This window comes from Dama dama, chromosome 21, assembly GCF_033118175.1.
Source record: "Dama dama isolate Ldn47 chromosome 21, ASM3311817v1, whole genome shotgun sequence".
Taxonomy (NCBI): domain Eukaryota; kingdom Metazoa; phylum Chordata; class Mammalia; order Artiodactyla; family Cervidae; genus Dama; species Dama dama.
The window spans coordinates 16,393,103-16,672,987 of NC_083701.1; the positions used below are offsets into that span (position 1 = coordinate 16,393,103).

Genomic DNA, 279,885 nt, shown 5'->3' on the forward strand with positions numbered 1-279,885 from the left:
GTTTCTTATAGCACCATCTGATCTAAAAGTGTTTCAAATACTTTTGCTTTTCAGCATTCAATATAACATCAAAGAAAATTTGAGCTGTATTTAACTTAGAAGAATTTCCCATTTTTATTGTTTTTATTGTGGATTGAACAATGTGTATTGTTTCGTCAAGTGCTGACTTTGCATTTCACTGTCCAGAATCCAGCAGGAAGCATGATACTTTCCTCCCAAATCTGTCCTAAAAATAAAGTTGTTCTTTTGCTTTTCAACATCGCCGCAAACGTGTGTTGTGCTTTTCCCTAAACTTCATCCATGAAAAACACATTCCTTACTTAGTGTTCTTCTTAGACAAACCATAATCTGGAGATAAACAATATCTTGAAGAGGTTCTGGATACAAAATCCATGGCAACAAGAGGCTGCGTTTATCTTACCTCTGGTGTATCCCACTGCTATGCACACAAGGGACGCTCAATAAATAGTTTTAAATGAACATCTTTAAATTTATAATTGTTTATTAAACATTTGATGTTAAAAACAAAGCATATTTATTTTAGAAGTCTTAGGAAAAATAGAGAAACAAGAAGGGAAAGAAAAGATACTGCTACTTAAAGTGAAAGTGAAGTCGTTCAGTCGTGTCTGACTCTTTGTGACCCCATGGACTATAGCCTACTAGGCTCCTCTGTCCATGGGATTTTCCAGGCAAGAGTAGTGGAGTGGGTTGCCATTTCCTTCTCCAACTGCTATTTAAAGATGACCACTATTAACACTTTGGCATATTCCTCCAGACATTTAATGTATGCATATGTACATATTTTTCTTTTTAAATCATGCTATACATAGTTTTTTTTTTTAATTTACAATGTACTCAATGTATATATTCCATGCCATCAAGTAATTTGAGCTATGTCATTCTTGATGTCTGTTATTTCATAGTAAGAATGATCCATAGTTTATGTAACTAATCACACTAGGAAACATCCTCATGCTATAAATGCTCTAGTTTTTAGCACTTTAAGAAAATAGGACATATGTTTACTAAGGAGTGAGTGTTTAGAATTTAGGGAACAACACTAATACTTCAATCTTTTATGAATCAGGAACATTCTAAATGACTTCTCATGTGGAAGTAACATGCGTCATTTTACAGAAATAACACATGTGTGAAGTGAACTGAAAGTCGTTCAGTCGTGTCCAGCTCTTTGCGACCCCGTGGACTATGGAGTCCATGGAATTCTCCAGGCCAGAATACTGGAGTGGGTAGCCTTTCCCTTCTCCAGGGGATCTTCCCAACCCAGGAATCAAAGCCAGGTCTCCCTCATCGCAGGCAGATTCTTTAGCAGCTGAGCTATGTGTAAGACTATCTAAAGAAAACAGTAGCCCCAGTGCTTCTGGTGTCGAGAGGGGAACCCCAATCCAGCTTCCTCCATACCACCAAATGGCCCCTCAAGAAAGAAAGAAAGAAACGGTTGCCATACTTATTCGTGTTTGAGGCCAAACATTCCCATTCTTTTGTTTCCTATTTCACCTGAGAACGCTAGTCCCTCACTTCCGCTCCCTGCTTTAGATGGGATGGCAGATCTAGACTGTGTTACTTTGAAGATCAAAGATTTAATTTAAGAAAAACTGACCCCATCTGACAAGTGTATTGGGTGTTGTTTCTAATACTGCTTTTGAAATTAATCTGTGCTTAAGAGTCATGACAGAACCCACCATATATGGTGGTAAGACTGAATAATGCAAAGGATGGTTATTCACATCACGGTGTAGGGCTAGGGGAACACCATATTTGGTGGGGATTATATATCTGACTAAAGAGAATTCCTACTGGTCTCATGGAGCTCCCATCCTATTCACACATACCTAGAATCATATTTTAATTCCCACTTGGAAATTGCCATATGCTAAATCCATTTAGCATAAACACAAATGGACTTCTCCAGAACTCACTACTACTACTGAGCATGTTCTACAAGCATTTAATGGAGAACCAGCAACATCTCCTTTTTAGATGGGACTTTCAATGATAAAGTATTTTAAGTGGTATATATAAAGTTTATTCCTAGACAGCTTCTCAGCCTGAATAACTGAATGTGTCCTATAAACTGTAAGGATTAAAACAAGGTTAAGATATATGGGTCAGGTGGTCTGGTATTCCCATCTGTTTCAGAATTTTCCACAGTTTATTGTGATCCACACAGTCAAAGGCTTTGGCATAGTCAATAAAGCAGAAATAGATGTTTTTCTGGAACTCTCTTACTTTTTCAATGATCCAGCGGATGTTGGCAGTTTGATCTCTGGTTCCTCTGCCTTTTCTAAAAGCAGCTTGAACATCTGGAAGTTCACGGTTCACATATTGCTGAAGCCTGGCTTGGAGAATTTTGAGCATTGCTTTACTAGTGTGTGAGATGAGTGCAATTGTGCGGTAGTTTGAGCCTTTCTTTGGGATTGGAATGAAAACTGACCTTTTCCAGTCCTGTGGACACGACTGAGCGACTGAACTGAACTGAACTGAAGATATATGGGACAGGTTAAACATCTAGTAATTTGCTAAAATGCTTTTAGTTTAATTTGCAGTAAAAAAATTTACTTAATACTTAAAAAGAAGTGTTTCCAATAATATCTGAGACCTAGAATTAAACTCAGAATAAAACCAAATATGGAAAGAAAATATTCACCTAAGTCAATTTGAGGTCACCAGTGATTACTATAGGGTAAAGGAACCATTATTTCATGCTGCCCATGGGCAAAACCATGACTTAAGTCTTTTCAGTTGGAAAAGGGGGTAGCAGGGGTTGAAGTAGGGAGGGACTGTTCCTCTCCAATTTCCTCCAAGAAGAGCTGATGTGTCTTTAGTTATAGGGAGTGACTCTTAGGTCTTTGGGTTTACCCCCTTAGCACCCAGTATGGTGCTTGCACAGAGCACACATTCCTATCTATCTATTTACAGATGAGAAAGAAGAGGGGATCAGCAGAAAGGGAAGGTCTGGATTCCCCATGACTCTCTACGAGCCCCCAACAATTCTTTGGCTGATGGCTCCCGGCAAGGTATAGATGAAGAGGACCAGGAAGATGATGAGGATGATCAGAATGAAACCGATGATGATGTACTTCTTGTAATTCCTCCAGATGAGGTGGTACAGGCACTTGAAGGGGCTCACGAACCAAGAGAAGGAGGTGTTCGGGCGGCTGAGAAGGAAGCAAGAGAAGATCAGGGGAGGTGCCAGGTTGTTAACACATAGGAATCTCAAGATCTCAGGAAGGATTTCTGACTCTCAGTTTTGCGAGGACCCACAACGAGAGGCCTGAAAATGGGAGAAGACCATGTTGTCTTCAAGCAGGAGCAAGCTAACTTTTTATGTGATAATGATTCCTCAACATTCTAAAGAGTGGTCCTGAGGAGGGCAAGAGCCTAGTTAGAACCTAGCCAGAGAACTGAAAGCCCTCTGTCTGCCCTACCCTGACCAGTTCAAGCCTCACCTCTTCCATGAAGCCCTCCCTGACTACCCCAGTCCACAATAATTCCTCTTGTTCTGAATTCCTACCTCACTCATTGCTTGACCTACCCTCTTTTTGAACCTAATATGTGTTTTCCACACTCTGATAACTATTTTATGAATCTGTGTGCCCTCCCTAAATAGACTGAAAGCTTCTGGAAGGCAGAGTTTATATATTATATTTCTCTGGTGTTCTTCAAAGTGGTTTTTTTTTTAAGTAGGTACAGTAGCTTAATAAATAATTTTGAATTAATGAAGCAACCGTTATGTTCCCAACACTATGATAGATTAAATACAGGTGCAAAGAAGGGAATACCTACTCATCAGGAGACACTTGGGGTCCAGGGAGGAATAAGATAGCTGTAATTTGAGAGGGTATTTTGTGTACATATTTCATATCTATCAATATATATATGTTTACTTTTTTAACTTTTTTTTTTTTTTTTAGTTTTTCTGATTTGGACCATTTTTAAAATCTTTATTGAATTTGTTTCAATATTGCTTCTGTCTTATGTTCTGATTTTTTTACCACAAGCCATGTGGGGTCTTAGCTCCCAACCAGGGATCAAACTCACACCTTCAACACTGGAAGGTGAAGTCTTAACCACTGGACCACCAGGGAAGCCCCGTGTGTTTACTTTTTAATTGATATATAACCATGGTTTAAACTGAATATGGTAATCCTTGCTGCTAGTAATTCTACTTCTGGAAATTTATTTTAAGTGATAATTTATAAAGGGGAAACATTTTTATCATATTATAATAATGGAAAAAAGTGGAAGTAAAATAAACATCCAACTATGGGATGGCAACCAACTTAAATATGGGTATCGAGTCTCTGAACATTTCCACAACCATTAAAAAAAATCCTCTGACAATCATGGCAACAAGATAAAATTTTTCAGCCAAGGATAAGTGAAATATAAAAATAATTTTGCAAAAAAAATAATTTTGCATGCATGATTAGAGAAAGACTAGGAAAAAAATTCATGTGAAACTCACATTTGCATACAAAATTAGTTGAAAAAATATATGAAATTATTCTGGAATTGCTTATTTGGTAGTATTATGAAAAAGTATCCTTTCCATTTGCCAGATACTAAGATTTTTGGAATATTTTTCAATTATAGAACCATGCCAATAAAGAATCAGCCTGCAATGCAGGAGACACGGGAGACCTGGGTTTGATCCCTGGGTTGGGAAGATCTCCTGGAACAGGAAAATGGTAACCCACTCTAGTATTCTTGCCTGGAGAATCCCACGGACAGAGGAGCCTGGTGGGCTATAGTCCATGGGGTTGCAAAGAGTTGGATACGACTGACTGACTAAGCACAAACAAAACAAAAAGAACCAAAAACTACATGAATCGGACCTATTGACTCCTCCCCACTTCTTGCTTCTCCTCGAGGGATGTTTTGGAGAAATGCTTGCATCCACTGATACGGGGACCACAGAGGGCCTTTCCCGTGTCTGATCCCCTCGCCCCCATGACTTCACTCACTTGGGCTTGTCCAGGGGCTCTGGCTCTTTTCGGGCTTTTCCAACAGGATTTTTCTCAGCTTCCTCTGCCGTCACGAGGTGGAACTCGGCTTCAACCTTGCCCTGCACAGACAAAACTCTCAGTTTCTAGTCACAAAGCGCTGCGGGGTGGGGGCTGGGGGGGAGGGCAAGGCCAACTTTCTAGAAGAACTGTTATCATGTGGGAGAACGCCAGGAAGGATTTTGACTACCCAGCTGCTTTATTTCGAGGAAATATTATCTTTTTGGTCCTGGGAGAAGCCATTTTTACGATGGACAATAAAAGTCCTGAAATAATGTTACTCGACTTTTGTGAGGTCCCATGTGTACACATAGACACACAGATTTCACTTGTAATCATTTAATATCTGTAGAAGCAATATGAATTATAGAAAATAGAAAAGGGGATTAATTACTTGAGTAGTAAACCCTTTTGAATCTGCTACCATCTTTCTTGTCTGTCAATGACTCTCAAGCGGAGCTGGGTATGTATGGACCTACATTTGCCAAATGGCTTTTCTGTCATCCTTGTTTTTGTTGTGCCCTCTAAGTGTTTTAGAATTATCCTTTTATTCTAGCACTCTCTTCCCTTCTCTTCCCTCAGGGAGAAACAGTCTCTTTGGTTTGAAAATTGTGAATCATAAGCCTCTTCAGAGCACCGTACCAAGGTTATTGACAGGGATGTAAGTCTTGGGTTATCAAAGGATGAGACAGGACTTCTGTAAAAGGTGAGAGTCATTCTTTCTTGCTCATTCACTACTTTTGGAGGCTCCCTGTATACCAGGCACTGTTCTCGGCCCTGGGGACTTAATGATTAAGAAAAATAGGATCCTTGATCTACTAGAGCTCCTGTTCTTGGTGGAGGAGACACTCTCTCCTGCTCCTTTGGTTTTGTGGATCAAGATTCAAGGTGAGGGACTTCCCTTGTGGTCCAGTGGTTAAGACTCCATGCTTTCAATGCAGAGGACACAGGTTTAATCCCTGGCCAGAGAATTAAAGTCCCACATGCTGTGTGATGTGGCCAAAAAAAACAAAATTAGAGAAGATTCAAGATGATAGGAGGGACACAGAAGTGGCAGGAGACTGGAGCAACATCAAGGAATTTTAGCACCTATGTTTGCTGTCAAGTTTGCCTTTCTGAATCCCGTGTGGATGGGGCATTACCTGACTTTTGAGGTTGATTTCTTACCCAGTAAAAAGGTCTAAGGTTCTAATGAACCAATGATCTAGTGTTAACTTATTTATTCTTTCTGAAAAAGCCAGGGTTTCTTCATACATATATATATATATTTCATTCTTATTTATTTATTATTTTTTTGTGCTGGGTCTTCATTGCTGCATGGGCTTTTTCTCCAGGTGCAGTGAGTGGGGCTGCTCTCCAGCTGTGGTAGGCAGGGGTCTCACCGCGGTGGCTTCTCTTGTGGAGCACCGGCTCTAGCTCGCGCGGGCTTCGGCAGGTGTGGCACATGGGCTTAGAGTGCACCATGGGTTGTGATTCCCAGGCTCTAGAGCACAGGCTCGACAGCTGTGACCTGTGGGCTTAGATGCTCCGCGGCATGTGGGCTCTCCCCAGATCCGGGATCAAACCTGTGTCTCTTGCTTTGGCAAGTGGATTCCTTACCACTGAGCCACCAGGGAAACCCAAGCCAGGGCTTCTTAACAAACAGGTTTAGTTGCTGGCAGCCACAAAAATGTAATCATGGGAGAAATTAGAGAGAAATAGAGTATTTGGGGTGAGTGTGGGTCCCTTGGTTGGGAAGAGCCCCTGGAGAAGGGAAAGGCTCCCCACTCCAGGATTCTGGCCTGGAGAATTCCATGGACTGTATAGTCCATGGGGTCACAAAGAGTCAGACACAACTGAGTGACTTTCACTTTCACTTTTTTTTTCACTTTTTTGGAGCAGGCACAGAGAGATACTCTCATGGCTGTCTGAATTAGTAAAGAAGCACAGTGGGCTTTTATTACAAGTGAAGTCATGAGTTCAAATCTAGGTAGACTCATCCATTCTTTAGACTAGCACTGTGACCCAACTCAGAAGGGATTAAATTCATATGACCCAGAAATAGTCCTTAAAAATATGTGTATGTATACTCATTCCTATTGAGAAATTTTGGCTCCATCAGCAATGACTTGCACATAAAGGGACTAAGGAAATACTTGGAAAGAAAGAATATAAAGCTTTTATCCATTCTTGTCACTCCTCTATACATCTTTTAACAGCACAATAATAGCAATATAACTCTAACTGTAATTGCAATGCTTTATTGAATGCTTGTTTTGCCCCAGATTTGTTTTTTTGTCTATAATCTATCTATCATAGTGACTAGCAAAGTAGGTCTCCTTTATACAGATAGAGAAATAAAGCCATAAAAGTCAAATAACTTTCCCAAGGTCCCACAGGCAATTAGATAACCAACTGGAATTTGAACCAAACTCTGTATGATTCCAAAGTTCATGCTCTTTCCTTTATAGCAAGCTGCCTTCCAATTGCCAGATAATTGGACTAAAATTTTTATGAGACCCTTCCCAGCTCTAACATGAGATGATTCTATGATTGCCTTCATCATTGCCACCTAAAGGTGTTTGTCTTCTTGGGCCTTAGTCTCCTCAACTATCAAATGGCCAGAGCCTCTTTAAAGCAACTTGGCTCTAACTTTTAGGTTTCATGAGATGCAGAGTTAGAGCTTAGGATAACCGTGTAAGATTTCATGGCTGGAATAAACCCAAGAAGCCAGTTCCCAATGCCTGGCAGAGAGGGCTTCCAATCTGCAAGATAAGACCCTCTGGCTGGTCTCCAGAGGTTTTTCAGCAATGATCTGGGCTCCACTGTGCAACACTTTTATGTGCTAGGAGCCTCATTCAACTCCTCTATACTTAACAGAGCTTAAGAGTCACTAACCAACTGCTGGGCTCCAGAATGTTTGGAACAGAGGACAAAATCCAATGGAGAACAAGTGAGTATGACAGTGAAGGGATCACAGGTGCCTTTTTTTCTTCATTGATTAACAATAAGCTTAGCTAGAGTGTGTATAACTTGCATGGTGGTGTATTATTCCATTTAAACCACTTGACAGCTTGGCAAAATAGATGACATTTTTATTCTCAGTTTACAGCCCAGGAAACGAAGCCTTGATGATATTTGCTAACTTATGTCACAAAACTAGGATTTGTACACAGGTCCTCTGACACCAAATCTCATCCTCCACTATTTTGGAAGAAAAGCTATGACAAACCTAGTGTTTTAAAAAGCAGAGACATCACTTTGCTAACAAAAGTGCATATCGTCAGTGCTATGATTTTTTTTAGTAGTCATGTATGGATGTGAAAGTTGGGCCATAAAGAAGTCAGAGCACCAAAGAATTGATGCTTTCAAACTGTGGCACTGGAGAAGACTCTTGAGAGTACCCTGGATAGCAAGGAGCTCAAACCAGTCAATCCTAAAGGAAAGAAACCATGAATATTCATGGGAAGAACTGATGCTGAAGCTCCAATACTTTGGTCACCTGATGTGAAGAGCTGACTCATTGGAAAAGATACTGATGCTGGGAAAGACTGAAGGCAAAAGAAGGGGGCGACAGAGGATGAGATGGTCGGATGGCATCATTGACTCAATGGACATGAGTTTGAGCAAACTCAGGGAGACAGTGACAAATAGGTAAGCCTGGTGTGCTGCAGTCCATGGGGTTGCAAAGAATTGGACACGACTGAGTAGCTAAACAACAACATCTTCTGCTACTTTATGTGTCTAAGTGGTTTCATTCTGTGGAAGAAGTGAACCAGCCTATTCATTTAACAATCAATCAATATGTCTTTTCTGAAATGTTCAAGAAGAATCTCACAATCACTGCCATTCCCCAGCATTAGAATATATTTTTGATGTTAAATGTTGAAAAACACACACTTGCTAGAAAGAGGAAAAATGTTGCACAGATGAGGCCAGATACAAAATAATACACTATGCGTGATTTCATTTAGCTAAAGAAGGCAACGAATCAATTGATGAGGTTAGAGGTCAGGATAGTGGTCAGGACAGAGGCATGAGGGGTCTGGGTCACTGGAGAGCTTCTGCTTCTTTGTCTAGGTACTGATGGGAGTGTCCAGTGTGTAAAAATGCATGGTTGGTGCGTTTTTCTAGAATGTATATTACTCTTTTCTGTATGTAAACATATTATGTATTAATAAAATTGGCTTTAAAAAGAAAAGAAAAACATGTTTTTGACTTCCATCTAATGGCTGGCCTTCAGTAACAGGGGATAGTAGGGCAAGGCATAGCATAACACAGCACAGGAATTGAGTGAGTAGGATTTTGTGCAGACAAATTTATATCTGAAATCAGATTCTACCACTTACTAACTGTGTGACCTTGGGTGAGTTACCTGCCCGCTCTGAATCTTACTCATCTGGGGATGTTAATAGCATGTACCCCATAAAGTTGCTTTGAAAAATAAATAACACTTATACTGTGCTCACCCCAGTGCTTGGTGAATATTAAACTCTTAAAAAATCATAGTTCTTACCTTCAACACTACTTCATGGACAGAAATGCATAATTTAATGAGAAATATATTCTGCTTATTCAGAAAACTCTCAAAAAAATCCCAAGGACCCATATTCTCACAGAAAAATTTTAAAAGAAAAAAAAAAGGAGGCAGAGGATATGAAATGAATTCTGCCCAAGTCATAGGAGTCATCAGCTAATATTATGAAGAGCCTCGACCCCGCTTCACTGCCCTGCCTGAGTGGGCATGAAGGGTTTATCTGGCATCACAAAGGCAACAGGGGGAAGGTGTTTCCTGACACAGTCTGATAAATGCTGCTCCTCATTCCATATCTCTCCACACAGAGGCCATATCCTATTTCAATTATCAGTATTCAACCAAGCACCAAGGAGAAGCTTTAAGCTAATAATATCCTCCCAATGTAATTTTAAATCAGAGTTGGAAAGAGTGGACGCTTTGAGAGACTATCTGTTAACCTAATGACATCTATGGATGGAAGAAAATGATAAGGAAAGGTCCTGACAAGACTAGATTTGTGGTATCGCGGCCATTGCTTATGGGCTTCACACTTCACTGAGCCCCGAGGGTGGAAGCTGGGGGAGGCCAAGAAGTGATTCTGTTGAGGTTGGATATGCTGTCTTCAGCAATAATGATTGCTCTTTAAACACAACCTTCACTTGTATAAGATGAGGCATTCTCATACATTAATGGTGGGAATGTATGCTGGTTAAATCCTTTAGAAAGAGGAATACATATATACACAATACATACATATACACATGAAAGTGAAAGTTGCTCAGTCATGTCCAACTCCTTAGGACTCCATGGGCTATACAGTCCATGGGATTCTCCAGGCCAGAAAACTAAAGTGGGTAGCCTTTCCCTTCTCCCGGGGATCTTCCCAACCCAGGGATCGAACCCAGGTCTCCCACATTGCAGGCAGATTCTTTACCAGCTGAGCCACAAGCGAAGCCCACATACCCATATATATGTACATGCACATATGCATGTGTGTGTGGCTGTGTGCATTACAGTACATGATCATACTCTGGACCTAGGAACTCCATTTATCGATAGCTAATTTAAGGAAATAATTCAAAACTCAGTAAAAGCTTTAACACAAAACACATAATCATTATTCTTCTGGATATTCAAATTGTCCTATTTGTTATAATGAGATGTCTCAGGGTCACATTGCATTTATCTGCCCCTGACCTGGAGCCAGCCATTTCCCCAAAGATATATGGATTCTTTTAGTAGGAATTGGTATTTACAAACAAGTGTCAGGGTGCTAGGGATCTTGTTTGCTACTGGGTTAGAAAAAATAATTTTAAATTCATGAGTCAATGATGATACAAAAAAAATAAAGCAAGAGAAAAAAATCTCATTTACCACCACTAAGTATGAATCTTACACTAATTCTTGATTCAAAAACTTGGTAGTGAATGGAGAGAATTAAACATTTATCTGATTTTTTTTAGGGGATGTGGTGACTATAATATATATCCATTTGATGAGAAAAAGCTCTTCTTAACACATAAATGCCAACTAATAAATGAAAAACAATGATATAATTAGATAATATATAGATGGATGGATAGATAGATAGCCAGATAGATAGACAGATGATAGATAAAAATGGCTGGGGGCCTATTTGAAAATAAAATAGATCAAAAAGATAAGTAATAGCAACATATCAACTATGACTGAATCTCATTTAAAAAAAAACAGCTAGAAAATACATTTGAGGACAATAGGGTATCTTTTTATAGAAGGAGAAATGAATATGATATGGATATCAAGTTATATTAGACAATAGTATTAATTTATATGTGATGATGGCATTATAGTTATGTAAGAGGATTTCCATATTCTCAGGATATGTACATGGAAGTATTTAGGGGTTAAGTGTTAGAATGTCTACAACTTACTCCTAAATGGTTCAGCCAATGTATGTGTGTGTGTATCTATACCTATACGTATATATATATATATACACACACATATATATACTCACATATAGAGGTAAAATAAATATGGCAAAGTATCAACAAATGCTGATTCTAGATGGTGGGTATATGACTGACTGATCCTTGTCCTAGTCAACTTTTCTGCACACTTAAATTTCTTTAAGTGAACACATGTTGAGGAAAAACACATGATTTAACTGTGGCATTTCTATTTTGAGAATATAAAGAGTTAATCATATTCATAATACTATGTAGAGGAATGCTTATTATAACATTGAGTAAAACAAAACGAACAAGCCATTATTTTTAACACAGAGTGATCACGACTATATAAAATTAACCAAAATCTATATATATCGGGAATAACAATATGTATTAGCAATTGTTTTTTTGAGTAATGTGCATATGGGCACTATTTCTTCCTTTCTGCATTTTGGTGTCTTTTGAATTTTCTATAAATGCATATAGTATAGTTTGTCTTAAAAACAATGTTCAGGTGAAAAATATCTCCCCTCTCCTGTAGAATCTGAATTTGCCATGTACTCTTCAGATAGTTTGTCTGTCTACAGGTCTCCTCAGCTAAACTGAATTTCTGGATGGCAGGAATGTGTCTTATTGATTGCTGAGCCTTTAGTGCCTAGCTTATGAGTATGTAGCCGTAGTAAATGTTGACAACTGTTTTTTTTTGCACTAAACTGAAGGCAAAGAAACCTCTCTTTTAATTTTAGTTATTATGCTCTTGGGACTTACCTGGGCTACCTACCTGTAGACTCACAAGATTAACCTATAAAAGAAACTCATCTTCATCTCCTCAAAGAGTGATTTCTTTGAAGGTTGCTTTTAGCAGGATAATAAGATGCATGATGCAATGTGTTTAATGAAAAACGTGTTCTATACATATTCCCGTTCCTTCACCAAAGGATGCCCATGCTTTTGTAATTCCATTTGGAGCTGTTTTTCACTCATTATCCATATTCCACACTAGAAGCTGTGTGATCCAAGTCTCTCAATTACACCACTTGGGTGTACAGATAAGTGGCTTTAAAAATAAGCCTGGCAGGTGGCAGAGCCCATAAACAAACCCCTCCTGGCTGCTGGTAATTGGAATAAGAGGACAGTGATGTTCTGACTGCTGTCTTCAAGGCACAGGAGGGGAGTTTACGCAGAGTTGGAAATAGAGAATGTCTTTGCTAGAAACACATCTTGGAGGTACCCAGTCTAAGCTACTCATTTTACAGGCATGGAAACTGTAAAAATGAGTAGACAGAAATCTCAATTTAAATAGAGTGGAGAGATCAGAAAAGGGGCCTCTCATGTCCTATGCGGATAGCAGAACCTAACAGGAAGAAGAAAGACTTCCTCTTCTCGCCTGGTTTATCCAGGCGAGCTTATCCAATGAGAGACAGTCAGGACTCTGCCAATGAAAAGCCACAGATTCTTTGTTAACTATAGCACTCCCAGCTTCCTTTTTCCCTCCATAAAAGAGTTCTGTCCATTGTTTTGCTGGGGACTTGCACATGGCTAGCCATGGTTGTAGATCTTGAACTGCAGTTCTTTGTTAATCCCAAATAGCCTGTTTCTGCTGGAGAAATAGCTAGCAGTCTACTGTTGGAGCATGTATCAACACTTTATACCTTTTTGTGGTTAAATTTTATTCCACTGTATGGATATACCTGATGGTGACATATTTAAAGCCACTTAAAACTCAAAATGGAGTAACTATGGTTCAGGCATCCAAAATGGATGCCAGGTGGTTTTGTGGATGCAAGTTCCTAAATCATTGAGAACTTCAACCTTCTGAATTGTATCAAATTCTAAGACACCACTCAGTTCAGTTCAGTTCAGTCACTCAGTCACTCAGTCACTCAGTCACCCATCACCCATCAAGTTGGTGATGCCATCCAGCCATCTCATCCTCTGTCGTCCCCTTCTCCTCCTGCCCCCAATCCCTCCCAGCATCAGGGTCTTTTCCAATGAGTCAACTCTTCGCATGAGGTGGGCAAAGTACTAGAGTTTCAGCTTCAGCATCAGTCCTTCCAATGAACACCCGGGACTGATCTCCTTTAGGATGGACTGGACTAGCCATCTTCAAAACAGTATCTGCCACCATGCTGCTTCCTGCAACCTTGCAGTTTCAAAGTTCCCCCTCCTTTTGCAACAATATAATCATTTCAAACCCCAACCAATCCTTGCTTAAATAGCACCCTTCTAAAAAAAAAAAAAAAAAAAGCACCCTTCTTGCCAGCTGGGTTTCTGATTAGTAACCAAAAAAATATGCTTAACTTCGTGGTGTTTTACCTTTACCAGGCTCCCTCATATTGTAGTGGAACAGAACACAACTCAAGTGCTTCTTGAATCTGCCTCTCTCTGGCTCTAGTCCCAACAAATTTCAAATAAATGCGTCTTTACTTCAATCAGGTCTGTGTTTCTGAAATTTTTATTAACATATCAAATTTGTTTATCCATTCATCAGTTGATAGACATTTGGATGGCTCCAATTTGGGGTATTATGAATAACATTGCTATGATCCTTCATTTCTGAACTCACCCATTCATCGATTAGTTCATTAACTGAGCATCTATTATGTGCTAAGCCATGAAGCTTGGAATGGAGTGCAGAGACTGCCACATAGTAAAACCTCAGTGCATCCTTGAGGGGACAGGAAAGAAGGAGCCTGCTTGAATCCTCATTCTTCCGATCCCATCTCACAGAGGGGACTGAAGTGAGAATGGAGGGAAGAGAAAGCCTCCAAGAAAGCACACTAGAACTAGACCCCATGGAGTCAGGTCAGCAGCTGCCATTTACCCAGGTAGGCTCAAAGAAATCCTTGTCTTGCCCCCACTGAGCCTGTAAAACAGAGAGAGACTGAGAACTCAGTCTCTATCTAGACCTGCGACCTGAAAGGTCCTGACTTGGGTTTGCTTTGACCTCTGGGCACTAAGAGCAAAAGGGAGAACACGCTCACCCCAAGACAAGGACAGAAGCGAAAGGGGGCCATCCATGCGGTCCTGGCCCCTTTTCTCGACTTCACTGAGCACTGGAGTCCTCCATCCTCCCTTACGCAGGAATGATGGGGGGGCTCAAAGAAAGGGTAAGAGAAACTTTCTTCCCACTACTTGTGAAATGTCTGAACTCCTACAATATGTGCCACGCAGGATGGAGCAAGATGGCAAGTTGGGAAAGGGGTGAATGGCTCTCCTTTCTGCCAGCATCCTCTGGAGCAAGTTTTAAAAGGATGGATTACTTTTTAAATTGAGTTTTTCATTTGAAGGTGAAGGCATGAAGCATTTGCATTAAAATTGCACATTCGTCAGGAATGTATGCATAATTTCAAGAGATGTCGAAAAAAAATTAATGCCAGGGGCATATGTTCAAGCCAAGAGCATGGAAACCCACCCTGACATAGATTGCTATTAAATCTAGCATGCCGAAATACGGAGGGCTTAATGCATTTATAAATTTTTCAGAATTCTTCCTTCTCAGCAGAACCTTTGCCCTAAAGGGCTCTCTGTCATTTCAAGTCATTTTTCTTGAAGTTTACAAAATGACTCATTTAAAGAGCATGGGTCCTCTGCCTGCCCCACCCCCACGCCACCTTCACTTACTGTGAGTTCTTTGCTTTTAGCAAAAGGCCACCAGCCCCGCACACGCTTTTGCTGGAATATGGAAATCTTGTTCTCCTCACTTGCATTTTCAAATTTGGTGAGATCACAGGCTTTGGCAGACTTCGCTGCTCGGGGGAAACTATTGAGGTTCATCTCCAGGGAGCCTGTGAAGAGATGCCCTTAATGGGTTAGGGAAGGGCTTTAAAATCCATCATTATCCTCATTCACCCAAGCATTGATCTATCCTCTCACTGGTCATTCAATCAGAACCACAAGGGATCAATAGCTTGTGCTAGGTATCTGCGACACAAATATGACCAAGACATGGTTATTGCATTTAAAGCTTTAATAATGTGGCAGCACACCAGGACTTGCCTGGCAGTCCAGTGGCTGGGACTTTGTCTTCCAGTGCAGAAGGTGTGGGTTCGATCCCTGGTCAGTGAGCTAAGATCCCACATGCCTCGCGGCCCAAAAGCCAAAACATAAAACAGAAGCAATATCATGGCAAATTCTATAAGGACTTTAAAAAGTGGTCCACATTAAAAAAAAAAAAAGTATTAAATAAAAGAAAGTAACGTGGCAGCAAGTAGAAGACCAGGGCAGAGCTACCGTATGTAACTTTCAAGCCTCAGTTTCTGATGTCATCTGCTGGGCCTCTTCTCTGTTCCCCGAGTATGATCTAGATTCTGTGTCTACCCTCTGAGCTTTTCCCTGCCTTAGCACCGATCAGCCTGTAAGAACCTCCTCCCCCCATCACCCCTCCCTCTCTGGGTCCCCTGAACTCCTCCAGGCTGGGGACTAAGTCTTACTGTCCTGGTAACAACTCTTCCAGTACCTTCGTGGGTTCTCAACAGTGAATTTTCTCTTTTAAGAATATTTATATACAGTCTTTAGGGGGTTAGTTTCCACTCACAGTTGTTATAAAATATTCGCCGTATTTCCTTAGTTGTGTAATCCATCCCGGAGCCTATCTCACACTCAATGGTTTGTACCTCCCACACCCCCACCCCTGGGATGCCCCTCCTCCCTTCCCTCTCCCCACTGGTAACCCCAAGTTTATTCTCTGTATATGTGTGTCTGCTTCTATTTGGTTGCATTCACTAGTTTTCAACAATGTCTTTTCAACAAGTAAATAAGTCATAAGAGAATGCCATGAGATGATATTATATTTCTCTCTCTTTAATAACCTTTCCTATGGCAAAAGTAATATTTGTTAAATGTGGACACTTAGAATGTGTACATAAGCAAAAAAAAAAAAAAAAAAAATTATGTAATCCTACCTCCCAAAAGTTGACCACTGCCTTACTTATTAGTTCATATCCTCATGTCAGTCTTTCTGTCTCTTTGGCTGTCTCTGACTCTTTCTGCTATACAAATAAACACACTGTTTTTTTACCAAAAGGGGATTTTTTTTTTACATACTTCTTTCATTTAATGCACCTTGCCTAACTATCCAACTGATTAAATATTCTAATATTTTAATGGCTGCAGGGTTGTTACTTATTGAGCACTACTATGTATGAAACTCTGTACTTTGCTTTTAGATTATCAAATATATAGCTCCCAATACCCTCTGAAGTATATAATATTATTATTCCCATTTTACAACGGAGGAAAACTGAGGTACAGAGGAGACCAGTAATTAGCGCAAAATTTAATAGCTTCTTAGCACTGGAGCAAAGATCAATTTAAAGTTTCTTGAATATGTATCTTTTACCATAGGGATGTACCATAACTTACGGGGTCAATTACCTTATATGAAGGGACTATTTGGAATGTTCCAATATTTTGCTATCAAAATTATTAAACAGCATTGAAATGATTATTTGTGGAGCAAACTCAGACTAAGCTCTCCAGAAGTTGGGATAAAACCCTCAACATTAATATGACTTTGATGAAGTCTCTACCTTACCCAGAAAATCATCTGAAGACAGCCTTTCAAAATCCCAAACCTGGAGCACCAACACAGCTGGTGTCTTACACTCCATCTTCTCTAACGAAAATATATTCTCCCTCTTGGAAATGACCATTTGCTTCTCTGCTGGGAGATACTGAAACGGAAATAGAAAGCGCCAGTTGAAGTTCCCCTCTCCGGTCAGGGAGTTGTAATGCACGTCTGTCTCCTGCTTGTCATCTTCCAAACCCTTTAACCACCTGAATGAAGACAGAGAAATAATTAAACACTCTGAGCACATTATTCATGCATCAGCATCATCAAGAGCGATTGAAATGGTTTCATTGTGGTCATGGATCATAGCTTTAAAATTATGATATAGTTAGATTCAGATGGATATTTCCATTGACTCTGAAAGCGATAAATAGGGATCAAAGGGCCTGAAGCAGAAAGAAGACTCTCATTCTAAGTCAGTTTAGGGAATTGTCTTTAGTAGTTCTTGAGTAGCTCTGAAGCCTCATGCAATAAAGAGGGAAAACTCAGGAAATGTGAAATGAAAGTTTAATATGAGTTTCTTCTCACCCTGGGAGACTTCTTGATGGGGGAGGGGGCATTTCCACACCCACTATATTACATTGCTCTGTTACACAGATAAGTTGTCTAAACTCTCTGTGCCTGTGTTGCATCTGGAACATGGAAGCAAGCACAGAATCTAGTTCATGGTAATTCTGAGGAATTACATGAGATAATATATGTCCAGAGTTTTGTGTACTCCAAATGATCTATTATGTTATTTCCTCTTAGTATTATCTGGTCTTTCTCTTCCATGCTGAGTATAAAGTAAGCTATAATGAATACATTTTCCTCTAGTATTTTATCCATGGCTAACTAACTCTTGAGAAAATATGTACTTTAAGTTCAAACTGATTGATAATGCAATACCACTTACTTTCTGAAAGCAAATATCCCTTCCTCTACCCCAAACTACCCCAGAGCAGACAAAGATCCTTCTCTTCTGAGAAGAGTGGTACCACTCAAGGTAAAGGCACAATTATTTAGGTAGGGGTACCTTTGTTTAGCTAAAGATGGTGCTCGGCCAGTCAAGGTATGTGTGGTATCTGTTATGAGGCAAGGGCTGAGGCAGATGCTAGGGGGTGATGTGGAGCAAGCAGAGGTGATCCTTGCCTTTGTGGAGGCACCGTCATGGAGGGGAGAGGATGGAGGGATGTGGGTGGGGTGGAAGAAGTCACCAGTGAGGGATATGCAAAGGCCCTATGGAAGAAGAAGTTAGGACACATTCTAAGACAGGAGTGAAGCTCAGTGTGACTACAGAAGGCAAGGGGGAGAACTGATCCAGTGAGATGATAGGTAGCAGCTCATCATATGTGATATTTTAGGACTTATGAGAGATTTTAGATCCTTGTCCAGAGAAAACAGGATGTCGTTAAAGGGTTTTAAGTACAGGACTGATGTGATCAGATTGTGTTTTTAAAAGATAACTCATTTTTCAATGTGGAGAACCAATTATTGGAGGTAGGAATGAATATGCTACTGCTAAGTCACTTCAGTCGTGTCCGACTCTGTGCGACCTCATAGATGGCAGCCCACCAGGCTCCCCCATCCCTGGGATTCTCCAGGCAAGAACACTGGAGTGGGTTGCCATTTCCTTCTCCAATGCATGAAAGTGAAAAGTGAAAGTGAAGTCGCTCGGTCATGTCTAACTCTCAGCAACCCCCCAGGAGCCTACCAGGCTCCTCCATCCATGGGATTTTCCAGGCAAGAGTACTGGAGTGGGTTGCCATTGCCTTCTCCAAGAATGAATATAGACAGACCAATTCAAATAGTATTGACCCCAGCAAGAAATGATGGAGAAAAAGACAATGATGGTGGAGCTTTCCTGGTGGCTCAGTGGTAAAGAATCTGCCTGCCAAAGCAGGAGATGTGGGTTCGATCCCTGGTCCAGGAAGATCTCACATGCCTTTGAGCAGCTAAGCCTGTGCTCTAGCGCCCAGGAACCGCAGTTGCTGAAGGCCACATGTCCTAGAGCCTGTGCTCTACAACAAGAGAAGCCACAACAGTGAGAAGCCCATGCACTGCAATAAAGAGTAGCCCTGGCTTGCCGCAACTGGAGAAAAATCCACCCAGGAATGAAGACCCAGCACAGCCAAAAATAAATAAATATATAAGACTATTAAAAAAAAAAAAGATGATGATGATGATGTGGTGACAATGAAGAGAATGGATACTGCTGACAGCTATTTGGGACCTAAAATGAATGACTTAATGGCATACCAGAAATGAGAGTGTCAATGAGGAAGATGGTTTCTTGTTGGGGAAGACAAAGATAAAACTGAGAAGAATTTACTGTTTCTGAGATGAGTTTTATCTGAGGGCACATTTTATTGTTGTTGTTAAAAAATCTGTACACTTTATTACAATAATATTTATACTTTATTGTTTGCATTTGAGAGTATACTGAATATTTTGTTTGAAAACAAGTAGTTTATCGAGAAGATTTAGGAAGAGAAGCTCTCTATAGTTATTATTATAGATAACTTCTGTTATTATGATTATTATTCTATTTTTTTAAATCATAGAATGCCTTAGGTTATGCAATATTTATTTTGAAAACCTCTAAATAATTTCTTAACTTCCTCAGAGTTTGTGGAGAAAAAAATTATTTTTTGTTTCTTTGAAATTTTCCTGCTAAAAGAACCACATTCTTTTCTTATTTTTTAAATTGGAGTGTAATTGCTTTACAATGTTGTATAGTTTCTGCTGTGCAACAAACTGAATCAGTTGCCTGTATACATATAACCCCTCCCTCTTGATTAGGGTACATGTTTAAATCATATTGTTTCTGATTCTCTATCACCTCCTCGCCCTCCCTGACTAGGGGCTAAAGGAAACCTGCAAAGGCATTTGTGTCATAGCCAAGATGTAAGAGAGAGATACAAATTATTTCGTTTCCTAGGTCCTAGGTTGGTAAATTTTTTTTTTTATCAAACTAGCAAATGAAAAGGTATAAATTTCAACTTTTGTGTTAGGCTGTGGCTCAGCTGGTGAAGAATCCACCTGCAATGTGGGAGACCTGGATTTGATCTCTGGGTTGGGAAGATGCCCTGGAAAAGGAAACAGCTACCCACTCCAGTATTCTGGCCCGGAGAATTCCTTGGACTGTGTAGTCCATGGGGGTTGCAAAGAATCAGACACAACTGAGCGACCTTGGTTTCACTGTGGGCTTCCCAGGTGGTGCTAGTGGTAAAGAACCTGCCTGCTAATGCAGGAGACGTAAGAGACTCAGGTTCGATCTCTGAATTGGGAAGATCCCTGGAGGAGGGAATGGCAACCCATTCCAGTATTCTTGCCTAGAGAATCCCATGGAAAGAGGAGCCTGGTGGGCTACAGTCCATAGGGTCACAAAGAGTCAGACACACCTGATGCAATTTAGCATGCATGCATATAATCTTAACACTTAGTCTTTCATCAATAGCACTATAGTTCACTACTTCCTGCTGGTGTAAACGTATTTTGAACGTCATTCAAAAAGTTTAGGCAGTCAACATTTAACAGGAAGAGACATTCATATAAACAAATTTTCTCACAAAAATATTCCATGAGATAATCATTCTTAGTAAAATGACCAAATATTTGACAAAGTGACCTTTCTAACAAGGTGAGTAAGAAAGCCTCCTTTTGTGGGGTGTGGGTGGAGTGCCTTCCATGAGGCATAGTTTGGTTGGGGGTTAAAGGGTGAAAAGGAGAAGGAAAGGGTGGATGGAGTTTGCTGATGATCTTACCCTTTAACATAAATATCACTCGATTTTTGTCCTGTGAAAATATTCTCATCCTCCAAAATGACATCTTCTGTGTTCCAGATAGTTACTCTCAGTTCATACCTGGGGTAAGGGAAGGGAGACGTAGGTTGAAGACCCTGGAGGTTGAGTCGATTTGTGTCTATGTGATTCTGGTATTGCTTTGAGTCTATAAGCTTCCTCGACTTTACCAAGTTAAAAATATTAAGACAAGGTCTTCATTCCATCAAAACCAAGTGTTCCAGCTGGAATCATCAAGAATATGAATTTCTCTGAGCAGATCCTCCTTCCATTAACCAACATATTTCAGAATGTGGAAGAATGTTGACACTCAGGGCTCTTACCATAAAACAGGGGCCACTATTTCCATCCCCATTGCTATTATTACTACCACCACTCATCTCCTGATGTAACTGACCAGGTGGAAAGTCAGGCATGATTATCAGGTGTCAGCTGATTGATGTAATGTATCAGACACCAGGTCTTTTAGTCTGAGACCATGGTCTCTTTCCTTGAAGATGAAGTTGCAACTACTTACCCTTTGGGTTTCCTTGGCGAAATGTCAACAGGAGGTCCAGGCTGAGGCATATCTTCAGGAAACATATCCACCCACATCTGCAGACGGCCCTTGTTAAGAAAAGAAGACACTAGCTTTTTTGGGGAAAGTGTGGTTACCACGTGGACACTGACCATTCACAGTTTTAACAGATCCCTTTACGAGGGTTGAGTCTCTGGTGGCTCAGATGGTAAAGAATCCACCTGCAATGCAGGAAACGTAAGAGACTCAGGTTCAGTCCTGGGTCAGGAAGATCCCCTGGAGAAGGCAATGGAAACCCGCTCCAGTATCTGTGCCTGGAGAATTCCGTGAACAGAGGAGCTTGGTGTGCTACAGTCCATGGGGTCGCAAAGAGTCGGACATGACTGAGCAACTAACACTTTCACTTCACTAGGAATAGTTATGAGGTAAATATAATATAATATTATTATCCATACTGTTTTTAGAATATTTGTTGACAAAGACAGAACTTACATTTTTATTAAAAATTAGAGCATATATCTAAAGAAGGGCAAAACTTACTAAGCACCTACTATGTGGTAGATGCAGCCCTGTGCAATTGAAAGCATTATCTCATTAATTCCTCCAATATCTCCACTAGGTAGAAATTCCTACTTGGCAGATGAGAAATGTCTTGCACATATTTACACAGGCAATGCTGACTCTATAGAGACCTGGCTTTTCTTACCAACCCCTAAGGATTACAGAGATTCTACTGTCAGAAGTATCATGCTTCGTTGCCTCCAATGTACCTTAACATCCACTAGCTCCACCAGTGCTCACCCCTAGCCATGAGAAAGTAAGGTTCAGAGAAGTCAAAGAAATTATCAAAAGTCCTATGGCTAATTAGTGATAGAATAGGACCTTCCATCCATTGCTCTGGACTCCATACACCAAAATTTACCCTGTTTCAAGGGATTTGAAAGCCCAGATGGGAAGAAGGTCCAGTGGATTCTATGTTCAGCTCCGTTGTGTGTACGCTAAGTGCTCTGTCAGCTCAGGCGAGAAGGTGAGTGATCAGCAAAGGCTGGGATGGTCAGGGAAGATTTTATATGAAGTAAGTGGGGCTGTCAACAGAGTGGGGAGGAGTCGTAGGATTTGGGTGAAGGAGGAGCTTTGGCTAGGGGGACAAAAAGAGCATTTCCAGAGGAAGGGACAATGTAAGCAAAGAGCTAGCATTTGGGAAGTGATGAACCAATTCTGGGCTTCCCTGATAGCTCAGTTGGTAAAGGATCCACCTGCAATGCAGGAGACCCCAGTTTGATTCCTGAGTTGGGAAGATCCACTGGAGAAGGGATAGGCTACCCACTCCAATTCAATGAAGGATTATATTCCTAGGGTCTCTAAAGAGACATTATGTGCTCAGTGGCTCAGCTGTGTCTGAGTCTTCGCAACCCCTTGGACTGTAGCCCACCAGGCTCCTCTGTCCATGGACTTCTCCAGGCAACAGACATTAACATTCACCATTAACCAAGAAGCCACATGTGACAGGTAAAATGAGGGATACCAGTAACCAAAAGATTTCAAAGATCTGGGAGTAAATCTTAAGAAATAACCATAAGCTTCTACATTTGATAAAAGTGTATTCTTTTCAGACACCCACACACATCCTATCAGTAGCTTTATATTCCACCATGGCTGGGATAGCAGTGTGGGTCTTCTTGCCCCATTATAGTCAAGCTCACTTGCTTTGCCCAGACTACACAGTGAGTGAATTCAGAGCTGGGACAGAACCAGGGACTCAAGCTGTCTGGGTTAAATCCCAGCTCTCTGTTGTGCTGTTCTTAGTTGCTCAGCCATGACTGACTCTTTGTGACCCCATGGACTGTAGCCCACCAGGCTCCTCTGTCCATGGGGATTCTCCAGGCAAGAATACTGGAGTGGGTTGCCATGCCCTCCTTAAGGGGATCTTTCCAACCCAGGGATTGAACCCAGGTCTCCTGCACTGTAGGTGGATTCTTTACCATCTGATCCACCAGGGAACCCCAAGAACACTGGAGTGGGTAGCCTATCCCTTCTCCAGGGGATCTTTCCAACCCAGGAATTAAACAGGGGTCTCCTGCATTGCAGGCAGATTGTTTACCAGCTGAGTAACTTTGTGCAAGTTACTTAAACTCTCCTAACCTCAATTTCTTAAAAGTAAGGATCATAATAATTTCATCATGAGGCAATATTAAGAAATAAGGCTTAGGTGACCCCTATACCTCTGTTTGTCTAGGAAAACCCTGGCGTGGGCCCTTTGTAGCAGCTTAATTATTAATAATGCCCTCTTTTACTCTTAAAATGGCCATAATATGGATAAATATATCCTTGAGTGATATATCCTAATTGAGTGATATTATTTCCATAAGGAGTCTAGGACATTAAAAGTTTCTTAATAAAGTTATTTTCTTTTCCCTTCCAACTGATAACCCAGATCTCTAGTTATCTTCCACACAGCTTGTTTTTGCTAATTCTTCAAGATAAGCCTCCATCTATTGCCTCTCTGGGAAAACTAGCGGGCTGTGTGGTTACTAATAGATTTTGGACAAGTTCTTGGGTACATTAAATGGGTTTTGAACTTTCTTAAATGCCAATATTCTTCTGAAAGAATTTGATTACCCAAATCATAAAAAGGAAAGAGCAATAAATCCAACTCTGATTTTAGGGCAGGGTTTCTCAATCTTAACATTCACTTGGGGCTGAATAATCTTTGTTGTAGGGGGCTGCCCAGTACAAGATAGGATGTTTAGCAGCATCTCTGGCCTCTTCCCACTAGAAACCAGTAGCACCTTCACCCACCTGAGACAACCAAGAATACTGATATTTCAGACATTGCTAAATGTCCAGGCTAGGAGGGGGAAAATTGTCCCTGGTTGGGAACCATTACTATATGGCACAAAAGATTAACTTTTAGGGCAAAAGTCTCATTTGTTGGGGATGAACATTTCTTGGCCACTACCTGCTCCATTCCGGGCTTATCCCTGTGGTACAGTGGCCGTGTTTCTATGTGCTCAGGAACCAGCCTACACCCAACCTCGGGAATATCCTCCCAGGAGTGTAAAACCCTGAGGGCCAAGTGCTCATACGACTCCACCGTCTCATCTGCACGGAAGAGAGAAAAATAAAGAGACTTGTCAGATGCATGTTCCTGTACGGGGGCAGTGATGAACTGTCATGCATTCTCAAACACTTCCTTAAAGGTTTATTTAAATATACAAGTAGAGAGAAAATATACAGGTAGAGAGAAGAGATAGCAAAAAAGAAATAGGACAAATAACATGGAAAGAGGTGGGAGTAGAGTGGTAGGAGGGGGAAAGAGATTGAAAGTTAAGAGAGTGAATCTATCTATGAAATAGAAATAGACTCACAGACATAAAGATCAGACTTGTGGTTGCCAAGGGGGAGGGGGCTAAGGGGAGGGATGGACTGGGAGTTTGGGTTTGGTAGATGCAAACTTTTATGTTTAGAATAGGTCCTACTGTATAGCACAAGGGACTATAGTCAATCTTCTGGGATAAATTATGTTGAAAAAGAATATTTTTAAAATGTATATATGTGTATAACTGAGGAGAGACTTTGCTGTGTATCAGAGACTGGCACAATGCTGTAAATCAACTATACATCAATTTAAAAAATAAATTAATTAAGAAAAAATTTAAGAGATTGGGAAATGAGATGGGTTGACCAGAGGACTCAGAGCACAGTCAGGGTCTTGGAGTACAGGACTCCCTTCACCCCTTGAATCAGACTCCTTCAGTCTATGAATCACAAACTTGGCTTAAGGGGCAAGAGAGGGTACTTTTTCTGGAGACATAAAGCTATTTGCTAACACTATAGTGGGAGAGGGCCTGAGGGATCAGAGTGGCCCTAAACAAGGTGGTGAAATAGACATAATATGTGCTCATTGATGTCTTATGACTCTTATCATTATTGCTTGAGATCTCTCACTCCTACCAACACTTACTCAGGGAAAAGACTCTCTGCTCTATCATTTTATTTTTAAAAAAGGTAATTCATGATAAAAACTATTGGTAGAAAAAATACTTGCCAAATAAGACAAAAATTGTTGAAAGAATAAAATCTTCTTGACAAACTTTAGAATGGCCAAATTTGACATAGGAAAGTTGAACTTGGTTTAACCAAAGAAATAAAAGGCTACCAGGAGAATCTCCCAACAGCAATCATTATAGTCAGTAAAAGTCGATAGGGATGAACAAATAATCGATGAATTAAATCTTCCTCATAAAGTTTAATCAGTCAAAAACTGATCTTGATGAACATAATTTCAGGTTTTTGGTGGGCAAATAAATTGTTTAATCATGAAATGTAGAATAGTGACCAAGGGACTAAATTGGCTTAATAGAGTATGTTGTGAAAAAGTATTTTTCTCACGGAAATTCATCTATATTGTTAATACACTAAATGTCAATAACTCTGCATGAGAATAACCTCTTAGAATTTCTTGGGACCAAAATAACAAGGTAAAAGGAAATCTTGGCATTAAAGTGGTGGGATCAACAGAGTGTCAACACACCCTGTAGCATGTACATAATTTGTTTTTTTGCATCAGAAACACTGCACCATATATAGGTAATTTTTAAGCATCAAATGGATAGGTGTGATAGTACAGGAGTTGTTTTATATCCTTAAAAAGGATTTTTTTCCTCATCCTAAATTTATGAAAGACTTTCTGGGGTCCTCCTGGTATATTCTATGTTGCTCATATAGAAAAATCTATTTCTTGATGTTGGAATAGGAGAGTTGTTGGTGTAACACTTATGGGGGTAATTTGAGTTGTGTCCAAGTATTTATTTTATATAATATTCATTTTAAGGTATTGTCTATCTTCTGACACAACAATTCTGCTTCTATGATATATACTGTAGACTCACCAGAAATATGCAAAAATATGTGTAAGGAGGTTCATGGAAACATTAAGTGACACCATAAAAATGGACACAATGGAAATGTCACAGCCATAAAATAGAAAATTATCAAAGATCATTTCAAAGAACAAAGGAGAATTGTCATAATCTATTGGAAGTAGAAAAGGCAGAGTACAAAACTATATATATATATATGTGTGTGTGTGTGTGTGTGTGTATGGTACATTAATGTACCATATATATATATGGCATATTTAAAATTATGTAAAAATGTGGCATATTGCACACGCACACACACCCACACACCCACACACACTGTGAAGAAATATACCACCATGCACCATCATTATCTCTGAATTTGGGGATTACAAGTGATCTTCATCCTCCTCATTACTTTTCCATGCATTAACTTTACAGTAGATGACCACTGCCTTCAGTCATCAATACCACTGAAAGCAGGCTTTTCAAAACAAGAACCACTTCAGCAGGATACATTGTGGGGAGTTACCCGTGTCCTCCTCGGTAAAGGTTGTTTTTCCAGAAAAGACCTGGTTTCCTATCTGTATTTTCCCAGGGCGGAAGTAGGGGCCATCCAGCTTGCTGTCTTTGCAGAGCCTGGTGAGGATTTCGGTAGGTTTGGATGTGTCTCGCCAAGCATTGTATCCTTCTCTGAAAAGTGGACAAAGGACAGAGGGTGAGGTCCGGGCTTCCTCAGGAGCCGCTCCCTAAGATCTCTGTGAAAGGGCCACCTAAGGATGACCTGAGTGGTGTCCTTTAGCTTTAACTTGACATTCCACATGCTTGGGGCTAGTGTTTTTGTTTTTGTTGATTTTGCTTTCTCTCTTTTCTGGTCAATACCTCTGCATATGTGTGCTGGTATGAAAGGCAGAACTTCGGAGTAGCTTGACAGAACATTTCTTTTCAGGTAGTTTCATATATATATATATATATTTTTAAACAAATGCATCCTTTAAAAAACTGAAATGAAATTCACATAACAAAATTGGCTATTTTAAAGTTGACCAATTTGGTGGAAATTCGTATATTCATAATGTTGTGCAACCACTACCTCTATCATCTAGTGCCAAAAAAATTTTTTTATCACCACAAAAGAAAACTCGCTACCCCTTAAGCAGTCATTCCTCATTCCCCGTGCCCAAGCTAGCCTTTGGCAATCATCAATGTGCTCTCTGTCCTTACGGATTTCTTTGCAGGTAGTTTTGGTTTAGTTTGTCCTGTCACTAGCAGGATAGCTATTTGGCTGATACTTCTTCTAAGAAGAAAACCAAGCTCATTCTTCCAGTTCCTCTGCTTCTTTCCTCCCTTCTCCTCCTCTTCCAAAATCATATTGTAGACTCACATCCCGGGCAGGAAGTCTTGAGGTACCACTTCTCTAATCAGTCATTTCCTAGTGGTGAGTTTCCAGATCTTTCCAACCCCTTCTTTCCTTAAAAACAAGCTATTTGGTTAAAAAAAAAAAAAATCATTAACTTGCAATGAGATGTTCCCTAGGAACCATGACTGAGATAAGCTTGGATTTCTCTGCTTCCTGGGATGTGGGATTCATCAGAATTTAATCCACTTAAACATTGAAAAAAAAAAAAAAAACACCACAACTGGAAAACAGTTTTCCTACCTTGGTTCGGAAATATGAGGATCCTGAAAAAGATTCCAAGCCAGGCCCAGAACCATACATAGACCTTCCCAGAAAGAGGTGTTCTTGTCTATTTTTAAAACTTCAGTGAACAACTTACCTGACTAAACTATTCTGATACCTGGTAATTCCACTGTCAGGAAGTTCTACTGAACAGAAGACATACCACATTTGCTTGTGGTTTCCTTTACTGACTTCACAGTGCACACAGCTAATCATTCTCTGAATGGTACCCTCTCAGGTACTTGAGAATGATGTAAATACCCCAGAAGGCTTCTACATTCACTGAAGTCCCCAGACTGAGCTGGCATTCTCGGCTCAGATAACAGGCCAGCAGTAGAGACTTGTCTGAAAATCATGCCATGGAGGAAATAGATGCTTGGACTATGTTAATGAGAGTCTAAATTGGTCCACCCCTTCTGGAGAGACATCTGGACGTTATTATTAAAAGTCTTTAAAGTGTGCATTCCTTTCGATGGAAATAAATCCATGTCTATGGATGAACTCTGAATTAATTATCAGAAAGGTTTGCAATGGCTTTTGTATGGCAATGCTCACAGCAGCAATATTTCTAATAGAATAAAGAAGAAAAATGTAAATGCCCTGAAATTCAAGAAGGGAAATTGGTTATATAATTGTATAATAAATTCATATAAGGGAATACCACAGAGCTGTTAAAATAATGATTTTGAAGAATATTTAAAAACATCATAGAATGCTTATGATATAAGGTGTAAGTGCATCAAGAAGCTTAGGAAATTGCATGGATAGTATGAATCCAACTCTGGGGGGAAATAGCATAGAAAAAGGGCTTCCTCAGTGTCTCAATGGGTAAAGAATCTGCTTGCAAGGCAGGAGACAGGATATACAGTTTTGATCCCTGGGCTGGGAAGATCCCCTGAAGGAGGGCATGGCAACCCACTCCAGTATTCTTGCCTGGAGAACCCCATGGACTCAGGAGCCTGAAGGGCTATAGCTCAAAGGGTCACAAAGAATCAGACACAACTAAGCAACTATAAACGCATGCAGCATAGAAAAATTACTAAAAAGAAATACATACACACTCTTTAATGTAAGTTTTATCTATGAGTGAAATAATTTGAGTGTCATTTTGTACTTTCTGTATTTCCTAAATTTTCTACAAGGAATATATATTACTTTATATTCAAAAATATTTCTAAAATTACACCATGGAAGCCTAATGAATGTTTTTATATTTTCCTTTTTTGATATATTTTCCTAGCTGATATTTATAAGAATTTTCTCTTATGGCTTATCAAATAAGCCATACTTAAAAAAAGAAACCTAATATACAATCTAAAATTAAGCAGAACTCAAAAACCTTTTTAAAGAGAGAGACTTGGACCCACTTCTCCCTCATGCATAAGATGGGAATAACACCTCAATGGGTTTTGAGGAGAACTGAATTAAATATACCATGTGAAGTGTGTGGTATGTTTTAAGTACTTGTGAGTGTTGGTTGTAATTAACTAGGATATTGGCATTTGTGTTATGTTAATCATTCTTCTAGCATCATTCCCCACTGAGAACTCAGTCCACCAGGCCCAGCTAATCAACTGAACAAATGCAATTCAACTCTTGACTCTTGAAGAATTTGCCCTGGGTTCCAAATCAGCGTTGCCTCCCCAGCCCCAAATACCCTCATTTGCAGTGAGCGATTTCCAAGTCAGCAGTGAGCCCTGCTGACATGGAGCCCATCTGAGATATTAAGACTGAGTCCTAGCTGGTCTTCCCAGCACCCGGGCTGCAGCCTCAGGACACCAACAGTGACTCCACAGGAGGAAGAACTTACATCTCGTACTGACTCTGCAAGCCACAGATGGCTCGGTGTTTGCTGTAGAAGCGGTTCTCCAGGTCAATCCTGGTCTCACCAATGAGGTCGTCTGTCCCAATCAAGTCATGGTCGTAGATCAGCACGGAGAGCAAGGACTCCTTCGGGAACGTGGCCTGGATCTCAAATGACCTGCCATCCAAGTAGAGGCTTTAGGAATCAATAGCATTTGGCACTGCAGAGAACTTTTTCCTGTTTCACTTTTAGCTTGCCTACAGTCCATTGTTGTTGTTCACTCACTAAGTCATGTGCAACTCTTTGTGACTCCATGGACTACAGCCCACCAGGCTCCCCTGTCCCTCACTATCTCCTGGAGCCTGCTCAAACTCATATGCATTGAGTCAGTGATGCCATCCAACCATCTCATGCTCTGCTGCCCACTTCTCCTCCTGCCTTCAATCTTTCCCAGCATTAGGGTCTTTTCCAATGTGTTGGCTGTTAGCATCAAGTGGTTAAGTATTGGCCTACAGTCCATAGGAACTCACTATGAGCAATCCAATTACTACTTAATGGATATTTATGTAGTTTAATTTTTCATTGAGATGTAAACAATTTCCAACCCTTTTGTCGATTTCCAGTAGACAATCATCTACTCTCTCATGGGTCACATCTTATAGTCTCAACTAGGGTGACAGCAAGAGGAAGAGCAAAGTCCTTAGATTTTGGTCTCAAACAGGACTGATTTCTAATCTTGATTTTGAATCAGCCACTTCCTGGTTGTAAAACATTGGGAAAGTTATTTCAACTCTCTTGGCCTCTCTATATGTACATGAGGATAAATATGTCTTCTTTATAATATAGCATAGTGGTTAAATGGGATCTTGTTTATATAAAGCACAGATTTTACTTTCAGGCATTCAACTGGTGCCCAATAAATTGCCATTTCCTCTCCCCTCCATTGTCGATTCATCAGGGGATATCAGTTGGGTTTATTTGAAATGAAAATCCTATTGACAATGGAAAACCATGAAAACATAGATGTGCAGGACTGGGATGTGTCTCTACAAGATTCTGAGCCCCTTGAGAGCAGAGACCTGCCCCGCTCTTCTCTGCATTGTTGGAGCCTGTACTTCAGCTGCAGAAAGCAGACACAGTAAATGTTTAAATTGTGCAGGATCTCAGAAATCACCATATCCAATCACTTCCTTTTACAGCTAAGGAAACTGAAGTCCAGAGAACACAGGGTACTTGCCCAGATCAGGTCAAACTAAGATAAGTATCAGTTTCCTTCTCCTAATACCATGCTCCCTCCACAATCCCACGCCAATGCAGTGTTGAGAGGAATAGGCATGATATCAGATTTCCTGTAATGCGTTATCTGTTCTACTGAGCATTAGAGAAGGTAATTAAGAATTAAATTGGGAGTGTAGGCCTGCATCTTAGGCAAATGTGTTCTTAAAACACCAGTGTTTCTCCAGCTGTTCCTGACTCTGCTCTGGGACAACACAGGGAGGCCTGGTCTGGGAGCAAGGGACAGAGAGGAGGCAGGAGGAGAGGAGACTAGAGGGCCCATTATTTCCCCAGGTGTCCTCAGGCCTGCCTGGGCTGTGGCCTTCAAGGTCAGGCCCACTTAGCCCAACTCTCACTCTCCAGGGTGGTAGGGAGGGCAATCACAGCATAGCCCAGAGCCAATTAACCCTCCCCAGAGAGAAAATTTCGGAGATGCTGGACAGCTCCTTGCCTGTAACTGACTGAGGCAGCCCTAGCAGGCCAGGGCTACAGCTGTGCAGAAAATGATATCATTTCTTCCATCTGAAGACATAGTATTGCCTCCCTGGGTTTCCAAGATTTGGATTTGAAGCTGTAATGGATATTCTAGAGGCATCTCACCGGAAAGCCCCCAGCCACCTCTGAGCTTGGCCATCACCAAGCTGCTGCCACCACGGAAAGACTTATTAAGTGTTTAACTGCCCCTGGCAACCGTGACAGAGGGCAAATGTTCTGATCCATCTTTCAGAATGGTATGCTGTGCGCTCACTGGGTCACCCCTCCTGAATTTTCATTAGTGCTGTCCTTAGGAAAACTACCAAAAGCAGCTCGCTGTGACTGGATTTCCAGTCACTCGGGGGGAAAATTAGACTTAAATGAATGTGGGTGTCAATGTGATATGACCTCTAGATACAAAGTTGGTGTGAGAAAAGAGAATGCATCATGAAATGGGTAAAACCTGAGCCTTATAGAAACATTCAGTACTGTGAACCTTCAGAGAAAAGATGTCCCGTTGTTTCTTTGTCCAATTATTCCTTCTTTGTTGATTCATTTGTTCATCTGACATTTATGAGACATCATAATATGTGTCGTGTGTATCAGATGCTGTGATTATTAAGAAAATGAGGAACTTTCAACCCTTTAGACATGTACCCCCTCAGGATAATGGGGTCCCCTGAAATCCCACTGAAAAATGACTGAAGGATTGTTTGCCCATTGTTTATTCATCCGTTTATTCTATAATTCTACAGACACTCAAAGAGCATCTGCTCCGTGCCATGCTCTTTCCTAGGCACTACGGTTACAGCAAGGTAGAGGGTACAGGGTACTTGACCAAGTCCCCATTGGAATGGAGCGCCTATTCTAGTGGGGAGATAGGAAACAACCATAAACACATAATAAACACACCAATTCATGCTAGAGGTTATGGAGAAAACTAGGCAGCTCTGGGGCCAGGGCATAAGGGGAGGAACCTGTGACATCCTCTTATAAAGGTCTCAAAGAGGGGCTCCCCAGACCCCAGGCCAGGCACAAGATCCCTCCATGGTCCCTGCTGGAACTTTGCAAGACTGAGCCAGGAGTATCTTTCCCTGAGCAACAGCCAACAAAACATCCACACCTGGAGGGCTTCTGGAAGAGGCTCTGAAGTGCCAGAGGTAAGAAGGAATATCCCATCAGCCTCTCTTTTGTTTATCATGGTCATAAATGGAGGTTATAAAACCAGTCTAATTCATGGCACTGTGGTGAGAGCAGCTCATAAAAAGTGACTACAAAGCACTTGGCAAAATGAAGTGCTGGTTACATAAACGGCAGGTAATGATAAAGGTCATCTCCGGATCTGGGAAGCAAGGGTACGTTTCCCTAGCACATCATTTTAATCATTCTCTTTAATCTGAACAAGCAAGATCGCTTATTGTCTTATTTCCTGGGGAGCAATAACATGTAAGAGGCTGGTTCTGATCAAATGTCAGAAGTTCCAAAGCGACCACAATTGTGTAAATGAATTTAAATGAGATGGATAGAGATTTCATCCCATGGTCCTTGGGACACCGGGGAAAAAAGAAATTAGATACACCTGTGTACATTGCTAAACTGATTATCAAGGTGGAGAGGATGGAAGCTAATGCATTTTGAGTAGCTACTACGCAATGTCATAGACAATGCTGGATGTTTGTCATACTTAATCTTCTAAAGGCGTACGAGGGTCAAGTGTCACCGTTATTGCTCTACAGATCAGAGAGGTTAAGCCATCTGTATGATGTGGCAAAGAGAAACCCGGGTGTGCTTGACTCCAGAGCTAATGGCAGTCAGGTTCACAAACACAACGCTTTTAGAAGATAAGTGGGGTGATAGGGATGCTGAAGGGCTTCCCTGGTGGCTCAGCTGGTAAAGAATCCACCTGCAGTGTGGGAGACCTGGGTTTGATCCCTGGGTTGGGAAGATCCCCTGGAGAAAGGAAAGGCCTGGAGGAGGGTTGCTGAGAACTGGAGAATCCGTGGCTCACCTAAACATACACAAATGCAATGCCTTGTAAACACTTTGCAGGAAAACTGGGAGTGCAATTCAGTGTTTTGCCTGCAGTGTGCTGCATGCTACATCACTTCAGTCCTGTTTGGCTCTTTGCGACCCTATGGACCATAGCCCACCAGGCTCCTCTGTCCATGGGATTCTCCAGGCAAGAATACTGGAGTGGGTTGCTTTGCCCTCCTCCAGAGGATCTTCCCAACCTAGGGACTGAACCCACATCTCTTACGCCTATCTCATTTGCAGGCAGGTTCTTTACCACTAGTGCCACCTGGGAAGCCCTAATGAATTGCTAAATGATACGATGCAAAAATCCCTTTGGTAACAGACAAAGACTAAACATCTGGCCCCTTCTCTTCTACTTATGAGTAGTGTGAACTTAAACAAGTTTCTAAACCGCTCTGGGCCTCGATTATCTGGTCTGTAAAAAGGAACTCTCTCCAAGGCAGGAGGCTGAACCTGATGACTGTTCAAGGGGCCTCTTACATTTGAGATCTGGGAAAATCGTTATTGGAAAACCAGGGGCGTGAAGATTATGCACAACCAAACTGCTAGAGAGACCAGGGAAAGAATCCGGCCCTTCCCCATGAATATCGGCTTGATTGGCTGTTATCATGAGCAGCAGCCAGCATTTAATCTGCACTGTGTACTCAGACCCACACAGCTCTACACACCAACCCCACCCTCAAAGAAATACCACAGGAGTAAACGCAGAGAGGACAGTGCAATGAGACTCAGACGGCCACTGACCTTCCAAATACTGGGTTCAGTTGTTTAGGGATGTATTTGTCCCGGTCTTTGATTTCAGTTTTGCCAAGCTTGATCACAATGTAGGGATCTGATTTGCCATCTGGATCAGCTGGACTAAGATTAAATGCCTGGAGAAGAGGAAAAAAAATCCTTCAGTCCAGTGGTTCTCAACACTGTGCACAGGGGCCATCTGGGAATTTAAAAAAAAATACTGATGCCTGAGTTCTATCCTAAAGGATTGATGCTTTTGAACTGTGGTGTTGGAGAGGACTCTTGAGTGCCCCTTGGACTGCAAGGAGATCCAACCAGTCCATCGTAAAGGAGATCAGTCCTGAATATTCATTGGAAGGACTGATGCTGAAGCTGAAACTCCAATACTTTGGCCACCTGATGTGAAGAACTGACTCATCTGAAAAGACCCTGATGCTGGAAAAGATTGAGGGCAGGAGGAGAAGAGGATGACAGAGGACGAGATGGTTGGATGACATCACCGACTCAATGGACAGGAATTTGAGTAAACTCCAGGAGTTGGTGATGGACAGGGAGGCCAGGCGTGCTGCAGTCTATGGGGTCACAAAGAGTCAGACACGACTAAGTGACTGAACTGAACTGAACTGAATTCTATCCCCAGATATTTAATTGTTCCTGGACTTTGAGATTTTTTAGACATTTCCTAGATGATTCAGCCAAGTTTAAGAACCACTGTTTTAGCCTTTCCACTCGGTTGTTAAAAGTTACCAGCTTTGCTCAAGTCCTGCTTTCCCTGGAGTTGTCTCTCCAGTGGAAAGCACTGGTTGGCACAGGGTAAAGAGGAATCTGCTGGACGAGGAGGCAAAAGGCATGAACCTGAGTTCCAGGTCTAAGTAGTCATGTGATCTTGGACAAAACAAGTCATCTCTCTGAGATTCATCTGTAAAATTATGGGCTAGACATAAAAGCTTCTCCTAAAGCTAGTTGCCTTTGAAATGCATGAGCCTGTCAGTCTTGCATTGAGTGCTGGTCAGCTAAGTAACAATCCATTTCCATCAGGGAGGACCAGAGTAGGGAGATGGTGAGGAAGGATATGGAAAAGATGGTGAAACTTCAGAGTTGAGGGCTAGATAAGAAACAGTCTTATTTTTAGGACTCTATCCTACAGACAGAAAGGCATCAGCACACAAAGCTATATTTTCAAGGTTGTTCATTAGAATATTGTTTAATAACTAAAAATTGTGAACAACTTATATGTCAATTACTTAGGAAAAAATTCAAAATTGGCCCTTCCCCATTTACTCTCATCACATCGCCCAATTTATTTTTGTTGAAGTATAGTATCACATCACCAATTTAAATTCTTTATGTGGCAGTTATCTCTAACATTTATCTTGCTTATTTACCTGTCTGTGGTTATTTTTATACCCTCCTAATCCTCATATCATCTCCAACTAGTTATTATCTCCATGAGAGCAAGAGTACTATCTGTCTTGTGCATTACATTATCTCCAGGACTTAAGATAGGGTCTTCCCAATTTTGATGAGTGAATGAATGAATGGATATTATGTTAATTCAGTAAAACACTAGGTGGTTACTAAGAGGAATGAAAAAGACCTATATGAAGTCATCTAGAAAAATGTCCAAGGTACATTACTCACGAAAGAAAGAAATAGAAGATCAATATGTAATGCATGAAGTGGGACTCCATTAAATATATACCTGGATGTAGTTGTTCAGTTCAGTTCAGTTCAGTCGCTCAGTCGTGCCTGACTCTTTGTGACCCCAAGAATCGCAGCACGCCAGGCCTCCCTGTCCATCACCAACTCCCAGAGTTTACTCAAACTCATGCCCATCGAGTCGGTGATGCCATCCAGCCATCTCATCCTCTGCCATCCCCTTCTCCTCCTGCCCCCAATCCCTCCCAGCATCAGGGTCTTTTCCAATGAGTCAGCTCTTCACATGAGGTGGCCAAAGTGCTGGAGTCTCAGCTTCAGCATCAGTCCTTCCAATGAACACCCAGGACTGATCTGCTTTAGGATGGACTGGTTGGATCTCCTTGCAGTCCAAGGGACTCTCAAGAGTCTTCTCCAACACCATAGTTCAAAAGCATCAATTTTTCAGCGCTCAGCTTTCCTCACAGTCCAGCTCTCACATCCATACATGACCACTGGAAAAACCACAGCCTTGACCAGACGGACCTTTGTTGGCAAAGTAATGTCTCTGCTTTTTAATATGCTATCTAGGTTGGTCATAACTTTCCTTCCAAGGAGTAAGCGTCTTTTAATTTCATGGCTGCAATCACCATCTGCAGTGATTTTGGAGCCCAAAAATATAAAGTTTGACACTGTTTCCACTGTCTCCCCATCTATTTCCCATGAAGTGATGGGATGTAGTTGTAGACAAGTGTAAATAGATAGAGATGTGTTTGCATAAGAAGAGTATATATGCATAAGAAGGGTAAGCTATTTCTGGGGATGGAATTGCAGAATTGAGGGGATTTGATTTCTTTCTCTGTGCAACTTTTAAGTAGTATAATTTTTTACTTTTTTTGGTATTTTTATCAAATTAAGAGATTTCAAGATTTAAATTATTGAGTTAATTAAATCAGTGTGAGAAACACATAATCACTGTTATTAGAAATGTCAAGGAAAAACATTGGCTGCCCATAGTCTATCCTATACCCTAAAACTCAGGGCTGGCACTCTCTGACTCTTCATTTGTTCAAGACCTGCTTGTGCTCAACTTTCAGTCCCAGTCCTCCTTCCTCCATGCTGTTTCCTGAGCAGGAACCTGATCTGCATTCTAGAGGGTACCTGTATACAAATATAGATATATACATGCACATATACACATACGTATGTATACATATAAAATTGTGCTACAGGTATTTGCTAAATGAATACACAAATCATAGTCCTTCTCCAGTCTCTGTGGTCCAAGAGATTTCTCCCTCTCCTTCCTCCTATACAGATTCTATGTTCTATTTGATTCACAAGAAAGATGGCAGGGTTTTCTGTAGGGAGAAAAAATAGGTATGGGCAGTAAGTTTTGAAAATGCTGCTAAAGAATCAAGCTGTTAAATCAGTTTCTTTGCTTCTGGAATTCTCAGAGCATTCATCGTGTTAATGAGCTTTATGTATCTCAGGGGTTGGACAAGGGAAATGAATTATTATATGCACAATACTTCCTCAAATTTATTTGAAAGCATGGTCTATTTCCTGAGGAATGCACAATATCTCTCCCAAGACATGAGTGATCTCTTGAACAAAATTTTGAGATTTATCTAAATTCTCCTGTGGCTGAGTGTTTAATATAGACCACTGGCATGGCCAGTAACACTTTACAAGTACTTCTCATCTTTCCAATTAGATTGTGACTTCCTCAAAGGCAAGGACTGTTTTGGTTTTTTTTTCCCATCACAACATCCTTAGTGATTAGAACATGCCTCACACGTGGTGGTCATGGTGATGATGGCAGTGCTACTAATAATGAGGGAAACGTAAGAACTGCATGGTGGAAAGGGGACATTTCATTCTACCTTAGCATTAAAGACTCATTCATCTTTGTTTTATGTTTCATTTCAGTTTCTTAAAAATATTTTACGCAATGTAAACAAGAAAGTTAATATGCGATAAGATGGCTATAAATCAGCTCCAAGGTCAGGAGATCAATACAAATACATGAACCATGAAAGCTGAGCACAGGGTCACTTTGATCAAGCACCAAATTTGGCCCCAAGCTTCCTGGCAATCAGGCTAAGAGGTTTCACAACGAAGGATCAGTGCCCTCACTATGAGAAAGGAAGCCCAGGGCAGATAATAGTTTTCTTGGAAATACCCTGGAAATGAAATGTCTGACTGCAGCAGAGCAGAGGCATAGTTGGGTGGGAGTGGGAGGCTTGAGCAGCGGCGGCTGCCCTGTTCCGCCCCGGTCCTTTTCACTGGCTGACTTGCCTGGGAGCCTCCTGCTGCAGCGCTACTCGGTTCCCTGCTCAGCTAGCAGCCAACCACAGCGAGCAAACAAAGCCACACAGAGTGGTCCTGTCAGCTTGGGAATGTTCTCGCTGAGTGAAAAGCCAGCAAACGTCCATGTTACCAAGCAAACTCTATTGTTCTTTAGTTGCTAAGTCACATCCGACTCTTTGCAACCCCGTGGACTGCAGCCCACCAGGCTCCTCTGTCCTTGGGATTACCCAGGCAAGAACGCCAGAGTAGGTTGCCATTTCCTTCCCCAGGGGATTTTCCCAACCCAGGGATCGAACCCGCGTCATCTGCATTGCAGGTAGACTCTTTACCTGTTGAGCCATCAGGGAAGCCCAACCAAACTTCATACCCCTTATTACGGACCGTGTTGTGTTTTCTCAAAATCCCTTTGTCAAGCTGTAACCCCTGATGTGACTGTATTTGGAGACAGGGCTTTTTAGGGAAATAATTAAGGTTAAACGAGGTCCTAAGGGTGGTGCCAACAAAGGTCCATCTAGTCAAGGCTATGGTTTTCCCAGTGGTCATGTATGGATGTGAGAGCTGGACTGTGAAGAAAGCTGAACGCCGAAAAATTGATGCTTTTGAACTGTGGTGTTGGAGAAGACTTTTGAGAGTCCCTTGGACTGCAAGGAGATCCAACCAGTCCATCCTAAAGGAGATCAGTCCTGGGTGTTCATTGGAAGGACTGACGCTGAAGCTGAAACTCCAGTACTTTGGCCACCTCATGTGAAGAGCTGACTCATTGGAAAAGACCCTGATGCTGGGAGGGATTGGGGGCAGGAGGAGAAGGGGATGGCAGAGGATGAGATGGCTGGATGGCATCACCGATTCAATGGGCATGAGTTTGAGTAAACTCCGGGAGTTGGTGATGGACAGGGAGGCCTGGCGTGCTGCGATTCTTGGGGTCGCAAAGAGTCAGGCACGACTGAGCGACTGAACTGACTGACTGACTGAAGGATGGTGTCCTAAACTGATAGAACCAGTGAGCTTACAAGAACAAGAAAACAACATATCTCCTCTCCTCTCTTTGTCTCTCTCCTCTTTGTGTCTGGGTCTCTTTCACACTCACACACATACACACAGACACACACACACAAATGCACACACAAAGGAAAGGCTTGTGAGGACACAGCAAGAGGATGGCCATCTACAAGCCAGGAAGATACACCTCTCCAAAAACCAGCTCTGGTAGCACCTGAACATGGACCTCCAGCCTCCAGAACTGGAGAAAAGGAATACTGTTTATGTCACCCAGTCTATAATACTTTGTTGTGGCAGCTCTTGGAGATTCCAACAACCCCTCAGAGTAAACGAGGATGCCTCACCGCAACAATGTACACCCTGATCAGGACTTTGACGGGGTGGTTGGGGGGAATCCCTTGCTGGATTCTCAGCTGCCCGCTGTCCTCGAAACTGGAATCCTCCAGGCTTTTGTAGATGCAGAAAGAGCCCTGGAACCACAAAGCCGTTGAAACAACATGATGAATGCTCCACTGAAAACCATATAGGGCACAGCACTGGGAATGAACCACACTCTGGGACCCAATAGGACTTGGGGTAGCTCTACCCTTGCCCCTGGGTGTCCTTGGACAGTTCATAAAACCTGCCTGCATCTGCACTTCTTCACAGTACACCAGTGAATCGGTGTTGGTACAGCAACACCCTCCTCAGTGGGCTGTTACATGAGAAACAGGAATAGGAGCATCAGATGGGATCCTGAGTGCCTTTTACATGTGAGGTGCTGAGCTAGCATTTTCTCCCATCATCTCACTCCATTCCGACTGCAGTATTTCTATTTTTAGATGCTGCAATCGAGGCTCAGGGAGGTCAAGTACTGCTCAAGATCACGAAGCTAGTTGGTATCACAATGAGGATTTAAAATCCAGATTGGCAAGCTGCAATGCCCATGTGATTTCCAACACATCACTTTGATATAAAGGGCCCAGGCATGCAGTAGGTTCATAGCTAGTGTCACCTATTACTTTGTGAGGCTGACATCATAGGTCTGCCAGATGAAGGGCTTGAGTGGTTTGATCAGTTTAATCAATCAGCTGGTAAGTTTGTGTCAATCATATGTTTGGGAGGCCAGGGGTGGGGAAAGGAGAGTAAAACTCAGTGATCTTTTTAGGTAATGACTCTGGTTTCTCATGTTCCACAGACTGAGCTCCAGTCTACTTTACTGGCCACAAATAAAATACTTTAAAAGACTAGGGCTTGGTCTTGTGGAATTCTAGAAAGGGAGGGTCTTGCATAGAGATCAAGGATTTTCCTTACACACATTGCACACCACAGTCCCACAGAATTAAGCTGTATCTGATATTTATAGACAGGAGAGCCAAATAAAAGAGTTAACTTTGGAACCTGCCTTAAACTTTCCTATGACTCGGTCTCCATCGAGGCCTTGGTCATCTTCCATAGACTTGCCTCTGAGCAGATCAAAGGTTTTCACCCAGTCTTCAAAATTGTTGAATTCACTCTCGAGATCCCCATCATATATCTTTAGGAAGAAGGGAGGAGACAGTGCTTAGAGGAAGGAAAGCCCAGGATTGATTTAATGAAAAAATGCCAAGATTCTCCAAAACCAGTCTTCCTATACACCCCTTGGAAAAATCTAAGAGGAACTGTTAATTTATCTTTAGCAAAATAAGAAATATGATTGATTTGACATTCCTAGAACCAGCTACCACTCTGAAATGTATAAAACACTTCTGATAAACTTTCAAATACTAAGAAGTATAGCTAAACCAAAGTTTTTAAATGTAATTATATAAGTATAAATGTAATATATAAGTATATGTGGCAAAACTTTTTATAGCTAATTGATGTCACTGTCAGATACAGACTGCCATATTTTGAGGATATTCAAATTAAAAACTGTTCATTAAACATTTCATTCTTAATGCATATAAAGTGATGGAATATTTGCTTTTATTATAATGCATATAGCCGTGAATTTTCCAAGTAGAAAATCACATGTATATTTTAGAAATGGAAAACTGAATTGAGTTTTTGGTTTAGTAATATACTTAGATCACTTCTTCAAATTTCCCATCAAAATAACTTAGCTAAATTCAGTATCTAGGTACATAATTTTCATACTCCCAATTTTCATATCCGTCAATTTGCCTCTAGCTAACAACCTCTGGCTAATGTTAGGATTGGTCTGATGGAGCTGACTTTAGTAAGAGCTAAAACTCTTGCTATTTCGAGTCTGTGCACATCTGCATGATGATGTCAAGCCCCAAGAAGCGATCCCAGGGGAACTCACACACTGTAAATTACGTTGCTGGATCCAGGCTAGCCAATATAAATTATGCCCCTTCTCAATATGGGCATGCAGAAAACGGAAAAGAACAAGCTCTACTGTCTTGGCTTGCATGCTCGTCAGTTTGTTGTTTTGAATCAGTGATGATAACAAAGACAAAGCAAGTTAGTTCAGACAAAGGCATTCCGAAGTTGGCTGAAGGACTAAAAGAACCCCCCTTCTGAGTTTCCCGCCCTAACCATGGCCAAGAGGGCTGTGTCCACACACCTGCAAGACGGCCAGGTTGGGCATTTCATCTTCTTTGGGTTTTTTCTTGAGTATTTTGTCTTTCTTCTTCTTCGGGCTGTCTATATTTACCACTACCTCATCTGGTTTCGCCTCTGTGGATATTTAGCGGAAATGGTTAGGCTTCTTGTGACTGTTTAGATGAGAAGAGACAAGGTCAAGCTCCTCTTTTCCTTTGCTCTGGCATGTGTCATGACCCTTCTTTTAAAAAAGGAAGAGAGAGACTCCCCTGGTGGCCCAGTCGTTAAGCAGGGGGCACAGGTTCCATCCCTGATTGGGGAACTAAGATTTCCCCATGTTCTGTGGCACAGCAGAAAAAGAGAAGAAGAAGAAGAAGAAGAAATTGTAACATTTCGTTGCAGGATTTCTGCCCTGAGTCCTTCAAACCAGGCACTGTAGGAGCGGAGGAGATTGCACTCAAGTAGCAGGGCGATGTCAGCAGATGCCTGGGGCTAGCAATGTGCTGGCCTTCCTGCCACGTGCAAGAACTCATTACACTAGGCACAGAGAGGGTGAGTAATTTGCCCAGTCACCCAACTAGTAAAGAGCAGACCCAGGATAAAGTGACACCCAAGCTTGAGATACATTCCCCCTCAGATCTCTTTAGGACCTTGAGAATTGTCTAGTTCAACAACCTCAGTCTCAGGACTTCTCTGGGTGGTCCAGTGGCTAAGACTGCTCTCCAGCGCAGGAGGCCTGGGTTTGATCCCTGGCTGGGGAACTAGATCCCGTATACTACAACTTTAAAAAATAGCCCACATGCCACAACGAAGGCCAAAGATCCTGCATGCTGCAACTAAGACCTGGTGCAGCCTAATAAAATAAATAAAAATAATAACTATTTTAAAAAAATCTTCAAACTCAAATAGGTTAATAGTCTTACACAAAGTCACAACTGTACTTTGAGAGATTATTTGGTAATTTTTTAGGAGCAGGTTCTGGAGAAAAACCACCTGAGACAGACTTCCAGCTCTGATATTTTCTAGCCATATAAACTTCAGCAAGTGACTCAACCTCTTCGTACTTTCCGTTTTACTATCTATCTGCAAACCAAGATACTATTGCTTATGTCCTGGGGCTGGTCTTAGAATGAAATAGGCTAATAGGAGTGGCCTGAGGAACTGAAATTGACCCTGGTCTTCTTACTTTTGCGTTACCTGAAACAGCACTTGGTGTTCCTATTGTTTTAGGCCCAGACCTACTGTTGGCTTACATCAAGTTTGCAGTCATTTCAAATCCCAGGGCTCTTTCATTTGAGCTTCTGCCAAACCAGCTCTATCCAATCCTTGTCAACTGAGTTTTGGAACCTAAATCCAGGCCACCTCTATTAAAGTTTATCATGTTGGTTTTGGCCTGCCTTCCCAGTTTGTTCCTATTTTTACTCTGCTGTTTCTACATTAAGACTTTAGGGTAGAGATTTGAGCCAACGGGTCGACTTCAGCACTGAACTGAACTCAGGAGGCCTGGGCTCCTGGGATCTGGTTCCTGTCCAGCTCAAATCAGCTACACAACCTCTTTAAAGTGCTGTCATCTTCCTAGGATTATTTCCTCACTTGGGAAATGAGGGCGTTGGGCTCCAAGGTTGCTCTCATGGCTCCCGTTTTACCATTTTCTCACTCAAATGGCTTTGTGTTGTATTTACAAGTCCCCAGAACAGCCACTCACCTGTGTTGCTTTTTTGTTCCTTGGAATTGCTCTCCTTTTCCTTTGAGAAAAGAGGAAGACAAGATGATGACACTCTCACATCTCATTTATTAACCCGGACTGCTAACAGTTCTCATTGAATTATCTCAGCCCTCAGCATTTTAAAAGAATGTCAAATGGTCCTTAGTAGCCCCCAGAGGAAGCCTCACTGTAAAGGCCTAGGACTTAAGTGCAGGGAGATGCCCTGCCTTAGAGAAGAGATACCCACACATCCAGGACCAGGGCCACCAAGCTTGTTGACGTCCTTGTCCTCTAGATGCAATCTCCTCTCAGCCGCTGGAAAAGCAACCCCTCTCCCGGCTCTTCCTCCTCATCCCTGGAGCATCACCCCGACCCGCATCTGTGAGTTTCCCCGCTGACATTTTGGGTTGCTGGGTTTGTGCTGGGATTGCGGCGCTTAACAGAGAAAGAGGAAGGGAATGCACACTCACCCAAAGTGCTAGTGCCCACTCCAGCGAAAGGAGTGGGGTTAGAGGCAGGGACTAACATTTGGTTGTTTATTTATGTAACTGTATATCAATATTCATGGATAGTCCTAGATGAAGAAACATGGTCCATGTGTCTTTCTAAGTTGTTTTTCTTAGGGTATATGCCCCATGGTGGGACTTCTGGGTCATATGGTAGTTGTATGTTTAGTTTTTTAAAGGAACCTCCATACCACTGCAGCACTGTTTACAATAGCCAGGACATGGCTAACTGCCCATCGACTGAAGAATCAATAGAGAAGAAAATGGTACAGATATACAACGGGATATTACTCAGTCACAAAAAAGAATGAAATTGAGTCAGTTGAAGTGATGTGAATGAACCTAGAATCTGTCATACAGAGTGAAGTAAGTCAGAAAGAGAAAAACAATCATACATTAATGTATATATATATGGGCTTCCCTGGTGGCTCAGATGGTAAAGAAATCGCCTGCAGTGCAGGAGGCCTAGGTTTGATCTCTGGATTAGGAAGATGCCCTGGAGAAGGGAATGGCTACCCACTCCAGTATTCTGGCCTGGAGATTTCCATGGGCTGTATAGTCCATGGGGTTGCAAAGAGTTGGACACACCTATATATATAAGACTTCCCGGCAGGCTCAGTGGTAAAGAGCCCACCTGCAAACGCAGGAGATGCAGGTTTGGTCCCTGGGTTGGGAAGATCCCCTGAAGAAGGAAATGGCAACCCACTCCAGTATTCTTGCTTGGGAAAGCCCATGGACAGAGGAGTTTGGTGGGCTATAGTCCATAGGGTCGCAAGAGTTGGACAAGACTTAATGACAAAACAACATCAACCCATACAAATGGAATCTAGAAAAATGGTACTGATGAGCCTATTTGAAGGGCAGGAATACAGAAAATGGACTTGTAGACACGGTGCAGGAAGTTGGCGGGGGGCAGGGGGTACGATCTGAGAGAGTAGCATTAACACCTGTACACTACCACACGTAAAACAGAGCTAGCTAGCAGGAAGCCACTGAGCAACACAGGGAGCTCCGCTCGGTGCTTTGTGATGACCTACAGGGGTGGGATGGGGAGGGTGGGAGGAAGGTTCAAGAGGGCGGGAATGTGTGTATACATATAGCTGATTTAGCAAGTTTGAGCAAGCTCCAGGAGATGGTGAAGGACAGGGAAGCCTGGGGTGCTGCAGTCTGTGGGGTTGCAGAGTCGGATGTGACTGAGCGACTGAATGAGAACAACATAGCTGACTGACGCTGCTGCAGAGCAGAAACTAAAACTGTGCTGTAAAGCAATTATACTCTAAAAAAAAATGGGAAAAAAAGAAACACGGTCTTTCCAAATAAAGAATCAGAAGAGTTCCTATTCAATAGAATATGATGATAACATCAGAATAACTTTCTTTTCCATTTTTACTCAAGGATGAGAAGTCTTACCAAATTCAGCCACTTTTGCCTAAATCTCCAGACCCACTCTCTACTGGTTCTCTGACTTTATAACTCAATTCCTTTCTTATTCCAGGTGCATGAGGCTCTGCTGATTATTGCCATTTGCTAAGGTCAGGACCCCAGCCTTTACTTTGATAGTTTCCCCTATGAACTTAGACTCCAGCTGGAGAATGTTTTAACTCGGGTGTCTCCAGGTGAACCTGAAGCCCCTTCACTGATGCCCACCTGTCTAGAGACCCCATTTCTCCTGGCTGAACCTCCCTGAGGTGGGCAGATTCTCTGGATGCCAAGATAGACATCACATCCTACCAGCATTTACAGCAGAGCCTGTGTCCTAGGGCCAGCTCCAGCCAGACAGTAAGGAGTTTGCAGTTCTGGACCCTGGTCCTTCCAGGCTTGTACCCTTCAGCAGTTAACGGAACCAGACCCAAGTAGAGCTTACCTAGAGTGGAACTGAAAAGAGGGACTAATGCAGGATTTTAGAGGGGGGTGGCAAAGGGTGTTGTGTGTTTATCGAGGCACGTGACTCTCACAGCCAAGAAAGAACCCACCTTCTGTGCTTTCTTCAGGGAGGCATAGTATTTTGACCACCAGTCAATGACATTTTCAGCCGATTCATCAGCGATGGTCCTCTTTCTCCTTTTAGTAGACCTCCGGGAAGGTTTCCTGGGGTCCTGTCAAAGAATGAGGGATGGATTATTAGTTTGGTGGCAAGAATCTGCATGCTGGTGGCTGAGCAGTTTACTAAGGAAGAGGATGCATGGGTACCCTCAGGAGATGGATGGAGGTGTCAGCAGGTTTTATGATTACAGCTCCCGGTTCCCCCTTAATAAATAAAAGTTTAATAATCTGTCATCCATTCATTTGGCATTTATTGAGTAGTTATGAGATATATATCATGGTTGATATGGGAATCTAATGGTTAGACACAATCCCCACCTTTGAGAAGTTTTGACTTGAGTGGAAGAGACAAGCAAGCTACATGATACAACGTGGTATAGTAGTAAGTGAATGAACTTCTAAGCCAATATAAACAAAAATAGAAATTTTGTGATTCTTGGTTTCCTCAGCTAGGAACAATGATACCTGCTCACTTCACTGTCATGAGGATTAAGTGGCCTAATGTAGATAATCCCCCTTTAGCATCATATCTGATCGGAACTGGTGCAAATAAATGACACCGACAACACAAGTGACTGGGAGATGGAGAGGCAGTGTGATGTGTATACGGCAGGAAGTGGGCATTTAGGGAGAAGACCGCTAGTTGTGTCAATGCAGATTCATCATGACATTGTACACATCATTTGTTTGCTCTCATCTCCTGGCTACCTACGATGTGCCAGGCATCCTATCTGGTACAGGGGATCCAAAGATATATATATATATATTTTTTTTAACTTATTTATTTTTCATTGAAAGATAATTGCTTTAAAGAATTTTGTTGTTTTCTGTAAAACCTCAACATGATAGAGATGTTTTTTAAAATCATCTTCAAACTGGTGAAACCCAGTTTTATGGTGGTAAAAACACTTCAACTGAGATTTGTAACACCAAGCGGCAGGTACAGTGCTGGTGGGACAGAGAGAAACCTGTGGGTTGTCAGAGAGTCACATTGAGCCTGGATAAGATGGGAAGAGCCTGAGAAAATATCAATTCATCTATCTCACTCTGCCTCTTATTTCAGCTTTTACCATTTGCTGGGTAGGCCCTCTCTTAGGACTTTCTCAAAACTGCATTCTTCTTTGAGTCAATCGGTAGGTACACAAGGATTTTGCATTCAAAATTATGTCTTAAAATATTACTGCTGTCCCCGCTTTATGGTCTTGTATACTTATCCATCTCCCCTTACAGAATCTCAGCCAACTGAAATTAAGTCTCATTTCTATTTAGAACCCAGAAGACACATCTTTTTGGTCCCGTGAGATGTTATACAAAGTAGGTTGTAGGTTCAAAATATTTGTGGAATAAGCTTAGATAAGGAAATCATTTTCTTTCCAAGCCAATGAGTAGAGAAGTATTTCTGTTCAATTAAATACAATGTCACATTTGACTAACACTTTAATTCCATACACACTGACTTATCTGATTCTATGGCAATGCCATGAAGTGGGTATCAGTGTCTCCATTTTACAGATGAAGAAACTAATGCTCAGAAATGTGAAGTTGCTTGCTGTGGTCACATAACTAATAGATGGGAGGATTAGTATCTAGAACCTTGTCAGCAAACTCTAATGTGCCTTGTAAATATGAAGATGGATGACATTCTGACCTTAGCTTTTCCATCTTTTGGTGGCTCCTGGGATGCAGGTTTGTGTTCTGGCTCCAGCATAGGGGACGAGTCAGGGATGTCAATCAGGTTGGCTGCCTGACCCTGGGCTGAGTCAGGTACCACTGTGGGAGGCAGCTCAATATCCACAAAGACATGAGCTTTTGGTTGCTCCTGAGCAGAGCTGAGGGTCTCAGAAGGCTCAGTGGCAACTGATGAATCTGAAATATCTGAAGTGAAAGGACATTGGATCAGGCAACTGGGCTACAATTAATACAGGGTGATCATTTCAAGGATCCGGTACTGACAATCAGACAGTTCAGGATTCAAATATGACAAGTTCCTAACAACTCTGAGCCTCACTTTCCCATATTTATAAAAGGACTGTAAACATATTCATGTCTTTGGGCAATAAATGAGATCATGATGTAATGTGTCTGGGGCATAACTGGTCATCAACAAATGATTGTACTATTATTGATCCCTCAGAGTAATTTTAAATAACCGTGGTTGTAGGAGTCATGTTTATCAAGATTTAGTGGACAGGTCTTCTGTGTTGATTGCCCTTTCCCACTGTGTTAACCAGGGGAAACTTTAGACACTCCAGAGGTCTGTGAACTCCCAAAGTGTTGGCAGGACTCTGGCCACAGAAGTCCATGTGCATAATAGGGAACCTGATATAGACTGGTGTTTACTTGAATAGACTGGCATAGACTAGTGTAGACTGATGTAAACCAGTACTGTTCTCTGGAGCACACTCCGAAAGTACTTAATAAAATTAACATGTATTCATCTCCTGGGAGCCAGTAATCTCACTCCTACATAGGACTCTCCCTCAGTGAACACACACAGGATGTTCATCACAACATTGCAGAAGTGGGGAGCTGGAGGCAGCCCAGTGGTCCAATATGAGGGGATAATGAAACCATTGTAGGGTAGCTGCACCAGATCGGGGTAACAAGTGAAAGTAACCATAGCAACATGGATAGATCTTAAAACATAGCTTTGAGGGATGAAAGTGGAAAACCAAGTGAATATTATAGTATCATATAATATATGTTAATTAAATAGATTCAGATTTTACAAGCGTCAGCAGTAGGGGGCATGCAGTGGGGAGGAGACTAGGAATAAAGCATGCAGGAGCCGGTGAATGTAATGAGACAGCAGTCTTGCAGAGACAAGTGATGACTATATAGCAAGAACCACATCACCCAATGAACTCGACCCTGCACCTGGATCCCAAACAGAATAAGTCCTAATATCATCGAGCAAAGAAAATGTCAGGGAGTAGGGGCAAGAGGGAGGAGGGCATGGCAGCCCACTCCAGTCTTCCTGCCTGGAAAACCCCATGGACAGAGGAGCCTGGCGGGCTACAGTCCACGGGGTTGCAAAGAGTTGGACACTACTAAAGCGACTTAGCACTCACACAAGCAGGGGCAGAAGGGAGCTCCAGTCACAAAGAACCCTTCTTAGAAGAGGTGACCCTGATGTCAGGCTTCAGGTCAGACCTTGGCAGCTAAGAAGCAAAGGGGACCACAGGAGCAAATTCTTCAGAAAGATCCATTTGACCTTGGGGCATTTGTTTTGTGCTGGGATCCTGAGTGGGCACCTGCGGGTACCACAACTTTGTAGCCTGCAGTTCCAAGATCTAGAATCTTCCTACCTTTCTCAACTTGGGCTCTGTCCACCTGTGAGGTGAGGCTGAGGGGCTCCCTGGATTTGCACAAAAACTGTTTCAAGCAGTTGATGGTGTAAGTGCCCACCAGGGTGCTCCTCCCGAAGGCTCTCCAGTCCACCACACAGATGCTCAGGGGCGGGTGCAGAAGCTCGTTCTCAGGCAGTTCCTGCAGGGAGAGATGAGGATGAAGTGGGGTACAACCCGAGCTGACCTGTCTGGGAGCAGGACCAAAGCCAACCAGGCACCCATCCTTCCTCTGAGCCTGCCTTGCCCTATCCCTCCGGGTTATGCCTGCAGCTGGCCAGAGTCTGAAGCACTGTCTTCTCAAGTCAGGGAGTCATTATGCAACATATAAGGGATGGCACTAACAATTCAACCCACAAATAAACTGCAAAAATCACACACTCCCCAAGTCTCTATGGCAGTCGTCTTCAATCCTCTTATTTCGTCATTATCTATCCAAACTCTCATCTCAGAGAAACACGGATCCACGACACAAAACAGATGAGAGCTGAGCCACTGAAGATGGAACTGAGGGGCCAGTGCCCCATCCGTTTCTTTACCCTGGTGACCTCCCCGACCCCGGGCTCAACACAACCTGGTGTGGAAGGTTTGCAAACACAGTACACATTCTTTAACTCTAGTCATGACTCAGATAGTAAAGAATCTGCCTGTAATGCAGGAGACCTGGGTCGAGAAGATCCCCTGGAGAAGGGAATAGCTACCTACTCCAGTATTCTTTCCTGGAGAATTCCATGGACAGAGGAGCCTGGTGGGCTACAGTCCACGGGGTTGCAAAGAGTCAGATACGACCGAGTGACTAACACTTTGCTGATAGAAAATCTGTGTCTATTGGAGCTGACTGGGTTGGACAAAGCAAACTTTGACTTCACAGTAAGTTCCAAATCAGAGCATAAAACAGTACCGAAATAAACAAAAAGCACAGGTATCAAATATCACTTTAGAAGCATAAGTTCAAATGCAAACTGCTGAGATGCTATGTACAAATATTTTTTTTAATTAATTAATTTATTTATTTTTTCAGTGGGTTTTGTCATACATTGACATGAATCAGCAAAATATTTTTTAAAACATTTGACCATAAGTCTTGTGACAGTATCTTCCAGGCCAGTGGTTCTCAAATGTCAGTGTGTATCAGAGTCTCCTACAGAGCTTGTTAAACCAGAGGTGTCTGGGCCCCAGCTCACCCCTAACAGACTGATCCAGTAGTCCTGGGGCAGGACCTAAGAATCTGCATTTATAATAAGTTCCTGGGTAATGGTGATGAATTGGGGGCCACACTTTGGGAACCATACTTTGATTTACTAAATGATCTACACCTGGAAGCTTTAAAGACAAAACAACAACAAAAGTCTGTCTTAGATCATTCTGACCTTCCGGCTTTTCACTGAATTAAACTTCCTTGTTCTTTCTTGTGAGTAGTGGACACCTGAAACTCTAAAACATCCCCCCAAATTCATGAAGGAGTGAGTTACATCTTAGGGAATGAAGGGAATGAGCATGCAGAGGCCTGGGGGTAGGAGGGGGGGACCCGCACCACTTCAAAAGCATCTGCCTGGACGTTGAAGTTTGGGTTGTTCTTGTAGCTCTGGATCACACAAGACTTGACGCCGCGTCCCCCACACTCGATGAGGACCTGGGGACGATCCACCGAGAGGAGCTGCACCTTCTTCATTTCTCGGACTCCCCAGAAGAGAACCTGAATAGAGAACAGGGAGCACTGTCACTCAAAGGCCCAGGGAGAAACCAGCAGGTGTGGCTCAGGGGTAGGAACATCAGGTGCCCCAGCCCGGGAACCACGGTGTGTTCTTCCAGGAAGGGATGGTGCGGCTCCTCGAGGGCTCCCTCTGAGCAGCTGTGTCTCCCCCGGACCCCACCAGTCCCCTCACACAACACAGCCAGGATCGCAATGCACCAGTGCCCTTAGGCCCAAAGAACAGCCCAATCCTTCCCGGCCCCCTTACCTCCACGCGGTATTTACTCAGCACTGGCCGGATGCTGGCAGGAACAGGGTAGATCTGGGTGACATCGGGTGGGTCAAAGGGAGGGAGCCCTTGCAGCCCAGACATGGGGACCTACCATACAGATCAAGGCTGGTTAGAAATCAGGAGAGGCAAGGAAAATGAAGGCTGCCACACAATCTCACCTCATGGGAAAGACCGCCACTGTTTTAACAAAAGGAATGTTTCCGGCTTAAAATGTAAATCAAGACGATGCATTTTTATCACAGTTTCTTAATTGACAAACACATTCATTCATGAGGGCAATCCAACATTTAGTGAGCACTTACAATGTGTCAGGAGTTAATAGGTTCATAAGCTTTCAGTGAGTTCACAGTAGAGAGGGGAGGGAAAAAAGACAAGTAGATGGAGCCTCACAATCTCACCAAATGGCATGGGAACTCCAGCTGTGGAATGGCAGAGGGACTCATAGGATTCCAACCTCTGAGACTTCACTATTCCCCTAGTATGCACCACAGGAGATTCAGTCAACCACACAGACACTACGTTGCAAGCAATGAAACAGAAGATGAAGTCTTTTGAAGGCAGACCTCTGGGATGAAGAGTGCCATTTCCTGTGTCTTTGGAGTGAATGAAACTGCAGGAAGGCAATCACTGTGCCTTACTGAACTCTCACACAAAGGAATTAGAAAGTCTCCTACGGAAAGGGCCTTCTCCCTGGGTGAGCCACCATGCATTACCTTCAAGACCCAGCTCAGCACACATATCTTTTAAGAAGCTGCCGCTGATTTGGTCCCAGCCACTGGGGCTTCCCAGGTGTCGTTCGTGGTAAAGAACCTGTCTGCCAATGCAGGAGACGTAAGAGACACGGGTTTGATCCCTGGGTCAGGAAGATCCCCTGGAGTAGGAAATGGCAACCCACTCCAGTATTCTTGTCTGGAGAATCCGATGGACAGAGGAGCCTGGCGGGCTACAGTCCATGGGGTCACAAAGCATTGGACACAACTGAAGTGACCCAGCACACAGCATGCACACTGAGCCATTCTACTCTGCAGTCCTTGGCACACAGCGTGTTTTCTCAGCAGGCTCAGTGCAGACTTTAGCGGACTGAGTCCAGAAACCAGGGTCTGCTGTGTGACCCTGCATGAGTCCTTGTCCTTCTCTGGGCCTCAGATACTGGACCAGCGGACCCTTGCTTTGGAGCTGGGAGTTTTCTTCATGGGGGAGTTTGTCTAATTTGGTCAAGAGGAAGCCTTTGTTTACTGCATTTCTTTCTCAGACCCTCAAGTGATGCTCCAACTCCAATGGATTCTTGATAAATGTTTATTGGCTGACTGACACATTAGCTCCGTATGCTCAAAAAAGTCTAATTGCTCATCAAAACCTGCAAAGTACAAACATATCACCATTTCTTTTTTGCAGACATATTCTAGCTGGCAACAGCAGATGCGGTTCAGTTAATTAGAAAGAAGCCCGGAAAAAGAAGACAGCAGTCACTGTGAATGCCAAATAGACTCAAGATAATGAAGCTGCAGAATGAGCCAGACCAGAAAAAGAAGCTGGGAAAAGATGAGGTGAACACTGCCTGGTGGTGAGCTATCTAGGCTGCAAAACATCACCTCTCTGAGGTGAGCTGAGAAAGCTCTGAGAAACCTCTCTGAGAAAGCTAATTTCTCCTGTGGTTTCAAAGATAAAGCCACAGAACAGCTGTGATGGTGGCATAGGATGGTGCTGCTACATGCGCTTTAAAAAGTACCATGTGTCTGCTCATCTTGGGGCTGCTGGGATGTCGACCTGGGAAATGCCCTAAAGAAGCTCATTCCAGAAGCACCTCAAAGATGCCCCTGAGAGTTTAAGCTGTCCCGGTGACACAGGTTTGATCCCTGGGTCAGGAAGATCCCCTGGAGAAGGGAATGGCAACCCACTTCAGTATTTTTGCCTGGAGAATCCCATGGACATAGGAGCCTGTCAGGCTATAGTTCATGGGGCCCCAAAGAGTCAGACATGACTGAGCGACTAAAACTTTGAAGGATCCCACAGCATGGTAGAGGTTGAATGACTTTACTTTCAGCTTTTTCAGAGTGAAATGGGTTGGCTGTGGGCCTATAAAGCCACATAGTGTACGGTTACTCAGCAGGGTATGCTAAAGAATTGTTATGAAGGCAAAGTGAGAAGGATCAGGATAAGTTGGTCCAAAAGCCAGACTGCTGTAATATCCCAGGACATATCTAACATAACGGGACCATGAAGGAGTTCCAGGGGCAGGACAGGACAGGGGACCCAGGCACAGAATTTAAGGGGGTGCCACACTTGGAGTCATGTAGGACCCTAGTCTCAGTTCCTGCCCATCTGAAAAATCATTGATGCTCAGAAGCCTTGCTCCTTTCTCTGTCTCCTCCAGCCCATCATCCACACCTCCATTATCCCTTGTTCAGTATAATAGGTGGATACCAGTCTTGCACTTCATCACTTCTTAGCTATGGAATTTGAAATAGTCACACAGTGTCACTGAGTCTCAGTTCTGTCAAATGTAAGGATAATGATATCTGATTCATGAATTGCTGTGAAGAATGGATGAGGCAGCATGCAAAGCACTTGGCAACGCTCTCTGCCTCATAGTAAGCTCCCTAGGAATAAGAGTAAACTGGAAATTGACAGACCTTTGCAACGATTAAGGCTCAACTTTCAATCATCTTGGCCTCCAATGGGACACGGGTGTTCAAGGACTGCTAGTTCTTGAAACTATCCCAGAAGCATATTTAAATCCCCTTTCACGTCTTGACTTAAATGCCACTTTCTCAGGGAGCCTTCCCTGGATGCCTAAAGTGTTAACTCTGCCCCCTCCCACAACACCCACATCTGCTTCATATTTCACGCGCTTTCCCTTTCTCTTCAGCATTTACCACACAGCTGCTATGTTACAATTTACATAGTGTTGTCCATTCTCTTCCCTTCCCTAGAAAACAAGTCCCATGAGGTCAGGGAGTTCGTTTTATTCACTGATGAATTCTTAGGAACGTTCTGAGACAAAATAGACACGCGATAATATTTACTTAAGTGCACGAGTGAATGCATGAAGTAGATCTTGCCTTCAAAAAACTACAGATTAAGGGAGACAAGCCTATAAACAATGGACTTTATCAAAGCCTGGATTAAACAGAAAAAGAGGCAAAGTGACATCAGTTGGAAGAGAAGAAAACATTTGATTGAGGTGAGGAAGGGGGAAAGCTTCCTGGAGGAGGCCACTCTGGTCCTGAACGGTGGTGATCAGTTTCCTAAATAGTAAGTAGAGTGCAGGGGTCAGGATGGGCAGAGTAGGGAGACATTTCGGAACAGGATGACGGTGCAGCTAGAAACAGAGGAAGATGTTTGTGCGGTGAGGTCTGAGAATTCAGAATAGTCTGCTGTAAAGAGGCCACAGTATATGCAGAGTAACTGTGCTGACATGTGAGACTAAAAAAGCAGTCTGAAGATAAATTAATTTGGGGAGAGCTTAAATGCCAAGCTATGGACATCTGACATTCTCCTAGGGGCTACATTTTCTTTTCATGAAATATTAAGAGTTATCATGCAAAATATATATATATATATATATTTGTACTCAAAATCATTGGGGAAATGTTGAATTTCAAAAAAGAATTTCAAAAGTTTCTTCATAGCTGACTTCTCAGAGTCTTTACTATGGTAATGGGCATTTCAAAGCCCCAAGAGGGATTTATAAAACAATGAAGAATTTCTCAAGCTTTCTTTTAACTGTAGATCCCCTGGAGGAGGGCATGGCAACCCACCGCAGTATTCTTGCCTGGAGAATCCCATGGACAGAGGAGCCTGGCGGGCTAGGGTCTATAGGATCACAAAGAGTTGGACATGACTGAAGCAACTTAGCAGCAGCAGCAGAGGAACTCATGTTCCGAAAATACAGACCTCAGGAAAGTTTCTTGGAGGTGAGAAGCAGACAGACATTGGTCATTTCTTAAGAGGAGAGTAGCATAGGGAATTGTCTTCTGAAGGGAACGTGGAGAACTGAGTGAACAAGAAAAAAGGAGTAGGTTAGCAGACCAGGAAAGAGGCAGGTGGAACAATCCTGATTAAAACGAGGGTCTATGGGAACCAGGGACAATCATCTGGCTAGAACAATTGGCCTAGCCATGGATATAGACCCAGAGTGAAGAACTACATTTGAGTCTGAATTCTCAAGGCAGAGAGTCTGGGAGAATGGGGTGGGAGGGGGGAGTGGGCCAGGACTGGGAGGACAGGGGGCAGCTAGCTGGGTAGGGGAGGAAAATGGAGATAAGGAATTCAGTCTGGGGCATTGAAGAACTCAGGTACCAAACCCTTCTTCTGAGACAGGGCAGCATTTCAGTAATGGAGAAGGAGAGGCTGAAGGTAAACCACTCACAGATAGATGCTGAGAGCCACAGGTGTCAATGAAGGAATTTTCCAGCTCCTGCCTGCTCAGCTTGTATGAGATCCACCCTCTGAGACAGTTGTATTGATGATCAAATTACTTTTTGGGCAAGAAATCAGCTGAGAGGAAGTCCTAATGAAACCCTAATGAATTGTGTCACTTAGGTTGCTTGCCTCTGACAAGGCTGCCTCCATCTACCCTGCTGTCAGGAAGTAGTAGGATCTTGCATTAGTCCACCCGGCTCATCACGGAGGGAGGGAGGGAAGATCAGAGGTGGGACCATGGCATTGGGAGAAAGCCCAGCCTTCAGAGAGCCTGTCAGGATCTGCTGGTTCAGCCCTCACTGATGGATTAGGGCAGCGGTCCCCAACATTTTTGGCACAAGGGACTGGTTTTATCGTGGAAGACAACTTTTCCATGGATGGTGGAGAGTGGTTTGGGGATAATTCAAGTGCATTACTTTCATTGTGCACTTTATTTCTAATATAATGCCACTGCTGATCTGACAGGAGGTACTAGTCCACGGTCTGGAAGATTGGGGACCCCTAGATTAAGGGACATCCTTCAGGAAGATTTGTGCAGTGAAAAGAGCAGTTGATTGAATCCAATCTAGCCAGACTTGAACCTCAGCTTTCTGCATGTAAAATGAGAGCATTATACTAGAGCTGGTTTACTCACATCAGTCCTTCTTCTACCACTTAAAAAGCAGAGACATCACTTTGCTGACAAAGATCTGAATAGTCAAAGATACAGTTTTTCCAGTAGTCATGTACAGATGTGAGAGGTGGACCATAAAGAAGGCTGAGCTCCAAAGAATTGATACTTTCAAATTATGGTACTGGAGAAGACTCTTGAGAGTCCCTTGGACTGCAAGGAGATCAAATCAGTCAATCCTAAAGGAAATCAACCCTGAATATTCATTGGAAGGACTGATGCTGAAGCTGAAGCTCCAATACTTTGGCCACTTGATGCAGAGAGTCAACTCATTGGAAAATACCCTGATGCTGGGAAAGATTGAGGGCAGGAAAAGAAGGGGGTGACAGAAGATGAGACGGCTAGATTCAATGGACATGAATCTGAGAAAACTCCAGGAGATAGTGGAGGACAGAGAAGCCTGGCTGCTGCAGTCTATGGGGTTGCAAAGAGTCGGACATGACTTAGTGACTAAACAACAACAAAAGCTACCACTTTTATCATTTGTGCTATTATCTAGTAAACATTTTCATTAGATATCATTTCATCTTCAGAAAAGAAACTTCGGGTTGCTAAGTAAAACAAAAGCCACTGGCCATCAATGGAAAGTAACTTTAAAAAGAAAACCAATGAAAACAAAATAATGTTTTTGGAATATGTCATGTGTAGCATTTCTTAAAGTTTCTTTTCATCGTGTCTGGAGGGGCTGGTGTTCCAACAAATAGACTCAGAAAAATGTTCCTATAGATAATATTGATGTTTTTTTAGAGGCATTGAAACTGAAGCCTGTGCTTCCTTAAAAAGGAAGGTTGCAAATTGAAAGAGGGATTATACACAGATGGGCATGAGACTTTCTTCTAAAAGTAGTTAGAAGGATCAAAACAGGCAAAATTCCATTTGCAACAACATGGATAGACCTTGAGAACACAATGCTAAGTGAGGTAAGTCAAAGACCAAGAGAAATACATATGACATCACTTATACGTGGAATCTAAAAAGTGAAAAAACCACATAAACAGAGAGTAGATTGGTAGATTGACAGGGGTGGGGAGGTGGGGAACGTGAGCAATGGTGGTCAAAGGGCACAAACTTGCAGTTGGAAGATGAGTAAGTTCTGGGGATCTAATGCACAGCGTGGTGACTATGGTTACAATACTGGGCTGTACAATGGAAAATTGCTATAAGAGTAGATCTTAAAAGTTCTCTCTCTCTCGCTCTCTCTTTCTCACACACACACACACAAGGTTGACTACGTGAAGTGATGGCTGTCTTCATTAACCTTATTGTGGTAATCAGTTCGCAATACACACATATATCAAATTACCATATTGTCTACCTTAAACTTACACAAAGTTATATGTCAATTATATCAAAAAAACCTGGGGAAAAAAATCAAAACTCCACCAATATCAATTCAACATTACCTAATACTTTACCCAATTGTGACCTAAAATCCCTCATGGACAGCCTAAAATCACCTGGACCCTCACTTGAGGAAAGACTGGACCAGCTGGTTTTGAAAGTCACTCAGTGCTAACACATCTATCTGCTGAAAGCTGGTTCTATTAAACTTTCACCTGATTGGGCATCCTGGAATCCTAGGACCTGAGATTTGTAAAACAAAGATTTCACCAGTCCTCTTCTCCTCCCCTTGTAGACTACAGTCACCGCAGAACTGAAGCCGATGCCTGGGTTTCTGCTACTCTGCCCCTTTAAGAGCTCATCCTGCTTTAGTTCCCCTGAGAGATAGATTGTTCTTTCTCCAAGGCAGCCACTCCAGCATTAAAAAGTTCATCCTTAAATGGAGCAAAAATCAGACCACAATCAAAGTCTGATTAGCTGTACTTCAGAGCTCATCTCTAAGAGTCTTAAGCAACTCCCAAGATGCACACATGGGCAGTTTGGATTTGAGTACAAGTGTGTCTAACCCATTAGCTGTTCCCTTCCCCTTATACTCTCCAGTCTCTCCAGCTCTTGGGGGAATTGGTGTAGCTGGATTCTAGGCTCCAACCTGCCATATCAGGTAGGCCATTGCCTTTCTATCCAGCTCAGTATCTTCACCTGAAATAGATGGGACTAGACTAGGTCTGTCTAGTCAAACCTATGGTTTTTCCAGTGGTCATGTATGGATGTGAGAGTTGGACCATAAAGAAAGCTGAGCACTGAAGAATTGATGCTTTTGAACTGTGGTGTTGGAGAAGACTCTTGAGAGTCCCTTGGACTGCAAGGAGATCCAACCAGTCCATCCCAAAGGAGATCAGTCCTGAATATTCATTGGAAGGACTGATGCTGAAGCTGAAACTCCAATACTTTGGCCACCTGTGATGTGAAGAACTGAGTCATTGAAAAAGACCCTGATGCTGGGAAAGATTGAAGGCAAGAGGAGAAGGGGATAACAGAGGATGAAATGATTGGATGGCATCACTGACTCAATGGACATGAGTTTGAGTAAACTCTGGGAGCTGGTGGTGGACAGGGAGGCCTGGTATGCTGCAGTCCATGGGGTCGCAAAGAGTTGGACATGACTGAGCAACTGAACTGAGATATCCTGCTTTACTATTCCATGGTATAATAATATTAATAATAATAAAATAGGTAGAATTTGTTGCATGTTGATTTCACACCAGGCACTTTAGGGAGATTAATTATCATCTCCAGTTTTGCAGGTTAAACAGAGAGAGACTAAGCGGCTTACCCAAGGTTGCACACTAGTAAGTGATGGGAACAAGATCCATACCCATGGGATCTGCCTCTAACACCGTCCCTCTTACTTGCTTGCTGTGTCTTAGGATTGCTTGCTTCCTAGTTTCTGTACCAGGTGAGATCTTTCTAAAACTGGAATTTCTGGAAAACGGGCTTTCCTAGAGAGGGACTGATCTGATGCAAAGGGCAAGTGCCATCTGCCCCCAGTGAATGGGATGGTCAGGGAGAGAAACCTCTCTGATGCAGGCCCACTGGGCCATTTCTTCCCAGGTCCTCTCTCTGTCCCATTTGGTCCTTGATGATTCAACCAGACTCAGCTTCCCTCCCCAAGTATCCTGCCTTTGCTTTCTGAGAAGTTCTTCCTAGATGTATGTTCATAAATTCCCCAGAGTCTTAGTAGGACAGATTAAGAACTTGGGGTCTTTGGGAAACTTTGCAATACAGTGTAAGGAGCACAAGGCTTTAAAGGTCTTAAGCTCAGCTCTCAGGTCAACCACCGACTAGCAGCCTGATGAGATAAGTCAGTCAATTACATTAATCCTCAGTTTACTATCTATAAAATGGGAATCATAATGCCTACCTCATCAGGACTGAGGGAGATTTCAGTGTGATGAGAGGGATGTGAGGCAGCAACCACAACACGGAGCACATGGGAGTGTCCACAAACATTTGCTCCCTTCCCCTTTCATATCCTCTCATGGTTTGTATGGAGCATAGGGCTGCTCAAGCTTTGCTGGCCAAATCCATAAGGACCTTTCATCCTGGGACTCTGACTTGCAGCACAGGGGGCTCTGGGAATAGCTGGTCACCTGAGTTCTTAAATGGTATCTCCCAGATCCCCAGAAGGAGCCATCTCCAGACACAGGACAGCAGGGAGGGACCAGGCACAGAGTGATGGACGTGCACCTCCCATGAGGCTGCTTCTCTGGCCAGGTAGACTAGATGAACAGCTAGTACAGATGTCACATCTGGTTCGATGGATGGCTAGTACAGATGTCACATCTGGTTCACTTACCTGCAGGAGTTCAAATACAGCAAGGAGGTCCCCTCCAGAGAGGTTCCCACAAAAGATGGGGTGATAGCACAGCCTGGGGGGCTCATAGTCCTGGTCAGCCAGCTTCACCACAGGAGCAGCCACAGTGGCACCCAAATATTCTGGCTTCCCCTAAGGCAGAAAAGATAAGAGTTTTTGTCCCAAGTGGTCACCTACCTGGTGCCTTGGTGTGATTTTGCAATTAATCTTCACAAAACTGTCAGCCTCATGTCTCCCTTCTACTACTGTCTACATGTCTTAGTGTCTTTGGCTAAGCCCCTCTAGTCCTTTTCCATAGGCTCAGGGAGCAATTGAATCAATCTGGGCTCCCAGGGCAAACTCTAAGGTCATTTCAAGGGCTTCCTGGCTCAAGACCATCTTAGGGGTTATCTCTTTTCTCAGTGTATTGAGCTCAGTGGAATGAAGATAATCACCCAAGGTAGACTTGAAACGGAAAAGGAAAATAAAGTGGCAGCACACATTCTGAAAGATCTCCAGGGCAGGGCACCATTGTGGTTGAGAAAACAAGTTTCGAGCCCAGGCAAACATGAGTTGGAGACGCCAAATCTACTGCTTTCTAGATCTCTAGTCTTGGACCATTTACTCAACCATTTTGATCCTCATGCTTAAAAAGGGGGTTAAAAGTACATTGTTTTGAGAGCAAAAGTAGGGTACTGTGCATGTTCCCTGCACACCATATCACCTAAGGGGTGGGCAGACCACCTAAGGACAGCCTTACCCTCTCCCCATATAAGCAACAAGTTTGCTCCTCCTTCTCGGGGAGCAAGTCAGCAAGGGAACCTGTTGACTCCCACTCCCCCACTGCTGCAGCAGGGGCCCCAGCAAAGCCTTGCCTGAATTTCTTTTTTAAAAAAAAGGTACATTGTTTATAGGGCCATGACAATTAATGTAATAATGGATGTGCATTGCACAACAGCTGGTAAACAGTAGGTGCTCAGTGGCAATCCACTCCAGTATTCTTGCCTGGAGAATCCCCATGGATAGAGGAGCCTGGCAGGCTACTGTCCATGGAGTCACAAAGAGCTGAACACCACTGAGCGCCCAAGCACAGCACACACATAGTAATATGATGGTGATTAAGATCAGCATGTTTAAGTAATAGAGCAATTCTGCCCAGTTGTTCTTGATAGTAAAAGAGGATTAGAATGGCTTTGTATGTAAGTTTCTTGAAGAACTATTTGATGGTATATCTCTTGCCTTTTCCTAGTGCCTGCTCCCAGTTCTGGTTCCACCTCAAGAAGCCTGGGGCTGGAGCATGGGGCTGCTTTGATATTTATCTCAAGAACTGCTGTGATGTAAGCCTCAGGCAGGCAGGCAGGATTGCCTATTTTATTCACTGCTATGTCCCTTGGCACAGGGCAGGCACTCATCCAAGCTCTTGTTGATCCAAGAGTGAAACAGCTTTCACTCTTGGATAAATGACCTCCAAGTCCAAGGACAGTGCCCATATTCTCTTTGGCTGAGGCTGGGTTTTAACACCTGTGCTGCTTCATTGCCTTTGGACTCATGAACCAGCATTTGCATTTCTGGCTGTAAAAGGAAGCTTGGTGAGGGGGAAAACAAACAAAGGAAGCTGCCTGCTGATATCCAGTGGTACCATCAGACCTGTTCCAGGGATGAGTGGAGTTAGGGCAGCTGGATGTGAAATGAATGATCTGCTGCATAATTATTTTTGTCCATAACCCTAGCTCAGAAAAATTAACTTAAAATGAGCCCTGGAAACAAAAGAGTAAACATAAACTCAAGCAACCTGCGTGCCAAACTCATTTCTTACAGAGCCGGCAGACTTGAATGAGGGCACGGGCACTGCGTAACGAGGGAAAGCTTGAGACGGGAAGCCGGGCCCTGCGGAGTCAGAATCTAAAATTTGATCATCACCATGGGATTGTGATGGCTGCAGCCCACGGGTGTGAACAGAATCTTTTGCACGTCAACACATATCTCAAGGAAAAAAGTGCAAAAAATGTTCATATTTTCTTTCTCTCCTACATTTTCTTTTCCTTTAGATGTGAGAATGTAGGCTTGCTTTTCTGAACAGTTTGGTTTGGGGTGGGGCCCAGGAAGGCAGTCGATGAATGGAGATCTAGAAAAGGGTCTGAAAAGCAAACAGACAAAGGGAAATCCACTGTAGTCCAATAGGTGGGTCTCAGTTTTTAATGATGACTGATTGCTGTTGTATATATTTGTGTGTGCATGTGTGTGTGTGTGTGTGTGTGCGCATGTGATAAGTTGTGGCCAACTCTTTGCAACCCGGTAGACTGTAGCCCGTCAGACTCCTCTCTCTGCCCATGGAATTTTCCAGGCAAGAATACTGGAGTGGGTTGCCATTTCCTCCTCCAGGGGAGCTTCCTGACCCAGGGGTTGAACCTACACTTCCTGTGTCTCCTGCATTGGCAGGCGGATTCTTTACTGATGAGCAACATGGGCAGCCTTTGATTGTTGTTACTGGTTGTCAAATAAAAATACTTAAGATTAGAATCATGTTGTTATGGACTCTTTTGAAAAGGTACCTATTTTGTGACCTTTACAGAAAGTCTATATTCTAGGCATAGCAGCAGAACACACATCTACTGGAATGGGTTGCCATGCCCTCCTCCAGAGGATCTTCCTGACTCAGGGATTGAATCCACGTCTCCTGAGGCTCCTGCATTGTAGGAGGATTCTTTACCACTGATCCACTGGGGAAGCCCATAAATGTACCACATACCCAAATTTACAGATGGGGGAACAGACTCCAGAGAGTGACAAGGAGAAGCTGAATATGTATGTCTAAAGGTAGACAGTCACAATGGCCACTGCACTTGTGCAGGAAAGAGTGGACACAGGTGGCTAAATTCAAGTTCTGGCTGTGCTTCCAGCCAGCTGTGACCTTGAACAAGGCATTTGGCCTTTCTGGGCTTCTGTTTCCTCTTCTCCAAAGCCAGAAGGGGCTTCATGCTCTCCAGTTCTCCCATCCTAATTTCCTCCTGACCTTGGATGAAGGTCGGAGCTGCCAGGTTGCTCGGAGGAGGTGAAGAGGCCTTAGGAAGATTTCTTGCAACAACTTTTATACTTACTATATTTGTGCTTCTGCAATCTCCAGAGGAGGTAAAGACATTAAAGAAAACATTAAAACAAGCCTTTGCCTTTCCCTTTAGACTTCTTAGTTTAAAAAAGAAAAAGATTTGTTTCAGTGATTAAAAAAAATCCTCCAGTAAGCTTTTGAATCTGCACAACATTTCAGAACACAGACATCTTTGGAGAGGAAGCAGTTTGGCTAACATCATAACAGAAATGAGATGGAGATAAACGCATTGTTCCAGGGCTTGGAAGCAACAACCAAAAGAAGATCCAGTTACAAGGCTGAATCGGTGACAATACATCCATTTGCTTCCAGCCAGGGAGATCAGTAAAGACCTTATGTTTTCAAAAGGCATGGACTTTTTTTACTAGCAGCAATAGTATATAGATCTCACTGAGAGCTAGGAACAACCGTGAGTTGCCTTAATAATTATATTCCTGAAGAAGTGAATGTTGATTGAACTTTTGTGAATCAGATCCTATTTTAATTGCAATCTAAAGGGTAATCTAAGCAAAAAAAAAAAAACCTTTAGTAAAACAAATGATCGTCACTGATCTCCCTAGTTCTGTAAAATCAGTGTTTTTCCCAGGTGAGGACTGCGTCCAGGCACCATCCCAGGCGGGTTAAAGAAAGGAAGGTGGCTGAAAACAGAGTGTTTCTGGTGAAGCCCGGTCAGCGCAGCCCTGAGACACTCACCACCGCATCACTGTCGTATAGCTCCACCACCACTAAGGGCGGGGATTCTGCCAGCTCCTTCTGGTCTCCGTGCAGCACCAGGTCATTGAACAGGAGCATCTGGTTCCAGGTGGGGGACAGGGTCTGGGGAATGACCTGTAAGGTGGGGCCAAGAGAAAAGCCAACGCTCATTCGATTTGATCGAGTTGGAGGGGGCTCTGGGAAGGGTAAAGAGAACACATCCTTATCATCATTGCTCACTTGTTCAACATTCAAGCAACAAAGGAAATTAACATACTACTAAGTATCAGATGCTAGGCAGTCAGATTCCCTGCTCTGAAGGAGCTTACCTAAGTTTCCTGAGTAGTACCCCACCCGATTGCCACCCGATTTGCAAGCATGAGTGTAAGTGAGTGAAAGTCACTTAGTTGTGTCTGACTCTTTGCAACACCATGGACTGTAGCCTGCCAGGCTCCTCTGTCCTTGGAATTCTCCAGGCAAGAATACTGGAGTGGGTTGCCATTTCCTTCTCCAGGGCATCTTCTCTACCCAGGGATTGAACCCATGTCTCCTGCTTTGCAGGAGGACTCTTTACCGTCTGAGCCACCAGAGAAGGCATTTGCAAGCATAATTCCAGCTTAATCCTCGCTTCCATCATGACACCAGCTACCTTTCATTGAGCATGTACTGTGTGTTGGCTGTGGTGCATCACATACACTGTCTTGTGCAAACGTCCCAACAATTCTGGGAGGGGGAAACAGAAACCAATGCTCACTTGTCCAGAGTGAGCACGTGGCAGAACCAGGATTTAACCTGGATCCTTTGGCCCAAACTGCTAACTTCATCCATCCTCACCAAGTAAATGCTAATATCATCTCCATTTGGTTGTTGTTGTGCTGTCATGTCCAGTTCTTTGTAACCCCATGTCCGCCAGGCTCCTCTGTCCATGGAATTTTCCAAGCAAGAATACTGAAGTGGGTTGCCATTTCCTCCTGCGGGGGATCTTCCCGACTCAGGGATCAAACCTATGTCTCTCGCATCTCCTACACTGGCAGGCAGCTACTTTTACCACTGTGCCACCTGGGGAGCCCAGTGAAAGCCTAAACTGAGGATGAGGGAGATTTAGTGATGCTTCATTTGTTAACAAATAAAATTGCATTATCAAATACTCAAAAGCAGATTCTCAAGTTAATATTCCAGTGGAATTCTACTGCTGTTGGCTACTTAATCTGACTAGGGTCTTCAAAAGAATCCTCACCATTTTGCATGACATCATTCTTTCCTCCATAGCAAATTGCGACAGTGGAAATTAGCTGCACCCATTATGCAGATGGGAAACCAAAGGACAACCAAACTACATAATTTGTCCAGAACCATGAATGTCTCACCTAGAAGTGGCTCAGAGCTCCCCGCCAGGCCATTCAAGGAGTACCATTAGAGGGTAGGATGTGATGGACTTGCATCCTCTATTTTACTGGCTGTTTGGAAACACGCCAGTTTCACAGAGCTAGAAGCTAAGGCTGCTTGCAGGATGGGTGGACTTTGCAACTAGGCAAAAACTGTCGTATTCATATGTTAGTACTGGAAAGAGGCCACAGTCACAGCCTCCCTGGCTGTGCAGGCAAATGGACGATTTCACAGCATAATGCAGACCACACAGCGGCTGCTGGGTCCTGAGGAAATTTCCACTGTGCGCCACTCTCTCCAGGAGGGATTACAGAGAGCTCTGGCCTGAACTAACTAACTGCTTAGGCTCCAAGGTCCAAATAAAACTGTCATCTCAGAGTTTTACATCAAGAACAATTTCAAGTCACGGCCTTAAATCATTTGCACTGTGATCACGAAATAATATTTTTATTGCTCTTTTTTATGTGAGCCATAAAAATATCACGCATTCCACAACTTTCTTCCTTGCTTTTTTGCCTTTGGAGTATTTTATGCCTCTCACACAGTGAGGTTTTGAACATTACATTCCAGAGAAAATCTTAATTCTTTGGACAGGAAAAGAATGGCTTCCACCAACTCACGAACAGAAGTTACGGCATTGCAATGCTAAGTTCCCCTGTGAAGGTGACTGACATCACAATAACTATGTGTTTTCAGGTTGCTTTTGAAAATAAAAATGTGATCATTTTTGCAGGCTGCCCCCAAGAGTGTGATACCAAAGCAATTTATGATTCTCATGGTATCTTTCCTACAGAAATGTTCTGATGGCTTCCTTGGCACTTGGGGCTATAATTGCCACTTGGTAAGATTCCAGAGGCTAGCATTCAATCTTTCATTGATTATATATCTATTCCTTCAAAGTGCTGGCACAGTGTTTGGTATCACATGACATCCTGTGCTGAGCGGGTGTTCGATAACTACTTGCATGAACTAATGAGTGGGTATTGGCTTGTCCCGTGAGTGAAAGGACATGTGGCCACCTTTGAGAGGTACTGAAAGGCTCACCTGAGCAAAAGTACATTCTCCCACTTTGTAACCGGGAAGGATTAAATTTAAATTTACACTGGATCTGCTTCTTTGACTTTAACCCTTTTTTGTTATTATAAACATACATAATGGCTTGCTTCAGGGACATAACCTGAGTACTGCACCTGGCAAGGACTCTAAGGAAATGAAACTAACACATCGCCCTGCCTGAGGCTTGACAGTCTAGGGGATATTTGCAAGGACTGAATAGTCTTTTTACTTTGTTTCCTTGCCTCTCCCCATCTCTGATCCATAAAAGAACCTGGCAACCAGGCCCTGACAAGAGGGTTATTTTGAGGTGATAGCTGCCATCTTCTCATCAGCTGGCTCATCGATTAAAGTCTCTTCCCTGCCTCAACCCCTCGTCTCTAGGATTCATTGGCCTGTCATGCAGTGAGCAGAGCCAGCTTGGACTCCGTAACAACTTCTCTGCCAAGGCGAGCACAACTCATCTCATGTCCTCGGGGCTTCCTTCAGAGGTTATGCTTTAAAAACTGGTTCAATGACATTGCTGGAGAGATTCTAGTAACACTTAAGTTTAACGCAGGAGGAGAAGGGGACAACAGAGGATGAGATGGTTGGATGGCATCACTGACTCGATGGACATGAGTTTGAGCAAGCTCCGGGAGTTGGTGATGGACAGGGAAGCCTGGCGTGCTGCAGTCCATGGGGTCGCAAAGAGTTGGACATAACTGAGCGACTGAACTGAACTGAAGTTTAACTCTTTGAAGAAGGAGTGAGATATCATGGATGGAGTGTGGCTTTAGTCTCAGAGATGCCCCTGGAATGGAGCCCTGGTTTCACCATCTGCCTATGTCCTACTTGGGCAGGTGATTCAACCCCTCTGAACCTTAGTCTCACTCACTTCAATGGAGTTAGTATCTGCCTTGTAGAGTTGTTATGACCATTGTCTAAGATAAAGTGTATTAAGTGTCTGGCATACAGTAGGTACTCAATAAGTGGTTATTGCCCACCCCAATCAACCCCAACCACACATATTTACAAATGAATGAACATTTATTGAATACCTACCACATGCCAGTCTTGGTCACTGGGTAACTCGTGTCTAATAAGAGACCACCTGTGTCCTCAGGACTCAGCATCCACCTGATTGAAATCTCAGCTTCCATGCTCCCCACCTGCTAAGATCCCCGTCCTTCTACTCCAAGCTCCATCTTAGCCACACAATCTCCCTCCCTTTCTATCCCCAAAGTCTTTCTCTTTGGGAGTTGTCGCTCATTCCCTTTACTCTATCACCACAAGATTTCTAAGTTCCACGTCCTTGGTGGTGTCTGGAATAACTGGATTCCCTTTCTGAATTATTTTGTACCATTAAGTCACATATAAGGGGCTTCCCACATGGCGCAGTGGTAAAAAACCAGCCTCCCAATGTAGGAGATGTAAGAGATATGAGTTTGATCCCTGGGTTGGGAAGGTCACTTATAAAGGACTGGCTGCAGAACCCACCCTTTAGAGTCAGTTCTCCCTGAGCAACACGTTCAAGACACATGCTTCCAGATGAATGGTGGACCAGCTCAGCTATGACTGTAGGGCCCCCCAGCTCAGCCTTCTCCACCTTGAAAAATGCATGAGCTGGGCAAGTCATACAAAGACCAGTCCCACGGAGGCAGCACACATTGAAACAGGAGAGGGAATCTAGAACCCTTTCTTACCAAAATGGAAGCAGAGTGGTTAAGCAAAATGACTTTGGAATTGGACCATCTTGGTTCCACAGGTATTAGTTGCTCAGTTGTGTCTGACTCTTTGCGATCCCATGGACTGTAGCCCACCAGGCTCCTCTGTCCATGGGATTCTCCAGGTAAGAATACTGGAGTGGGTTGCCATGCCCTTTTCCAGGAGATTTACCAACCCAGGGATCGAACCCAGGTCTCCCGCATTGTGGGCAGATACTTTACCATCTGAACCACCTGAGAAGCCAAAGTGAAAGTTGCTCAGTTGTGCCTGACCCGTTGTGACCCCATGGACTACCTTGACCCAGGGATCAAACCCAGGTCTCCCGAATTGCAGGCAGATTCTTTACCAGTTGAACTCCCAGCGTAACTTGGCTGTACCACCTTCTATTAATAATTAAAGAGTCTCCAAGCCTTACCTTCCCCATCTACAGATGAAGGACACTAACAATATCTTAAACCTTTGGGCTGCAGTTAGATGTAGGGAAAAAATGCATATGAAATGCTTAGCATTATGCTTGGCACAGACGTAGTTTTCAATAAATGACAGCTATTATTATTATTAATAAAAATTAGGTACTTGGTTCAAAAGTATGAAGGCAAAGTCCAGGATTCAACAGAACCTGTTTTCCCTTTCAAATGATTATTTGATAAATAAATGTCATCTGTCCCTTTGGGAAAGGAAGTGAAAGTGTTAGTGACTCAGTCATGTCCAACTCTTTGCAATCCCATGGACTGTGGCCTGCCAGGCTCCTCTGTCCATGGGGATTCTCAGGCAAGAATACTGGAGTGGGCAGACACTTCCTACTCCAGGGGATCCTCCTGAGCCAGGATTTGAACCTGTGTCTCCTGCATTGCAGGCAGATGCTTTATTGTCTGAGCCACCAGGGAAGCCCTTTGAGATGTGAGTCTAAATCAAATGAAGAGACTGTACAGAGATGCAAAATAGAAGGAGAATTACACATCAGCTGAGGGAATTCACTCAAACTCCCTGCCTCCCCCCACCCCCAGCCCTGAGATCACCTCTGAGGACCTGGAACTCCAAGCTATGCAGGCAGAGAAGGCTTCTAGGAGGCCCCCTTTTGAGAATCTCCCTTGCTTCTGGTGGCAAGCCTCAAAGGCCATAATAACAAGCAGTCACCCAGGAGCTGTTATAAACAAGACACTGTCCTGGGTGATGCACCCTCTGGGAGGCAAATACAATTCCAACATCCCTATTTTACAGAAACAAATACAGACATGAAGAAACAGGACAAAGAGGATTTTGCTTAAGGTCACACAGCTCATAAATGGAAGGGCTCAGGCTTGAACCCAGGCACTAGGGCTCTCAGTTCAGTTGCATGGTCATGTCTGACTCTTTGAGACCCCATGGACTGCAGCACACCAGGCTTCCCTGTCCATCACCGACTCCCGGAGCTTGCTCAAACTCATGTCCAACGAGTCAGTGATGCCATCCAACCATCTCATCCTCTGTTGTCCCCTTCTCCTCCTGCATTTAATCAAGGGCTTTAGAGTCTATACTCCTAATCTCCACACTACGTATTGCCTCTCTAAACACAGGGAAGAGAAAGGAGTCTGAAATCTTCAGGTTTTCATGATTATTCACTAAATGAGGATGAAATCACCTTCCTTCTTAGGTCTCCCCTGACTTCCCTTTTAGGCAGAACCAATCTCTCTCCCCATGTGGCTCTTGGGGCCCAGTACCATGGGTTTAACACAGTGCAGCCAACTCATCTGCCAAAAGACGGCCCAGCCCCACACCCGACCCTACACTGTGCAAGCTCAGAGTCTGGTGCCCCAGCTCCTCTGAGCCCAGCCTGGGAGCTGGCACAGAGCAAGCACTCCTCACTCCTCTGGCACTGGTGAAATGGACAAGATGCACTGGTGAAATGGACAAGATGCTAGTTCATAGGATAATCTCAGCCTGTGTCATAAATCAAAACACAGTCTCCCAGGTTACGGCCTCAACTTGGGGAGAAATGTCAGCCCTCTTAATACAAGCCAATGGAATGGCCATTACTCATTAATCTCTTTGTACACTTAACTTTTTGCTTCTTCTCAACAGTCCTATTTTAAGAGGATGAATGGAGGTTTAGTGAATAAAGGCAGCTGGAGAGTAGATGAAATAGAATGTAAGCTCAGGGCTCTCTGTGCCCTAATTCTGTCTTAACTCCCAGAGTTAGGCAAAGCCTTTATTGAGCTCCCTTCCCTCAAAACAGTGAATCCTCAGAGAATAGACTAAACCCTTATAGGACACGATCTCATGAGAAAAGCAGCCTGTTGGACATGTGCTGATTAGGGCCTCTTCTCACATGTCAGTACTCAGTTCACAGGAAGGGAAGAATTCAGAGGAAACAGGTATAGATCCATCTCCTTGAATCCTCATAGCATCCATCAGGAAGCAGTATTTTCTAGAGGGAGACACTGAATTGCGGAGGGGTTAAAAGTGTGCCAAGACCCCCAGCTGGAAATACAAAGTCTGGAGCTTCCTGACCACAAAGCAGGAAAGCTTTCCTCCCCACCGAGACCCCTCAGTAGAGACTACTGCACAAGCCTCGTGCAGATTGCACTGTTTTCTCATTCGTTCATTCCCACTGTGATGGGCATTGCGCCCATCACTCCAGGAGTGCTCAGGATGCCAGCTCCCTTCCTTCCTCATTCCTCTTTCCTCCCCCAATCTGCCTTTGCTTCGAGCACTTGACCTCTTGGCTTTAGAGCAACAGATCATATTGGATCAGTAGATCTTCCCCATGTCTGTCCTTCCTTGCATCCCTGTTTTTGGGTCTAAAATACCTACACATCTAAAGACACAAGTATTTGCAATGTGCCCTGTTTTTTGTTTTTTCTCTTTTTTCTTTCCTGGGGCCTGCTGTGGCTCAGCAGTGGGCTGCAAGGAGAAGGCAGGTGAATTTCCCTGGTTACCTTTGTGGTCTGGCAGTGGGAAAGGAATGTGACCTTAGCAAAAGGGTCTGAGAGTCCGTTGCTGTCGGCTGCGATGAGGCCCCGGGCTTGGTACATGTGAGCTCTCAGCTGAAAGACGTGCCGATCTGTGGACAAATAATGGGAAGGGGTATGTATCAGTGGGCTTCTTAGGAACAGTGAGTGTGGGTGGGTGGGGCATCCAGAAACAGATGAGGGAGACCGTGGGCACCGGCAGCTGCTGAGACCGAAATGGTCACAGGGAAGATGGGGGAAGAGGTCGTGGTCGTGGGTACTTTGGTGACAGGCTTTCTCCTTTCTGCTTTCACCACATGTTGGGATTTAATCTTCATAACAACTCGTGAAATACACATCAGTGTCTTCAATTTCTACATGAGGGAAATGGCTCACAAAGAAGCTAAGATCCATTTCCAAGCTTGCACAGCTAATGCCGGAGCCCGGATTTCATTTCTGTCAGGTTACAAAGTCCAAACCTCTTTCTGAAATATCACGGTTTTTTGAATCTCCATGCAAAATGGAAACAGATTCACAGCTATATTAATAGAAAACAAACTTGTGGTTACCAAAGAGGAGAGGGACAGAGGGAGGGACAAATAAGGGCCATGGGATGAACCAATACAAGCTACTATGTATAGATAGTACATAGATAAGAAATGTATAAGAAATAAAAATAGATAAGCAACAGGATATATTGTGCAGCACAAGGAATTATAGCCATATTATCTTACAATAACATAATGGAATATAATTCAGCAAATATTGTAAATCAACTATACTTCAACTAAAAAATAAAGTGCCATATTTTACCTCTCAGTAAGTCTCCTGTTTCCACTGGTGCAGGTGTGTGTGTGTGTGTGTGTGTGTGTGTGTGTGTGTATAAGAAAGGGATGGTTCCACAAGTTGTCTTTGCTTCCATAAACTCAATAAGGGAGGGGAATTTGGGGGAGAATGGGTACATACATGTGTATGGCTGAATCCCTTTGCCGTCCACCTGAACTATCACAGCACTGTTAATTGGCTATGCGTTAAGTGCGTGCCAAGTTGCCTTAATTGTGTCGGACTCATTGTGAACCTATGGACTGTAGCTCACCAGGCTCCTCTGTCCATGGGATTCTCCAGGTAAGAATACTGGAGTGGGTTGCCATGCCCTCTTCCAGGGGATCTTCCCAACCCAAGGACCGAATCCGTGTCTCTTATGTCTCCTGCATTGGCAGACAAGTTCTTTACCACTAGTGCCACTTGGGAAGCCCAACAGTCCAATATAAAATAAAAAGCTTTTAAAAAATAAACTCAACAAAGTCTTGGGCAATCCATCCACCCATTCAGCCAGCCAATAGCATTGTGAGTGCCTACAGTGTACCAGGTACAGTTCTGGCCTCTGAGGATTCTGAAGCAGCTAAAAGAGCCCCCACCCTTGGGGAGCTCCAGGGAGGAGACAGACGATAAGCCACGTACATCAATTCTAGTGACAGGAGCCGGGGCTGAGTGTCCTGCAGGAGGTATGGGCAGAGGACGTGGGAGGTGAAAGGCAGGAGTGAGCACACCTGCTTGATGGGATGGGCAGCAGAGAGAGGGCTGCAGGCAGGGGGCGGGCAGACCAGGGGATGCTGGGGGAACCCCAAGGAGGAGGTGACTTAATCATATTCCTTGGTTCATGGACTCAATGATCCTTGACACATGGCTTCTCTTGTTTTTTGTATTCATTTGTTCCCTTTAACTCTCTTACACAACAGAGCTCCTTAAAAGTGACAGTAAACAAAGAAATGTTCAGCGGATGGTTTAGGAATTTCCTGATTGGGGTATGTCAAGAGAGAGCCCACGTGTTCCTTAATAGGCTACATCAGTGGACACATCTTTCAGCTGGGAGTGAACTTGAGAATGGCTCATCCCTGAGAACGTCCACCAGCTCCCCCCGAAGTTCCTAAACCCCCGAATGTTAGCAGAGCTCCCAAGGCAGCCACAGAGACAGGACACTGCACAACTCCAGGGGCGACATGGACTTAGTCTAGGTTTTTGTTTTCCTGAAACCTTGAGTCTTACCAGCTCTGTTCCTTAGACTAGTAAAGTCGGCTTCCTCTTTGCTTTCATACTTGGTCCACCTCTGGGCTATGGCTCACTTTCCGCGTGTGGTTATTAAAGACACGTCTGATGGCCCCCTCAGAAGGCCAGGATCACCTCTCACTCGGCTCTATGTCCCCTCACTAGTTCTCCCACCGTGCCTTCCATATGCAGGGGCAAACTAATTATTGGTATTACTGGTTGAATGGATATGTTCTGAAGCATTAAATGAATGAAGAGACCAAATTCTCCAGGAGGTGTGGAAGGCGGCCAAAGCCATCAATGTCAAGGCACAGCAGAGAGAGTTTATTAGGTCATCCTGTGAAAAGAACATGCTTCAGAGGATCAGAAAGGTTTGGGGAAAATCTCTCCTCTCCTCTGAATTGTGCATAGCTGGGACAGCAAATATGTCCAGGTACTTTGGGTCTCTAGAGACAGTCTATAAAATAAAAAGTCTTATAGACTTTTTATAAAATAAAAAGATAACTTGATGTGGATGTTTTCACCCAAAGATGAAAACTCTCTAAAGACAAGATGGGAAGCAATGGAAGAAAGAAGAGTTTGGAGATAGTTTACTAGCTGGGTAAGTGAAAATGTTACTCACTCAGTGATGTCCAACTCTTTGTGACCCCAAGTACTATAGCCCGCCAGGCTCCTCTGTCCATGGGATTTTCCAGGCAAGAATACTAGAGTGGGTTGCTATTTCCTCCTCCAGGGGATCTTCCCAAACCAGGGGTTGAACCCCTGTCTCCTGTGTCTCCTACGCTGGTGGCAGATTCCTTACCTCTGAGCCACCTGGGAAGCCCTTGCCACTGAACTATACAGTTAAATATAAAAAGCGTGTTTTATATTATGTGACTTTCACCACAATAAAAAAATGGAAAAGAATTATGTGAAAATGTAAACATGATGGCACTCATTGAAAATATCTATATAGAAGAAGGGATTACATAAACCATGCTGAATTTCTAAAAGTAGCCAAGTAAAGAACCAAAGTAGAGAAACATGAGTGACCCCAATGATACTAGTTCCTATTGGGTCATTACTGGAAAACGTAAATGCCTGTTCTTTTTGGGTCAAAACCCCAATGCCATGCAAAAGGAAATCTGCTTTAATTCCGCAGATCCTATAAGCACAAGAACTTATTGATGTTTCTTTAAATGACATCTTTTGCTTAAAATACAAACTAAATCTGTATCATCCATCTACAAAGAAACTCATAATATTACACTTATTAACAGAAACATGTTTACTCCAGATATGCTTAAAGACTTCATTGTTTCTAAATGGACATTGGAAGGTCAGAAAGAAAATTTAGATATTGTATTAAAAGAGGCAAATAAGTTGATCCTGTGCAAGCAACTCATGCATGTCACCCCTCCTTACTGTTTTCTCAGAAGCACACCAGAGACAGCTCATGACCCTCTTGGCCCAGTGGGCATCATACCTTGGTAGAGCAGGTTGTCTGGTGGTTGATGGGTGCCAGCCTCTTTGGAGGACATTTCTGCTTCATAGCCTGCTGGCAAGTTGTTCAAAATGGCACTAGAGTGTTTGGTGGAGCCCAGCCACAGGTAGACATCAATTTTTGCTTGTACCGACCAACCAGCCGGCCGTTTTCCAGGAAGCTGGGGAAAGGTTACAAGGAAGATTGCCTCATTAGTAGGAACCAAATTGGCCTCACTCTTTGAGCTCCTTCCTTGGGGCTTGTATCAAAATGAGACCAATGACCCTAGTTGGCACAACACATGATTTTAGAGAAGAACCCAGGTTTAATGGGCCTTGAAGCTTAAACAGGCCTTGCATGAAGCACATCCAAGCCCTGGATCATTTAAACCTAACAGGTAAGTGTAGTTATTGCCTCTATTTTAGAGATAAGGAAACTCAGGCTCAGAAAGGCTAACTATAATAACTTCCTAAGATAATACAGCTCTTTTTTTTTTTTTAACTGAAAGAGTATTCATTTTACTGAAAATCTTCAATGTCTTAGTCACCACACATCAACAGACTTTGCAAAGCTCTTTGTATCCATCATTGGTTTATGCATCATTCATGAAGAAAGTACCCTGGATCCAATTAACTGATTAGCTGATCTGAATCTTTTGGGTTACTCAGGTAAGCCATTTCTAGCAGCTGAGATCACTCAGCTTTTCAGTGACAGAGCCAGGACTCGAATCAGGGGAGATGAAATCAGATCTGGGCTCTGGACCATGAACCCACACAGCCTGCCTCTCCCCACACTGAGCTGAAATCTCCCTTCCCAGAGCTTCCAATAGCCCAGAATTTCAGCCATAACCTCTGCCTCTTTGCTTCATTCAGAAGAACTCAGACACTCATTCCATAGGTCAGGCCCCTGTGGGTTTGTAGGAAACTGCCTGCCTTATCATACCCTTTCTACCTGGCTGGACACCTCTCCTTCCTTTACCCCTTCTTCACACAGTGTGATTTCAAATTCCCTCACTACCCTGTTTTCCCTCTTTTGAATGTACTCAGATTCGTATAATATTTATATTTATGTTTGTTTGAATTTGTATGTTCATGTGTGTACTAGTTTGAGTGGTGTGTACACACAATATACATGTTGTGGAAGGGTGCATGTGTGCTCAACATGCAAAGGACATAGCTCAATGTAGAGTGGCTCCTCTATTTCTCCTCCACTGGGATTAGGGGATCCCTTGGGTCGGGAACCTCCTGGAGAAAGAAATGGCATCCCCCCGCTAGTATTCCTGCCTGTAGACTCCCATGGACAGAGGAGCCTGGCGGGCTACAGTCCATGAAGTGGCAAAGAGTCAGACATGACTGAGTGACTAAACCATCACCAACATCCCATCTAGGGAGTCCCAGGCCCTGGACTCGGGTGCCTTCAGTATTTCCGGCCAGGCTTGCATTCTGAAAGTGGCCACCTCTCTAGACTGTGTTGACTCTTCTAAGTGCCTCTTCTGTTTCTCAGGCATTCCCATCAATACACACTTCCCCTTTCTTCTGTACCACTTCCTTCCCCTCGAGAGTCACAAAATCCCACTAGGAGAGGCTACCACTCACTCTGACAATTTCCCAGGCACTCATGGAAAGTCCCAGAACCCAAATTGCACCTGGTTCTTCGCCTGCCTTCCTATCTTTCTCTGTGAGTTTCCCCAGGGAGATTCTAAGCAACCCAATTCAGCAACTGCCACCAAGTGTCACCAGACCTTGCAGAGGGAGCAGGGCCAGAAGGGCGTCACAAAGACTAAGACACAGCCCTGGGTCTCTCTTCCAAGAGCTCACATCTAGACAAGGAGGCTGCCCTGCATTCACTTACTCATATACAAAGTCAAGTGTATGTCTCCAAGAGAGAAGATGCCATTGGACCAGAGAAGCAGCAGCAGGCATTTCCACCCTTTCTTTAAGACTCTCATATTCCATACCTTTGTATGGTGACATATCATAACTAGACTTAGCATAGTGACCATTTTGAAATGTACAGAAATATCAAATCATTACGTTGTGTAACAGAGGCTAGCATAGTATTATAGGTCAATTATACTTCAAAAACAAACAGAGAAAAAGAGATTAAGACTTCGCTGGTGGCACAGTGGATAAGAATCTGCCTGCCAATGCAGGGGACACAGGTTCGATCCCTGGTCTGGGAAGATTCCACAGGCCTCAGAGCAACTGAGTGCAAAAGCCACAACTACTGAGCCCGCTTGCTGTAACTCCTGAAGCGCATGTGCCTAGACTAGAGCCTGTTCTCCACAACATGAGAAACCACTTCATTGAGAAGTCTGTGCAAAGCAATGAAGACCCTACACAGTCAAATAAATACATATGTACATAATAAAAAAAAAGAAAAAGACACCAGATTTATGGTTACCAGAGGCAGGGGGTATGTGAGGGGGATTGGATGAAGGTGAAAGGATACAAACATCCAGTTAAACATAAATAAATACTAGGGATGTAATGTATAACATGATAAATACAATGAACAGTACTGCTGTATTACATATGAAAAAGTTAAGAGAATAAATCATAAGAATTCTCGTCACAGAAAGATATTTTTTTATTTCTTTAATTCTGTATCTATATGAGGTGATGGATGTTCACTAAACTTATTGTGATAATCATTTCAAGATATATATAAGTCAAATCATTATGCTGTATGCCTTAAACTTGTACAGTGCTCTATGTCAATTATAGCTCGATAAAACCGGAAGGAAAAAAAAGACTCACATATTCCAATGGTTTTAATAAGTACTTTGGGGATGGATCAGAGAGAAAGCATCCCAGAAAGAGGAAAGTGCCTGAACAAAGCTACAAGGGCAGGAACTAAGAGTGGTGCTAAGGGCTGACGTTTACTGAGTGCTTGCTCTATGCCAGGGATGGATCTGCTGAAAGCTTTCAGCAAAGAAAGAGCTGGGGGATTCAGGATGGAGAACACATGTAAATCCATGGCTGATTCATGTCAATGTATGGCAAAAACCACTACAATATTGTAAAGTAATTAGCCTCCAACTAATAAAAATAAATGGGGGGAAAAAAAAGAAAGGAAGAGCTGGAACAGAGAATGACACAGACGAGGCTACAGGATCCTGCGGGGTATATGGAGGAGTTTAGATTTTATTCTTTAGGGAGTGGGATGTCATTGTTTATCCAGCTTCAAAAAGACAAATAAGGTCCTTTTGCTGTTAGTAAAGAGAACCATAATTTTAACTCAGAATTTTTAAAATTATAAGACAAATAACTCTCCATTCACCACTTCTACAATAATAATTGTTATTGTTGCTTGACTCTTTGTGACCCCATGGTCTGTAGACTGCCAGGCTCCTCTGTCCATGGGATTTCCCAGCCAAGAATACAGGAGTGGGTTGTCATTTCCTTCTCCAGGGGATCTTCCTGACCCAGGGATCAAACCTGCATCTCTTACAGAGCAGGCGGATTCTTTACCACTGAGCCACCAGGGAAGCCCACGGTAATAAAGGTAATAGTTAAAATGTGCTAAGCACTTGTTCAACAAATAGCTATTGAGAGCCTGCGGTTATTTTGTTGTCATAAAAGCAACAAAAACATCTGCCATTTGGATCCATCACAGGCCTTCAATTCACAACAGCAGGACTTCTGTCATATCACAGTGATGTCCTCAATGCCTAAAAGAGTACTTTGTACCCAGGAAGCACTCAGTAAATATTTGTTGAATTCTCTGTTTCTTGGTCTAATGATATTTTACACTTACATTGTCCCAGGCCCTGGTTGAATGTTCCTACACACAGAAGGTCCTATTCAGCTCAGTTCAGTCGCTCAGTTGTGTCTGACTCTTTGCCACCCCATGAATCACAGCATGCCAGGCCTCCCTGTCCATCACCAACTCCCAGAGTTTACTCAAACTCATGCCCATCGAGTCAGTGATGCTATTCAGCCATCTCATCCCCTGTCACCCCCTTCTCCTCCTGCCCCCAATCCCTCCTAGCATCAGGGTCTTTTCCAATAAGTCAACTCTTCACATGAGGTGGCCAATGTATTGGAGTTTCAGCTTCAGCATCAGTCCCCATTACTTGCATACTATTAACAAGCCATAGGTTATCATTCATCTTCATGATGACTATAAAACAAATTCTTTCATGCTGTGTATTTTAAAGATGAGGAAGTGAAGGTTCAGAGAGGTTAAGACAATTGTCCAACATCACAGAGCAAGGCAGGAATAGAGCCAAGACTTAACCCTGCTCCACCTGGCTCCAGAGCCCATCCTCTAAGCCCTCCTCCAATACTGTTATGTGTATCCATGCATGTGAGTTGCCTGGACCATCTGGTAGAATGCAAATTCTGACTCCGAAGATGTGGGGTAGGATTTGAGATTCTGCATTTCTCCCTATTAGTGCCGATCCTGCTGATCTATGGACCACTGTTCCAAGGAGTAGCAAGACTCTTCATTTACTGTATTGCATTGACTCAAGCCAGACTGATATCCCTTGCTTCTTAAAACAAAACCACGAAACATCCTACATCTTTGCTGCTCTGAAAACAACCTGTATGTGTGAATCATGGTTAGAACCTAACACTCAGCCAATATCTTGTGCTGTTATACAAGGACCATGGTTGTGTGCCTAAATGTTCTAGGTTACACATATTTTTAAAAATTCCCTGGTGGCTCAGTGGTAGAGAATCCACCTGCCAATCCAGGAGACACGGGTTTAGTCCCTGGTCTGGGGAGATCCCACATGTCAGGGAGCAACTGTGCCTGTGCTCCACAACCGCTGAGCCAGTGCTCTGGAGCCCAAGAGCGACCACAGGAACTACGGAAGGCCGTTGGTAGTGCCCTAAAGCCCGTGCCCTGCACCAAGAGAGGCCACCACAATGAGAAGGCAGTGCACCATAACTAGAGAGAAGCCCCGTTCTCCGCAACCAGAGAAAAGCTCACACGGCAACAAAGACTCTTCCCTGGTGGCTCGGACGGTAACGAATTCACCTGCAATGCGGGAGACCTGGGTCCGATTCCTGGGTTGGGAAGATCCCCTGGAGAAAGAAATGGCAACCCACTCCAGTATTCTTGCTTGTATAACCCCAAGGACAAAGGAGCCTGGCAGGCTACAGTCCATGGAGTCGCAAAGAGTCAGACACGACTTAGCACAACAATGACCTAGCAAAGCCAAAAACTAACTAAATACATAAATTTTTAAAAATACGCACATTGAACTTGTTTGCAAGACAATGCAGTCTCTCACTTAGGAATCCAAGTTGTAACTCATGCAACATCATTGAGCACCTTCTCAGGTACTCATAGAAGCAACACCCCACATTTAATTTCACGTACATTTGCAGCCTGGGCTGTGTCTTCCCTACTCCCCACTTCCCCAATCTCTTTTCTCTCATGTGCTCCCGAAGTCTGACCAACCAAAGCAACTTCTTTCCTTTTATTAATAGCTTGGCAAGGCAGGGAGGGAAAGAAAAAAAAAAAAAAAAAACCAGAAAAATATGGTCACCAATGTGTACAAGTTTTGCAAGACAGAATGCTAAAGTCTGAGCTTCTCCCATAACCCACCCACCTCCCTCCAGGGTCCTAGTGAAATGCCAACTGGCTTACAAAGAAGGGTAATCATGGCCAGTCAGAAAAAGGGAAGAAGGATGGTCATTCACACAAACTGTGTTGAAGTTAGCCCATCAGTATTAGTAAGAGAAAGAAGTGTTTGCTTTGTAGAGACTTCACTCTGTGGCAGGACCCAGCAGGGTGTCTGCAGCCACCACTTTCTGCTGCATCCTGGGAAAAGCATCACCAGCTCAATGGACGTGAATTTGAGCAAACTCCAGGAGATGGTGAAGGACAGGGAATCCTGGCATGCTGCAGTCCATAGGGTCACAAGAGTCCGACACGACTGAGAGGCTGAACAACAATAAAGGAAAAGCTAAATGGAAAGCTAGAGGCCTGAGAGGAAGAGATGGGACTCAGAGCTGTGGAGCAGAAGCCAGGATAGAGGGGGAAACGAGACTAAGAGGTGGACTCAGCATTGACACGTGTCCCAGGGAGAAAAGAAAAAGAACATTGGGCGCCCCCCTCTGGCAAGTGCATCCGGCTCCTCTCATAGGAAAAGCCTGCTTTGGGTAATGAGTGTCCTTTTCTGAGACTGAAGCGGGAGAACAACTCTGGGTGGTGGATTGGGCTGAGCTCTGCAAATTCTGTCCCAGCATTTTTAATAGCATTGTGAATATTAAATTAGGGAGAAAGAAAGATCTTGGAACAGGAACCACGGAACCCTGGCGGCCTTTCCAGATTTACTGTTCCCTAGCTATGTCTTCAGATGACACAGTTTTGTTTCCTCTTGATTAATATTCCCCCAACTCGGGCTCAGTGTTCTTGCCAGGGATGGCGGAGCCTTGGTGGGCTGCCGTCTATGGGGTCGCACAGGGTCAGACACGACTGAAGCGACTTAGCAGCAGCAGCAGCAGCAACTCGGGCTCAGGCCTTCCCAGGTGGCTCAGTGGTAAAGAACCCGCCTGCCAATGCAAGAGATGCAAGAAATGCAGGTTTGATCCCTGGGTCGGGAAGATCCCCTGGAGAAGGAAATGACAGCCCACTCTGGTATTCTTGCCTAGAAAAGCCCATGGACAGAAGAGCCTGGAGGGCTACATCCATGAGGTTGCAAAGAGTCGAACACAACTAAAGCAACTTGGCATGCATGCACACAAGCCTTTGGGTCCACTCGTTCTCCATGTTTGCTCAAGTCCACTTCCAGGAAAGAAATTTCTTTGTAGTAGAACTAAAATACCCAAGGTCTCCAGGAAAGCCTTAATCTTGATTTAAAGACAGTAGAATCTATCCAGAGCTTGTGCCTATAACCCACGAAGGGTGCAGGGACCCAAGATGAAAAGACTATCATACTTCTACAATGTAAAGCCATCAGGAATCCTGAACTAGTTCTGTGGAATATCAGCCTCTCCTCTTGTAATTTTCTTTGCAATCTATTTTAAAGATATAGATGAACTTGTGAGATGATGCTGTGGATAAATTGCCCAAGAGAAAAAGTAGAGAGGAAACTCACAGAAAAATGTTCATTCTTCCCAGTAACCAAAGAAGTAAAATTTAAATAACCTTTAGGGTACATCCACTAGATTTAAAGCAAAAAAAAAAAAAAAAAAAAAGGAAAAAAATGGAAAATATTAGGATGGTCTACTTAAACATAACTTGAATCAAGAAGGGGCAAGATGTTCTAGCTGTCCTTGGATTTTTGAGAGTCTTAGGGTTGAGTCATAAATCTGGACACATACTAGGAATTCTGCATAACCCAGGAAAAACAGCGATTTCCTGTCTTTGGGTCAAAAATAGTACAGACTTACTTTGAGGAAATGAGTTTTGATCTTCCCGCAGTGTTGACCCATCTGGTCCCTGATGGGGGAATACAGCAGGTCCTTGGCGGCGATGCGGGCATACGCCACCCTCTTGTTGTTGCTCAGCATCCAGATGAAGACGTCAGGGATTGTATGCTGTGGCTGTCGGGGCAGAGGGGGTGGATGTGATAGGTGGGTATTTACATGGGCATTTCCAGGGTTCTCCTGTCCTGAAACAACCCCCTTCTGCAAAAGTTCTGTGACTTAAACCATCTGGGTACTGAGACACCTGTGCAACCAAGCAAGTTAAATGTGGCTTCTTTAAGAAAGTCTTAGGTCACGGAAACCCCATACGCCAAACTGCTCATCACACATGACCATACACAATTCAGACCCATGACTCGGCATCTTTGCTCGCCTACTTTTCTCCATCTGCAGAACACTTTCTACACTTTCCCATGGAATTTTTTTTTTTGCACTCTTGTAAGCACAATTTAGTTTCAAGCAGAGGACATCCTAGGAGTCTGGTAACATAACCAGAACATTCAGATGAAAAAATAAAAACAAAAAGCCATGAATGTCCTTGGATGTCTTTCCATCTTCAGGAAGGAAAAACAATTTTACAAGGGACTTTATACCTCAAATATGATTGTTAAGTATTTTCACTCCATTTTAGGTGTTTATTCAGGAGAAACTGCACTAAATTGCGTGGAAAATTAGACTTTAAAGTTGAGCTAATCAAGATAAGAATTGTAGAATTCCCTGCCAAGAGACCCATTACATTGCGAATGTTTGAAATGCACATTTCTGAGCCAACATAGCTTTCAAAACTAAAGGGAGGTGTATTGTCCTAAACTAGCTTTTGACATTCTTGGACTCTAAGTAGATGCTCTTTCTAACCCCATAACCTCGATCGTAATTGGTACCCTTTCTCTCTTGACATGGAAACAGGGACGCTCATCGGAAGGGTTTCCAGCCACAGCGTTGGTTAGTCACAGCCCTGTTTCAAACATTCTGGGTACTTATTAAAATTCCTGCATTCCAAAGTGACTGTCTCAGGGTTTTTTATGCTTCCTGGGAATGATTGATTTGCAACAAGAAAAACAACTTTCAAGAACAACAGAAGCCATAAACCTCCCCAAAACCTTCCCCTAGGAAACCTGGTTTTTATAACAGAAGCAAATATGAGGACTTTGTAAAGCCCATTCTAGTTATCACCAGAAGATATTACTTACAACTAATTTTTTTTCCCCTTTTCCTGCTCTTCTTTTTTTTTTTTTTTTCTTTTTTTTAAGCTTAAACCTTTTTTGGTATTGGGGTACAGCCGATTAACAATGGCTTACAGCTCACTTTAAAATGAGAAGATTCGTTTTAACTTTTACTGAACATGACCTTCAATTTCAGTTTTCGTAGTTAAGTTTCATGTCTAAGTTCTTGGCTTATTATGACTTTTCTTGAGCCTACTAAGAACTGTGGTTTTTTCTGTTTGTTTTTGTTTTAGGAACATGCTTTTTATTTCTGCTGACTACTCAGGCTTCGTTAAAAAAATTCCATAAAGTCATACATGTTTGACTTAATTTAAAAACCTCCCTTCTCACCCTTCAAACGAATACTGCCTCCTCAGCTCAGCAGAACTTGAGAGAAAACACAGCTCCATCTTTCACCCTTAGCAAACATTCAAAGCCCCCAGGAAGACATATTCAGTCTAATCTTCCAAATGAGCTTTGCCCGTAGAGTTGATTACCTCATCCACAAGAAAGCGGATTTTTTCCACAAAGTTTTGGGCTGTCTGGATCATTTCTTCAAGAGATAACTTTTTCTTCTGCTGCTGAGTGAGCCCCTTGGCCTCCTTGGCTATCGCCTCCTAAAACAAAACAAGAGTCAATGTAGATCTTTCTAGAAATCTGGTTAAGAAGCACAGTCAAAGTACTTGTAAGCTCCACACTGAGCCACTCATGAGGGCAGTTTCAGGGTCTTCCCACTGCCCATTAAAAGAAAAAGGTGGCTCAGACAGTAAAGAATCCGCCTGCAATGCAAGAGACCTGGTTTTGATCCCTGGGTTGGGAAGATCCCCTGGAGGAGGGCATGGCAACCCACTCCAGTATTCTTGCCTGGAGAATACCACGGACAGACGAGTCTGGTGGGCTACAGTCCATGGGGTCACGGAGTCAGATCTGACGGAGCCACTTTCACTTTCTTTCACTTCAGGAATATGGAGAGAGTAAATATTATTTCACCTTCATTTGACAGATGAGAAGCTGAGGCCCAGAGAAGTCAGTGTCTGATGGGGTTCCTGGCACATGGCAGGAGCTAAATAAATGTTTGCGGGGTGAACAGACGAGTCAATAAATTGGGGACAAGCACCAAGAACTTACAGCACCCAGGGCCTGGCGCCTAGGAAGCCCCTGACTAGAGGACCTGAATACCTGCCATGAACCAGGCGCTCCCAGGAGCCAAGGCCTAGGGCAGGGAAGGATACAAGTTTCCCTTCCCTGAGACTTCGACAGTTGGCGAGGTAAAAGCAGTACATGCAAATAACTAAACCGTGTAAAACATCAAGGGACTGGAGGGGCCAAAGCCAGGTTTTATGAATAATATTAAATGTGATATTTTAGCTGAGTCTTTAAAAATACATTGAATTCATCAGTTGATTAAAAAAAGGACAGTCCAAAAAAAAGAAGAAAAGACAGTCCAGATGGAAGGAACAACTACATATGAAGACACATAATCAGGAAGGGTTCAAAGTCAGTGCTGCATGGATATACAGGAAGGGCGAACTGGGAGCTAGGATCGGGACACGCAGCTGGGCCCAGATGCTGGGCAGCTCTGTACGGCATGCACAAAGGAGTTTGGACTTTATCTTCTGAACAACTGCGCTGTTGTTGTTCAGTCCCTAAGTCATGTCTGATTCTTTGTGACCCCATGGACCGTAGCCCCCCAGGCGCCTCTATCCTCCACTGTCTCCCAGAGTTTGCTCAAATTCATGTTCATCAACACGGTGATGCCATCTAACCATCTCATCCTCTGCTGCCCCCTTCTCCTCCCGCCTTCAGTCTTTCCCAGCATCAGGGTCTTTTCCAGTGAGCCAGCTCTTCACATCAGGCGGCCAAAGTATTGGAGCAACTGAGAGACTTCAGTGATATTTTCATGAAGAGCGATATAAGCGAGTTTGTGTTTTGGAGACCATTCTGGAAGGTGGACTGGAGGAAGATGATTGCAATAGTCCAGGCCAGAGATGCTAAGGCCAGAGATGTCAGGCAGTGGTTCAGGGGATGAAGAATAGAGTAAAGGCCAGAGTCTTTAAAGGCCAGGGACTCGACCTGGCCTGGGGTCAAACTGACCATTTAGGGTGAGGCATAGGGTTCAAAGTTGATTCTCAGGCTTCTGACTGGAGCAACAAGGGAGGCTGGTGGTGCCAATATAGGATGGGGAACAAGCTTAGGTGGGAAGATAATGGGCTGAGTGGGGTATGTTGGGTCAGAGGGGCAATGAGGCAGCAGTTGACGTGTCCTCTAGGAGGCTGGAAACACAGGCATGGAGATGAGGAAAGAGCCGAGCCACTACAAAGCACTGACATGGTGGGCTTGTTCAGGACAAGGACTGTCAGACACAGAAAACGAGAGAGCTCGGTGGGTGACACATAGGGGATGGATATTTCAGAGGCAGGAAGGGCAGTCACAGGTACTGAGGAAGAAAGGAGAAGGAAGAAGATTTTATATATGGTGGGAATCTGGTCTCCCTGGGAGTAGGGGAGAACCCAAACCATTTATTATTCTGGAAAGAAGGATGAGTCAAGTGTTCAGAGACTCAGGGTTTAGTCTCTGGAGTATAGTTAACTAGCTATGACCTTGAAAAAAAAAAAAAGTCGGTTCATTTCTCCAGGCCCCATTCACATCTTTAAAATGTCCCTGTTTTTTTTGTAAACTGGAGGATAACTACTTTATCCCTCCCACCCCACCCCACCATCCCACCCCTCTATGTCATCACCAAGCACCAAGCTGAGCTCCCTAACACTGAGGAATTTCATTTTGCAGAATTATCATGACTTCATACAAGACGCTCCTTGGTGCCACGGCTGGAGCTGAAGTTTCAAGGAGAGATACTCAGGGTCTGACTTGGCCTGGCAATTCCCAGCTGTCACTCATTCAACGGGGACCGAGCAACTCTCAGGCACCCAGCACTGTGCAGGGGTTACAGGACGCAGAGAGGGACCAGCCACCGCCCTACCCTTTCCTCAGGTAGTGCTCACAGGTTTTCATACAATTCATAAAGGGAGGACATCGAGGAGAGGAAGCCTAGTTATTTCTTTTTGTCTCTCAGCTCAGGAGGCAGAAGGTTAGGTGCAAGAGTCCACAGCCTCTGACAAGATACAATGCCAAAAAATGAACGAGCCCTATATCAGAATAGAATGTAGCACTGGTGGGCTTCTAGCTCATTCTTATAAACATTCAATACATGCTAGCTCTTCTCCAGCACACTCATCTGTTCATTTCCTTCCCACTCATTCCTCTATATCACACAAACATATAACCTTTAGAACCTTATCCTCATGTGGTCTATGACCTATGCTTCATCTACGAGGCTTATTTTTAAAGCGCATGTTTTAGTGCTCCCCAAGTATAAATAGATTTTCACATACCAGCTCCTGCCAACAGAGCGTAAGTCGTTTCTTATCTAAATTGGTTTGGTTTAACATCTTGGGCTTCTTTTCTGCTTCAGAGATAAAGGCGCTGGAAGAGAAGAAAAACAATTTTCAAACCTACTTAGTGAAAATTCATTTCTGTAATTCCAGAGATTTGCAAGTATACTTTCTACAGCGCAATGACAAAGTTGATGAAACCACGGAACCAAGGTATTTTTTACTAGGATTAAGCAATGATGCACTAACGTTTCTTTTCTTTATTTAAAAGATTTAGTTATTTATTTGTCTGTGCTGGGTCTTAGTTGTGGCATATGGGATCTAGTTCCCTGACCAGGGATCAAACCTGGGTGCCCTACATTGGGAGTTTGGAGTTTTAACCACTGGACCACAAGGGAAGTCCCTGTAATGTTTCTGAGAGACAAATGAGAATGGGAATTTATGCCCAGGTCCCACATTGACTTGAGGAAAGCTTGTTTTTCCACTTTCTTTTGGTATATGCCTAATGTGATGGCTATACAAGTTCATAAGAGCAAACACAAAATAATGCAGTTATTTTGCAATTCTTTTATTTTACAAATTTAACACACTCCAAAAGGTTCCTAAAAAGTTGTATGTCAAGCAAATATTTTAGTTTCAAAACTGGGCTATGTCCTCATATTTTTAAAAACATACAAAGGACTGAACAGTAACACTTTGAGAGATGAAGTTAAAAATGTGCTCAGTAAAAAAAGGTTATGAATGTGATGAGTTAGAAATGGCTTTAAACGTGGGAAAATAAGATATTGCCCTCATCAGCAATAATTTAAATGCAAATTAAAACTGATGCCATTTTCACTTATTAAAAACTGGATAGTATTCAAGATTGATAATATTCGAGAGGAAAAAGTCACTCTCCTCTATTATGATAGGAGAGTGTTAATTATTATAACGTTTAGGAGGTAATTTGACAGCACTTATCAATATCTAAATGTCCATATAATTTGATCCAAAATTATACTAGAATTCTATCCTTTAAAAATAACTGAAAGTTCTCACAAAAAAAGATATTTATACAGTAATGTTTATTGTAGCACCATTTATAGTAGCAAAATAAATCAGAACAAAAATATCAGGGACTAGTTAAATACTACATGATACATATCACATGACTGAACAGTGGGGAAAACCATTAGTTACCACTGTAGAAAGATGCTGGTGATACACTGTTGAGTGAAAAAGCAAGCTGCTGAACAAAGTGTGCAATATTTGTAAAGAAATAGAGCATTCTTACGAATGTGTATGTTTGCAAATGCACAGGAAAAAAACCAGAAAGACCAATCAAACTCTGCTCTCTGAGTGGGATTGGAGAGAGAACTGAGAACATTTTTACCCTACCCATCCTGCATTTTGTTATCGTTGTGAGATGAGCATGTAGTACTTTTGTGATGAAAAGAATCAATTACAAAGGAACAAAACGGGGGTAAGATGCCAAACCTCCCAGCTCGGGGTCCCACAGAGAAGCTCTGCCTGGTGGGAAGCTTCGCCAGAAATTCTCTTTGGGCATACATACTAGTCATTGCATTGTCTCTTTACTTTTAAGAAGAATAAAAGGATTCCACTTTGAGGAAGGAGTCTTGTTGTCACATGTCTACCTTTCTTTCCTAGAGGCAGAAGGAATCCATTCCACTCCCAGGATGGATCAGCTCTAAGAAACATGATGGATGCTTCTAATCTCTCTCCCTTCCACACAGGGGGAGAAATAGCTTATTTTCCCCTCAGAAGGGGGTAGATGACTTTGGCTCATGACTCTGATTGTTCTTCATCTTTCAGACCCAGCCCACCATGGGCTGTGGGCAGGCGCCTCACTTCCACACGGCAGGTGGTCTGGCCCTTCTAGGGGAAAGCCCCAAAGTCAAGCTGCTCAATCTCCAACAGGTTGGGGGAACTACAAAGCCTCCTTGACCTCAGGTCCAAACTGCTTTCTCAAATGCCTATTTACCAAACTTAAAACAAATGTCTGATCTCTGTCTGACCCTCATGTATATTTTTTCAGTTGGTTTTAAACTTGCAGAAAAGAAAGAGGAATGATTATTACATCAAGCAACCTCCTAGTAAAGAAAAATTTTCCAGCTATTAATTTGCCCATAATTTCTAAAAATGATCATAAAGCTTTTAAAAGATGCTTCAAGGGAATTGCAGGTGGCACTTAGCTCACAGCAGGAGTAGCACTGATTCATATTGCTTCTATGAAAAACAGAAGAGAAATCAAGATAGAAAAAACACATATTTATTTCTCTGCTTTCTTCCTTTTTAAAAAAAGTAAAAATGCTTGGGTAGTTGAGAGATTAGGAAAGAAAACTTACAAAGCAAAACACAGGAATTTAGCTATCTGCTGTCTATTCGTTTTTTTCTTTCCATCAAATGAAATGCCACTCCTTTTCCATTCATTCTATTATGACAAATTCTCACTGTTGCTCGAGTATTGACTGATTCATTTCAAGTGTTAATCCAAGTTGTTTTCTTATAAGGGAGGCAGCCTCTAAGATGGTTCCCATGATGCCCACCTCCTGCTATTCTTGCCATTATATAATTCCTCCCCTTTGAATATGCCTTAGTCCCAGGGATTGGTTTCTGACAGAACCCATCAAAACTGATGGGATGTCTCGTCCAAGACTAGATTATAAAAGACCATGATGTCCATCTTACTGGCGCGTCCTCCGTCACTCTTCTGTCTCACACACTCTGATGAAGTCAGTTGCCACATTGTGAGATGTAGCGTGGGAAGGCCCACACGGCAAGGAATCGAGGATGACCTCCAAACAACAGCTGGCAAGGAGCTGCAGTCCTCAATCCTCCTCAACCCAACAGTTTACAAAGAACTGAATTCTGCAAATGACCACGTGAGTGATCTGGGAAGTAAGTCCTTCCCAGTTGAGCCCTGAGATAACTGTAGCCTTAATCAATGCCTTGAGTGCAGCCTGGGATAGGTTCTGAGCAGAGGACCCAACTAAGCCACATCTACATTCTTGACCCAAGAAACTGTGAAGTAATAAATATGTCTTAGTCCCTTAAATTTAAGCATTATTTGTTACTCTGCAATTGGTAACCAACATACCCTATTCATTTTTTTATTATATTGTCTACCTCCTGGAGTAAAAGTCATTAATAGGTGCTTATTAATATGGTGTCCAAAAAATTCTGTTAAGTAGCATTTGATACAACTTATCCATCTAATTGGGAATCCCTGGTTGCTCAGCAGGAAAGAATCTACTTGCAGTGCAGGAGACGCGGGTTGTCTGAGTCAGGAAGATCCCCTGGAGAAGGAAATGGCAACCCACTCCAGTATTCTTGCCTGGGAAATCCCATGGACAGAGGAGTCTGATGGGCTGCCATCTATAAGGTCATAAAATTCAAGTACAACTTAGCAACTAAACCACCACCACCACCATCCAATTGCCAAATACTTGTTGCATGTGTGCTAACTTGCTTCAGTCATGTCTGACTCTCTGGACTAGCCCACCAGGCTCCTCTGTCCATGGGATTTTCCAGGCAAGCATACTGAAGTGAGTTGCCATGCCCTCCTCTAGGGGATGTTTCGAATCTGCATCTCTTAAGTCTCCTGCATTGGCAGGCAGGTTCTTTATCACTAGCGCCACCAGGGAAGCCCACATAGTTGTTGAGTACCTACCAAATGCAAAGAAGCATGCTGGACACTAATACTGCTAGCAATTTTCTTGTTTCAAAAAGAGTCTCTGCAGTAAGTCTTTCTTTTCTTCCCTTTTCCTTTTTTTCCCCCCCTTTGCTTTATATTTTAGTTAAGTATAAGAAAGCAATAGTGAGCCCACAGCAGCTAAATTACTGAACCAAATTCAGACGGATATAACACTATTCAATGTTCATTTGACTGAATGTAAAATTGGCTATTTTCTAAGGTAAGTAAAAGCTGATTCCACACAGCTCAGCTCCCCAGATGCCATCTGTCCCTCCAGTACCTGCTTTGACTGATAAAGTCACTGAGCACCATCTTCATTTTCTCTTCTGGGGCTTCCTCTGAAATCTTAATCAATTCTTTTACTTCCTCTATACCTTCTTCCTGAAAACAAACCACGGAGGTGGAGGGATGAGAGATGGGAATGAGACTTTGTCATGGAGACACTGATTCTAACATTCACAGAAATGATATTCAGCTCATATTTTGTTTTGAAAAGGAAAGGGGCAGGAGAGGATGCTGTCCATGAGATATGTGAGTTGGAAAGGGAAATGTGAGAGGAAGTGAAAAGGAATCACAAAGGGAAGGTGAAAGATACCAAAGCAGCAGCTTCCCTGGTTTTCTTTACCCCTGGGGCTTGGGTTGGTCAGCCTATATTTACTGCATGTAGGTGCTATTTTAAATGGGCTTCCCAGGTGGCTCAGCGGTAAAGAATCTGCCTGCCAATGCAGGAGACAGGAGTTTGATCCCCGGGTCAGGAAGATTCCTGGAGGAGGAAATGGCAACCCATTTCAGTATTCTTGCCTGAAGAATCCCATGGACAGAGGAGTCTGGTGGGCTATAGTCCAAGGGATCACAAAGAGTTGGACATGACTTAGCAACTGACCATGCATGCACACTGTTTTGAATACTTTCGCACATTCAATTCCTCAAACAATTCTGAAGGAAAAGAACAAGATATGATGGGAGAGGGTAAGAGGAAATGTCAAACAGCTTCTCTGAGGGAGTGCTCGAACCTGAGCTATGGAGGCTGACTGGGCTTCCTTGGAGAAACATGAGGAAAAGCAGCCCAGGCAGAGGGAAGAGCATGGAGGTGGCTAGGAGGCATGAAGGAGCTTGGTTTCTTTGAGACACTTGAAAGGACACCATTGTGCTTGGAATAAAGTAAGGAGGAGGAGCTTGTGAGAGACAGGACTGGAGAGGTGGCGGGGCTTGACTTTGGAGGGAATTATCTACTAGTTGGAGGGATTTTATACTAGTTGAAATTAAGACCTACCAATTTTGTGAGAATGCTATCCATCCCCTGACCTTTGGAGATGAGGAAAATGGTCTATCCTTAGGTTCTGTGGGCCTTCCAGGTGGCGCTAGTGGTAAAGAGCCCACCTGCCAATGCAGGAGACTTAAGAGAGGTGAGTTCTATCCCTGGGTTGGGAAGATCCCCTGGAGGAGGGCATGGCAACCCACTCCAGTGTTCTTGCCTGGAGAATCCCATGGACAGAGGAGCCTGGTGGGTTACAGTCCACAGGGTCGCAAAGAGTCAGACATGACTGAAACGACTTAGCATGGATCATACTAGGTGCTATAACAGGTAGAAGCAGAGCAGGGATTTGAATTTGGAGAGTTTGATTTAAAGGTGAGGCATTTTGCAAAATGTATTCTCATTTCCCTGGATCTACATGGCAGGAGCCATACGTCATCCAAATGCAGAGGTCTTAATTCTTTGATATTGAAACTGAGGCCAAGACCCTCTACTGGGTGGGAGAAGATCCCCTTTGCCTCCCGCTTCCCAATATTTGAATCCATCACCTGTCAGAGTCACCTACCAGGAGGTCTGCCATCTTCTCCAGCATGTTGGACCAATGCAGCCTAAACGTCTGGTCTCCCCAAGAACTAACAAAGTAGACACAGGGCTTCTTGCCCTCAAATGGCAAATAGTTGTAATTCCTGGGAAAACACATTAGGTCTGGAAGTTAGGTGGCAATCAGTGTTTTTCAGGCAATTCCAGTCACATGTTCGTTTCGCACCTCCTGGGTGGGTTGGGGGAAGGATGGTGACATAATAGTCACACTATTAATTACATCTTTAGCCTTTACTTGAGGACCTATGAACACTAAACAATGAACAGTTATATGGCTACAATGGAGAGGTAGTAACGGCTGACACCCTCTGACCCAGGGCAAAGCTTAGAATGATCTCCAGAAGGCAGGATTTAATTGGCAAGCTCTCTTCAAGGAAAAATTCTCTTTCTAATTGAGAAAGGAGAGAAGGGAGAAAAACTAACATTTTCCTTTCCCTTTAATTCTATATGCTAAGAACTGACTGTGTAAGGATCCACTGAGATAACAGAGGTGAATGTATTTTAGAAACTGAAATAGCTAGAGTATTGTAAGAAGGTAATAATATTAATGAGGATGAAGTCATGTGCTTCAAACTCAACTTCAACATTTCATGGTTGCCATCCATCCAATGTTTGTTGTTGCTGGGCATTGGTGCCAATAATATATTGATAGGTGACCCACTTGACTAAGAAAGGACCGTAGAGATGGCAAAGTAGCTGGAAGGGGAGACATGGAGCCAAAGGGAATGGTTGATGGTGATGGTTGGATATGCTTAAATGATGAAGAGAAATAGATAGTTCAGAGGATGAGACTGAAGACAGAAAAGAAGGAACTAAATGGTAGGATTCAGTTCCCCAAGATGTGGATGAGGAAGCAGGTAAGACAGGAGAGATGTAGCCAAAGGCTGAAGTTCCTTGCCTAATGACAGCTATATTCTTACCTAGTTCTGCCCTCAGCCCCCTGTAATTTTCCCACAAACATCTGGGTCGGTGTGAAGAGAAACATGGAATGCAGGCAAGAGCACATTTCTTGTCATGGGCATTGGTTGGACAGGGGCCCTAATAAATGTGGACCGTGTTAGGAGTCAGGAGCTTCTAGAGGCTGGAGTGGAGGGAAAGTGAAAGAGATAGCTTTGTTTCCATTCCAAAAGCTACAGAGGACTTCAGCCTGAAAGAACACACGGTTGTTCTTTTTAGCTCTCCAACCTAAGTTTCTTTCAGAGGCCATAAAGTTAGCAAAGATGCTCTGTGGTCTGTTCTGCAGAAAACAAACCAGCAGGCAACCATTCAGAAGAGAAGCCAAATAAGTCCTTGGCAGAAACTGAGGTTATGATTACAGCAGGAGAACAAAATAAAACTTAACTAATAAGGAAGGTCAGAAACTGCTCCTTCCTTTATCTTGTTAAAAATGATGGCGCTGAGAAGAACAAATATTGTATAATATGGCTTATATGTGGAATCTAGAATTGATATAGATGAACATATTTGCAAAGCAGAAATACAGACACAAACATAGAGAACAAACTCATGGATACCAACGATGGGAGTGGGGATTGGATGAAATGGGAGCCTGGGATTGACATATATACACTATTATGTACAAAATAGATAACTGATCAGAACTTACTGTAGAGCACAGGGGACTCTACTCAATGCTCTGTGATGACATAAGTGGGAAAGAAATCTTTATTTTTCCTTTTGAACTTTTAATTTTGTATTGGCAGCCCTAGTGGTAGAGAACCCACTTGCCAATGCAGGAGATGTAAGAGACAAGTGTTTGATCCCTGGGTTGGGAAGATCCCCTGGAGGATGGCATGGCAACCCACTCTAGTATTCTTGCCTGGAGAATTGCATGGACAGAGGGACCTGGAGGCTACAGTCCATAGAGCTGCAAGGAGTTGGACACAACTTGAATAACTTAGCACATAGCCAATTAACACAGTTGTGATAGTTTCAGGTGAACAGTGAAGGGACTCAGTCATATATATACATGGATCCATTCTCCCCCCAACCCCTCTCTCATCCAGGCTGCCACAGCACATTGAGCAGAGTGGGAAGGAAAGCTTAAAAAGAGGGGAATATGTATATGTATAACTAATTTGCTTTTCTGTACAGAAGAAACTACCCAGCACTGTAAAGCAAACAAGTACGTGGGAAGTCGCTTCAGTTGTGTCCGACTCTCTGCGACCCATAGACTATGGCCCACCAGGCGTCTCTGTCCATGGGATTCTCCAGGCAAAGTAATTATACTCATATAAAAATTTAAAAAACAAATTATGGCACTGAGAATCCTGAAACTAAATAAATTCCTACTCAATGTTGTGCTTTGTCCCAAGGTTTCTTTGCTCTGGATGATTTTGTGCTAACAGTGTTCAGAGCCTCTGTGTCTTTGGCTCCCAGGTCCTCCAGGTCTTACTGGATCTACAGGGCTCAGGATGCAGTATTTTCTCAGGCAAATGACCGTGCAGATGGAGAGCAGCAGATGGGAGGGTCCCACATTGCCAGCAGGAAGAGAAGCCTAACAATTTGAATGGCTGCCCTGATGTGCCATCAGCCTTGTGACTCTGGGCAAGGGCAGGCCTGGAGCCCTGAGAATCCAACGATGAGCTGACTCTGGGCTGTGCTCCAGCCCCATATGTAAATTATATGTAAATGAACATGCTTTAGAAAACTGGAAAGCCCAGAGCAAACCCAAGGTGATGTTTCAAGTGTCAGACTAAACTGCTCCTTATAAAGTGGTATTTCAGTGGAGGCAACAGACAAGTTGTATGTGTGTGTATGCGCACATGTGTGTATGTGTGCTCACGGGTATGGACACTGTGGGTGCATAGGCATGTGTGTGTGTGGGCATGCACAAGTGTGTTGGGGTATATTCTATTATAGAACCTTCTAATTCAGCTGCTGCCATTCTTGGCTTGCCACTATGTGGATAGAGCTTCAATATAGTGACAGGAATATACGGAAAACCCCCTAACACCAGCATGACTTATTTTGATCTCTTCGAGTGAGCTGGTTAGTAGTAATGTGTGGCCCACTGGAAGGTTCTGTAGGGCTCTCATCTCTCCTTAAGCCCTTCCCACACTACATCTTCTGATATTACCACCACTATCAGCAATGGGCTAGTCTAACGAAGTGGGGATGTTTTCACTGCCTGGTCCCAGCGAAAGGATGCAGAGTACCACTGAGAGCCTCAGAAAAGCCTCCCAGAGCTGCAGATCCTGCTCATTGATGTCCTCAGGTTTGACATTGGACAGAGAAACTATTAAAGGACAGGGAAGTTTGGGGTCCTTTTTGGTGCATGTAAGGGAGGATCGGCCCCCAAGCGTGGCTGCCAGGAGGCCAAAAAAGACCCCAAAGAAGGTGGTCCATAGGAGGGGGAAGATGGTCCATGGGAGAGACAGGATTTAGAAAATGTGCAGCCATGCTCAGAAGCGAGAGGACACGCACCCAGGGTTATTTTCACTTACCCCTTCCTACTTTGTCCCAGATGATCGCTTCCATCCTTAAACTCATCCTCGCTCTTTAGTGTCACCTTTGTGACTTTTGCCAACTCTTCACCTCCTCCCCCTCCCTCTCTTTACCCCCATGGTACCCAGTGCCCAACCCGGTTATAGCACTTCCTTAGCTCATTCAAAAACAGGTACAAGTATCTACTACATGCCCGGTGCAGAGATGAGCAGATACAAAGGTGAACAAGACAAGTCCTTTTCCCTCTGACTGCACACCATCTAATAGAGAGACAGGCGAATAAAAACAGCTGAATGAAGTGTGATCAGTGTTTGATGGAGCTGAGCAAAGTCCAAATCAGCCTTGGGATTCAGGGAAGGGAACTTGAACTTACTCTTGAAAGGTAATGGGAGCTAGCCATTCTGAGGATGCCATTTATTGCCTGGCAGAGGCTAGAGCGTGTTCAAAGGTCCAGATGGAGCAAACAGCAGGATTCATCTGGGGAATGGCACTAGAGGACTGGTGGGATTTGGGGAATGACCGGAGTTTATTGTAGAGAAGTAGATGCAAAAAGAGGTGGCAAGAATACACAGAAGACCTGTACAAAAAAGATCTTCATGACCCAGATAATCACAATGGTGTGATCACTCACCTAGAGCCAGACATCCTGGAATGTGAAGTCAAGTGGGCCATAGAAAGCATCACTATGAACAAAGCTAGTGGATGTGATGGAATTCCAGTTGAGCTATTTCAAATCCTGAAAGATGATGCTGTGAAGGTACTACACTCAATATGCCAGCAAATTTGGAAAACTCAGCAGTGGCCACAGGACTGGAGAAGGTCAGTTTTCATTCCAATCCCTAAGAAAGACAATCCCAAAGAATGCTCAAACTACCACACAATTGCACTCATCTCACACGCTAGTAAAGTAATGCTCAAAATTCTCCAAGCCAGACTTCAGCAACACATGAACCAAGAACTTCCAGATGTTCAAGCTGGTTTTAGAAAAGGCAGAGGAACCAGAGATCAAACTGCCAACATCTGCTGGATCATCAAAAAAGCAAGAGAGTTCCAGAAAAACATCTATTTCTGCTTTATTGACTATGTCAAAGCCTTCGACTGTGTGGATCACAATAAACTGTGGAAAATTCTGAAGGAGGTGGGAATACCAGACCATCTGACCTGCCTCTTGAGAAACCTGTATGCAGGTCAGGAAGCAACAGTTAGAACTGGACATGGAACAGCAGACTGGTTCCAAATAGGAAAAGGAGTAGGTCAAGGCTGTATATTGTCACCCTGATTATTTAACTTATATGCAGAGTACATCATAAGAAACGCTGGGCTGGAAGAAGCACAAGCTGGAATTAAGATCACTGGGAGAAATATCAATAACCTCAGATATGCAGATGACACTACCCTTATGGCAGAAAGTGAAGAGGAACTAAAAAGCCTCTTGATGAAAGTGAAAGAGGAGAGTGAAAAAGTTGGCTTAAAGCTCAACATTCAGAAAACTAAGATCATGGCATCTGGTCCCATCACTTCATGGGAAATAGATGGGGAGACAGTGGAAACAGTGTCAGACTTTATTTTTTTGGGCTCCAAAATCACTGCAGATGGTGACTGCAGCCATGAAATTAAAAGATGCTTACTCCTTGGAAGGAAAGTTATGACCAACCTAGATAGCATATTAAAAAGCAGAGATATTACTTTGCCAACAAAGGTCCATCTGGTCAAGGCTACGGTCAAGGCTACAGTGGTCATGTATGGATGTGAGAGTTGGACTGTGAAGAAAGCTGAGCGCTGAAAAATTGATGCTTTTGAACTATGGTGTTGGAGAAGACTCTTGAGAGTCCCTTGGACTGCAAGGAGATCCAACCAGTCCATCCTGAAGGAGATCAGTCCTGGGTGTTCATTGGAAGGACTGATGCTAAAGTTGAAACTCCAATACTTTGGCCACCTCATGTGAAGAGTTAACTCATTGGAAAAGACCCTGATGCTGGGAGGGATTGGGGGCAGAAGGAGAAGGGGATGACAGAGGATGAGATGGCTGGATGGCACCACCAACTCGATGGGCATGAGTCTGAGTAAACTCCGGGAGTTTGTGATGGACAGGGAGGCCTGATGTGCTGCAATTCATGGGGTCGCAAAGAGTCGGACACGACTGAGCGACTGAACTGAACTGAACTGAACTGAGATGGGGATCAAATCAACAAAATATGGTCTCTGAGATTAATCCTGAAAGGTATAGGCAGGACTTCCCTGGTGGCCCAATGGCTAGGAATTTGCCTGCCCATGAAAGGGGCACAGGTTTGATCCCTGGTCTGGGAAGATTTCACATGCCACCGGGCAACTGAGCCCATGTGCAACAACTACTGAGTCCACACTCTAGAAGCTTCGAGTCACAACTAATGAAGCCCACACTCCCTAGAGCCTATACTCTGCAACGAGAGAAGCCACTGCAATGAGAAGCCCTCGAACCTCAACTAGAGAGCAACCCCTGCTTGTCGCAACTAGAGTCAGCCTTTGTACAGCAACAAACAACCCAGGAATGCCAAAAATTAATTAATTATTTATTTTTAAAAAACCACAAGCAGCCAATGGATAATGTCAAGCTGGGGGAGTGGGGAGTTCGGATGGATAGTTTGGTGATTTTCTTGATACAGGTCCAAGCCAAGTAAGAGGTGTTTAAAATAACTTATGCCAAAGATACCAATTGACCAAATTAAAGAAATGGCAATAGGGAACACACTTGAGAACTAGACTTGACCAGACTTCATCACTGATTGGTTGTGGGTAGGAAGGGAAAAGAGAACAATTGACAGATTTCCAATTTGTGGCTCAGAGGATGCAGTGAGTGGTAGGACCAGTCTCTGAGATGGGAAAGATAGGAAAAGGGGAAAAGCTGCCTGTGAAGACAATGAGTTTGATGACTCAGGGACACCCGAGTAGAGGTGCTTGGTCTGCTGCTCAGGAAGAAGGCCATCTAGGGAAATAGATGTGAGAATTCTTATTATTCTAACAGTGGTCAGTAAGCCATGGGTTCATGCCCAGAGAGACTGTCTAGATCCAGAAGAGTAGAGACTGATGAGAACTAGTGATGTGGTTCCAATCCCTTCACAAGTAATGAACAATGTTCTCTTATGACAATCCCATGAGATCATATTTTTTTTTTTACTCCTAGCACAAAGCTCAGAACACAGAAGGCTCTCACTACATGTGGCTTTCCTTTCTCATAAGACACTTGGTTGACATCACTGTCTTAAGACAAAATTCTATAATTTCACTTCTCTTTGCATGTTGAAATGTCATGTGGGTTAAAGATCGGTGAGGGTGCATGTAGGAGCCCCAGTTGTTTTCTGAAATGGTCTTTTTTGATGGCTAAGAATCATTTTTGAATTCTTCAGTTTGTGCCCCAAATAAGATAAGAAATGATGTAATTAATAATTCCACCAAGTTGAGTTTACATTGTGTTCAGATGACTATAATAACTGTTGATAGGATTTTGGATTGAAATTTTAACTTCTGACCTTCCTATCTTGTTGTGCTTCAAAATTATAGGATAAAGGGAGCTTCAGATATGGTAATAAGAACCATCATTGTCACTCTGTCCTTGAATGAATTAACTGGATATGTCATTTGGAGAATTGTCAACATGAGAATTCAGAGAGTGGCATTTATCCTGTTGGCCTCGTTTGCACCTTGCACCCATAACTAAGATAAAGAATGTTTCTAGTTTTAGAGAAGAACTGAATCAAACAGTCATGGAAATTGGTCAAGTTTCCACAGTCAGAAGTCTTGGCTACTCTTGCCTCCTGGGGCTCCTGTGCGTGCGTGCTCAGTCACTTCCGTCGTGTCCGACTCTCTGCGACCCCCTGGACAGTAACCCAGCAAGCTCATCTGTCCATGAAATTCTCCATGCAAGAATACTGGAGTGGGTTGACACTCCCTTCTGCAGGGGATCTTCCCAACCCAGGGATCAAACCTGCGTCTCCTGCATTGCATTTACTTGCTGAGGCATCAGGGAAGCCATCGAGGAAGCTATGTCTCCTACCTGTTCCCTTCTGTCATGAGTGGCTTCTCTGGGTGAGTGGTGGAGACCAGAGGAATGGCGACATCATGGGCTGCGTCCCCTTCTCCTTCGTGCAGAAGTGGCAGAGCGTCTTCTTCAGCTAAGTCTGCTGACTTCTTCCTACTCCTGTGATGCAACCCTCCATCAATCAGGTTCCCAAAATTACCTGTAGAGCCAGTAGCAAGGGGAGAAGGGCCAGATGTCAATAAGCAAAATCAGGCTGCTTGGCAGAAAGGATCCAAGCTTATGTCTTCCCAGGGCAGAGTAATAAGCTCTCAGTATGTGGTCAGATCAAAGAAATAAGATTAGCAGTGATACTAAGCCATCATCAGCTTTCATCTTAAGGTCTTTTTTTTGTAAAAATGACTTAAGTTACAGATTAACTGGATTTCATCTCCATTTTTTTCTTCTCCAAAACTTCCCAAATGTAAATCAAGACCTTCTCTGATGGAATACTCTTTCTTGGAGTGGTTTTTCCAGATGCACATCGGTCCAGGAAGACTGCTGGGAGTTATAACAATAGCATCTATTATATACATAGCACGTCATGTGCATTAATTCATTAAACCCTTGCCATAGCTTCATAAGGAATTATCACTATTCCCATTTTATAGATGAAGAAAGCAAGACCAAGAGAAATTAAGTGATCCTAGGGTCAGGGAACCAGGACTAGTAGTCCAAGTCTATCTGAATGCAAGCTATACCCTCAATCTTTTTATTTTAACTTACTTTTAATCGGAAGATAATTGCTTTACAATATTGGGTTAGTTTCTGCCATACATCAACAATAATCAGCCACACATGTGCATTTTTAAATTTTTTATTATTTTTTATATATATATATATATTTTTTTAATTTAAATAAATCTATCCCTTACATATTGACTCTAGACTGGACAAGGAGTTATTCATTTCTTCCTGAGGTGCAAACCTCCAACAGGATGCTACCATCTGCATGTAAAGAATTGATTCATTTATTTAAGAAAGAGATATAAAGTTCACGCCATGTTCCAGGCGCTATGCTTGTCTGCACTTACCAATAGAAACTTCAAAGCTAATGGGTTTATCTCCGATCCTCCGGTCGATCATGGTAGCTTCGAAAAATGCTCCAAAGAGTAAAAATTCCTCATGTTTTTCTGGTACAATCTATAGGAAGAAAAAAAATACATTAGATGGGCCTGGATCTTTTTATAGTAGAAGGAAACTGAATTAGTGAGGCCAACCTGATCCAGGGTGATTTATAGAAACCTGAGTCTTGGTGTCAGCCTGATACGGTACATCATTTCCACTCTAATCAGACTGGCAGGAACCAGGACCTACACACTGCAAATCCCAATTCAGCCATTCGCAATGATGTAGTCTCAACCTTACAATCAAATTTCCTTTTATTTTAAAGGTAAGCTTGCTATATGTATCTCGTTAAGAGATTGATATTTCAAGGAAACCAGGCGACACAACATCGCATTTCTGAGTGAGGAGGCTGAGTGAGCTGGAGCTTTTTATTCTGGGCTTTCTGGTTTTACCCTCAGATTTATTGAGCCCAACTGAAACAGCAGTAAGGTTCATTGAAGGAAATAAAGCAGCTGCAGTTTCAGAGGCTAAGAGCCCCATTCAATCAAGAGCTCTTAACTCTGTCTCTTTCTCTCTCTCTATTTTTTTTTTCTCGGCCATGAGGGATCTTAGTCCCCCCAATCAGGGATCGAAGCCATGCCCCTGTATTGGGAGCACAGAGTCTTAAGCACTGGACTGCCAGGGAAGTCCCCTTCTCTCTTTTTGAGACTCTTCCTTCACACACAAGCTCCCTGTGCTGCTGGCATCAGCAGGAAATGTTTCTATTCACCAGAAAGTGTAGGACAGGGTGGGTCCAGGTGCTAACTCTTAGTCACAGCACGTACTGCTCCCATCTGCCGCCACTGTGTCCCTTGGCTGTAAGTCAGCCCCTTATCACGCCTTCCTGAGGCCACGTTTACTCTCTGGGAGGAGATTAAAAATCACTCAGAGACCCAAAGGGAATGGAGGCCATGGAACCTGGAAGAGGGACCGCAGGTTCCAAGGCCACGATCCCCTCTTTAAATCCCAGCTCTGCTGCTTCCTAGCTGTTGACTGGGCAAGCCGTGTCCGCTCTCCAGGTGTCATGTTCCTTGTCTGTGAAATGAACATCATAGCAGGACCTACATGGGGAAGGAATGAGATCATCCATGTGCAGTACCTAGGATAAAGCCTATATACGCCAATGCCATAAGTGGAGTCACCGTATTTCAACAAATTATAATTCATGTCTTAATCCCATCCACCCTTCAAAATCCAACCCAAACGCCTCTTCTTCTGGAAGCCTCCCTTGATGCCCTGAGCTAGAAAAATGATGATGGTAGTGTTTACAAAACTCTTATTGTGTGTCAGATGTGGAGAGAGTGGCATGGAAACATATACACCACCATATGCGAAACAGATAGCCAGTGGGAATTGGCTGTATGACACGGGGAGCTTGACTGGTGCTCTTGACAACCTAGAGGGGTGGGATGGAGTGGGAGGTGGGAAGAAGGTTCAAGAGGGAGGGAACATATGTATACCTATGGCTGATTCATGTTCATGTATGGCAGAGACCAACACAGCATTGCAAAGCAGTTATCTTTCATTTAAAATTTCTGGATCACTATGTTGTACAACTGAAAATAACATGGTATTGTAAATCAACTATACCTCAATAAATTTTTTCACTTTAAATAAATAAACAAAAATTTTTAAAAAAGAATTTTACCTGTATTATCTCATGTAATTCTTGTAACTATCCTATGAGAGGGATCTTCCTATTCTATCCATTTAAAGGTGAGAAATTGTAGTTTCATGAAAGAGTAAGATATCTGTTCATAGTTACTAAACATGATTAATAGTAATTGAGCACTTACTATGTGCCAGGCTCTTTTCTAATAAGAACTTTGTTGTATTAAATCATTAAATGAAATAAACCTAAGGAGCTTAAATCACTTGCCCAAAGACTCCAACAGATACTTGTCCAGAGACTGGATGGTAACCATTGCACCATACTGCCACATCTTAAACCCAACTGTCTTATTTGGGAGCCCAATATTTTAATCCTTACACTGCACTGCACTGACTTTATCTTTACCTGCTGAAGGTACTTGATCACATTCTGCTTCCTATAGATTTATTTTGTATGTCTTATCTCCCCTTCTATACCATAAATTTCCTGCAGTCAGACTCTATCTTTATTCCTGCCAATGCTGAGGATTTAAAAATGGACACAGGGCAGGAATAGAGATGCAGATGTAGAGAACGGACTTCTGGACACGGGAGGAAAAGAGGAGGGTGGGACAAAGTGAGACAGTAGCATTGACATATATATACTACCGTGTGTAGAAGAGCTAGCAAGTAGGAAGCAGGTGCATAGCACATGGACTCAGCTCCGTGCTCTGTGATGACCTAGAGGGGTGGGGTGGGCAGGAATGGGAGGGAGGTTCAAGAAGGAGGAGATACATGTATCCTTACAGCTGATTCATGATGCTGTACAACGGAAGCTAACACAACATTGTAAAGCAATTATACACCAAGAGAAAATAAAAATAAATTTAAAAAAGAATAAAAATGAACACAAGGTTTTACAGAAGGGAGATAAGCTTTGATGGTGATGATGACGATGAGTTTAAAAAGCCAGCATTATAGGACCTCATTTGTCCAGATTCACAATGAGAGCAAGGCTGCAGCAAAGGAGATTAGAGCTGGGGGAACCTGGAGAGCTAAACAAGAAGATGCTACAAAAAATAGATATTATCATGTTGGTAAGGGCAAACTCTGAGCTGTTGGGGTTCTAGGGAAGGTAGAAGCTCCAGTGTGGTAGTTTTAAACTACGTCCACAAATTTTTGGAAAATCCTCCCCTTAAAAGGTGAAGCCTCATTCATTCCCCAACCTTGTTTCAATGTGGGCTGGACATGTGGCTCATTTCTAACAACTAGAATGTGGCATAAATGTCTGTGTGATTTCCATGGATTTGGGCAAAAAAGACATTGCAGTCTCTACCTTGCTCTCTTTTAGATCATCCACTCTGGCAGAAGCCAGATTTATTAAATCCCAGCAGTAAAATTAAGTGGCTCTTCCAAGGCTAAGTTGACCCATGTACTAAAAATCCTTCCATGTGTTCTAGTCTCTACCGGGAATGGACAGCTCTGGAAGACCAGCCCATCCCTTCCCCATCTGAAATTAAAGTCTGGTTGACCTGAGAAACACCCTCCCAGGAGCAGAATCAAGCTACAACCTACCCACCAAAATATAAAATTCCTTCGTTGGTAATGACAAAGTACTATTACTGAACCTAATGACCAAGAAGATATTCATGGTTTATGTTCCTCTTGGGGTCCCAGATCTCTCACCCCTAACACCCAGATCTCTCACCCAGATCTCTGCTACACCCCAGAGTAGCAGAAGATGCTACTCTGCTATTTGCTGAGTCACAAGCAATGATAACCATTCCCTCCAGCGGTGACTTCCCCACAGGCGTGGGGCAAGGGAACAGGTGTCTCGGTTTCTTGTGTCCCTGCTTGTCACCCACTCTTCCTCCTCTTCATCCCTCATCCCACGTTATCTCATCCAGAACGTACACTGAGCTAACAAAGCTAAACACAGTTAGGCCCGAGACAGAGTTCAGTCCATCACCCGGCCACCCACTCCCAACAGTTCCTCCAGAGTGCTTTAATTTTATTTTACTTTGGTTTCCATGGGAATCTGTGTTTGGGGGGATGCAGACAGAATGTAACATGAGCAGATGGCTATGATGTGAGCAGAAAAAGGCAGAGGATCGGCCCCGAAATACAGGGCTGAGTCAACACACATTTTGCAGGGGGCGCCACACCTCTGAGGGTCTCTGGGGGCCCGAGGCAGATGCTGTCTCTGCCCTGGGCTCAGGGCACAGTCTCAGTGGAGGAGCGCTCAGACCTACCTCTGGGGGCACATCGAAAGGCTCCACCTCCACCTCTGTTGAGTTGGTTTTGTCTGAAGCCTGCTGGGGTTTGCCATCGTCGGTTTTGTCACCCTTGTCTTTACTCGCGCCTTTGGAAGATTTGGAGTCTTTGTCCTTCGGAGACAACTTGAACTCCTTGAGCGCCTTGGAGAATTTAGACTCCTGTGCCCCTCCCGAGAGGATCTCCACAGCAATCTCCACCAAGATCCTGCCCCGGAATGACACGCCTTCTCCGAAGCCTTCATTCAGTTCCTGGTAGTCATCCATCAGACTGTGGTTCCTGGGTGAGCCATACAGGTTAATCCAGGCAGGTCCAAACGTGGGCAGGAAGCCTAGAAAGAGCCCAAGCTTTAGTTGCCTGGTTATACGTTCAAGCTGGTTACTGCTTGATGAAAGTTGTGCACATTTGTTTAGAAATGTATAAAGAAGAGACAAGAGAAAATATTTACAGATATCCCATCACGGGAAGTTCCTTGGTGCCTTAGTGGTTAGGATTCTGGGCTTTCACTGCCACGGCCCAGGTTCAATCCCTGGTTGGGAAACTGAGATCCTGCAAGCCATGAGGCTCGATCAAAAAACAAAACAGAACAGAACATCCCTGACTTCCCTGGTGATACAATGGATAGCAATCCATCTTGCAATGCAGGGGACATTGGTTCGATTCCTGGTCTGGGAAGATTCCACACGCCACAGAACAGCCAAACCCAAGCACCACAACCTTTGAGCCCACATGCTACAACTACTGAAGACAGTGTGCCTAGAGCCTGTGCTCAGCAACAAGAGAAGCCACTGCAATGAGAAGCCCATGCACTGCAACTACAGAATAGCCCCTGCTCTCCAAAACTGGAAAAAAGCCCATGCATGGTAACCAAAAATAGAATAAAATTAAAGAAAGAAAGGACATGCCATCACAATTGGCATTTTGCTATGTTTCTTTCTAGTCTTTCTTCCATGTATAGGTTTAGACTTGCTCATAATTTTAGCAAGACTATGCCGACATGCATTTTCATTCATCAGACTTTTATGAACTCCTAACATGTGCCAGGCATCATTTTAGAGATGAAACATAGAGCCCAATGGAGATTAAATCAGATACAAACATGAAACAAATATTCACATTAAAAATGCTATGAAGGAGCTATATCTTGTGCTGCAAGGACAAAAAACAGGCTGATGTGGCATGGAGAGGAATTAGGCAGAGAGAGGAGAGTTCTGGGCAGAGGAAGGAGCATGTGGCAACTGGAAAGGAGCTTGGAGGCAGAAGGAACTGGAAGAGAAAGCCAGTGTGGCTGGAGTCCAGAGAGGGAGCGGGTGAGAAGAGTGTGGAGAGGTGAGTGGGTCTGTCTTTATCTTAGAAATTATGGGAATATTTTAGAGGAGTTTGAGAAAAGATGTGACCTACTCAGATGTGTGTTTTTAAATTCACTTTGGCTGCTATGTGAAGGGTTATAAGAATGGATGTAAGCACACTGGTTCAAGGTCTCCTTCATCATTAAAATTCAAGACATGGATAGCTTGGACCAGGGTGATGGTAGTGGAAATTGAGAGAAGTAAATGTTCTGAAATATGCTCTAAACATAGAACTGAAAAGACCTGGTGATCTTAACTTACTGTTAGCATAAGTTGTTTCCTTTCTTGATCCATAGCATCTGGGAAAATATAAGTGTCTATGCAAACATCTCTTTGGAAACTGAATGTGTTCCTTTTGTTTTCTTTTCTGCAGCATGTAGGATCTTCATTCCTGGACCAGGATCAAACCTGGGCCCCCTGCAGTGGAAGCTCAGAGTCTTAATCACTGGACCACCAGGGAAATTCCCAGAATGTTCCATTTTGACTGGCAGTACAGTATGGTGGCCCTGAGCTTGACTTCCTGGGTTCAGACTCAAGTCTCAGCTCTGCCATTTTCAAGCTGTGTGACCTTGGAGAAGTCTTTTAACTTTCTGATGCCTCAGTATCCTCAACTGTAAAATGGGAATGCTAATAGTACCTGTCTCAGGATTATCTATCAAGATAATCTAATCTATCCGGATTAAAAGAGATAATATTAAGTGCTTCACTTAAGTGAAGCTTTAGTAAATGCTCTAAAGTATTAGCTGTTACTTTTAATACGTGCATATGTGCTAAATCGCTTCCGTCGTGTCCAACTCTTTGTGGCCCTATGGACGGTAGCCCTCCAGGCTCCTCTGTCCAAGGGATTTTCCAGGCAAGAATACTGGAGTGGGTTGCCAAAACCTCCTCCAGGGGATCTTCCTGACCTAGGAATCAATATGTATCATAATTTGCTTAACAATTCTTGTTGACGAAAAGTTGCCATATGTTTTATTGTTATCAATCATTTTAATACCTGAAAGCTTCCTCTCTCCATCCCCTTACCCACTGCCCCATTCCTCCATGCACTAGATTCTATCCTGCCTTTGAATAACTTCTAAGAAGTAGTGATATTGTGTTAAAAAAGGTAGAAAGATTCTATGGCCCATGACATCTACTTTTTACTGTTGCTATACATCTCCCCGAACCCAACAAAATGATTCTGAAAAGTTGTGGGTAAAACACGTCTATGTCTGGATGAGAAATCCTATAGATGGGCAGAATTTGCTTTCTACATAAAGCAATCTGGGGGAAACATTTCCACAACACGGAAGGTTAAATGGTATATATTTATTAAGGCCTTTCTATGATGACACTCTTATGCAGGGCACAAAAATGTGTAAAACTTGCTCGCTGCATAAGCCAAGCCTTTTACAGTATAATGTGTATACACACACATATACACAAATATATACATTAATTAACAAAAATTTATAGTGCAGAGAAAGATTCTCTTGGGATTTAAATAAAAGGAAGGTGGGTTGGGATATTTAGAGAATTATCAGCTATTAATTTATATTTTGCTAATACAGTAAGTCCCCTACACATGAACCTATAAGTTGCAAACTTTCAAGAAGATGCAAATGTGTGCCAACCCTTGTATGCCAGCTGCTGTACTGTACTACTGTACTTTTCAAGGCACTGTGCTGTAAGATTAAAAATGTTTTAATTTTGTGTTTGTTTTTTATGTACATATGATTTGTATGAAAAGTATTATAAACCTATTATAGTACAGTACTGTATAGTTGTGTTAGCTGGGTACTTAGGCTAACTTTCTGGACTTAACAACAAACTGGACTTATGAACACAGACTGGAATGGAACTCGTTTGTGTGGAAGGGAATTACTGTAAAGAGCCTTATCCAGGGTGAAAACTCTTCGGACTGACTCAGTGGGTTGGCTGGGACTCTCAGTTCTTCCCTTGGCTCTCTGCAGTCAGCTCATGCTCTTGAGTTTCCATCAGTAGTTGAGGGAACCACATTTTTTTAACCATTTAAACACAGTAAAACCATTCTAAGCTTGGGAAGTGAAGTTGTTCAGTCGTGTCTGACTCTTTGCGACCCCCATGGACTGTAGCCTACCAGGCTTCTCTGTCCATGGGATTTTCCAGGCAAGTGAGCCATACATAAATACACGGTAGTTCAGATGTGGTCCATGGACCACAGTTTGCCAACCTCTAATCCAATCTAAAGTCTTCATTTTCCAGTTAAGAAGCATAAAGCCCAGAGAAAGGGAATGATTTCCTCAAGAACACACAGCAGTGTTCCTGGAAGACCTGGGATGGGGAACAAGCCTCATGGTTCCCAGAGTCTGGCTCAGTCCACTACCCTAAACCAACCCAAGCCACAGACCAGGCAGAGATGGAAAGTGCCTAACACATTGCCTGCTCCAATCCTCTGGTTTTGAAGATGAGGCTCTAAATGAATCATTTTGAGACCCTACCTTGAAGTCAGCCGTGTGAGGCCTTACCTTTGTCTCCATCCTGTTCATTGGAGATTTTCTTCAAGTCAATGAAGTGGGTTGCCAGCACTATATCATTCATGCTGCCTTCATCCCACACCTGGATTTTTACCCTCCGACACAACGGAGGGAACATTTCCTTGAAGACCACCTGTTCATGCCACACGGGATCAGCACAGTTCTTCTGCACTGTGGTTCGCCCCTAAACACAAAGCCAGGAGGATGTGAACCATTGAAGGAAATGAAACAGACCTTTGATCAACTAAAGAAAACTCTTCACACCAGCTGGAAATATAAAGTAAGTTGCCAAAAATAATGAACCTGCTTCCACCAGGCACCCATGAAAACCAGTACATCCCATGAACATAACCAGTGTCCTGCTCTGTGCCAGACACGTGCTGGGCATCTGGGACAAAAGGAGGGTTGTCACAGGTCCTCCCCCAGAAAGTTTTCATCATCACATTGGGTTGAGGTGAAACTGACACCTGTGTTATGAAGGCGTTCCATGCATTTCCAGGAAGGCAGCAGATACAATTAGACCCTGAGTTCGTGTCTTATAAAAGTAGGACCGGGGATTTCCCTGGTGGTCCAGTGGCTAAGACTCCATGCTCCCGATGCAGGGAATCTGGGTTTGATCCCTGGTCAGGGAACCCACATGCTGCAACTGAAAGACCCTGTGTGCCACAATGAAGATGAAAGATCTCACGTGCCTCAATGAAGACCCAGTACAACCAAAAATATAAATAATAAATAAATAAATATCATTTAAAATTAGGACCTGGCACAAATCCCTTCCCCAGTCTAGACCTCAGTTTCCTCATCATACAATGGAGGTGATATCCTACATGGGGGTTATATATGTCCTATATATGCCAATGGGACCCAAGATAAAAGTAGTCCAAGGTTCACCCTGCCAAGGGGAGGAGCTGGATAGAGACACGAGTGTTAGCTGAAGCTTCTGAGTCCAACTAATCAGGATTAGGCTCTGCCCATGTGCCCAGGCCCTGGCACATCCAATGGTTCTTGAGCAGGGAACAGCCAGACACAAGGATGTCCAGGCTTACATACGATAAGGACAAGCTGGGTAGCTTGTGGAGCAGATTGAAAGGGAGGTGGTAATTCTCTGGGAACTGGGGACTAGCCAATAGCTCAGAGAAGTAGCCAGAGGTGAGGAAGGAGGCCTGCCTTCCCGAGTCCTGAATGGTGGTTTCCCCCTCCCAGCCCTCCCAGTTTTCCTCCATGAAACTTCCAGGAAGGTGAAAGTGAGAGGAAGTAGGTGACTCTCCCCTACTTTCCTGCCAGTGCAAGGCCTTCTGGCGACATGCTTTCTCTCTCCAGGCATGTCTTGATTTTGATTTTAATGTAAAATCCTTTACCCAGCAGTGTCCCGGGGTAAAGAGCAGAATTCTGGCCCCAGGTCTGCCAGGATTGGACAACGGACACTCACCGTCTGCCCAGCGAAGGAGACCTCCACAAAGGGATCCACGAGGTCTTTACTGTCACCCACAAACGCTTTGGTGACATTCGCCATGATGCTGGAGTTCACCTTGGGCAGCCCTTCGGCTTTGTAGAGTCTCACGTAGAACCTGGCCCAGGGCCTCTCTGACGGAAACCCTTGAGGGATCAAGAGGTTCCTTGCGGGGGACAAAAATGAAACATAAAACAGCTGTTTCACTTGAAAAAATAGAAAGAAAAGGTAGAGGCAATTTGGAGGCAGAAAGGAACATCCTGATACAGGAGAAAAGATCAGGATGCATCGCTAAAATGAGTTTTCTTCCTGGTGTGAATGACAGCGCAGGGTATGAATAGAATGAAAGCAGTAAACTGGTTCAGGTCCCAGAATTACAGAACAAACACTTAAAAGAGGTACATTAAATCTTCCCATTTCATAAGTCAGGGGCTGAAATTATTCTCCCTTCAAAGAAAAATCAGCCCAATTCAGATCAATAGGATAAGCTTGGAATAGCTTATCTATTATGGGTTGGTATAGGAAGACAGGCTGCTCTTGTTCTAGAAGCTGACCTCCCAAAGGATAGTGATGCCTTTGGTAAGATACCTCATGGTGCCCCTGACAGAGCAGAATCTCAGGTGGACAGGCCCTTTTAACTTGGCAGTTCTCAGGAACCCCTAAAGGGGGTTCCTTCAAGGAACCTTTCCTGAAGGAAAGGGAGAGGGAAAAGACACGGAAATGGGGACATGTCATTTCTCTTGCATGGTCCTCCATGGACCTGTCTCACTTTTCTATTTGCTCCTCGGCATCAGAGGTTTTGGGGTTGGGCTTTAAGACATCTCCTTTTCCAGTCACGCTGATGTCACACTTCAGGTACCCCTTCGTGCCAGTCCTGATGTCACCAGGATCCGTGAGCAGGGCCCACTTGTCACAGAACTGATGACCTGCAAGACATCCGAACAGCTCAGATAACCTGCCCAGGTGCACCCAGATGCTCCACCCACTTCTCTTCCACTAATCTATCTCTGCATTTAGAAACAAACCTCCCCACCCTCTGCTCCCAGGAGGGGCTCACTCATCACAGTTATTTCCAGGTCCCATGCAGCCCCTCCTCTCCTCTCTCCCCACCCACTTCTCCATCTTTTCCCCCAACCTGCCACAGGGATTTGGGAAGCCCTCGACCAAGTGGAAAATGCCTGGACTAGAGTCTAGCTTTGAGGAGAGAAGGACATGAATGCAGTGTAGAATCCATGTCTGAGGGACTTCCCCCGGGGTCCAGTGGTTAAGACTGTGCTTCCACTGCAGGGACCACTGGTTGGGAAATTAAGATCCCATATGCTGCACAGTGTAGCCAAAAAAGAAGAAACCACACATAATTTCACAGGCCACAAGTGCCACTCATGGATCTTTTTGCCTGGCCTACACAGTGAGCAAAATCTAGACTTTAAACTTATCTTTAAAAAAAAAAACAACAAAAAACAAAAACCTATTAGATCTGGCAATAGTCCACACTGCCACACGGTGGCAGGTAGGAAAGGAGCTGAGTAGATGCTATTCCTTCCATAGAAATTATGTCCCCCCCCACCTCCATTTCCCCCAGCCTCCCTCAATTCCCACTGCATTAAACCCAATCCACTGCATTCAGTGATGCCCACTGCTTGGCCCCTTGGGGTCATGTGCATTGGAATCACTGTTGAAGAGAAGGAAACTTTGATTAGAAGATTTATGTTTGCTGTTGGTTCTATTACTTATTAACTCTTGACCTTGGACAATCTGCCTAGCATCTCTGAAAAATCAGGGATAATAGTAATAATTACAGCAAATCCATGTATTGCTTATCATAGTCATTATTTTGTGCTAGATCCTATGAAGTGCTTATGCATATATGCTTATGTTTATATTCATTTACATATATATTTACTTAATCCTTCAACAACTCTATGAAGGAGATGCTATCATATCCCAATTTTTACAAATAAGGAAATTGTAGCACAGAGAAGTCAAGTTATTAACCCAAGGTTGCACAGGTAAGAAAGAGCAGAGTAGAATTTGAAGCCAGGCAAATCTGGCCCCAGAGACCACATTCTTAACTTCCACCTTTCTTTCTTGTGTCTCACAGCAGTAAATTGGACAGACTTTGGGAAAATATTTTTAAAAACTGCTCAGAAGTATCCCTGCGTTGGGAAGATACCCTAGAGGAGGGCATGGCAACCCACTCCAGTATTCTTGCCTGGAGAATCTCCATGGACAGAGGAGCCTGGCAGGCTACAGTCTATGGGGTCGCAAAGAGTCGGACACGACTGAACGACTAAGCACACAGCATACGGACATATAAGACAGCTTTATCATTAGACTGAAAACTTCGAAGAAGAGATCCAAGAGTTATACAGTTATGCCACTTTGCATAACTGATGCTCAATGTATTGAATGAATGGATAAATGGATAAAGGGAAAAATGAATTGACTTCTGGGTGTCAGAAGAAGAGAAGAGTAAGAGAGACTGGGAGGCAATACTTTCTCACCAGGTTGGTTGTACACGGTCCCCAGGTCCACTTTGAAGGAGCCAATCAGTACACTTCCTATCAGCTTGTGGTGAAAGACCTGGGAGAGATGGAGCAGTGAGTCTGGCAACATTAGATTTCTGTTTGAGGCTAACTGTGTGAAAAGGGCTCACGACAAACCCATCAAGAGGATTCTAGGCCTGGAACCTTGTCTGGCCTTCACTCTTATCTGGAGCACACTGACATTTGGTTATCGAATCTCAGGGTTGGCTGTAAGGGTGGCCAAAGAATCACAGCTGTACCTCACCCTTTAGCAGGATTTTAGCTAACTGTCCTTTGAGGGACACCCATCAAATCTCACCACCTAAAAGGTGTTTGTTTTTTCTTTGTTTGTAGCCAAAATGAACTCTAGAGTAGCCCAATATTCAAATCAATCTCTGCATTTAGAAACTCTACCCAATCTTTTTTTTTTTTTTTTGGCTTTGTCATGGGGTCTTAACTGCAGCAAGCAGGACCGTCCTTGCATTATGAGGGATCTTCTGTTGTAACACATGGGCTCTATAGCTGTGGCACACAGGCTCAGTAATTGCAGCCCTTGGACATAGTAGCTCCACAGCATATGGGATCTTAGTTCCCTGACCAGGGATCGAACCCATGTCCTCTGTATTGCAAGATAGATTCTTAAACCACTGGGCCACCAGGGAACGAACCCATGTCCTCTGTATTGCAAGATAGATTCTTAAACCACTGGGCCACCAGGGAAGTCCCAGCTCTACCCATCTTTAAATGCCTAGAGCAAATGCTGCCTCCTTTAAGCAGCCCTCCCTGATCCTTCACAACTGAACATGTTCCCTTTCTCTCCTAAAATCCCACAATGCTTTGCTTACAACTTTCCCATCCCTACCGTCTTGAGAAGTCTGGGACATGTACAGTAGTCAGGACAAAGGAGGCTGTCACCCTCAGTATTTTGTCTGATAAGTCAGTAGACTGCTGGCTGTTTACAGCAGAACATTTTTCATTCTAAATGCAATTAAGATAAGGAAGTTCTACAGGAAGCTGGCAGAGCTGGGCCTGGGTCCAGAAACCACAAAACTGCTGAAGAATCAGGCCTAGTTTAACCTTTAACCCAGAAAAGAGAAAACTGAGGGTGTGGATGAAGGGTGATAGTAACTCAGGTGTCTTCCACTCTTGAAAATACTGCCATCTAAAAGCAGGTATAGGATCTCTTTGCAGTTCTCAAGCTGCAGGAAGAGAGATTTCAGCTTACTATAAGGATAATTTTTATAGCAGAACTCTCCAGCAATGGAATGGGCCTCTCTAGAAGTAGTGACCTCCCCGTCACTGGATATAGTCAAGTAGTGCCCAAGAACCCCATGTCATATGTCATGGAAGTGGTGGAGAGGGATTCCTGTACTGGCTGGAAGTTGGATTATACGGCCTCTGAGCTTCCTTCTAACCGTAAAATTCTATGAGATCCTTGATTCAAAGACAGTTTTCTACCTCCTTCTTCCAAGTTAGAAAAACAGAGATAGGCAATAACAGCTTTGATCCTCTGCTAAAAATCCACTTGCTCCATAGAGAGTCATGACCCTTATCTATGATGCTGCATAAAACCTAGCTATTAACTGTTCCTCTGAACTCTAGACAGTCCCCTCAGAGCCTGCAATAAAGCTGATCCCACAAACAGGTGGTTGTCTGACTGATGCAATGAGATAACATCCTGGCAATGTCCCAGGTCCCGAAATATCTTCTCACCACCTGTCAGCATGCCTGAAATTCACATGTGAAGAATGTTTGGCACCTGGTCACTTCTCATTCTTCAAGAGTCACATTCTTCAAGTACCCCCAAGCAAGATTCCACTATTACCTAAACCTTAATGCAGAACTTATGTATAATACAATATAATATGATATAGATTGAATGGATGAAGAAGATAGGCAAGGAAGTCTTCAAGACTTCCCAAGGCCTAGAATCTCTTCCACCTCCATCACCATCACCACCAATGATACACTTACTGAGATTTTGATGATCTTGTCAAAAAGATGCAACTGGGGCCCGATGAAGTCGAAAACAAAGTACTGTAAAACATAAAGTTCATTCTGCATGTAAGAACTTTCATGTAAGAACTCTGTTCTTCAATACTTCTAGTTCTGCGTTGTTCTAACCAATTGCTGCAAGGTTCCCAATGGCATAACTCTATCATCAATTAATTGACTTGCTTACTTTGTTTGATTTGTTTCCACTGAAACTTGTTTAATTTGTTTTCATTTTTTTTCAAATAGAAAAAAAAAACACTAATTATATCTTTTCACAACATATATGTAAGCTTTCCTCTAAAATGGACATAAGAATTGGAATTATTGGATCATAGCTTATGTGCATGTAAATTTTTAGTAGCTAGCATAATTTTTTTCCAAAGGAGCTAAAGCATTTTACATTCCCATTGGCAGCATATGAAAATAGCCATTTCTCCATTCCCTTGCTAACCCTTGAATTGTCAGTTCTCTTACATATTCATTTTTATTGCTTATATATAATGATGACTGAAAATATATCTCATTGTGGTTTTAATTTAAAGTAAACTTGATTAAAATTTCATTTTCTTGGGATTTTTCAGCTTCAAACATCCTTGTGACATTCCCAAGACTGACCAGGAAAATAATAAAAAGAAATTATGGGGAAGGAAGATTTCTAATTTGAAGAAAGTGATTGAATTTTAGAGTTGAAGAAAATATATAGACTAGTCTCCATATTCTACATATAAAGATTGAAGATGAAAAAATTTAAAAGACACGCCTGGAGTCATATAGCTAGTTATTGCTGAATCCGGGACCAAAGTTGAGTTCTCCTAACATTATCATAAAAGGAATTCAAGTGCAAGATGTTTCACCATCGGAATTTTGTCAAGTTCCCAAAGTGAGGTAGGATGCTCCTCATGTAGAAAGCTGGAGTGGTGCTTTGTTACAGACTGTGTTTTAAGGACTGAAGGTGGTGGCCGAGTCAGAACTAGGAAGTTGTTTCACGGATTGTTTGGTATTTGAGCTGCACGACGGAGGAATGGGACAAGGACATTAGAGATGAACATGACATCAGTGGGAGAGGGAGACGTGATCACTAACAGCTTGCTGTTAAAGGCAGAACAGAAAAACCAAAACATGGAAGAAAAACCAAAGATGTCATCATATCCTACAATAAGAGACCTTCAAAATGGCAATCCTGCAATATCAATGAAAAGCTATATTAAAGTTATATTATGTTCAGTGTCTCCTGTTTAAGAGAACAGGAAACTATGCATAACATTTCAGGAAATTTTGCATATATATGTTCAAACTTTTTAAGAGTTTTGGTGTTCAGAAAATCTTTTCTGTGCAAAACTCATTTACATGAAGTTCTTCATTCTCTGGTATATGAGATGCTGTGGGTTCCTTTGGACTAGTAAATTAGTTGTACCATTTATTGCCTTCCACTGAGTTTCACATGTTTCAGACTCAACTGCCTGACATAGGGTCCTAGACCTCTGAAGCCACACACATTTTTCTAGCTGGGAAAGATTCCCCAGCCTCTACTAACTGATTTCTTCAACATCTGATGAACTTTAGGCTTGAAAATTAGAGTCCAAATCTGTAACAAAGAATTTTAATTCAACTTTTATGTTTTCACTCGATTTCCCGGTGACTACATTTAGCCCAATGGAATGTCACTTAGATGCAAGACTTGTTTGCATCAAGCAAATACTTATACTCATTAACAAATCTGTAGAGCTCTGCAGTTTTAAAGCACCTCCATGCATGTTATTTCATATCGCATTCACACTCAAAGATGTTATGGAAGTGGAGAGAAGAACAGTAGGAGAACACTGCCACTTTAACTCATGGTAAAAGGCGCTAAGGCAGGAGTGACAAAGAGGAAAGGAGTCAACAGCTCAAATGTTATGGAGGTGGGGAGTAGAACAGGAAGGAGACACTGCCACTTTAATTAGTAGCTAAAAGCCCTAAGGCAGGAGTGATAAAGAGGAAAGGAGTTAGTTAACAGCTCAAGTGGGATTTGGGGATTTTCTGTTGATTTTATTATGCATCCTCCCCCTGACTTCCTTTTCAATTTCCACTCTCATTAAAAAATTAATTAAGAGTTGACTGCACTTTTTGACAATTCATGGTGTTGAAGTGCCTGGGAGGAACAAGCACTCTGGCACACAGTTGGAATATAAATCATTACCTCTTTGGAGGGCAATGTGGTGATATCAAATTTTAAATGCATATACTCTTCACCCCAATTATGCATTTAAATATCATTATAAGTAGTATCCAAAGGCTGAAAAAAACTTTTAATATCCATCAATGAGAGACTGACTGGTTTAGTAAATTATAATAAGTCCATGCAATGGAAAACTCTACAGCAAAGAAGGGAAAATAAGGTTGAACTAGATGTCTTGATACAGACTAATCTCCAGGATACAACATTTTGTGAAAAGGCCAAGGTCCAGGACAGTGTGTGTAGAACACTACCATTTGGCTACAATATTTGTTCACATTCTTATGCACACCTGGAATATTTCTGGGAAGATACACAAATGCCTGGGGAGAAAGTCTGCCTCCAGGGAGGAGGACTTAGAGATCAAAGATCAGGGGAAACATATACTGTATACATTTTCTCATAAATCATTTTATACTTTTTGAACCTTTGACAGTTTTTAAAAACTGTGTAATCTTTTTATTTAAGAAACAAGAAATTAGTGTGTATAAACTTAGAAGATCTGTGTCTCTCTTTGATGTTTTCCTTTACAATTTTTATGCTGCTTAGAAAAATACCACTGCTTTACTTTCCAAATCAGTATGACTATGTCAAAATTAGTAATTAAATTCTCAGTGTTTCCGCTCTGCAAATGAATGTTTATCTTCTTACTAGCCAACACATTTACTGAATATATACTCAGAATTTATGATGGATGAAGATGAGTTTATAAGAAATTGGTACAACCAATATGGGAAACGGTATGAAGGTTCCTCAAAAAATTAAAAACAGAACTACTATAGGATCTAGCAATTCTACTTCTGAGTGTTTATCTGAATGAAACACAAATTCGAAAGGATATGTGCCTCCCTATGTACAGGACTATTTATAATAGCCAAGATATGGAAGAAACTTTGTCCATCAACAGATGAATGGATAAAGAAGATGTGATATATATACACAATGTAATATTTCTCAACCATAAAAAAACAACAATGAAATTCTGCAATTTGCAACAGCATGGACAGACCTGGAGGGTAACATTCTGAGTGAAATAAATCAGACAGAGAAAGACAAATACCATATGATTTCAATTACATGTGGAATCTAACAGACAAAACAAATCAGCTAAGGTAACTAAACAGAAACAGACTCATGGATACAGAGAACAAACTGATGGTTGCTAGAGGGGAGGGGTGTTGAGGGGATGAGTGAAATGGAGTAAGAGTTGTGACCTACCAGTTACAAAGTAAATAAGTCATGGAGATGTAAATTAGAGCACAGAAAATATAGTCAAGAGTATTACAATAACTGTGTGGTGGCAGATGGTAACCAGATTTACCACGGTGATCATTTCCTAATGTATTACTAAGTTGTACATCTAAGACTAATATAATATTTTAAGTCAACTCCAATAAATATTTTTTAAGTAATAAGAAAATGGGTCTATTGAAAACAACAATGAATTTAAAATCAGGAGGACTTCCTTGCCTCGACTGTCCATTGTCCATTAAGTTTTGTTCATAAGGAGGCTCAGCGAGCTTGCCTTGGGCTTAGATGAGGGATGGGAAGCAGTCAGGAGGAGCAGATTTTCTATTTGGCTGAAGAATGCTGCCATGTGGTGAAGGGCATGTTGGTGGAGAGGAAGCTGGTGACCCCCGTGACTTACTTCGTTGTAAAATGGGCTGTTGGTTCCTTCCTTCACTGTGCTTTGCTTCTTCTCGTCCCCGACCTCGACGATCACAACAGGATCTATGTTCTCACCCACCAGCTGGCGGGCCTCCGTGATGGTTATGGCAATCTACAACACAAAGCAACATGCACACACTCTGGGCCTGGCTGCTCATTCACACAAGAAGAGCTGGGGGAGCGCTTCCCCGGTGACTCAGCAGTAAAGAATCCGCCTGCCGATGCAGGAGACGCAGGTTCGATCCCTGGTCTGGGGAGATTCCTGCCGAGGAGCAACTAAGCCCATGTATTGCAGCTACTGAGCCTGTGCTCCAGAGCCTGGGAGCCGCAACTCCTGAAGCCCTTGCACCGCACAGCCCATGCTCCGCAACCAGAGAAGTCACTACAGTGAAAGGCTCATGCGCCTCACCTAGAGAGTAGCCCCCGCTCACCACAACTAGAGAGAAGCCTGTACAGCAGCGAAGACCTAGCACACCCAGCAATAAACAAATAAATAAAACTTTTTTTTTTTTTTTTTTAAAGACGAAGTCAACTGGGTAGGAAGGACTCATCACTTACTTGGTAATTTTGGGATCTGACCTCCCCATCGTGGATCTTAGTCAACAGTTTTGATCTATTGAAAGAAAGTTAAACACATTTGTTTCATTAAGGAAAAATCTACCTGTGGAATCCAGAAAAATGAACCTATTTCCAGGGCAGGAATAGAGATGCAGATGTAGAAAACAGACGAATTGACTGAGCAACTTCACTTTCTAAAGATTTACCTGGTGACTCAGATGGTAAACCATCTGCCTGCAATGCAGGAGACCTGAGTTCGATGCCTGGGTTGGGAAGATCCCCTGGAGAAGGAAATGGCAACCCACTCCAGTATTCTTGCCTGGAAAATTCCATGGATGGAGGAGCCTGGTGGGCTACAGTCCATAGGGTCGCACAGAGTCAGACATGACTGAGCGACTTCACTTGCACCTTCACAGGGATGGGTAGGGAGGGTGGGACAGGCTGAGAGGACAGCGCTGACAGATGTGTACCAACTACCATGTGCATAGGAGCTAGTGGGAGGCTGCTGAGCGGCACAGGGCGCTTGGCTCCAGGCTCTGTGACGGCCTAGAGGGTGGGGGAGGGAGGTCCAAGAGGGAGGGGACATAGGTATACACATAGCTGATTCACCTCATTGTCTAGCAGAAACTAACACAAAATTGTAAAACAATTATACTGCATAAAAAATTATCAATGTTTCTTCAAAAAATGTAATTATTATTCCCTTAAAAACAAAAAAAAGAACCTACCTTAAATCCATAAGCCACGATAATACTTTCCCAGGTCCTTCTAAGTGCTTTTATTTATATCAGATATTCTCTCTCCCTCTCTGGAGGAGATAAGTGTAAATGGACACGTGACTTAACCTCTCTATGACTCAGTTTTCCCATCTTAAAAAATGAACCTAATAATAATCCATATACATGGAGTGATTGCTACAATTAAAAGATGTAACATACATATTTAACCTAGCATCTGGCAAGATTTAACGTCAACTCTTATTTTGAGTATGATTATCAGTATCATTTATTTCTTATTTTACAGAATGAGAACCTGAGATGCCCTAGCAAATCAGTGGCAGACCTGGGTCTAAATAAGGATCTTCTTTATCTGCTGTCTGGTCCTATCCAGATGACCACTTTGCCATTTCTCGTCTATACAGCAATTCTGGGTTTCATAATTGCTTTTAGGGGAAAAAACATTGGTAAAAAAAATAAAAATGAAAAAGAAACCCCGGCGCCCCCCCGTTTCCCGCGAGGGGGCGGGGCGGGGTCCGCCGGCAAAAAAAAAAAAAAAAAGAAAAAGAAAGAAAATTGCGAGGAACAACCAAACATCTTAGTGAGATTTCACTTTCAGGGGACTTCATTTGTCTGGACTGTTGTGAGTAACTGAAAACAGATGTGCAACACCTGGGCATGTAGAGATTGGATAATAATAGATATGAAGAATCCTTGTTGTCACAGAAGCAGCAATGGGTGGGGGGAAAAACAGAGCTTGAGTTCCTATAGAATTTTATTCTCTTTCCTTCTAGCAACACTGCATCTGATTTCATTCTATTTCTGCTGATTGTAACTGACTCTAATAGAGAATAAACTAGTAAGAATCTCAAGGTTTTGGAGTCAGACTGATCTCTTTTAGAATATTTGTTTTCCCCAGTTTTGAGACATTAACCTTAATTTCTTCATCTAAAAATAGAAATAATTTCTACTGCATGGGGTTGCTCTATGGATTAAAAGAAATATTGCATGTAGGAAAAGATAGATATCAAAGGGTATCTGTTCTTTAATAAAATGGCAAACCTGTACCAAGCATTTACTATGTGAAAACTCTGTGCTAGTCTCAGGGAGAAAACAAGCATGAAGAAGCCATCATTTTGGTCCTTGCAGAGCTAGCAATCTATCCAAGAGAGACAGGACCAGAATATATAGAGAGAACTATTAAGTACAAAATGTGTCATAGGGAAAAAATGTGACAGAAGTTCAGAGAACAGAAATATCCATGAGAGCCAAACTAAGCAATAAATATGTCACTACAGAGGTCAAGTTTGAATCGAGCACTGGTGGATGGGTAGAATTTTAATTGATGGAAAATTCACTGACCAAGGAGAAAGGAAAAGGCTAGTACTTCTTCTCTTTCACCTGTCTTTCTCCACCAATTCAGTACTATTATCCTAGTAAAACAAATGTCAAAGGATCCATTAAAGGATATTAAAAATTGAAATCCTGATTCTGGGGTTTGAGGGGGGTGGGTGTCATGGTGCAGTGTAGGGGGGAAGGAGATATTACAGTGAGTATAAGCATACAAATTTCATGCCTTCTTTTAAGGGTCAATCTCTGATCTATCACCTTTTCTGATTTCCATCTCTCTCTGCCCCCCTACTCCACCCTTACACACATATACTGTGCATCCTGTCACAGCCCAGTAATAACAACTCAGAATTTTCCTGCCACCCAGGGAAGCACTAATTTGCTCTACTGATAGTAATAACTGAGTGGAAAAGGAAAGGATGGCATGAGGAATTATCATAAATAAGAAATGGACACAAACAGATCAAAGCACTAGCCCCAATTATTGGCTTCCTCATATCCAGACTGTTCACTCTGGAAATTGTAGTCTGCTCTTGCTGTGACATGGGCTGGACTTGTGACTTGCATTGGCCAATAGAATGCAGCGGAAATGATTTTTGCCCATTTCAAGCCTAGGTTCAAGAGATCTTGTGTATATTTCCACTCTTTCTTTCAGAACTCTGGCATTAGTCCCACTGGAAAAAGTTTGGGGGGAATTCCCTGGTGGTCCAGTGGTTAGGACTCCTCACTTTCCCTGTAGCGGTTGTGGGTTCAGGCCCTGGTCACGGAATTAATATCCCACAAGCTGTGTGGCCAAAAAAAAAGTAAAAAAAGCCTAGCTTGCTAGAGGATGTAATACTATGGTGAGAAAAGCCCCATAACCCCAGGTAAAGTAATCCTAAGCCAGCCCACAATGGACCAACCCTCAAATTAAAATCAACAGAGCTGCCAAATGATGAAAGAAACATGAGTGACATCCTTGTGACAATATGGAACCAGTAAAAACTAACCAACTAACCCGTAGACTCATGAGCAATAATGAATTCTAATATTAAGCCTTGGGGTTATTTGTTACACACCGCTAGCTAACTGATAGAGCAGATTGCGTGCAGAAGGTCAGTTTGTTCTGAGTTTTTGTTGGGTAGTAAAAGAAACACTTTCTCATTTGGGACAAACACAAAGCTAAGACATCTAGCATCTCGGTGACTTAAAGAACAGGTGAGGGACAGCTCCTGATTGTCTCCTGTTGCTGTTATCATCCCTGAACAATGAGGGACATGAAGATTTAAAACTAGGAGCTGGTAGAGCCGGGGCCCTGGCCAGCACTGCCATAGAGAAAGTGGAGGGGACACAGCACTCTGTCTTCCTGCCTCAGACCTTCAGCTCCTTGGAGACAGGGACTGGTGTTATTCACCCAGAGCATGCAGGGTACCTGGCACAAGAGAGGTGCTCAGTAGGAGTAGGCTGATTGCCTGTGTCAACACTGTACCTTCTCTTTGGAGGAGATGAGGGGACAGGAGTGATGGAAGTATTGTCAGAAATCAAATCTCCTCCCAGGCCTTCCTGGTGAGAAGGTCCCTCCTGTGGTGCTTCTGCTTCAGCTTGACCGTCTAGAGACGCAAACAAAAGGAAAAGCCTGTTAAATGTGACACACCGTGGCGATCTGAGCCTCGACCCTGCGTCCAGCGCTATGCCAGTCACCACAGACACACAAGGAGACCAGAAGACAGTCCTTGACCTCTTGGACCTTAACATTTTATTGGCAGAAAGGCCAGACACGTTATACATCTTCTGTTTCCAAAAAAAGGGTAGATTTGTATGCCTGGTGTTGTGGAGTTATGGCTTAGGAATTTAAAGATGCGCTTTCAAGTCACAACCTTGCCACATTTAGACTCTAGACAACTAATTTATTCCCTCTGCGTCTCATTAGCAAAATGTCATGTGCATAAGAATCACCTACGAAGCTGTTAAAATGCAGATTTTGATTCAGTAGGTCCAGGGTAGGGCCCAAGACTCTGTGTGTCTAAAAGCAAGGTCCCTGGTGAGGCCATTCCTGCTGTCTGTGGGCTAGTTTTGAGTAGCAAGGTGTCAAAGCTTGAATAATGTTCCCCAAAGAGATCAGACCCTGGACCCTTTCCATAAATGTAATTTTATACTAAACCTCAATATACAACACAAGTCTCTTGGCACCAAGCTGTTCTATGCGCCATGGGGTGGAATGCAGGGCAGGGACCTTCTCCCAGCCTCACCATCACCCTCTTCAGCCACCCCGGAAGCCATTTCTTAGAACCCCAGGCTCTATGGGAAACTGGTAAGCTTCTAAACCCCTTCCAGCTTTGATATATTTTGATTCTCTAATTTGAATTAGCAAACCAACAAAACAGAACCAAGTCAGAAGACAGAATAACACAGCCCCTGGAGCCACAGGAGCTCATGGACCCAGACCTCATAGGTGTCCAGTGTCATAGAAAGGATGACTGAGCCTGTGCTGCCTGCTCTGACTCCTCTGTCCCTCGGAAAACAAAAGACAAGCCCAGCCTGCAGAGACCCCAGAGGAAGGCCCGCACCCAAGTGCACAACTTGAAGTGTGAAGATAAACTTTAGCCTTGCTCCCCGTCTTGACCACAAGGGCCTCAGGAATGAGGAGCAACTGTGACAGTCAGGTTTCCAGTGAACATTCTTAGGAACCTTATACATGCCAGAATCTGGGCCATGTTAGATGTGCAAGATGGAGGAATTAGCAAGACATGGACCCCTCCCTGTGGGGGTTTATATGCAGGAGGGTGAGACCGACCTGGAGGTGGGAAGGCAGTCAGCTGAAGCTTCATCCATAGCCAACATACATTCACTCCCTCATTCATTCACTCACTCACCCATTCATTCACTCACTCACTCATTCGTTCATTCCCTCATTCACTCACTCACTCCTTCATTCATTCACTCCCTCATTCATTCACTCACTCATCCATTCATTCACTCCCTCATTCATTCACTCACTTACTCATCCATTCATTCACTCCTTCATTCATTCATTCACTTACTCATTCATTCATTCACTGAAATACTGTGTCCTCTCCAATCAAGTAACCAAGCAGCATCCACTGTAACCTTCTTAAAAAAAAAAAAAAAAAATTATGTTTCTCTTTTGAAAACCCCTCTTTTGAAAAACTGCACTTAGAATATGTCTGAAGTCTGCACAGGACTCTAATTCCCTACCTACCTGACTGCCGTCTCCTCCTGGCCCACCTGCCCCTCTGGGCCAGCCCTCATTGCTTTCTAGTTACTCACTCCCTTCCCTTCTAACAAGTCGCCTCCTGCTTGGAGTTTTTCTTCTCAGGCTGCTCTGCCTGAGTTGCTCTCCCTGCCCTGGTGGGCTCCCACTCATCCTCGATGTTGTAACTTAAATATTTCCCCCCAGGGAGCCCCTCTCAAACCACGCTAAAAGAAATCCCCCAATGGGCTCCACTTAAGCACATGGTCTGTTTTCTTTTTAGCACTTTTCTCCACTTGTAATGCAGTTTCCTCATCAGGGCCCCCATGGATAACAGATGGCCCAACCAGGACAAGATGTTCTGAAGACTTTTTACAAAGGTGTGGGTATAGAAAAACTACAAAGGATTGTAGAGATATCTGGAGCCCAAGGCAGCCAAGCTGATACCATTTGGAGACCCTCCAGATGAGGAGAGAGAATAGTTATTAGAACCTGAGAAGAGAGGAGGTCGGGTCCCGTGGGCTTCCCTAGAAGGAGGGACGACCATCCTCCAGTAGGGGGACACATCCTGACCTCCCTCTCCTCCCTCCCCCAGACCTCGTGCTGGGGTGCCCCACTGGGGAAGCGAGCTGGGTCATGTATCCAATGGGGTCAGCCTCCTAGAACTGAGAACAGATGAACAAGGGTGGAGAATAGATCTGGGGCAAGTGCAAGAGTTCCCCACAGGACTGTCCTCCCTCTAAACTATCCAGTGTCACCACTATATACCCAGAATCTGGCACAACACCCGACACTTAGGAGACATGCCATTGATATTTGTTGAATGAATGATGATCGTGGAAGGTACCCAACAACTACTCACTGGGTAACTAATTAATGGGTATGTGCTCATGTTACAAGCTCAGTTGTGTCCCAGCTCTTTGAGACCCCATGGATTGCAGCCTGCCAGGCTCCTCTGCCATGGGATTTCCCAGGCAAGAATACTGGAGAGGGTAGCCATTTCCTCCTCCAGGGGATCTTCCAACTCAGGGATCGGACCCACATCTCTTTTGTCTCCTGCATTGGCAGACAGGTTCTTTACCACTGAGCCACCTGGGAAGCCCTAATGATGGATAGGTCAAGGTACCTGGAATCTTACAAAATTAAGGCATAGCCATTAGGTCTCAAAATACATAGATGTAAGAGCCACAGACTTTGAGAATCTCTAAACATTTCACCAGAGAAGTCCTAACCTCCCCAGTCATGCCAAGAAGGAAAGACCAACTTGTACTCAGGTCCATAGACTTTGTTTTGTCAGTCTGCAGGGTCAGGCCCTGGCCAGCAGGATGGACACTATTTACTTTCCAGGAGAGGCCTGATTCCTCTTTGCCCTGTTTGCTTTGTGGGCTGAAGACTCTAATTAGAATGAACCATGGGAGCCGGGTCCTCTGAAATGCCTCTGGTCAGCTGCCCTAAATCTCTACCAGCTTATTCTTTCCCTGCTGCACAAGCAGTAAGGGCTCCTCACTGGAGGCTGACCCATGGGGTAGGAAAGCTTGGGCTCTGGTGTAAGACCAACCCAGCCTCAGAAGCCAGTTTCTCCATCTATTGGTTGTGTGACCTTGAGCAAGCAGTTACCCTCTCTGAACCTCTTATAATATGGGGGCAAAAGAATCTACATTTCAGAGTCATGAATGATGTATGTCAAGTCAAAAGCAGAAGGGGCTTATTCAATGTGTCAGAGATATTATTTTTCATATGGTCCTTGAAGAAAAGAACTGTTTTTCAACCTTGTACCTCCAGGACTACTGCAGGGTCCTACTCAGGGTTGTAATTTCAAGGACATCAGGAAGGACCCTAGAGTCTTTTCTACACACTCCCTGATACCTTCTATTTCACCCAATAGGCAAATACTTCTCTTAAGCTTTAAACCTTGTCTCCACTTAAAATGTGATGCCTCTCCTGTCCCATCCAAGGATGATTTAATCATTATTATTATTAGCACTTCAGTATGATGAGTCCCCATTTTTTTTTTTTTTTTTTTGTAAGATTGGGTTTTACATGAGAGTGAGGAGTGGAGTTGGGGTGGGGGAGGGCAGAGATAAGGCTACAGGGCACCTGCAGGAGACAGCAGTGAAGGGTAAATAGTGGATCCCTCCAAGGAGACAAGGAGAACGAAAATAAAGCAGACCCACTGCACCATTTTGGTTTAGAAACAGTCCAGAAAGCTGGCTTTCAACTGGCTGTTGTCAGGGCCACCCAGCAGAAGTCTCCAGGCATCACCCCAGACCTGTCCACTGGAAGCAGTTGATCCTCTTTGATTCAATACATTTGACTGTCTCCCTGATTCAGGGCCTGGCCTCCACTGCCAAGGGTCACCTTGTAACTTGGGATTTTCTGCTTTTGGAGAAAGAAGTAGCCCATTCTAAGTGTAGAATATCGGAGAGTCTGGATTTGCATCCCAATGCCGTTGCTTCCTGGCTCTGTGCCCCCCACCCTCAAGGCCGGCTTCATGGGTCTGTACAGCCTGCTGAGCCCTGTAATTAGCCCTGTAATAACTCCTTGGCTTAGTTCTGCAATCACCATCCAGCTATTCTTAATAAGTTCTTGACAATGGCTTTGCATTTTGGTTTTGCCACTTAGCCCTGCAGTCCTGCAGCTGGTCTTTTCCACACTTCACGTCCTCTCACTGCATCTCGGCGACCTCATTTGTGAAAGTGGGATGACCGCACTTTCTGGCAGGATGATGGAGGGGTTAAATGAGTCTGTGGATGGAAAGCCTTCCCCAGAGCAGCTGCTGCCCTCCCGCTGATTTTCATCATCTCACTTGCTTCTCCCCATGATCCCCATGGTCAGCTGAGCCCATACTCCAAACACTTACCAAAGGGAGAAGCTGGGACTTGGAGGTGCTGAGTGATTTATCCTGGGGCACAGAGCAAATCAGAACAGAGCCAGGAGCCTGAATTCTTCTGTCACCACCTCCCTGGAGGCCCTTTCATGGCCCAGCAGGTGTCCACCCACCCGTTTGGCTCAGCGACCAGATGACACAGCACCGATAGGGATCGCCGTGGGTGCACACTTGGGGTTGGCAGGGTTCAAAGACCCAGACACAGTTCCCACCTCACTCCCCCGGAGAGTGAATCCCCTTCTCAGCCAAGCAGGGGTCAACTCTGGAGACCTGCAGGCCCCAGGGTAGTGGTCCCTCCCCAACCCCCAAAAGCCTCACCTTGGGCCCCTTTGTTGGCTAGGATTAACCCCTTCTCTGCTTTATTCTTCTTTTTCTTCAGTTTTAGCCCAAACATTCCTTTTCTGGGGGGAAAAAAAAGGAAGAAAAACTAAAAAATACAGCAATAGCAACTTTGGCTCATTCAGACATGTTAAGAGAAAATAAACACACACACACACACTCTGAGTTTTTCTGGAAGCTGATCAACCTCCTCATCCACCCTGGAAGGGCAGCAAAAGACAAGTGTCCAGGGAATTCTCAGTGGTTCAGTGGTTAAGACTCAGCACTGTCACTACTGGGGCCCAGGTTCGATCCCCGGTTGGGAAACTAAGATCCAACAAGCTGTGCAGCACAACCAAAAAAAAAAATAAAACCCACAAGTGTCAGGATGACCCAACACACTCTCCAGATAGGTCTACTTTTGCAGAAACCATGAAAATCCCACCTGAACAGAAATCAGGAGATCCACCTAGAACCACAGTTAAAAGATAGCACTAGCTGTTTTCACCTCCATTTCTCTTTACTTACCTATGCCAGGCACTCAAAACAAATGATATCATTAAATCATCACAGCAACCCTTTCCTTCCTATCTTACAGATGAACAACCAAGGCTCAGAGAAAGTAAGTAATGTTTCCATGGTCACACAGCCCCTAAATGCTAGCCCTGGAGACACGTCTGCCTGATTTCAGAGCCCAGACTGTACCCACTGAGAAGCCTGAGGCTGCTGATTCCCCTGAGCAGACTAAAACACCCTCTCCACAGCCAAGCTCTCTGACCATTTCCACGGGCAAGCAGCCCTGGGGTTTACTGAGGTCACGCCACAAGTGCGCAGCTCAGCTGACACATGGTGTATGCCCAGAATGTCAGCCACTATCATTATTATTATTACTAGCCAAGAGCAGGAATCCATTTGGGGGCCTCCTTCTCAACTCAGGGCTTCCCTGGTGGCTCAGCCAGTAAAGAATCTGCCTGCAATGAGGGAGACTTGGGTTCAATCCCTGGGTCAGGAAGATTCCCCTGGAGAAGTGAATGGCTGCCCGCTCAAGTATTCCTGCCTAAGAATTCCGTGGATAGAGGAGTCTGATGGGCTAGAGCCCATGGGGTCATAAAGAGTCAGACATGACTCAGTAACTAACACTTTCACTTTCTCAACCCAGGAAAGGGCCCAGTCTGCTATCTCCAGCTGATGCCAGGAGCATCCTGATCCTCTGCTGGCCTCCTGAAAGAATGCCTCTCTGGAGCAACATGGAAGGGTGGCAAGTCAGAAAAAGTCCTGGCCTTGCGTCGGGCAGGCTGATGGGGTGGCCCATAGAGGAGGGAAGAAGAGGAACAAGGACAGAAGGGAGGAGAGAGCAGCAAAGCTCAGACCCTTTCAGGGAGCATCCTGCAGTCCTGGGGCAACACAAGGACAATGGAGGAACCAAGGAAGCTTTCCCTTTCGCTGGCATATTTAGGGCTCATGAGGGGGAGAACTGCAGTGGCCAAGTTTAGGGCCTCCACACCCAGACTCCCTGGGTCCTGAGCCCATCTCTGCCTCCTTGAACAGGTCACTTAACCTCTCTGTACTCCTGGGTCCTCGTGTGTAAATGAGGTAACAAACCTGAAGCATTTAGCCCAGTACCTGGAACAAACTAGTTGCTCAATAAATGTTAGTTATTCTCGCTATTGGAAAGGATAAAGTTAGGACCAATGAGAAGAAGTAACTGGGAGACAGATGTCCCCTCCACTCACTTATTTGCTTATTTATTCTTTTTACATCCTGCCTTGATCCAGATGAGGAATTAAGGAGCCTTCCTTGTTGGGGCTGTCTGAACAGTGGATGAACTGCACTGGGTGGGAGTGAGTTCCCTGTTCCTGGACGTGTGCAAGCAGATACTTGAGAACCACTCGTAAAGGATGTTGTAGAGAGGACAAACATCGAACGTCAATGGGGGAGGGAGACTGGCCTAAGGGGCCTGGGGGCGGGGGCGGTGATCCTTTGAGACCCTGAAATACAGTGAAATGGAAATAATAGGCTCCAAAACCACCCAGACATGGGTGGATTGGACAAGTCACAGCAATTCTTGGAGCCAGTTTCCTCCAGGGTACAATGGAGATAAATAACAAGGTACATTCTTCACAGGATTGTTCTAAGAATAAAAAGGGGTAAGTAAGCAAAATACCTAGGACAGTGTCCAGGATATGGAGAGTATTAAAACATACCCTTTTTTAGGTGGTATTTTTCCCACTTTTATTTGCCATCAGCTGTGATAAGAATACCCTTTTACGTCTCCCAGGAATCTTAGCTACACCAGGGAAATCCCTCTTTCCTGAAAGTCTTGAAGAAAATTTCCAATAATAGTTTTTCCTTTCCTGTTTTCAAAGGAGAGTTACCCAGCAAAGGTACCACGGCCAGCGCCTTCCAAAACCTGAATTGCTACTGTCGTTCCCAAGGGCTAACTGCCTGTGATCATTTCACGGAGGCAGAAGCGATGTTCCTGGGAACCTGGCCAGCGAGCTCTCAGATGACTTGAGAAGACTGAGCTATTTCCATTCGGTAACAGGAAGTTGTTACCAATAAATAAGAGTACCTATCAGAGGGAGACTGAATACACCTTTAGGGAACAGAAGTGTTCATCACGGAGGGCCTCAGCATTCTGAGCTCTCCCACGGGGCAGCTGGGGACTGAGGCATCGGGGCACGCCTTAGGCTGCTGTCGTGGGCACGGGAGGAGGGAGAGGTGTCCCACCTCTTAGAAGAGGCAATTCACGTGGCAAACTTCACTGTTGTCTTATTTTAAAGAAACTGCCACAGTCTCCCCAACCTTGAGCAACCGCCAACCTGACAGAGCGGTCAGCAGCCATCAACATCGAGACGAGGCTCTCCACCAGAAAAAAAGATTACCACTCACTGAACGCTCAGCATCTTTTTTCAGCAATAAACTATTATTTTTAGCAATAAAATATTTTTTAATTAAGGTACATACATTCTTTAAGACATAATGCTTTTGCACACTACAGTATAGTACAAACACCCCTCAACCCCCCACTTTGTTTTTTGGCCGCACCATGCAGCTTGCTGGATTTTATTTCCTTGACCAGGGATTGAACACAGACCCTTGGCAGTGAGAGTCATGAGCCCTAACCACTGGGCCACCAGAGAATTCCCTGAACACCTTTTAGATGCATCAGAAAACTGAAAAATCCATGCAACTCATTTAATTGTAATATCCAATTTAGGGCTTTCCTGGTGGCTCTGTGGTAAAGAATCTGCCTGAGACAGGCACCCCTACCTCTTAAAACCAAGAGCTCTTAACTCTGCTGTCTATTAGACACACCTAGGAGGTTTCAAATATGCCAGCATCCAGAACCACCTTCAGAGATTTTTAATTGATTTGGGGGAAGAATCAGTTTTGAGAAGATCACAGCTCAGACCCCCCTGCAGAGGAAGCCAGAACCCTTCTAGTAATGCCCAAAGATTGACAACCCACTCCACTCTCTGCAAAGGGGTTAATATTTGCTTCACAAACACACAAGGTTGTTTGCCTGGAACCCTGAGTCAGTCCTCAAGGAGACTCCCAGCATGATGTCCAGTGTGAAAGTTGATTTCTCCTCCTCAGCTCCACGACATCCAGAGTAGAGAGAGGACACAGCCAACCCAGAAATGCTGAGTCGCTGGCAGATAAGGCAGCAGAGGGTAAACTGGAGACGGAACCCAGCTCAGGGCCCAGCGTGAACCCACCTGTTAGCACCAGAATCTGGGGCTGGATGCTTAGCTCAGATGAGCTTGTTTCATTCACATGTAACACAATATTTCTTATCTAACCACCGGGTGATGTTTAAAAAGGACACAATGCTTAGACAATGCGAAATGTGCTATGAAGTGGAGTGAAAGTCGCTCAGTCGTGACGGCTCTCTGTGACCCCATGGACTATACAGTCCATGGAATTCTCCAGGCCAGAATACTGGAGTGGGTAGCCTTTCCCTTCTCCAGGGGATCTTCGCAACCCAGGGATTGAACCCAGGTCTCCCACATTGCAGGCGGACTGTTTACCAGCTTAGCCACAAGGGAAGCCCAAGAATAAGGAAGTGTGTAGCTTATTCCTTCTCCAGTGGATCTTCCCAACCCAGCAACTGAACCAGGGTCTCCTTCATTGCAGGCTGATTCTTTACCAACTGAGCTATCAGGGAAGCCCTAAATGTGCTATAGATTATTATTATTTTCTTGATGATAAGAAAATATGCTACAGTATTCCCCTGAGTTTAAATTTTTTTAAACATACTTTGACACTCACCATATTCCATGAAATACCAGGCTATACACATTAGCTCTTAGGATCCCCGAAATATACCATGCATGAGACAGATGCTATTATTACCCAATTTTACAAACAAGAGGTTGTCAGGGGCCTCGAGGGGTGGGATTCAGGGAGGGAGGCTCAAGAGGAAGGGGATATATGTATACATATAGTTGACACATGTTGTAGTAGAGCAGAAACTAACACAACATTGTAAAGCAAGTATACTTCAATTTAAGAGATACATTTATAACACAGATAAAATTAAATTTAAAACAAGAGAATGCCAGTGGTTTCCAGTCAATGTATTGGGATCAGCCAGTAACTCAGGAAGAATTGCCTGGTAAGTCTTCAAGGCTGCTGCCATCACCCACCCTCCTCCAGTGTGCCAAGGTTTCCAGCAAGGGAACCCCACCACATACACTTCCAAAAAAGGATGCAAGTCTCTGGCTTAAGGTCTATTGAATCTCCTCCCAGGGCCACCCAAATATAAGTCAAGAGACACACAGAAATGTCCGTACCCACCTGGTCTCCTCAGGGTGAAAGCTACCATGACTCCGATATCTGCATCCAAACAACAAGAGCATTAAACAGTGTATGTGTTTACACGCTTCTGCTCATCTGTTCAAGGTGGTGTCACTCCATATGGACCCAGGGCTCACGCAGGCGGGGAGGAAGCCAGCCCAGCACACAGAAAGAGGAGCCGGGCAACTGGAGCTCGGGTCTCATCTCTGTCCCTTTCTGACTATGTCTCTGGGGCCGGCCATGGGACTTCTCTGAGCTCCAGGCTCCTCTTCTGCAGGAAGCGGCGATAAAGTTCACTCAGCTTTTCTCACGGGGGTGCTGTGTGTGTGACCTCCTTGAACCCTCATGCTGCACTGTTAAAAGTTCTACAGGTAACTACTTTACATGGCTCAGGGGAGCCGGGATTAGGAAACGGCTCACAACCATGGTCTCTATGTGGTTTTCCACTTGTGCCACCAGATTCCTCTTCTAGAATCATCTTTTCTACCTTCAGTGCAGAAGAGAAGAAGCTCAGGCCAAGAGGACAAACACTAAGTTAATTGCATCAGTGGGTGCGACCAGTTCAGGCCCCTCCCACTCTCCTTCCCATCTAAGAGGACTCAGGTCACCTCTGCACCTCACCCTCCAAACACAATCATAACATCCAGTGTAGAAAAATAATTTTTTTGATTTGTGAGTTTCTTTATATAACTCTTAAAAATGTTTTAAAAAATATATTTGAAAAATATACATTTAATATACTAATGTTTAATAAAATTCCTTTGTCAAAAGAATGGTTTGCAGGTAATCAGGTCTATCTTAAAAAACAAAACAAAACCAAGCTTCATCACCATTTTGAGGTTATCCATAGAGCCTTGAGTAAGTTTCTAGCTCCCTGTTGGAAATACCTTCTTAGGTATATGCTCTCTGTATACTCATCCTACTTCTAAGACTGGCAAAAGGCAAACCAGCAAACACAGAAATAGCTATAATGTGGGTTTTGCAGAAGATTGTGAAAATATAAATCCACATGACATCCTGCCTTGTTGAGACTCTGAAACTTTTCTTCCCCTCTCCCTATGATCTGCCCGTTACTATTCTCCTGATCATATCCTATTTGTTCAGAGCAATGATGATCAACTTTGGTTGTACATCAGATTCTTATTGAAGAGCCTTCTAAAATCTTTCACACACTATGGTCAAATCCCATCCCAGAGAGTCTGACTTCATTGATCAGAGTGGGGCCAAAGCACAGTAGTCTTTTAAGTTCCCCAGCTGATTCTGAGGTGCAGCAGGGTTTCAAACTCCTATGGCTAAATTATCAGTTCTGGTGAGCTGTGTTTGCAAAGGCAAGGTTTATATTTTTTAAGGAAGATCAAAGATAATTTTTTAACTAGCAGGAACAATAACATTTAAGAAATTCAGAGTACTTAGTGAGTTTATTTGGGTAGGCTATGTGAATTTTATCATCCAACCTCAACTCCTCTTTAAACTTCATCCCAACAGTTAGCCCATAGAATCGGTTGTCTTCTCTAATTCTGCATGGGATCAGCTCAGTCTTGATGGAACTGAGTCCTTCAGCTTAAGAGAGAAGGATCAGTCCTCTATTGGGTCTGATGTGTCAGGCAATGACATGAGTAGACGCAGTGTGTTGGTGCCTGTAAGTTGCTTCAGTTGTGTCAAACTTTTTGCAACCCCATGGACTATAGCCCACCAGGCTCCTTTGTCCATGGGATTCTCCAGGCAAGAATACTGGATTGGGTTTCCATGCCCTCTTTCAGGGGATCTTCCTGACCCATGGATCGAACTCCGTGTCTCATGTCTCCTGCATTGAAAGGCAGGTTCTTTACCACTAGCGCCACCTGGGAAGCCCCAGTAGATGGAGAACTGATTCCCAATCTGGTGGGAAACACTCCATTTTTGCCTACTGTAATATGGAATCTCCCCCCTCGTTGAGGTAAACAGATGTTTCTCTGGTAGGCCCTCATTTTGTATATTCCAGCCCCATCAGCCATCACAGTGAAATTCAGATATCACCAGCTCAGCAGATTGTCACTGAAAACCTTGCTGTTTTACCTGCCAGAGTCTAGGAAATGCCCCTCCAAGGATGCTAATGAATCCTCCCTCCTGTGGTTTCTCTGAGCCAAGGGTGACTTGGGAGTAATCTGGAGTCACATTGGGTAGAACCATCCTGGGTTAAGCCAGTCTCTGTCAGTCCTTCAGAAACCCTTGCCAAAAACTCAAGGGCAAAGTGGTAGGAGGTGCTGTTGTAGGTCTGTTCCAGGAAAATGGAGACTTTTTCCTCGCATGCCTCTTACCCACCCTGCAGCACACCAAGAGTGCCCACTTCTGAGGTCATCTTCCAGGGGCTGGAGGAGACGTTTTACCCATGGCCACTGGCCTCCATCCTCTCCTGTTCCTCCTCCTCTCTAGCTAAGATCAGTGTATGGCCAGGTTGGTTGGAGAGCAAGGAAAAGAGAGAAACAAATATTGCAGGTCATGTCATTGACTCAGTATACTTAGGGCTGCTGGACTCCCCTGGCCCCAAGCTTTCTCTTTCCTGGGTCCCTAAGAAAATGTTAATTTTTCTTATTTCAGCCTCTTTATATGCTGGCTAACCAGAGCCCCGATCTCTGTTCTTCTAAAGATAAAAGGATTAATCACTAAGTCCCAAATAGACTTATTTAGAGAACAAGCATCTGTTTCTCCCTATGTCCCAGCACAAATCAGTCTTCATGCTTCCACCCTTTTGAGACTTCAAATCTTTTCTTTACTCCCCCAAATCTCCTTTCCACGTCTATTCCCTGAGTATCTTTTGGCACAATGATAACAGTAGGGCATCCACTGGTTGGCATGTTTCTCTCGGGTAACATTAAAGGTTTCTGTTCCCATGTGGTCTCCCCTTCTTTGAGTCAGCTTTCCCACAGAACATTTGTATTCTGCTTTCTGCTCCTACTACAGGTGGAAGTAAGTCACTGAGGCAGAGATTCTTATCTCTGCATGCAGCTGGGTTGGGGAGACCCTCTGATTCACAGTGAAGTATATGAAGACCAATCTGGACTACACTCCATTCAGCTTCCTCCAATCTACCTTTGCCAGCAACAAAGGTGATATGTTGATCCCAATTTGCCACATGGGTCTATTTCTCAATGGTTTTGAACATAACAGGGAAAGAGAAAGATACAGTTATAACCTTAAGACAACCAACAGACTGACATATAAAGATTTTGTTATAGGTGAGTATCATTCAACTCCATAATGGGTAAACAGAGGATCTCTAAAATTCCTTTTGAGTCTCATGTAATGGACCTCAAAGACAGAAGGATGGGTGCTATATTAAATTAAATAATTAAATCCTCCCTTTGTAGGATTCTCAGAGCCTTTAATATGCTGACCTTCATCATGACTTTCCAAAGAGAGTGATAGAGTATTCAGATTTTTCTAAATGAATTGGACCGGGGGCTGCGCCGGCCGCTTCCCAGCCAGGCTGAAAGGGCTCGGAAAGCTAGCTGGCCTTGTTGGCCCTTAAATCGCATACTGAATGGCCTGGCCCCAGCTACCCTCGCCAAGCCGCGCAAAGAAGGATGCTCCTGGCTCTCCTCGGCCTCCCAGGTTTGCTTTCTTTCTTTTCCCGAAGGTGGGCCCTTAGGTTCTGCGGCCGCCGGGAAAACCAAACCCCGAGTGTCCGGAGAGTAACCGGAAGTGCCCTCCCAGGCGGAGGGGCGGCGCCGGCTGCAGCCGGGGAGAGGGAAGAATTGAGTATTGTTAATAACTATGGACTGGAGATCCTTTGGAGCCAAAAGGAAGACAGTCTTGAGTCTTCCTTGTTATGGGTTGTAAATACCACATAAAGAATGAGTGCATGTGATGCTGGAAACTTGTAGAGAGGAACTACTCATGACTGAAAGGCTTAAAACAGATATATCTTTCGAGTTCTTATCGAGAAAATGACTATGAAGAAAATGATGGGTCAGAAGACCAGTGGAAAACTCCCTAGGAGAGAGCCATAGAAAATGTACACTTCAGAAGAGAGAGAGAATCAGAGACCTCAAAAAAGGAAAATATATCATGTATGCCCTCAGAAGGGTAAAAAGATTTTTATTCATGTGCATGAGATTACTCAAATAGATGATCAGATATACCAGTGCCTTGAACGTGAGCAAAACTTTTGTGAAAACTTAGCTCTTATTATGTGTGAGAGAACCCACACTGGGGAGAAACCTTATAGATGTGATATGTGTGAGAAAACCTTCATCCAAAGCTCAGATCTTATTTCACATCAGAGGATCCACAGTTATGAGAAACCTTATAAATGTAGCAAATGTGAGAAGAGCTTTTGGCACCACTTAGCCCTTTCAGGACACCAGAGAACGCATGCAGGTAAAAAATTCTATACATGTGATATCTGTGGCAAGAATTTTGGTCAGAGCTCTGATCTGCTTGTCCACCAGCGAAGCCATACAGGCGAGAAACCGTATCTGTGTAGTGAGTGTGATAAATGCTTCAGCCAAAGTACAAACCTCATAAGGCACCGAAGAACTCACACGGGTGAGAAACCATTTAAGTGTCTGGAGTGTGAAAAAGCTTTTAGTGGGAAATCCGATCTTATTATCCACCAGAGAACTCATACTGGTGAAAGACCCTACAAATGTAATAAGTGTGAGAAAAGTTACCGACACCGGTCAGCCTTCATTGTTCATAAAAGAGTACATACCGGGGAGAAGCCCTATAAGTGTGGTGCCTGTGAGAAATGCTTTGGCCAGAAATCAGACCTTATTGTACACCAGAGAGTCCACACAGGTGAGAAGCTGTATAAATGCTTGGAATGTATGAGAAGTTTTACCCGGAGTGCCAACCTCATCAGGCACCAGGCAACTCACACTCACACTTTTAAATGCCTTGAATATGAGAAGAGCTTCAGCTGTAGTTCAGACCTTATTGTACATCAAAGACTTCACGTGCAAGAGAAACTGCATCAGTGGTCTGCATGAGAGAGTGGCTTCCTCCTAGGCATGGACTTCGTTGCCCAACAGAAAATGAGAACTCAGACAGAGGAGCTGCATTATAAATACAGTGTCTCTGATAAAAGCTTTCACCAGAGCTCAGCCCTTTTTCAACATCAGACAATCCACATCAGTGAAAAACCATATATCTGTAATGTGGCTGAGAAAGATCTTGAGCTCAGCCCTCCCCATGTATCAGAAGCCTCACAGATGTCTTGACCAGACAAGAAGTTATTATACCATAAACAAACAAACAAAAAAAGATGTATTTACAATGTAAGAGAACTCATTTAAGATGGAGAACTCAAAGCAAATCTCAGATTTTCCTCAGCGCTCAGACTTTGTTCGGGACCAGAAAATCTGCAGTTAATAGGAACCTGAGAAATGGTTTGGCCAGAGAGCTGTCTTTACAGAACCGTATCAATCACTCCAGTGAGAAACCTTACAAATGCCCTGAGTTTTTTGAAAACCTTCAGTCCAACCTCATGTCTGATCACCACAAGAGGATTTATACAGGTGGGAAACTTACAAGTTCGGTGAATGTGAGAAAGCTCTCTAGCAATGCTCACCTCTCCTCATTCCAAGAGAATTCAGATCAGAGGACGATATTTTTTTAATGCCCTGTGAAACAGTGCTTCAGACAGTATGCACGCCTCATTGGACATCAGAAAGCCCCACTGGAAAGAAACCCCAGCAGTTGTGAAAAAAGCCCCTTAACATAACTGTGACTTTATTACCTATCAGAGAAGCCATACAGGTGAAAATTTGTGTATTTACCTTGAATGTGGCAAAAGCATTAAGTGAAGAGCCTTCTTGGGTTTGCAACCCCCCCTCCCCAAAAAAAAAGAAAATCTGATGAAGGACCTTATGAATTCTCTGAATGAGAAAACTTCTGTCAATGATCAGTTCTTGTACACCAGGGAACTTGTATAAGTGAAAGACCCTAAAGTAACCCTAAGTCTGGGGGAGAAAAAAAAAAATCCTTGCAGGAAATCTCTACCTTATTGGGCCCCAAAGAAACTACTCTGGAGAGCATTTTGTAGACCTCTGTAGAGGTCTAACTGTGAACTGTGTACATTTAACAGGTATGAGAAGAACTGTTCTCATAGTTAGTTGACCCCTGTAGTAGAGATGACTTTTAATGGAGTCGACATGCAAACAGTTTTGTTTAGATACCCAGAAACTTGTTCTGGGAAGAGCTAGGGCAGGTCAGAGTAGGCCTGATGGGTTACTCAGGTAAAGATGCTTTTCTTTTATCTGAACCACTGAATGATTGCTTTACTTTCAGTTTTTAAAATTTGGAACTCCAATAAAAGAGAGGACTGTAATTGAGATAGAAAGTGTGGCATGTGTTACTGTTGGGAAAAGAAGTACATTGACTTTGCCTCTGTTGATTTTCTAATTCTTGGGTAGAACGGGGACTAGTGTGTTGATACCAGCATGGGAACCTTCTGCTGGTTGTGAAAAGAACCAAACAGCTAGGGAGTAGTTATCCTAAATCAAAACACTCCCCAGAATTTCCCCTTTGGAGGACCAGCCTCATAATAAGGCAGAATGCTCAGCATTTTACTTGGTGTGAATTGAGGCATGCCCTCAGTCCTCACCCTAAAATATCTTTCAGTTTATTATTGGTATTTGCAATTTCAGCTTTAGAGATTTGTTTGTTATCAACACAGAACTGCAAGTTCCAGGATGATCATTATGATTTTGCTTGTTGCCATATTTTTGTGACTTCATTTATCACGTTTCTTTCAATGGTTTCTTTCAACTCCTTGCAAAATGTTTAAGGGAAGGCTGACAGAAAGACTCAAGTCTGAGTCGGCACAGAGTAAAACACATACTGATACATTATTAATGGAGAAACGACTGATTTTAAGAATCCTGACTGAAGAGCTGGTGTTTGTTTTTTCCCCCCACTGCAACATCCTGTTTATAGCAAATCCAAGCCTCATGATATACCTTTCATTTATTTTGGTTCTGCCAAGGAAATAGAATACATTTTTATTTCTGGGGAAAGACAAGTCACCACAATATAAGGTGTACATTTGGCTTGTAAAGTAGGGTTCTAAATGCTAGAAAGGAAAGGGAGTTGGCAAATTCGTCAGAGGTTTCAGGATAAGCACTTATCTCCAATTTAGTATAATTATGATTAACATTCTCCAGAAATACTCTAATCCAGGGATCTATAAATGCATGCTTGTGAGGTTTTTTTTTTTTTTCCTCTTCCCTCAGGTTAAAAGACATTTAATATAAATACTTAAGAGTTCTCCAGTATTTGGGACTGTAGACTGGTGAATAAATACTTGCGGTCCTCTGATTTATCTTAGCAGATCCTGAACCCTAGGCAGCATTGGTGTTTGGACTCATAGGCGTGGCCAGCTGCTACACGGCCCCTTGTGTATGGCTCCAAGCTTTGATCTTAATGACAGGTTGGTAACCTGGATAATCTTAGGGTCAGAGGAATAACTCATAGTGATAAGGAATCTGACTCTAGGCTGTTTTTTCTTTCTTTTAGAAAACAGATCCTGGAAGTTTATTTGATCTGATGTGTTTTGGTAATTTTCATTAGCTCTTACACCATAAAAACTTGCTCAGTGTGATAAAACACAGGAGATGTATTTGTTTCTCTTCGATGAAAATCATGCCTATCACTAGCATATGTTTGACAGTTGTAATTCTTAAAATAGTATTGGATGTATGGCTTGGTGGTGATAAAAATTAGTCCTTATGGCTACTTGTTAGTCATTAGAACTTGGAGAAGGGCACAGTTGTAACTTTGGTGGGGCAATGACCTGCCCCTTTCAACTAATCTTACTGGTAATTGTCTCTAGTCTTTAAGTAAATTAAGGATGGACCATCCCTCAGCCAAAACTTTGAGGGTATGAAATAGGTCTGAGGGCTTTTAACCATGGGGAAAAAAGGGTGTTGGTATTACTCATATAGAATAACCTGAGGTTGGAGAGGACCACTTGGGAGCCTGTAACCAAAACTAGAAGGTAACTTCTGGAACGGAGGGAGGTTCTCTTGAGACAGTGCCAACCTAAATCTACCTCAGGTAAGTGGTTAGAGGAACTTTATCAAGATTTCAGACCAAACAAGACACTTGTATTCAGTCAGTGTATTCCTATGCTTTAATGTTTTTGTTTTCCCTTAATTCTTAAATAAAAGCATTGTTCTGAAAACTCCAAAAAATAAAATAAAATAAATGAATTGGACCACATCTATCACAAAACATCTAGTAATAAAGAGCACCATTTGGGATGCCCAGAGAAAGAGAACTCTGACAATTTGTAGTGCTCTTTTCTCTTTTGAAATTTTTATGAGATGAGCAGTTACCATGTCAGAGCCATTGAGGAGGAAGAGAACCCAGAGCATCCCTCACATTCCCTCCTTATAACCACACTGCTCCTACTCTTATACAGACCTCACTCTAACTTGGCCTTTCTGGATCCATTCTTTCTCCTTCCTGCAGACTAGTCTCCATTCTGAAGCCATCTTTGCAAACTAGAAGAGCATAGAATTTCCTTAACATGATAAAGAATATCTACCTAAATCCTAGAGTTAATATCACATCAATGATAAATATTAAAAGACTTTCTCTTAGATTTAAAAAAAAGGATGCAAAGATGTTTGGTATCAAGACATAGAGAACAGACTTGTGAACACAGCAGTGGAGGAAGAGGGTGGGACAAATTGAGAGAGTAGTGCTAAAACATACACACTAACATATACAAAATAGACGGCCAGTGGGAAGTTTCTGTACAACCAGGGAGCGCAACTCTGCGCACGGTGACAACCTCGAGGGGTGGGATGGGGGCGGGCTGGGAGGGAGGTTCAAGAGGGAGGGGACATGTGTATACTCATGGCTGATTCACGATGTTGTAAGGCAGAAATCAACAAACCCTTTAAGGCAATTATCCTCCAATTAAAAAAGAAAGATGTTTGCTATCAGCCCTTCTATCCAACACTGTACTTGAAGCCCTCCCTTAACAGTTCAGTAAAGCTTGATTAGTTGAATTAATAAGTGGAGAATTTCCTTGAAGTCCAGTGGTTAGGACTCCTTGCTTTCAAGGCTGAGGGCCTGGTCGGGGAACTACCATGTAGCCAGTCAAAAAATAAATAAATAAAGTTTGATTCATTGAATTAATAAGTGAGTTCAGTCGGTCATCTAGAAACAAGGTCAATTTTTAAAAAATCTATTGTACCTTTCTATACCAATAACGAGGGGATTCCCTCATAGCTCAGTTGGTAAAGAATCTGCCTGCAATGCAGGAGACCTGGGTTTGATTCTACATGGGAAAGATCCCCTGGAGAAGGAAACAGCAACCCACTCCAGTATTCTTGCCTAAAGAATCCCATGGACAGAGGAGTCTGGTGGGTTACAGTCCATGGGGTCGCAAGAGTTGGACACGACTTAGCAACTAAACCACCACCACCACCACCATACCAATAACAAAGTATTAACTAAAATTATAAATAAAAGATACCATAAAAGCATCAAAAAATTTTAAAACCTCGGAATAAACCTAAGAAATATGAGTAATATTTCTACACTAGAAATTACAAAAAAAAAAAAAATCAATGAAGGGATACTCCATGCTCATAGATAGAAAAATGCAATATTGAAAGATGTAAAACCTCCCTAACTTAATAGAGATTACTGTTTACTCTAACCACCTGTGAAAGTTTTCAAGTCATATATTTTTAATTCGTGTGTGTATTTTATGTGTATATGCCAAGTGTCAGGAAGATTATCTAGTGAAGGAAATGGAAACCCACTCCAGTACTCTTGCCTGGAAAATCCCATGGACAGAGGAGCCTGTTGGGCTACAGTTCATAGCACTGCACAGTTGGACACAACTTAGCAGCTAAAGAACAACAATATGCTTCAACAAAATGCTTCACTTTTTAAAAGCATAGATTCTGGGGTCCGAAGTCTTGGCTTTGATTATCAGCTCAGCCACCTGCTAATTATGGAAACTTGAGCAAATCTTTAAGCTTTCTGCACCTCAATTTCTTTTTAGATCCTTTTTTTCCCTTTTTTTATGTGGACCATTTTAAAAGTCTACTGAATTTGTTATAACATTGCTTCTGTTTTTGGTTCGTTTGTCTTGGTTTTTAGGCCGTGAGGCAGGTGGGGTCTCGGCTCCCCAAGCAGGGATCAAATACACGCCCCTTGCACAGGAAGGTGAAGTCTTAACCCCTGGACTGCCAGAGAAGTCTCTGCACCTGTTTCTTCATCTATAAATTAGAGGATAAGTTATGCCTCTCTTAGATAACTGTCATGAAGATCAAATGATATAAAACATACAACATTCTATTTGTAGACACTGAAGTGCTATATTGTATTGTTATTGCTGATTAGTGGCTAAGTTGTGTCCAACTCTTTGCAATCCTATGGACTGTAGCCCACCAGGCTCCTTTGTCCCTGAGATTTCCCAGACAAGAATACTGGAGTGGGTTGCCATCTCCTTCTCCAGGGGATCTTCCCGGCCCAGGGATAGAACCCACATCTCCTGCATTGGCAGGCAAACTCATTACCACTGAACCACCAGGGAAGCCCACCATATCCTAAACATGTTAATTAAAAGAAAAAACTGGATTCACGTCCTACGAATGTTCCTCAGGGCTCTCCACATCACAGGCTCAGCCCATTAATCCAGTATTTGACTTCCCATACTCTGTTCCCCAGTCCAGTGGACAGCTCCTCCTAAAACTCGTCACACACTTCTGTCCATGAACCTGGTCTCACTCCAGGGCCTCCACTGAAAGTTACTTCTCCCATCTCTACTGTCAACACCCACATCTTTCTTCTAGGAAAGTTCGGCTGCCTCCTTTTATGTGAACAGTTCTTAGTTTTATAAGGAGGAATCAAGTCACTTTTTCCTCTGGATTCCACTGGCCCTCTGTCCTTATTTCTATAATATGAAATCATTTATTATAGGGATCATAAGAGTTACTTGAAAATATCCTTCTCTTTTATTAGATGCTGAAATTTTGAAGGCAGTAACTGTGCCTATTTTATGCCTGTACCTTCATAATGCCTGGCATAGGCTAATTGACAGTAGGACACATAGACAGATAGATGGGCAGATAGAGAAAGGGCCACAAGAGTTCATTGGAAGCTCTCTGTCTGTATTTAAAAATGTAAAGTATCAGGGGCTTCCCTGGTGGTCCAGTGGTTAAGAATCCAACTTGCAATGCAAGGAACACTAGCTCTTCCCTGATCTGGGAAGATCCCACATGCCACAGGGCAGCTAAGCCTGTGCACCACAACTACAGAAACTATAGCCTAGAGCCCACGCTCCACAAGAGAAGTCACCGTGCGGAGAAGCCCTAGTACTGCAATGAAGAGTAGCCCCTGCTCGCCACAACTAGAGAAAGCCTGTGTGCAGCAACAAAGACTCATCCCAGGCAAAAAGCTTAAAAATACATTTTAAAAAATGTAAGAAAAGAGGTAAGACCATAATCAGAGCAAAGCATAATCAGAGAAGAGAACAATCTCAAAAGTCAGTGGCTAAGCCTTATCCTAACATTCACCTTGGAGCTGGGGAGAAAGAGGAAATTACTCGTGCTGGTACCTGATAAACCATTTGTTCTCTGTTAAATGGTGCATCACCCCTGGCTGTCACCCAGCCTTGGTCTTCATCCATTTCTCAAAATCACTCCCTTTTTCAACGCATCTTTTTTCTCTCTCTTTATCATTCCTGAATATCTTTTATCGGTTGGTTCTTTCTCTACTACCAGTCCCTTGGGGGTGATTGAAGGTGATTGAACAAAAGGTCATGGATTTTGTTTGTGGCCCAGGCCCTGTGGAAGGCGCTGGTGTACAAAGATAAATCCAACAGGGTCCTAAGCCTTAGAGGCACTGAAGTGTGGCTGGAACTGCAGATGCCTGTGGGGTTCATGCTGAGGATGACTGATTCTAGATTGTTGACCAATGCCCAATACCAAGACTAGAAAGTCATGAGGAAGGCCAGTGCTGGCCTCAGGGTGTGGCTGAGTCTGGAAGCCCGTCCCAGTTCAGCGGCCGTGGTCTGAAATGGGTACGCATCCAAACACAAACCAGAGTGTTACATTCTCAGGAAGCCCTGGGACACACTTTATCACAGGAGGACTCCTTTTCAGTAGGAATACAGTTCAGAGTGGGAGCAAAATCTGTGACTGTAAGTAAACTTATCTCTTTGCTTAATATTTAAAAACAGGCTTCCTTGGTGGCAGTGGATAGGAGACATGGGTTCGATCCCTGGTCTGGAAGGATTCCACCTGCCGTGGATCCACTGAGCCTGAGCATCACAGCTACTGAGCTTGTGCTCTAAAGCCCTTGAGCTGCAACTGCTGAGCCCCTGTGCCACAAGTACTGAAACCCACTCACCTAAAACCTGTGCTCTGCAAGAAGAGAAGCCACTGCAGTGAGAAGCCTGTGCACTGCAACTAGAGAGTAGCCCCTCCTCTCCGCAACTAGAGAAAGCCTGCCTGCAGCAATGAAGAACTGTTGTAGCCATAAATAAGTAAATAAAGCAGTGTGTACATGTCAAAAACACTTTTTAAAAGGTACAAAAATATTTAAAAGCAAGATTGTGCTTTATGCTCCCAGGGAAACAAGAGTAGGGAGGTTTGTCTTTACCAAAGACAAATTGACCACTCTTCTAACCTACTAAAGCAATGACTTTGAATGATAAAAGATAGTGTGACCAAAAAAAAAAAAAAAAAGACAGTGTGACTTATTGTAACCTAAGCTGGTAAAGCCAGTCATTCTCTTAGGAATTGCTTACATGTATGTCTGTCCTCCTTGTTAGGCAAGGTTGGGGCACACATGTGTGCTTTGCATATACTAGGTCCTCAAGGGGTATTTGTTTGATAAAATATTAACAAGTGAGACTTTCAGCTGATAAGCCAACCCTAGCCTCAAAGACAACAGTGATGAGGAGTTTACTACATCATAAATTGATGACTACAAATATTTCTGAAACATACAAGGGGGAGATGAAAATTTATATGCATTATTCCAAGACAGAATAGTTCAGAGTGACTTATGACAGTACTATGCAATTTCAGTCAGGAAGAGATGAAATAATAAAGTCATTTTCACATCTATCTTTGGGCAGAATGACTACAGTAAAGATGCTGAGTGAAAGGAGGGGCTGGAAAAATAATTATAGATATTTGATGGGAGGGGTTATCAATGATCTCAAGCCGGGGGTGTCTACCCAGGGGGTTGAGGTAGGAGGAAGGAAGGAAAGACCAAGATGGCTCAGTCTGCCCCCTTCCCTCCCTCCCTTCAATCTGAAGGGCTTCATCGTTACTTGTTTTCTGTGTTAAGGAGTTCGAGGAAAGCTTAAAAAAACTTTTCAAGTTTGAAAACTGCTCTTCAAGACAAGCATACTTATTCGACAAATAGGGAAACTAAGACCCAGGGAAAAAAAGCTAAGAGCTAGGAACCAGATCAAGGTCATATTTGCTTATTGAAATTGTTGGGGCTTCTGGGTACCCATTTATTCCCGTATTTACCCCCCAGGAATGCTAAGACTTCAGCAAGTGTGGACTTCCACACCCCTTCCTCTCCAAACACGGGTGGGGCAAAAGCTGATAACAGACCACACCTGCATTAAACAGGTAACTAAGGAGAACCTACTGTATGGTGCAGGAAACCCTGCTCACTGCTCCGTGGTGGCCTGAAGGGGAAGGAGGTCCAATAAAGAGGGGATATATGTGTACATGGAGCTGATTCACTCCCTTGCATAGCAGAAGCTAACACAACATTGTAAAGCAACTGTACTCCAATAAAAGTTAACTTAAAAATAAATAAATGGAAAAAAATGGCCTTTATTCTTCCACAGAGCTCTCCTTCAGAACTCCTGTGCATTACAGAAAATATTCCAAGGGGTCAACGACGATAACCTAACCACTTTCCTCTGTCTACTTAAAAAAGTCAAATGAAAAGAATTTCACAACTGATAAAAGCAAAAGCAAATCAAGGCTGAAAATGAAAGGCTACGGTACTTCAGATACGACCTCCATAGGATCCCGTCTCCTTTACACGCTTGAATTCTTTAACGGCTTCTGCAACCATGAGGAGGGAAAATCTACTTCACTCAAGCTGGTGAGTTCCCAAAGTAAGGACTTTAATTAGAGCAGTCGAGTGAAGCTCTCTGTCAGTTAAAACTTGAAATATAGTGAGGCAAGTCAATGCAATGACTGACAAACAGCTTCCAGTTAGCTGGACCCCGAACAGATCACAGAGGGAAAAAAATCCCCACCAGAAATTCATTGCTTCTGTTGTCACTGACATCCTGCATAGAAGGAAATGAACCTGAAGGGTCATCTATCAATTCACGCAACCAGACATCACACTGAAGGCATTTTGGAGAGGTTTTGTAGAACAGCTAGTCTCGAGGGAGTCTTGTGTGAGATTTACAGGGTCTCAGGCACAACAGAATGCCATCAACTGTCTCTCCGGCACTCAGCCAAGACGTTCTTGAAGGTTCTGCTGGGTTTCCTTTGAAATTACTTTTGCAAAAGCTGAAGTTTGAGCTTCTTGGCTGGGAAGACAAAAAACCCTCTCCAGGAGTAACTGTCCTTAGGATTTCAGCCTCAGTTCAGGGCCCAAATGTATTGAGTCCCAAGCTGGCAGGGGCATCCCAGTCCTGTCCCTCCCAGTCTCCACCTGGAAACACTAATAGAAGAGGTGTAAGTTATACTGAGTCCTTGACCCCAGACTCGAGACTCTCAGTAAAGATTTTTCCATATAAACAATGAAGAAAAACTCATTTACTTCCAATCCCCTCTAGGAGCAATATCAGAAGCGGAGAAGATTATACTGAACTCACACATGATCACAACATATCTCTACCTGTGTGTGTGCTTGCTCGTTGCTAAGTTGTGTCTGTTTATGACCCCATGGACTGAAACCCACCAGGCTCTTCTGTCCGTGGGATTTCCCAGGCAAGAATACTGGAGTGGGTTACCATTTCCTACTCCAGGGGATCTTCCCAACCCAGGGATCGAAGCCACATCTCCTGCATTGGCAGGTGAGTTCTTTACCACTGAGCTACCAGGGAAGCCTCTACTTCTTCCTGCTTAAAATCCCAGTTTACACAGTAATGAATCTCACACACATAAAACAGAGGCAGTGGAGCCCAGTGGAGCCCAGTGGACGACACTCTTCCCTCCCCCAAGCACTCTGTCCATGTGGGACCCTAACAGAAGCTCTGTGAGGGAACAAAGCAAGGCAGTCTTTCCATGGCATCCTGGGAAGAACACAGAATCACATCTAACCTTGGCCTCTGCGTTACAATCCGTGCAACCTGAAGCAAATGACATAACTCCTCTATGCCTCCATTTTCTCATCTGTAAAATAGATATTAAAAAAATATCTACTTCACAAAGTAAGAAGGATTGAGTTTATATATGAAAAGCCCTTAGGTCAGCTCCTGGCAAATAAAAGAAAATAGCTGCTATGATTCTTATTTCAAGTCAAGAAAATTGAGGCTCAGAGAGGTTAGGCAACTTGCTCAAAGTCACCCAGCTACAAACTGGGGACAGAGTTGAGTCTCCCACAGCCAGCTGAATGCTTTTCCTTCTAGACCATGCTGGGATTAAACAGTTATCCATTGTACAGTGTTTAATTTACTCAATAGTCATCCATTTCATTATTGACTATCATTATTTAAAGTGCTCTGGGGAAATCTTAATAGCTGCTATTCATTAAACTTGTAAAAGATTGAAGGCAGGAGGAGAAGGGGACAACAGAGGATGAGATGTTGGATGACATCACCAACTCGATGGTCATGAGTTTCAGCAAGTTCCAGGAGTTGGTGATGAACCGGGAAGCCTAGTGTGCTGCAGTCCATGGGGTCACAAAGAGTCGGACACAACTGAGCAACTGAACTGAACTGATTAGGCATGTAGGATAAGTCGGGCATTGGCTTAAGGTCCTGCATACAGTTTTTTCATTTAGTTGTCCCAATAACCATCTGACAGCAGTGTTCAATCCCTTTTACAAATGTGAAAACTAAAGCATGAGAGGTTAAGTAACCTGCCTAAGATCCCACAGCTCTAAGCTGCAACCAAGCTCCATCCAACCTCCACTCTATACCTCCTCCCAAATACCAGTTAGAGCCACAGGATTAACAAGAGTGCAATCCTCCCTTCTCAGGTGCTAAACCCCACAGCTCAGGGAGGTGTGGAAACTTGCCTACAGCCACACAGTATCCATTGCTGAAGCCCAGCCTCTTTGCACTCTTAGACCTCACCCATCATGACCCAGGTCTCTAGGCACAAACAGAGGAGCCACATCCCAGAGGGCTCCCAACAGCCCAGACTGCAACTGAGTCCTGCTCAGTCATAAGAAAAAGAGCAACCTGTCTCACCTTAATCACTGAGGGCTTCTGACCATGCCCAGAAGTACTCGTGCTCACTGTCTTCTTGGACTCAAGGCAGGGCCAGAGGCACAGTGTCCAGAATGGGTCTTAGGAGGAGAAAGTCTCCCCTCTAGCATGGAGCAGGTCACTAGACTGCCTCTGGAGGGGTGGGCATCTCCCCGGAAATGCCCCTTCCACTGTGTCCACCTGGTAGCTCCCTATCTGAAATCCAGTGCCTGCTGCTTGGCTTGGCCGCCAGAGCCCAAGACCCTGATCCTCAAACACAGCAGCTCAGAGCAGATCCTGAGGGGAGGGGCCACTGGCATGCTTTATTCCAAGTCAGGTAGCCAAGGTGGATCGAGGCTCAAAGAAACCCCAGCTCCAGACAGTGCCAAAGCCCTGGATACTTTCTAGCCACCATCTCGTCATCCAAGTTGGGTTTTTAGTCATTTTCACCATCCCCTACTACTTTGTAATATGTTTTTGCACTTTCAGTTCAGTTCAGTCGCTCAGTTGTGTCTGACTCTTTGCGACCCCATGGACTACAGTATGCCAGGCCTCTCTGTCCATCACCAGCTCCTGGAGCTTGCTCAAACTCATGTCCATTGAGTTGGTGATGATATCCAAACCATCTCATCCTCTGTCGCCCCATTCTCCCACATACTACCACACATACTCCTACAAGTAAAGTGTTTTCACTTTACTTGAGGCCAGTTCTAGATACTTTAACAAGTACTATCCTATTTAAGTCCCACAACAGCCCACAGAAGTACGTACTGTTATTGTACCCAATTTATGAATGGTGAAACTGGGTCACAGAGGGTCTGGTAAGTGCTGGGGTTTGAACCAAGGCCAGCAGCCCTGAATATTCATCGGAAGGACTGACGCTGAAGATGAAGCTCCAGTACTTTGGCCACCTGACGTGAAGAGCCAACTCATTGGAAAAGACCTTGACGCTGGGAAAGATTGAAGGCAGGAGGAGAAGGGGATGACAGAGGATGAGACAGTTGGACGGCATCACTGACTCAATGGACTTGAGTTTGAGCAAACTGCAGGAGACAGTGAAGGACAGGGAAGCCTGGCAGGCTACAGCCCATGGGGTCACAAAGATTCAGACACGACGTAGTGACTGAACACCACCACCACCTACCCTCAGAGCCTGTGCTCTCAGGCTCTTCAGCCTGCTGTCTCCTCTCTGTGGCATTTCACTGGAACTTGCAGTATCATGCTGTTTCAAGAAGTCAAGTTTAGAAAGGATAAAAATAAATAAAAAGAAGGCATTTTGGTGGGTCAAATGTCTCAGAAGTTATGGCCTGTAGTGGGCTGAATGGTGGCACCCCAAAAGATATATTCACATTCTGAAACCTGTGACTGTGCCCTTATTTGCAAAAAAAAAAGGGGGGGGGGAGGAACCTATGAAGATGTAATTAAATTCTGGATTACCCCCATGCTGTGCAGCGCTAAGTCTCTTCAGGAGTGTCTGACTCTTTGGGACCATAAGGACTGTAGCCTGCCAAGCTCCTCTGTCCACGGGATTTTCCAGGCAAGAATATTGGAGTGGGTTGCCATGCCCTTCTCCAGGGGATCTTCCTGACCTAGGGATTGAACCCACATCTCTTGCATCTCCTGCATTGGCAGGCGGGTTCTTTACCACTAGTGCCACCTGAGAGTGGGGACTAAATCCAATGACAAGTGTCCTAACAAGAAACAGAAAAGGAGAAGATGCACAGAGAAGGCCATGTGAAGACAGAGAGATTGGAGTGATGTGGCCACAAGCCAAGGGACACCTAGAGATACCAGAAGCTGGAAGAGGAAGGATTCTCTCCCAGAGCTTTCAAAGGGAGCATGGTCCTCTCAGCACCTTGAATTCAGACTTCCGGCCTCCAGACCTGGGAGAGGATACTTTTCTGTTGTTCTAAGCCTCCCAGTCCGTGGTCATTTGTATGGCAACCTCAAGGAACTGACCCACTACCCTTTGTTACTTCCTCTGGCACTTCCAAAAAAAAAAATTTATTTATTTGGGTTGTACTGGGTCCTAGTTGTAGTGTGTGGAATCTAGTTCCCTGATCAGAGATGGAACCCAGGCCCCCTGTGTTGGGAGCTCAGTCTTACCCACTGGGAAGTCCCCTCTTGCACTTCTTGATGGCGCCACAGGAAAGGAGAAAAATGTTGGGTTCTTTCTACTGATCCCTCATGGGAAAGACTGAGAGGTTGATGCCTATGGACCAGGCAGTGACGCAAGAGTCTCTGAGAGACAGGACAGGAAGACACGGGGTGGGGAGAAGATTTTGCAAGTGAGGACTGAGCCGGTTACCTAGTAACTCACAAGGCAACCTCATTCAAGAGCCCCAGCAGAGCCCTCACTGTCCCCAAAGAAATGGTCTGTGGCTCAGGGGTTCACAGGTGGGGCACAGGTTTCCTGAGGCACCCCTTCTTCCCTTTTTGATCATCGTGAACTTGACCCCAATCAGAAGTAAGTGTGTCAAGATCCCTGAGCCCCAACCTCAGGTGTTATAGATGGGGAAAGTGACGACTAAAAAGGTGACGTGGTCTGAGGTCACACAGCCAATCATGGAACCATCAGAGCCGGAACCTCGCCTCCTGATCCCTGATCCTTTCAAAACTTGCAAAACCTCCCCCCCTTGTCTGATCTGTTCTTCACAGAAGAAGATCTGTAGCATCTCTGATCTGAGCTCAATAGCTCCAGGGTCCCTCAAGGATTCTCCAGCTAAAACTCACATTTCTCCTTCTAGAATTTAAGTTTATTCCTCCTTATTTGCAGAACGACAGTCTCGCCTTGCGGCTGCTATGTCTGACTCAGATACAAGTACACATCATAACAGCAGAAGTCAGCTGGCTACACAGTAGACAGTCATAAAGGTTTGTTGATTGTTCATCACAAGGAAAAACCCAGAGCTTTATTTCTCTGCTATTACTTCTGCTGTTTTGTCTCTCTGCTCTGACCACCTTTCTTTGGCAACTTGACTGGAACATGACCCTTCCTCAGGGTCTCTGCACATGGTCTTCTCTGTACCTAGAATCCATATGCCCTCACACACCTCTTCACCCTATTGACTCCATCCCGCCCCTTAGAAGGATGCTGCTTAACATCCCATATATTCCCCCCTCTCCTCCTCCTCAGCAGGTCCTCGTGTTTCTCATGCTTTTTCTTTTCAACTCTTATCATAGTTTGTCATTTTATTTTTACATGGTTTTTTTTTCACATGCATCCCTTAGACCACTAAGGTAGAAACTCTCTCTAGTTGATTCCTGCGCCCAGCACATCTAATTCACTCATTGGTTCATTCCACAAACATTTGAATGCTGAAAATGCTGAGTTGGTACAAAGCAATGTAGAAAGAAGGAACAGAAAAAACTGTGAGTTCTCAGGAAATAGAACCAAACAGATGAGCTACAGTCAGCTCCTTAAGAAATTACCCAGTCACACTTCACCCCCACTATCCAGTTCCCTCATTCCTGTGCTTGCCCCTTAAACATTTTAGCCCCAACAGATTCTTCTCCAAAAGGGGGAAAGGATGAGTTGGTAAAACTCAACAGGTTCAATAATGTAACTGATAGACAACTCTAGGAAATGAACTTCAGAGGAGTGATGCTGTAAAGTTATCTAAAAAGAAGATTGGGAATTGTCTTTCAGTCAGCTTCTGAATTATTTTAGAAATTCTCAAAAGAAAGGCTATATTGCAAAACAAGAAGGTTATGAAACTCTCCTCCAGCCTTCCCCACTCTGGGAAGAATAATGCCCTTTGCACGAAGCTGCTATGTCAATTCCAAATACAAGGGCAGATCTTATCAACAGAAATCATCCTCCACCCTCCCTCCTGCCATGTGGCCTTCTGCCAGAGGGAATACATTTCAGTGTCTACAATCATTATCCCACATACCATCTCAGTCATGGAGTGTTTCCTTGGAGGACTCTCAAAAGTTGTTATCATGATTCAACAAACATTTACTCATTACCTATTAGATGCCCAGCACTGCAGTGGGCCTGTGGGAAATACAGAGCAACCTGGGAAAGACAATGTGTTGTGGTCAAGGAGCACAATGACTTTTTAACAGCTAATACATTTGAAATGGCTTCGTTCACTCCATTGTAATATTATTTTCTATTTCTAGAGTGCTTCACAGATTACAAAGAACTTTTACACACAGCTGTGTGTCACAGCAGTTGTGTGACATATAAAGGTTTCCCTCCTCGTTGACAGATTAACCATTTTGTTTTCAGAGCCTGGAATGACTGACTCAAGTTTGCACAGTTAAAAATGGCCAAAACTGGAAACCATGGTAGTCATGAAAAAATGCCACTCAGATCTCTGGCTGCATGAAGCATAGTTCACAGACAGCCCCAGCTCCTGTACCTCTGATTCACTGCTGTGTCACACTGAGACCAGGCTACCCAGCAAATGACTAAGCACTGCAAGTGAGCTAGTCCTACAAGACATGGTACTCTTCTAATGGATGACTTGAGTCACAAGAGTCCCTATTGGCCTGGAGGAAATGTCTTTTAGAAGATTCTTCCTATCCAATTCCCCTTCCTTCCTGCTCTTCATCACAGGAGTCAGGTTTGCATCATAGCCTGAAAACTCTCTGCCTTCTGGTACTTCTTCCTCTTCATCCTTCCCATGCATCAGTGCTAAGTTGCTTCCAGTCGTGTCCGACTCTTTGCAACCCTATGGACTATAGCCCACCAGGCTCCTCTGTCCATGGGATTCTCCAGGCAAGAATACTAGAGTGGGTTGCCATGCCCTCCTCCAGGGGATCTTCTTGATCCAGGGATCAAACCTGTGTCTCTTTCATTGGCAGGCATATTCCTTACCACTAGCACCACCTTGGGAAGCTCTATCCTTCCCATATGCTTCCCAAATAAATGGGGGTTTTTTGGACACACCAAGTGACATGCAGCATCTTAGTTCCCTGACTGGGGCTTGGACACCAGCCCCCTGCAGTGAAAGTTCAGAGTCCTAACCCCTGGACCACCAGAGAATTCCCTTTCCAAATAAATCTTGATCACACCAATGCCATCTTGGAATCTGCTCTTTGGAGGACCCACTCTAACAGACTCTAAATTTAGATCTTATCATTCAGAACTGGACCTTCCACAAATAAAGAGATTTCATTTTGAAATACATTTGGAAAATTCTAAAATGGCCCATTTTACAAGACTTAGATTCAAAAATAATACACTTAGATGAAATAAGACTCCTCAAAAGCAAAAGAGAACTGCAAAGTAGTTCTCAATTTGATTTGACAGCAAAACTTTTTAAGTCAGTTTCCCTGAATTGGTGACTGAAATATTGGAGCTCAGATCACAGTTTGAGAAATCCTGCTAATAAGTAGACACCCTCCAACAAATTGACACCTATTGCCTTCTCCATCAGCATTATTTAGAAGCCTCAAAATGATGGTTTGATATTCCCTTCCTTTGCTGTGTCCAAATGGATGACAAAAAGTGGGAGGAAAAAGCAAGGAACCCAGGAAAATCTCAAGCAATGTAATCTTCCCTGGAAGAGTAGGAAATTCATTATCCTTTATATTAAAGCTTTGCTCCTATTTTTAGCAAATGGTGTGATTTTGATTTCTTAAAATAGGTGTCATCTTTAAGAGATGGGTGAACTGAGTAAAATAAACATAAGCAGTGGATTCTTTTTTTATCACTTTCTCTTTTCTTCTTTAAATTAGAATATAATTGCTCTACAATGTTGTGTTAGTTCCTGCTATACAATGAAGTGAACCATCTACATGCATCTCCTCCCTGCTCAGCCTCCTTCCCACCCACCCGCCACCACCCCACCCCTCTCGTCATCACGGAGCGCAGAGGTGAGCTCCCACTCGCTACTTCACACACAGTAGTGTAAATGTGTCAGCGCTACCCTCCCGGTTTGTCCCACCCTCCCCTTCCTCAACTGCATCCACATGTTAGCTCTGCACATCTGTATCTCTGTTTCTGCCCTGGAAAGCCGTTCACTTGTACCGTTTTTCTAGATTCCACATATATGTGTTAATATACAATTCTAAACTATCTATAGATCTTAATACTGGACCTATTATTGTGGGTATTACCCTATTGTTTTAATTGATACCAAATGTTTCCACTCAGTGTTGAAAGTCATTAATTGTACCTCAACTCCCTTGTGGCTCAGCAGCTAAAGAATCTGCCTGCAGAGTGGGAGACCTGGGTTTGATCCCTGGGTTGGGAAGATGCCCTGGAGAAGGGAAGGGCTACCCGCTCCAGTATTCTGGCCTGGAGAATTCCATGGACTGTATAGTCCATGGGGTGGTAAAGATTTGGACATGACTGAGTGACTTTCACGTCACCCCTTCATGATTCAACAACTGAATGAAAAGGAAATAAATCCACTGTTACAAATTGTGCTACAGTTTTTCTGTAAACTTCCTGGAGATGCAGCAGCTCAGTACATTGGAAGCTTAGTAGGAAAAGATATTGATTTCTATGTACCAAGCAGGTGTTCCCTGTGTAAACAGTTAGGTGAGAGTCATCTGAAAGGGCACATCAGAGTCGCTGAGGGACAAGAGACCTAACATGAGTCTACGTGGGATTCAGTCTTCTTGAATTCTCCAAGTGTTCCTTCTTCTCCCTCCTTGAGATGTACTGTAATGAAAAGAAATGTTCTTGGCAAGACAGAAAGGGGAAGCCAACTAACTGCTTTTGATTACCTGTCATTGAAATAGGAAACAGAAACTCGATTTTGAAACCTATGAGTCAACAGAAGTCACCAGGTGGAGGAATATAGAGAAATGAGCTCAGGGTAGCAGGAATCAGTTGAAGCAGAGATGGAGTAGATGAGTCTACAGAATGAAGGAGCAAGAAGGAGCCAGAGGAAACCTCCTAATGTCCAAGGGCTGATGGGAACCCTGAAGAGCGCAACAGTTCCTGAGCAATGCTCCCATCCCTAGAAGGGGCGGGGGCGCGGGTGGCACGCTGTAGACATTTCTGCTCATCCCCAAGGCTGCTTGCTGGAATCGACTCCACATGTAATTATCATGATAAGAATAAGAATAAAAACAATGACAGGACTTCTCTGGTAGTCCAGGGGTTAAGAAATCGCTTGCCAATGCAGGCGACATGGGTTCAATCCCTGGTCCGAGAAGATCCCAAATGCCTCAGGGCAACTACTGAGCCTGCGCCCCCTAGAGCCTGTGCTCCGCAGCGAGAGAAGCCATCACAATGAGAAGCCGGTGCACTGCAACTAAACAAAGGCCGTGCGCAACCAAAAATAATAAATTTAATTTAAAAAGGAATAATGGCTGGGACTTACCTGGTGGTCCAGAGGTTAAGAATCTGGCTTGCAGTGCAGGGGAAGCCTGCTCTATACTTGGTCAGGGAGCTAAGATCCCACATGCCATGAAGCAAGTAAGCCCCCGTGCCCCAACTAGAGACCATATGCTGCAATAAAAGATCCCATGTGACACAATGAATGAAGATCCTGTGAGCCAACGCAGCAGAATAAATACATATTTAAAAGAAAAAAATTTAAAAATAATAATGGCAATTATAAATTTGAGCATTTTCATATGCCAGGAACTGTGGCAAACACTTTTATACTCTTCTTTCATCCTCAGGACAACTCTGTAAAGTATCTACCACTGTCTCTATTTTACAGATAAAGAAACAGATATCAGAGAGCTTAAGCTGATTTGCCCAGGATCAGCCATCCTGCAGCTAGCCAAGAGTTGACTCTGAACTTCCGCTCTTAACGTCCACACTTCACTGCTTCTCTATCCCATATTCAATATATCCATAAGACACAGTCCACCACTGGGGGTAACCTGCCTGTTATTGCATTCTGTGCAATTAAAAAAAAACCTAAGTCACAGTTAAACTGCATAGCAGAGGGGAATCATAACCAAAACTGGCTAGAAGACAAGTGTCTTTCTGGAAAATACTATTACGTTGTAACAGTCCCAGGAGAAACATACCATCCTCATTCCACTACTGCTGTACAGTGAAAAATGGATGACTCTGACTCCATGTAACTAAAATTCTCATAGATTGAAAGTGCATTTGAGAACAGTTGCTATCACCCTTGATTTCTTCCCAAGCATACTGAAAAGCTCTTAGAGGAGAGACGAGATACATTTCACTTTTCTTGCCCCCATCATCCCATCCATTGTAGGCATCCAATTAATATTATATAGAAAGTTTTGAAACACTGATAGATTACCTGTGTCTGCAAGAGGCAAGACAAAGGAGAACAGTAGTGTGTGTATTTGCTGACTCAAGTCCTAAATATCCCCAGGAAGCTGACTTTCTAAAGCTTGAACACTACCCATCTGTTTTATTAATAGTCACTCTCTTCTCCTAACAATGGGAAGACCAGAAAATGCGAGGCGGTTGGGTCCAAGTGAATGGATGTCACAGCACCCTCATTTTGCTTAGAAAATTCACCACCATTTATTGAAAAGATCAGGCTGCAATCAGCTTTTATTTTAAAATATCAATGCACTTTCCAGACTCAAAGGGCAACATCATAATTAACTAAGTTGATAATACTAAAGGGCTTTGAGCCTCTATGTTTAAAAAGTAGGGCACCATACTATGGGCTCGAAAGTAGCTGGTTTTCATCTCTTCCCCAGGACCTGGCCTTCTCATCAAACTTGAGGAGTGTGGGCCAACTTCTGAGCTTCTGTCCTTGAAACAACTGGGAGGGTTCAGAGCAATTTTAAAGTGTGTGGGCAGTTGACTTGGGACATCCCAGTTGGCACGCATCCTAGTGTAATCTCATAAGGTCATTGGTGACATGGCCACTGGCTCCTTCCAACCAAGTGGTTCTTCTTCCCATTCTCATACACAGGTCTATTGCTGGCTTTCCACACACTCAACTGGCATTGCAAAGTTCTTTAAGGGATGCTTGCCAAGTGACATACAAACTGTCTAGAAGTCTCTGACCCAAAATGTCTCTGCCTTGAAGAAACATTTTGACATTTGACCTTTTTTTTTGCATTAGCCAGTTTGGGAGATTTTTTTCATCTCATCACCTTCTCTATTTTCCTTTTGTTGTCTCCCTTTACTGAGGATCCTCATCTCTACAGATATGAGAGTAGAAGACATTTGCTTACTAAGTTGCTTCAGTTGTGTCCGACTCTTTTTGAGACCCTGTGGACTGTAGTCCTCCAGGCTCCCCTGTTCATGGGATTCTCCAGGCAAGAATACTGGAGTGGTTTGCCATGACCTCCTCCAGGAGACCTTCCTGACCCAGGGATTGAACCCATATCTCATTATGTTTCCTGCATTGGCAGGCAGGTTCTTTACTACTAGCACCTGTTTAAATTGGTGCAAAGCAAAGAGATAATTTTATAACTGGTTTGCTGCTCTCCTGGTGTCATTTGGGAAACAAGGGTTCAAATCCCTGGATGAAATCGTTTTCCTTGTGGCTTTAATTACCATATGCTTCCCGTCTCCCATCACCATGGATACGTACCAGGGGTCATGTTGACCAGTTGGCCACGAGTCTGCACTTGCCTGAGCTCACAGGTCTGCCCATTACCAGTAGCATCTACCCTCAGCTGCCTCTCACAGAAAGCAGTGACTTTTCTGGGACCCATTTCTGGATCTTCAGTGACCAATAGGACCAGACCAGAACCTGCTGGGTTTTTGCCAAAGTTCTAGGATGTGTTTGCCAGTGTTGAAGCTGGGCAATTATTTTTACCTTCTTGCTTTTCTAACATAATCACAAGAAGTTAGATAGGAACCTGGAAAGTCTCATTCCAGAAAGAAAGAAACTACTCAAAAAACTGATGGGGGCATGTGGAAAGGACACAGGAGTCAACCTGAAGGGGCTTTCTCTGGAAAAATAGGAGACAATTTGAGTATCAAAATCAGTAACAGGAATGGATTATAACACATTAGATGACAATACAAAAACCCATGTTAATACTGAAAAGGGGAAGGGCTAGATGAAGAAGAAAGAGAGGAAATCTCTTTTTATACTCAGAGTAACAATAGAAAATAAGATTTTCATCCCTAGGATGCATGCTCAGTTGCTCAGTCATGTCCAACTCTTTGAGATCCCATGGACTATAGCCTGCCAGGCTCCTCCGTCCATAGACTTCTCCAGGCAAGAATACTGGAATGGGTTACCATTTCCTTCTCCAGGGGACCTTCCTGACCCAGGGATCAAGCACACATCTCCTGCATTGCAGGTAGATTCTTTACAGTCTGAGCCACCAGGGACCATAATTAGCTAAGAGTGATCACTTAGAGTGATCACTAATTAGCTAAGAATCATCAGTGAAGGCTAAAACCTTTTCCCACGTCCCCTAAATCTGTGCTTATCCCACCAGCCTGCTGAATGCGCCCTGTGTCTGTAACTAAGAAACAGTTCACTACTCTCCTCTCCACAACTGCCCACGCTTAATGGGTTAAGTCCCTGCTCTATTGAGATTACAAGAATCTCTAAGGAGAGAAAAAGACAGTAATATTTCATAGCACACAATGAATTGTTGAGGATGCCATGTGAAATTTGTGTATGGAAAGTGCCTTCCTAGGTGCTCTTCAATTTCATCCTTAAAAAAAATCGTCTCTGCAGCTCCCCAGACAGACCTTTTCCTGTGGTGGCCTTTGGAAGTGGATTTGACAGTTGGCAAAGGGATTCACAAATGGTTTTTAACCCGAATCCTGCACTATTAACTACCTTTTATCTTTGTAACTCAGGATTTATTTTCTCACAGCAGGTGTGTACACAACAAAGGAATGTCAATGGAGCCAAGAGAGGTCTAGACACCCTACCCACAGATCGGACCCACAGTAAACACCTCTCTAAATCACATGAAGAGGAAGTGGATGAAAAGGGAGCTGGTTCTTGGGAATAAACTCCTACAAGCCTCTTTGTTAGCAAGGAGGGCAGGCTGGGGTCAAACTCGTCCACTGACCAAGTGTGCAAAGTGTAGGTGGGGCTTTTTCTACACAAAGCTCTGGTTATTCAGGAGGGCAGCCACTCAGGAAGTTCACAGATTCCCAGATTAAGCGCTCATTAACAAATCATTTTCTGGGACTTCCCTGGTGGTCCAGGGGTTACGAATCCGGCCTGCCAGTGCAGCGGTCCCTGTTCAATCCCTGGCGGGAGAATTCAGGTTCCACATGCCAACTAAGTGCCTCAACTGGAGAGCCTGTGCGACCCAACTAAAGAGAAGCCCAGGCACCACAATAGAAGATCTGCGTGCCGCAGCTGAGACCCAGAAAAGTCAAAGCTAAAAGTTAAACAATTAAAAAATAAAAACAATCTTTTAAAAAACAACTTCCTCATAGAACGCATTTAAGAAGAGACAGGGAAAATGCCAGCAAGGCCTCAGGATCCTCAGTGAAAGTGACCATCAGGGCGAGAACCAAGAACCACTGTGGCGGGGGTGAGGCTGGGTATCGTCTGAGAACTGTCTCCCACATCAGCCTCAAAGAGGAAGAAGCTCAATCCACACCTCTTCACAAAGGCAGAATGAGACAGGACTTCAGACTGGGTCATTGAAAGGCCTTCTCAAATTGCTAAAAGTGAGACCAGTAAGAACGGCGTCTGTTTGCCGAGGTGAGTCTTACCACTTTCCTGGCACTCTTATACGCGCACCATTGCAGCTTCTTCCAAGTGACCTCTGAAGGGGCTGTCCTTTCTATTTTAAAGGAGGATAAATAGAATAAACAAAGTCCAATATTCTGTTAGTTTCAAAAAGTATTTTTTAAATAATACAGGAAAAAATAGAGAAAAAATAATATTAAAATAAATATGAACACATGTAAGTCTATGGCTGATTCATGTCAATGTATGGCAAAAACCACTACAATATTGTAAAGTAATTAGCCTCCAACTAATAAAAATAAGTGAAAAAAAAAAAAATAAAACTCTTAAAACAAAAAAATAAATAAATAAATAAATAAAAAATAAAGATGAGAAAACTGCTCGGGCCTAGAGATCTGCCTGGTGGGGATCACTCAGACATTTAGTGCTGGAAAGGGAATTCAAACCCAGGCAGCCAGGCCTTCGTGGAGTCCACGAGCTTAGTCACCGCGCCCTCCAAGTCACGAGTGTCCCTCACTCACTGTGAGGCTCTGCCTCCTTCTCTGACTTCAAGGCCCTGCTCAAATGAATGGCTTCTTCCTCTCCTTCAGAGGACACGTATAAATACAAACATAAATGTAATACAATCTCTTAGGGCATTGTTAGTTCATTTTTTCTTTTTTAAAAAATATTTTATTTTAGGAGTTGTTCAAATGTCCTTTTTTATGTTACTTTGTGTTGTGAGTTTTTTTTAATTACTAATTATTTATTTGACTGCACCAGGTCTTGGCTGTGGCACAGAGGATTTTTGATCTTTAGCTGTGGCATGCAAACTCTAAGTTGCAGCATGTGGGGCCTAGTTTCCTGACTAGGGATCGAACTCAGACCACTTGCCTTGGGAGCTCAGAACCTTAACTACTGGACCACCAGCAAAGTCCCTTCATTGATTCTTTATAGACACCAAGGATACAAAACACACAAAATATGAAGCCAGGGAGGGAGGGAGATATGGTTATAAAAATGTAAAAGGTCAGCCCATGGGCTCCTCATAGTGATGGAACAGTTCTGTATCTTAACTGTGGTGTCAGATCACAACCCAACACAGGTGATACAACTGTATAGAGCCAAACACACACTCTACACACACACACACACACACACACACACACAAATGAGTACAAGTAAAACTTAGGAAGGCTGAGTATAATCAGTGGATTGTTTCAAAGTCGATAGACTAGTTGTGATATTGTACTATAGTTTTGCAAGATATTACCTTTGGGGAGACTGGGTAAAGGGTACATGAGATCTCTCTGTGTTATTTCCCATAATCACGTGTTATCTTCACTTCTCAACAGCCTACAATTGTCTCAATAAAAATTTCAATTAAAAAAAAAAGAAGGAAAATAATGCCACCTAGTAGAATACATATATGCACAGGCCTGAGGATAGAAATGACTCAGTGTGTACATGCTTATCTTGCCCGCTAGACAGTGGTATCAGTGAGGGTGGGGACCACGTCTTTTATAAAATCGCAGCCCTAGGAGGAAATGGCTAAGTAGGTAGAGCTCCCTTTCTTGCACTCCCTCTCTCTCTAGTTCTCACACTTGACTATATTTGAAGCTACCTTTCCTGGTGGCTCAGAGGTTAAAGTGTCTGCCTGCGTCTGCCTGCAATGTGGGAGACCTGGATTCGATTCCTGGGTCGTGAAGATCCCCTGGAGAAGGAAATGGCAACCCACTCCAGTACTCTTGCCTGGAGAATCCCGTGGACGGAGGAGCCTGGTGGGCTACAGTCCACGGGGTCTCAAAGAGTCGGACATGACTGAGAGACTTCACTTCACTTTCTACCCTCATCCCAAAGATGTTTGATGTTTTCCCTTCCCTGAATATCATCCATCAAGGGCATCTCTCAATACTATGTTTATAATCAAGATATAAATGAGAGAGGCAGCCTGGGGTAGTACATTTGCAGAGTGGAAGTAAGACCACAAGCCCTAGAAAGGGAGGTCCTGCCTCTATATTTACCAATTTAATCTTTCTCTGAATCAGACTCTCTTCCAAGAAAAGTATTATTTTCACACCTGTCTCTCACGTTGATATGAACTCTAGCAGGTAAGGAGGGCTGGCATCCTGAAAAGAATGTAAGATTCTGGAACCAAAAGAATTGAATTTGATTCTCAGTTCTACTACTTACTGGCTATGTGTTGGTGGATAAATCATGCAACCTCTCCAGTGTTCATCATCTTCAGTTATACTAAAACCTACCGTCCTTCCCTCATGTGTATATGGAAACACTCTGAAACCCCAGAACATCAAATAAAGGCCTGTGTAGCTCTGTCCAGTTCACCACCATCTCCTTAATATTGATATTTTTGCATGTGCATGGTACAGAATGGATACTTAATAAATATAGTTGGATGAATGTGTGGAAGAATTAAATCATGGGCCTCCAGTGAAACTGTATTCTTTATTTCAACCAGCTCCTAATACCTCACAAGCTAAGAACCTGGAACCTTTCCAGAAGATCTCTATCCTTAACCTCTTCATAGTTCGTCTTTTAAAGCCATTTCCTAAGGCCACTGTACATGACCTAGTGACTGAACAACAACAAAAAGTCCACGGGTGAGTCCCAAACTCATAGCCATTCATTGGTATTAAAACACCCTCCATTTCCCTTAGAAACATTCTACCTGGGTGTGCATCACTGTCTCTAGACTGCTGTTTTAAAACATAAATCAGTTGAAATAGATGATGGCTACTGGAAGAAAACCTGGCAAAGAGTCGTCTTCTACTGATGTCTTTCAACAGCTAAAATGAGATACATGTGAAAAAGCCATATTTCCTTCTCTTTTTTCTCATATTCCAATTGTATCAGTTGGATTTCTTAGCTGCAAATTACAGAAACACTCCCTGACTAGATTAACTAGAAAAGGAATGTGTTAAAGGATATGAGACAGTTTCAAATTCTCGGAAGTGAGAAGTGAAAATGAAGTCACTCAGTTGTGTCTAACTCTTTGCAACCCCATGGACTGTAGCCCACCAGGCTCCTCCATCCATGGGATTCTCCAGGCAAGAATACTGGAGTGTGTTGCCATTTCCTTCTCCAGGGGATCTTCCTGACCCAGGGATCGAACCCGGTCTCCCACATTGCAGACAGACTGTTTCCCGTCTAAGCCACAAGGGAAGCCCCAGATTCTCAGGGAAACTGGGAAAACCTTGAAGACTACAAAACCAGGAGTAATGCCTCACATCACAGGCAGCCCCTGGGTAGACCCCACCTCTGGGTACAGATACTTCAGCATACTCACCACACTGCAAACCAGAGGTACTGCCAGGAGCTCTGGTACTGCTCTCTCTGAGAAAATGGATATTTGGGGACTTGCCTGGTGGTCCAGTGGCTAAGACTCTGCACTCCCAAAGTAAGGGACCTGGGTTCAATCTCTGGTCTGAAAATAAAATCTCACATACTGCAGTGAAGAGCTGGTGCAGCAAAAATAAATAAATAAATAAGAGAATAGACTGTTTGCCCTTCCCCTCACCAGAATCATTCTACGCTGCACCTGTTTATTTGTGTCACTAGCTTTCAATTCAAAAATCTCAAGTTCATGCATCTGACTGTGCAGCTGGAGTCTAATGTCAGCATCCTAGCTGCAAGGGAAGCAGGTTTATTATGGGTTTTAACTTGGGAAGAATTTACAAATGGGAAAAGAAGATTAAAGGTGTAGAGCAGTTGAAAAGAAAAATATAGTCTCATTCCACCAATAATAAATAACTCCAATAAATCACCACCAGGCAGCAGTGATATTGGTTAATCCAAATATGACTTTTTGCTCTAAAAAACTGAACATGTTGGAATATTCATCAGTGAATTCATCTGTATACTTTGTATGCAAAGGTAAGCATTTAATGAGAATTTATGGAGAAATTTTGATGAGAAGACTTTTCAAATTCCATTAAAAGGTAATTTACAAATCAATGAACCTTTGATTCATATTCAAGTATTAATAGAGAAATTAATATTCTCTCTAACCCTTATCATCATTTGTAGCAATTACATAAGTAAAGCCCTGCATTATTCACAACATGAACTTTGCATACCTTTCCAGAAAGGGAAAAAGAAGTAGTGAGAAGAAATCTCATCAGACAACAACTTTATAAACAGGAATATATATATATACATAGAGAGAGAGGTGTAAGACAGCAGTCAGTAAAGCTTCATAAAGAACAAATCCTGTCAAAGTAACTCAGCTCTCTTGCCAGGGTAACTGCAGAACGTAGAAAAGAAGCGATAAATGTGATCTATGTTTATTTTGTCTGCATTTGGGATTCTGCCTTGAATAATGCAGGCATTAGTAAAGTAAGACAGTATCAGCCAGCCCACCCATCTACCAACCAGAAGTACAACTTTTGAAAAAGCATTAAAATAAGATCTCTACAGACATGAACGGTGCTTCCGTTCATCACAATCTTCCGATGTGAAGATTTTCAAAACATAGGCTGTTTAATACAGTCAAAGCCAAAAATTCAATTTCACAAATAAAAACTAGGTTGCCCTTCAGATATTTGAATAAAGAAATGTGACTTCTATCATTGAATCCTTACCACTCAGAGTTCAGTTGGTTTTCCCAAAGGATTAGTACAGATTTCATTTCCACTTACGAGTTCCAGTAGAGACCTAGAAATTTTTTTTCATCAATCCTCTTATCTCATGAATAACAAGACTCACTACTATGATGACTAGCCCTATCTTTCAGCCAAGCCATGAGTTGAATCTTCTATTTTCCCCAAAATGAGATTGGTTGTTAAAGTCTCATTATTGATGTCTGACTCACTTCTGTGATATAAAACTAAGCTCCCAAGAAGCTTGTCTTTTTCACTGCCTGCCATTTACTGATTATCCGTGACTCTAGGCAAATTGCAAAACTTCTCCAGACTCTTGCTTTCTTACCAGACATTTCCTCACCAGCTTTTGGAATAAACCTTGGGGGCAAATTTCTCCATCACCGTGTGGGAGTGATGATGGCCAAGAGCCACTACTCTTGGCGCATAAAGTAGAAACTCACTGCGCAGCAACCCCTTCCAAGGACAGGAAAAGACACGGCCGGAGGAGAACAAAGAGGGCAAGACAGGATGGGGGACAAGAGATCACAGCTGTTGTATTTTTGGAAACCAGAGCCAGGACACATGATTCAGAGGAAAAGAAGAGCTTTGGATGAGTCAGTCTGGGTTCAAAGCTGACTCTATCACCTTTTTTTTTTTTTTTTTAATATGGACCATTTTTCAAGTCTGTATTGATTTAGTTACAATATTGTGCTTCCATGTTTTTTTTGTTTTTTTTTTTTTTTTTTTTTTGGTTTTTTGGTCACAAGGCATGTGGGTTCTCAGCTTCCCAAGCAGGGATCAAACCCACACCCCCCTGCACTGGAACATGCTAAGTTGCCTCAGTCGTGTCTGACTCTCTGTGACCCTACAGGCTGTAGCCCTCCAGGCTCCTCTGTCCATGGGATTCTCCAGGCAAGAATACTGGAGTGGGTAGCCATGCCCTCCTCCAGGGGATCTTCCCAGGCCAGTCTAGTCTTGGTTCTTCATGACAACCCAGTGTCACCCTCCGAATCCTTGATTTTGAAGTGGATTACAACCCTCGGGGGCCAGACAGTGTGCCCATCCATTTACAGGAAGCCGCAGGGTCACAGAAGGATGCCAGAGCTGGCCGGAGCATACCCACTCTGAGCTGCGGTTCACACTGGCCACCCTGTGTCCCCCATGGACTGACCACCCCTTGCTGCCCTGGTTTTGCCCCATGCCTCACATTGAAGGGGCACTCATGAAGTATTTGTTGAATGAAAAGAATCTATTCATTCAACTGACTTTAAGCAGCACTCTCTAAGAGGTAACCTCAGTGAGGACGGTCCAACTATTTTTAAGGACTCCAAAACGAGGTCATTTCACTCACTTTCTCTGAAACTGCTTCCAACACTCAATGACCATTTCACCTAAAAGCATTCACTCTTTGGCTGTCTACTTTCTGGACTGTTCTATGATTGGGCCATGAGTTTGAAGTCCCATCAACCCAGCTAAGCCTCAAGCTTCCACAACTTCTCTTGCCCCATAATAGCCCCTGATACAAATACAGATTAAATTTTAAAAACCTTTGACCTCAGCCAGATTTTCATTTCTAGAAATTTATCCTGAGGATGCAATCATGCAACTTTGCCAATGAACAAAGTTGAACACACAAGGATGTTTATTATGGAATAATTACATTAGCCAAAAATGGGAAATAACTCAAATATTCATCAGCTTGAGGCTAATTAAATAAATGTATTTTTTGTATACAGTGGAGTACCAGGTATTCATTAAAAATGACAGGGCAATATGTACTCGTTGAATTGAAAAAGAACCACCATACAAGACCAAAGCACAAACTTGATTAGTTCAAGAAGAAAATGCAAGAAAAGGATTTAACTCTCACAGAATCTTGGTATGATATGAGAAAAGAAACCATTAAAGTCACAGTGCTTTTTAATATTAAACACTTCTTTTCAATCACCCACTGGATAATGGAATTTTCAGTGCATATTGATAATATTCAGAGGAAAAGTAGGTTACAGAGTGGCAAGTATAATACAATGTAGTCGATGTTTTTAAAAAATGCATATAAGCATAGAAAGATGCCTGAAGGGATTTTCATCAAAAAGATGAGTATTAGTCTCTGGGAAGCAGGATTGGGGTAATTTTGCTTTCATCTTTGTACCTTTTACTGTGTCACTTTACACTTTTATAAAGGCTGTGCATTACGTTTACAATCAGCAAAAATTGTAAGGTTCTTTTCATTTAGGGGAAAAAAAATCTATCTGGAACAAGAAGGCTCTTATCAAATACCAGTTAAATGGAAACTGACTCATAGTCTTTTGGTACAGGCAGGCTTATATAAATGACATGAATAGATGAAGAGCTAAAAGGCCTTCCTGGCTGCTAAATTATACCAAAATGCCCTAGTCTGCCGTCTGATTCAACACCACAGAAGAAACGTCTCTACTGATATCATGAGGACTCACCATCAGTGAAATCCTCCCCAGTTTTGAAAGGCTTGTGCTTTCAACATCTCATTCAACCTTCAAAACTAGATTCGTGACCAGTTTCCCAAACTGAACTCCCTAAATGTCTGTCTGGCCACCTTTAGGCAACATTTCCAGGTTGGGGATGCACAGTTGTCTGTTGGACGGATGAGCGGCAGTTGGATGGATGGGTGGACGGATGGATAACAGGAGTGAATTATTTTCCCTCTTTTACAGACAAGAAAACAGAGAAGCAGAGGTGAAGCGACATGGCTAGGGTGAAAGTGTTAGTCAATTATTAGCTCAAGGGTTGGCATCACTCCTGTGTATGGATACCTAATCAGCTCTCTTTTATCAAAAGCCACTCCCACCCCAAATCTTTCTTTAGGAGGAAACTCTTCACTATCACTGACAGACATATATCTGATAATCAGAGATGATGTTCAAAATGGCACGGGTATTGACCTGTCAAAGAGGCACTGGTGCAGGACCCTGGAGACCTCCTGCCTTGATCCGCATTAACCCATTAATTGCTGGATGTCAGTAGATCCTGGGTGTCAGGACATTCACTGGGTTCAAGATAGGAGCCCACTCAGCCACTGGTTTAGAACAATTTCATTATCTTACCAATAAATGCAGCCAAACACATGTATAAAGGTTGGATACGAACCCTGCCAAAAACCCTCCACAGCACTAAAGTGTTACTCCCCAAGTGAGAAACTCCACTCTCTCTCCACGCACAGCACGGCCCTTGCTCTGAGCACTATTTATAACTCCACTTGAAACCTTCATCCTGACACATCCAATTTGCATGCACAAATGAAATCAAATGTCATTATCCTCTTCTGAAAATTTTCCTGAGCCTGGCCATAGCAGAGGATCAGGGCAGGTCTATAGAGGGAAAGAATGACTATGATGGGAGAGAGGATGTGATATCAAAAAAAGAACTTCCCAGTCCAGTGGTTAAGACCCCACTTCAGGGCTGCACAGGTTCAGTCCTTGGTTGGGGAACTGAGATTCCACATGCAATGCAGCGTGGCCAAAAAAATAAAATAAAATAAAATCTCAAAAAGTACAAGACAGCCCCACAGAAGACCAGTCCATGCTTGAGCCCAGCTCTCCCTGGACACTCATATGCTGTGTATGTGCAATTTTGTTCCAGGCACCAGGTAAGATTCTGGAAGACAGGGTGTCCCTGACCTCAGTCTGCTCAGAGTTTCAGAAAGTAGCAGGAGAGACACTGGACGTAGCTGTTGTATAAATGGAAAGTGAGAGAGGACAAGAGCACTGTGAGAATTCAGAAGAGAGAGAGTTTCTTTCCCCCACAGGAAATCTAGGAGGGCTGCCTGAGGAAGGTGACCCCCACCTTGGTCTTCTTGAGAAACTGTGACAGTAACACTTGAGAAGGAAGGGAAATGTGCTATCAGGGGTCAACACAGGCCAGTGTGGAAGCAAACGTTATCTTTCAAGGCATTTACCAGGAAAATATGCAGGACAGACATTGCATGTACTTTGCTGAACTTGTCCTCTCAGAGCGATCATGCTTTCTCACCTCCCAGCTTCTACTCCTGCTGTGTCTTCTGCCTGGAACATTCTCTCACCTTCTCCACATTCAAGAATGTTGTTTACCAGTCACCCTCCCCTTCTCAGCTTAGATGCACTTTTTCTGAAAAGCCTTCCTTGATCCTCCAAAACGGATGAAATTTCTCTTCCCACCCGGGTTCCTACTCCTATCGTAATTTCACAGCACCCACATCATAGTCATCTATTTTGCTGTTCATCAATACCACTTATCTGTAAGTGCTCTGAGAGAAGATCTGGGTGATCCATGTGTGTGGACCCAGAACCTAGTAAAGAGCTGTACTCGTAACAGATATATTTAACAAATGATTGAGTTTTCAAAAATGATTCAGCAGCCCATTTGTATACCATTACCCCAAACCTGTCCCCAAGCAGAGCTGACGACGTGCTCAGATAATTCTACCAAGTTGCTTTGTAGATGAAATGATACAAATGTGCTTAGACCCCTTTTCACTGGCCCCAAGCATAATGAAGAACCAAGGCTTGTTCTATACACACGACTAACTTCCCCAAGGCCCTTGTGGCCATAGGGGTTCAGACTGAGCCCCAGCAAAACTCCCCAGGCAAGTCCAAGAATGAGACCATAGGACTGAAAAGACCGCACTTCTTATTTACAAACTGAGAGAAGAGACTTTGAGGCAAGAGAGGGCCAGAGCGAGAAAAGAAACCACAAGTTTAAGCTGGTTAGTGCACACGGGTTAGTGCAATTACATCAGGAAAGGTCCTGGTTTCCGAAAATACAAAGCATTTAACATTAACCCTTTATAGTTCCCCAGTGGCTCAGACTGTAAAGAACCTGCCTGCAGTGCAGGAGATCCGGGTTCGATCCCTGGGTCAGGAAGATCCCCTGGCGAAGGAAATGGCAATCTGCTCCAGTATTCTTACCTGCAGAATTCCATGGACAGAGGCCTGGCAGGCTACAGCCCATGGGATCACAAAGAGTCAAACAGGACTGAGCAGCCAACACTTTTACTTTCACTTTTCACCTTATGGCTCAGTTGGGAGACCTAAAGGAATTTTTCCAATGTTCAGAATGTTAACAATGGTTATCTCCAGTGATACTGAGTGACTTTTAAAATCCTCATAGCTTCTATATTTTCCAAGTTTTCTACAATGAATATGATATATTTTCTCATCAGAAGGGGAAAATTCTGTCTCTAAGGTGCATGTATGTACTCAGTCATGTCCAACTCTTTCTCACCTCATGGACTGTAGCTTGCCAGGCTCCTCTGTCCATGGAATTCTCCAGGCAAAAATACTGCAATGAGTTGCCATTCTCTTCTCCAGGAGATCTTCCTGACCCAGGTATCAAACCCATGTCTCCTGCATTGGCAGGCAGATTTTTTTTTACCACTTGAGCAGCCTGGGAAGCCCTTTAAGTGCATGGTCAGACCCAGCTGTCCTTTCTGGCCCACGAGCTTCCCCTCCTAAGCTTTAAGTCTCAGTTAATCTTTAAGGATTTTTTGAAGGGAGGCCCTCCTTCCCCAACCCCCGGCCCTTTGGCTCTGGTCACACCCAGAAACCTTGTTAGCAAAAGGAAATATATTACTTGGCTTTGGATGGCTTCTCCATTCTTCCTCTTCTTGGTGGCTCCTCTGGGCTAGGAGCTGGCAAAATCCTGGTGTCTGGCTTTATCCAGATCCTGGGCACAAGCTTCTGAGTTTCACAGTCAGCTGGCGGGTGAGGCTGTTTGGGGTGTGGCTGAATCAACACTCGCTGGCGTGCACGGCTATTCTCAAGCATCATGTTACCCAGTGTAATCAAAGGTGCAAAAGGAAACTGTCCCACGAAGAGTGGACCCATCCGTCAGACACACCTAGCGGCATGTGTCTTCAGTGACAGAACCAAAGGCTAAGTGCCTTCAAGCCTCAAGCTCATACTCTTCTAAGAGTTATGTTTCAAGACCATGGTGGTTCAAGTGCTAAAGAATCTGCCTGCCAACCCTGGAGATGCAGGTTCGATCCCTGGCTCGGGAAGATCCCCTGGAGGAGGAGATGGCAACCCACTCCAGTATTCTTGCCTGGAGAATCCCATGGACAGAGGCGCCTAGTGGGCTGCAACCCATGGGATTGCAAAGAGTTGGACATGACTGAGTATACACACACACACATACCATCTCATTGCAAGGACAACATATTACTGCGATCACTCAGGGAATTTCCCAGTGGTCCAGTGTTTAGGACTTCTCACTCTCACTACTGAGATCCCTGGTTGGTGAACTAAAATCCCATAAACTGCTCAGTGAGGCAAAAAAAATAAATAAACCACTCAGTTCTCCAAGAAAAGGCTATTTCTTCAACAATGAAATGTTTTATTATCAATACTGACCACTAGCACATGTGACTACCAAGAATTTGAAATGTGGTGAGTGCAACTGTGTACACTTTTAAAAATTAATTTAAATTTAAATGGCTACATGTGGCTAATGGCTATTGTTTTGGCCACTGCAGTTTAGGATCCCAAAATGTTAGACCTGGAAAGAACCCAATAAATCATCTGGATCTGTGATTCCCAACCTTTGTATCTGGGAGACCCATTCCTAATATTAAGGATGCATTCAGACCTTCCTCATATTAACAGAATGTGTAGTATCTTTTGTTAAGAACATTGTAATAACCCAAATGAACAAAAGTTCAAGAACATTTTAAATTACATTTTAATTAAGAAAATTATGATGATCAAAAGCAGTAAATATTCAGTAACAGTTTTAATGGCATTTTAATTAAGAAAAGCATAGTGGCCAAAATTAGCAAAATTTCAGTAATACTTTAAATTGCATTTCATAATTTACAACAGCATCCTTATACACATGTAATAGATGTATGTAAGGTGTGGTTTTGTTCAGCCTTCAGACTTGTCTAATGTATGGATTTCCAGACCTTCTCCAATAATTCCACAGCTCGTGATGACCGTTTCTGAGAGCGCACAATTCAATGTGCAAACCAGTGGTTTTATATAGCCCTAGTTTGAGAGAGAGAGAAAATGGAGCCCAAAAGAGAAGACCTGCCCAAATCACATAGCTAATAACCAATGGCGTTGGCCAGACCACTGTTACTTTCATTGTCACAAAGTCAGAAGAAAGGAAACTCACCAGGGAAATTGTTGCTATTGTTAAGTCACTTCAGTCGTGTCTGACTGTTTTGTGACCCCACGGACTGTAGCCCACCAGGTTCCTCTGTCCATGGAATTCTCCAGGCAAGAATGCTGGAGTGGGTTGCCATTTCCTTCTCCAGGGGATCTTCCCAATCCAGGGATTGAACCACATCTTCTACAATGGCACGCGGATTCTTTACCACTGAGCTACCAGGGAAGCCCCAGTGGGGAAATACAGCTGGCCAAATTGAAAACATCTCTCTTCTTTTCCTTCTTTGAAGATTTTGAGGAATTAAAGAAGCAGACATTTGTAATACCAAAGAGAAATCAATTGATGAATAATTACCTAAGTATGCCTAAGAAAGGAATATGAGAAAAAACAGAACTAGCCCTATAACTTCGAGATTTCTATGAAGCTTTTACAAATTCCCCAGTCTTTGTGGGGCTTGGTAGCACCTATGGGTATCTTCCCAGACACAAACAATAAAACAAAAAATATCTTAAAAATAAACCAGGTTTATGAGCTCCTTACAGGGCATCTGGTCCCATCACTTCATGGCAAATAGATGGAGAAACAGTGGAAACTGGTAGACTTTATTTTTGGGGGCTCCAAAATCACTGCAGATGGTGACTGCATTCTTGAAATTAAAAGACACTTACTCCTTGGAAGAAAAGTTATGACCAACCTAGACAGCATGTTAAAAAGCAGAGACATTACTTTGCCAACAAAGGTCCATCTAGTCAAGGCTATGGTTTTTCCAGTAGTCAGGTGTGGATGTAAGAGTTGGACTATAAAGAAAGCCAAGCACGGAAGAATTGATGCTTTTGAACTGTGGTGTTGGAGAAGACTCTTGAGAGTCCCTTGGATTGCAAGGAGATCCAACCAGTCCATCCTAAAGGAAATCAGTCCTAAATGTTCATTGGAAGGACTGATGTTGAGGCTGAAACTCCAATACTTTGGCCACCTGATGCAAAGAACTGACTCACTGGAAAAGACCCTGGGAAAGACTGAAGGCGGGAGGAGAAGTGAATGACAGAGGATGAGATGGTTGGATGGCATCATCGACTCAATGAACATGAGTTTGTGTAAACTCTGGGAGTTGGTGATGGACAGGGAGACCTGGCGTGCTGCAGTCCATGGGGTTGCAAAAAGTCAGACACGACTGAGTGACTGAACTGACTGACTGATGAGCTCTTTTCAGTGACAGCAAGCAGGACACAGAAGAAAGAGCCAATGTGTTCTTGGCTTACAACAGCCAAGTTACAACAGCCGCACAGTTCACCGGGAAGAAGAGAAGGGTCTCAAATTCAGAGCTCTGGCATCCATTCTCTTCCCATTTTGATTACGACATGCTGCCTTTAACACCATGCACTCCGCTGCTCTTCCAGGTCACTGAGGTTGGCAGGAAAATCTACCAAAGTCAGTTCAAAGCATTTAGTGTAATCAGGCTTTCAACCCCACAGACTTCTCCTTTTAGATTCACATTGCATTTCTTTTCTTTTTTTTTTTAACTTGACCGTAGTGACTATGAGCTTGGACTGAATCAAGACTCTAACACTTATAAACTGTAGGAAGTTTGGTGATCTGCTTCACCTCTCTCAGTAGTCTCATCTGTAAAATGCAGATAAAAATTCACTGAATAGGCATGTTAAAAAAAATTAAAGGTGATTCTCATAAATCTCTTACAAGAGGGCCTGGTAGAAAAAGTCAGCGCTCCCTGAGATAGCAAGTGCCTTAATTAATCATGCTTGTGCACTGTGCATCCTATGTGAGACTATCAATTTCATGAAGGCAAAACTTTGCCTTTATTTCCCAGCCACCCAGCATTCCCAAGGGTACATAGCGTTCTAAGTTCCATACAGGTGTGTCCAGTGATTACAAATGTCAGCTTTGGCATCAAACATATCAGAGAATGAAGGTGATAACCTGGCTCCACTACTCATGAGCTTTTTTTTTTTTTCCACACTGACAAGTTTCTTAACGTCCCTGGGTCTCAGTTTCCTCATCTGTTAAATGGGTTTAATCGACTAACTGGTAGCCTATGACAATTAAAGACCTTGATACCTGATGAGAACTCCATCAAAACTGGCTATTGTGAGCATATTCATGTGTCATTTCTGCTCCCTTCCAGGTGTGGTACCATGTGACATTCGTGCTAGAAGTGGCTGATCCTCAAGAATCAAGGGGTTGATTTTCAGTAAACTCCTTTATTTGTTTAATCTGGGCCACAGCTACCCGCTGCCAGGAGAAGCCAGAGGCAACACCATAAACCCAGGGTGTGGGGCTGTTCCAGACACAGCAGAGCACGCATGCCAGCTGTCGCTTGGGAAGGGTAAGTTTCCCCTGTAATTCTCAGCAGACCTATCTGCGGAAGTGCATGGAAATTCAGGATGGCTGCACCCCAGAGACGTCTCCTAGTACAGATGATAGGTTACTGCTGCGAGAGGCAGAGCCCCACATCTGAGAATCTGACCTCACCAGTAACTAGCTGTGTGCCCTTGGGCAGGTCACTTCACTGCCCTAGACCTCAGCTTCCTTTTCTCCCAAAAGAAGGGCCTAGACTGGACAATCTGCAAGGATCATGGCAGCCCATCTGTTTCAGCATCCTAGGATGAGCCAATCACCAATGCAAAGCCCAGAAGACCTGAGTTTGAATCCCAAGCTGTTCAACTTTGATCAAGCCTCTAAATCTTTCTTCCCAACTTTCCTGCTGGCTCAGACAGTAACAAATCAGACTGCCTTGTGGGAGACCCAGGTTGGATCCCTGAGTCGGGAAGATCCCCGGAGGAGGGCATGGCAACCCACTCCAGTATTCTTACCTGGAGAATCCCATGGACAGAGGAGCTTAGCGCTATAGCAGAGTCTTAGCCACTTGACCACCAGGGAAATCTCTAATTTCTTAATTTCACAATACCGATTAGTTTCATTTATGAGGAACTTCGGATGGTTTATCTCATGGACTCCTGTGACACCATCATCATCATCATCATTGGTATAGAAGGGCCAACACCATCACATCTCCATTTTTCAACACCTGGGGTCCTGCATGATTGAGAGATTTATCTGCAAACGCAATGCCCACCCAACCAGGAAGGCATAGGACTTGGACTTCAAGTTAAGGCTTCTGACTGAAGCCCAGGACTATTCCACTCCACCATCAACTTCATGAGTTAATTCAGCCTTGTTCTCACTGTCATTGACATGACTAGTCTTAAGACATCTTCCTTTTTTAAAGCAATGGCCCATCTATAAAAGAAGAATTTGAAATACAGTATTTTTCTAAAGTTTAACCTAAACTTCTGAGTCTATTCAGTCATATACCATCTAACTTCACCATTTAAGCAAATTGTAGATGACTTCTGTTTTAAATTCAAACACCTCAAAAATGATTATTCTCAGTTCAGATGAATAGGCGCAGTGTTTTTATATAGCCTTTTGGTTTCAGGAGGCTTGGCTAACTCAAGTGAATAGTGAAGATTATATTAAGGACTCCCACTGAATGGAATTATATAGAACAAAATAATGAAAGTTAACATGGCTTCATGGAAAATACAGCAGAAGAGTAGTTCTTGACCTAAAGTAACTCCAGAAATGCTGGAAGTAAAAGATCTTGGACCATCTCCCTAGTGTTCTACCATCTTCCTTCTACCATCATCCCCCCCTTCTCCCTAGGGGTCTGCCATGCTACCCGTCTACCCCATGGTCCTTATGCCATAGATGGGATGCTTTACTTTCTCATTCAAATTTCCTATAGAAATTACCTACTGGCTCAGTTAATTACCATTATTCCCATTTGGAAGAGTCTCTTTGACACAAGGGCACATCTCAGACCACTGATGTATCTGCTGCTGTTGGGTGAGATGTAGCTTGAGGTATCAAATGCAGCTGCCTTGAATTGAGCCCTCACTAGGATAGTGGGTGGGTCCATTTTGCTTAGAAGTGGCTGTAAATGGACTTCCCTAATGGTCCAGTGGCTAAAACTCTGTGTTCCCAATGCAAGGTGCCCAGGTTTGATCCCTGGTCAGGAAACTAGATCCCATATTCTGCAACTAAAAGAGCCCACACACGTCAAGGAAGATCTGACCTGCTGCAACTAAGATCAAGTGCAGTCAAAGAAATAAAATTTTTTTTAAAACAAGAAGTGGCTGTAAGACTCAGCATGTTCTGTGATTGTCACTACTCACAGCGACAGAGGAAGTCTCTCCTCTCCGGATGCTGCTATTGTTTCATATAAATTTTTTAAAAAATCATCATTCTTTTAAATAATAATTTTTCATGTCTCCTTATGTTTTTAAAATCCTAACTGATGTGGAATCCCAGAACTGGCTAAAATTACACAAATAAAAATCACTTCCATGATAATCTTGTCCTTTCCTACACAGCCCGTGCTTGTAAATAAATTAGCATGCCCATCCTCATTTCAATTAGCATGCCCATCCCTATATCCCCAGATCACTTCCATGGACACAGTCCTTTATAGTGATGGTTGCTCTTTCAGGCTCTCTGCTTCTCTGGATTGCTGCAGCATCCTGAGTTGACGGGACAGTTGTCACCACGTGGCAGAAGAAAAGCTAAAGTTTAAAGGAAGGATTGGCCCTAGGTCGCAAAACTAGTTAGTGGTCTGTCTGTGACTTAGACCTCAGTCTTCTAAATCAACCTCTCAACAAATGGAAAGAAACCTTTCTTTTTAACCAAATAAGAGTATTTTTTGACTGTTCATATATCTCGCTAGCCCTGTTTTAGTCCAGGTTCAGACCCTCATCAGTTTTCACCCTGAATCTCGGTAGCATCCTCATGTTACTGAATTCAAGCTCACCCTACTTGCTGCATGACAGGCCAATCAACTGAGAGACGAAGTGTTGAGACAGGGCCTCCCAGGGGGCACTAGGGGTAAAGGACCCACCTGCTAATGCAGGAGATATAAGAGACACAGATCCCTGGGAAGATCCCCTGGAAGAGAGCAAGGCAACCCACTCCAGTATCCTTGCCTAGAGAATCCCATGGACAGAAGAGCCTGGCAGTCTACAGGAATACAACTTTGGAAAGTCTCAAAATAACCATCTTATCAGGGTCTGGAGGCCAAATTTTTTATAGAACACAGATGGGGAAAGTGAGAAAGCAAAATAAAAAGCCCATTAATAGATGGGGAAACAATGGAAACAGTGACAGATTTTATTTTCTTGGGCTCCAAACTCACTGCAGATGGTAACTACAACCATGAATTTAAAAGAAGCTTGCTCTTGGAAGAAAAGCTATGACCAACCTAGACAGCGGAATAAAATTCAGAGACATTACTTTGCCAAGAAAGGTCCATCTAGTCAAAGCTATGGTTTTTCCAGTGGTCATATATGGATGTGAGATTTGGACTATAAAGAAAACTGAGCGCCGAAGAATTGATGCTTTTGAACTGTGGTATTGGAGAAGACTCTTGAGAGTCCCTTGGACAGCAAGGAGATCAAACCAGTCAATCCTAAAGGAAATCAATCCTGAATATTCATTGGAAGAACTGTTGCTGAAGCTGAAGCTCCAAAACTTTGGCCTCCTGATGTGAAGAGCCGACTGATTAGAAAAAACTCTCATGCTTGGAAAGATTGAAGGCAGGAGGAAAAGGGTTCAACAGAGGATGAGATGGTTGGATGGCATCACCAACTCAATAGGCATGAGTTTGAGCAAGCTCCAGGAGATGGTGATGGACAGGGAAGTCTGGCGTGCTGCAATCCCTGGAGTTGCAGAGACATGACTGAGCGACTGAACAACAGATTTTGCAAATATCCTCTAGAATAGAAGATATTTCTTTCTTCCTGTAGATATCCACAGGTGGACAGGGTCTTGAACAAAGGCACTTTGGTTTTAATATTCAGCAAGAGGGGCTGGTTCCCTGAGGCAGGTCGTTGTGTATGATTATAATAACAAAAGCAACAAAAAGCAAATCAAAGAACAGATGCAACTTTGAGTGAGATTTGGATCTTCCCTGCAACACTCTTAACTCATTCTCTGTCCTCAACTCAACAACCTTTTCCATGCCTTCCTCCAGGGGATCTTGTTGCTTTATAAAACAGAGTTTTCAACAAACCATCTCCATAATCACGGACTCCCCACAGTCCACAGAATAGGGTCCGAACTCCTACAAGTAAATTCAGTTCTCAAGCTGTACAGCCCTATCCAGCTGTTTGTCTTATTGCCCCGGACTTGCAACCACTCATATCCACATACATTCCGGCAGTGTTTGTTCCCCAAGCATGGCTTGTATCTTTCTCCCTCTCTGTCTCTGTCAATCACCCTCTGCAGACAGATTTAGATAGGTTTGGATCACATAGTGTTAGGGTGGTTGTTGTTTTATCTGATTCATTGGCAACATTTAAGAATTCAGGGACTCCCCTGGTGGTCCAGTGGTTAAGAATCCGCCTCCTAATGCAGGGGACGCAGGTTCGATCCCTGGTCAGGGAACGAAGATCCCACATGCTGCAGAGCAACTAAGGCCACGAACTGTAACTAGAGTCTGTGCCACAGTGAAAGATACCGCGTGCCCCACTAAGACCGAAGGCAGCCAAACAAATAAATAGATGTTGGTGTTGGTGTTTAGTCACCAAGTTGAGTCCGACTCACTGCTACCCCATTGACTGTAGTCAACCAGGCTCCTCTGTCCATGGGATTCTCAGGCAAGAACACTCTGGGTTGCCATTTCCTTCTCCATGAGATCTTCCCAACCCAGGAATCGAACTCATGCCTTTCCTAAATAAATAAAGAAAATATTAAAAAAAAGAGAAAGATTTCCAGCTTTTCTCGAACTCAAAACTTAGGAAACGGGTGGGATTGGAGACATAAACTTGAAAGTCATCAGTACATAGACGGTGTTGAAAGCCATTATTTTCTACCTAATACGGGTACTATTTTTACACAGTGAGAAGCACAAGTATAACTTAGGTTTTTAAAAAGGTAAAGCCAATCAGGGTAATACTCAAAAGCAAAATGGGGAAGGGGGAAGGACATCAAGATAAAAGAAAAAAGATAGAAATTTTAAAATGAGAAACTCACGACATTTCAGGAAAGAAGGAAAAGTTACAAATCACTAGCAAGAAAACATCCTTCCCAAATCTTTTCAGATTCAAAGCAGAAAGGCAGATTCCTTGCAGGAGAGTCAAATCAGCACAGTTTCAGAGCTCTTGTGAATAACACAACATATAACCACGATAACAAACAAACAAAAAATTCCATGTGTTCTGCCTGATTTTACCTTTCTGCAGAGCGGAAGTAAGGAAGAAGCCAGGCTTTCTCAGATGTGCAAGTTAGCAGCAGCACATATTGTATTGGACAAAAGATTCATTTAGGTTTCTGCATAAGTTGTTATGAGCTTTTCAGCCAGCGCAGTAAAATACCTCGGTACCTTTGCTCCGAAAGGGACTTAAAATCCTACTTGGAAGGAATAGCACACAAAGGTGAGTGTGTTGTTAGAACTGGAATCTGGAGGCCTTTGAGCTGAGTGTGCTCCCCTCTTTTACCCAACAGCCCCTCAGGTCACTGTGGTACCCCTGGCTGGCTTCCTTCATTTGCCACCTCCAAGGACGATGCTCTGTACCACCAACCCTTGCCCCCCCCCTCCCAGGACAGTACTTGCTTCTTCTAAAGTGGTTGCTTTCAGAACAAGCCCTCTTTTTATTTGGCCCCTTAGAACCCTGATTATGGTTTTTCCAGTTATGTACAGGTGTCAGAGTTGGACTATAAAGAAGGCTGAGCGCCAAAAAATTGATGCTTTTGAACTGTGGTGTTGGAGAAGACTCTTGAGAGTCCCTTGGACAGCAAGGAGATCAAACCAGTCAATCCTAAAGGAGATCAACCCTGAATATTCATTGGAAGAACTGATACTGAAGCTAAAACTCCCATACTTTGGGCCACCCAATGCAAAGAGCCAACTCATTAGAAAAGACCCTGATGCTGGGAAAGATTGAGGGCAGAAGAAGAAGGGGACAACAGAGGATGAGATGGTTGGATGGCATCATTGACACAATGGAGATAAGTTTGAGCAAACTCCGGGAGCTAGTGAAGGACAGAGGAGCCTGGTGTGCTGCAGTCAAAGAGTCAGACATGACTGAGTGGCTGAACAACAATAACCCTGACTCTGTGGCCTTCACCCCCAGGAGCCTGCATTGTGTGTTGTATAATCCTGCCCTCACTTTGAAGCAGGCATGGAGAAGACTAAGAATCCATCCTTATTCTCATCTGTTTGTTTTGATATTCTCGTCTCTATTTTCTGGCACCAAACAATAATAATGTTTTTCCTAGATTTGATTCTGCATATCTTATTACATTGAGCTGAGCAATGGGCAAGATCAGAGCTAATATATCCTTAAGATTGACTTCACGAGTCAAATGAATGATTTTTCAAGGTTCCTCCTTCAACCCAATCAGGCCTCTGCTCAAATCCTCAGTTTCTCAAAGACGTCATCTCTGACTATTCACTTCAGTAAAAACCCAGCCCCCTGCACACCCTCCTTTGGTATTCTCCATTAGCATAGGTCACTCTCTGATCCACAATATACTTATCTCATTTGTTTGTTTATTGTTTGTTTGTTGAGAGGCAGTACAGTGGCAGTAGCAAAATCCCAGACTCCAGAACCTAGACAATCCTGGCTCTTACTACCTACAGCTGTGTGATCTTGGGCAAGTTACTTAACCTGTCTGAGCCTCAGCTGCCTCATCTGTAAATTAAGTTACTAACTCATGGGGTTGTTGTGAAGAGAAAATGAGTTCACGTGTGTAAGACATACAGAAACCGTGATCTCATCCTTAGACCAATATTGAACTTTCACCAGTTGTGTCAAGGCTGCCCTTCACAGCCAAGGGAGACAGGTCAGACTCACATATATTTCAGTAGAGTCTCATCTACACCTGTCTTGGTGACAATGTATTGATGGGAAGAAGGACAACACAATAAGAAGTACAGCCTGTCGCACAGAAGCTGTTAACTGACACTGGTGTCCATGGAGAAGCATCATGAGGGAAAGAGTCGGGGGAACCCAAGTGACAACCAACAGCACGTGCTTCCCGCAGGGCTGGGAATGGTGGAGCAATTTACAAGTGCCCAAGGCAGGACAGATGTGCAGGTCAACCTCCATTTTTCCAAATACATTTTTATTTTTTAATTTTTTGAAAATCAGGGCTGCACAGAAGCTCTGTGCTTACTTGTTTATGTATTTGTGTATTTCAGCCACACTGGGCCTCCGTTGCCCTGTCCTGGGTTTCTCTAGCTGCAGTGAGCTGGGGCTACTCTCTAGTTGCGTTGTTTGGGCTTGTCAGTTCGGTGACTTCTCTTGTGGAGCAGAGGCTCTGGAGCATGGGCTTCAATAGTTACAGCTCACAGGCTTAGCCGCTCCGTGGACATGGGATTTTCCCAGACCAGGGATTGAACCCATGTCCCCTGCATTGGCAGGTGGATTCTTAACCTCTGGACCACCAGGGAAGCCCCAAATACACATTTGAGTGTGTGTGTGAACTGTGTGTTTCCCTGGTGGTCCTGAAATTATTTTAGATGAGATTATATATTATATTGTATATAACATACAATATTATATACATTGTACAGGAGGCAGGGATCGAGACCATCCCCAAGAAAAAGAAATGCAAAAAGGCAAAATGGTTGCCTGAGGAGGGCCTTACAAACAGCTGTGAAAGAAGAAAATTGAAAGGCAAAGGAGAAAAGGAAAGCTATGCCCATTTGAATGCAGAGTTCCAAAGAATAAAAAGGAGAGATTTAAAAAAAAAAAGTCTTCCTTAGTGATCAATGCAAAGAAATAGAGGAAAACAATAGAATGGGAAAGACTAGAAATCTCTTCAAGAAAATTAGAGATACCAAGGGAACATTTCATGTAAAGATGGGCACAATAAAGGACAGAAATGGTATGGACCTAACAGAAACAGAAGATATTAAGAAGAGGTGGCACAGATACACAGAAGAATTATACAAAAAAGATCTCAATGACCCAGATAACCACGATGGTGTAACAACTCACCCAGAGCCAGACATCCTGAAATGTGAAGTCATGTGGGCCTTAGGAAGCATGATTATGAACAAAGCTAGTGGAGGTGATGGAATTCGAGTTGAGCTATTTCAAATCCTAAAAGATGATGCTGTGAAAGTGCTGCACTCAATATATCAGCAAACTGGGAAAACTCAGCAGTGGCCACAGTACTGGAAAAGGTCAGTTTTCATTCCAGTCCCAAAGAAAGGCAATGCCAAAGAATGCTCAAACTACCACACAACTGAACTCATCTCACACACTAGCAAAGTAAAGCTCAAAATTCTGCAAGCCAGGCTTCAATAGTACTTGAACCGTGAATTTCCAGATGTTCAAGTTGGATTTAGAAAAGGCAGGGGAACCAGAGATCAAATTGCCAAAATCCTTTGGATCATCAAAATAGCAAAAGAGTTCCAGAAAAACATCTACTTCTCTTCTATTGACTATGCCAAAGCCTTTGACTGTGTGGATCACAACAAACTGTGGGAAATTCTGAAAGAGATGGGAATACCAGACCACCTGACCTGCCTCTTGAGAAATCTGTATGCAGATCAGGAAGCAACAGTTAGAACTGGACATGGAACAACAGACTGGTTTCAATTTGGGAAAGGAGAACGTCAAGGCTGTATATTGTCACCCTGCTTATTTAACTTATATGCAGAGTACATCATGAGAAATGCTGGGCTGGAGGAAGCACAAGCTGGAATCTAGACTGCTGGGAGAAATATCAATAACCTTAGACATGCAGGTGACACCACCCTTATGGCAGAAAGTGAAGAGGAACTAAAAAGCCTCTTGATGAAAGTGAAAGAGGAGAGTGAAAAAGTTGGCTTAAAACTATAAACATTCAGAAAACTAAGATCATGGCATCTGGTCCCATCACTTCATGGAAAATAGATGGGGAAACAGTGAAAACAGTGACAGACTTTATTTTTTTGGCTCCAAAATCACTGCAGATGGTGACTGAAGCCATGAAATTAAAAGATGCTTGCTCCTTGGAAGAAAAGTTATGACCAACCTAGACAGCATATTAAAAAGCAGAGACATTACTTTGTCAACAAAAGCCCATCTAGTCAAAGCTATGGTTTTTCCAGTAGTCATGTATGGATGTAAGAGTTGGACTATAAAGAAAGCCAAGCATGGAAGAATTGCTGCTTTTGAACTGTGGTGTTGGAGAAGACTCTTGAGAGTCCCTTGGACTGCAAGGAGATCCAACCAGTCCATCCTAAAGGAAATCAGTCCTGAATATTCATTGGAAGGACTGATGTTGAAGCTGAAGCTCTAATACTTTGGCCACCTGATGTGAGGAATTGACTCACTTGAAAAGACCCTGATGCTGGGAAAGATTGAAGGCAGGAGGACAAAGGGTGACAGAGGATGAGATGGTTGGATGGCATCACCATCTCGATGGACATGAGCTTGAGTAAGCTCTGGGAGTTGGTGATGGACAGGGAGGCTTGGCGTGCTGCGGTTCATGGGATCGCAAAGAGTCAGATACGACTGAACGACTGAACTGACTGATATATTATATAATGTATAGTAAAATGTATTATACATTATATAATAAAATTGTATGTTTAATGAAATATATACACAATAAATCTATATAATAATATATATTTCATTATATAATGAAATGTATAATAAAATTATTACAACTCTCTTTCTCCTTGATCCTTGTGGTTACAACAAAGGGTAAATTTCATTTTGGTGCTACTGTATCTTTTATGCCCAGGGCTTGGCAAATCTCACTTTTTAACAGAGAGAGGCCTCAAGCTTAGAGCCTGACACAGGGAACAGAATACACCTAGAATTTAATAACATTGTTTTGTTTTCCTCATTTTTATTTTTAGTTACCTTCTTTTTATAACATGGCCTTCCATTTTTATTAGTAACTAAGTTTCCTTTTAAAACAGATATAGTTACATGTAAAAGTTTTATAGAAAATGAACAGGAAACAAAGTATATGGATAATGCCAAAAAAAAAAGTATTTTATTTAATGTTCACATTGTTGTTGCTATGTGCCAAGCACTATGCCAAATGCGTCACAAACATTAACTCGTTTATCTCTAGGCTGAGCCTAATGGGTGCCGTAACTGGCAGCCCCACAGTTAGTGCAGGCAAGGCTTGAAGTGAAGACCTCAGGGTGGGGTCCTGAGGCCTGGCTCCCACCCCTGACTCTCCCGGAGCTCTCCGCCTGGGACAGAGGCCGGTAAACATTGCAGGGGAGGGGAGTGGCTCTCTGGGAGGTGGTAGGTTAGGGCGTGGGCCACAGTGATGAACACCATGTCTTGATCAACTGTCCTGTGTTTAACTTCATTGTTGTTTAGTCACTCAGTCGTGTCTGACTCTGCGACCCCATGGACTGTAACCTGCCAGACTCCTCTGTCCATGAAATTCTCCAGACAAGAATGGAGTGGGTTGCCATGTCCTCCTCCAGGGGATCTTTCCGACGCAGGGATTGAAACTGGGTCTCTGCATTGCAGACAGATTCTTTAACATTTGAGCCACAAGTGGTGAAATTCAGGTCTTGATCAATAGTCCTGTGTTTAACTTACTCCCATCCAAAGACTGCTCCAGGCTCTCCTTATGACTTTGACTCTGGGAACTCAACATAGCCTTGGCCATGCAAGAGTTAAAAAGTGGATTTGGGAACAAAATGCTACCAGTAAGTCTCCTGACTTCCCCTGCTCTGATTCTCAGCAGTCTTGACACAGCCAGCTTCTTCCTGTCTCTCATCTTTCCTGTGCTGGAACATATCACATTACTCTATTCCACCCCAACCCCTTCTCCCAGATGCTTTTAATTTTCTCTAAGACTTGTTCTGTGGGAAAGTGAGACAAGATAGCTTAGAAATCTTAACCCTGATTTCTTAAAGAAGATGCTCCATTTTATTTTTAAAATAATAAAATAAAACAATGAGAGAACTTTCTTGGTGGTACAGTGAGTAGGAATCCGCCTTCCAAAGCAAGGGACACGGGTTCAATCCCTGGATCAGGAGGATTCCACATGCCACCGAGCCTGTGCTCCACAACTAGAGAAGCCACTGCAGTGAGAAGCCTGTGCACCATCACACCCCGCTTGTTGCAACTAGAGAAAGCCCACATCAGCAACAAAGACCCAGAGCAGCCAAAAGTTAAATTAATTAATTAAAATATTAAAAATAAAATTAAAAATTTTAAAAGGTGGCAAAAATGTGTTCATAAAAAAAAAAAACAATAAGAGCATCAAATTCTTTACAATACCAAAAAGATTTATGAAGAGCTAGCTTACTCTCTCTTATACTTATGAAAAATGTGCTTAAGCAAAATAATAATAATAATAATTTGTTGGCCTCTATTATGGCTGGTAATTCTTTTTCATGATGGTAACAACATTTTTGGGGAAGAATCAATCTCACTAGAGATGATAATTTCATTTTCTTTGCAGGGGCAGGTAAAGAAAACAAAGTTACAGGAGGCTTTTTTTTTTCACATGCATATGCTAGAGAATTTTTTCATAATATGGGATGGTGCTTCCTGTCATTGGAACAACCTGATGAAAATGCTGATTCAAAGCCTGAGCGACTTAGGCTGAAACAACAGGAGGCCACCAGTGAGAACACTCACAGAACAGGACCAGAAACTGCCTGTCCCAGCAGCAGGATGACAACGGCCCTTATCATGCCTGCCATTCCAAAGTGCTTTGCTGTTTCTCGCCCCTTCATCTCCTTTGATGCCAAACACGTCCAGCTGCTGGTGGCTGAACTCCCAAGTGTCCTGCTGAAACCCACGCGAGCCAGAGAACTCAGGTGTGTGAACCCAGGATCTTCGCCAGTTTATACAAACAGCATCAATCAGAGAAAATTATAGTGCTATTTTGGGAGCACAGAGGAAATGAGACATGGAAAAATATGCTAAATAGACAGAGGTTGGATAAAATCATGGCAATGAACAAAAAGAAGGCTAGCAATGGCAGACAAGTCCAATAAATCAACTGTAATTAAAAATTATATGAAAGAATGATTCTTGGGTGAGGTTGTGCCAAGTTGCTTTCACATAAATTATATCATTTTGTCCCTCACTAAGCATTTCTATGTGTCAAGTGTTGTGGTAGGTGTCAGGGCTATGAAGCAGAGAAGGAAAGTCCATACCTAAGAAGAAAGTCTTACAATGATAAGAAACTCTATCACACATTATGCACAAAATCCCCTAGCATCTGCATATAATATATGTGTATATATAAGATTATATATTAATATAAAAGATTTTATATATATATATAGGACTATAAAATCTTTTATATAAATATTCCCTTTGAGTGAAATAGAGAGCCACTGGAGGGCTTTGAGAAGCAGAAAGACCAGATTTGACCTACGATTTTCGTTGATTATTCTGGATTCTGAATGGAGGCTAGACTATAGAGAACATGGGGGCACAGCAGTGAGACTTCCTAAAACAGACAGGAGACAACACTCGCTTGGGTCAGTATGGTAGAGACAGAGGTGGGGCACAGGTCCCTGCATCACTCTGGCTCACCTGGCGGGTGACAGCGAACAACCCTCCCTCCCTGTCTGAATCATTGGTTAACTCACCGAGGGCACTTTCTTTAGAGCTATGCCCCTGATGTCTTCCTATTACGCCTCTCTTGAATTGTCTGACAACTCTTTGGTGACTTCCTGCCTTGTGAAACCAATAGCTCAGAATTTGTTTTGTAGCTCTGCTGGTGAAAGATAGAGAAAAATGATTACCTCTATCTCCTGAAATTAAGCAGACAATGACTCCTACTAGAGTATAGAAATAAAGATGAACATCAGTTCAAGTCAACAGACTTACTTCTTTATTGCACAAACACGCCCAGTCCACACGGCAGTGCTTAGGGAAAGAAGCAATGCGCTGACTGGGGGCCACCTCCCCAAACGTGTGCAGGAAGCAGAGGTCACTTCTGGGAATGGAAAACATGCGGTACTTAGAATGTGTTTTCATTATATAAAGAAATGAACCTCAGTTATGATATATAAAATCCCTGGGAAAAAAATTCTAGAAAGAGCGTGACTGAACAGATGTCTCATCTAGCAACTGGCCTGCTTTGAGTCATTGCCCCAGAACACACACTGCATAAGTTTTTATTTGTCATTACTCTTCTTTACTGATCCCTTCCTCAAAGCCCAAATCACGAATGGGCTCTTCTGACCACACTTGGGAACCTTAAGTGCCAGGATTTTAACAAAGCAGCAAAGTTCGCCCAATCCCTTTAACTAATCTAAGCAGCAAGTTTTCCTCTTAAAAAAATTCTATTAAGTCACCCTCTCATATATTTTCCCTCTGTGCTGGCCCTTTATTCTTTCCCAGTAAACAGGCAGAGGGGGACAAACGGGAGGTGGGGGAGAATGGAACTTACAGATACAATGTTGAGTGAGTGAAGCCAGATACACACAAAAAGTACATGTGATATGATTCCATTATGCAAAGTATGAAAATAGACATGAAAGAATCGAAGCTGTTAGAATTTAGACTCACGGTTTACTCTTTGTGGGGAGTAATGACAGGTAGGGAGCAAAAGGGGTTATATGAGTACTGATGATGAGTCCTGTATATTAATCATGATGCTAGTTATGAGGATCAGTCCAGCTGGAAGAAATTCATTAATCTGCACACTTGTGATATGTGAGCTTTTATTTTACTTGTTTGATTGTTTCATTGTAGCACACTGCATCTTTGTTGCCACTTGCAGGATCTTCATTGCAGCATGTGGGCTCTTAGCTGCAACTTGCGAGCTCATGTGGGATCCAGTTTCCTGACCAGGAAATCAAACCTGGGCCCCCTGCATTGGGAGCACCATGTCTTAACTGCTGGGCCACCTGGGAAGTACCAACTTGTTAATAAATACTTTTTACTTCATTAAAACTTTTTTAAAAAAGGAAAATACTAGCCATCTTCACTAGTATGAACCTCACCTGGGCTTCCCTGGTGGCTCAGACGGTAAGGAATCTGCCTGCAATGCAGAAGACCCAGGTTCAATCCCTGGGTCGGGAAGATCCCCTGGACAAGGGATTGACAACCTGCTCCAGTAATCTTGCCTGAAGAATTCCATGGACAGAGGAGCCTGGCAGACTACAGTCCATGGGGTTGCAAAAAGTTGGACACGACTGAGTGACTAACATACAGCCATCCTCACAAAAACAACCACATCCAAATATTGTGAAAAATAGTTGACACTCAACATATAAAGTGCATCTGCCATGGACCAGGCAGTTCTGAGCACACTGTGGGTAAATGAACTCATTTTTATCCTCAGAAAACTACTCTGCAAGGCAAATACTAAGGTTATTCCCATTTTACAGATAAAGAAAGTGAAGCTTGGATAAGTAACTTGCCCAGCATCACACAACTTGCCCAGAACACACTGGACTCTGGATTTGAACCCACATCATTGGAACTCCAGAGCTCATCCCTTATATTGGAGAAGTGAGGGCACTGGAGCCAGAACGGGGCACTAGGATTCCCAGCTCATGTCGCCCCACGTGACCCCAGACTAGCATCTTTCTCCCGGCTTAACTCCCTGTAAAGTAAACAGGTGGAGCCAGTCACTTGTGGGGCTGCCCAGCTCAGTCCAGGATGTTTATCACTCCTATCCCCTGCCCACTGCAAACCAGCAGTGAGCCCGTGACTGTCACAGTTAAGACAGCACCACACTTGTCCACCTGTGTGGTCCCTAAGAGGATGGTGCCCTGCCCTGGTTGAAAACCATTGTGCCACATGGCGATTATAACAAAACACCAGCCTTGTGTGGATATGGATAATGGGAGACGTTACACTTGCGGGTGGATGGCAGGAGGTATATAGAACATCTCTGTACCAGTGACTCAATTTTGCTGGGAGCCTAAAACTACTAATAAATTCTATTTAAAAAAAAGAAAAGAAAGAAAACAACTAGGGACTTCTCTGGAGGTCCAGTAGTTAAGACTTTGCGCTTCCACTGAAGGGGGCATGGGTTCGATCCCTGATTGGGGAAATAAGATCTGCATGCTGCATGGCACAATCAAAAAGACAAAACCAAAAACTAAGGCTACAAGCAAAAATATGGATCATGCAACAAACATATTGATGAGCAAAAGAAGCTAAATACAAAAGGGTACAGACTTCATGATTTCATGTATGTGAAGTTCAAGGTCATACAAAAGTAAGGTGATAGAAGTCAGAATACTAGTTACCTCTACGGGGAGTGGGGGTGGGGGTGGGTGGGGATTAGCTTGGAAGGAGTAAGACAGTTTCCTAGGGCTTTGTGAATGTTTATTTTAGATCACGCACACACTATATTTGAGTCTTCGGATTTCACAAAGAGGGCAGAGATGGAGAAGAGTTGAGGGGCTATTCCAGAAAGACAGCCTAGCTGAAGCAATGATTTAGGGCTGGTAGAATCTAGACTAAGTCACTAGCCAAGGTTCTTTTAGTCTATCTTCTCTGTAACTTCTCAGTAGAAGCATATTTTATATCAATTTTAGGAAGACAATTTATTTTGTCAATTTCCTTAGCCTTTGAAATGGATTGAGTGAGCTCAGTTGGTATAAGTTAATTTGGAGGACGGTATCAGAGGGTATGTAATTATCTGCTCAGGTTTCAAGTTGCTCAATCCCAAACATGGGCTTTCAGAGTTCCATAGTTTTTCCCATTTATATTCAAACCAGAGATGCTGGTGAGGCGCCAGAACCAGCTGGAGGATCTGTTTGAGCTGTGACCCATTCATGCCCCTGCAGTTCACCCAAGGTCTGGAAATTTGATTACTGCTCAGTTTCTAAAGAGAAATGATGTGGACTGAAAGGCTGAAACCCTTCTTCATGAATCTTTTTTTGGAAAGGAGAACAGTTTGGCAGGGACGCTGCAACTGCAGAGGTAATGAGAGTAACAGAATGTTGAGCGGTGTGTGTTTGGCAGGACTCCCTGAGGGTGACGATGCTCTGTTCAACTTCTAGACATCAGGAGTTCTCACTTTTTACCTTGTGTGGTCCTGGCATCAGTCTTTGAGGTTAAGTCTTATTATTTCCATTTTTCGGATAAGCAAAGTAAAGCTCAGAATGATTAAGCAAACTTTACAGGTCCTCTTAGCCAGTATCCTGAAAACCCATGTCCCAGCCTCTGTTTTTAGAAAGCATGATTCTGACAAGTGTCCTGACAAGAGACACACACTGGGGGCAACACAGAGGGGAAGGTCGAGTGAAGGTGGAGGACTGGAATGATGCAGTTACAAGCCAAGAAATTGCCCAGAGCCACCAGAAACAGGAAAAGACAAGAAAGGATCCTGCCCTGGAACCTCGGGAGGGAGCACGGTCCTACGGATACCTCGATTTAGAACTTCTGGCTTCCAGATCCATAAGAGAATAATTTTTATTTTTAAAGTATGGTTCTGAGAACCATTACATCTTGGCTCCTGGTGGGGGCTGTTCCCCATTGTGTCCTCCACAGCATGAAAACTCAAGATGAGTGACGGCTGGACTGAAAAACTATAACAAGGAAAAGCTCCAGCATGTAGGCACAATTGTGAGTGATCCCCATAGTCTGAAGAACTCATTGAGTTTATGAGCTTCATTAAGTCCAATGAACAGTCAGACTCAAGGGTCCAAGTACTTTCATGGAATGGGAAACTTTACTTATCTAAGTCCTTATAGTATACCAACCCTTTTCAAATGAAAGGACTATTCATCTCCTTGAACAGTAAGGAGCAAAGGAATATTCCTAAGAATAAAAGCATAAATTGGGCAAGGAAGGAGGAAACGTATTAGGTATCTTCATACTGAACTTTCGGTTCACACTGTTTATTTAAATCTTTAATGGATCATGGTGGCTCAGAGGTAGAGAATCTACCTGCAATGTAGGCGACTGGGGTTCCATCCCTGGGTAGGGAAGATCCCCAGGAGAAGAAAATGGCAACCCACTCCAGTATTCTTGTCTGGAGAATTCCATGGACAGAGGAGCCTGGTGGGTTACAGTTCATGGGGTCACAAAAGAGTTGGACACAACTTAATGACTAAACAACAACAAAAGGGAAAAGGTACATCTCTGTTTTACAGAAAAGGAAGTCAAAGTTCAGAGAAGTGGTAGAATTTATCCACAGCCTCACTCCAGGGAAATGATTGAACTGGTATAACAGAGAGAAGTCAGACAGCTTTGCCTGCAAATTCAACCCCAGTAATTCCTAGTTCAGTGACATTGGATAACTTACCTCACTTATTTGAGCTTTGGTTTTCCAGTCTAATAAATCATCTATCATTTAGGATGTTTTGGGTTACATGGAACAGAAAACTCAAATCAAAATGCCTCATAAGATAAGGAAACTTGGGGACCTCCCTGGTGGTCAAGCGGTTAAGAACGCACCTTGCAATGCAGGGATTTGGATTCCATCCCTTGTTGGGGAACTAAACTAAGATCCCAGGAGAAGGAAGGTGCATGGTGTGGCCAAAACAATTAACTAATTTTTTAAAAGATAAGGAAATTTTATTATCAAGTAAGAAGTTCCAGGGTCAGGTATCAGGCACTGATTCAGTGAATCAGTGACATCATGAGAGATCCAGGTTCTTCCCAATTCCCTGCTCTGCCATCTTCCAAAAGTTAGCTTTGTCCTGCCATCTGGTCTGCCCTTGTGATGGTCTCGAGATTGCTGCCACTCTTCCAGGTGTCACATTTAGACAGGACAAAATCCAGAGGAATGAGAGAGGTCAGTTCCTTTTATGTTTCTTTCAATTAGCAAAGAAGCCTTTCCCAGAATCCCTACCCCAGTAGATTTGTTCTCAAATCCCATTGTCAAGAGTTGAACTATATACCACGTCTAAACCAATCACTCTCAAGGAGAATGGAACTACTATGGCTCACTTAGACCAATCAGGATTAACTTCTGAAGTAAATCCACCTAAGAAGTAGACTGCCAAACAAAATCAGGTCATCCAGTGCCAGGAAAGAAAAACTTTAAATTGGATAGGGTAACATGATGTCTTCTAAATAGGCTTGACAGGTAAAATACAAGATACCCAGTTAAATTTGAGTTTTGGTTAAATGGAACATATACTTTCACCAACATTTAAAATCAAACTTAACCAGACATTTTGTATTTTCATTTGCTAAATCTGGCAAACCTACTTCTAGAATTACCAAGATTAAGAGGAGAGAAATGTATGGGGTATAAAATTTCATATTCTGGTGGAAGCTGCCCTGGGTCTTGGTTTAAATTTGGTGAAAAGAATAACAGGGCTTTTGGACTTCCTTGGTGGTCCAGTGGTTAAGACTCCACATTGCAGGGGACACAGGTTCAATCCCTAGTGGGGGAACTAAGATCCTGTATGCCATGCTTCAAGACAAAAAAAAAGAATAAGAGGGCTTTTATGAAACCCCAAAAATGTGAAGCAGGAAAACTTATGCACAGCTGGTATGCCTTATAGATTGTTGTCTCTGTTCTTTCTTCATTCTGGTCTTAATTCAAAGAAAAACTTTCACTCGCAGTAATAGTTTTTCTTTGGAATGAATCAGATCTCTCACCTGAGTCATTTTCTGGGGCTAAGGCACTTCAGCTGTGTCCGACTCTTTGGGAGCCTATGGACTGTAGACCACCAGGGTGCTCTGCCCATGGAATTGGTAGCCATTCCCTTCTCCAGGGGATCTTCCCAACTCCGTGATTGAACCCATGTCTTCTGCACTCCAGGCAGATTCTTTACCATCTGAGCCACCAGCAGAGCCGTCTGACCTGGTGTTCAGCTGGGTCCTTTATCATTAGTGCCACTTGGGAAGCTCTGTGTAATGAAACCTCCATAATAAAACCAAAAGGACTGGTTGTGGGTGGCAAACATGTGGAGATGCAGAAGACAGTGGTACAAAGACAAACAAGACTTGTCTCACCTGAATCGAAATTCCTAAACATAAATTTTACTGCCTCAGAGAGTCCTTGGATCATGTGTCTTGTGAAGCATTTCTTGGGCTTCTATACATTTAAGATTTGGAAAGATCATCACCATGACAACCAGAGTCAGTACTGGTATTTCTGCTTTGTTTTCTTGATGAGCCTTAGTGAACGTGAAAGTAGCTCAGTGGTGTCTGACTCTTTGCGACCCCATGGACTATACAGTCCATGGAATTCTCCAGGCCAGAATACTGGAGTGGGTAGCCTTTCCCTTCTCCAGGAGATCTTCCCAGCCCAGGGATCGAACCCAGATCTCCCACATTGCAGGCAGATTCTTTACCAACTGAGGCACAAAGGAAGCCCAAGAATATTGGAGTGAGTAGCCGATCCCTTCTCCAGCAGATCTTCCCAACCCAGAAATCGAACTGGGGTCTCTTGCATTACAGGCGGACTCTTTACCAGCTGAGCTACCAGGGAAGCCCTAATGAGCCTTAGACAAACAGTAAATGCCTGGTTTTCTTTTTCATTGGCTGTTTTCTATTCTCTGGTCAGCCTCTTCTATGGTTGAACCACAAATATCAGGTTTTTAAATTTTCTTTCTTGTAGCTCCTGTGATCAAATTCAGACAAATAAAAATTCAGCAAGAATATTTGGAGTACTGTAGATGAACGACAATTGGCAAGATGTTTAAACTTAGAAACTGTCCAAAACACTTTTATATAATTTAAATTTGTTGAAAATCTCTGCAGGATGAAGCAGCAATTATAAATATAAATATCTCTCTTAAAGACCAGAGGTTTTATTAAGCACACAAAACAAATGATTTAAGTCTAAACAGAAAAAAAAAGTAAAAAAAAAAACTAGTTTCTTGTTGTTACCAAATGTCCAGTTTCATTATTTAGATACAACTAAAGAAACTGACAATGGATAGAACACAGTCATGATCGTTATCTCTTACACTAGACTTGTTTTATGATTTTAACATCTGAATTCTTCTCCACATACCTAGATTATCCATCAAGCAGAGAAGTTTACATTTCAGAGGGATAAGAGATGGACTCTGAAAGGAAACAATTTGACAAGAGAATTGTTATCTCTTGAGAGAAAATGTCAGGGAAAATAAAGAAGAAAAAGATTTTTTAATTATAAGAACTTTGTCTCAAGTTGATTAATTCATAAAGTAGGTTCTTTGTGTAGCCTGCCTGGATCCTTGCAAGAATCATGAAAATCCAAAGAAAGACTATAGAACATAGAATCTCAAGACACAAAATACTTATAGATCCAAGCCATTTACTTCATTTTCCCTGTAATTAAAGGTGGTTCCTGGGACCTCTGTCAGTCCAGTGGTTAAGGCTCTGCTTCCAAATCAGGGGGTGCGAGTTTAATCCCTGGTTGGGGAACTAAGTTCCCACATGCCATTTGGCCAAAGAAAAAAGATATGATTCTCTTCTCCAAGAGACTCATACTTGGATGCCATACTTTCCCTTTTCAGAGACCAGGCTTATCACCTTTTTTGCTTTCACAGTAATCTATAGTGTTTGAATCAAGTCAACACCTATATTTTGACCACCAGTCATGAGTCATATCCACCACGAGCCCACACAACCTTAGAATGAGTAAGATTCATTTCACGCTTACCTTCCAAGAGCTCAAAGAGCAATCTACCCACACTGTTTCCAGCTATCCGGTGGGATGTCAAGATTTAAAGGCATAAGTCTCACCCAAAAACTTTCCCCTTGCTTAATCGGGTGATGTGAACACAAAAGCAACAAAGATTCTAATGACGTTCAGAATACTTAGGTGACTCAGCTTATTTCTCGTATACAAGATGACCAGAGGCATTCAGCTTTCTCCTGATTGCAGAAAGCAATGTTCTTTACCCTTTTGTTATAGCATTGGCCATGGTTATGCTCTACAAACATGAGAACTTGCCATTACTTTAAAATGCTGAACACTGTCTTTCTCCTGTGTGTCCCTTCATGCTGACTCCTCTGCATTGGATATACACTCCTGCACTCCCTGTCTGGAAAACTCCTATTTTTTTTTTTTTAATTTTTTCCTAAAGAGCCTCAGAACCAGCATTAGGCGTTGTATTTATTTATTGGCCATGAGGATCCAATGTGGGATCTTAGTTCCTGAACCAGGGATCCAACTCACGTCCCCTGCATTGGAAGCACAGTCTTACCCCCTGGACCGCCAGGGAAGCCCCACTCCAATTATATTTTCACAGCAGCCTGTCATAAACCCCACCCTGACTCTCTTCTCCTTTCCTCTCAGCACAACACCCTCCTCTGTGTTCCGCACCTCTTTCTCAGTAGCTGTAGGATCCTACCCTTTCTAGTTGTATTATGGTCAACTCTGTGTGTGCTTCCTCTGCTTGGCTGAATGCCTTTGGGAGCATACAGCCCCATTCATCTCAGGGTCCTCTGCATATGTCATGGATGACTACCTTGTTTTTTATGAGTGGTCTTGCATTTATGTAATTCTCTACCTCTGGAAGTTTAAGAAATGTGTCTTGTCCAATTATTGTACACATAACTGAAGGATCATTGCTCCATTTCTGGAAAAACCAAACCTGTATTTCTATCTGTCCTCAGAAAAAGACCTTGGTTTTTCCCAAGCTAATAAGAGAATAATTCTTTCAATGAAAATTCTTTGAATGCCTTCACTGTGCCTAATGAGAGGAGTCAAGAAAATTAGAAGCCCTTCCCACAATAGGAATAGCCATTGCTATTCCTGATACTTAACAATACAGTAATTAGTATTGTGTCAGGAGTCCCCTGGCTCCAATCTAATCTGCTCACATTTGCCTACTCGAAGCTAATGGCTCGTCTTCACCTTCCCCGCTTATGCCACCTTTGCAGGAGCACGGGCTTTTCTGGGGCTGCCTCACCATTTCCTCTCTTGCTCCCAGCTGTGTGGTTTTGAAACAGAGCAGGACTCTATAGTCCTTGCCCCCCACCATGTCCTCAGCCTGCCTTTTGTCTGTGGAAAACTCTAGTCAAAGAAGTTTAATCAGAGAAACGAGAAATACAGAAATAAAGGAAAACAGTCAAAGGAGAATGAATAATAATGATTTAGTCATTAGGCATAGTCAAGGACCTTTAGTTCTTTCTCAAGGGCTATAGATAATATTCTGAGCCACATCCTGTGAGCTGTCTTACAGACACTAAAACAGCAGGTGGAGAAGTTTAACTACATGTGACCAGACCGGACCCAGGACATGAGCTGCCACAATTCTGAGAACTGGCCTCAAAGAAATGGGAACAAATAGACCCTGGAACTGAAGGTTAACTGTACCTTAAACAACCAAGATGCTGCTGGTCAGACCACTGATGACCAGGTTGAAGATGACTGTCAGAGATGACTGCTGCTTCTGCATCTTGGTCCTTCCCACCAACCTGACCTGTTTAATGTCTTTCAAGGGGCGAGCAGCCAGAACCCCCGCCCCACACTCTTTTGGTAACAGATCTCCCACACTATCTTCCAAGCTTCACTAAATTATTATTGCTCTCTTCTGATGCTCTTATGAGATCTCATGTTTATCAACCAAATTGACTTAAGGATGTAAACATGCCACCATTACACAACCACTAGATATTAGACCTAGAAAGTCTCAGAAAAGCAACGAGATAGGATCCAAAGACCACGGGTGGGGTTTCATTTCCTCTAATCGTTCAGTCTTTTTTTCATATTTTCCCTTTGGGAGGTGTGCCCTCCCCAGAGACCTCCCATGCTGTTTCATCAGCCAGAATTAGGTCACACAGCCACTCAAGGACCAATTATAGGACAATCAACTGGAGGAGTAAGTTCCGTTGTTCTCAAAGTAGTTATCCAAGCGAACTCAGTCCACGGTTAACAGGACTGGAGGCAGTGGGTGACGAGGGGGGCTGTAAATGAATTCTGCTTGCTCTGTTGTCCTCATGCAAGTGAAGTCCCTCAGAAAAGGGAAGATTAAAAAGTGAAACACTGCCACCCACTGGGAGAGAGAAGCCTGTAAGCAAAGAAGCTACTGAAACCACTCCAGACCTCAGCTGCCTGGACCCTGAACTTTAAACACAACTCCCACTCTTTGCCCACAGGAACCCAGACAGTGACTTTTGAAATACCAGAAATAAAAACACTGAGAGATGAAGTTAAGAAAAGTTTAATTGGGCAGCTGCTCCCTTTCGGCATTCTAAATTTTCAGTGGTGTTCAAAAGATAACAGGAAAGGCCTAAACGTGGGTTTCAATTTGATTGTCCTGCCCAGCATTCAGCAGATGCCTGCCCAGAAAATGAAAGCCATTCATGTATTTTTCTTCCTCATGAGCAAAACATACAAAAGCAGACTGCTGCCGTTCTCGCTCATGGCACCCAACTAGCACCATGTACTGGTTTCATGAAAGACAGTTTTTTCAAGGACCAGGGAGTGAGTTGTGTTTGGTAGGGGAGGTGGGGGGACGAGGTGGGAGGGATGGTTTCAGGATGATTCCAGCACATTACATTTATTGTGCACTTTATTTCTATTATGATTACATCAGCTCCACCTCAGATCATCAAGTATTAGAATGTAGAGGTTGGGGGCCTCTGATATATCTAACACAATTTACCCTAGCTCCATTTACCCTAGTCCCATCATTTTTTTTTTTTCTTTTTTTCGGTCATGCATGCCAGGCATGCTTCTACCAGTTAGCCTTTGCACAAACTATTTCTTCTCCCTGAACACTCTTCCCTAGATGTTTGGCCCACACTCTTCTTTGCTTAAATGCCACCCTCTCATTAAGGTCTTCTCTGACCAGCTACTGATAAATAGTAATTCTATTTCCTAATATTTCCCATCCTTTTTACTATTTTTTTCCCTATAGCAATTACCACCTTCTAACCTGCTGTGCAATTTGTTTACTGTCTCCACTAACTAAAATGTAAACTCCACGAAGACCAGAATTTCTTATTCACTGATCCATCCCTTTCCTAAACTAATACCCTGTCTGCCATTTAGTAAATCTACAGTAATAAGTGATGAATGTACACATGAAAGATTATTATTTACCCCTAAACAATACAGTGAGCTAAGAGTGCTTCACTCTGTGTAATCATAACTCTCATATAACTTTTTCAGGATTTTAGTCCTATTTTTTTACTCTTCCAAATTAAACCTATTATTTTCATTCAGAAAAGAAATTTAAGGTTAATCAGCATCTTTGCTTAGCATTCCTTTCATAAAACAGACATTCCTTGTGAATAAATCTTATTTTTTTTAAGATTGATCTAATGATAAACTTGGTCTTTTTATATTTGAAAATGTCTTTTCCACACTTGTTCTTGAAAGATAGTTTTGCAGGATTCACAATAGTTAGGTCAACAGTCATTTTTTCTAAGTACTTTGATGATGTAATTGATTTATTTTCTGAGTTCATTACTGATTAAATACTATTGATAAATACTATGCACTGTATTCCTGTATCTCTGGATTCCCATCTTTCACCATCATTCCTGGCCATTTTCTCTTTGGAATTGATCTCACTTGATCTTTTTCGTATTCTTATCTCACAAGATAAAAGGACAGCAAGAGTACACTATGAAAAATAAATACCCTTAAATTCAGTAATATAGGGGAAACAGACCAATTTCGTGAATGATATAAACTACCAAAACTCACTCAAGAAGACATAGATAATCTGAATACATCTATTATAGAAATTTAATTTGGAGCTCAAAACATTTCCAAAAAAAAAAAAAAGAAAGAAAGAAAATCTACATAACAGTGACCCAACAAAAATCAAAGAAGCTATAGAGAGATTTGTTAGGAGGTCAGTCCTCCTCCATTTGATCTATAGAGTCAATATAATTTTGATTAAAATCTTTGCAGGCTTGTGTGTAAATGTTGAAAAGCTGATTCTAAAATTTACATGGAAAGGCAAAGGAACTAAGAGCCAAAATCAATTTTCAAAAAAACCCGAAAATTTGGATGACTGAAAGTGACAGTGAAGTCGCTCAGTCGTGTCCGACTCTCTGCAACTCCATGGACTGTAGCCTACCAGGCTTCTCCATCCATGGGATTTTCCAGGCAAGAGTACTGGAGTGGGTTACCATTTCCTTCTCCAGGAGATCTTCCCGACCCAGGGATTGAACCCGGGCCTCCAGCATTGTAGGCAGACGCTTTACTGTCTGAGCCACCAGATACTAACAGTATCCAATTTCAGCATGGTATTAAAAGGACAATGATCAATGAAACAGACTTGAGTGCTCAGAAACAGACCCAGACCAAAAAAAAAGTCAATTGATTTCTTAAAACCACTTTATTGAAGTATAATTTACATGATAAAATTTACTTGATTAAAGTGTACAGTGCATTCTTTTGAAAACTTGAGTTGCACAACCATCAATCACCACAATCCACTTTTATAGCATTTCCAGCATTCCAAGAAGATGCTTTATGCCCATTTGCAGTCACTCCTCATTTCCCCCGCAGGCAACTACTGATCTACTTTTGTCTCTATAGGTCTATCAACTGATTTTTCTGTTTCAATATTTATTTGGCTGTGCTGAGTCTTAGTTGTGGCATGCAGGATCTACTTCCCTGATGAGGGATTGAACCCAGGGCCTCTGCTTTGGGAGCATGGAGTCTTAGCCACTGAACCACCTGAGGGGTCCCCATCAACTGATTTTTGACAAAGGTGTAATGGTGATGAAGCAAAGAGAGGATAAACATGTACCTCATACATTAAAATTAGCTCAAATGGTCAAAGACCTAAACATAAAACTATACAACTTTGAGAAGAAAATGAAAATGCTGCATCTTGGGTTTGGTGATGAATTTTTAGATAACAGCATCAACAGCACAATCCATTAAAAAAAAAAAAAACAAATGAGACACTGTCAAAATTTAAAACTTTTGTTCTTTACCTTAAAAGACACTATCAAGAGAATGAATAGACAAGACAGACTGGAAGAAAACACCTGCAAAGCATGTATCTGATAAAAGACTTGTACTGGAATATTTACTGAACTCTTAAAACTCAGTTTACCTAATTTTTAAAATATGAGGAACAGATCTGAACAGATACTTCACTAGAGAAGATGCATATATGGCAAATAAGCATATGAAAAGATGTCCAACATAATTTTTCACTGGGAAAACCACTGTAAGATACCATTGCAATGGGAAACCTTCATTCATTGCTGGCAGTAATATAAAATGTCATAGTCACTTTGGCGAGTTTGGCAGTTCCTTATACAGTTAAATACACACTTACCAATGACTCAGCGATCCCATTCCTAGGTATTTACCCAAGCAAAATGAATTATGTTTATATTAAAACTTGCACATGAATTTTAAATGACAAACCTTGATATGTCCATACAATGAAGTACTCAGCAAGAGAAACAGAGCTATTGAGTCACACAACATGTATGAATTTAAAACGCATTTTGTTATGCACAAGTAGCTAGGCTTAAAAGGTTACAAATTGTACAATTCCATCATTTATATGACATTCTGGGAAAAGCAAAGTTATAGGAACAGGTAAGTGATTGTGAGGTGTAGGGTGAGGGGTTGAGTACATAGGGGAATTTTTAGGGTGATACAACCATTCTGGATAGTACAGGGATGGTGGGTGAACACATCCTATGCATTTGTCAAAGGCCTGGCAGAGTGAATTTTACTATGTGAAAAAAATATAAAACTTTCCAAAGAAAATGAAAACTGAACTTTGGGTTTGTGATGTCAAGGGATCCCAGATGGAATGCAGAGTGTGACAAATGAAATCTGTTTTGCAAATGCATCTTACAACCTCAATGAAGGGAACAAAGAGCTGTACTAAGTTACTTTGGAAAACGTTTTGAGTGGATACTATTTAAGGTTAAAGACAAAAAAAGTACTTAAACGAACACTATACCCTCGCTGGTCAATCTGTGTCTCACAGGGGTACAACATAGTTATTCTGAAACCACTGTATAAGTATTCCAGGGTTCAACAAATAAGCAAATAAAGTATAGATAAAAAGAACCAGGTTTCTCAGAGAAAAGAAGTTATGAACAAGCAAAGATGCGTAAGCATAATGAAACTTATAGTGCTGAATGAGAATCTGTTTAACTTAATATGCCTACAGATAGATCTAAACATATAGACATGTGTACGCATACACTGGTTAGTATACATACTTATATCTCTTAGGTCATTTCACCGAAAAGGTGAAAGCAAGCACACCTAAACCCCAATCTTGGTTTCTAAATGCCATTCGGTGAAGAAAGGAACAAGGCTCCTTGGGGAAATAGCTAATTCTAGGGCTGGCATCCAGATAACACCTACAGTGCTAGAAAAGATTAATCTTTAAAAAAAAAAGAAAAAAGAGGGTATGTTAAAGGATTTAGAGGCCAGTTTCAAAGAGCTCCCAATAGTCAAAGCTAAACAATCTGCACAACAAAGTAACAGGTGTACTGGATTTTGACTCAAAAGTATAAAATAAATAATCATGATTACATACTAATATAAACAAATGACCAAATAAAGAGAGGAAAAGAACAAATCGTTAAAAGAAAATTTGTAAAGAATATAGATACTGCTCCTTCCCTTTGAGTGTGGGCTAGATTAACTCACTTCCAAAAAAAAAAAACAAAAAAAGAGTATGGAAAGTGGAAAAACGTGTAGACACCATCACTTTAACCAATGAAGAGACGTCACTGGTAACATCTGCTAACTCTGCAACCCACGGTACGAGATACTCTGTAAGGGCACATGACACCTGTGCTACCCTCCCTAGTGAAGTACAGCCTCCCACCTGATAAACGCCAGGGAAACCCACTGAGGGCCGTCCTACAGGGAAACCCACTGTGAGGGCCACCCTACAGGGAAACCCACTGTGAGGGCCGTCCTACAGGGAAACCCACTGTGAGGGCGACCCTACAGGGAAACCCACTGTGAGGGCCACCCTACAGGGAAACCCACTGTGAGGGCCGTCCTACAGGGAAACCCACTGTGAGGGCCACCCTACAGGGAAACCCACTGTGAGGGCCGTCCTACAGGTAAACCCACTGTGAGGGCCACCCTACAGGGAAACCCACTGTGAGGGCCACCCTACAGGGAAACCCACTGTGAGGGCCACCCTACAGGTAAACCCACTGAGGGACACCCTACAGGGAAACCCACTGTGAGGGCCGTCCTACAGGTAAACCCACTGTGAGGGCCGTCCTACAGGGAAACCCACTGTGAGGGCCGTCCTACAGGTAAACCCACTGAGGGCCACCCTACAGATAAACCCACTGTGAGGGCCGTCCTACAGGGAAACCCACTGTGAGGGCCACCCTACAGATAAACCCACTGTGAGGGCCACCCTACAGGTAAACCCACTGTGAGGGCCACCCTACAGATAAACCCACTGTGAGGGCCACCCTACAGGTAAACCCACTGTGAGGGCCACCCTACAGGGAAACCCACTGTGAGGGCCACCCTACAGGGAAACCCACTGTGAGGGCCACCCTACAGGGAAACCCACTGTGAGGGCCACCCTACAGATAAACCCACTGTGAGGGCCGTCCTACAGGGAAACCCACTGTGAGGGCCACCCTACAGATAAACCCACTGTGAGGGCCACCCTACAGGTAAACCCACTGTGAGGGCCACCCTACAGATAAACCCACTGTGAGGGCCACCCTACAGGTAAACCCACTGTGAGGGCCACCCTACAGGGAAACCCACTGTGAGGGCCACCCTACAGGGAAACCCACTGTGAGGGCCGTCCTACAGGTAAACCCACTGTGAGGGCCGTCCTACAGGGAAACCCACTGAGGGCCGTCCTACAGGTAAACCCACTGTGAGGGCCACCCTACAGGTAAACCCACTGTGAGGGCCACCCTACAGGTAAACCCACTGTGAGGGCCACCCTACAGGGAAACCCACTGTGAGGGCCGGCCTACAGGTAAACCCACTGTGAGGGCCACCCTACAGGGAAACCCACTGTGAGGGCCGTCCTACAGGTAAACCCACTGTGAGGGCCGTCCTACAGGGAAACCCACTGTGAGGGCCGTCCTACAGGTAAACCCACTGAGGGCCACCCTACAGGGAAACCCACTGTGAGGGCCGTCCTACAGGTAAACCCACTGTGAGGGCCACCCTAGAGGGAAACCCACTGTGAGGGCCGTCCTACAGGGAAACCCACTGTGAGGGCCACCCTACAGGGAAACCCACTGTGAGGGCCACCCTACAGGTAAACCCACTGTGAGGGCCACCCTACAGGGAAACCCACTGTGAGGGCCACCCTACAGGGAAACCCACTGTGAGGGCCGTCCTACAGGGAAACCCACTGTGAGGGCGACCCTACAGGGAAACCCACTGTGAGGGCCACCCTACAGGTAAACCCACTGTGAGGGCCACCCTACAGGGAAACCCACTGTGAGGGCCACCCTACAGGGAAACCCACTGTGAGGGCCACCCTACAGGGAAACCGACTGTGAGGGCCGTCCTACAGGTAAACCCACTGTGAGGGCCACCCTACAGGGAAACCCACTGTGAGGGCCGTCCTACAGGTAAACCCACTGTGAGGGCCACCCTACAGGGAAACCCACTGTGAGGGCCACCCTACAGGGAAACCCACTGTGAGGGCCACCCTACAGGGAAACCCACTGTGAGGGCCGTCCTACAGGGAAACCCACTGTGAGGGCCACCCTACAGGGAAACCCACTGTGAGGGCCACCCTACAGGTAAACCCACTGAGGGCCACCCTACAGGTAAACCCACTGTGAGGGCCACCCTACAGGGAAACCCACTGTGAGGGCCGTCCTACAGATAAACCCACTGTGAGGGCCACCCTACAGGGAAACCCACTGTGAGGGCCACCCTACAGGGAAACCCACTGTGAGGGCCACCCTACAGGGAAACCCACTGTGAGGGCCACCCTACAGGGAAACCCACTGTGAGGGCCACCCTACAGGGAAACCCACTGTGAGGGCCGTCCTACAGGTAAAGCCACTGTGAGGGTCACCCTACAGATAAACCCACTGTGAGGGCCACCCTACAGGGAAACCCACTGTGAGGGCCGTCCTACAGGTAAACCCACTGTGAGGGCCACCCTACAGGGAAACCCACTGTGAGGGCCACCCTACAGGGAAACCCACTGTGAGGGCCGTCCTACAGGTAAACCCACTGAGGGCCACCCTACAGGGAAACCCACTGTGAGGGCCGTCCTACAGGTAAACCCACTGTGAGGGCCACCCTAGAGGGAAACGCACTGTGAGGGCCGTCCTACAGGGAAACCCACTGTGAGGGCCACCCTACAGGGAAACCCACTGTGAGGGCCACCCTACAGGTAAACCCACTGTGAGGGCCACCCTACAGGGAAACCCACTGTGAGGGCCGTCCTACAGGGAAACCCACTGTGAGGGCGACCCTACAGGGAAACCCATTGTGAGGGCCACCCTACAGGTAAACCCACTGTGAGGGCCCCCCTACAGGGAAACCCACTGTGAGGGCCACCCTACAGGGAAACCCACTGTGAGGGCCACCCTACAGGGAAACCGACTGTGAGGGCCACCCTACAGGGAAACCCACTGTGAGGGCCACCCTACAGGGAAACCCACTGTGAGGGCCACCCTACAGGGAAACCCACTGTGAGGGCCGTCCTACAGGGAAACCCACTGTGAGGGCCACCCTACAGGTAAACCCACTGTGAGGGCCACCCTACAGGGAAACCCACTGTGAGGGCCACCCTACAGGTAAACCCACTGTGAGGGCCACCCTACAGGGAAACCCACTGTGAGGGCCGTCCTACAGATAAACCCACTGTGAGGGCCACCCTACAGGGAAACCCACTGTGAGGGCCACCCTACAGGGAAACCCACTGTGAGGGCCACCCTACAGGGAAACCCACTGTGAGGGCCACCCTACAGGGAAACCCACTGTGAGGGCCACCCTACAGGGAAACCCACTGTGAGGGCCGTCCTACAGGTAAACCCACTGTGAGGGCCGTCCTACAGGGAAACCCACTGTGAGGGCCACCCTACAGGGAAACCCACTGTGAGGGCCGTCCTACAGGTAAAGCCACTGTGAGGGTCACCCTACAGGTAAACCCACTGTGAGGGCCACCCTACAGGGAAACCCACTGTGAGGGCCACCCTACAGGGAAACCCACTGTGAGGGCCGTCCTACAGGTAAAGCCACTGTGAGGGTCACCCTACAGGTAAACCCACTGTGAGGGCCACCCTACAGGTAAACCCACTGTGAGGGCCACCCTACAGGGAAACCCACTGTGAGGGCCACCCTACAGGGAAACCCACTGTGAGGGCCGTCCTACAGGTAAACCCACTGTGAGGGCCACCCTACAGGGAAACCCACTGTGAGGGCCACCCTACAGATAAACCCACTGTGAGGGCCACCGTACAGGGAAACCCACTGTGAGGGCCACCCTAGAGATAAACCCACTGTGAGGGCCACCCTAGAGATAAACCCACTGTGAGGGCCACCCTACAGGGAAACCCACTGTGAGGGCCACCCTACAGGGAAACCCACTGTGAGGGCCACCCTACAGATAAACCCACTGTGAGGGCCGTCCTACAGGGAAACCCACTGTGAGGGCCACCCTACAGGGAAACCCACTGTGAGGGCCACCCTACAGGGAAACCCACTGTGAGGGCCGTCCTACAGGGAAACCCACTGTGAGGGCCACCCTACAGGGAAACCCACTGTGAGAGCCACCCTACAGGTAAACCCACTGTAAGGGCCACCCTACAGGGAAACCCACTGTGAGGGCCGTCCTACAGGGAAACCCACTGTGAGGGCCACCCTACAGATAAACCCACTGTGAGGGCCACCCTACAGGGAAACCCACTGTGAGGGCCGTCCTACAGGGAAACCCACTGTGAGGGCCGTCCTACAGGGAAACCCACTGTGAGGGCCACCCTACAGGTAAACCCACTGTGAGGGCCACCCTACAGGGAAACCCACTGTGAGGGCCACCCTACAGGGAAACCGACTGTGAGGGCCAGCCTACAGGGAAACCCACTGTGAGGGCCGTCCTACAGGTAAATCCACTGTGAGGGCCACCCTACAGGGAAACCCACTGTGAGGGCCACCCTACAGGGAAACCCACTGTGAGGGCCACCCTACAGGGAAACCCACTGTGAGGGCCGTCCTACAGGGAAACCCACTGTGAGGGCCACCCTACAGGTAAACCCACTGTGAGGGCCACCCTACAGGGAAACCCACTGTGAGGGCCACCCTACAGGTAAACCCACTGTGAGGGCCACCCTACAGGGAAACCCACTGTGAGGGCCGTCCTACAGATAAACCCACTGTGAGGGCCACCCTACAGGGAAACCCACTGTGAGGGCCACCCTACAGGGAAACCCACTGTGAGGGCCACCCTACAGGTAAACCCACTGTGAGGGCCACCCTACAGGGAAACCCACTGTGAGGGCCACCCTACAGGGAAACCCACTGTGAGGGCCGTCCTACAGGTAAACCCACTGTGAGGGCCGTCCTACAGGGAAACCCACTGTGAGGGCCACCCTACAGGGAAACCCACTGTGAGGGCCGTCCTACAGGTAAAGCCACTGTGAGGGTCACCCTACAGGTAAACCCACTGTGAGGGCCACCCTACAGGGAAACCCACTGTGAGGGCCACCCTACAGGGAAACCCACTGTGAGGGCCGTCCTACAGGTAAAGCCACTGTGAGGGTCACCCTACAGGTAAACCCACTGTGAGGGCCACCCTACAGGTAAACCCACTGTGAGGGCCACCCTACAGGGAAACCCACTGTGAGGGCCACCCTACAGGGAAACCCACTGTGAGGGCCGTCCTACAGGTAAACCCACTGTGAGGGCCACCCTACAGGGAAACCCACTGTGAGGGCCACCCTACAGATAAACCCACTGTGAGGGCCACCCTACAGGGAAACCCACTGTGAGGGCCACCCTACAGATAAACCCACTGTGAGGGCCACCCTACAGATAAACCCACTGTGAGGGCCACCCTACAGGGAAACCCACTGTGAGGGCCACCCTACAGGGAAACCCACTGTGAGGGCCACCCTACAGATAAACCCACTGTGAGGGCCGTCCTACAGGGAAACCCACTGTGAGGGCCACCCTACAGGGAAACCCACTGTGAGGGCCACCCTACAGGGAAACCCACTGTGAGGGCCGTCCTACAGGGAAACCCACTGTGAGGGCCACCCTACAGGGAAACCCACTGTGAGGGCCACCCTACAGGTAAACCCACTGTAAGGGCCACCCTACAGGGAAACCCACTGTGAGGGCCGTCCTACAGGGAAACCCACTGTGAGGGCCACCCTACAGATAAACCCACTGTGAGGGCCACCCTACAGGGAAACCCACTGTGAGGGCCGTCCTACAGGGAAACCCACTGTGAGGGCCGTCCTACAGGGAAACCCACTGTGAGGGCCACCCTACAGGTAAACCCACTGTGAGGGCCACCCTACAGGGAAACCCACTGTGAGGGCCACCCTACAGGTAAACCCACTGAGGGCCACCCTACAGGGAAACCCACTGTGAGGGCCACCCTACAGGGAAACCCACTGTGAGGGCCGTCCTACAGGGAAACCCACTGTGAGGGCCACCCTACAGGGAAACCCACTGTGAGGGCCACCCTACAGGGAAACCCACTGTGAGGGCCGTCCTACAGGGAAACCGACTGTGAGGGCCGCCCTATAGGTAAACCCACTGTGAGGGCCACCCTACAGGGAAACCCACTGTGAGGGCCGTCCTACAGGGAAACCCACTGTGAGGGCCACTCTACAGGGAAACCCACTGTGAGGGCCACCCTACAGGTAAACCCACTGTGAGGGCCACCCTACAGGGAAACCCACTGTGAGGGCCGTCCTACAGGGAAACCCACTGTGAGGGCCACCCTACAGGGAAACCCACTGTGAGGGCCACCCTACAGATAAACCCACTGTGAGGGCCGTCCTACAGGGAAACCCACTGTGAGGGCCACCCTACAGGTAAACCCACTGTGAGGGCCACCCTACAGATAAACCCACTGTGAGGGCCACCCTACAGGGAAACCCACTGTGAGGGCCGTCCTACAGGGAAACCCACTGTGAGGGCCACCCTACAGATAAACCCACTGTGAGGGCCACCCTACAGGTAAACCCACTGTGAGGGCCGTCCTACAGGGAAACCCACTGTGAGGGCCACCCTACAGATAAACCCACTGTGAGGGCCACCCTACAGGGAAACCCACTGTGAGGGCCACCCTACAGGGAAACCCACTGTGAGGGCCACCCTACAGATAAACCCACTGTGAGGGCCACCCTACAGGGAAACCCACTGTGAGGGCCACCCTACAGGGAAACCCACTGAGAGGGCCACCCTATAGGGAAACCCACTGTGAGGGCCACCCTACAGGGAAACCCACTGTGAGGGCCACCCTACAGGGAAACCCACTGTGAGGGCCACCCTACAGGGAAACCCACTGTCAGGGCCACCCTACAGGTAAACCCACTGAGGGCCGTCCTACAGGTAAACCCACTGTGAGGGCCACCCTACAGGGAAACCCACTGTGAGGGCCACCCTACAGGTAAACCCACTGTGAGGGCCACCCTACAGGGAAACCCACTGTGAGGGCCACCCTACAGGGAAACCCACTGTGAGGGCCGTCCTACAGGTAAACCCACTGTGAGGGCCGTCCTACAGGTAAACCCACTGTGAGGGCCGTCCTACAGGGAAACCCACTGTGAGGGCCGTCCTACAGGGAAACCCACTGTGAGGGCCACCCTACAGGGAAACCCACTGTGAGGGCCGTCCTACAGGGAAACCCACTGTGAGGGCCACCCTACAGGGAAACCCACTGTGAGGGCCACCCTACAGGTAAACCCACTGTGAGGGCCACCCTACAGGGAAACCCACTGTGAGGGCCGTCCTACAGGTAAACCCACTGTGAGGGCCACCCTACAGGTAAACCCACTAAGGGCCACCCTACAGGTAAACCCACTGTGAGGGCCGTCCTACAGGTAAACCCACTGTGAAGGCCACCCTACAGGGAAACCCACTGTGAGGGCCACCCTACAGGGAAACCCACTGAGGGCCGTCCTACAGGTAAACCCACTGTGAGGGCCACCCTACAGGTAAACCCACTGTGAGGGCCACCCTACAGATAAACCCACTGTGAGGGCCACCCTACAGGGAAACCCACTGTGAGGGCCACCCTACAGGGAAACCCACTGTGAGGGCCACCCTACAGGGAAACCCACTGTGAGGGCCACCCTACAGGGAAACCCACTGTGAGGGCCGTCCTACAGGGAAACCCACTGTGAGGGCCACCCTACAGGGAAACCCACTGTGAGGGCCACCCTACAGGGAAACCCACTGTGAGGGCCACCCTACAGGGAAACCCACTGTGAGGGCCACCCTACAGGGAAACCCACTGTGAGGGCCACCCTACAGATAAACCCACTGTGAGGGCCACCCTACAGGGAAACCCACTGTGAGGGCCACCCTACAGGGAAACCCACTGTGAGGGCCACCCTACAGGCAAACCCACTGTGAGGGCCACCCTACAGATAAACCCACTGTGAGGGCCGTCCTACAGGTAAACCCACTGTGAGGCCCGCCCTACAGGTAAACCCACTGTGAGGGCCACCCTACAGGGAAACCCACTGTGAGGGCCACCCTACAGATAAACCCACTGTGAGGGCCGTCCTACAGATAAACCCACTGTGAGGGCCACCCTACAGGGAAACCCACTGTGAGGGCCGTCCTACAGGGAAACCCACTGTGAGGGCCACCCTACAGGGAAACCCACTGTGAGGGCCACCCTACAGGGAAACCCACTGTGAGGGCCGTCCTACAGGGAAACCCACTGTGAGGGCCACCCTACAGATAAACCCACTGTGAGGGCCACCCTACAGGGAAACCCACTGTGAGGGCCGTCCTACAGGGAAACCCACTGTGAGGGCCACCCTACAGGGAAACCCACTGTGAGGGCCACCCTACAGATAAACCCACTGTGAGGGCCACCCTACAGGGAAACCCACTGTGAGGGCCGTCCTACAGGGAAACCCACTGTGAGGGCCACCCTACAGATAAACCCACTGTGAGGGCCACCCTACAGGTAAACCCACTGTGAGGGCCGTCCTACAGGGAAACCCACTGTGAGGGCCACCCTACAGGGAAAGCCACTGTGAGGGCCACCCTACAGATAAACCCACTGTGAGGGCCGTCCTACAGGTAAACCCACTGTGAGGGCCACCCTACAGGGAAACCCACTGTGAGGGCCGTCCTACAGGGAAACCCACTGTGAGGGCCGTCCTACAGGGAAACCCACTGTGAGGGCCACCCTACAGGGAAACCCACTGTGAGGGCCACCCTACAGGGAAACCCACTGAGGGCCACCCTACAGGGAAACCCACTGTGAGGGCCACCCTACAGATAAACCCACTGTGAGGGCCACCCTACAGGGAAACCCACTGTGAGGGCCACCCTACAGGTAAACCCACTGTGAGGGCCACCCTACAGATAAACCCACTGTGAGGGCCGTCCTACAGGGAAACCCACTGTGAGGGCCACTCTACAGGGAAACCCACTGTGAGGGCCACCCTACAGGCAAACCCACTGTGAGGGCCACCCTACAGATAAACCCACTGTGAGGGCCGTCCTACAGGTAAACCCACTGTGAGGGCCACCCTACAGGGAAACCCACTGTGAGGGCCACCCTACAGGGAAACCCACTGTGAGGGCCACCCTACAGGGAAACCCACTGTGAGGGCCGTCCTACAGGGAAACCCACTGTGAGGGCCACCCTACAGGTAAAGCCACTGTGAGGGCCACCCTACAGGGAAACCCACTGTGAGGGCCACCCTACAGGGAAACCCACTGTGAGGGCCACCCTACAGGGAAACCCACTGAGAGGGCCACCCTATAGGGAAACCCACTGTGAGGGCCACCCTACAGGGAAACCCACTGTGAGGGCCACCCTACAGGGAAACCCACTGTGAGGGCCACCCTACAGGGAAACCCACTGTCAGGGCCACCCTACAGGTAAACCCACTGAGGGCCGTCCTACAGGTAAACCCACTGTGAGGGCCACCCTACAGGGAAACCCACTGTGAGGGCCACCCTACAGGTAAACCCACTGTGAGGGCCACCCTACAGGGAAACCCACTGTGAGGGCCACCCTACAGGGAAACCCACTGTGAGGGCCGTCCTACAGGTAAACCCACTGTGAGGGCCGTCCTACAGGTAAACCCACTGTGAGGGCCGTCCTACAGGGAAACCCACTGTGAGGGCCGTCCTACAGGGAAACCCACTGTGAGGGCCACCCTACAGGGAAACCCACTGTGAGGGCCGTCCTACAGGGAAACCCACTGTGAGGGCCACCCTACAGGGAAACCCACTGTGAGGGCCACCCTACAGGTAAACCCACTGTGAGGGCCACCCTACAGGGAAACCCACTGTGAGGGCCGTCCTACAGGTAAACCCACTGTGAGGGCCACCCTACAGGTAAACCCACTAAGGGCCACCCTACAGGTAAACCCACTGTGAGGGCCGTCCTACAGGTAAACCCACTGTGAAGGCCACCCTACAGGGAAACCCACTGTGAGGGCCACCCTACAGGGAAACCCACTGAGGGCCGTCCTACAGGTAAACCCACTGTGAGGGCCACCCTACAGGTAAACCCACTGTGAGGGCCACCCTACAGATAAACCCACTGTGAGGGCCACCCTACAGGGAAACCCACTGTGAGGGCCACCCTACAGGGAAACCCACTGTGAGGGCCACCCTACAGGGAAACCCACTGTGAGGGCCACCCTACAGGGAAACCCACTGTGAGGGCCGTCCTACAGGGAAACCCACTGTGAGGGCCACCCTACAGGGAAACCCACTGTGAGGGCCACCCTACAGGGAAACCCACTGTGAGGGCCACCCTACAGGGAAACCCACTGTGAGGGCCACCCTACAGGGAAACCCACTGTGAGGGCCACCCTACAGATAAACCCACTGTGAGGGCCACCCTACAGGGAAACCCACTGTGAGGGCCACCCTACAGGGAAACCCACTGTGAGGGCCACCCTACAGGCAAACCCACTGTGAGGGCCACCCTACAGATAAACCCACTGTGAGGGCCGTCCTACAGGTAAACCCACTGTGAGGCCCGCCCTACAGGTAAACCCACTGTGAGGGCCACCCTACAGGGAAACCCACTGTGAGGGCCACCCTACAGATAAACCCACTGTGAGGGCCGTCCTACAGATAAACCCACTGTGAGGGCCACCCTACAGGGAAACCCACTGTGAGGGCCGTCCTACAGGGAAACCCACTGTGAGGGCCACCCTACAGGGAAACCCACTGTGAGGGCCACCCTACAGGGAAACCCACTGTGAGGGCCGTCCTACAGGGAAACCCACTGTGAGGGCCACCCTACAGATAAACCCACTGTGAGGGCCACCCTACAGGGAAACCCACTGTGAGGGCCGTCCTACAGGGAAACCCACTGTGAGGGCCACCCTACAGGGAAACCCACTGTGAGGGCCACCCTACAGATAAACCCACTGTGAGGGCCACCCTACAGGGAAACCCACTGTGAGGGCCGTCCTACAGGGAAACCCACTGTGAGGGCCACCCTACAGATAAACCCACTGTGAGGGCCACCCTACAGGTAAACCCACTGTGAGGGCCGTCCTACAGGGAAACCCACTGTGAGGGCCACCCTACAGGGAAAGCCACTGTGAGGGCCACCCTACAGATAAACCCACTGTGAGGGCCGTCCTACAGGTAAACCCACTGTGAGGGCCACCCTACAGGGAAACCCACTGTGAGGGCCGTCCTACAGGGAAACCCACTGTGAGGGCCGTCCTACAGGGAAACCCACTGTGAGGGCCACCCTACAGGGAAACCCACTGTGAGGGCCACCCTACAGGGAAACCCACTGAGGGCCACCCTACAGGGAAACCCACTGTGAGGGCCACCCTACAGATAAACCCACTGTGAGGGCCACCCTACAGGGAAACCCACTGTGAGGGCCACCCTACAGGTAAACCCACTGTGAGGGCCACCCTACAGATAAACCCACTGTGAGGGCCGTCCTACAGGGAAACCCACTGTGAGGGCCACTCTACAGGGAAACCCACTGTGAGGGCCACCCTACAGGCAAACCCACTGTGAGGGCCACCCTACAGATAAACCCACTGTGAGGGCCGTCCTACAGGTAAACCCACTGTGAGGGCCACCCTACAGGGAAACCCACTGTGAGGGCCACCCTACAGGGAAACCCACTGTGAGGGCCACCCTACAGGGAAACCCACTGTGAGGGCCGTCCTACAGGGAAACCCACTGTGAGGGCCACCCTACAGGTAAAGCCACTGTGAGGGCCACCCTACAGGGAAACCCACTGTGAGGGCCACCCTACAGGGAAACCCACTGTGAGGGCCACCCTACAGATAAACCCACTGAGGGCCGTCCTACAGGGAAACCCACTGTGAGGGCCACCCTACAGGGAAACCCACTGTGAGGGCCGTCCTACAGGGAAACCCACTGTGAGGGCCATCCCACCAAGTAACCAACTAGTGCTCTTCACAGTCTCAAGGTCAGGGAAGACTGAGATACTGTCAACAGACTGCAGGAGACGGAGGCAGTGAGGACTAAATAAATGCACCATGGTACCTTGGACACGGTCCTGGAACAAAAGAGAACATCAGAGGAAAAATGGGTGAAAATCAAACATAATCTGTATTTTAGTAAATAGTATGGTACCCATGTTAATTTCTGAGTTTTGCCAAATGCGTCATAGTTTATATAAGGTGTTAACATTAGGGGAAGCCTGTGGAAGGGTATAGGGAATATCTCCAGACTACCTTTGCAATTTTTCTGCTAATTTGAAATTACTGTAAAATTAGCTTGTTGCTGCTGTTGTTTCTTTTAAAGTATAGAAACCTCAGCACTGAAAGCATGCTTGTATTTTAAATTATGAAAGGGACTTAACAAGATTATACACATTTTCACAGCAACTTGATCAACACCACAGTTTATTTGTAAACATATTATAGTGTCAATAATCAAATTGACAACACTTTATACATTTCATTGTATAATATTAACATCATACCAGAAAAAGATCCACTGTACTCAGTTACAGTTTTGGTATTTTAAAATCTTTAAATACAAACTGTATTTGAAACACTGAACATAAAAGAGAAACACAAATGGCAGAGAAAAAGTGGAAACAAGTAAAAGCACTATTCCTGAAAAAAAAAAAAAAAACACAAACAGAATCATCTGATTACAATTTTAAAAGAAAAAAGGAATCAAGGAAGTCAGATGATCTCAACAACATAAAGTTACATTTCTTCAGACCTATGTGTAACGTGAAATTGTACCATATTAAATTCTATGTCTTTTTTTTAATATTTCTTTTTTCTCTTGGTTTCTGAAGTTTGCCAATGGTTTAAGCTACATTAAGGACAAAAAAGAGGGGAGGGAGCACAAAGCCAAATGAAATTACTTTAAACATCTGCAGAAAAACCAGATAAAAATTCTTTCATAAATTTTCTTTGGCAAATAATAAATTCTATATTTTACCTTTTTTGTTGTATAGGATCAATACAAAGATTTAAGCAATGCATCTCTACATGAGTTAATGTATGAATGAAACAAAACCAAATCCACAAAGTAAAGCATAAAAGTGGCTTTCACATTTTGCTAACAGCTCTAAAAATGCAGATTCTCATCTTCAAAAGTATGAGAGGTCTTCAGCTGGAAGTAGAATCTTTCCTCATTCACGTGAGAAACCAGAGGTGACCACGTGCTTTTTTTTTTTTTTACTTTCCCTAAAATTCATGATCATTATTAGGTTCCATTTCTTCCTATTATCCCTCAAAGGAGATACAGCAGCAAATCACTCCCATATTTTAAGTTTTAAATTCACCAACAACAGGGTTCAACTACAGGGTTTGTAGTTTGTACCAACTACAAACATTCAATGCTTTATTAGTGTACATGTCATCACCATAGGCTTAGCTTGTTAATACAGAAATAAATAAAATAACTACACTTAATCTGAACAAAGCAAATGAGATTCAAGAGCCCTGATCAAATGAAATACAACAATCAGGTGAAAAACTATAGAAGTTACATACATACCTAATAGCACTAGGAATGTACAATATCAATTATTGGAAAAATAAATGAGTGATTCACAGTTATAAGAAATTATTTTAATATTAGTATTTTTCCTTTTATAGACAAACATTTATAACATACACTTGGTTTCCACCTCATATAAGACAAAGTAGAATACTAAACGTTACTGCATTTACCCCAAACACAGCACTGACTGTGTCACAGGTAACCTGCTTCAAAACATTCAATAGGTGGGCCATGGTACTGAATGCATGGTTATGTTAACAGTTTTAAGAAAGACATATATTCCCAGAAGTATGTTAAATACACAAATGTCAGTTCTATAAATAACAAAAATTATCAGCAAAAATGTTCAGGATTAACCTTCCCAAATTTTCTAATGCTTTAAATATTTTAGATATATGCTATTTGACCAGTTAGTTTGGTTACAGTTTTAAACTAGTAAACCGTTATTCTATGAGAAGAGCTAAACACTGCACAAACTTCCCAAGGAAGGTAACTCGAAAAATCTAAAAAGCGACTCCAATTATTCTAATTAACATTTGAGATACCAAAAGAATCAAGGACTCAAGAAAACATTTTGAAATTACTCGATTTTTCTTCATCATTTTGTCTAAAACTAGTCACATAAATTTAAGATCCAAATTGCCTAACAATGTGTCCTCACAGCAAGTTTGTTACTAAAATGTTTTGATCAGAAGACATAGCCTTAATGCCTCTAAATGTAATTCTAAGCTAAAATCAAAATCCTTGGTTTGAAACCTCAAATCCAATTCCATGACAACTCATGGGTAAATGAGTCAGGGAGAAACCATGCAGCAGCCACAGCTACAACAGTGGAAAATAAACTCTATTTTCCCATAAAGACTCTATGAAAATATAAAGCCCCAAATGAGCGACAACAAAAGTCCATGTATAAACACTGTTTAAAAATAGAATGTTTCCCAAGCTTTTTATGAGATGTCAATGTATAGTCATAGTCTGCATTAAGATCTTTTAAGTCAATGTTATAAGCCATACCTAACTATGCTGATTTGCATACCTTCAACAATGTTCAACTGATATACATAATTTACAAACATCCACAGCAATTCTTAATGCCCCATCAGATCATCTCTCAATAATGGATGTTTACAGTTTTACAGTTTTGCTACTTTAAATACCAAGAAGCCTTTTCAGAGGAAGAGTTCCACATCTTCCCATGATCCCTTAAAGAGTAAGTAACAAAATATAAAATTAAACAAGATTTATGTTTGATAAACTAACATATAAAATTACCATTGCAATATTCATAGTGACTGCTTATAAACATAACAGTCATCATAAAGCCTATAAAGTATATCCTCAGTTTTATAAAAGAAATGCAGATTGTCTCAAGGTAAAAAATACAGTGCAGGCTGCTAAAAAGCTTTTTGTTGCATTAGGAGGTGCAGGAATGAGGAAAACTTCCAAAAACATGAACGAGTTCCCCAAACTTTAACATCAGTTAAGCATGAATTGCACTGCAGCAGCAGGAAGCTTTTTAGTGGCTGGCACTATAAAGCTAACATTAAGAAAGAAAAAAGGCAGAAAGGGTGGGCAACAAATGATGTAACCAAATTATTGCAAATGGAGATTAGCAATAAGAAGTGACGAGGGTGATCGTCCACTCCACTCCGTTAAGATACCATCTTTAAATACTAAGTTCTTGGCAGGAAGGGGGACTCCCATGTCAGCACAGGATGACTGTGAAAGCAAACTTGGAAAACTGGCCTCGGTGTGAACATCCAGTGTTGAAGCACCTTCCTAGAAAGAGCAAGAAACAAGACAAAAAAATCCTATTCAACACCTCACCAAACCACTTAATTCAGCTAATGAGAAATCAAGACCTTGATTACCTAAGAAATGTTTATGGAATGCAGAGCACTATAGGAGATGCAAAGCTGTACCTCATGAACCCCAAATAATCAATGACTGGTGTTAACATGCAGAAATGACAGACACACTCAGATGACGATAAGTACTTTGAAATAAAGGGAAGTAACAGGTTATAAGAATAAGAAAAAGCTAGTTCTTAGAGAATCTACAAAAACCCTCATGCAACATCCATCCACTCCCAGGGCTCTCAGATTCACACATTCACCACAGACTTCTTGGCACTCCAGGCTCCAATCTTCTCCAATCCAACATCTATCTTTGGATGTTTCACCATAAATTCCACACTTAGCATGTCCATAACCAAACTTAAATTTTCCCCCACTGGGTCCTTCCCCTACTCCACTCATCAAGCTAGTCAAGAAGTATGAAAATCATCTTCATTCTTCCCTTCCTTACCATACCCTCAATCTTTCCTCACATTTATTTAATCACCAAGTTCTCTCAATATACCTCCAACATGTATCCCAAAGGAGTTTACTTGATTCATTCACCATAGCCAAGGCCACCAGTCTCCACTCAAGTGGGGTCCTCACACCAAAGTGAGGTGCAAAAGTGTGAAAATCTGTAAAATCTTCTATTTATTGCATCCAATAAAATTTTTGTGTACGTTTAATAATACACACAACTTATTATGTTACAGGTATAGCAGTAATAAACAAACCTGTAATAAACAAACCTTTACTGCTGATACATACACTTTTTTTAAATGAAAAAGGGTGTTCATCCATCAATATCTCTCACTACAGTTATTACAACAGTCTCCAAACTTGTCTTATTTCTAAGCTTCTGTTTTTAATCTATTCTCTAAACAGTAACTAATCGTTTAAAAAAAGTCAATTAGAAATAATGTCATTCCCTGTTATAAGTCTTTAATACTAAGTTTCTCTTTGCAGTAAGCATAAAACACATTTTTTTCACGTACTCTAGAAGGCCCTCCGCTCATCAACCTCGTCTCTTGCCCCTACCCCACTTTCACGAAGCTTCTGCCACACTGGTCCTCTCGTTGCCGTGCAGGCTGAGAGCCTTCCTGACACAGGACTTACATACCTACTAACCTCGGCCTGGAATACTTTGCCCTGTTCTTTAGATTTCAGCTTATACGTCACCTCTACCTTTTAAAATTTGGTCTGCCTTTAGAATCCATCATATCTGAAGGGGTTTGGCTCCTTTAAGGCACACATTTTGAAATCTGTAACTACTTGTATATTTCAGTGTTTCCTTGACTAGCTCTCACACAACACTTAAGTTCCATTAGTGTCTTAGTACTGTTTCTCCAGCACCTTGTAGACTCTGGCACAGAGCTGACTCAAGTATTTACTGAGGGAATGAAGGAAGCCAAATTCCAAAATACTAATTTCATAATGTTAGAACAGATATTTCAAACAAAAAATATCCCATTCTAAAAGTTAATCTACAAATCAAGTCTATGGTATCCACCCTCTCCTTGGGGTAAGACTACCGTAACAGTCAGTCCCATCTCATTCATCACGGCACTGGGGGATCACGGCAGTTGTTAATGGAAGTGTACTGACTCGAGAGGGGACTTCCCTGTGGCTCACTGGTAAAGAGCCTGCCGGCCAACCCAGAAATCACAGGTCAAATTCCTGGGTCAGGAAGATCCCCAGGAGAAGGGAATGGCAACCCACTCTAGTATTCTTGCCTGGGAAATCCCTTGGAGAGAGGAGCCTGATGGGCTACAGTCCTTGGGGTCACAAAGAATTGGACATGACTTAGCAACTAAACAACAACTGACCCAAGAACCAGAACCTAACACGGTACACGGCCCATGGCAGATGCTTAAAACACTTCTGTTAAATGAAGCACCAGCACAGAACAAACAGTTCAAGCCTCCTAAAGACCTGGCCAGTGAAATCATGTATAAGTCAGTTAACTTTCTGAATTTCAGTATCTTCATTTATACATTAAAATTACAACTTATTTCATGTCTTACTGCTGTGGAGACTCAGTACAAACACAGAAGTGTTTTGGAAACTATAAAAGCTCTATACAAATACATCTTAGGGTTTTTTGATTTTTGTTACCTGGAATGAGTGAACAAAGTTAAGGACTTGTAGAGACAGTTTTCTACTGGAATGTAAGAGGTTTTGAAGGCTGAAAAAAAGGGGAAAAGTTTAAAACAAATATAACAAGAACTAATATCTTATGAGTGTAATTTTAATAAACATGTTAATATATGATATACATTTCAATTAATCATATAATTTTTAAAAAACAACTGCAATGGTTCTCATCAATAACATTTCTGCTTGTCTTAATAATATGGAGTAAAGATGCATTAAAAAGACCATTTCGAAATAAAACATCAATGTACAACCAAAATTAGAAAATTATTGTTAAAAGGAAGTTTAAACTACTACCAAATATAAATGTTAAATGCAAGAACACTTTAAAAATAAAAATGTAGGAACACATTTTCAATTGTAAATTGGTAACATATGTAAATTGGTAACCATTATAGTGGCAGTCATTAAAGCTATATAGTATTTTTACTTTTTATTCATGTATTTTATTTTATCTTCAAGATAGTTATTAAAATTACTTGTCAATTAAGTACCTTAAATTTTCTTATACAAACTACATTAGGCCAATTAAATTATTTATTCTCCAACTTTGTTTTCCTAAATAACGTCAAGGAGGTCTGTAGATATCACCTCTCTCTAAGCCACCCACCATGATCATCAGATTTAATGATACTTTTCTCTGCTAACCAATCTCAGGACCTTTACCACGCTGCCTCTCAGCAGCTGCTCCTAACAGATCAGAGTGAGCATACAAGATAAAACCTACTTGTCATGACTGATGAGTAATGCATGTTCATTTAGAAAATGTGGCAACTGAAGAAAATTTAGAAAGTCAGCCATAATTCTACTTTAGGAGATAATCATTACTAACATAACTTGAGTTGTGTATGTTAAGAGAGAAGTGCACAAGAGGTATTTCTATAGATATTTACGTATTAAAAAAAGCTAGGTGCACACAGTCATATAAGTATGCCCATTTAATCCATACTCTCGCCAAATCTGAGTAACTAAGTCAGTATCATTAACCAAAACGTTGTGTTCAAAATATCTGCATGTGCCTAATTTCTGAGGGACTGAACTTTAATTTTAAAATACACAGCAAAACCTTTAAACGAGCCATCTTTATTCAATCAATGAACAAGCATGTGTGAAATAAGAGAAAGTAAGGTACAGCAACTAATAATGAGAGTTTAAAAAGTCTCATACATGAAAAGATGAGAGCAAACATAAACACTCACCTCTCTTTTCTGCAAAGGCCATGGGTAGCAATTTTTCTGCAGACTTTCTGGTTTAATTCAGAACTAAAGAGTGGAATCCCAAAGCACAACTCCAGAGGAACCCAATCTGCTTCTGTTGTGGCAACTACAAAAGGGTACACAAAGTTATTAATCGTGTATACTTCATGTATTATGACTGACCAGGGTTTAACCGGTCAGTCTGATCTCTGGTCAGAGATCCAGAGATTTTCACAGATTCCTCCTGCTTCCACTGACACCCACGTGGGTTTAGCAGGGGAGAGGACTCAGAAGGGTGTCAGTGAATCTCTGAAACAGGAAATAATGTTTTTTGAGTATGTACATGCTTCTGGGAAGAAGGCACACAGCTTTCATCAGACACTCAAAATGGCTTTTTACCAGAAAAAAAAATCTAATTCAAAACATCTACAAGATGAGAGAATTAACATAGGAAAAATGAAACATTTTCTATTTTCATGTCACATTTTATATTTTAATTATTTTAAATATATAAAAATGTTTCCTAGAAAATACTTATGAAAAGGTCCATTATAATAAGAGCAAATGATATCCAAACAATATCATTTGCAAAAGGATTAAACCTCAGAAATTAGTCAGAGATTGCAAATAATTTTTAAAGCCTTACCAGAGTTTTGCTTTGCAGCTGAATCTAGAGTTGCTTCCTCAATGACCATTTCAAATGACTCTGTGCTCCCATTCACATCTGAGCCTGAAGCCAAATCAGGTTCTCCTTATAATTGAAGGGCAAACACAATAAATATTAGGACTCTAGAAGTTGGTATACATTGTTGATAAGTCAGTCCTAACAGAAATAACAATGGAAAATAGTGAACGGTCTTTAGCCTAAAGGAGAAGTTGTTAAGTGGGGGATATTTTGTCCCGCAAGAATATTTAGCAATTTTGACAAGGTTTGGTCACCATGAACGGGGACAGGTATGTTACTGATATCTAGGCATCCTAAACATCCTACAATGCACAGGATGGTCCCCTAGAACAAAGAGTTACCCAGCTCAAAACATAAATAGTACTGAGGTTGTGAAGCTTTGGCCTAAAAAAACAAGGATTCACAAGGCAGAACACAAGTTTAGACCTTCACTTCATTACTAAAGTCATTTCTGTCCCCATGGAAACATGCACTCTGATTACATCATTCCCTTTCAAAATATTTTGACTCCCTATGTCTTTCAGCATAATACATCCTCTGAGATCTTCTAGATCCTACCTATTACTTCTCTACTGTCTTCTACTACAGCCCATCAAACTCTTCTGGCCAAAATAAGCTACTCTCTTGCCTGATCCCCTCTGCCTAAAGTTGCTACCCTCCAAATAAACAACAATCATCTACGTGTAGATAACACCTCATTTTTCAAATTCAGTTCAAACTTTACCTTCTCTAAGAGGTCTGATAGCTCAGCTGGGCTGAAATAAGCTTTTCCATCCTGCTTTAGCACTTTAAGCAGACCCCTGTATCTTAGTCTCTTAACACTACACAGTAGGCTGATTCAGTTGCTTGTCTCTCCTCCAGGGTTTTTCACTCCTTGAGAGAGTGAAGTCGCTCAGTCGTGTCCAACTCTTTGCAACCCCATGGACTGTAGCCCACCAGGCTCCTCCGTCCATGGAATTTTCCAGGCAAGAATACTGGAGTGGGTTGCCATTTCCTTCTCCTTAGGTCTTAGTAATAGATACATCTCCAGCACCTAAGCAGGTATTTTGTAAATGTGCATAGAATGAATGAAATAAAACATGACAGCTCTAGTAACATTCTTTGAAATGACTAATCCACAGCCCTCTTCTTTAAAAATGCTCCTGTGATACCTGGCAGTCAACTGTTCAAAGTTACCCAACTCCTCTGGCCAAAAGTATATGGACCAGGAGTGAATACCTAATTCAATTCACTAGATGGCTAGCAATTAATCATATTCTCTCAGGATTTCAAAGGAAGAGGTTCAGTGAATATAACTGATAATAGAGATCTGAATTAAAAAGTTCCCTAGAGTTGTGGACCACAGGTGACACCATGGCAACAAAAGCCACATACAAGCCAAAATTATGCCAGAGCAGAAAACAATTAGTAATGAGAAGGTGATTTGAAAATGAATCTTTAAAAAAAAAGGTATCTAAGGAAAATTAGCTATTGTCAATATGCAAGATGGCTTGGAGACAGAAAGAAGAAGAATGAGGCCAGGAAGACTAAGCAGGAAATAGTTGCAATAAAACATGTGTAAAATATCAAAACTCAGACTAGAACAGTAGTTACAGACAATTAAAGAGAGAGAGGAAAAAATGAATGTAAGACATTTCTAAAGACTAACTCACAGAACTTGGAAACTAACTAGGCTGAGTGGGAAAGGAAAAGGATGAGACAAAGACATGATTTTTAAGGTCTGCATAACTGAGACAATGGTACCTCTGACAGAAAGAGGAAAGCTGAAGGAGAAAACTATTCATCCTGGTTTGAAAATAATTTTACAAAGAGACTAAAGTTTTGAAATCATTACCCCATAAAGGAACTTAAAGCCTATAAACAGAAATATGACAGTAAAGGGCTAAAACACAATAACCATTCTGTATTCCAACCCCAGGTCATCACTTCTTTACTTATGCACTTAGTATTTTCTCCATTTGAATAACTGATAATTGTCCCAGACAATGACATCACAGAGTATTTTCAGTGGAAAAACATTAAGTATTAAATAAGTCAACATCCCCACAAAGTCCCCATGCTTTTTAAATATTAAATTTGTGATACACTCAATGCCAATTATCTTAACTCAAAGGACACAACTATTAGCTAACCTCTCTCATCAGAAGCATCACTGAGTTTTCTGTTTGCAAGTTGGCTAGAAGCATTCAACATGGTGACATATCCACAAAAATGCTGCAAGTCCACTTTGTTCCTCAATGTTTGCAATGCTTTATGAACACCCATATTGACACGAGTAAACTCTAAGAATAAAGAGATGACATCAATTATAAGTCAACAGTTTTACAACAAAACAACAAAAACTTAAATATACTTTCCTTTTGTTAACATCAAACAATTCTTAGAACTACTTTGATATTTTATCAAGATTGAGTCCAATGAATAAATATCTGTAAATGTAAAAGGATGCTGTACATATAAAAATACTTATAGACCTCAGAAGGCAAATGTTGTAACAAAACAATTTACCCTCTAAGTAAACAAACATGGCCTGTCAATGGCAAATTCTCTAGGCTTCTCTTTGTACTTCCATTCTGCCTTAAGTACTTATTTAGTAGGCTTCTACCAGGAAATTCTGTATTGAATACACATTTTTTATTTTTTTTTAAAAGTAAAAGTATTCTTATTGAAACTAAAGCTAACAATGTACTTGAAATTATATCCCTAATAAATTATTTAAGTACCAGCTCAAGTGCTCATAAATATGTGAACTTACAAAAGAGAAAGATGCTCTATAGCCAAATATGAATATTTCTCTTTTTTTTTAGAATTTTCACAATAATCTCCAAAGGCAAAAGAGTAACTGATCAGTTCTCGAGATTTTATGATTTTTAAGATCCTGTTGTCACTATCCTGTATCTTCTGGTGAACAATTAATTTGTCCACAGAATTTATAAAGTATCAGAGGATTAACTAGCAAAGTTTAGTTGCAGAGAAATACTTATTTCTGAATAGGGGCTCTATTTTGGAGGAGAAAACCCTCCTCTCCAAATTTTGTACACACTTATTCACAACAGCCAAAAGAGAGTACTTAATTTCAAATGTGAAGCATTTACAGCCTAGTCATGTAAAAAGGAAAAAAATACTTATGTAAATCTTCTTTTTTCCCTGCTTTAGGGGAGGAGGGACAATGGTGACTAACATTTTGGAAGTTCTTATATGAATTAACAAAAGTTAAATTACTTGAATGATTCTTTGCTCTCTAAAATTCCAAGCAATATGACTCTAAGAACAAGAAAAATAGATTCTAGAATGACAATTTTGAATGGAGCAGGAAACACAGGTGCTGAATATACTTTCTTAATAATCAACAGAGGAGAGACGTTTTACATTAAACAAAAGGAAGAATGAATTTGCTTTTATAGAAATTGTCTGAGCATCTTTCATCAAATGTATTACAGCTCACAATTCTAGAAAGGAGTAACATTAAACAGGCCTTTTCACCCTTGAACCTAGAATCAGCTTAATTTAGCTCAGACTCTACAATTCACTCAAGTCCTCTCTAGCAGGAAAAATAAAAATTTTAAAACAATTTTAAAACTATTTATTCATTTTAAATTTTGTTTAAAATGTTTTCTCATTTTCTAAGGACTCTAGATTGGGAACTTGTAATACTATAGAACAAACTTAAATCAAAACACATTGACCATTAATAAAAAAAATTTCAATTTGTTTTTGCTAAAAACAAATGCTAAAACAGGAAATAATACACAAGGTCTCTGTAAACTATAAGTTAACTTACAAATGTTCATTAGTGTCCATAAAAGCCCCATAAAAAATAAATAAATAAAAAGACTGTAATAACACTGGGTTGGGGGGGGGGTAGGAAATCAACTTTCTAAGCATAAAATCCTCCCTGTGACTTGTATTCTCTGCCAACCTACAAACAAACAATAAAAGGAAACTAAAAGGCTAAACATACAGAAAACCTAGCCTTCCATCTAAGTAGCAGCCTACTTAGTTCTTTATCTCCAAGACAGACTAGTATTCCTTCTACTCCTAGGTCCTAAATGAGTCTTATCCTATTAGTTCTTTGTGGGAAAAGGCATGTGACAGAAAACTACCTTTCCCAATACTCTTTAAAAGCAGAATGATTTTAAGACCCTAGAACTTAAAAAGTTTAAGAATTTACTTCTTGCTATGCTTCCACTGATTGACAAGACTAATTATAAAGAAGTCAAATGGATACAATTTGAAAGTAAGGTACCTCCTTGTAGTTCTGTCTCATCAAATGGGAAAGGTATGTGGACAGTTTCTCCTATCCCATGCAAACCATGTCCCTAAACATGAAAAAACACAAGTTGAAAGGTATATGTGAAACTTGTATTTCCAACAGTAGATACTCAAATAATAATTAAAACTGTGCCTCATGATGGTGTAGTCCACCTTAATACTCCATCAAAATGCTCTGCTTTTCTCCAGCAAGTAAACATAATCTTAAATCTTTATTAACCTCTTAAAGCAATGTGTCTAAAGTGAGTGTACAGGCTAGTGAAAGAACAGGTCAATCAGGTGTCTGCTGAGTGAAGCCTGAATGAGATCCCATGCATTCATGAGGGTTAGCTGCAGTGCTGAGAAAGAAAAGTGACGGAGGATCCCTGAGTTCCCCGGCACGCTGCGGATCAGGAGTGCAAATCTCAAAAACCGGCACTGAGTGACGTGTATTCAAAATGACTTGCTGCAGCACTGTAACTGTACACAACTAGAGACGACCAAAACGCCTGTCAGCAGGGCACTGATGAAATAAATCAACGTGCGTATCTTCAGGGCAGCTGCAGAAAAAGGACGCTCTCTACAAAGTGAAACAGAAACATCTCCAATTGCTAAGTGGAAAAAGCATGGGGCATATCTGTATGTAATTGCTTGCATGTGTATAAAGAAATTCTAGAAGGGTACAGCAGAAACAAATGTGGTTGTCTGATTTGGAGGAGAGTCAGGGAGTGGGGACTGGCCAGAGTGTTAAGAGGGCAGTGATACTTTTCTCTGTGTATCTTTTAATAGTGTTTTATTTTTGAAATGTGAACTTACTGTCAAAAGTTAAATTGAAAAAAATCTATGAATCTAACCCACCTCAGTCCCATGTTACAAACAGCAATTTATTCCTCACATTCAAATAATTACAGTTGTGAATGATAAGCATAAGGTATTTCACTTTATGCTTATATAGTATCATTTTAATAGAAAAGTTAACACTGGGGAGCTATACATTCTTTCCCTTTAAAGAAGATCCACACATTAAACAAATTCCAGGTATTGTGATGTAAAAGAAAAAAATAATTTCAGGGGAAAAAAATCATATTCATTTACTTGGTTCATATAACAACTTGAATATGTTTCTAATATCTTGCTTCTATTCCATTGATACATTTATGATTTCAATCCTAAAAAAGATGGTTATTATTTATAAGAACATGGTTTTAATCAAAAATCTTAATTTTGCTGTTTTAAGTTCCAGTAAAGGTAAATCTTTTTTTCCATAAAATTTTAAAGAGACATTCTTTTTTAGAAAAGGCAAAACTTAACAGTTTAAAACTCCTCTCACTCTACTTCCACCACCACTGCCAGTATAGTGAACATTTGAGATCTTCCAATGTACTAAACACAGGTCTAGAGCGTTTTATGTTCATCTCCCATCTGTCATTCTTTTCAACAATCATATAAAGGTAAGACCTTTTATTATCTCCAGTTTGCAGGTGAAGTCACTGAAGTTGAAGGAAGTTAGTTAACTTAACCAATCTAGCCAGTAAGTGGTGGACTCAAGATGTGAACTTAGGTGGTCTGACCCCTCAGTTCACGTCCAGCCCATCCTACTCCGTCATCTCCACCACCACCCCCACTTCATGTCTGCCCTCCTGACTAATGCATCCTCTCACGGTTTCTACTACTACCCTGTGCTGATGCTGACACTCAAGTCAATCTCTCTTGTTCGATCTCTCGTGTGAATTTCAGAATATTTTCAATTACCTCCTAGATATTTCTACCACCCAAATGTCCCACAGGCCCAAAACACACCACGCTCATCTGCTCCCATAAACCAGCTCTTTCTCCTGTGTTCTCAAGTGTGATGCCACCATTCTTCCACCTTGACAAGCCAGGTTCCTGAGGAATCACTCTTCCTCTTCCCACCTCCCTTCTCAGATATCTGATCAGTTCTATTTATTTTGTATTTGTAATAATTCTTCCTTTTCATTCTTATTACTGCCTCCCTAATCTAGGCTGTCCTCATCTCTAACCTGGTCTCCAAGACTGAATGCTAATCCTATCTTCTTCCACCCAGTCAATCTCAACAGTCTTCAGGCTAATCTTTTAAATCGCAACTGACCATGTTAATCCCTTGTTCAGCACCCTTCGTTGGCTACCATGGATCTAAAGGGAAAGTCTAAGTAGGACAGTTAAGGTCCACTGCCCTCCAGGGCAGGGCCTGCCTACTGCTTCAGACCCATCTTTGATCACTATCCATCACGTTGCAGCCCACCCCTCAAGATGACATAACAGCTCGCAGGTCGAAGCACATGCTCCCACTTCATATTCCTATTCGTTTATTCAACACTCACTCACTGGGCAACTTCTGTGAGCCAGGCACTATTCCAAGCACTAGGGAACTAGTTATGAAGAAAGAAGAAAAAAATCTCTACCCAAGGACTTATTCATGCTAACCGTACCTCTCTGCCTGGACTCACTCCCCGCTAAATCAGTCTTTTATACCTAGCCCAGGTCTCATTTTCTCCGAGGAGCTCGCCCTAAGCCTCTATCCTTGCCCCAAAGCTAGAATGTACTTCTCCTTAACACTTCCCTATAACTCTCTCTAACCCCCACTAAAAACCAGAAGCAACTGCTTACACAACCTTTCCCATCAGAATTAAGTTCCCTGAAGACAGGGACCATGTCTTATTTGTAAACCCACATTAACTAGTAGTGTACTTGCACAGTGTGAGTACAACTGCCAGTTCAATGAACTAATGAAATCGTTTCGGAGAACCTATTATGTACCAGCAAGTGTGCTGTACTCTTCATACGCATGCCTTCTCATTTCATTCTCTCAACAATCCTAAAGCTAAAAATGCTTCTTTTGGCATTAGCTCTTACCATTACTTCTGCTGTTACACAGTAGATATTACCATCGCCATCCTGCAGATGGGGGAAACTAAGAAGACTATCTCTGAAATGTTACATACCACTTCATACCAGCCAGGGTGGTTATAATTAAGAAATAAGGTAACACCAAGGGCTGGAGGGAATGTAAAGTCAGTTTGGAAAACAGCACAGCAGTTCCTTAAACAGTTAACACATAAACCTACCACATGACTCCACATTTCCACTTCTAAGGATATACCCCAAAGAAGTGACAACATGGCCACCTTCAAACAGGAAAGAAGACAGTCACAGAAGACTGTCTATGATTCCATATATCTGAAATGCCCCAAACAGGCAGTGTACAGAGACAGCAAGTGTGGGGGTGGGGGGTTGGTGCAGTGAGAACTACATGAAAAGGAAAACGTTGCAGCCCTGAGTGTGGTGCTGACTGTAGACATCTGTGAATACACTAAAAACCACTGAATCACACAGTTCAATTGGGGAATATGGTATGTGAATCACATCTAAATTTTAAAGCTACTATTAAAAAAAAAAAAAAAACAAAACAACAGGGCCACACAGGTAGCAAAAGCTGAGGCTGTGACTCAAAGGTGAGTCTGACTTCAAAGCCCACATTGTTTCCACCACTCTCAATCTGCGAGACAATGGCCAGGACTAAAGTCCTGATCTCTGGTTCTTTATGTGTCAGTTTGACAAATGTCTAATTACTGACGTCTGACTGTGACTCAGCAGAGTCAAACAAATTGCGATCTTTGAAATTAAAATCCAAAACTGATTGTTTGAAATAAGGTAATTGTACCTGAATCAAAACCGCCGAATGTGTCAGGGCATCATTCAACATCGTGAGCACATTTGACGTAGGAACCACCCCAGGATCATGACCCCAAGACGTGATTAATAATCGATCATAACCCTAGGAACAAGAAACAGATAACACATACCTGGGCATTTAGGAATTTAAAAAAATTAAGAAAGTTATCTAAAATAGTGCTTATCAGTTTCTATCTTCCTCAAAAATGATTTTTAAAAAACCCACAAAAACATACCTGGAATATATCTGGCAGTTTTCGAAGTCTTGTCCCTTTGGACAGCAAAAGAGATGGTGGTCCTTGCCTGGTGATGTGGTAAATGTACAGTTTAAACCAGACAGAACTGACTTCTGGGATAGCTGGTCCAATGTGCTAAAATCATAGAACAGGTAAAATAAAGCTGTAAATACTTATCTAATGGAGCCAAATTTCACAAGGGACTAAGTATACTCTTAGAGCTAATGCCTCATGGAAGTGTTAACTGTTCTTAGCCTTCGAAGATAAATGTTAAATGATCCATTCAAGTAGTTTCAAATATATACCGGAATTGAGAAAGCAGTTCTTGTCACTGCAGTTAAGAGAATGGACTCTGGAGCAATCGGGTTATGTCTGAAACTTGGCTTCATCCCCTTGGCCATATCGCCGCAGGTTACTTAAGGTCTTTTGTGCCTCCTTTTTTGCTCATTTGTAACACGGCAACAAAATATTTACCTCTTCAGGACATTGCTAAAAGTTTAAAGCAGTACCTGGCAGCACATGATAAGCACTATATCAAAGTGTTAATTATTACCAGTATTAATTTTTCTCAAAAGAGAGATTATCTATCCTTGCATCCATCTTACCACTCATTCAATTCATGGATTCCTACTATGCCCAGAGGCTGTGTTAAAGAGGAGAAGGAAGTATGTATGTGTGGCAGAGGGGACGGGACACAAAGAATTATAAAACAAAGATTAGTAAATGCAAATCTATACCCACTCCCACTGAACAGAGGACAAAACTGGGCTAAGGGGGGAAGTGTGCTCATGAAGCAGCGAGATCTGCACAGGCAACAGAATCATCCATGAACCAGAATCCCTTCCTTTTTTCTACACCATGAAACAGCACACCGAGGAAACCAGGCAGGATGTAGCACAATCCTCGAGTTTTGAAAATGGTACACATCACATGGTACACGCCTTGCTAAGTATACAAACATATGAAACTGATTTATTTTCAAAAAGTAAAAGGCCAGAAGTCATCTCCACAATTTTAAAGGTAACTAGAGTTCTATCTTTCAAGTATAATCTTCTCTTGTCAGCTTATTCAGCATCACAGCCCCACTTCCTAAATACTTTGTTTCTTCCTCATTAAAGTTATCTTAACTTCAAGGCAATCCAGGTTTCCTTCTTAGAGGATCCAAAAACATTCTCTTTGAAATCCTGTTTTCAAGAAGAAAACTGTAATCAAATGTGTCATTAATCACTAGACAATGGTGGTTGGTGGTTTAGTCACTTCAATTGTGTCCAACTCTCCACGACCCCATGGACTGTAGCTCACCAGGCTCCTCTGTCCATGGGATTCTCCAGGCAAGAATGCTGGAGTGGGTTGCCATTTCCTTCTCTAGGGGCACTAGACAATATATATATATACACATATATGTGTGTATATAAAGTACGAATTATACCTCACAAACTGAACATCTTACAACAGCAATACGTACAAAACTGCTTTCTGAATTGATGATTTCAGTATCTGCTATCTACAATTTGAGAATCAATACATAAGACTGTTAAACCTCCCCTTCAAGTTGCCATGAGGAAGAAGAAAATAATGGCAGAGCAGGCTTCCCAGTGGGTCTTTCTTTACCTGAGGGGTGCAGCTGCTGACGGGCCGGATTTCGTTGGTGAGAGGAGCCATGGAAACAAGCAATGTGTAATTTTTGTTTAGAACTCTGCTGCAGGTTGCAGGGTCCAACCCAAGAAGGCTCTCACAGCGCAAGAGATCCAGAGGAAAACCTGAATTGTGATCAACCACATACACAGAATGAAAGACTGACAACATGAAACAAAAATGTCGAAGATGAAAATACTGAGAACTGCCTTCAATTCTTTAAATAAAAATTTAAATTTTTAAAAATAAGGTAGAATATCTTTTAAAAAGCACTTTATTTCCTAGGAGTCAACTAGGACTTTCTAAGATTTAAAGCTAAAAGTCTTTATTCTGATCCAGAGAGATAACAGTCTACTGGTGTTTCTTCGAGCTAACCTTTCACTTTAAATATGTTTGCTTTACCTACTTCCTCTCCATCACGGCAGTGCCATCTTATTAAAGCCTAAGAGCCGTGGGAAACCTGTTTCCTTCCCTTCCCCAATTTTCAATCTCTATACAAACTTCATAGCCAAACTCTGAACTGACCAGAGGGGCAAGAATTCCTATTTAGAAACACATGCCCTAAACTGGGGTCCATAAAGCATGAGCTCAGAATGCAAATGATGTTAAGTGCTCCCACTCAATCCTTCTGGAAATTCCAATTCTGTTGCTTCTAAAAAGAGTTCATTGAAACTTCAGAAGATCAAGTTAGCCCTCTAGGCAAAAATGAATCTAAAAAAGGATATGGCTTGCTAAAAGAGCCTAGAAGCCCTGAGTACAATCGGCACCCAAGATCTTGGTCTTTAATACCATTCACCAGTAAAAGAAACCAGGCTCCTAGAGGAGGAGGCTGATTCCAAGGCTGGAGCAGAAACACAAAGTAAGATAGCTTTGTCAGAAAATAAGGAATTACTCCCCACCAAATTAAAAAAAAAAAAAAAAATAGAGGTACAGCAGGGCAAGATGAGTCCACTGGCAAAATCTGAGGCAACTGTGGCAAAAAAATGATGAGACAATAGTGACTGGTTATAAATCACGGAAAAAATAAAAACTGATAATTCCACACTGAGAATATAAGAGAAAACTTGGTCCCAAATGTTAAATGAGGAAGAAATGGTGGAGTTGGGGGAAAAAAAGATCACTTCGCAGCCATCACAGTAAAGAATGGTTCAGACAAGGATCAACAGAGAATGCTAAATCTAGGAGGAAACACTGATAGAGTAGCATATTTTCATGGTCTTAAAGTGTCTCCCCTACAGATTGCTTATTAGTTGTGGGGGGAATAACAGTGGACTATATACAATGTAGATATCAGAAAACACACTAACTGGGTGATCATAATTCGCTAATGTCACAAGGACAGACGCTTAATCATAGTTTGTTTAGCAAGTGTTTTGTTCTGCATGACCGGGGGGATATATGAGGCATATGAGGCAAAGGGATTCTGGAGGGTGTCTGTGCCTGGCCTCTCACAAATAAACAAGGGGAGTGCCTATGATCTTAACTGAGTTAGACCACACATTGTTTTCATTTTTCAAGCAGTGCCTCAAGCTGTCTAAAATCAAAAGAAATTACTAAGAAATTAGTCCTGTCACAGTTATCAGAGGTTTGCTTCTATGATAGCATCACAAGGCTTTTTTTTTTTTACAATGAATATCAAGTACTACATGATATACTCAAACTACAAATTGCTAATGACATAAAAAAAAATTCTTTCTACTCAAAAATAGATGCTTAAACACCAACACTACAGAGTTTCTTGTTTAAAAAGGAGTAAGACTGAGTTATCCCATCTGGCACCTACAAAAAGCTACTTTGTTAACATGGAGGGTATTACACCCTAATAAAAACTTAATTCTTTATCTGGAATGAATGGTCTTTTTTTCTATGAATCTAAAATGGTACTAGTTATACACCATTATTAGAAAAATTGAAAATAGTCACTTAAGTCATCTTCTGTGGTTCTAATGAGGAGCCCCAGTTAAGAAAGGCTGGTTAGAAGAGTGAAACTTCATAAACAATTACCGATCAGATCAACGGGAGGGAGGAGCTACTTACATTTTAACTTTGGAGCCACATCAGTTATTCTAAGCAATTAAAGCTCCAGAAACAGTCAACCACTAAATCTGCTTTAAAGGTTAGAATTATACTTGACTTTCACACAGATTAAGTTTAGGTTTACCATTTCATTGATGATACATAGATTATTCATTATTCATGTGAAAAAGTTTAGCCCAACCCATTAAGCAATAATAGACTGTTCATGAATAAACCAATAAAAACCTTAGTGTTCAAGAGAAGATAATGTAAGGGACAGAGCAAAGGGAAAATATTCAACAGACATGGATTCAAGCCCCAGGTCTTCCATTTACTAATCATATGAGCTTTAATGACTAAATGCACAGGAGATTTAACCAAGAAAAGCTTGAATTTCTTTATCTATAAAATGAGTTACCCCTGGCTGGTCACTAGCACTCTGTAACATTCTTGGATTCTAAGATGGGCAGTAGGACACTTCAAATATTCTAACCCATTATCTCTGAAAATCACTAAAAAGTCCAAGAAATTTCAGGGTTTCTGTATCCAGAGATATATTCAAGACTGTGGCATTCACTGCTAGGTCACATGATTTAATATTTGGTAACCAAAAAATGATCACTATCAACAAATGTTTATGAAAAAGAGCTTTAGTCTCTTGGTACTTGGTGACTTAATACTCAGTTTCAACCGCTTATGAATAACCTCCAGCATGGAATCATTTATAATCTGCTAAAGCACAACTCTGAACCAGACACCCTAAAGCTGACGCAGTGGGTCACCAGGTACTGCGTGTCTAGCCTCACTCGGCTAAACTACCCAGAGTTTTTGTTCTCCCCTCCGCAACAACTCTTGTGGAGTGACAAATGATTCCATCCTAAATGTTTTTAACTGAGCTGAAAAGAAAGCCAGATGCTGGTGAAAGAAGTGGAATGAAAATGGATATGACTAAGAAAATGATGGTTCTTGGCCAGAAAATAGAACTTTTAGGTAAATGAAAGGATGAGTGAAATCAAATGTGATAGTGGTGCCAAAATTCACAAGGCCCCCAAAAGGCAACTCCCATGAATGTCCAAGGACTACAGGAAGCAAATACATTCACAGTGTAATGTTCTTACACTGGTGCCCAAGCTGCTACATCTTTTTAAAAGCACATTCCTGGGGCCACTCCTCAATTCAGGAGCTACCACATCAACTCAACTCAAGTCTGGGAACCCCTTTCTATCACTAAACTAAGAAGGCACACCAAGGCAGCAAGTAAAATACTTCAGAAAATATTACAGCAGCATTTGAAAACAAAGGCCCTGTTTCTTTTCTTTATAAAATGAATTCTTCATTCTTGATGCTTCATGCTTCCTAAATAAATTTTGTCATTTGTCCACCTCTCAAAACAGATGCCTGTTTCACATCTGTAGATAGGCATCTACAGATGCCTACATCCCATCCAGTTAAACAAATTAACACTCCCACTCTTCTTGCAGATAGCTAAACAAATTTAGATACTACAAATGTCAGTGGCACACAAGAGAGGAGAGAAAGTAATAATAAGAAACGGCTAATCAGTAAAGAATTTCACAGAACAAGAAATGTTTTAAAATAAGTGATGATTAAATAAGTGAGCATGACTTGTTTAATTTCTTAAAAAGAAATTCCATAGGATCATGTCTTCAAAATCGAGTATACTTATCATACCATAACTGGGTTGGTCTGGCTGTGCAGTCTGGGCAACTAGATCTTTATTATGACGCAGAAACAGTATTGTGTTCCTCAGAGTGAGCGCATGGTCAAAGTACCTCTGTGCTTCCCCTTCACCAGTGCTCTGAACCTGAAACAAGAGAACATACGGGCTGCAACAAAAGCCACTTCCATGCCACTCATGCTGGTTTATAACCATAAAGTAGAAATATTTAGATATTATTAAAAATCAGCCTTCTCATACTGTGAAATTAGTTTTCTGCTTGCTCCTTGGAAGAAAAGCGATGACCAACCTAGACAGCATATTAAAAAGCAGAGACCTTACTTTGCCAACAAAGGTCCGTCTAGTCAAAGCTGTGGTTTTTCCAGCAGTCATGTTCAGATGTGAGAGTTGGACTATAAAGAAAGCCAAGCACCAAAGAATTGCTGCTTTTGAACTATGGTGTCAGAGAAGACTCTTGATAGTCCCCTGGACAGCAAGGAGATCAAACCAGTCAATCCTAAAGGAAATCAGTCCTGAATATTCATTAGAAGGACTGATGCTGAAGCTGACACTCCAATACTTTGGCTACCTGATGCGAAGAACTGTCTCACTGGAAAAGACCCTGATGCTGGGAAAGATTGAAGGCAGGAGAAGAAGGGGACGACAGAGGATGAGATGGTTGGATGGCATCACCGACTCGATGGACATGAGTTTGAGCAGGCTCCAGGAGTTGGTGATGGACAGGGAAGCCTGGCTTGCTGCAGTCCACGGGGTCACAAAGAGTCAGTCACAACTGAGCGACTGAGCTGAAAAATCAGCCAATCAAAAATTTGCCCAGGCAATAATGAAACACATATTAACCTCAATCTTGGTTGAGCTTCCATTTGACTACACTTTGGAAGGTGACAGAAATTACACCAACAAGTAAAACTAACAACTTCAGCAACAAACTAATGCCAAATTATAACATTATATGTTCCATATATGATTCAAACAGGGTGCTCATAAAAGTCTAAGATCTGTATATTCTGCTTTGTCTAGAAAAGCAGTCTAATCCACGGTCACCAATGATGCCACTATTTTATCACCCTGTTTGCAACTCTGCAAGGGACAACGGAGCATGTGACCCAATACAGCTGTTCAGTATTGCTGAACATACAGCTTTACATCACTCACCAAGGATTCAGAGTCCCTGCTCTGTGCTATGACCTCTTTAGGACGTAAGGACAGAGGAGTGGACAGAACTCCTGCCTTCACTGGGTTTACATTTTAATGCATGCTCTTCTGATACTGAATCAATCACCCGTTTAATATGCAAAAGCACACACATGCCAGAAGCAGCAGAGAAAACAGAAGGCCAGGTCTACAGGAGGAAATAACTAATTATATTTGCATTACATTAACAAGATCAGCCAATTAAGTTTGATGAAGATGAAGCTTCTTAAAAAATAGCTTAGAAACTATTTTTAAAAACTAAACTTCAAACTAAAGGGCTTTTCCAAGAATGTCTATGTGGTAAAAAAGAATACAGCTATATAAAGCGTAAAAGAGATCTTCCAATTTGCTGTACTTGACAAAGACCAGCTGAGGTGAGAAAAATTAAAATCTGGAAAACATGTTAAAATGTACTACAATATAAAAAATTTATTGGAAAAGATGATACACCATAAGAAATGGGGCTAAACAAGATATTAAAAGCATTGAGGAAATAGTGAAAATATAAAGATAAAAGTTAAGGAGACAAATTCATAACAAGGATCATCTCAGGCACTAAAAAAGTAAAAATCCTATGGAGAAGGTGGGGAGGAAAAAATGTCATGGTGGTTTTTTGGGTTTTTTTTTTTTTTTTTTGAGGTATAAAGGAAATATAAAATTACCAAACATTTTCTAAACATACATGAATTCATCACTAAAGCAAGGAAGGTACTGAAATTATTAGTCAAAGAACAGATTAGGCACACAAACGACTTGCTTAAAGAAGCACAGAAGACAGAATAAAATACTCAGGGAATGAAACACACCAAAAAAGGCGATCAAGATTTAGAGTTAAGGAAAACTAGGCTGTACTCACGGGGGAAAAGATGGCTAAAAACAAATATGGCTGAAGTCTTCAAGATGCTAAAAGGGATAGTGAGAGTGGACATAAATACGATACCCAGGGACATTGTTCCAGACTAAGTGGAACAAAAATTTCAAATAAAATTGCTTAAGAGAAGATTTTATGAGTCATGATGAAAAGAAAAAAAAAAAATTAAAGGCTATTTTAGAAAAGCGCATAAAAACTGCACATAAACTTTAAGATTTCTGTATCCCACTTCCTCGTTAAGTCAAATTATACTAAGAGCTTAGATGAGGTAAATGACTCTTTGAAAATCACAAAATTCATTCATCCACTCAGTATGTTTAAAACTAAATGACTGCCACAGTATTAGGGTGGGAATGAGGTAGGAATGAGCAAGAATATACCAAAAATCTACATAACCAACAAATGATGTTTTATCAAGCAATTAAGAGTCCAAACACTCTGACATCCCATAAGCTACCTAGATTTACCTTTTCTAGTTCAATAAGAAAGCTGTCCAGAGACTCATCTGAGAGTTTGCCAACTTCAAACATTGTGACTGCATGGCTTTTCAAATTCTGCAATAAAGAAACAAAACCAAAACTGAAATGCACCTTATTTGAGCCTATTATTAATAAGTTCTAGCTTTCCCTCTGAATGCTAAGCATCTTATCTTTATACTACGCTTTCCAATATAGTTAACCTCAAGTGTGCATAAAGAGTTGACTTTTTAATTACAAAAGCAGCCCTCACTAAAAAGCTGTCACACTCCTCTAAAGAATATAAAACAAAGCTGGATGCATTTTCAGGAATAAATTCAATACTTGAAAAAAAAGATATAAGAACACTGAATTATTATGCACCTAACCGTTAAACATTTTTATATTTAAATAAGAATTTGACTTACTGGTGAAAGGTTTCCCATCATTAAAAAGGCAGTAAGTGTTGAGTCAAATAGGAACGCGATACGCTTTGTGTATCCTGTAGACAGATTCAAACTGTTTATACTGGCTGTGTCTGCTGGGGGGATAAAAAACATAGTTTAAAAATCAAGTAAATGAAAACTGTTCATTACTTATCATTTGCAATGAGAATGTATTTCAGTTTTATTTAGTAATTAAAAGTACATAATTAAATACAGGCAATACTGTAAGTCATAAAAGGTCCCAATTCTACCTTACCTCCAACATAGAGAAAAAAAAAAATTTTTTTTTAAGCTATTCACTTGTGCAGTAAATAATAATAAACCAAGACTTGATCATGGTCAGATCAAAATGACTACCTAGCCTAACCTCTGGAGACAAGTCGCCAGGCCCAGGGAACAGAGCTACCGAGGGCAGGAATAGACGCCACCTGACTGTGCCCTTCTCCTCTCCCCACACAACCACATGCAAGCCCCCCGTCCGCTATGCTCTGCCCCCCTCTGTACCTAAAGGCTTCCTGCGATGGTCTTCATGCACTCACCAGCTGACACACTCTTAGTCATTCTCACCCCAAAACCGTCTTCTCCATGAAGGCGCCCTAAACCCCTCTCACGCTGCAGTGGTTTTTATGGCTACACTCTCCAGACTCAAGTTTTTAGAAGGAAACTATTGTATTTCCTATCAATTTTATATCCCTAAGATCTAGCAGCATATGGTAAGTACTCAAAGACTACATACTGAATGAAGAAAATCCAGACCAAATCACAGATTAAACATAAGCCTGGAGAGTCAGCTTTATGAGTGTATGTGCAGACACATGGCTTATCTACACACAGGCTCAAGCTGAGTCACCGCTTACCTGGGTCTTCTTGACTGTTTGTATCCGTGTCAGTAGCTGATGAAGCTTCCTGTACAGGGCTCCTACTTTCCCCGCCATCCCATGACAGGAGCATCTTCTGTGGATCTAAAGTACTCCTGTTAATGACGAAAACAGTCACCTTTGAAAAACCATATAGATGACCATATACAAAAATAGCCACTGAAGTCAGTTTTGAGGTTATGAACATTCACCTAAATCCACTCTTACATTCAGGTCCCAAACTGAGATGTAGCCCTAAAATATTCTGCACCCACAGCAAAGGTTCTTAACTAAACCCATGGACAGGCTTCAGGGAATCTGAGAACATTTTAAAATTATATATAACATATAGTATGAGCTTTTCTCTAGGCAAAGTGTCATAGTTTTCACCAGATTCTAAAATGAAATTCCAAAACACACAAGATTAAACACCACTAATATATAGGGTTCAATCTGTTGAATAAGTAAAATTTTGTACAGAAAATTGAATTTTTCCCCCAAAACAAAAAACTCTCATACTAAATAAATGAGTTACTTTAATCTGTTTACGGATGGAACATTCTTCCACGATGAATGAAGCTGATCCAAATTTATTACTTGTCCTTTCTTATGGGCAAACCCCAATCGGCAGTACATTGATACAGCATTCTAAAAGGAATATAAAGGAAATGAGTATCTGAAATAAACTAGATGTCAGAATGTCTGTAGACAGAAGAAATTATTACGGACTATGTTTATAGAGATCCTCAAATATTTTCATCCCACAGCCAGAAAACAACATTTTCAGTAGGCCTGGTCTTCCCCTAAGATCTCCACATAGGCAGGAAAGGGAAAGCCTCCAACCCTCTGGCTTGGCCCTCCCTAGATCCACCCTCTCCAAGAAGTGGGAGCTGTTGCTCTAACTGACATCACTGCAAGACACTGTGACTTCAGTATAAGGCGCTGTCAGGCTGCTCCCTGCTGGGCACAGCCGGGTGGGGACAGCCCTCACTCCCGGGGTGGCATACTGCTCAGGGCTCTGGTGTTGCTCTGCTCTTCTTCCTCTGACAGCTAATAAGCACCTCACTGCTTCTGCTTCTCAGTATCAAGACAAAAATCTATAATCCATTCTGTGTTCGTATCACGAGTGAAAACGAGTAGGAAAATTACATACCTTAACCAGAGACAGGTCTATCTCAAGAACATTTGCAAGCTGGAAAAGAAAATTAAAAATTATTTTACATCCTAAGAATTATCAGTATATCATAATAAACAGTTATAGATAACTTATCCATCACCAGCAAAATTTAAATTATTAATAATGGAAATACTAAATAAATTTGGTAAGCAGAATTTTCTTCTTTCCATATCTTTAAGACACTTAGAGTAGTACAAATCCAGGCAGTGACCCTAACAACTTAGTGTGAATTATAATTACTTGAGCTACTTTAATTAGAATTTTAATTAGAATTACTTAGCTTTAATTTTCTCTCATTTAAAATGAAAAAATTCTAGATCAGTCATTTACAATGCTTTTACTATAAAGTCATATAAAGTTATTCAACCAAATTATAACTATATACATATGCAGGAAGTAACTTAAGAATAGTGACTTAAGTATATAATAGTCTAAGATCTAACCATGTACAGATTTTAAAAATATTTTAGTTATATCATTAAATAATTTTATCTACTTACACAAACGTATTTTATAATCTTGAGGCTAAATTCTTTCATAAGATGCTGTCACACTTACCTCTGCAACATTAGTATGCTCATCTATTGACACAAATATCTTATAGAGCAGAGTTTCAAAATAATCACCTTGCACTCTATTCATTACAAAACCTTCAAGAGGAGGAACTAAAATAAACAAAAACAGACGTTTCTCAGTGATTTAATCTTATAAAAGAAGAAAGTTTTATTCAAATATCTATTCAAAAAGAGACCTCCAACTTAGGAAATGAATTCAGCTTTTGATTCATTTTATCAACTCCACTGCAAGTTTTGCTAAAACTCCCAAAGTAAAGGTCATATACAAAATGCTATCTACACATAGTGGACTCTGATGGCAGAGCATAAATCCACAAAAGTAATTTCACCCCCAGGGACCGCTCAGAAGTACTGAGGCAGAGAAGTGCTTACAGGCGTGGACTCAGTAGAAAGGCAGGGGGACTGAGGTTTCTTCAGAATGGGGAAGCCTGCCAAGGGTATGTTTTTGATCGGTCTTAGGCAGCAGGATGTCTGGTCTGAAGCAGAGAAACAAGGGCTGCGAGCTGCCGTGCTATACAAAACCAGGGGGACAGAAAGTATCAGCTCGCTGCCGTTCTCCCATCTTCCCCGCTCCATCCTGACAAAAGGGGAAACCAGTATGTGTGACTGCCACGTTTATCACTGATGTAATTTGCTCTTTGGGGCTTTCTATTCTGTATCCTCCTTAATGGGAAGAGGGTCAAAACCTGTGTCAGCACAAGAGGCTGCCCAGTCGCTACTGCCCACCTGGCAGTTTATGCTCACTTCTCTCCATCTCTTTGGTCCAGATGCCCTACTCCGATTTACTAGGCTGCTCTTCCTGACCATGATGAAGAGGCACTATGCTTGCCTTGGCCAGTCTCCCCTGTGGGCACACTTCCCTTAAAAGCATTCTGGGAAGAAGACGTGTACCTAGATCACAGGAGGATTTGGTGTCCCTGTGCCCTCTGACCCTAACACTACCTCACTGCACCCAAAACCTAAAAGTATTCCCAACAGAGAGCTATAAGACACAACTCAAGTGAGCAAATGAAGACACTGTGAAGAGCCATGATGTACACATCAGGCAGGGCAGGCTACCCAAGTTACCGCTCTGTCTCATGGCATTTTCTGATTTGGTGCTGCCCATGCTTCTAATCACCCAAGAACTGTTAAAGATCAAAGGTTTCTTTTTAGAAATATTTCAGCAATCCCATTTTTTAAATATAATTATTTCTTTTCCTACATTATCAACTATATGAATAAGTGTCAAAATTTACTGCAGTTACTAAATGCCAGACTATACTACTAGCTGCTTCATATATACAATTTCACTTAATCCTCTTAATATCAAGAGTTGTTAAAAACTATATCTTATCTTAGAGATGAAGAAACCAAGGCACTAAGAGGTTAGAAATACGCAATTTACATTTGGGCAAAAAGAATTAGAAATTCTTTATCTCTACATAAAGAGAAACAGAATAGTCTTCAATATATATTAAGTTAAAAAAGCAAAGCATGCATTGGATACACCATTTAGGTAAGAATAAAATCACACAAAAAAGGATATATATATATATATATATATATATATATATATTTGTGCACAGTACGTTTGTGAGAGAGTACATAGGCAGCTTAGCAGTAGTGGCCAAGAGAGAAACTGAGTAACTCAGGGCAGGCATCGGAAGCTGATGTTTTTATACTCTTTTGTAAGTCTAGTATTTTATAATCCTAATTACTGTCTACTCAAGAAGACATTAATAAAATAAAGAAAAATACCTGGAAATAGCAAAGAATTATTTTTTAGAAAAACAAAGGACAAGGAAGGCCTGGGCATAAACCCATATAAACACAAACAAACCATAAAGGTCAGGACACTGGAGCATGACAACCCGATATGAGGGAGTATTTTTGTAACAAGCCCAATCACTCAGTTGTTAACAGTAAGGTCCCAGTTGTTAACAGTAAGTTGTTAACAGTGGAATTTTTTGACACTCTATATATTTGATTACACAAATATCTTAGAATGCAGATGATATCACAAACAAGAATAGCTAAAAGATATGATGGAAAACGCACTTACAACACATAACCTTAATGTAACAAGTGCTTCTACAAATTGGTAAGAAATCTAACCTATAGAAAAAAAGCTCTACTGTGTTCAAAGATGTTAACCACGTCACCAAAATAAATAAATAAGGAAATGATCTAAATAACCAGCAACAGAGGAATGGTTTAGTAAACTGAAAGCCTGTTGTTCTTGTTCATTTGTTGTTTAGTTGCCAAATGGTGTCTCTTTTGCAACCCCATAGACTGTTGCCCACCAGGTTCCTCTGTCCATGGGATTTCCCAGGCAAGAATACTGGAGCAGGTTACCATTTCCTTCTCCAATCAAACCTGTGACTCTTGCACTGGCAGGAGGATTTTTTACCACTGAGCCACTTGGGAAGCCCCAAATTGAAATATACAAGGGTCTTAGTACTGATTTAACTTGGGGAGGGAGTGAAGAAAGGAGGAAGAGATAAGCTAACAACAATGGTCATTACATGAAAAAAAAACAGACACAGATATGTCTGGTAAAAATGAACAACATACAATTCTATGATATTAATGAATACATGTAGAAACTTACGCAGTGAACAAGGTTTAAAAGGTGACATAAATTTATAAAGACACTGATTTAATTTAGGATTGTAAGAAATTTACCTTGCATTTCTATTTTAATACAGTGTTTACACCACCATAAGATAAAAATAAAAAGGAGGAATTTAAGTAAAATCACCACAATGTGCTGTAACATAATGAGGAAGAAATGGTTTTCTTTGAAAAATTCTAACACAAAGGTCCCAAGATGATGTGTGTCTAACTTATTAGGGTGATACACAGTGCCAGCAGCTAGCAGCCATTCAAAAAACATTGAGAAATATTACCACATACTCACCTGCTATACAACTGTCATCAGATATTGGTACATCCAGATAAACAAATCCTTTGTTATATAAACCTATAGAAGCAAAAGTATCTTGTTAGATGAAACAGTAAACATTAGTAGTTAAAAAAATAAAATAAAAACTTTATTCTTGATTTTCCATAAAGATTCTTACAACTTAATGGTATGTGAAAAAGACAAGACAGAAGAAAAAAAATATTATCAAAGCTTTCAAACTCTTGGTTTCCCTCAAATGCTCAGAACTGAAAAATTTTTCTTATGATTCATTCACATAAATTTCTAATCTATGTGACTAATTACAGCCACACTGGAAAACAAGGAACAAAGGTCACATTTCAAACAATACCACACCTTAGGAAATATTACTATTCTTACCTAATTGATAAATAATTGCTACTCATTGTTGATGGCTTAAAATAAGTTTTTATGTTGACAGAAGACCATTTCTACTAACCACTTACTATGGACTACATTGTAATCTAGTGATCCAGAGAGTTGAGGGCCTGCATCAATGATCTTATCAATAGCGCATTTCTCAGGCAAAGTGCATATCTAGGAAAAGCAAAATATTTTCAATTAAGTTCTGTCCAAATTAACTAATTGATAAGTCTCCTCAAATCTATTTACATTTAAACCAATGATTATATGTCATTAATTAAATGAACTACCTGTTGTATTCATTCTTTACTCTAGAATTCAAACAGAAAAGGCTATGCACAAAACCATCAGTTAAGGTGCCAAAGCATGCTATCAGTGGAACTCACAAAACAAAGTAATTTTAAGTGCCGATACTTGCTGATAAGTAACATGTTCACTAATAAATACTAATATTTATTCGCCCTTTTTGAATTGGAATCTGATCAACATACTGATTCTGATTCTCTCAAATCAAAAATTACTTCACATGACACAGGATTATTATCAGTGACAAAATCACTATCTTATGAAAGAGTCTGATATCTTTGCTTGGAAGTAAATGCCCTGAAGCGGAATTTCTAAGCCTTGCACTCGGTGGATTTATTCTGTCCTCGGAAGTAAAATAAAAAGCAAATTAAAAAGAAGTCCACATGCTCACTTAATTCCTTCAGCCACAGGGATATGACTGGTCTCTAGGCACCTCGTCTACTGCTCCACCTCCTTCCTCTAAATCAACATCTCTTCTTAAATGTATATAGCTTGTAACAAATGTGGTCTGACCACTGGAAATTGCATTTCCCTTGATCTTGACCTTAGTGCTCTATCAAGCACCTAACACTTGAGTACAATATTTCAACACAGTGATTTAAGGGCACAGCAAACTGTCCGAAATAAAACCCTGGACTTTACTCCACTGTGACCGGAGTCATTATTTCACTTCTCTGTGTTCATTTTCCTCACATGTGAAATAGGCTACAAACAACCCCACACCACTGGGGTTGTTATGAGAATCAAATGAGACAATATAAAAAGCACTTGGAACAGTGTCTGGCACCCTGAGCACACACTAAGCGCTCAAAAAGTGTTATCAATGTTACTGCTGGTAGTTGCGGCATCACGTCAACCGTACATGAAACATCCATCTAATTAAATCCCCAGATGACCGGACATGAACCACATCAAGTCTCTCTCATTAATAAAGAGTATTTTCGAAACTTACCAATATTCTCGCCTACTGAGATCATTTACAATTTTGAATTTAAGTTTAATTTCCTTTAGGAACACCAAATAGTGTTACGTTTTTTAAAAAGTTCTGCAACTATAGTTAAATATAATTTTTTTTAATAAAAATGCTTAATTTCTAAAGATACCTACCTTTATGTCATCTTCTGTGATATATGCGGCCTGCACCACCCACCAGGCCTCTATGGCAATTTCCACTGGCTTTACTGGTAAAAGATCACGTGCCGTTTTCCTTCTGAAAAATTTCTGCAATGGTTCAAATATCTGAGAATTTGCAATCAATCTAAAATTACTATTTTCTTTTTTATTAATCATGCTATAACAAGATCGTTTCTAAGAGGCTAAATATCTTTTAAAATTCTCACATTTTAAAATCTAAGGTATTTTAGATATACTGAATGGAGAAAGTCATTCTTAAATTATTTCAAAATAAATTACTTCAAAACACTATCATTAAATCTGAATCTAAATCCAGATATTCAAAAGAAACCCAGGTGAAAATGTGTATCAATTTCACTCATAAACTGAACCATGGGAGTGGAATGACTTAGGTTAGAAAATCAATGGAGCAGATTTTTAAAAATAAATGAAGCATCCTATGCCTTAAACATTTTAAATTCAATAAGCACTTAAGCTACAACCTAGAGATACTGATGAGCTGTTTTTGTATTATTTCTGTATTAAGCATACTTTATTTGATCCAAGAAATCACAATTCATTACTTCTACTACTTATAAATTTAACAAGACTGTGTGATAAGAGGGACAAGAAATGAGAAGGAGAAACAACTAGCTTACTTTTGATGATCTGCACTGATTCATCAGATCAATGTATTGGTTTCTTCCTATGCCAAGAAGCCTTAGACCTAAAAGAAAGAGTCTTTCTTTTAAAATCATTTAATACATCTTGAAAAGTCAGTACACACACAAGTCTACTAAGGAAAAAACCTTTGACTTTTGTTCCTCTTTTGATTATTACTGACAATTAGGATCAAATTAAAAAGAAGTCTTCAAACGAAATACAAAAGAAAACCAATTGGGAGAGATAAATTCATGCTGACACTTTTGACAATGCTAAATGAGAAAATTTTTTAAAAGCAGAAGTCCTCCCAATTCCAGGAAGTCAAAGTGTACTTCTCAGCAAAAGTTTCTTCTTAACACAACAGAACTGTCACATTTCAAATAGACACACTTCATTAAAATAAGTATAATATAAAAAAGCCAGCGAATTTTGTTAGTAAAAACCATGTATTTTGCTGCAAAAATACTGTGAGTGAATTTTCTTCCTCATTTAGTATATACCACAGCCCAAGTATGAAAAGGAACTACACTGTATAGAAAGAGACTAGTTCCCTTTGTCTGATTCTGCCACTCCAAAATATCCCTCTCTTAGACATTTAAAACTAAATCTCATACTTGACTTATACCACCTGATAAAATTATCAATAATCTTGCTTATGTTCTCATCTTTCACGTTAAAATCCACACATTACAACACAGACAAGAGCACACATGCGCAAAGACACTAAACATTACCTGGCTCAGAGTAATACTTACAGTCAGCAGCAGTGAAATTGGGCAATGAATCATAACTTTTCTCACTGTTCATAATGTCCTTTTATAAAGAAAAAAAAGTAAATGTTAAATGCAAAACGTCCTTACACAAAACACTGAGGTCGGAGTTTGGCAACCCAGTGCACACATGTCACACAGCGGTACATACCACGTGGTCTCCTGTCTAACAACTGAAGGTCGGTCAGGCTTTCAGGTCTGGGTTCCTCACAGTGCTGTGAAGCCCAGACAGTTGCCCTGTAACCTCTGCCCTGCAGAGGCTATGCAAGGAATACCTCCCTTCGAGCTCAGGGTTGCAGGCTCTCCGCACTTCATACCTGATCCTAGACTCCTACCCCAGGACAAGAGAGAATTCCGAGAGAAGGCCTGACAGTAGGTCACGGCACTGCCAACAAAGACCTAACCACTCGGTAGTCTTTGCTCCTCCAAGTCGCAACCAGCAACACAAAGTCAGTATCTGGCTTCTTCCAACCCTCATCTGTTTCTCCAGTAATAAACCAGCTGTTTACTGTGGGGATAAGACCCATTTCCAACCCAGAAGTTATACCCAGCGGTTTAAGAACAGAAACCAGAGAATAGCAAGCACATGGATGCAACTGAAAGCTGGAAACTGGGACAAAATCTCACTCTGTTATCTCCCCCAAGCCTGTGGAGGACACCAGGAAAACATCAGAGAGACAGCAACAACCACTCTACGTACTGCTCAGCGGCCACCTTCTGTATGCTGCCCTGGTTCCAGGGAAAAGGACTGACAGAAACCCCGCTGCCAGGCCTCAACTTTTACTTTGTATTTCCTCCAAAATAGAGAGACAGGAGACATGGGGGTAGCAGTGCCTTGGAAAGGGGGCTTAAGAAGACAGGCAGAGGGAGCTCCTGTGAAGGCAGCCTTATCCTAAGGGCAGGTAACCTCATCTCTACCGCAGGCGCCCAGCTCCTTCCGTTCTATGTGCCCTCTGCTCTTCAAGGGGCCAGTGAGCCCAGAACAGCAGCACTCAAACAGAATTAAATCACCACTGAATACCAGATAAATACTGCCCATTTTTACATAAAGCTCCCTTAAAAGCAGTACATAAACTAGTACTTAAGGCTATTCAACACAAGCCTATACACTGCCTTTGGAAAAAGGCTAACATCTAAAAGTTAATAATCACAGAAAGATTAGCAGTCAGGACCAGTAATCTATTTCTATTCTTCTGACACATGCATTATATAATGTTGAGTCTATATCATCAATGATTCTTTCTACAGTTAGCACATAGCTAAATACATTAAGCTTCAAAGCTTAATGTTCAATTCTGTCAGCCACATTTTCAACCTTCACCATGTATTAAAAGCAATCAATTTTATGCAAACTGTGCTAACATAAATGACTGATTAACCTACAGCAGCACAAGGGGTCAACAACATCTTCAAGAACACAGAATAAGAACAGATACTTCCCCACCGTGAAAACACTGCTAGGACAACAACTTGTAGCACAACAGCTACCTTGTAAATAACTGTGCTTTTTACACCATCAGTTCAGAAACAATGTCCACTGTGGCTGGGTGCCACAAAGCTGGTCATCGTCCACAAAGTGTCAGTGACGTGAAGTCTCACCCCTCCCCTAGATTCATATATCCTGTAAACTCACCTCCATGATCCCAGTATAATATGAGAATGGTGTTATCCTCAGGCCTTTTACCATGATGTCTGATAAATGATAAGGGTACAGCATGAGATGATCTCGACTGTACTTCAACAGTTCCTCGTAGTACTTGCGTTCATCTTTCTTGACATGCTTAACTGGGAGACAAAGGGAAATTCTCCAGTTTTATTTGACGTCTTACCAGTAAATGCAACGTTAAATTCTTTACAAGTTAGTGTTGTAAATGCAATGTTAAATTCTTTACAAGCTAGTATTAATTAAAAACAAAAATATGTAAACTGGAAGAGAAAAAAAAAAACTAAGTTGGAACAAAGAAACAATTATAGCACAAGAAACAGACTTCAGAGAATACAAGTAAAATGTATAATGGGACAGATAAGTACAGAAGTAATTCTTAACAAATCAAAAAGCAAAGAAAGTGAGCATGGAATGTCTCCCCACCCCCCCCCCCCAAACCATAAGCTATAAACCATCCAACCCCTTAGTATGATACTTTACAAAATAGCCAATCTGAATGGCAGCTTTCTATCAATCAAGTCTATTTTAAAAAATTATTTGCTGGTCTTTGTGCTTTAAATGTAAAAAGACCTCTGAGTTCCATAGAATACACACTTCACATAGAAAACCTCTCTCTGAAATACTATGTTTAAAATACGAGTAACAAATGGGAGGGAAGATCAGCAGAATAATCTGACAGATAAAAGTCAAACATTAAAAAAGAGAAGTTCAAAAAACATGGAGCCAATTATGTTTAAAATTTGTTCCAATTATTATAGAAAGAGGCTTTATTAAAGTTACATTATTTGGAAAATTTATAGAAAACAAAACAAAAAACTCAAAGTCAAAAATCAAGAAGTAATGTAATTCTTTCTGGCATATTTTCTCACAAAAAGTAAAAAAAAGGACATCTGAATCAAAATTAGTACTCTGTAGGTAAAATAAATCTATAAACAAGACTCTAAAAAATAATTTTCATTGGAATTAGAAGGAAAAATCTACTTGCTAATGCAACTTATTGTTAGGTGTAATGGGTCATTATAGAATTTCATAAAGTCTGTACATGAACGATTTCAGTACTATGAAATACAGTGAAAAGATAGGAGAGATTTATGAAAATGATAACTCAGTAACAGTCAATTCTATCTCAATGTAAAAATCTCTCTACTTACCTAAGTTATTTCTATATCGTAACTGATTACGGATACTGTACAGGACAACCTGCTTCTCATATTCTCTCTGTGAATTTCCAAGACTCTAAAAAAAAAAATTCAAATAGATTTTAAATAACTAAACCAACAGTACTCTCCCTCCTTAAAATTTCAATACCATGCCCCCCAATTTTATCCTGGAATCTCTAAGTTCAAGAACTGAGTAAAGGTTTTCGTAAACTTTATCATACAAATTTTCCTGCAATGGTATTAGAGCAAAAAAAACCAATGTGTTTATCTTCAGTCTGCCTCTCTAAAAGGATTTACTGACTCTATCTAAAGTATTTTATATATATGTGTGTGTGTGTATATGTATGTATGTATATATACATATAAAGAGCAGTCAGAGAGCATAACTGCACTTAACAAAAAACTAAATTTTACTAATAAAAAATTTCCTTCTTGCCGGTTTCCAATTTGTGTGAATAGGATGGATGGTTTCTTGCACCTACATTTTTTTAAATTTAAGAATGGCCACTAAGAACAGATCCCTGTCTGATAACTACTTACAGAAGGCTATGATTATTAAAAATTAAGATTTCTGAGGAATGTATATTTCAAATGTACCTCTAAATAAGATTATCTCCTAAAAACGTCATCTAATGGTCTCATTAGAAGACATTTAGACAATTCTAGAAAATAAGAGTTGCCTAAATTTCCAGTATATTTTTTAATGAGCAAAATACTTTCTAGCTGTGAACTTAAGTGTTTTAAGTTCAAAATTGGTTTTTCATGAAAGCAAAGTGTAAGCTGGTCTGATTAGAGTTACCATTACATTCAATGTGAGACCATAAACTTCATTTAATATGTGACTGCTATCCCCCTTCTAATTATTAGCCATGATCTTTCCAACATCCTATAAAAAACATCTTAAGAGATTAATGGAATATTCATTGGAAGGACTGATGCTGAAGCTGAAACTCCAATACTCTGGCTACCTGATGCAAAGAACTGACTCATTGGAAAAGATCATGGTGCTGGGAAAGATTGAAGGCAGGAGGAGAAGAGAACAACAGAGGATGAGATGGTTGAATGGCATCACCGACTCAATGGACAAGAGTTTGAGTAAATTCCAGGAGGTGGTGATGGACAGGGAGGCCTGGTGTGGTGCAATCCATGGGGTCGCAAAGAGTCAGACACGACTGAGCTACTGAAGAGATTAATGACAGAAAAGATCAGAGGATTCAGTTACTATACATCTTACTCGTAGGTTTTTGAAAGCCAAGGTAAATGTCCACATACATACTTTCATTTAAGGCCATCTTCATAAGACAGATGAAACACATTTAACTGGTACATAACTGCAAATATTGGTGGGTAGCATTTTAAGAAAAAAGGGACATAATGTGAGAAAACTAAAATGCTGAAATACATGTGCTTACATTATTTTCATCCACTTTAACATTACAGGTAGTTAGAAGTTAAAGTTTATCACAGAGAAACTGCTCTCCCATCTCTAATGCAGCCCCAAAGCCAAGCTCAGGACTGAAGATATTTAGGGGATTCAAAATACCAGGCTTTCTGTAAAACTTTTAAAGGATCTCCTCTAGCTCTACTGCCAAATAAAAGTCTCTTTTTCAGGGAACACAAAACACAAATACACACACACACTCACTCACGCACTCACTCAGCAGACAATCTGCTAAAATCTTAGCAACTCTCAAACTTGAGGATTTGCTCTTCTGTTTCAAAATAAGTCCCTTAATTTATCCTAACTTACAACCATTTTCTTCCTTTAAAATTCTGTTCCTGGTTAACTCCAGGATACAAAGTGTAAATCAAACCACTTACACAAAGTATAAGGGCCCTGTTATTTGTAAGCTAATTAGAGACTAGAGCTATTAAACATCTAAGTCTTTGCCATAGTCATTAATTAATGACTGGTTCTGATCAATACATGTGTGCACGCACAAATAACTAAAAGCTACATCAAAAGCTGATTCTATTCTTCACTACCCTGGTACATAAAATATTAACTGCTTTGTTCACAAAGATTCTTTGCCTTCTCTTCCACTCCTACCCCAAATTTCCCACCATTCACATTTTAAAACACTATTGCCTCTATAGGAGGCAACTAAAGAAAGGTCATTTTATTCTGAGACAGTGCTGACCCTGCAGAAACTCCAACCAGGTCTGATAAATGAAGCTGGGCTGCATATAAAAGGAACTGTAACAGATGGAGTGCCACAGAAACTGGCTGTAAAACATCCACTGTGCATCAGATTAGCATAAAGCATTTTTTTCTAAAGCTTTTGCTCCACAAATCCTGTCCCAATGTGCACCCCCCCAAAGTAGTACATAGTATTTTTTTTTAAATTGACCCTCCTTGGATCACACAGAACCATATCATAAAATCTCCCTTCAGATAAAACAACTATGAACTATTTTGAACAATGAATACGGGTAAACCTATAGTTTTACCAGTAATCCTCAAATCCTCAAAAATCCCCCCCCCCAAATCCTCAAACAATGGTGTGATCCACAACTTTTTAATATATTCTTGGAAGTCTAGCATAGCTCACACCAAGTAAAAAAACCTTTCACTTTATACATAAAAAATTTTTATTTTTTAAATTATTTTAAAAATTAAAAAAAATCTGAATCACGTTCCCCCAGCTTTCAGAAATGAATCACTTCCAAATTAAATGCCTCAAAACCTACTGGAAACTCCTATCAAAATACTTAGTATCTGTTAACACCAAAAAACAAACCCCCAAATTCTTTTCACACAAGGACTATTCCCCACTTTTAAACTGACTGAGCTTTAGGTCCAGGAAAAAAATCTCAAACTGATGCTATCATTCCTTCACTCCAAAAATATTTACTGGAAGACAACTACAACCCTAGAGACGAGAGATACAGTGCTGGGGGTCAACTACTCTAGATTTAAGTCAGGGACACCTTCTGGAGGAGTTAACATCTGGATTCAAGAAGAAGCAACAAGTAATCTATGGAGACAAGCGGTAAAAGAGCTGTGTTTGCATTTTAGAACCTTACCCCAGTACAGTATAGGGAATGGATAGGAGGATCTTTTTCTGAAGGCAAGAGACCAGAGAGAAAGCTGATGTAGTAAACCAAGGTAGAGCCTGACCTACAAAAAGAGAGCAAGGCTAAGTCCACGAAGTAACTCATACAGTTTTGCAACACCTTCGAAAAGTGGAAGCTTATCCTAAGCTAAAACATCAATTCTTTTAATTGATGTTACCAAAAGAAGTTTTAATTTAATGTTATGTTTGTACCAGATTATAACAATTTGGAGATTATTTTTAATAGTTGTGACTAAGGTTTAGAAAGGCTTTTGCCAACACTAATTAAGATCGATTATTTCTGTTGGACATAATGGAATCAGCCATCTCGTATCTATTAAGCTACATTTATTGTTGTGAAAGGAAGAGTAAACATGGAAACAAAGGATTACTGGTTCTTCCAGTTGTCTTGCCATATGCCACACAAAACTCTAAAAACAGATAGTGTCCATCAAGGTCCTCATTCAAGCTTAATAAGAGAAACTTATTCCTCCAGGTTTAGGGCTTTCTTCTTCCTGCTCAAGATAAACGTCACAAGGGCAGCCCCTGCCACCCAAGAATTCAGAGTTCCTTAAATTTATCTTTCCACTTTCTTGGGTTTTGGTATCTTGAAGTGAAAGCATTTTCTCTGCCACATGATACAGTGCCAGAACCTTAAATTATTCATTACCTGGAACTAAGACCCCAAGCTGAGAGAGGAGGCAAAGTAACAATCTTTATACCATCACCACCACCATCCCAAACCCTCCAAATATGCCAGTGTTCAGAACCAATGGAAAACAAAATTTCACTCCCAACCAAGTAAAACGGTGGGAACCTGAAGGTCAACCAATGACCAGAGAAAAACAGTGCCTTCTCTACAGCATTCATCACTTCCTTCATAAGCTTCAACACCACTCGCCATACCACGTATTTACTCATTTGTTTACTGTCTTTCTTTTCTAAAACGTTAAGCTCCATGAAGACAGGGCTTTCCTTGTGTTGACTGCTGCAAATTACCTGCACCTAAAACAAGGCATAGTACATAGTAGGTGTTAAACAGGTATCTGGGAAACTGAGTAAAAATGACACTTAAGCATTTGAGAACTATTTCTGAGGGGGAAAAAAAGACCAAACCTCCTTGTCACTCTCTTGTTGCAACATCTCTAATAAACCCATCTCTTTGGGAGGCTAAAGTCCAACAAAAGAAAGCAAGAAAGCTCTTCAAAATCCGGCCCTGACAGCTCCCACCCCCAAGCACTAACCAAGCCCCTCCTCCAGACAGTGAAAGCACGCTTTCACTCATCTAAGCTTTTTAAAATGACTTTCTCTCTCGTTGGAAAATCTTTAATCCCCCTCTTTTCTAGCTATCTCTTACTTGTCTTTTAAAACCCATTTTAAATGCCTCTCCTACACATCCTCCCGATGCTCCATTGACAGTTTCTGAGTCCCCTATACTATGATGCTGGTTCGTGTGAGCAGCTATCAGCCTGTAACGCAGTCATTTGTTTCTCGTCTCTTTGCCACCATCCCCAAGTTCTCAAGATCAGGAGCTGTGTTTCAAATTTGTTTCGAAGGTTAGTCTAGCCCAGTGCCTGGTGAAACGGAGACCGCGTGCGAAGGCGCCAGGCGAATCCAGCGGACACCGTGCCATCCCATTTCGCAACAGCCCCATCCTGCCCTTGTGGCCCCAGAGCCACCCCCTCCCCATCCGCGGGCTTGGGGTCGGTTAAATCCAGACCTTTAGCGGGGGCAAGGCCGGGAGTGAGCCCAGAAGCGCGCGAGCAGGTGGCGGCAGGGCGGGACCGGGTCCCCAGCTTCCGTACCTGCCTCACGTTGGCCGGCAGCTTGCTCCAGGGGTAGTTGTGCCGGATGTGGAACTCCACGTCTATGTTCATGATGCCGGGAGCCTGGGCGGGCGGCAGCGGCCGGGATCGCCGCTGGCACGACGCCTCCCGCCTGCCAGCCCTCGGCCCGTCCGGGGAGCTCGCGGGAGGCCCCGCGACTCACACTGCGGACGGCCCAGGCTGCCCCATGGCCTGGGCTCCCGACAGCTCGGCGCGGCCCGGGCCACGGGGCACGGGAGCAGCGGAGAGGGGCGGCCGGACACCTCGGCGGCTCCAAGTTTCTTCCTAGTTTCGGGCTGGCCGGAAATGGCTTCGGGTGTGCGTCACTTCCGCTCGCCGGAGTGGGGCCGAGGGGCGGGGCCGGGACTGGCCTGCTGCCCAGCCCCCTGCACCCAAGTGGACCAGGTTGGTGGAGCCGGGTGGTACCCGGATAGTGACTCTGTGACCGCGCGCCCCGTATCCCTCTGTTAGTCTCTGGATGAATCAGTTCGGTTTGTAATGTCATTACTGGATGACCCACTTTCCCCAAATGTGAGCCCGGGTGGCCCTGGAGCAAGCGGTTACAGGCACCCGGCTGGGATACCTAGAAGGAACGACTTGGGATGGGGGCCATGGTCGACTTTTAAAAGTGCAAGAGCAGTGAGGTCCCGGGGGCCCCCCCAGTAGCCAAGGCTGAACCGAGGCCAGGGGGAAGGGGTCCAGGTCATGAAGGAATGTGTGAGTCAGCTGTCCCCAGAGTGGAGTGGTGGAGCAAGGGGCTAGTGATCCTTCACGCCACCTGGTAGTTGTTGCATCTTGGGCAAGAGAAACAACTGGGCTGTCCTTCAAAGGTCCAAATTCTTATTTTGTTTTGCGGACTGCCCTGCAGCTTGCAGGATCTTAGTTCCCCCACCAGGGATTGAAGCTGGGTCCTCAGCAGTGAATGGCACAGAGTCCTAACCACTGGACCACCGAGCAGTTCCCACAAAGGTCCAGATTCTTACATTGTAGGACTTCAGGGAACTGAATGTTAAACAGCTGGTGCTGTTGTGGGAGAGGCTGCGAGAGAATCTAAGATAAACATTCTTGCATACAGCTGCTCTACTCCTTACAAGTGTCTCCAGAGTCACTTTTAAAAGGCAGAAATTCAGCCTATCTTAATTTCAATTCTATTGGGAAGAAATTTGTGAACACTTTCGTCCAGAATTTGTTACACTGGCTTAGCAAATTCATGATCTTTGTTACTGGCAAGTAGCCATAGACCAGTTCAGTATTTTTGTGACTAGATTTCAGTTTTAAACAATGGTTTTAAATAATATTCTATTACACACATGCCAGATATATAACTCGGAAAGTTTTATGATGCCTAGGGCACAGCACAGCAGCAAGCCAGTCCAACACATAGCAGAGACCTCATTATGTCTGATGAGTTGAAACAAATGGGCTTCCCAGGTGGCGTAGCGGTAAAGAATCCTCCTGCCAATGCAGGAGATGCAGAAGACATGGGTTCCATCCTTGAGTCAGAAAGATCCCTTGTAGGAGGAAGTGGCAACCCACCCCAGTATTCTTGCCTGGAGAATACTATGGACAGAGGAACCTGGTGGGATACAGTCCATAGGGTCACAAAGAGTCAAGAGTGGGACATGACTGAAGCAACTGAGCATGCAGGCATGCACTGGGTCTTCTTAATTGCAGCACGTGGGATCTTTTTTTAGTTGCAGCATGTGAATTCTTGGTTGCCAGTAGCGTATGGGATCTAGTTCCCTGACCAGAGATCAAACCCAGGCCCCCTGCATTGGGAACTTGGACTCAGTCACTGGACCATCAGGAAAGTCCCCATGGAGCCTTGGTAAATAGTAATGTCCATCCTTTTAGAGGTCCTTGACTCAGGCTTCCAGTCATTTCTGCTTCAGTAGGACTTTGCCATTCAAGTTTCAGAGAGGTCAGAAACTGCAGAGTGTTAGAAGCCCCATCCCAGAAGCTACCATTCAAATTAACTTTATGGGTAAACAATATGTTTAAAATTACAAGTGCAATGAGATTTGGTCTTCTCTGGCTTTACCAGTGTGGACTAAGGAAAATTACTCAGGTGTCTTGAGCAGCTGTCCTTCAGAAAGACTACAGAACTATTTCATTCCCACAACTTCAATAAAAATAAGGAGCAGAAACAACCTGAAAGTAGGGAGTTATCTGGTGGTCTAATTTCACGGTCTCCGGAATATTACTCCCTGTGGTCGATAGATTAATGACTCCCAAAATGTCTGTGTCTCAATCCCCGGAACCTGATAATATGTTAACCTCAGGAGGCAGAAGGGACTTTGCTGATGTGATTAAGCAAAGGATCTTGAGATGGGAGATTATCCCAGATTATCCGAGCAGGCTCAATGTAATCCCAGGGTCCTTAGGAGAGGGAGGTGGGGAAGCCAGAGTCAGAGATGAAGATGTGACAACTGAAACAGAGGATGTAGTGACACAGAGCCACAGGGCAAGGAACATGGATACCTTCTTGGATCTGGAAAAAAAAAACAGATTCTCCGCCAAAGCTTCCAAAAAGATCCTAGCCTGGCCAACTCATTTTGGACTGCTAATCTCCAGAACTCTTAAGATAATGCATTTGTGTTGTTTTATGCCACTACATTTGCAATAATTTGTTACCATGTCCATAGGAAATTAATATCCTCCCACACCAATCAAGTACTCCAACACTCAAGCAGCTGATGCATCAAATTTCATAATTAAATCATTTTAGTTGAAGTATAAATACCCTTGGAACTTCCCAGGTAGCACAGTGTTAAAGAATCTGCCTGCCAATGCAGGAGATGCAAGAGACTGCGGGTTCAATACCTGGGTCAGGTAGAGCCCCTGGAGGAGGCAATGGCAGCCCGCTCCAGTGTTCTTGTCTGGAGAATCCCATGGATGAAGGAGCCTGGTGGGCTACATAGGTCATAGGTCATAAGCTTCATAGGTCGCAAAGAGTCAGACATGACTGAGTACACAGGCACACACAAATACTCTTAGTGGGAATACAACCTCTCTAGCCTTATCGTTTTTTATTATAGACAAGCTATCACATCTTTTTGAAAATATATATATATTGCCACGTGTCAGCTTTGCTCTAGCTGTGGCGTGCAGGCTCAGCAGCTGCGGCACACGAACTTAGTTGCCCCATGGCCTGTGGGAGCTTTGTTCCCTGACCAGAGATCGAACCCACGTCCCCCGCACTGGAGAGTGGATTCTTAACCACTGAACCACCAAGGAAGCCCCTGTCACATCTTTTTCTGAGAGGCAGTCTGAAAGAGAAAGAGCCTGAGGATGAAATGAGGCCAGGGAACCACCAGTGGCGGAGGAAAAGGTAGCTAAAGAAAGGAAAGAGGAAGTCACTGTGAACATTTCCTGTTTCACGGTTCTGTCTGCGCCTGGCCTGGGCCTTGGTTTTGCCTCCTGAATGTGCTTTGTTCTGTTCCATGAACCAAGGCATCCCCCCGGCCTAGCTTGTTCCCACCCCACGGCTTTGGCCCTTGCTGTGCCCTTGACCTTGAATGCCTTTCCCCAGACCTCTGTGTAGCAGGTTCCCTTCATTCCACCCCCTGTCACTTAGAGTGACCTTCGCCAACTTCCCTGTCCAACCTAGCCACTGCTCCCCCTTCTCTCTCCAGCCTATTATCTTGGTTTATTTCTTTGTTGCAAAGAATTGCTCTTTTGACATTATCCTGCATGATTTCTTGTTTATTTTCTGTCTCCCCAGCAAGAATATTATCTCCATGGAAGAAAGAAGCTTGTCTATCTTGTTCATCAGTCTATCCCCAATATGTAGATTTATGCCGCACACATAGGAAGCGCTCGATAAATGCCACTGAATACACGGAACGAGTGAATAGGTTGTGAGACAGGGAGCTCGGCTCGGAGCTCTGTGATAACCTGGGGTTGGGGGGATGGGGGCAGAGCTGGGAGGGAGATTCAAGAGGAAGGGGATCTATGTATGCTTACGGCTTGTTCACATTGTACAGCAGAAACCAACACAACATTGTAAAGCATTTAATTATCTTCCAATTAAAATAGATTAAAAAAATAAAAAAGCAGAGGCTGAAAAGTCTCAGCCCTATGGGTGGTCACACAACCAAAATAAATAAATAGCTAACAGCACATCTCCAGTCCTCCTCAGCCACCTTTTACTTTAGTTTTCTCCATAATGTTTATTATCATTTAATATATTTCATATTTCTCTTCATTTTTAAAATTGTCTCCTCAATTAGAACTTGAAGCACCCCAGAGGTGGGAGCTTCTCTCTGCTTTGTTCTCAGCCATGTCCTCAGGCTTAGAACAGCACTTAGTATTGAATAAATGAATAAATACGGCCTAGGGAGTAGAAATCCCATTAAAAAAAAAAAATACGGATTTGGGGATTCTCTTAAAAATGTGGTAAATTCCAGAGCATTAGACCTTCTCAGGTCCACGTTCTTCACCACCCCCGCCTCTGATAGGAAGCTGTCAGTTGCGAAAACCATCTCGCTTGTACGTTATGTCAGGAAAGAGAAGTACTTCCCCAACCTCGTCTCTGTGTTAAGTGGTAAGTGAAGAAAATGAATGCTAGACTTGAAGGCCAAGCTGTCCATCCTCATCTGCACTATAGACCTCAGAAATACCAAGACATTTAGAATTCCCTAAACATGCCATGCCATTTACTCTCTTTGGGTCTTTGCATGCAGAATACCCCTGTCTAGAATGCTTTTCCTCCTTCTCTGCCTGAAAACCTTCTCATCCTGACACTGTGAATGGAACACTGAAGAATCAAGAGGTGAGGATGGAGAGGTAGGAAGAAGTACCATCATATGGGACCATTGTTCTCTGCATTAAAGAGTTTCTAACAACCTCTTCTACAAGTGATGGAAAACAAGAGCTGTCTGTTCTAGAAAGAAGCACAGAGATCCTTTGCCACATACCCTGTGAAAGATTAATATTATACGTTTATATATAAAAAAAGAGAATGTTATATTTCTGCCATCTGCAGTCTGTGTTTAGAATATTTGTGGTCTGACGTGGCCATGAATACTGTTCCAGCATCAAGCCACGTCATCTCAACTCCGGGGCTGAGCAATTGTAATCATTAAGGTGCCCACTAGGGGCTGATCTCACACAACATTTCTACTCCTACAACCTCCAATTTCTATACGTCCCCATTTCTGTTGACTTTTATGCAAACCATTCTCTCAGGCCTTAAAGTTCCTGCAATTCTTTCCCTAATTTGTCTCCAGTATCTGATAGCACCAAATATGTCCTTGGAAACTGATGGATTTCGGATTGCTGAGCAGTGGTCCGATTGAGGTTTGTACAATCTCAAGGTCACACTGAGCCTCAGGTTCTGTGTTCCTTGGTACCTCAGGCAGACATGGTAAAGTCAGTCAGCTACAAGGCATGGTTTATCCTTCACTGAAAATACTTTCACAGTATCCATGATGGGGAATAAAATCACACTTTCAAGTGAATAGGATTTGTGAATTTCTCAGTAGGCATTCAACTTTTTTTTAAGAGTTTGGACTGTGTGCTCAGTCGTGTCCGATTCTTTGTGGCTCCATGGACTGTAGCCTGCCAGGCTCCTCTGTCCATCAGATTTCCCAGGCAAGAATACTGGAGTGGGTTGCCATTTCCTACTCCAGGGCATCTTCCCGACCCAGGGATCAAACTTGTGTCTCTTGTGTCTCCTGCATTGACAGGTGGATTCTTTACCACTGTGCCACCCGGGAAGCCCCAAAGAGGTTGAACTAGCTGGAAAAATAACTCTAGAGGTAAAAGGGACAAGATTATAAAAGCCAATAGAAGTGAGGAAGTATCTGGAGAGTTTCATTTTTTCCCCTTTACTTCATCAAATTAATTTAAGTGGATAAGATACAGAATAAAAATTTTAATGTCATTTTTTAATGGAGGGAGAGGGCAGTTTTATGAGCATGAAAAATCACCTGAGGTGTCTTTTAAATTTACTAACATCCAGACCTCACACCAGAGCAATTATATCAGAATTCCTCAGCTGGAGTCCAGGAAATGCATGTTTGTTTTTTTTTAATATTTCCTGGTGACTCAAAGCATTGGCTCGAAGTACAGTGTTGACACCACTTCTCAGGCCTCTTTGGACCTCAGGCACTCAATTAGCACATGTTAGAATAAATTTGTCAAATGAAGAGGCTATCAAAGATGACTTCTAACGTCCATTCTAACTCTATAGTTCAGTAATCCCATGCCCAATCATAATACAGTTTTTTCATACACAAAATAATCCCCCCAATCTAGACTTTTCCATACAAGAAATAAGCAGGCATCTATTCAACATACCCACTCCAGTATTCTTGCCTGGAAAGTCCCATGGACAGAGGAGCCTGGTGGGCTACAGTCCATGGGGTCACAAAAGAGTGGGACATGAATAAACAAGCGACCTGAATAAACTTAGTGACTGAATAAACAAGATCAGGGAAATAATTTCTCTACCCCTTGATAGCCATTGGGAGAGCTATGAGATAAATGAAGAATTTCTTGCTATTGGACTAATATGGAAATAATCTGAGTTTGTGTTACATATATGGTATGTGTCCATCTCAGATCTTTTTAGCTTATTTGGGTATATTGTCACAATGGCTTAGAACTTGGCTGAAATGGAATATTTTTGTTTCCTTCTACACTGTGTCACTCAAACTTTACACCTTGAGCAACACATAATCTAACTGTCCAACAAGAAATACAAGTTTATCTACTAGTATGATCTGTGATCAAGGATCAAATTAAGTATAATACGACTGTTTCATGACCTCTGTAAATGAGATCTCAGTGTGAGATAGGGTACTTTCTTGGCTCCCATTATAGCTGATCCCAGGAAGAATGGAAATTGGTTCTTTCTTGGCCCAGGTCTATGTAAGCATTTGCTCTCTCACTTTACAGAAGTAAATTCTCTTTCTTTAAAAATTTGCAAAGATTTAATTCAATGTCATTAGTGACCATATCGTCTTAGAATTTGTATAGCCTCAATGCATAGTAATTTCTTTCTTTCTTTTCCTTTTAGAAGATATTACTGAATCCTGTATCAGGTGAAAGGTAGGCCCAGGAGAGCAAAATTCAGGAAAAAATTAATCAAAAAAGTCAAGATCATCCATTTGCCTTTGAGCAAATAAGGATGATTACAAAGAAAGTCAAGATTCATTTTTTGAAATTTTTAAAAATGGGATTTTTGAGTCCAAATAAGATAACAGTCGAAAAACAAGTTTGTTGAGAAAGAATTTCCTGAATTATTTTTATTTTAGTTCCTATTGGCATATCTTGAGGAGAAATGGAATAGGAAGATGAAATATTCCTGGTGGAGGGTCGCTGACTAGAAACCGTAGCCGTGTGAGACGGCTGCATTTAAACAGAAACAGACCAAATCAGGAGTAACATATACCTGAAATTAGCACTATCATAAATCAACTATACTTCAATTTTTTTAAAGAAGAGTATCTTAACTGGTAGATTTAAGACCCTACCCCCTGCACACATACTACCCAGTGGGGTGAGAGGGTCAGGATGAACTGATCCACCTTCAAAAATAAAGCAGCTACAGTATTTGTCAATATGAATGGTCATGTATGAACATTCTCAACCCCTAAATAACTGCCAGCTTTAATCTGAGCTCGCTTATTTTCTGCACAGAAGAGACAAAGAACAAGACTGAACTGGAGGGTTATTCCCTCACTTAATTGGATGGAATATAAAGAATACAAAGATGGGCAATAGATAACATGTGGGGCCAGGGTAAGGAAGTGGCTCTTCTGATTTCACCTTCCGGAGGCAATCAGGGAGGAGGTGACTTTTGTTGGGCTTTGATGCTTGAATAGATCTGAAGGGATTGGAAGGAAGGTTTTGGCTGGCAGAGAATGCTATGGGAGATGCCATGGAGGCTAAGGCACAGTAAAATAAAAAGAATTAGGTGATGCTATTGCTTGATCATCGAAAAAGCAAGAGAGTTCCAGAAAAACATCTATTTCTGCTTTATTGACTACGCCAAAGCCTTCGACTGTGTGGATCACAATAAACTGTGGAAAATTCTGAAAGAGATGGGAATACCAGACCACCTGACCTGCCTCTTGAGAAACCTGTATGAAGGTCAGGAAGCAACAGTTAGAACTGGACATGGAACAACAGACTGGTTCCAAACAGCAAAAGGAATACATCAAGGCTGTACATTGTCACCCTGCTTATTTAACTTATATGCAGAGTACATCATAAGAAACACTGGGCTGGAAGAAGCACAAGCTGGAATCAAGATTGCCGGGAGAAATATCAATAACCTCAGATATGCAGATGACACCACCCTTATGGCAGAAAGTGAAGAGGAACTAAAAAGCCTCTTGATGAAAGTGAAAGAGGAGAGTAAAAAAGTTGGCTTAAAGCTTAACATTCAGAAAACCAAGATCATGGCATCTGGTCCCATCACCTCATGGGAAGTAGATGGGGAGACAGTGGAAAGTGTCAGACTTCATTTTGGGGGGCTCCAAAATCACTGCAGATGGTGATTGCAGCCATGAAATTAAAAGATGCTTACTCCTTGGAAGGAAAGTTATGACCAACCTGGACAGCATATTAAAAAGCAGAGACATTACTTTGCCAACAAAGGTCCATCTAGTCAAGGTTATGGTTTTTCCAGTGGTCATGTATGGATGTGAGAGTTGGACTATAAAGAAAGCTGAGCGCCAAAAAATTGATGCTTTTGAACTGTGGTGTTGAAGAAGACTCTTGAGAGTCCCTTTGACTGCAAGGAGATCCAACCAGTCCATCCTAAATGAGATCAGTCCTGGGTGTTCATTGGAAGGACTGATGCTGAAGCTGAAACTCCAATACTTTGGCCACCTCATGCGAAGAGTTGACTCATTGGAAAAGACCCTGATGCTGGCAGGGATTGGGGGCAGGAGGAGAAGGGTACGACAGAGGATGAGATGGCTGGATGGCATCACCAACTCGATGGGCATGAGTTTGGGTAAACTCCGGGAGTTGGTGATGGACAGGGGGGCCTGGCGTGCTGCGATTCATGGGGTGGCAAAGAGTCGGACACAACTGAGCGACTGAACTGAACTGAACTGACTGATTGCTTGACTGTGGTGTCTAGTGAGATTTAATGATTTAATGACCAGAAAGCCCCACCTGATTTGTCTTTTCATAGCTCTTCAATGTTTTATGATGTATTATTACATCATGAACATAGTATTGATCATCATACCGAAAATCCTAACAACCGTATTCAAATACAGAGAATGGACCTAATCTATAGTCTATCCTATTTTTACATAGAACACCCTCTCTCACCCACACATGCAAATTCTTGATGTGACCAAACAATAAGTCAAGGAAAGAAACAGGTACTGGCTTAAATATTTTAAAAGATTGAGTTCACTTGTCATTTCTTGCCAAGTGTACAGCCACTGGATTCTAGAAAAATGAGAAGCTGGTTATTCATTTTATAAGTAAACCACAAAGTTAAAGATTCACCACCTATTGCATTAAAAACCAATAGCTGGTACAAGCTGGTACTGTGTATTTATTTCTGATATGAGAAATGAGACACACCTGCTATTAACAAATAATGACATGATACTGTGGAAGAATACCCAGGAAAAACATACCAGGGCAACTTAGTCACATCATTTTATCATGTTGGTAATTATTCCTAGGCTTCTCGCTGAGAGACTTCAGAATTCTCTAGGCCAGGAGTTCTCAACTGGGGGCAATGTTGTCTCCAGGGGACACTGGACAATGTCTGGAGACATGTTTGGTTATCACAACTGAAGAAGATATACTGGCATCTAGTGGGTGAAAGCCTGAAATGCTGCCCTAAAATGCATAGGACAGCTTCTCACACACACAATAATTATTTGCTCAAAATATCAATAGTGCCAAGGCTGAGCAGTCTCTTTGGCATGAAAATGAGTACTCTAAAAGCACTCATCCCCAAAATTCTGACTCCAAATCCTAGGTCAGTTCTGCAGCTTTTTGGTGCAATCACTGTACAGGAATCCACACACACCCTAAATTACACAGTCGTCAGGTAGAGAGTAGTGGCCTGAATTCAGATCCTCATTTGACTCTTTACTAAGTAAACTCTCATTGTTTAACCCTCTTGGGCCTTAGGTCCCCTATCTGTAAAATTGGGAAAATAATAGTAACTATCTCATAAAGTTGATATGATGTGTAAGTAAACAAACAAAAAAGTTTTTAGAACAGAGTCTTGCCCAGAATGCTAAATAAATGTAAAATTCTGTATTATTAATATCAATTTTATCATAATGATCACCATCATCATTACTTAGAACAAGGCAAAATATTAAGATTTGTATTTATCTAATTTCCAAAAGTGCAGTCATTTGAATAATAATTTTATTATTTCCAATATCATCTAAATTACTGTTTAGATTTTTAACTACTTAAAATAGTTTAAAGTAATTAAACCTTAACTACTGTTAAGATTTTTCTTTAAATTGTCACACTTCATACTCTTTATAAACTTATCCTGTCCTTTGCTGTTTGATGTCTTAACAGTACTGTATTTTCCTAATGCACATAAAATAATGCCACGCTATTCGCGGCAAACTGGAGTAGGAAATGGCAACCCACTCCAGCATTCCTGCCTGGAGAATCTCATGGACAGAGGAGCCTGGCGGGCTACAGTCCATGGGGTCGCAAAGAGTTGGACACAACTGAGTGACTAACACATCAAAGCAAAGGTTTTGTGTTTGACATGAAATCATCAATATGCCCCATTGGCAAACATGCCACAATTAGACAGCCAGCTCCCTTCTGGTAGACTTTTGTCATTCATTTGGCTGCTTGGCTTCTAAACATTTTCTTAATCTTGCTGGAAGGAGAGTCCACCTGCCATCAAGGAAGGTACAAATGCCAAGATGCCTTTTCCCAGCTGCCTTTGCAGCTGAGGCATGAGCATGTGACCTCAGCCTCACCAATGAGACATACTCATGCCAGAGCGTGAATCCAGAGCTGGTGACCAGAAGGAGCAGGCGTGTGTCAATCTTTCAGTCTCAACAAGATGAGCTTCAGTGGCTATAGTGACATGCAGCCCTGGCAGGCTGAGGTGGCAGAGATTCTCTCAGTGGCCCAAGACGACCCAGTATTGAGTAAGTTCCCAGAATTACAAATTCAAATGCTGGAGGGACTAGGCAAATAAATGACCAACAAGAGGCAGGTCAGAGGGAAGGGGGTACCATGCAATCTTGAGGTCTCACACCTTCTTCTAACTTGAGCATCCACTACTCCATTCTAGCTATTTGTGGAGGTAGAAGCCCTGTACTACCAGATCTGATTTTTCCTGTTTCAAAACAGGAACTCTGAATTTTATGTGAAATTGATGGCCAGCTAATGCACACACACAAATAGACACTCACCATGTAGGGCAGTGGTCCCCAATCCTTTTGGCACCAGGGACGTGTTTCGTGGAAGAAGAATTTTGACAGAGAGGGGGTGGTGGTGGGTGGGATGGTTCAGGTGGTAACACGAGTGATGGGGATTTCACTTGCTCACCCACTGCTCACCTCCCACTGTGTGGCCCAGTTCTTAACAGGCCATGGACTGGTACTAGTCTGCAGTCTGAGGATTGGGGACCCTTAATATAAGTCATCATTGACGGGCATGTGCCTGTGAGCCGGCTTCAGTCCTCAGGCCACCTACACGAAAACTTCAGGCTATTCCTAAGTCCTCTCACTTCTCACCTCGCCCACCATGGAAGGTTTAATGGAGAGGGATGTTTAAGCAATCTCTCTCTATCCCTGTAATATTTGTAAGACTTCAAGTAGCTGATAATATTAAGTAATAACATCATTAATAATGATAATAATAATATTAAGCAATATCACTTAATATTAAGTGATAATAATCTTATTTAATATAAAATATAATAATAATAATATTAAGTGATTTACTTAATAATATTATTAAGTACTAATAATAAGTAACTTTAATATCATAGATGGCACAGTGGTAAAGAATCCGCCTCCAATGTAGGAGACATGAGTTCAATCCCTGGGTGGGGAAGATCCCGTGAAGAAGGAAATGGCAACCACTCCAGTATTCTTGCCTGGAGAATCCCATGGACAGAGGAGCCTGGCAGGCTATAGTCCATAGGGTCTCAAAGAGTTGGACATGACTAAGCACACTTGTAGGCAATTGTAATACCAGTAAAACTTCAAGACTTCCATATTTTCTAGTAGCCTTCGACATAGACGCCTTATTCCCTGAGAACGACACAGTTCCATGTCTCTGTGCTTTTGCTCACGCTGTTTCGTCTTCCTTTACCAGCCCCTGACTACATTTTCTTCTAAACCCTATTCAAGGCTCACTTCCTTCTGGAAGCTTCTCCTGATCTCCTCTCCTACTTCGTCCTCCTCCACACAGCCATCTTAGGTTAGATACCCCATAATACACGGAGATAATATTCCAAACATTTTTTTTTAATGTCTTCATCCCAAATCTCTAGAAAACAGGTGGACCAGGCTTCCACGCTAACCCTTTATCAGGAGATCCAATCTACAAGCAGGAGGACAGAGAAAGCCAGTGGCATAACTCAGTTTGAGTCCAAAGGCCTGAGCACCGGGAGCTCTGAAGTCCCAGGGTGGGAGGAGGTGAAGGAGAGCAGGAATAAAGCCTTCCTCTGCCTTTTCCATTCTATTGGGGTCTCCAAGATCGGGTGGTACCTGCCCTCATTGGTGGGAGGGGATCGTTCCTACTTCGTCTACTGAACAGAATGACGATCTCTTCCTGAAACACCCACACAGACACACCCAGACATGATGTTTCACCAGCTACCTGGGCATCCCCTTCCCCAGTCCAGCTGACAGATACAATTACCCAGTGTGTGTGCGGCATGCTAAGCTGCTTCAGTCATGTTCAACTCCTTGAGACCCCATGGACCACACCCCACAAGGCTACCCTGTCCAAGGGATTCTCCGGGCAAGAATACTGGAGTGGGTTGCCATTTCTTCCTCCAGGAGATCTTTCCGACCCAGGGTTTGAGCCCAAGTCTCTTATGTCTCCTGCATTGGCAGGCAGGTTCTTTACCACTAGCACCACCTGAGAACCAGCACACTTGGCAACCCAAGGTGTAAGGACTTCTGGCCGTGTTCTCCATCCTTTTCCTCTGGCCTCTCCCACCCACTCTGGCCTTTCAGGAACCTAGATTCTCTTCAGGTCCCACAGGACCATCTTGCCTTGGGTGGTTGCTCTAGACAAATCTCCACCAAATTAAAACCTCTGCAGTGTGTATAATATCTACTACAGGCGTTTTATTCTTATGGTTGTTGAGTGATGTTCACAAGTCTAAACAATACAGTTGATTTTTCTACAAGAAGGTTTTTGTGTACTTTTTCAACCAAAAAAAAAAAAAAATGTTCCTTTTAATGATCTCTCTCATGCTAAGTAGTTTTCAACACTTGCCCCAGTAGAGTTTCTCTCCACCCCCAGAATTTCCCTGATGATACTGAATCAACAAGTGAGCATTTTTATATGGAAAAGGAGTCTCCATCCATATGGGATTTTTTTTGCACTTTTTAGGGGGAAAAATTGCCTTTTGTAATTTTTTTCATTTGTCATTTTCTGTATCCACTTAGCACGTAATGATTCTTTGTGTGTTTGCTTGTTTTCTCCACTATTTATTAGAGATCTGGGTACACAGCACCCAGCTAGATCACTTCACTCACTGATACCTTAAAAGTCTTCATGTTTTCTAGCCACTGACCATGTATCCCAAAAGTTAACCACCAAATTTTCAATTTTTCCTTCTCCAGGGGCTGAAAAAATATAAGAATGGGATTGAAAGGTGGATTTAAAAACATAAATTATGGAAAATGAAATAAGTCACTGTCTCTAAATCATGAATTAAACTCCTAGTAATGCTCAATTCCATTTGTTACTTTAAGAATGCTATCTCTGAAAGTAGTCTTGACTATCAGGAAAGATAAAGAATCCTGGTAATCTGTTAAAATATGACACGTAACCTTCATAACTTCACCCTTTGGCAACTACATTTTCAATGGCATATTGGTCAGCAGGTGATTTATTAACTTCCTGTTGTAGTAACTATTTTTCTGTTATCAGTAGGTATGGCTTTCATTACCATTTGCTGCAGCCTTTCTTTAAAGACAGTTGGGGAATATTCATGAGATCTGAAATGCAGGCTGAAAAAAAAAGATTGTTACAGAACTGCAAGAGTTAGTCTACCTTTTGCCATGTGTGGTTCATCAAATAACGCTTAATCAGACTCCTGAGAGGAGCCCACACATGCTGTGGTCCTTGGGAGAGCAAAGGCCTCAGAAAAAATAACTTTCACTGTGTACCTTCTTTATAGAAAGTTCAGGCCTTGAAGTCTGCCAGTAATATAGAGCCAAAATGTGGGGGTGTTCAAAAGGCTTGGAATTCTTATCTCAGTCATCTTAGTCATAGTGTACCCTTAAAAAGTAGAATTTAATTTATGAGTCAGGCTTTAAGATGCCATAAAAGCACTAGGAATTTGAAATTTGGGATTTTGCATCTTGCTACTGACTCTGCTTTGCCCAGAATCATGAAATGAAAAGTCAGAAATAAAAGTATTCTTTTGCACATTAACACAGGCAATGTTATCCTTGGGCAAATTTTTGGAACAACATCAAAAAAGCCTTTTATTGATGTTAGTACATTCTAATAAGGGAGGTCTGGATAAATGGTCGTAGGTGGAGTCATAGAATCCAAGTCATCTTAAAATAGAAGGAACTTTACAAGGCACTTGGTCTAACCCCCTTCACTTTAGAATTATAAGTAATGGAAGCACATAAAGAGGAAGGGACTTGGGTATGGTCATCCACTAGTTACAGAAACATGAGATGGTGTGGAGCATCTTGTGGCTGAGGTGGCCAGGGAGACCCCTACGTCCTGCAGTGACCTTGTACACTGAGACCTGATCTGACTCATGGCAATCAGGTGGACTCTGACTCTAATCAGATCTCTTTACACAAATGAAATTAAATTTACTAATTTCAAAAAATTAATTAAATAAAATTTGCTTAATATTAATTTTTGAATGAAAAAAATAAAGCCATCTGAGAAAAGATTGTTTCTGTTCATGTGACAGGTATATTCCTGAAAATCTGCAGGGTTAGTGTCTACCATCAAATACAGTTTGGATGGGCCTCCCCGGTAGCTCATCTGGTAAAGAATCCACCTGCAATGCAGAAGACCCCCAGTTGATTTCTGGGTTGGGAAGATCCCCTGGAGGAGGGCATGGAAACCCACTCCAGAATTGTTGCCTGGAGAATCCCCATGGACAGAGAAGCCTGGTGGGAGTCCATGAGGATAAAAAGAGCCAGACGCGACTGAGTAACTAAGCATAGCACATAATTTAGATACTTTGCTTGATTCATATGACTCCCAGGGGTACTGAGCAGAGTTAACCGATTTTCTTCTCGAAGCACTCTCTTATCCTGCCTTTCTAGACACCACATTCTTCCAGCTTTCCTCTGCTCTGACTCACGGCTCCCTCACTGCCTTGTGCTTTCTCTCTCTCCAGCAGGTAAGCGATGGTACGGGGATGGCTCAGTCCTGGGCCTTCATTCCTCTTTCCTTCTCTCTCCCCTTCTTCATCCTCACACTCTCTATGAATAACCTCCACCCAGGTTATGACTTCACACGTGCCAATGATTCCTGAAGGTTTCTCTAACCCAGGTAGCTCTCATGCCCAACTGCCCAACCTGCCATCACCCCTTGGGTATCTAATAAGCATCTCACAACTTGACATGACCAAAGCCAAAAATTTCGATCTCCTGCTGGGAGATCTCTTCCTTCCACCCTAGCCTTCCTCACCTCAGTTACTAGCACCACCTTCTACCCAGGGGCTTGAGCCTCAAATCTAGGTGAGACATCCTCAACTTTCCTTCACCCTCTATCCACACATCCAGCCCATCAGCAAATCCTCTTGGCTCCATCTCCAAATCGGCACCACCTCTAAACCCCGCCTCTGCATCCACTCACCTGCTCAGTTGCAAAAACCTCTTTGCCTGACTCTTCTGCTCCTCCTCCCTGAGTCCCATCACGTACACGGCAAGGGCCATCTTTCAAACACTAAATCAGGCTCTCTTATCTTACTCTTATCTTAAATTCTTTAGTGATTTTGCAGTTCTCTCTGAGTAAATTCCAAATCCCTCACCATAGCCCTCACGGCTCTGCTTCATCTGACCTACTTCTTCCTTCTCTCCTCTCAGCCCTTTCTCCTGACCTTTAGGGACATCTTTCTAATTTTTTTAATGAATTAATTTATTTATTTTAATTGGAGGCTAATTACTTTACAATATTATAGTGGTTTTTGCCATACGTTGACATGAATCGGCCATGGGTGTACATGTGTCCCCATCCTGAACCTCCCTCCCACCTCCCTCCCCATCCCATCCCTCAGGGTCATCCCAGTGCACCAGCCCTGAGCGCCCTGTCTCATGCATCAAACCTTCACTGGCTATCTGTTTCACATATGGTAATATACGTATTTCAGTGCTATTCTCTCAAATCATCCCACCCTCACCTTCTCCCACAGAGTCCAAAAGACTGTTCTTTACATCTGTGTCTCTTTTGCTGTCTTGCATATAGGGTCATCGTTACCATATTTCTAAATTCCTTATATATGCATTAATATTGGTGTTTCTTTTTTACTTACTTCACTGTGTATAATAGGCTCCAGTTTCACCCACCTCATTAGAACTGATGCAAATGCACTGTTTTTAATGGCTGAGTAATATTCCATTGTGTATATGTACCACAGCTTTCTTATCCATTCATCTGCCGATGGACATCTAGGTTGCTTCCATGTCCTGGCTATTGTGAACAATGCTGCAATGAACATTGGGGTGCACGTGCCTCTTTCAATTCTGGTTTCCTAGGTGTGTATGCCCAGAAGTGGGATAGCTGGGTCGTATGGCAGTTCTATTTCCAGTTTTTTAAGGAATCTCCACACTGTTCTCCATAGCAGCTGTACTAGTTTGCATTCCCACCAACAGTGTAAGAGGATTTCCTTTTCTCCACACCCTCTCCAGCATTTATTGTTTGTAGACTTTTTGATAGCAGCCATTCTGACCGGTGTGAGATGGTACCTCATTGTGGTTTTGATTTGTATTTCTCTGATAATGAGTGATGTTGAGCATCTTTTCATGTGTTTGTTAGCCATCTGTATGTCTTCTTTGGAGAAATGTCTGTTTAGATCTTTGGCCCATTTTTTGATTGGGTCATTTATTTTTCTGGACTTGAGCTGCAGGAGCTGCTTGTATATTTTTGAGATTAATTCTTTGTCTGTTGCTTCATTTGCTATTATTTTCTCCCATTCTGAAGGCTGTCTTTTCACCTTGCTTATAGTTTCCTTCATTGTGCAAAAGCTTTTAAGTTTAATTAGGTCCCATTTGTTTATTTTTGCTTTTATTTCCATTACTCCGGGAGGTGGGTCATAGAGGATCCTGCTGTGATTTATGTCAGAGAGTGTTTTGCCTATGTTTTCTTCTACGAGTTTTATAGTTTCTGGTCTTACATTTAGATCTTTAATCCATTTTGAGTTTATTTTTGTGTATGGTGTTAGAAAATATTCTAGCTTCATTCTTTTACAAGTGGTTGACCAGTTTTCCCAGCACCACTTGTTGAAGAGATTGTCTTTTCTTCATTGTATATTCTTGCCTCCTTTGTCAAATATAAGGTGTCCATAGGTGCATGGATTTATCTCTGGGCTTTCTATTTTGTTCCATTGATCTGTATTTCTGTCTTTGTGCCAGTACCATACTGTCTTGATGACTGTAGCTTTGTAGTAGAGTCTGAAGTCAGGCAGGTTGATTCCTCCAGTTCCATACTTCTTTGTCAAGATTGCTTTGGCTGTTCGAGGTTTTTCGTATTTCCATACATATTGTGAAATTATTTGTTCTAGTTCTCTGAAAAATACTGTTGGTAGCTTGATAGGGATTGCATTGAATCTGTGGATTGCTTTGGGTAGTATACTCAACTGTACCAAAGCTTTTCGGGCTCAAGGCCTCTTTTGACCTGAAATCACGTCCCCTTGTCCTCCAAACACTGCATCCGCTTTTCAGGGCTCAGCACCCAGCCCTCTCCTCGCACCGCCTCTCCTTCCTGCCTCTGACAGGTGGCTTCCCCAGCTGCTCACTTTCCTCTCACCCTGTTTCTTTCCCCACAGCCTTGCACTTTTCACAGTCTGCAATGACACTGTTTGTGTCTCTGTCCAGTCTTCATGTTTCCCCAATAGAATGTGAATTCCACCAGGGCCCCAAGTCAGTCTCATCACCACCAACCTCCAGTGTGAGCAGAGCACTGGACACACAGTAGATACTCAGTATCCATTGCACGCGTGCTCAGCCCTATTTTATGTCTGGAAGTAAACGTAGAGAGCAAGTCCAACTCTTGCATTTTCTTAGTTAAAACCCAAGAAGTGGGGACGGTAATTCTGATAGTTGTATCAGTTCAGTTCAGTTCAATCACTCAGTCATGTCCAACTCTTTGTGAGCCCATGAACTGCAGCACACCAGGCCTCCCTGTCCATCACCAACTCCTGGAGTCCACCCAAACCCATGTCCATTGAGTCGGTGATGACATCCAACCATCTCATCCTCTGTTGTCCCCTTCTCCTCCTGCCCCCAATCCCTCCCAGCATCAGGGTCTTTTCCAATGAGTCAGTTCTTCGCATCAGGTGGCCAAAGTATTGGAGTTTGAGCTTCAGCATCAGTCCTTCCAATGAACACCCATGACTGATCACATTTAGGGTGGACTGGTTGGATCTCCTTGCAGTCCAAGAGATTCTCAAGAGTCTTCTCCAACACCACAGTTCAAAAGCATCAATTCTTCGGTGCTCAGCTTTCTTTATAGTCCAACTCTCACATCCATACATGACCACTGGAAAAACCATAGCCTTGACTAGACGCACCTTTGTTGACAAAGTACTGTCTCTGCTTTTTAATATGCTGTCCAGGTTGGTCATAACTTTCCTTCCAAGGAGTAAGCGTCTTTTAATTTCATGGCTGCAATCACCACCTGCAGCGATTTTGGAGCCCAGAATAATAAAGTTAGCCACCGTTTCCACTGTTTCCCCATCTATTTGCCATGAAGTGATGGGACCGGATGCCATGATCTTAGTTTTCTGAATGTTGAGCTTTAAGCCAACTTTTTCAGTCTCCTCTTTCACTTTCATCAAGAGGCTCTTTAGTTCTTCTTCACTTTCTGCCATAAGGGTGGTGTCATCTGCATATCTGAAGTTATTGATATTTCTCCCGGCAATCTTGATTCCAGCTTGTGCTTCCTCCAGCCCAGCGTTTCTCATGATGTACTCTGCATATAAGTTAAATAAGCAGGGTAACAATATAGAGACAACCTAAAACTCAGGTCTTTGTTCTCCCAGAGTTATGCTTTTTTAAAAAATATTTAAGTATTTATTTTATTTATGGGTTAGGTCTTAGTTCTGACATGTAGGATCTCTTTGTTTTGGTGTGCAGGCTCTGCCCTGTGACATGAAGGGCAGGCTTTTGTCTAGCTCTGGCTTGAAGGCTCCAGAGCATGTGGACTCAGTAGTTGCCCCACAACATGTGGGATCTTAGTTCCCCCACCAGGGATCGAACCTATGTCCTCTGCATTGTAAGATTCTCAACCACTGCACCACCGGGGGAGTCCCTGTGTTATTCTGCTCTGTTTGTTTTGCCACAAAATGTTACATTAAATCAAGGTGTTTTCTCTCAGGTAGATGTTTTATTTCTTCAACCATAACACAAGCATCTGGCAGGGAGCTGTGTCCGAAATTTTTCACATGCCCTGCACCTGAGCATCATGTCTTACATGATGCAAATATGCAATACATCCTTGTTAACCAATCAGTGAGTTAAGAAGGTAATTTTTTCTGTGAGATTTTTAATTTTATGCTTGAAAGATGAAATGTGTTACTTACAGGGTTTTTACTACTGAAAAAATATTGAAGTATGAAAATACAGTTGTTTTCAGAAACCATCGTCATTTCCTGCAGATTTCGGTCCTTTTGTCTTACTATAGCAATGTTTATTAACATCTATATCTATTATCTAGCTTAGAGAAAAAATATAAACAAACATGACAAAATATTAACATTTTTGCTTTTGTTTATGTGGAAGAAGTCATCAGTCCAAAAATCAACTATAGTTTTGGGGTCTTAATTAAATTATACTAAATTAAAAAAAATACTATTAATTCTCCCTGCAGAAATAGATATTAAGCAAGTGTTCAACTTGACTATTACATTTAGAAAATCGGCATCTGTGTGTTTCTCTTATTTTGAATACCGTATAGCTACAAAATTATCTGAAATACTTGTGGTCTTACTGTCACATGAGCTTTTCCCAAGGTATTTCTAAATGGACATTTTATTGAATACAAATTTTCCAGCCAAATGTATTTGCTGTGAGAATTGTAGCAACTAATGAGGTTCTTTTGTTTGTTTTCTGAGATGTTGCGTTAATTTCCTAGGGCCACCATGACAAAGTACCACAAATTGAGCTGCTTGAAACAACAGAAATATATTGTGCCAGAATTCTGGACTCTAGACGTTCAAAATCAACATGTTGGCAGGGCCGCTCTCCTTCTGAAATCTGAGGTGGGAATCCCTCCCTGCCTCTTCCTGGTATCCAGGGGCGGCCACCAGTCCCTCATGTTCCTTGGCTTCCAGCTCAATCACCCCAGTTTCTGTCTGTGTCATTGTCACACAGGCCTTGTCCTGTGTGATGGTCTTCACATGGCATTTCCCTCTTCTTACAAGGACACCATTTACAATGGGTTCTGGACCATCCTAACAACCTCCTCTTAGCTTGCTTACATTTGCAAAGACCCTATTTTCTTTCCTTTTTTAAAAGCAGTTGTTTATTTATTGTTTATTTATGGCTGCGCTGGGTCTTCTTCAGTTGGGGGGCGGGGGTGTGGGGTACTGGGAGGGGAGCACTACTCTGCTGTTGAGGTGGGTGGGCTTCCCAGTGCAGTGGCTTCTCTTGGTGCCGATTACAGGCTCTAGGTCGCGGGCCTCACTAGGTCCGGATCCCCAGCTCTAGAGCTCGGACTCAGGAGTTGTGGTTCACCAGGTTTAGGAGACCTGCCGCACGTGGGACCTTCCCGGGCCAGGGATCGAATCCGTGTCCACTACTTTGGCAGGCGGAGTCTTTACCACTGAGCCACCAGGGAAGCCTCCTATTTTCAAATAAAGTTACATTCAGAGGTACCGAGGGCTAGGACCTCGGTGTGTCTTTTTCAGGGGGGAGGGTATACAATTTAACCCATAACATAAGGTATATACGATATCTTATCTTAAACCCATAAGGTATATAAGTATCTTATGATACTTAAGACAAGTATCTTAACTTATCTTAAACCCATAAGATATATAAGTAACATTTTTAACAAGTGTTAGAAACTTAACCTTGGTGGACAGTACAGAAGGAAAGCCTCTGGTAAAGTTAGGAGATTAGAATTTAGGCTGGCATCACCACTTTGAGAACCACCAAATATGTGATGCAAATAAACAGGCGCAGTCTAGCAGAGAAAGATGCAGCGCCTGTAATAATTTAGAATCACTAAATATTTAATACAAAAAAAAAAAAAAAACCAGACCTCTCCGATCACGCCACCTGTGCCCTCTTTCCCCCTATCAAGTCTGCTCATTCTTCTTTCCCAGCCTATTCTTTTTCTGCCCTCTGGACCTTCAGCCCTGACATTCTTCCAGAAATGGCATGGGGTTATAGGAATTCCCTTCCCTTTCCCCCTGCTTTTGTCGCCTGGGATTATCCCAGCCACCTTTCCACATCCTCATTTATCTGGGGAAGGAGAAAAGGAAGAGATGATACTAGAAACAGTTCTGATTCAGCTCAGACCAAACTTGACTGCGGATGTAGTTAAATCATCCAGAGGTGGCTAGAATGAGGTATGTTGGTGTCTTCTTTGGCCTCTAAACTTACTATCTTTCACCTCCCTGCTGCCATAAACCATATTTCTTCTTGACGAATTTCCTGTGCTCTGTAACTGGGCACCCTTGAACAGAACTTATCTCCACAGTGAGCACCACATGCCCTGTTCCTCCTGAACTTTGATCCTCAAAAGCCTGGGGTGGGAGAGGAAGGGAGGAAGGGAGACTCATTGATCAAGGGTTCTAGGAGGGGTTAGTGACACAGAGGTCGATTCCAAAGCCAGCACAGGGGTGGGGCAGGGAAGACTTGGCCCCAAGAAATACCAAGATGGCAAAGGAGGCAGTGAATGATAGAACACAAATTAGACACTAAAGACAAAACAATCATGAACAGTCAAAATGTTAGTTGTTAACTTAAGTCTTCTTGCCTTCTGCCCCATTCCACTGTGGTACCCAGAGGAGAGGCAGTGTTTGGCTTACCACTGTATCTCCAGCACCCAGCATCCCACCTGACACACAATAGACTCCAGTCTCCTTGGCCATCTTTCACTCCCTACCATTTGCAAAGCCCTTTCCTGTTTCTTGGAGAAGGAAATGGCAACCCACTCCAGTATTCTTGCCTGGAAAATTCCTTGGACAGAGGAGCCTGGTAGGCTACAGTCCATGGGGTCACAAAGAGTCAGACACAACTGAAGGACTTCACTTTCCTGTTTCTAGAGCTATAGCATAAACTAAAACATCTGATCTGGAAGACTTTCTCATTTCAAATGATGCCCTTCTTCTCATCCTTTGGTTCATAGCCTAAATGCTAGCTCTTTAAAGAGTTCTATTTCTATTTAGAGTAAATTATACACACCGCTGGGCTGGAGGAAGCAGAAGCTGGAATCAAGATTGCCAGGAGAAATATCAATAACTTCAGATATGCAGATGACACCACCCTTATGGCAGAAAGTGAAGAAGAACTAAAGAACCTCTTGATGAAAGTGAAAGAGGAGAGTGAAAAAGTTGGCTTAAAGCTCAACATTCAGAAAGCTAAGATCATGGCATCCAGTCCCATCACTTCATGGCAAATAGATGGGGAAACAGTGGAAACAGTGGCCAACTTTATTTTTCTGGGCTCCAAAATCACTGCAGATGGTGACTGCAGCCATGAAATGAAAAGACACTTATTCTTTGGAAGGAAAGTTGTGACCAACCTGGACAGCATATTAAAAAGCAGAGACATTACTTTGTCAACAAAGGTCTGTCAAGTCAAGGCTATGGTTTTTCCAGTGGTCATGTATGGATGTGAAACTTGGACTATAAAGAAAGCTGAGTGCAGAAGAATTGATGCTTTTGACCTGTGGTGTTGGAGAAGACTCTTGAGAATCTCTTGGACTGCAAGGAGATCCAAACAGTCCATCCTAAAGGAAGTCAGTCCCGGGTGTTCATTGGAAGGACTGATGCTGAAGCTGAAACTCCAGTACTTTGGCCACCTCATGCAAAGAGTTGACTCATTGGAAAAGACCCTGATGCTGGGAGGGATTGGGGGCAGGAGGAGAAGGGGACAACAGAGGATGAGATGGTTGGTGGCATCACTGACTCAATGGACATGGGTTTGGGTGGACTCCGGGAGTTGGTGATGGACAGGGTGTCCTGGCGTGCTGCAGTTCACGGGGTTTTGCAAAGAGTTGGACATGACTGAGTGACTGAACTAAACTGAACTGATACACACCCTTGCACTTATGCATGCATATGTGCGCACACATGCATTTGCATCCATCATAGCATTCTGTTTGGTTCCACCACAGTCCATATTACAGTTTGTAATAATTCTTTGTACATTTCCTCAGCTTGGCTATACATTCCAGAAAGAGAAAATATTCATATTCATTTTGTTCACTGTTGTAGTCCCAGTGATCAACCCACCCAAGAGACTCAATAGATAAAGGTTAAAGAACAAAAGAATGCGAATGTAAGCAGAGGTAATAAACCTATACGAATTTTCATCCTAAGTAACATGGGCAGGTGGCATAAAATAAAGACAGCATCTTAGACCAGAGGAGGAAAGATGGATTAATTAATAACCATCTATAATCAATTAAATAACCAAAACTAAAGCAGAATCCATTTCTTCTTTATTCTACATCAAAATCAATTCCAAATGAGTCAAAGACATAAACCTTAAAAAAAATTAAGCCATTTAAAAAAAAACTTGAAGACGAGGATGTACAAGAAGTCTTAATAATCTTAATGCAGAGACTTTTTTCCTAAGCAATCCAAAGAAGAAAGGATGAATATATTTAAATATGTAAAAATTAACACTTCCTTCAGACACATATACACGTTCCAAACATAAACAGAGACAAAAGATAAATTGGGAAATTATAAATGTCATACTTGACAAATGCATGGATTTTGTTATATATATTATTACAAGTAAATAATAAAAATTCTAATAACTCAAAATAAAAATAAAGGACATAAACAAGCAGAACACTGTGAAACTCATACAAATGGCTTTTAAGGACAAGGATATATTATTTGAAGAATATCAAAGGAATGTAAATTAATCATGAGATAGCCATTTTTATCTTTGAAATTGGCAGAAATGAAGAAGTTTGATAATCTTTAGGACTGGACAATATGTGGAGAAAGAAGCCCTGGCATATAACTATAGAAGAGTATACACATTGTCTTGAAAGTCAGGTCTTTGAAAGTCATTCAGCATTTTTATGTCTGTGTGTAGGACAACTTGGCAGCGTCTCTCAGAATTTTAAAGCACATGGATGTGAGAGTTGGACTGTACAGAAAGCTGAGCACTGAAGAATTGATGCTTTTGAACTGCAGTGTTGGAAAAGACTCTTGAGAGTCCCTTGGACTACAAGGAGATCCAACCAGTCCATCCTAAAGGAAATCAGTCCTGAATATTCATTGGAAGGACTGATGCTGAAGCTGAAACTGAAGCTCCAATACTTTGGCCACCTGATGCAAAGAACTGACTCATTGGAAAAGACCCTGATGCTGGGAAAGATTGAAGGCAGGAGAAGGGGACGACAGAGGATGAGGTGATTGAATGGCATCACCGACTCAATGGACATGAGTTTGAGCAAGTTCAGGAAGTTGGTGATAGATAGTGAAGCCTGGCAGGCTGTGGTCCATGGGGTCGCAGAGTTGGACATGACTAAGCAACTGAACTGAACTGAACAGAACAGAACTCTTTAACCAACAATTGCATTCTAAGATTTTATTCTATAGATAAACATGCACACATATGCAAATATGCATAAATGGAGACAGTCATGCAAAAGACCAAAATAATCTAAACAACCCTAAATAGTGGACTGATTAAATAAAGTTTGGTTCATACCCATAGTAGGCTAACATGTGGCCACCAAAAAAGAAATGTGCCAATGTCTTGTATCTGTTTACTAAATGAAGCCCACAAGGCACGGAAAAAAGGCAACGCACAAACACCATTTTTTGAGAAAAAGAAGCCAATGGTAGATAGACAGATAAACATGGCTTTGTAAGCACACCATTTCTGCAAGGACTCAAATCTCAGAGGGGAAGGGCTGAGTGGTCAGTAAGCTTACTTTTCATGGTGCCTTTTCATATTATTAGGGGGAAAATGTACCATCTGCACATGTTATTTTCAAATTTAGAAGCTAGGCCAAAGAACTGAACAGACATTTCTCCAAAGAAGACATACAGATGGCTAACAAACACATGAAAAGATGCTCAACATCACTCATTATCAGAGAAATGCAAATCAAAACCACAACAAGGTACCATTACACGCCAGTGAGGATGGCTGCTATCCAAAAGTCTACAAGCAATAAATGCTGGAGAGGGTGTGGAGAAAAGGGAACCCTCTTACGCTGTTGGTGGGAATGCAAACTAGTACAGTCGCTATGGAGAACAGTGTGGAGATTCCTTAAAAAACTGGAAATAGAACTGCCATATGACCCAGCAATCCCACTCCTGGGCATACACACCAAGGAAACCAGATCTGAGAGAGACACGTGCACCCCAATGTTCATCGCAGCACTGTTTATAATAGCCAGGACATGGAAGCAACCTAGATGCCCATTAGCAGACGAATGGATAAGAAAGCTGTGGTACATATACACCATGGAATATTACTCAGCCATTAAAAAGAATTCATTTGAATCAGTTCTAATGAGATGGATGAAACTGGAACCCATTATACAGAGTGAAGTAAGCCAGAAAGATAAAGACCAATACAGTATACTAATGCATATATATGGAATTTAAAAAGATGGTAATGATAACCCTATATGCAAGACAGAAAAAGAGACACAGATGTACAGAACAGACTTTGGGACTCTGTGGGAGAAGGCGAGGGTGGGATGTTCTGAGAGAACAGCATTGAAACAAGTATACTATCAAGGGTGAAACAGATCACCAGCCCAGGTTGGATGCATGAGACAAGTGCTCAGGGCTGGTGCACTGGGAAGACCCAGAGGGATGGGATGGAGAGGGAGGCAGAGGGGGGGTCGGGATGGGGAACACATGTAAATCCATGGCTGATTCATGTCAATGTATGGCAAAAACCACTACAATATTGCAAAGTAATTAGCCTCCAACTAATAAAAATAAATGAAAAATAAATAAATAAATTTAGAAGCTAGCTAGGTTATAAAAAAT

The 279,885-nt window shown here is 42.9% G+C and overlaps 2 protein-coding genes across 6 annotated transcripts; both read right to left on the reverse strand.

Moving 5' to 3' along the window:
* Nucleotides 1-533: 533 nt before the first annotated feature.
* FER1L6 (fer-1 like family member 6) lies at nucleotides 534-170,096 on the reverse strand. Of its 2 annotated transcripts, XM_061123246.1 has the most exons (42): nucleotides 169,997-170,082; nucleotides 131,943-131,981; nucleotides 127,140-127,222; nucleotides 122,213-122,333; nucleotides 118,679-118,733; nucleotides 118,101-118,232; nucleotides 114,217-114,279; nucleotides 112,222-112,300; nucleotides 110,487-110,643; nucleotides 109,697-109,883; nucleotides 108,259-108,451; nucleotides 104,402-104,754; nucleotides 100,487-100,595; nucleotides 99,432-99,615; nucleotides 91,920-92,040; nucleotides 90,380-90,480; nucleotides 86,406-86,496; nucleotides 83,511-83,630; nucleotides 81,776-81,928; nucleotides 74,427-74,604; nucleotides 70,904-71,028; nucleotides 63,840-63,974; nucleotides 60,044-60,193; nucleotides 51,228-51,338; nucleotides 50,801-50,962; nucleotides 49,228-49,408; nucleotides 47,568-47,794; nucleotides 45,850-45,972; nucleotides 43,371-43,410; nucleotides 41,688-41,800; nucleotides 40,521-40,652; nucleotides 39,481-39,606; nucleotides 34,199-34,326; nucleotides 29,678-29,848; nucleotides 26,719-26,879; nucleotides 24,284-24,426; nucleotides 21,325-21,413; nucleotides 20,772-20,870; nucleotides 16,990-17,231; nucleotides 15,078-15,241; nucleotides 4,986-5,086; nucleotides 534-3,176 (listed from the first exon to the last, which is right to left on the reverse strand). In XM_061123246.1, the coding sequence occupies exons 1-42, from the start codon at nucleotides 170,017-170,019 to the stop codon at nucleotides 2,993-2,995; spliced, it is 5,649 nt and encodes a 1,882-aa protein (XP_060979229.1). In that variant the 5' UTR covers nucleotides 170,020-170,082; the 3' UTR covers nucleotides 534-2,992. The 2 variants fall into 2 exon arrangements, with proteins under 2 accessions (XP_060979229.1, XP_060979230.1); XM_061123247.1 differs by lacking the exon at nucleotides 131,943-131,981 and having other exon boundaries at nucleotides 169,997-170,096.
* A 43,262-nt stretch (nucleotides 170,097-213,358) lies between these two features.
* FAM91A1 (family with sequence similarity 91 member A1) lies at nucleotides 213,359-253,459 on the reverse strand. 4 transcript variants are annotated; one of them, XM_061123249.1, is made up of 24 exons: nucleotides 253,302-253,459; nucleotides 248,432-248,516; nucleotides 247,248-247,399; nucleotides 245,600-245,657; nucleotides 244,841-244,908; nucleotides 244,176-244,307; nucleotides 242,846-242,936; nucleotides 242,376-242,438; nucleotides 239,457-239,563; nucleotides 238,875-238,913; nucleotides 238,257-238,369; nucleotides 237,722-237,837; nucleotides 236,847-236,956; nucleotides 236,431-236,517; nucleotides 233,892-234,024; nucleotides 230,160-230,308; nucleotides 228,549-228,683; nucleotides 228,302-228,415; nucleotides 224,615-224,687; nucleotides 222,501-222,650; nucleotides 220,330-220,434; nucleotides 219,687-219,810; nucleotides 218,449-218,518; nucleotides 213,359-216,274 (listed from the first exon to the last, which is right to left on the reverse strand). In XM_061123249.1, exons 1-24 carry the CDS (start codon nucleotides 253,371-253,373, stop codon nucleotides 216,089-216,091), a joined length of 2,532 nt encoding a protein of 843 aa, XP_060979232.1. In that variant the 5' UTR covers nucleotides 253,374-253,459; the 3' UTR covers nucleotides 213,359-216,088. The 4 variants fall into 4 exon arrangements, with proteins under 4 accessions (XP_060979232.1, XP_060979231.1, XP_060979233.1 ...); XM_061123248.1 differs by having other exon boundaries at nucleotides 236,847-236,959; XM_061123250.1 differs by having other exon boundaries at nucleotides 236,847-236,959; nucleotides 244,176-244,289; nucleotides 253,302-253,458.
* Nucleotides 253,460-279,885: the final 26,426 nt, after the last annotated feature.

Excerpts from the sequence above, each read along its gene's own strand:
- FAM91A1 (XM_061123248.1), bottom strand. The coding sequence starts at position 253,373 with ATGAACATAGACGTGGAGTTCCACATCCGGCACAACTACCCCTGGAGC. Across the intron at positions 230,309-233,891 it reads GCCAGACCAACCCAGTTATG|GTTTTCCTCTGGATCTCTTG; the intron begins GTATGATAAGTA and ends ATCACAATTCAG. Across the intron at positions 216,275-218,448 it reads ACTTTGTTCACTCATTCCAG|GAAGGTGCTTCAACACTGGA; the intron begins GTAACAAAAATC and ends TGCTCTTTCTAG.
- FER1L6 (XM_061123246.1), bottom strand. The coding sequence starts at position 170,019 with ATGGAGAAGCCATCCAAAGCCAA. Across the intron at positions 83,631-86,405 it reads CGCTCTGTTGGCAGGAGCTG|GAGGCGATAGCCAAGGAGGC; the intron begins GTATGTGAAAAT and ends GTTTTGTTTTAG. Across the intron at positions 81,929-83,510 it reads TCCGCTTTCTTGTGGATGAG|CCACAGCATACAATCCCTGA; the intron begins GTAATCAACTCT and ends CTGCCCCGACAG.